This window comes from Molothrus ater, chromosome 3, assembly GCF_012460135.2.
Source record: "Molothrus ater isolate BHLD 08-10-18 breed brown headed cowbird chromosome 3, BPBGC_Mater_1.1, whole genome shotgun sequence".
NCBI classification, from domain to species: Eukaryota; Metazoa; Chordata; class Aves; order Passeriformes; family Icteridae; genus Molothrus; species Molothrus ater.
This window is the reverse complement of record NC_050480.2, coordinates 64209859-64498216: the sequence shown is the minus strand read 5'-3', so window position 1 is coordinate 64498216 and position 288358 is coordinate 64209859. Positions and strand designations below refer to the sequence as shown.

The 288358-nt window shown below is 39.3% G+C and overlaps 5 protein-coding genes across 15 annotated transcripts in view; 2 read left to right on the top strand and 3 right to left on the bottom strand.

Moving 5' to 3' along the window:
- The window catches only part of CEP85L (centrosomal protein 85 like), a 135352-nt gene extending 28422 nt beyond the window's left edge, over positions 1 to 106930 (bottom strand). The window contains exons 1-3 of one of the 2 annotated variants that reach the window (XM_036379810.1): positions 106864 to 106930; positions 60672 to 60833; positions 35643 to 36409 (exon numbers count right to left, since the gene is read on the bottom strand). In XM_036379810.1, the coding sequence (XP_036235703.1) occupies positions 35643 to 36409; positions 60672 to 60833; positions 106864 to 106876 (942 nt within the window). In that variant the 5' untranslated portion in view covers positions 106877 to 106930. Of the gene's footprint in view, positions 1 to 35642; positions 36410 to 60671; positions 60834 to 76572; positions 76669 to 106863 lie in introns of those variants that run through there. The other variant, XM_036379809.2, reaches the window with a different exon arrangement.
- PLN (phospholamban) lies at positions 15344 to 25221 on the top strand. 3 transcript variants are annotated; one of them, XM_054514254.1, is made up of 4 exons: positions 15344 to 15370; positions 15455 to 15547; positions 19703 to 19737; positions 22306 to 25221. In XM_054514254.1, exon 4 carries the CDS (start codon positions 22427 to 22429, stop codon positions 22583 to 22585), a length of 159 nt encoding a protein of 52 aa, XP_054370229.1. In that variant the 5' UTR covers positions 15344 to 15370; positions 15455 to 15547; positions 19703 to 19737; positions 22306 to 22426; the 3' UTR covers positions 22586 to 25221. The 3 variants fall into 3 exon arrangements, with proteins under 3 accessions (XP_054370229.1, XP_054370228.1, XP_054370230.1); XM_054514253.1 differs by lacking the exon at positions 15344 to 15370 and having other exon boundaries at positions 15397 to 15547; XM_054514255.1 differs by lacking the exons at positions 15344 to 15370; positions 15455 to 15547 and adding an exon at positions 18950 to 18971.
- Positions 106931 to 143673: 36743 nt separating the features above from the next.
- MCM9 (minichromosome maintenance 9 homologous recombination repair factor) lies at positions 143674 to 191807 on the bottom strand. The gene is given in 13 exon segments (XM_036379946.1): positions 143674 to 145501; positions 145504 to 145793; positions 147892 to 148037; positions 152784 to 152866; positions 154362 to 154565; positions 155603 to 155805; positions 158037 to 158211; positions 180850 to 180969; positions 182196 to 182321; positions 184447 to 184647; positions 185606 to 185687; positions 187319 to 187635; positions 191414 to 191807. Coding segments are annotated over 13 exon segments (3474 nt in total). The 5' UTR covers positions 191724 to 191807; the 3' UTR covers positions 143674 to 144284.
- On the top strand, positions 161266 to 172280 carry ASF1A (anti-silencing function 1A histone chaperone). The gene is made up of 4 exons (XM_036379947.2): positions 161266 to 161674; positions 165142 to 165257; positions 169724 to 169900; positions 171776 to 172280. Exons 1-4 carry the CDS (start codon positions 161566 to 161568, stop codon positions 171986 to 171988), a joined length of 615 nt encoding a protein of 204 aa, XP_036235840.1. The 5' UTR covers positions 161266 to 161565; the 3' UTR covers positions 171989 to 172280.
- A 4113-nt stretch (positions 191808 to 195920) lies between the features above and the next one.
- FAM184A (family with sequence similarity 184 member A) lies at positions 195921 to 270472 on the bottom strand. 8 transcript variants are annotated; one of them, XM_054514217.1, is made up of 19 exons: positions 270011 to 270468; positions 243458 to 244312; positions 240250 to 240385; positions 237058 to 237239; positions 236192 to 236389; positions 232853 to 232975; positions 229046 to 229207; positions 227093 to 227218; positions 226753 to 226899; positions 215957 to 215998; positions 211707 to 211919; positions 210544 to 210697; positions 210003 to 210130; positions 207695 to 207879; positions 207059 to 207205; positions 204030 to 204147; positions 203231 to 203335; positions 199403 to 199605; positions 195921 to 197684 (listed from the first exon to the last, which is right to left on the bottom strand). In XM_054514217.1, the coding sequence occupies exons 1-19, from the start codon at positions 270176 to 270178 to the stop codon at positions 197603 to 197605; spliced, it is 3474 nt and encodes a 1157-aa protein (XP_054370192.1). In that variant the 5' UTR covers positions 270179 to 270468; the 3' UTR covers positions 195921 to 197602. The 8 variants fall into 8 exon arrangements, with proteins under 8 accessions (XP_054370192.1, XP_054370198.1, XP_054370194.1 ...); XM_054514223.1 differs by lacking the exon at positions 199403 to 199605 and having other exon boundaries at positions 270011 to 270471; XM_054514219.1 differs by lacking the exon at positions 203231 to 203335 and having other exon boundaries at positions 270011 to 270469.
- Positions 270473 to 288358: the final 17886 nt, after the last annotated feature.

The following is a 288358-nucleotide window of genomic DNA, read 5'->3' as shown; positions in this document are numbered from 1 at the left end:
AGAGGTTTCAGGCTTTCTATTAATTTTCACAAAAGCCAGGCTTCATGTCTCACAACAAACTGAGGGCAATAACTGAACTAAATATGAACCAAGAACATCATGGTTTGGAACAAAAGTAAAAAAACTGGGGCATTCAAGAAAGCATTTGTTACAAATTTTTGCATCAGGAATTCACGTAAGGGATGGTTTAAGCTAGAGCTTCTGAGATCAAGCTGAAGAGTCCCAGCATCAGCTGCCATGAAGTACCATTTAATCTTTCACCAGTTTTTTGAATCACTGAAAAAAGATAACTGTCTTTATTTTCTGAGAGGAATCCTGGACAATGCTGTCTTTCTATGTTTTTGAAAAAGAGCAGAAGGAAAAAAAGTGAAAACATGGCTATTAAAAAAGATATTTTAAGCTCTTTTTTCTTTTATAGTGCCACAATGTTTTAAATTTCACCTGAAATTACAACAAACTGTATTAAGACCAAGACATATGATCAACAGTTAAAATAAGTTAAACAACTGCCAAGCACTCCATGCTTCTGGTCAAAGTTTTACTGTGAATTATAACACTGAATGGAAAGAATTCATTGCTTAAACCCCAATATCATGAGGTACTAAAGTCAGGAGCCAATTCCGCACAACTATAATCTCTTCTGTAACTTTAAAAATTATTTCTTCCCGTTCAGTTTACTTCAGTTCAATCCCTAGCTTGGTCACTGATGTGTTTCTGCACATTTATTATCTTTGAATTCATAACCTAAACCAGGTAAGATGACAAGATTTAAAATTTCTAAAAATCTTTCAAGACTGTTACACCCTCACCTCACCCCTCATCCCCCCAGGTCCAATTCATCTGCTTCAGGGAATATTTCTTTTGCTTAACAAACTGGAGAGCCTCAATAGTAAGATCAGTTATGAATCATTAAAAAAAACAAACAAACAAAAACTGACCACAAAAAACAACAACAGTTCTACACATTAAATACTGCACACACCAATTAAAAACAAAATCTGAACTGGTGATATAATATTTTTATTTTTGGTTTGGGCAGTGATCTAATAAACTCAGGAAAGACACCTAGTCATGATTCTTCCTGTAAGTAGCACATATGTAGAGTCTTTACAGCTTAGAAGTTTATTTTGCCTGGGTTGCTCCATCCAGACCACATCACTTCAAAGTCATCTTTGGTGCTTACAGAATACCTTGGGATTCTCACATACTGTTCTGTATTATACATACGACTGGCTGAATTGAGAGGCACCAGCACAAACCTATTCCAGTCAAAGTCTCTCAGTCAGCCATGCCATGTCGTGCAGTACAAAGTGACAACATCAGGAACTATCACTGAACTTCATGTTATGAATTTTTTTCCTTTGCTTTTCCCACTATAGTGCTGATGAATGCTGGAACAGACATCCACCTCAACACCACTACACTACCGTCAAAAGAGAAAAAAGAAACAGTCCTTATTGCAGCTGGGATTCGATCTTTACTTCTCAGAGCCAGAACTTTCTCTACTCAAGAGAAAACTCACAAGCATTTGACATGATGAACAGGAAATATATGGCTTTATAAAGCCAAATCAATTTATTGAACATGATTACTTTTGTCTTTAAAACTGAACTATAAAAATGAAGAAATTAAAGACAGCAATTTAAATACAAACCCATCTTAAGAATGAAGACATTCTGGAAGTCACGGGTGGTTTCTTTAAGAGAATTTTTCAATGCAAAACCTTTATTTCAATCTAGCACCTCTGCAAACATTAATTTGCACTGAAGTCAGAAAAAAACCCTTCAAATATGGTACAATAAACAGAAGTTGGGAAAAAACCCTTCAAATTTGGTGCAATAAGTAAGTATACAAGTCAAATACTGTAGCTGCTGAAAAGCAACGCAATGTGTTTTGCAAAGTTAAGAACAGAGCAATATTTTGTGAATGACATGCCAACAATAGTGTGTTAGTTTGGGGTTTTTATTAAATTTAAACCATAAAGCCTCCATAGATTACTCACTGACATACTTTAACTCTGGAATATACCCAATCCTATGGAGTATATACAGGCTGTATACACGTATGTAACACCAAATAAAATATTACTTTGTATTAAAATTGTATGCTTCTATTTTTCACTCTGAACAAATGAAAACAAACAAAAATGTTTGATTCTGATATCATGTTTAATCCAATTAAAAAAAAAAGAAAAAGAATATACTAAAAATACTTAGCACTTCCCAAAATAACAAGACACTTCACTCATTTAGGAGCACATGGTGTTGATTACTACAAACAGCTTTCTAGCTGCTTTGAATTGTGTGGTAACACACAGGCAGCCCGCTTACGTTTGAGTATCTTGTCTCCTAAGGATATCAAACCAAATAGTGAGACCAGATACACTTCCAGGAGTCATATTTAGAAAGCCATCCACAACTCCAAGCCCTTAACTTGAATCGTCCACAACTACAAAACAAAATACCATCTGGAAAGACACAACATTCTTTTCTATCTGTCCTACAAAATACAACTATTTTTGTCACCTGGCACCTCTTCTGAGAGTATCAGCCTTGTCCTGAGAACATGTGTTCAGTTAGAACAGTATCCTTTGCACAGTGACATCCAAAGGTCCTCACTAGCTTGTTTTGTGACAGAGGCTTGGCAAACCTTCAAGTCACTGTTGAGGCAAAGTCAGCTGCTGGGGAAAAAGAAATAAAATAAGAAATCTTTGCTGTACTAACCTAGATGCAAATACTGCTGGAACAGACATTGCTGACTATAGCTTCATGCTTATTATCAGTGGAAAAACAATTTTGCTGTGGACAGAGTGTAACAACATTTAGATAACTTAGATCAAATATGGCTGGGTTTTAAATTGTGCTAATTAAAATTATCTTCTCAAACATGCCCATAGTTTCTGCCTGAAGCAGATCAGGGTCTCAGCACACAGAGGAGCCCAGCATTCCACATGTAACGTGCTGTATCATGTCAAATGATGTCATTTACTACATCACAAAGTAAAGTCTGAAAATGTCAACACAATACTTAATCTCAAAAAACCCCAAAAACCAAAGAAACCCCCCCAAAACCCCAATCTATTTGAAAGGGTTTTTTCATTAAAGTCACAGCTTAAATAATCCAGTGCTGTCCATACTCCAACTGTAGATGTTCACAGTCCATTACTAACAACTAGCAGAGCACCAAGAATTATGCCAGGTGAGTGATTCCTTCCAGACAACTGCTTACACTGCCCTACTGTACCATAAACTCCTGTCCATAGGAATCATTCCTCTCTTGCTGCATTTAACAGGCATTACTCAACAGAAAGAAAATTCCTTGCATCCACAGCTAATCCAAGGCAAAGAACCAACACAAGCAATGTTAGTAGGAGCTAAGGATTCCTTTTCTGACTGACAGTTGAGGAAACAAATATGGGTGACCGCTCAGGCTGTGCCTCAGGGACATCACTGGATGGATAATGTGGGAGAAAGAAGAGGTGGATGTGGCAGCAGCAAGCCCAAATGTCCTCTTGTCATGGAGATGCCTCCTGCCTATGGGTCATCTGTGATAGGAAAAGGTTTAAATCTGCACAGGCAGAGCAGCAGCCACTGAGGAGCTCTGTAACTGCTCCACACCCTGGGTGAGGAAAACCAATTCACCCATCCCTTCCTCCCCACACAGATTTCTTCCTAAGATCACTTTCAGGTCAGAACAGCTCCCATAATTGAGACAATCTCAAAAGATCATTCATCCTTTTGCAGGTGAAACATGACAGGGTTGGTGGCTGTCAGGCAGGAAAAGCTACAGAAGGCTGCAACCATAGAATAAGGCCCTAATTTTAAGGAATGTTTTATACAGAAAGGCTGTGCATTGCAGAAACGCACTAGAAACACAGCTACAAAGCTGAACCCTCCACACTGTAAAAGATTCTGAGCTGGGCAGAAAAAAGACTACAGACAAGAATTTATAATTTGTGGTATCTGTACCTCACCACCTACTGCTCTACTCTGCTCCATCTTTGCCTTTTAGGGAAGATAGTGTTTCTGCTCAGCAGGATATAATCACTACAATTCTTGGCAGCAACACCTAGGCTGTATCACATTTTGCCTATGCTTTCACAAATTTCCAGCAGTCACAGGGGAAAGAACATCTAATCATGCCCTTGCACTTTTATTCCAGCCATGGTACATGGTGTTCTTTGGGGAATTTCTTTAATGTGGAAAACATCATTAAAAACAACATTGAAACACCATCAAATGGTGAGATACTCAAAAACACAGGTGTATTGTAGAGAGGTTAGCACTGCCAACAGCAAAATAAAAATCAATAAGGTTTGGAAAAAAATTCCAAACACATACTTTATATAGACATGCAGGCTGCAAAGCAGTTAATACAAGAGAGACCACAACTAACAGGGAAAATGCACTTGACAGGAGATGACAATTTAACCTGCCTGAAAATCAGCTTAATGCAAGTTCGGATTGCCCGTATATGGGATGTCAGGTTACAGAAAAAGGGGGTGAGGGAAAGGATAAAGCAGTGACTCTAAACAGCTCTGGCATAAGCCCAGTTGCAAGACTATGTCTGGTAATACAATGCAAGGAACCAGAAAGTCACTGGAACAGTAAAACATGTCCAAAGAAGAGAAACTTTCATGGCTAAAAAGCTTAGAATTATTTATGATAAAGAACTAAATATCACAAAGCCTGAAGAGACATGAAATCAGACAGCAAATACCTTGTTTTCTGAAAGTCCATGTAAACTAAGGATGATGGAATGAAAATTGAGATATGGCAATCTGGGATAAGAGTATCAGGAGAAAACAAACAAACAAAAACCAGCAAACAGCAAAAAAGTCCATCAAACCAACTAAAGAGATGGAGAAAAGTAGCAAAAACATATCACAAATGACTGAGAGAAGATCCAAATTTTAAGATTTTAGAATCTGCACTGGATGAAGCTTAGGAATTAAAGAGCAAGCCAGTCCTTACTTGATGACACATCAGGACTTCCTTTGAGTTAGGATTAAATAATGCATTCTTGTGCCTAACAACACATGGACTACACAAAGCCAAGAGCAGAATAATCACAGTTAGGCACCAACCTCTTCAACAAAATTCAAGAATTAATTTTAGAAGGGATCACCTCAAAGATATATAGCCAGAGCTGAGCTGCATGGATGCTACATCTCTTGTATGACTTCTTAAAGCTTTTCCAATAAAAAATTAAAATGCTAGTGCTATTTACAGACACCACCACTATCATCATAAACTTTAAGAAAGTGGAAAGCTTTCAAAATGGAGAAGAATAAACACTAATAGCATTCACATGCCTCCTAAAAGCAGCACTCCCTCTAGTCATTACACTTCTACTAACACATTTGTTCTAACTTGCTTCACAAATGAAATCCCCATTGCACACAGGGCAAGACACTTAATTCAGACCTCACAGATTTTACTCTCATAAGCCTGGGAGGAATCTGACAGTCCTGCAATTTACTGTTATTTGTATATTTACTTCTTCCCCAACATTGTTTATACTGCAGCTGAGGTTCCTGAACTTCATCAAGGTCAGGTCTGATAATCACAAGGGAGGAAGACATGATCCCTTCACACAACAGCTTACAAATGAATTAAGAGCAAAGCATAGCAAGTACATGGTTGCTGGGATACAACAAGAGATGGGAGAAAACAAAAGCTAAGGTCAGGTAGCTATTCACCATGGAGGAAAAAAATCTTAAATAAATAAAAAACAAGCAGAGATTTTTTTACTGATGGCATAGCTACAGGGTTTTGATAGCAACCGCGTGGTCACTTAAATGTGGCATAAATGTACACGGCTATGAAAGGGAGGGGGCCTGTTCTCCTGCCTCTTCTCACCACTTCAAACAGTCATACCTTTCAGCTCCCTCCTGACAGCCCCAGTCCCACACTCTTCCCCCCATCCCACACACATGAAGGTTATTTGCATCTCGGTCAGACTCTTATCAGATTCACTGCACTGAAGGCCATGTGAGATCTAGCACTGGCACACACTCCTAAGTGGGAAAGCAGTGTACAAGACAACACATTTTGCAGTGGCACAGCTTTGTGCTGGATTAGTATGAACATGACCACAAGCTGAATTATCTCAACTACAGGCACTGCCAAACTCTTCCAAAGTATCAGTGTATAGACTGAGTATTTTCCAAGCTTCTAAAAAAACCTTATTATCCAGTTGCAATGACATTGTTAAGTTACTGGCCAAGACCTGGTGTTTAGGTAAGCAATCAGTTCAAGAAAAGGAACTTGCACAGCAAGATGGCATAACAGAATAAAACCAAAAGCCTCCTGCACTTTATTTTCAAAATAATCCTCCCTGTGTTGCCTCTATGAATTATGACAGCACACACAGGAGCAGCAGCACAGTCCTAGCCTACAGTCAGAAGACTGCATGTGTAAGACACCTATGTGCTCAGAGTTTGCATTCAGCAGGGGATCCTGAATAAAGCAGAAATATAGCAGAGGATTTGCAAGGGAAGGGAACTGGAATTCTGGTCACCAATTAACTGGCAAGGTTTTGTTCCTTCTAGCATCCCTGATGGTACTGTACAAAAGCCTCCAAGGACGAAGAAGCAATGGATTAACTCTGGAAAGAGTTTGCACAGTCCCTAGGGATGCATGCTGTTAGGGCAGAGACAAGGGCAGTCTCCTAGAAGAGGCTGCAGCCTCTTAGCAGTCCTCCCTGCCTTTCCTGACTCCTCATCTCTGTCCCCTAAGCCCCTACGTTCCTGAAGGGTGAAACCAGCTCTCCTGGAGTTGCACAGGGGATGATGACGATACACCCTCCTCTGCTTATCTTCCCCTGAACAACCACACTTTGCTTGCTTTTATGTGTTCTTATAACATTCCTTCATACTTCATGCAACACCAATATTATTTTTGTCATAAATCCTTTCCATTTATATTCTGGCAAATGTTATGAACACAAAACACTTCTAGGTGCCACTTAATATGACGTTAAAAGCAACAGTGCCTGGAATTTTCCACTGATAACAACTGGGTCTTTCCTAAGTATAGAAGCACTTGTTTTATTAAGTGTTCATTTTATCTTCCTACTGCATTGAAATTCAAATGTTCTTTACTATAAAAAAAAATTTAAACATCTGGAGATGAAAGGGAGCTTCCACAACAACAATTTTTTTTTTTTTTTAACTTTTAGTTGAAGTTTCACTGGTAAATTCATGATTTCTTTTTGCTTCTTATTCTGTCCTGGAAAGCAAAGTGACTACAGTTATTCAAAAAGACCATTGTTTTATGTGCTCAAAAAATACAGGGCATGTATTCACTACAAAAACTCATGAACTGTACAAGTAAGACAGAAGAGAGTAAGTCTAGTTTCTTTGTCAGAAACTTGGAGAACTACAAGTGACAAGCACTAATTGACAGAAGTAGCATAGAAAATAGGAACAGTTGGCAAAAATCAATCATGAAGGACATGTAAAATTGACATCCTCAACCAAGTTCTGATGGTTTATAAAAACCTTTAAGTTAAATGTACACTGCTAATTCCTACAAATACCAGTTTACTGAATGCCAATCTTGATTGCTCATGATTACTTACTATGCCTGCTCATGGCTAATGTGGATGCAAAAAGTGGATGCAAAAGACCTAGAAAGCAATCAAAAAAGCAGCTATTTTTTGCCAGTCTGCACAAACTTTGCAAGGATGAGCAGAGCTGGCCATCAATCTTGCACAGAAACTAACAGGAGTCCTCCTGTAACATGAAGGGACAAAAAGAGAGTGCAACTTGGGTGAATATTAGAGGAAAAAAAACAACAACCCATACTTCTGCAGTAATTGGAGAAAAAAACTTAGAAAAAAACTTTTAAGCACAGAGCACCAAATTCTCTTAATGAAACATGCACAGATATTGAAAGAGAGGGAAGCCACTATGGATTTAATGTGAAGCAGGAATATACATTTGGGGAAAAGTGATGCTCTGCAAATTCTTTATCCAGGGTCTTGATTTTTCAAATGGAAGTTGTTGAGATTCTGTGAAGGGTTTTGGCCCCTAAACCAGAAAACTGAGCCTTTCCTTTCCTGTGTTCCATTTGCTTTAGCTTTTCAGGACTTCACAAGAAACATGAGCCATACTCAGCACAATTAACTGAAGTTTAAAATAAACAAAAAAAAAAATCCCACAAAAATGAAGCAGAAGCATTCAGAATATTTATATTAGAACAAATCCAACAATTCCCACAAACTCAAGAAGTACATTTTATTTAAAAACAGAAATCCAGAGCTGGTCTCTATGAGCACTTGCAGAAAAAAGGGAGTGAAATTACTGGAACACGTGCACTTCAAGTTTTGCCCATGCAACTTCTTCACATGTTATAGCTGATGGGGAAGGAATGATTAGATAATACACTCTTTTCCACTTCCTTTTAGGCTGATAAACCAAAATTGTTAGCAGTAACAAAGACATCCTCTCACGCACACCTTTGTTGTTCTTCAGCTCTTATTACCACGAACATGGATTTAAAAAACAAGGAAAAAAAGACAAGATACTCTATAAATAGTGGCAAGGGAGGGATTTAGTAAAGCTGCCTTAGTGGGGATTGGAAGACCAAATCGAGTTCTCTGCTGAAAGAGTCTCATGCAGAGTGTTAATAAGATCTGTGGCCATCAGAGTGCTGGACAATGTGAGTACAATATTAATCTACATTTATTGGTGACTACTTTGAAAAACTTCCATGAATGGGAAAATTAGAGGCATACTCATATTTTCTGTCTCAACTCCAGAAATTCTTCCCGGACAGAACTAGCTGTTTCAGCCAGCAAACCAAGCAAAACAGCACATGGACCTACTGTGAAGATTGACTTGCTTCAAGCAGGGATTCTACCATCATCCCTGTACAGCATCACATATATGATGTATCATCACGTAGACATTTCAGTCACTTGCCCCAGAATTTTGAAAAATTAAAAAAAAAGGAATTTTATACATATATTTTTTTAACTCACAAGGAGACACCATGTACTTGCATGACTCTGTGAATTTTAGATTTATAGAGGCTCTGCACCTCTGGCAAATCCTGGAATCTCAAAAGTCAGACATTTGAAAATCCAAGCCTGAAACACCTGCATCACTGATAAACAGAAGAAATGTTGTTAATTTAACACTGCACTGCGTGTGAAAGCAGCAACCACACAACCATGGAAGGTAGTCACATAATTTGTGTGTGGAGTAAGTGACGGATATTTGAACTGCTTGGCTTCAATCCAGATTGAACCTTTTCCACTTGAGTTTATGAGGGGTACTTGAAACACACTTGTCTCTAGCAAAAGCAGCAGTATGATGTAAGGGTGCATCCAAACATCCGTGTCAGTGTGTGAAGGTGTTTTCCTTCCTTACAAGATAAACTTGGGGGAGCCCTAGCACCTTCTTTATATAGGCAGAAAAGGCAGAAGTTCACACTAAAAAAATAAATATAATTTTCATCACCAGCAATTAGTACTTGTCACTTGTAGGTCTCCAAGTTTCTTACAAAGAAACTAGACTTATTCTACAGAGAGGAAACTGAGACAAGAACAAAGACAATTGGTCTCTTCAAAGAGCACCAAAACACAGAGGATTCTCTAGTGTAGAAACCATTTTGTAAGCGAAATCCTGGTTTTAGCAAACACAAATGAGACTATCTCTACCTAAAGAAAAATAAATATGTGTTGATTGAAGTAGGTTCATTTAGAAGGTGGAAAAATTAATGTTTCAGAATGAACTACTTTTGTTTTCATTTTTTAATTCACAGAGATGTCAATAATAATGATATACCAAGTACTCACGCAACCAATTGATACAAGAGGACTGTATTTCAAAACCATAGAACCAATTAATTTTCAATGAAGGCCACAGAAAGAGGAAAAAAGCAAATAGCTTCTTCTATAAGAATGGAGTCATAAAAGCAGGAAAAAAGCTCTCCACATCACCTCAGTGGTCAGGAAGCTACAGACAAAACAGTCTGGACACTACACTTGACAAAGCTTCCATGTTCCAGTGACTGACAACGGAACTTCCATGAGAAAGCAGCTGCCTGAAACAGAATACATAGTCAGAAAATATCTGCAAGACCAGGAAATCTCTTGCTATTCAGAGCTGGTCTGAACCAAGGAGTAGAGCCATGTTTTTATCTGGCACATTCTGCAACAGAATAAAGAAAAATATAAAGTTTTGTACCTCAAATTCTCAGGTAATAAAATTCAGGATCCTAATTTTCTGGGGTGCTTTTTTGCTGAATGCTTTTTCCCCTGTTTTAGGTATGAATTGCATGAAACAAAGATACTGAGCAATAGATAGCTGATGCTCACCATGGGAATTAGTCTTTTTTATAGTCACTCAATCAAGGGAAGAGGAAAAAAAAAAACCAACTTCAGAGCAATGGAAAGAAGAAGTGAAGAAAAGACACATACCATTCTGTAACACTAAGCAAGAGAAAGAAAGGTGGTGCTGGCTCCCACTTCTCAAAGTAAGGCCACGTGAAAATTAGCCTGAAAACTCTTTAAAAGCCTGATTTATGCCATCTCCATGTTGATCTGAATGAAGATCCCTGTTGAGGCCACTGGTCTACCTGCTGCCCCTCCATGCTACCTGAGGGTGATCACTGCAATAATCTGCACAAGAGAGTCTTTCAACTTCTAAATGATGCCAAAACATTCATCATTTGGGCAATATTTATGCAATTCTGCTAGGTCAACTTTTAGCTGAAGATAGGTAGCAGCAAAAGCTAAAGCCCAATCGTTTCTCCTCAATTCTGCAGTTACGCTTTCAAGTGGAGATAATCCAGCACCACCACTTGGCAACTGAAACGTGGTCCTCCAACTTTATCTCTCCTTCATGTGCCTTTGTCCCGCTGTTCATCTATCACTCACAACATGTCAAATAACACAACTAATCTCTGTGCTTCCCAGAACAGTTTATCTGAAAGACACTCAACACAGTTTCTTAGGTATAAGGATCTCGGCACACCACCTAAAGCACATTGTTCAGCTTAACCAATTGAGGACACCAGTAAGCACTAAAACACAGTGTTCCCAGGCGTTTCATAGAAATAAAGAACCTTCCCTGTAATGAAGATCATTGAATTTCCTCTCCTGTCTCATGTTCCTATTTTGAAGACACTTTGCATCACTGAAGATAACTGCTATAGTAAATTATTTGACCTTCATTAACCTAGTAAAAAGGTAAACTTCATCACTGTGAAAGCCACCAGCTATTTACAAGAACACAGCTTTTTGTGCTGTCAATATTTTGTTGCAAAATAAACTGCCTACATGGGTCAAATCTGTGCTAATTGTATTGTATCCACATGAAATAAATGTTTCCTAACGGGGCTGGGGAAGAGACAGGACAGAGCCAATTTTCAGAGCGAGAGCCAGGCAAAACTTCTTGCTTCCCTTCTCTTTTAACACTGGGTCAAAGCAGCAAAGACAATAAACAGGCGTGACACACTTCTGCACCCTGTGCTCTACTTTAATAGTTTAAGGTTTGTGCCAGTAACAGCAACTGAAACAAAAACATTCAAGAAGACCTTTCAAAAAATGCCTTTGGTCAGTAACAAATCTGATGACTACTACTACCAGAGCATTCACCATTCCCAAAAAGAGAAATATTTCAGACCAAGTTTTCTATTAATTTATTTTGTACTTTTTCCTAATCACTTTGCAATGGTATGCTTTATAAACTGCTGCCTCAAAAAGTAATTTCCTCTTGCTTGTAAAAAAGAAAAAAACGTGAAAACCAAACTAATTTAACGTCTGTCCCATGGTTAGGAAAATAAATACGTCTTGTCCCAGAGGAAAGTAACACGATGCAAAGCCTAGATTTCTCAGCAGAGCTGTTTCCTATAATGCTAACAAGGACCATAAGTCTCACTATACAAAAGCAGGAACATCTGCAGCCTCAGAAAGGCAACTTCCTCCACATAAATCCAGAAGATAGATTTGAGACTACAGATGTGAGTGAGATTCACTGAAGTCAGATAATCATTAAAGGAGGCATCAGGTAAAACATATAAGCAAATGGGTCGTAAATCTATGAAATTCAAGAAAAAACCTTAAATGCATTAAAAAAGTTACTGCTCAATCGATTAGGTTGTTACCCTATCTGGTGTGATTCTGGAATGCTATTCACATCAGCACTGAAAATACTGATTTTTCTGTACTTTTAAAGGAGGGAAAACCTCACATTTTCCTTTAGGATGTATTAGGCTCACAGCACAAATGTAACTGAAGGATACATTAGCTCCTTTCTCTTTAGAGAACCTTAAAAAGGGTCCTGTAAGCCACATCTGCTAATACCTGGATGACTACAAGAAATTACCCACCATAGAATCAGGCCAGAAAACTACTGGTTACAAAAAAGAAAGATCTAATTTTAGAGTTCAGCTTCAATACCAAAGTCTGCTACTCTGTTCCACACACACACGAATCAAATGCACATTTGTGGGAGCATTCAGATCTCCCTTCTGTGTGTTTTTCATTACTGTTAAACCAAACATGCCAACACAAGAACTTCTGCCGTGTGAGATCACAGAGGCACTTTTGCAGTGTGAGAGAAAACTGCAGCAGCATCATGAAAAAACTCACTGACTCCAGTACTCCACTGGAGTACTCTGAGTACTCCACTGCTGAATTTCTTTACTTGTATATTATAAACAATTGGACTTGGGTCGCAGTCCATTTCTATACAGAATCATGATTATCAGCGGACCAGACAGTGACACCTCAAACTCTTTACAGATTATACACGTGGCCAGTGTCTACAGCTGGAATTTTGAAAACTAGCACAAGAAAGGCAAAAATAATCCAGGAAATTATTACCTATGTGAATAGAAGTCTCAAAATTATTATTTAAATAAAGGAGCTCATATGCTGAAGTACAACACGTCTCTTTTTAGACATTATTCCAAACATCAACCGGATCTCTAAATAATTTCTGAGAAGAAACATGTTCAAGTGGTAGATTCCTAATCCCCCTGGAGAAAGCCCAGATCATCTCCATTTAAGGTCAAGCAGGCAACAGCTGCACATTTTTGCTCCCCAGAACAAAATGCAGCAGACCAAAACCTTCAACACAGATTCCCTTTTTAAAGCTTTTCCTTTCTCATATCCACGGGTGTCTGGACCTGTTCACCAAGGAGTGAATGAAAACAGTACAATGATGTGCTCATATATTGTGTCTGTACTTGTCAGACTTGACATGTCCCATAAAGCAGTACTTTGGCATCTGCCTCAGAACCCCATCAAAACCTCCATGAGTTACACGAGAGAATGTAACCAACCAGAACTAGAAAAATGTTCTCAAGAGAGTGTTCCTAAACAAGCTTGTTTTTAGAGAAACAACATTAATACAACATCTACAACACTCATGTGGGTCTGAACTTGTACATGTTATTGTTATTTATGTTATGTTATTGCTATTTGGGAAATACATTTTCCATCTTAAAATTCTTATTAGAGTTGACATTTAGAGAAGATGTGTATTATGTTTCTGATGAAATCCTAGTATTTTTTCAGTGCCTTAATTTGTACATTTGGGTATCACTTTAAAATGGAGACCAAGCTATGACTGTGTCAGCAGCTCACAAACAAAACCAAATTCTCTTAAGGTATCTCATTTCTAAAAAGCTCCAATTTATTAACAAAAAGAGCCAAAAATTTGGGGTAGTGTAACTAAATAACATGACAATTTTACATCAAATTTGTAAAAGGGAGGAATGGCACTGCAGCTGTTGCAGTGCTGCAGTACTGCTGGACTTCATAACAAGATATAGAGGGTGAATTTCAATAGTACAAGTTTCATAAAAAAGCCAACAATCCAATGCTAGCACTTTTCTTGGATGACAGCATACAATAAAAACATGAAACTTCCCTCATAAAAAGCCAAATACAGTTTGCTTGACTGTGAGAGATTTATAACATTAATAATGCCATTATCAGTAAATTATGAAACACTTTGCACCAGTAAAGAACCATTACTCCTCACTGTAAAGATATTCAATTAACTTTCAACTGAAATATGTGACCCCAGACTTCCTGGGTTTGATACTAAAGGACAACTGAAAGCAGGCAGATTTATGATACTAAAACCAAGCTGCTAACTTCAACTGTGATATAACCAATTTGCAGAAGAGCTAAATCATATTTACAAAGACAAAAACAGAGCTCAACTTGAAACAGGGTTGTACATCACCCCCAAAGCCCTTCTGTGTCTGGTTTGAACAATGTACCGCAGCAGGGCTTCCAGGGAACAAAAAACCCAAACTAAACCAAAAAAACTCACCCTGTCTGGGTTCCTGCTTAAAGCCAAGCACTCATCTATGCTAAACAATTATTGTCAAAACTGAATCTGTAAGCGTTCAGAGTTTGGCTGAGCTTCTGTATTTTTGCCTGCAATTTCCCAATGAGGAAATGGCCCATGCTGTCAGTTGTATCCACACAGAAAGCCTGATGCTGGATGCTCTCACTTGACAAGCTTAATCCTTTTGCATCCAGTAAATCCTTCACTTCCCCAATGCACAAAACCTACTCCATATACGCACTGTGTTGTCACTTCTCAACACAGGAAAGTATATGTAAGATAACCTGTAAAGTAGCATCAAGCTGCTACTACTATCCAAACAAAGAGAAAGGGTTCTCAAAAAATTAACTTAAATAGTTTCCAGCCACAGTGGGAGAGGAAGAAAAAATGTGGAAGTGTGTTTTAAAGGAAAGATAAATACTTCAAAATATATAGTAATGATAAATTTCAGAGATGAACTTACATATGTCAGAGTTGGAAAAAAAAAATCCTCTAACCCACCTATTAGTGTTTGGAAGAGGCTTGAAATGCAGAAAAGTTATTTCAGTTTGAGCATCCTGAGAAGAAAGATTATCTTGGGAAGCATTCATCAGGCACTATAAACTGAATACCAGCTATGTAACAGAATTACCAAGACCATATATATTGAAAGTATAGTTTAAAAAATACCTTGGACACAAGAAAACCATTCCAAGTCAAACACCCACAAGAAATTTATCAGGCCCCACTATTTAGGTTTTCCTATAAAGAAGAAACATTGCTGTAGCAAAAGCAACACATCCAAAGCAGCTCCCTGAGTAAGCTCCCATTTAAGTTCCTGTTTAAAAAAAGGCAGGGTGTCAGGGAAGAGCTCCCTTTGCTACCCTACTGAGGCATGCAGCCTCCCAGATTCCCTCATCCTGTGATTGAGCAGGTGGTCTCCCTGGCACACAGGTCCCTTCACAAAAGGAAAGGTGCTGCCCATGCTGCCCATGTTTAATACATTACTGCTGGGAACAAGTTTAGAGCAGCCACTGCCTGTGTCAGAAGGCAAATGGGACCAATCAACTTGTGAGCTGCTGAGTGACACTGTGAGTCCTGCCTCTGAAACTTTTGTTATTTTTTCCCCCCAGCCTACTTCAATTGTTTCCACAGCTTGGTCACAGACTCGGAAAAGTTGCCAGAGATCGGCAGGCACGTCCCACAGCACGGAGCAAGCTCCTTGTGCTTCACCAAGTCACACCAGGGGTAAGGAACCTCTCTTCTGTGTTATCTTTTAAATCTTGCAGGAAGGCATGCTGTAACCATACTTTTCTACAAAAACCTCCTCTACTTAAACTAACAGCTGTTTTTAACTGTTTATCAAAAACATGGAAATACAGGCATTATAGCTCTGAGTCAAAGACATACTGCTAGGCAGGGAGTCTTTCAGCAACAGTAAAGGCAACATAATTTCCTATATGTTCATAGGACACCAGCTGTCCTTGGGTAGATGATTTATACAGGTGGTATTGCACAAGAAGGTGAGAAGGTTTCATCATGTTTCCCATACCTTTCTCTTTCCTTTTAAATTTAATACCTTTTGCTTGTTTATTCTTTTGTCTGTTTGCTCTTGGCTTTTAATCCAAAATCTACAAGGAGAATAATTCCCTTAAAGTTTTGTAGAAGCATTCTTTTTCCCAAAGCTGCCTATTCACAGACCAGCAAGGGCAAAGAAGCTCTTTCACCATTAATTCTGTAAAACATTTTTCTGATCTAACACATTGAGAGAGCAAATCTTTTTTGCTGTATGATGAAAAATTACCCTTAATTAAAAAAATTAAGTGATTTATAGCACTACTAGAAATGAAATTATACCACGTTACTCGAAGTGCAGCTCAAGCTACAGAATCAATGTAGTGTTTTTGCTTTGACATCCATTGAAATTTTATTTTCTCCTGTTATTCATTGTAACTAACACAACACTTGTCCTAGATTGCTTCTAATAACTGAGAAATAATTCAGCTAGGATTTGTAACATCATGAACTGAATTTCAAATGCAGAAAAGAACCCTTTTATTTCTAAGGGAAGCGCAGACATGTTGTACAATGAAATGCAATCCCAGCTTTAAAATCACTGAAATAAGGTGCATCTCAGAGAAATACATCACATAGAGAACATTCAATATTTATGTATACAAATATTTTAAAAATAAATATGATTCTTGAATATGCATGTCTCTAGGGTACTTATGCTCCTTAAAATCTTGTTCCTCCGTTTCATCAATTGACACCTTACTACTTATGTCTACATATGGTTACAGAAGAGACAAACCTAATACAGACTTGTAATTTTGTGAGGTGTGTGTTTCCCTGTTAGTGAACAGATACACTTAATTCCTTTTCCTAGTGACTGGCAGCCATCAGGCAAAGATAGATCCAGGTGCTTGCTTTTGTGCTCAGCAGCCTTGTGCCATTTTTGAATATTCAAGTGAGAGAAATGGCTGGACATGCTGTTACTCCTGAGGCAAACAGTCTGGTACAGAGTTCCCTAGAAGCTGTTTTCAGTAGGCAGAGGCAGCACTTCAGACCTCCCAGTGCCTACAAAGAGCAAGAAGATTCTGAGACAGATTTTTTTCAAGGCTGAAGTTATACATAAAATGTATTTTTAAGTGAAGATAGGAGTTAAGGTATATTCTACCACCAAGAAAATCTTTCTCTTCTACCACAAATATCGTATATGCAGACTTTAAAAATACCCACATAGACTGAACAACCCACCGACGCTTAACTGCTATAGGCAGCTCTTCCCTGGAAGCTGGAATGCATCCCATAGCTACAGCAGGTCAGCTGCTCCATTATCTCTCATTTTATCTGGTTAGAGTTCAGTAATTTAATGTAGATGAGAGAGTGGCTCAGCTGTTAAATTAATTTTTAAAATTTCACACTTATAACATCCCATGTCACAGATATCCAAGCCCTGAGAAACAACCTACAGTCATGACAGAGGCATGTGCTACAGGACAGGTGATAAGTGTTACAAATCAATGTGAAATTAGGCATTTAATTTACAGCAGGCAATTTTCTGCCTTTTTTATTTTTTTGCTACTCATTTGTCAAGATGACAATGCAATTGTTATTTAAGAGAGATTCAGATTTATGTATTATTACCACATTTTTATTTTTAAAAGCGGCATTTACTTCTCATCCTTTGAGGAAGTTAGTAATATAGTGCCTCCATAGTGCTTTCCAGCAGGAAACTCACTGAAATCATCAGTTTGTAACTAGTAGTGTAAAGGTGATTTTCACTGCTTTTTCAGACCATCAGCAAACAAAAAGGTACGGGATACATGTACATAACTACCCCAGCAACTTTTTGTTTGCTTTAAGAATAATTTGATTTAGTAATAAAAAAGTAGCCCAGCTGGAGAAATAAAAAATCCCACAGGGAAGTAAAGTTCTGTTCCCTAAAACTACAAGACACTTTAGAACTGAACATTGCTATTACTTTCTGGAGATTGAGAAAAGGCTAAACAGGACCTTCCTGGCATCAAGTAACTTCACAGAAGTTTAATTTATCTACTATATCCTTCTGAATCAATGCCATATCATTGTTCCCTGACATGCTAGAAGGTCAAAAACAAAACTTGGAACATACCCTTCCACTTCTACCTTTTATACATGCTAGATGTATTTCAATTTTTACTTTAATTCAAATTGCAGTTAGACTATTTCCTCTTAAAGTGACATTATGAACCACCATAGCTAAAACTCAACATGAAACAACTTGTTAGGTAATCAGTGAATGCAGCAGAGCATGGAGTTAATTTCCTAAAAGAAATTTACTAAGTAAAAGGCAGATCACATCAACAGACTGGAATTGGTATACAGTTATTTTATGTCTTGCTTTGATGAATATGGAAACTGAAGAACCTGCCCAAGATCCTACTGCATGGTCCTGCAGCAGTTGCAGGGAGTTTAACCAACTTAAAAACTAGCCCAAAGCACTGGCTCCCAGGCTACTCTAATGGACCAGCACACATGTAAGTCCCAGTTATCCACAAGATATGTAGATAAATTTCAAAACCCAAAACGACTGGTGTGTTCAACTATTCATCAGTGTAATTTCTTGTCACCTACACTGCTCATATTCTCATGGACTTGAAATACAAGTAGAGGCTCTCATTGTTGGTCTTGTGTCTTAGAACACCAAAAACATCAAAGCTACTCAGAAGGAAGACTGCAGAAACAATGAATTTGTCAGAGAGGGAAAAAAAAATAATCTGAAATGTGAGTCTTCCCCTGTGCTCTCTGAAACACACATGACACCTCAGTACAAAACAAACAAAAGGTAAAGAGAATGATAAAATGAGTGTGTTTTTCCTGTTACCAGCACTTTTCATACTAGAAGCTGAATTGTTGCTTCTTTCCTCATCCCAAGGAAATACTGTCTCCATATGACTGAAAAATTATATGCCACAAGTCAGTGCCTAAATCTTTAATCAACATAACTTTATGTACCTTTTCCATCACTATGTTCATGGTTGTAAGACTTTTTTTTTTCAATGGATAGAAGTGAATTACTGGGGTTTTGGGACATCTCATTCTAAAAATCTATGCAATAGACTTATGCAACATAACTTTTACAGCCCCTCAGGGCTTCACTTGGTCATGTGGAACTGCAAGAATTCAAGTAAGTCAAACTTCTTCTATTCCACTGATATCACTGCTGCATTTAGTGAACGTATGACAGGAAACAGGCTGTGGCATTTCCAAGGGAGCCAAATTTATCCCGTGTGACTTCAAAGGAGTCAATGCAGTTGCACCAGGAATGGCCCACAGTTTTCACTTCGGTCACATACCCTCTCTCATTGTGAAGGGCACCCAGGAACAAAGATAAAAATAACCTAATACAAATCAGGGAAACAGTCACATGTCAGTGAAGTGGGAAGCAATAACTGTGATCAGTGACTCATTCTGAAGTATGGAGTATAGGGGATTCCCTACATAGTAACATAGGGGTCAGCCACCAGACATCTTCTGCAGATTCACTCTGTGCCTAAGACAAGCCTTGCACATCCATTAACAGCACTCATAAAACAGAACTGCACAGCAATGCAGCCAACTGCTCCCCTTGTGTGATGCTCAGTCTTGTCACACGAGTCACACTTTGTGACTCCTAAAAAATATCAAATATAATTTGCCCTTTTGCTGCACATTTGTTTCAAGAAGTGGTGTCTGCATGACCAATTCTTCTTTATATTGGCCTAAAACACCAGGCACTGAACAGCAGAGAGCAGTTACTATTTGTGACAATGACCAGTCTTTGTTTCTGTGTAATTATTTTCCAAGCTGTCCATTTTGACCTTGATAGCCTGTGTGCAGCTGTGTTACTGAATCTGTTTCTCTTTCTGCACACTTTAGGTGAGTGACAGCGCCATGGAGGATTAACAAGCAAGGTATGTGTTTATTAGTTGAACCCGAGCACTTGTAAAGACAAACTTGTTGAAATACAGACACAGAATTGGCTTCCTTTGCTTACAAGAAAACTTACCCCACAGACAGGAGGTTAAACAACACACAGATGTTTCAAAAACTTCCAAAACGACATAAACTATTAAATCAAGAAACAATCTATTTTGTCCTCTCCTCATCCCTTCTCTACAATGTCTTCTAGCTGTACGATGTAGAAAGGTCTTAACTTATGCTACCTTCCACTTTTTAAGATCCTTTTGTATCCCCTTCTGGTCACATGTGTCTAAAAATCTATTTTGGCCTTGCATCTGTGATGCCCAACCAGATAACACTGCTTTTTATGGAAGCACTTCAGAGCCCCAGGGCCTTGCCCCTTGAGTCATGCAAGTGAAACGTATGCAGCAACACTGCAGTGCAGGTGCCAGCATGAGTGCAGTTACACCTAATGCAGTAGGGTTGCATTAGTTTCTAATGAAATGGAATTTACATTTATTCTGCATGTGCACAAGTACACATTGATGCTGTTCCAATCCTTCTGTGGGCTCCAAGAAAAAAAAAATTAGGAAAGATAAATGTTGCTGCAGCAAGTCACACACAGCCCAAAGACCAAGAGTTGCACACACCTGACACTGAAAAAATGGCATAAAATGCCGTGATGAAGTCACCCACAGGAAATGCTGTTCTCTGAGCAGTGTCTGTCACAGAAGCTGGTTACACAAACTCCTCTCTATCCATGTAGTCCATTTGTGGTTCATCTACTGGGACTTCTCTGCAAGAGGATAACCAGTCTAATGCACTCCAGCCTGTACTGGGCTGGGAGAATGAATGTGAATTCAGCCAAGAGACTTTAGAATTCCTGTGCATGTCTTACTTTTACTGCACTTGGGAAAGACCATGACTAGTAAAGAACTAAGCAGAATATACTTGGCAAGCATTTAACTGCTTAAATAGATGAAAACAGGTACAGCAAAAAGTCAAACAAAGATGAAAAATTGTAGTCACTACAAGAGTATGTTCTGGTGGTATGCTTTTTTTCGCAATAAAGTTAAGATCAACTACAGCTCAAAAAATCATAACAAAATCTGAAGTTCAGTTTGAGGAGATGTCATCCCATGGAGTCCTCTAAGGGTATTAGAGGACCATGTGCAATCTGATTGCTTTTGAAAGTCTCTCTTAAATACCAACACTGCCACTGAAAACACATGCATTCTGTTCATACAGTAACATTTCACTCTACAGCCCAACATGAAAGGATTAAAAAAGGAAGAGTCTGAAAGACACTTTCGTTTCCTTTTAAGGTTGTTCCATTTTAGCCACATATAAAGACAAATTCATGGGCAAAGTATCTCTGATTCAGTCAGGATCATCATGTAATTTGGGCAGCAGACATTAAGCAATTGTCTTCCTCTAGGCATATATAACTTCACCTATTTCTAGGAAAAACAAAATGAAGTGATGACAAGGAGAGGCCTTCTATGAAATATATGAACACAATATTAATTTATAAAATGTTTAGGGGTAAGTGCAGCTTTAGGAATAAAGTTTGACAGATCATCATCATTATTTTAAAAACCAAGTTTTCACATTATGACAGCACCTACATTCAGAATCCAACTCACCATGAGCTAAACAAGCATATATCAAAGCCAGCTTCTTGCCACAGAAGGTTTTTACAGGAAGGTTTTATGTTGCAACTACTTATTTAAAGTTTTGAAACAACTGATACCCTGTCTTCCATCTGCCACTAAAAAATATAGGAAAAATACACTTTAAATAGGAAAAATGCACTTTAAATAGGAAAAATACACTTTAAATGTAACACTCACTTAAAAGACAAAGTTGTGTAATTGCTTTGTTTTGTTCCTTGCAGCAGTCCTCTGCCTTTGCACCCACATTTGTAACACACTGTCCAACATGCATAAAAAAAGATTTAGTCCTTACTCAATCTTGCCTGTTGAGAAGCACGTTACTAAAATTCCCTACAGCAGTGATGCATTAGGTTTTAATAGCCCACCATCAAGAACTTCTTCTTGGAATGGAAATATTTCAACAAGAATTCTTTTCCTCCCTTCCAGCAAAAGGTACTGGTAAATCAGGTTATCTGCCTTGTCAGTACCAGCCAGGAGGACTATCCAGATCCGGCTGAAAGGTCTGTGACCCTACGCTTATCATCAAGCCTTCACAAGTCCTTGAACAAATAAAGCAGAGAGGTGTGTGTGGAAAGGCAATTAGCCACAGCCTTTTCAGAGGCCGTGTGAGATAGAGAGCTTAGGATCTAAGGCAATAATCTGGGCAAAACTCAGATATCCACAGTGTCCATAGTACAGTTACTTAACACTGCTAAGAAGCAGGTGCTCAGTAGTCTTCAGAAGGAGAAGCATAATACAACACAAATCTAAAATTAAAACTCTAAAATTTTAAAATTCAGTTTTAACCTAAAAACATTGCTTTAAAGCTCTAAAAAGTCTGAAATAAACAGATTGCTTTTACAATCTCTATTTACACTCAAAAACACTTCTGCACTTCTAATTCTCTGCTTTCCTGCTTTCCAGCTCTGCAAAGGCTGTCTAAAACAAAGAGAAGATATTAGGCACTTTGCACTGTTCCTGACCACTGCTCTTCTTTCCTGCACTCCTAAAACCTCTGATTTGTGCCCTCTGCTTTCCTGTTGCCATGGAGAAGGTCCAACACATGACCCGCTCCGCTCTGAGGAGAGCCTCAACTATTGAGGTCAACCCACAAGCACGCCAAAGGCTCCAAGAGCTCTTTGTGAATTTCTGCCTGATTCTAATTTGCCTCTTGCTGATCTGTATCATAGTGATGCTTCTCTGAAGTTCCACCACTTCTCTGCCCTGTCCTCTAGGAAAGTCACCCCAGGGGGAAGAGAGACCTTCACGTGCAAACTCCCAGTGCAAGGATCCTCATGTGACAGGGGCTAGCACTTGGACTAGAGAGTGTGCCAACCAGTGCTCTGTTATCTTACTGCCTGCTCATGTATTAAAAACACATTTTCTGTGCAGAACAGTGTTTAGAGCCTGTAGTTACGAAGTTGTGCATGACTCAATTTGTCCGCCCTCAACTAAGAGATGTCTTTACTACATGGGTTAAAGTATCAGTAAATCAGATTATCAGTAACAGCCAGCAGCTGGTAAATTCAAAGTTTTAGTCAGCTAAACAACATCATCACTTTCTGGGGGCCTAAGTCTTTTTAGGTTTCTCTGAAAATCTTTAAGCCCTTGGAAGGATTCCAAATTTGGACCATGCCTACCCAAAGAAGAGCTTTACAGGTACACAGCCCTCAACACATCCTGGGAAAATTTCTGCTCTGCTTAGTTCAAAGTGCTGCATCTCTGCATTATCAGCTGAAGGCATTCAAATAGCTTTAGTGTTTTTCAAAGGAATATGAGAACGAACCAAAAATCTCTTCTAACTCAGAAAGGAAAAACTATGTTTTTCTCTCTATTTAAAGGATCTTATATATGTGACATCTGGCAAGATTTTTCATTATGTTTTGCAGAAAAAAATTGACACTACCATAACTGAAATAAAAAATATTATTTTCCATAGTAATTTGCCTGACATGACAACTGGCACAACTTGGATTCTCAGAGTTCTTAACATTTGCCTTCAGACAACTTAATTAAGGCCTGTTCTTATTTATGTAGTAATTCCCTTAGTTTAAAACTACAAAAAACTTGGAACTTGCCAATGTCACATGAGGTGGCTCACACCTGATGTGGCAAAGAGAAAAGTCTAGTCCATCACTACTGTTGTGACTGAAGTGTATCTATACAAATAAAAGTAACATCCCCATCTTCAACTGCAAATTCCTGCTAGAGAATATGAAAGTACTTTCCTAAAATAAATGACAGATTAAAAAGTTCATTGTAAACAATTATGCATAGGAGGGAAAAGCACTGCAGAAATATCTTTTCAACCATAGACTATACACATAAAAGATGACACTTCTGCTCCAGAAATTGTGAGTAACAAGACTGAATAGAAGACTTCCAACCCTACTTACCCTATTACCTGTTGCTGGTATTAAGCAAAATCCCCAGAAATTTGATACACTTCTCAAATTTAAAGAAAGCTTAAGAATCAACAAAGGTCAGACAGACATCCATTTTTTAAAGAGATATTCTTCCATTCCATTCTATGTAAACATTCTTATTAATGAATACAGAAAAATCAAAACAAGTTTGTCTTGTATTCTGCCTTTAAAACTTAATATTTCATTCGTAGAAGTTGATAATAAACAGCTGAGCAGGAAGGGAAGAAATCTCTGGAAAAACTCTGTATTCAATGGAATGCAAGCAAATCCAGTGGTGAATTTCCTATCTGGTGAGTAGGTATGTTGAGACCAGACTCTGAAGCAAGGTTACCCACAAGAGGAAATTAAGATAGCTACTTGTATGAGGAGTAGGGCGAGCACTGTGAGACTGGCAACACACCCCCAAACCTGCAAGTTAGTATTATGAGCATTACTGGTTTGAACTGTCAGTGTAAATCTCAATTTCCATTTCATGCATTCTGACCACTCTCACAAATGTGAGAGATTTTAGCAAGCGTACTTCCCCTTTTAATCCTTCTTGCTTTTCTTCTCTTTTCGAATCTGTATTTTTGTGATGGATAGAGTTTCTAGCTTTAATTTGCTTTGGATGTGTTTCAAGAGACTTCAACTGGAAATAGACAGTTTTACAGTACTGAAAACCTGCTGAAGAAAGAAGTGTTAAGAGTAAAGCATCAGCACTGCATTCTGAGGACATGTTTGGGTTAGAGGTTTTACAAGCCAATAATTTAAAGGAGTCAGAGTAAAGCATTGCTAAAAAACGTAGCCCAATAAAAACAAACCCTCCAATTTCCTTTTATGTACGTGAAAATCCATAACTTATTTTAAAACAATAACCAAACAAGAACAAAACCAAGTTATCAATAAACCTGAAGCCTCACTGCTATTTTACAGCAATGCAGATATATTGCCTATATTGTATGGTACATTGGTGTCTTAGGCTTCTGTTGATCAAAAAATCAGTTACTATCCTCTATATCACCAATTGTCAACCGAACCCAGAAATTTAAAAAAAACCATTTGTACATAATACAATCTTCTTTGTAGACTTATCAAGCTTTAAAAATAATAGCTACGGTATTTTTATTTAATGAAAGGACTGCTTGAAAAATAGTAATGCATAAAATATATCCAATTGTTTAGAAAGAAGCATCCATTCTATTACTTACTTATTAGAGTTATGTGAAAAGAAGCTAGTCATCACATAGCTTTCTAATTCTCTAAATCTCAATTTATTCTGCTTTGGTTTTCAGGAGTAGTCTTGACTATTTTGCAATGTCCAGGTCACTTACATGTAGCTAGTGCTTGTAACTATTCCTAATTAATTTTCTGCAAATGTAATCAAAAAGTTTAGCACTTTTATGAGTCATAATAAAAATAGCAAACATGTACAGCACATAGCTTGGATTACGTTTTTAGTTCTCTGCTCCACTCCACCCAAGCCTAAATCTTTTTCCTAAGGTCATTTTACACACCAGTAGTGAATAAAGACAGCTAAACAGGCAACAATCTGGTATTACTCTTCCTCCAAAAAAAAAAATTACCAACTTCCATGACAATTTTATACCGGGAAGGAGCTGAATCAGGAACCATAATAAGCTGGTTTTAAAGATGTGTTTCCTCAGCCAGCTCCTCAGCAAAAAATGATACAACAATTGATTTAATAATTGAATAGTTGATATTATTCTCCATGTGAAAACATGACCCATTTAAAAATTGAAACTTTGCTCAGACCAAGACCAGTCAGAAGGTGTTTTAGAAGGCAGCAGATGCTTGCATTTCTTTAATAACTGTTCTACATCAATTTAGCAACAACTTCCCTTCCTATAAGAACTGAACCACTCATTGGACAGACAAGAGTAAAACAGCCTTAAACAAAATTATTCACACGACACGCACAAAATGTTTGTCACCCCCCTGGACAAAAAATTTGTATGTAAGTTTTGCTACAATTACACCAATGGCCAATGGTACAACTAGGCCAGGGGTATCCTGGCATGCATTCAGAAGAGCATTCCCAGCAGGGCAAGGGAGATGACCCTGCCCCTCTACTCCACCCTGGTGAGGCTGGAGTGCCATGTCCAGTTCTGGGCTCCTCAGTACAAGAGAGACATGGAGCTCCTGCAGCAGGTCCAGCAGAGGATTACAAAGATCATTAAGGCACTGGAGGAGTACTTCTGTTAAGAGTGAAGTCTGAGGGAGCTGGGCCTGTTCAGCCTCCAGAAGAAGTCACTGAAGGGACCTTATCAATGTCTGTCTGAAAGGGGTGCCAAGAGGATGGAGCCAGGCTCTGCTGGGTGGTGCCAAGCAACAGGACAAGAGGCAATGGGCAGAAACTGATGCACAGGAAGTTCCATGTGAATGTGAGGAAGAACTTCTTTAGTGCAGGTGACTGTGCACTGGAACAGGTTGCCCAGAGAGGCTGTGGAGTCTCCCTCTTGGGAGATGTTCAGACACCACCTGGACACAATCCTGTGCCATGTGCTCTAGGATGACCCTGCTTGAGCAGGAAGATGGTAGTCCCCTCCAACCTTATCCATTCTGGGATACAGACAGAACAATAATCATAAAAAATGGTTACACTTTTTAATGTATGCTGAAACATACTTTACTTATATCCTCTCTACCAAAATTAGAGCAGAGTAATTGAACACATTCATTTAAAGAGTGTTCCCATTTATATTTGGAAGGATATAAACACACTATAGATTACAGACTAGATACCTGTATTTGTATGACTATTAATGAATAGTGCCTAGGAGAATACAATTGGAAATTTTTTGTGTGAAATCCTGCAAGATCCAGAGATGTGTTATTTAACCACAAATGTAATCCTTTTAGCTTTGACCTCCCTGATAAAAAGTGGGGGAAAAAAAGAAGAAACGAACAAACCAAAACCCAGAACATATTTATAAGGATTCTTTTAAGAACTGATGCTACCCTCAGTAAGAACCCTGGTAATTTAAGTTAATTAACACAGGCCCTATATTTACTGTAGTAATATCTAATTGATTGCTTTATAAGCTTTTTCTTCTTTAAAGGCAAAATTATGCCAGAAGTTACACCTTTGTATAAGATGAAAAACTATAAAATACTGCCCTCTTGTGATCTTCCCTAAAAATGTAGCTGATTATTAAAAGCAAGTTTTGGCAACTGTTGGCAGTATTAGGGTTAAGTGGGTTTATATATTCCTTTCACTCATGTATATATATATTTCTATAAATAAACCCCAATTGTTAAGTTATTAATTCTATCTTAAAATAAGTAATTGCATATGTGCTATTAAAAGCACTAAGGACACATCCTCTGCCAGCTCAATCCAGATTCTTGGTAAGGCATTTGCAAGACTGCAGTGGGCCTTAGAAAGCACATTGCCAGCTAAACGTGGCTGCAGTGCACGATGCCAAACCCTAGAAGGGTAGGAAATATTTCTCTTAACAGACAGACACTTTGCCCAGATAAGAAAGCAGGGGGCAGAGCAGTGTTTCACCCACAGAGGTATTTTAGAAGTAAATTTTCAACAGTCTGTTGCTGAAAGAGACCAAGTCTTGAGAATATTCATTCTTCTGAAAATTTGATGGGCCTGGGAAGTACCATACACATTGATAAAGTCACTGAAGTGCCAAACTGTGTAAGAAAATTCAAGTCCTTCCTCCAATTATTAGTTTTTCAGAAATTCTTCAGTACTGGAATGAAAGTTATCATTAACCTTAATTTTATTTAATTTTATTTTTAAGGTATTTGAGAAAAAAGGCTTGTAGGAGCATCCAGAATACTTTTCCAGAAAAAAACCAAACAACTAGCTATTTTAAGCATACCATTTTTTTCTTAAGTGACAGAAACTAAAAATCAGGGGAAGAGCTATGGACACAATGAAATTCATGTGAACCTACACAGCTTACTAATGAAGGAGCAGCCCTAAGCTACAATTAAGAGTCTGCTGCAGGCACAAGAGGGCAGACTGATGCACATTATGGATCTTGCCAACAACAGGGGTCTCAACCTGCTACTTAACTTTCTGCTCATTGTCTTGGTCCTAGTGCTTGCATTTATCCTTGTGAAGCTGATGTGAACCTCTGCAAGGCTCTGCTTCCTTCTCAGATTTCGCCCTGTGGATTTTGCAATGATAATGTAGACACTTTAGACTACCTGAGTGTAAGTATGTGAAGTCTGCAGAGGCTGAAGTATCTGACAGTTACAGAGAATGTGTTCACACCCCAAATTTATCAGAAAGCAATCCTAAGAGCTGTGCACAAGCTGTGCACCTGCCACTGAGTGAAGAAAGCACTTACAGCCTCACTGAGTACCCGAAGAAACCCAGGAATGCATCGGCAGCTATTGTAGGTTCTCATTGCTACAGCTGATTGTTATTTAAAGATCTACAAATTATTTGCAACACTCAAGGAACAGAACTTCTGCAAAAAGGGGACAGCAGAAATCAAATTTTTAAAATGGGATTTCTGTAGAACATATACTTAATGGGAAATGACAGCAAGAAGGCAAACCAAAATGCCAGCTTTGAGTTGACAGCACACATCAAACTACCTGTGGAGAGAAAAGCACAGATGCTGTAAATGGAAACAAAGATATCCCTGAAATGCAGCTTGCAGTAGCAGAGGTGGGGATAAGTGAAGGTCAAATATGAAAACATTATTATTATTATTATTATTATTTTGGCTTTTTTTGACCACCTGTGGTTCACTGCAACACCTCAAAAGCCAGAAGCCTTCTGTTAACCAGCATATCAAAAGAAGCACCTGTCAAAACAACTGAAAAACAAAGGGCCATTACCCAGGGTTATCATAACTCTGGCCAGGAGACCCTTAGCACCAGCACATACACCAGCAGTAGGCACAGCTGCACAAACCCAGGATGCACTCCAGCCTCAGAAAGAGGATTTACCACTTATGCACAGGTCAAGTGAGCAGTGTGGGAGCCCTGCAGCCGTATTTGACAGACCACTTGTTACTTGCCAGTGCCATCATCAGTCCATAGCCTGTCCTCACCTCTAGGAATGCAGCAAAAACTCCTTACAGGACCTTCTTTTGTGGCTCTTTACAGAGTGATGTACTTTTCCCACAGGCTCCTGGGAAGGAGAGTGACCAACAAGAGCACACTTCTGTTGGAATGATTTTCCAGAAGGTAGAGCTAAAAACATGAGAAGTGCTGGGAAAGGAGGGGACCAGAAGCAGATTTTCATATATCACACTGGAGCCAAACAACTTTCTCTTAGCATCTCACTTTCCCAAGTGAAACACAGGAACCAAGCACAAGAACCACCAAGCATAAACCAAAATATATATATTGTACAGTAAATTTATTGCCATAGATATGCATATTAACACACATGCATAAGAGGCAGATGTTGTTTTATGGATGGGGGAGGCTCCAGCTCCAGCTTCCTACTGCCAACAGCACATCCCTGATTCAACACATATACTGCTGAGTGCTGAGTGTATTACAGAGCTGATCTATTCATGTTCACACCCAGAACTTCCATATGATCACTGCTGTTATTCAGTTATCTGCAGGAGACTCAACTAAACTGGATCTATGAACAGACTTTTCACAGGAAAAGGCAGCATGCCCAGCAAACCCGAAAGCTTAAGGAAGTCCTGCCATTAGTAAGTATCCACATTCCACTCTATGCTACCTGCTCCAAAGCTTACAGAGCATTAGCGTGCTGGTTTTATCTGGAATAAAGTTAATTTTCTTCATGGTATAGTAGTTAGCATGGGACTATGGATTGGTCTAAGTACAAAGTGTAGCTATGATGAAGGAAATTGCCTCTGCCCCAGCCAAAGCAGCACAATGGCCTAGAGCAGCACAGATAGTTAAAACAAAAGCTTTTTTCTCACCTGCTCTGAAATATGTGCAATAACCATTTGGTTCTTGCATAATGGCTTCTGCAAACTACATACCTACAGTTTTTTGAAGCTGATAGTTATAGAAGTATGAATTCCAATCTGTTTGCATTTAAAGCAGAAAACATTGCACAGCTACATCACAATAAGCAATCATTTATTTTTATAATCTTGAAATATTCTGCTTTAAAAAAATCCGTAAATTTATATACCAGAGATATATGTGGTAATGGTTACATAGTTTTGTTTTAGGAAAATTCCTGTTGATGCTTGACGTAGATGGTTCAAAGCACACCAAAACCACTGTAACAAACAGGAAACCCACTCTAGCCCAAAGCAGAATAAGAACAGTTTTCCCAACAAAATGGTTATTCACTGCTTGGGACTACTCAAAGCTTATTGTCTATATGACCTTCTCTATACTCAGAAGTTTCCCTATCCTAGGGAAACCACTGTGACATCAGTTGGCCCTGACAAAACAATGAAATCACATATTCCTTTTTAATAAATTGAGGAAGATGAGCCTACTGCCACCAACGAGCACGTATTTCCAGATCGAAAATTAAATACCAAGGAAGTCTGTGAGAAACTTTGCTGTCAGAGCATGGAGAAACAATGCCCAGACACAATCCCAGTATTTTTCTCTCAACCAGCAATGAACATGACAGAATCCTCAACAAATGCTGAAATACACTGCTGAAACTGAAGCATTTTCCAGAGATGACATATAAAGCTGGCAAAGTTATCAGCTAACCAATGCCAAGACTCTTTCTGCAATCAAGCACAGTCCAAGTTTGCTTTCCAATCATTTGCTGCGCTCCAGACTGAACCTACAAGCACCTTGTAATGAATGGAATCCCATTTGCTGGGCTACCAACTTCACACCAAAAGGAACAGACCGTCAAAAGCTTAGTTATGGCTTACATTAAAGGAGTTCACTCTGCTAGCTAAAAGTGATAATCCCTCATGTTGAAAACTTTCCTATTCCTGAAAAGTATCATTTCATCAAAATGTGATATAGGAAAAATATTGTTATTAATAATTTTAATTTTCTGATCTGAGAGAATTGTAAAAAAAACCCTATCTTTGAGTTGACATTTAAGAATAAAATTCTATGTGGCAACAATGCTATCTGACAAATGTTATGACTTTTCTTTCAATTAAACTTTTACAGCTTTGTTTACCAATTTTTAGATATGCATGCAGTTTACTTTCTTCCTTTTCTGCTTTGCAGCAAAAATTGTTCTAATAACTCTAAACTTCTCAGTACATTAAAACTTAATTTCCAGCAATTTTTATATACATGGTGTGATCAATCCACTGTTTTCCTCATTAAAAACCCCACTAAACCTGGTACATTAAAGGGAAAAGATGCACTTAAGTAATTTCTATCTATTATCTCTGCAATATTCTGACACTATTTAGCACACCATGCAGAAATCATACAGATGCTCTGTACACTGGAATAAAGAGATTCATACTGTGATGCTTGCAACACCAGACAAAGTTAATATGTAGATATGCAATCTTATGAAGCTCTCCTTCTTATTATATGATCTCCAACAATTTTAAAGGCATGCTTTCATTTTAAATCTAAATTTTGGAACTAGGACATAGCATGTACCTACATGCATTCAGATAATAGGATATATAATAGGATCAGACTTTAATTGCTTTTGCTTGAAAATTTTGAAATGCCATTGCTTGAAAACATAGAGCTTTTTAATTTAGATTTTATGGCCTCCAAGTTCAGTACATGGGAAATGTGGTGTATAATAAGCAGTTTTTTTCTCTTAATACAGTCCTTATCACACATTTCATTATTCAAAGATCAGCTGTATATTGAAAACAATTAAACAAGTATATGGTGAAATATAAATTCTGCATGGAAACTGTTTTCATTAAAGCAATATTTCTTTGTTTCAGTGCATAAACTGAACTCCATACGCTGAAGAACTTTTAAAATCTGTTCCTAGGAAATGCATAGGAGAATGTTTATTTTCAAAAAGCATACATTAAATAGCTCACATTAGCTAAGGAAATGAATTTCCAGATGCAACTCCACAATGTTACACAATAACCAAAGAGCAGGTTCTCCTTGGAGATTTATTTCTGAAATGTACAAACATCACACCCACAGCTGAAGGATGCACCTTCTCTAAGAGGCATTCTGCTGTTCCACAGCACATTTTCTGCAGTTGCAAACCTGACCACATCCTGAAGGACAATCACAATGCAGCTGTAGGTCTTCTACCCAACACTCTGAGCTTCCCTTACAACGCACAGGAAATTTTACTTTACAATCCATGGTTTACAATTGGAATGGAAAAGCCACATGACAGGCTTTATAATTTGGAAAGCAAAGTATAAGAAATACCACTGAGTTCAGTCAACTTCAGACTACTAAGGAAGCAGAGAATCTTAAGCTTGAAAGTAATTAACCTTGGAACAGCTTTTGAGGGGTGTTACATTATACTTTCCACTAGTCTTTAGAGTAAACAAATAGAAAGCTTCTCTGATTTTACAAAAATTAATTGTGAATTAGCATTTTCTATAGTCAACTGTCTATACTAGTCTGTGAGGACATAAAAACTTATTTTTACTGAGTATTATTAAACTGTTCCTGAACCATCAGTCCCCAAAATCAACTCAGAAAATTGCTGCTGTCTATTCTTACTTCATTAGTGACAGCCTGGAAGAAGAGTTCAGCTATCTTAAAGATACACAAAGCTGCCCTAGATTAACAGTTAAAAGTAAAGTTTCTTGTATTTTCTGTTCTTGGCAATAGTAGTTTTAAAGAAAAATAATGATAAATTGATTTTTTTTAGTCGTAGAAAACCCACTACATTTCCATCAGGATATATACATATTAAAAGCAAAAAAGCAGAAGTAATCCTCAAAGGAAAAGAATAATTAAAAAATACACAGAGCTGTGGGTTTTGCCCTTTTTATAAATCATCAGCTTCCTCTTATGCCTTCTACTCTATCTCTTAGATATATATTTCACTTGGGATTGCAGTTTTCTTGGTTTCTCAGAAATGATAAAATACCAGTTCCCAGGTACATGTGATCTCTAAAAAAAGGCCACAGCAGAATGATGCTGAGGCTTCTTTAAAAAACAGGTGTCAAGACAGGAAGAATCATTCTCGTTTTTTCATTGCTTCTGGCATCTCTCCTCCTTACAGGCGTAACCTCTGTCAGAAAGACAGGAGGGCAAGGGATGTTTCTAAGAGCCCAAAGGCTCACTGCTCTTGCACACACTTTAACCTTCACTGGGTCCTACTTCACAACCACATCTCACTTGAGGACATAGAACAGATCCCATTTCAAGGCTCAGCAATATGACTCCAGGTCATGCCAATGGAAGCACTTGCTAAGGGCATAAGGAATTTCCTCCACAGAGATGTAGAAGTTACAGGTAAAAAAAAAAAGCAAAACAAAAAAATCCCAAGAAAACCCAAAAAACCAACCAACCAACCAAAACCAACCACCCACAAAAAAACACCCCACAAAACAAAACAATCCAGTTTTAGGCAAAATATCAAATCTCAAAAACCTGGAAAGGTGCAGCACTGTTTGTGAACTGAAGCCAAAGATAAATAATGCTTGTGTTCCCCCTGCTGGCTCTGTCCTCCAAACACAGCTCAGTAGCAATGCCTGCATGGATGAAAGCTTTTGAGTAATTGTAATAACACATACAGGGCTTCATCTGTTTCAAACATTTAACTTTGCCTTCATATGTACGTAAACATGATCAGAGGGAGAAAGCACTTCTGAGACCTGAAGGACAAAAGCTGGGAGTCCTTTTGATCTAAACAAAAAAAATTTCTAAAATACCAATCCTAAACAAAGCGCCTTTAAAGGCACATATAAGATGATGAAGAGATCTATGCCTAAATAAAGTAAATAAGTAAATAACACTTGTGAAAAACCATCTGGAGTACTCCATACAGGTCTGGTATCCCCAGCATAAAGAAGAATGTGGAACTGTTGGAGCAAGTCCAAAGGAGGCCACAAAATTGGTAAGAGGACTGGAGCACTGTTCCTGTGAAAACAGGCTGAGGAAGGTGGGGCTGTTCAGCCTGGAGAAGAGAAGGTTGAGTGGAAATCTCATAGCAACCATGCAGTATCTGAAGGGGGCCTGCTGGAGCTCCTTCACAGGAACTGCAGTGATAGGATAAGGAGTAACGGGTACAAATTGAAAAAGGGGAAATTCAAGGCTGGATATTAGGAAGAAATTTTTTACTGTGAGGGTGGGAAGACACAGAAACAGGTTGCTCAGGGAAGTTGCAGATGCTCCAACCTTGGCAGTATCCAAGACTAGGCTGGATAAGGCTTCGAGCCACCTGGTATAGTGGGTGGTGTCCCTGCCCATGGCAGAGGGGGGTGGAATTAAATGAGCTTTAAGGTCCCTTCCAACCCTTAACATTATGTCATTCAGTATATTTAAATCCAGGCACAGTAACCTGATCACAAATCTCACAGACAGCAGCACTGGCGGCTGCAGCCAGCTACCCATCTCAGGTGTTTGGGAAGACTTGAATGAATGGATAGACCAAGCTCCCTGATGGTACCCTGCTGTTGCTTCCCAAACCCTTTGTGTGCTCCTCAATGCCACCAGCAGGTGCCAGCTGCCTGGAGTCCAGCTGGCAGTGCCCTGGACCCAGCCTCAGCACTGAGCCCATCTCTGTCACTTCGGTTCTGAGAGGACCCCATCGGCCTCTGCTCCCTACCTGGGGAATTTATCAGCATCAGAATCTTTGAAGTGCTTAGAGAAAGATGAGGGCTTCTGCAGCAATAACGGGTGGCTACCTGTAACAATGTCAGGTTTTTAGACAAACCCCTAGAGATTACTATTTGTTTGGCCATATTAATTGGCTTCACTTTTCTTCTGTTAAAAAAGAAAAAAAAAAAACAACAAAAAACAACCCCATAAAAACATAACAATAACTCAAAACACCACCAAAAACCAAAATCAGACCACCATTAAGAGCAAAACTGGCTGTTAACAATCTCTAAACTTGTTATTCTTTCCTTCAATATACAACAAAAGGAGCAACAACACTTGAGCACAACTCTTTCTAAATTACATTTGTGTACTTCAGGCTGAAGAAAAGAGGAAATCTGAACATACTGCTAGATTATCTCTGCTGAGCTAATATCCTAGTCTAACCCTAAAATGCCTTTCAGAGAAATTTATTGTAAATTGGGATTTTTTTTTTGTCAAGTCAAGCCAAACTTACTACACACGTAAACATGAACATGTAGATTTTAAATACTGCCTTCCTTCACAAACTGTACTTCCCCATTAGGGGAAGAGCTGGAAACAAAGACTGTGAATTGCAATGTTAGAAAGGGTTGCATATATCTTAAAACTATGTGCTTGATAATCTCGATATAAAAATATTTCAGGTATGATACATCAACCACACATACTTATTAAAATAACCAGATTTGTTGGCTACTGTTAGTTGATTTTTATTAGTTAAAAAATAAGCAGTAATATCAAACCGAACTCCGTTTTTAAGTGCTAGGCATAAGGAGATTGAATATTCATTCACCCTTGCACGACACAAAAGTCTTTCTTATTTTGCTGAATGCATAAATGCAGCCTCTGTAATCCCTTTCAGATAAAGTACCTTCACATTTCCCCCACTATACAGTTACTCTAAAACTACTAAAAAGGCTACTTGGTGAACTCTTCCCGAGCCCAGCCTCACATGAAGACGTTAGTCCCATGCAGTCAGGCACAATGAATCACAGTAAACTGTAAGCAGACAGCAGAAATAAAAGAAAACCCAACAAACAACGAATATTGAGAAACAAACAGCAACAGTAAAATACTGGTCAGGAGGACCTGTTCCCTTCCTGTTTCAATAAAAACTGCCTGTTACTCCTCAGGTATAACCCAGGATGCCACATGATGGCAGCAAACACCAAGCTCTGGCCTTACCTGCATGGGCTGGTCACCTGCCGCTCTGAAGTCTTCAAGCTGCTGCATGTGCCATGCAGGCACACCGTAGGGCTCCTCGGCAGGCCTGCAGTCCAGGGGATTTGCCCGCAGCTGCTCCTTGAGCCACATCTGAGTCCTCACAGCCGGCTGTATGGGAGCGCCGCTCACAGCCTGCTGTCCCAGGGTCGCGTATCTCTGCCCGAAAGCCTCGCAGCCGCCTGCCGCAGGTTTGCTTTCAGGTAAGGCACTGTAGGTCAAGTCTAAGGCGTGTCTCCTACTTGGGGAATCCGAAACAAAGTCGTCTTTGCTGCACGTTTCAAATTTGTATTTGCAGTCCAGTAGAGAAGATCGTTTTTTCCCCACTTCTTTGTCCTCAATCTTCAGCAACTCCATGCTGTCATGCAAACAACTTGGCCCATTTGTCCTTAATTGAGGTGGCACAGCTTTGTCCGTACCAGCCCTGTATTCCACCGAATGACTATTTCCATCTTGGCTGAAATTATTTGGTGAGCTGAGTTTAGACAAGGAGGACCATTTTCTTACAGGTCTTGCATCTTTCATGTCAAGAGAATTGTCCAGAGCTCCCTGATTTCTGCCCCCTCCTGACCGTACAAAGCTTGTACTCCATTTTGAGCCATCAGACTTGAAAGCTTCCCTGTGTTTGGAAAGTGAAGAGCTGGCACCAGACAGCATCACATGGGCAGTGGGAATAGAAACCAGTGATCGGCTGGGCTTAAATGATGATGTACCACTTGAAGTTGAATGATCTGTGAAGAGAAATTTGTCACGTAAATAAGTGCAACACAGAGCTCATTAACACTAGTTCAGATAGGACAAAATATCAAATTCAAGGTGAAATGCAAAAATAGAAGGAAAGAGGTTTCTTGACAAAATAGGGCCTTCTAGCTCATTCTAAACCATGAGAATAGAAACTAATTAAAGTGTGAGATTTTCAAGTTTATTTTGCTCAGGTGTCATGATAACAAAAATAAAAGCTCACTAAGCATTGGCAACAGAAGCTTCAGATAGAATTCTCAGCCTGTGAGCCAAAGAAACCATTGCCAGCTTTAAGGTGGCAGGATGGATTTCTCCCCCACCCCACGTGTGCTAAGGAGCTTCTATATCACTAATAGTACAGGTGCTCAGGAGCCCCAAGACTCGTTCTCCTTCCATCACCCCTCTCTTCTCATTTTTTGAAGGCAGAACAATTCAATAAATGCATTTGGTAAAATGGCAGTGCTGTAGACAAGCCAGTTTAATAATGGTCACTTGGACAGAGTTATCCATTCTGGATCTCACCGATTTCCAAATATGCTTCCTGTGCTGTGTTTGGCTGGAAAGAGTTCATTTCCTCCACAGGACCTGGTATGGGGCTATGTTTTGGATTTGTTCTGGAGACCGTGTTGGTGATTTAGGGATATTTTGGTGCCTGCTAAGCACTCCTTACACATAATCAAGGCCTTTCCTGCTTCTCACCCCACCAATGAAGAGGCTGGTGGTACACAGGGAGCTGGGAGGGGACGCAGCTGGAAGAGCTGACCCCAGCTGAACAAATGGATATTCTATATCCTACAGCACCCTGCTCAGCAATAAAACTGGGGGAAGGCTGGTTTGGGGGGCTGCTGCTCAGGGAACAGACAGCTGGTGGTGACCAATTGTTTTCATTTGCAGCATTTCTTGGCTCTTCTTTCTCGTTACTTTTCTTACAGTATTTTTCTTCAGGAAAAGACCCTCGGGGAAAGCAGGGATGGAAATACACAGAAGAAAGAAATGCCTCTCCTCTTGTACAGGTAACTCCTCAGCTTGAGGCTGCTGGCATTGTAACATCCAAGAAAACTAACCTTTGTACTGAACCTTACCCAGAAGCTGAATCTGACACAGCACAAAGTCAGTCCAGCAAAGGCAACTGTCCCAGGCCTTTTCATATCCAAAGAAAATAAGAGTGTATTAGGATTCGAAAAGAACTGACCTATGTTTTAGGCTATACAGATTTCTAGGAGTAGAAATATTACATCTGCAAGAGAAAGGTGAAAGAAATCCTGTATATATGTATCTGTAAAACTTTAAATAGTAAAAAATACATTATAGTATTTAATATAGCATTTTCCATCTAAAATACTGACTTAAAATTAGACATACATGGTTTTAAAACTGAAATTAAAACCAATAATAATTACAAATACCTTATCTCCTTCATTTATTAGATTACAAGCTTATTCATATGTGGTAGATTTTTATTTTTCCTTCTTCTAAATTTAATTTTAAAATAATTAATTTTGAGTTAAGATTTAAACGTCTTGACTTCCAATTCTAAACTCTTCAAGCAGATTTGAACTTAGAATGCCACTTATATCCAAGTACAGCTAATGGATGTCTCCAATAATTTGTCTCAAAGAGAAACACGGTAATTTTGGCTTCAAGTTGTCCTAATTAGTCTTCCCATTAACGCTCACTGAAACATATGAGAAAATTCACACTTTTTCTTAGAGCATATTGCTCAAGTCTGCCTTGCCTGCAGGCTCGGCTGGAAAGAGAACCAGTCTGCCTTTGGACACACCTCACAACACAAAAAGCAGGAAATTAATAGATTTCATTTAAAATAGGAGAAAATACAGAAAGAATCATGAAACTTAAGAGATATTATTTCTTCTTTAGTCACAGGAATAAGCTCCATCTGGCCAAATCCTGTCAAAGACAACTTTATCCAAGCAGCAGGTTTTTCCCTTCCATACAGGTGGGGGTATGCAAATGCCAGTTCAGACCTGAAAGCACTCTCTCCTTGGGATTACTTGGGGTTTATTTCACTGATCTGGCATTTATTTGAAGATTACAAACACTCTCAAACATAGCCTGTGTGTCTCCAGAGTCTTTCAAAGCTTAAAACTGCTCTCTTTAATGAAAGCCGAAAGAGACATGGGGATAAAAAAGTAGCTAGATGCTACTGTTTTTCCTTTCAGCAGAAATAAGATTGTATGACAACTTTTTCTTTTCAATTATCCTAATAACTTTTTTCTGGTGCCCACCACAAAACTCCCTGGAATACTTTTCTAACAGGCATGACATTTTCATACCTGATTCAGTACTTCCAAAACCACATAAATAAGAGAATTGAAAGCACGCTATTTTAAAACCACATTACAAGATTTCTACCATGTAATAACAGCAGATGGAATAAAAAATTAAGAACATTTCATATGGCTTTCTTACCATCTTGTGTTACACTTCTGAAATATTTAATTACTGCTTATCTGGCATAGAAAATTATGTAACAGAACCAATTTTAGTCCTAATAAAAAACTAATCACAAAGAGAGAGCACAGCAGGCACTTTCTTCTGAAAAAGGGGTAGAAGAAAGAAACTCCTCAATATAAAGTTAATGAACACTTTCTACTCATTTGCATTTTCCTGTGCTATGCTTTTTAAATTACTGGAAGAAAAACCTCTGAAGTAATTTCTCAGGCCGGACACACCACCCTCATGCAGCTACTTAAAATCCTTATCTGTCGCCCAAAAGTCAGTCAAAACAGACAAGTCAGAAAAGGTTCACCATAACCCTCAACAACAACTTAAGTTGCAAAATTATACCAGCCATTATAAATTATACCAAAATTATACCAATTATACCAAAATTATACCAAAATTATACCAGCTCCAAAATTATACCAGCTGGTATAATTTAATAAATTTAATAAATAATTATTTATGAGAACTCCCATATAAGATACACCTCTGACAAATTCTTCAGTATTCCAGATAAGATATTATCAAACAATAGCAGAGTAATCAGCTAACATAGTTACCCAATATTAATAAAAATCAAAATGTATTTGATATATGTGTTTATAGGATGCATGTGTAGCTAATGCTGCTGGAAAGTGGTGAACCTTCCTTGTGTGAAGGACTTTGAAATTTGATATTTTATCCAGGGTATAATTAGAATGCCCTGATCATGGACAAAAACACCAGTATTAAAAGCAGCTGACCTTCTCTTCCTGTCCTTCCTTCCCACCCACCTCCCCAAAACAACTGACATAGTTTACCCCAATCCAGGAAAATAAACTGAACTATTCTTACTAACTGAGCAGAAGATAAACAGGGGAAGTCAAGCCTCCATTATACAAATTGAAGGTCTTGAATCTGGCTGTGGTTTAGTGAACAAAAGCTCTGAATTCATTATAGGACCTCAGTTCCTCTGAACTGTTCTCCACCTCTTAACTGCATGGACCCCAGCAAGAGGCCACAAACAATTCCAGCATCCAGCATAGCACTGAAGGAGCCATGGGTCCTCCATCTACCATGCAAGCATGTGGGTGCTTCCCATAAATCTCCAAAACAGCTGTTTTCAACAAGAGAAGTGTCTAACTCTCCTGGGAGTTGGTTGAAAGACAAAGACATTGGGATGATGTGCCACTACAGTAGTATTGATGCTACATGTGTGTTCCTCCCTGCGTACCTACTCACAAACTGCACAGGCCTTAATGCAACAGAGATAATCATATGAGCCAAATGAGACATTTCAAAGTGGCCAGGCAGGAGGCCAGTTCTTGTAAAAAGTCCTAAGCAGACTGACTCATCATCCTCTGGGAGCAAAAGCATGCCTTTCCAAGGTGCAGCAGCACTCACAGGAACAGTCTGGGCTTGGTTGGTTTCTTGGGGGTTTTTTGTTATTTTTGGTTTTTTTGTAATGTCTAGAATTCTTCATCATTCTTTTTAAAGGCCTTTTTCATACTACTTCACGTTTACTATGTCAAAATATGAGGTGAATGAAGGAAGGAATCTCTGCAAATAACTCTCTTCCAAAGAATAAATAAGAACATGCATCACAGAAAGCTGTGGGAGAAAAGCAGGGAACTGTTCAGACAAGTTTTCATAACAAGTTTTGTATGAGAAAGAATTCCTAAACATTATTTGTTTATAGAGTTCTGTGTTTGAACAGCAAGGAACAAATATAAAAGAGTAACTAACAAAAAACTTACTGGAGAAAAAACGTAATACTAACTAAAGTTAATTTTAAATAGTATTAAATGCTAAAATACCTACTGCCAGTAAAACATCTATGCCTTCAAAGCAGAAACAGTCATGTGGTGTTTAGAAGCAAGTCCAATTAATGTCAATTGGAAAAAAGAAGGAAGTTCACTGCCTTCCACCATCACCATCACTGTACTGCCAGTATCAATCAGAATTCTTTTACATAAGATGTGGGTTGCAAACTCCAAGTCAGTTCTACTTTGTTTCACATTAATTGTACAGAATTTTCTGTAATCTACTGTGTTGCATACCAAAGGAATGCAAGTTGTACCTAAAAACTCGCTAGTTTTAAAAGGTGAAGGAATTTAAAAGCTGTATAATTCACAAATAATTTGAACAGTACAATGCTGAATAATATGAATGTGAACTTATAAGGTTGAAGTTGAGATGGGATTTTCAAAAACTGAAGCAATTTCGTTGCTTTTAGGACTTTGTTTCAGATGAAATACTGATAACGCTGCTATCCCTGAGGAATGTTATAATAGAGAGATGGAAGAAGGAATAAATGGTAGGACAGCCTCACACGCCTCCTACAATGTACAGATATCAAAAAATTCTACAAGGCAATTTTCAAGGATTTTTAGTAAGTAGAGTAAAAAGCCATGCTGGAAAGAGTAAAAGCTGCAGTCATAAGTACCAGGATGGCATCCACACTTATGCAAGGAAAGAACTGCAGAGGTAACACTGAGTTCCAGCAAATGGCAAACAGCTTCTTAGACACCCTTACAAACTAAGGGAATGCTATGTACACATGAACGTACTTGAACAGAAACTTGCTTGACATATCCCATTAATTTATTAAGACCTGGCCATTTGGTGTCCATCTTCCTTATCCTCCTCCTCTACAGCTAATGAATTTGCTTTTCCCCAGCTATGACTTCTCATTCTCTTCCACACCCTTGAGGCAAACACACCTTCTCCCTTGTTTGACAGAGAGGTGATAGGCAACAATCATTCTCAAAGTAAGTAATGAGGACAACACTCTCAATTTGCAAACAATACGAAAAAAGGGCGAGTGAAAAACAAGTATGTTCTAAAATTTATTAAAGCTTAACAAAGAAATTGTCACTGAATAAGAGAAAATTATACCTCCTCACTGAGCAAATGAAAAATACTCACTCAAAGAAAATAACTGGTACTTCACTGTTTTCACATTATTCACATCCTGTTTTCATCTTACCACGTAAAAGGTTGCCTTGCTTGCTTCACTTAGATTTACCTGAAAACACAGTATTTCCCCTAGCACACAGTACTGACAAGGAACGTGCCATAGAGGAGCTACTACTTTGTATTAAGCTGTAGTATTTCTGGTACTGAAATAGTCTTCACAAATACGCTCTTTGATCAAGCCTCATTAGGGCACAGCCAACACTCACCAGCTTTGATTTATTTAAAGAGTGTTGTCCCATGCTTGAGAGGTCATCCCTGTACCTTAACATCAGGTTGCCACCACACCTTCCTAGATAGCAGACCAGGCAAAAACCTCATTAGCAAAGTTCTAAAGATTCTAGCAGCAAGAACACACAACTAAGTAACACAGTGGGCCACACCTTCATATGATCTCACCTTAGCACTACAAATCAATCTCTGCATTCCACATCCCATTTCAAGAGCCAAGATTCTTAATTCCATCATTTAATTTAGATAACATGAGGCAATCTGAGCATCTTCCCAGAGAATTGCACAGGGGTGATCAAAACAAAATCAGTACCCAAATGAAGCACACAGAGATATAAGATTTGCTTTTCTGATCCTACACAATCAGTTAAAAAGACACTACACAGGAGATAAGCTCTGTAGAAAGTGTTAGTTTACTCCTATGTGCCACTGCAGTCAGATTTGAGGTCAAAGTTCTCAGTACTAACTGACATTAAAATACATCTGGTAGAATGACCTGTCATCCAAAACATTCCTCATTAAAAGTTAATACACATTTCCCTGGCTTATACAGCTGGTTTGGGTTTCGATTTTTTTTTTTTGTGCAAGAAAATATTGAGTAAAATGATCCACATTCTGCTTTAAAATAAACTTCTTTAAACTAGCTGTTTGGCAGTACCAATTATAAGACTCAAATAATAAAATTTACATGTGTTTCAACAAATGAAGCTTAACAAAAACTTCTAACAACAGTTTGTTTTGTGAAGGTTGAATTTAGGGAGACTGTACCAAGGCAGTGCAACAGTTTTTGATAGGGGAAAACAAATACAAACTCCACAAACAAACACAAAAAGGCAAGTGAATGTGAGTGGAACAGTAAACCCGAAGTCTTAATACTCATCAGCTATATATATGAAGAGAGTAAAAAGAAAACCCCTAAGCCCCCAACATACCAGATACACACCAAGTAGATCTGTCTTGCCCAAGGGATCTAGCAGAACTGGTATTTCAGGACACAAAAAAAAAAGATAGAGTACTGCCTATTAATATTTCTGTGAACTGCCAATTTACCCAGTAATATCTAGGCTAATAATACTCAGCTGGGGAATCCACAACTCCAAAAGAGAAGCGTCTTCGAAAACATTTAGTAACTTCTACTCTTGAGCCAGATCTGGGTCAACTTAGCTCACTTAAATGAAACCCAGATTCAGAAGATGATATAACAAGGGACTGTAAAGGAAAGTAGCAGTGTATAGAGGTGAGATGCTGCCACTCCAAAATGAAGTGAGGCATTGGCCCTGTGCAACAAGGGCAGCTTTGACAAACAGGCACACATTTCAAAAAGCAGCAGGAAAAATTTGTTTTACAGGAAAAGATTATTCAGCAGAGAAGAATAAATTACAGCAAAGTCAACTATTGCAAGATTCTATTCTTGTTTTCCCTACCCTAATCAATTACTCCAGATGCCAATGTTAGAGAATTAAAATGAATGTTAGATTCATTAAAAGAAAAGTGACAAATACAATACCATGGGATATTTAACTGAAGCAGAAAATATTTTACAGATTTTATCTGAGCAAATAGTCTAAAGCAAACAGCAGGTAAGCCCAAGAGTAAATTTTCACTCCACATCAGTCACTGAAAACAAGTTATTTGTGACTGCTACTGGTCCAAGCCTGCAATGGCCATCTGCTAAATTAATCTGTAAAGAGAAAGGCTAACCTAACTTATATAAAAATCTCTTTAGGTGAGAAAACTGAGCATGTTAAGATAGAAGTATGTCTTAAAAGAATGAACTTGTTTTACCAAGGTACAATAAAACTTTTGATTTATGCACTTTGCCTCTTCAACCAAGGATATCACAAATCCACTGTCAAATACAATAGCAATTTCTAGAAAAACAACAGAATAAAGGATGCTCTGAGCAATCAGTTTCAAAAAGCTAAACTTTCCCAGCAGTAAGTGACACACACACAAAGAAACATCTCATTCTCAGTGTGTTCTCTTGATGTGCCTCTCTGCACTCAGCTTCAGCTTTGGTGCTATTTTGCTGCCATACACTTATAGCACCTGAGAGAGAGCTGTGCTACAGGATGTTCACTGGCTGCTGTGTGAGCACGTGAGTTGCATGCAGCTGGCCACCAAAAAACAGTAAAAAAATATTATGCATGCAATGTGGATGCTCCATGCAAAAGAGCACAAACCAAGCGAAATTTGAATCCCCCAGCATCTATCTTCTCCAGCCATCTAAGAGCTATTTTTAAGAAACAGTTATATAACTAAGTAGAACAATTTTTAGATTAACGGGTTCTATTTTCACCCCCCCAGATAAGAGGATAAAGCAATATTCCAGAAGAGCAGTCACGTAAACAGGCAACTTGATTTCACTGAAAGAGAAGCATGAGTGAAAACCTATACTGCCACGGGGAGTTTCTTTTGTAGTTAGCTGTCTCATTTTTAGAAGTCTAGATCTTAACTTGCATTTGCCCTTTTATGAAGGCCATCTACAGCTTCCAATTCCATTTTCCGACAACAAGCACTTAACAGTGAAGACGTAAAGAAATCAAATATCCCCCTAGGACCTGCTTTAAAAGTAAAGGCTAAAGGGGAAAAAATACTGTGGATGCCACACTATATCTGTTCTCCTTCCTTTCTGTATCTGCAAGATACCCATGCCACAAATACCATCTACTTCAACAGCCCCCTCTTGCTGGCATTATTTTTTCATCCCTCGCTAGGGATGACTCAAAAAAACTAGAGTACCTTAGCCCATCAGAACAGAAATCCACCCCTGCTCTCCAGAGGGGGATAATCCTAGGTATTTTTGTTCTCTGCAAGAGAACACCCAGTACCAGGTACATACCTAACCTTTCCTATACCAAGACAGATGCAAGCTGTGTGTTCTCAGTCTCCACAGGCCACTTACTTGTATCATCCCAACTCTCAAACTTGGCTCTGATACCATCTCCCACAACATTCTCAGATTAGCTTGATACCTTTCAGCAGCAAAACTACCTCACCTAAGACATGAAGGGCAAAGGATGTGCAAGTGAAGACAAACTCACGTGAGGAGAGTTAAGAGACACCCTCTAACACAAGGGACCAGAGCAAAACCTGAGGGCTCCCAGAGAGCACTATCACTGCAGAGAGTTAAAACTCTGTGGCTGACCCATATTTTCTTCATAACTACAGGTAGAAACAGAGCCCTCAATTCAATGTCGAGTTAGAAGGTTAAATCCCACTTTCAAGGAGACTGGAGTTTCTGGCTATGTTTTTGAGAAAATTATCCACTAATGACAGTTTAACCCCTCTTTCTACTAAGTCTTTGTATTGAAATAATTAAAAAATTATTAAATATTAAAATATTTAGAGTCAACTGGTACCTGTTATCCTCACCACAGAGCAGTGGAACTCTTGGTTCCAGCCCACCAGGAATAGCTCTAAACAGGACCAGCACCCTTCAGTTTTATGCCAGGCCACACAAGTGGGGAAGAGAGAAGACACCTTCATTTTTTCTCCCAATCTCACACTTCAGCTTCATTTCCTCCACTGATCTCTCTCAGCTGAGCTTTGCACAGTAGTCATCCTCCTAGTTTACCTCTGTAGTCTCACTTTGGGAGCCCCAGCCCGAACCCCTAATCATAGAACAGAATCATTTAGGTTGGAAAAGACCTTCAAGAGCATTACGTCCAACTATTAACCCAGAGCTACCAAGTCCCACAGTAAAACCATGGCCTCAAGCACTGTATCTACATGTTATCTTTTGAAAACCTCCAGGGATGGTGACTCAACCACTTCCCTGGGCAGCCTGTTTCAATATCTGACAGCCCTTTAATTGGTAACTCTTCCAAGTATCACAGAGACTTCTGTACAATCAACACGTACATTACTCGGATGGAAAAATAAATCCTTTAACAGGCAGAAGCAGGTGCTGTGAGCAGCCCCAGCAGTGAGGCTGCCACGGGTGCAGTGAGGCAGGAGGAGAGGCTTGCTGCCTCTCCCTTCTTCACAGCAGTACTGTCCCTGCCTGACTCCTTCCTCCTGCTGCAGACCAAGGTCAGCCCAGGTCGCCAAGCACAGCCAGCCTGCCTTGCTCCAGCACTGCTACTGCTCTGCACCTCTTGGAAGCACTTCATGGGCCACAAGCCGTTTACTTAATACACTTTGGGAATGCCTATATCAAGCAGGAGTCCCTTCTAAGGGCCAGAAGCCATCCCCAGCAATCCCAAAAGTTCAACAGGTGCTTCCAGAGTAACTTAACTCACTGGGGAAGTCTCTCTCCTTGATGCTGATCCCCAAATGGTAAAAGAGATGGTAATATGTTAAGAGTAGCTAATATTCAACTGGAGTAGGTCTCTTGCAGACCCAGCAGTCTACTTAATTACTTACTAAGATTTGGGGAAAATCACAATAAGAAATTTGGAAAATTTTAATAAGAAACTGGAGGGAAAAAAAAAAGAAAAAATGTTACTAAAACCCTGTAAAGTAAAAACAGAAAGAAGTAAAATACACTGTTACAGAAGTAGCTTTAGCATTCTATTTTCTAACCTTTATATTCCTAGCTTTCCTACTCTACCCATCATTTACCGTACACTAATCCCACCTTCCCTTAAAGTTTCTTAGACACATCAGGGCTTTGATAACAAATTAACAGCCTACTCCACATGTAGGTCACCATCTGGAACTCAGCTCAGGTCACAGAGGATTAACTTTAAATTGGATTGTAGCACAGCTCTATATCCTACAGAAGAAGCCACATCTCATACTTCAAAAATTAAGTATCATTATCTGTATTTTCCAAATGAAGAACAGGAGACAAACTCTTAGAACAATTAGACTCATGTCACTTATAAACTTTACCTGCTTCCTTCCACTGCCCTTTACACTGAGTGGTAGTGGCTACCCTGGTTACCTTTTTAAATTTCACAAATTCAAGCAAAACAAAGTAATAATAAACTTAGGGGAAAGGAGTGTAAGATCTACCTGGAACTCCCAGCTTTTTCTTAAAGCAAGATTTCCCTTACTAACAGAACCATTTCTTAAAGCAATAGTGGCAACAAGAAGATATGGAAGAGTTTCTGCATTCCATTCACAAAACTGATTACAATATAATAAACAGATGTGGAAAACCCTTTGCTTTCGTGCACCATTTGGCTTTCACTGTTTTGACTCCAGCTTTTAACAGTCTATTTTTCAGGCACACCTGTGGAGCCATGGTACTAAGACTACTAGTAACAGAGAGTTGTTCCAATTCTAATACAGAATTTACCTACAGCAGAAAACAAAGGAGAGGGATTCACAGTTCTGTACTGCCCATAAACAACTTTTCCTCCAGGATCTCCAACCTTCATATACCCTGAGAACTTAATTTTGGGTGTTTTTTGGAGGTCAGTATGAGCAAAAGTAAATGCTACAAAGGTGAAATTAGGAGCATTAATTCTGAGGATTAACGCTCAAATCTCACACTCTTAGGAGGATTTCTGTACTTTAAAAAACAAGCCTCCACCCCAGAAGGGAACTATTACTTCCTTATATGTCCATCCACAAAGAAGCCATGAAGTATCATTTTAAAGACTGGAGGAAAAACAAACCCAAACTTCATGCATGCACTAATTCTTAAGAGTGTGTTTTCACTGCAAGTAGTCTGTCTGTAACATAAAGACAGTTCTATACTACTGAAATGAATCTGTATGTCACATTTTTTAGAAGTATCCTGAAAACTAAAGGTCATTTGTACTGGTTGACAAGATTGACTGAAAGATCTGATTTTAATTACAACCAATGCTTAAATAAACTGATAGTGAATCACGAGAAAAACATGTAATGACCAGTAGAGTCTTTCATCACAGCTTTTCCTACTGAAGAGATTTAGCCTTGTAAATAATTTCTAAAATAATTTTTTAAAAAATTACCAGCAGTTTGGAGCTGCCATATTCTTTTACTGGCAAATCAATTTCTAACGTTGTTTTTCCCCCTATTTCCTATGCCAAAAGAGCTTAGTGCCCTGACATTACAATGACTTGGAAAATTTTATGATTAGCACACTAATTAAATGAAAGCAATAAATTCAACTAAATCATAAAAGCAAGAAAATATAAGTAATTAATTATGAAAAATGCTTTAACAGAATGTTTCTCATCCTGAAAGAACAGAAGTTCCTTTGCCAAATCGTATATATGTCAGGCACCATTTGGTCCATTGAATTCATCCTCCCTGGAATGAAACACACTTGCTACAAATTATATCAGCAGCCCCAGATTAAAAGACTTGATCTACAGTAGAAAACAAAACTCTAACCCAACTACAATTTGCATATTTGAGATGATTTCTGTAATCATTTAAAATAAAACATGCTAAAGCATTCAAAACAAAAAGACGTTATACACACACACACAAAAAAAGAAGTCCTTCCTTGGTGCAGTTTGGGATTTGATCACCCTAATTTTAGAAATCAATCTGGCATCTCAATTCCCAACAGCAAGGTTTACCTAGCACCTGAATGGGGATGCTGGTTCACTGCCAACACGCCTCCTTGAGTACCCATGGAATCTCCAGCACTACTGAACACAGCCCATCATGCTTACACACAGCATTTCACATGACATAAAAACTGCAGCTATTTTAAGAGCTACTACCTGTACTACTACCCAGTTTTAGACTTTATTTAAATAGAAGAGTGGTTCATGGTTTACAGACAACTAACAAGCTTGCACACAAACAATCTGAATTACGTTTTCCTTCAGTGGGTTTAGTGATCACTTCTCTCTGCTCCCCAGGAATACTTGAAGACAGAGTTTTTATGCCCTTTTTGTCTTCTGTGATGTGCACAATTAAAAGTACAGAACAAGAGGTGGGAGAGCAGAAAATGTTTCAATTGCTGCCTTTGATAATGGAAAGAATTTAGTGTTTACAGATTTATTTCCAGTTGTTGGCTCATACATTTGGATATTTATAGTACTTATCACTATGGCATCCAAGCACATTAGCAGTGCTCTGATCCCCACAAAGAAAACAAAACAAAACTGTTTCTTCTCTGCTCTCCAACCTGTTAAGAAATGCCTCAGTTAAGGTGGGGAAGCACGGCATGTTCCAGAAATTAGAGAATTCTTTTCAAAAGGTAGACTCCATTTCAGATCTAATTTTTTTATCAGAACAAGCAGGGATCAAAGTCTATCATAAAAGTTGTCGTGATAGACCTGAGACCTGATCTCTGGCTCTCAAATAAAGTCAGTTCCATAACCACTAGCTAAGTAAGTCTGAATTGCACACTTACAGAAAGCATTTAAATTATAAAAAAAATTCAAAAATTAAATCTGTCTAATTATGTTAATAACTGAAGTCATCTTCCACCCCAGAGAAAAGCAAGACAGTAATTTTGCGCAATGCGGTATCCACAGCACTCATCAGTTACCCAACAGCACCAGTAAATCCCTAACATAGCAAACTGTAATGGCATTCAGCCCACATCCCAGCGACCAGGATGAAATCTGAAACTCTGCAAAGGGTAGCAATTTTAGAAGCTACACACAGATCTTCACATCCCTGCTCAAGTGGTGTAAGGTTATTGATGCACTTCAGCTTCAGAAGAGAGGTCAACACAAATGATTTTTGATAATCAAAACTGGCAGGCTTCACCTTGCACAGAGTATTTTTATAATCACACACTGCTTAATTCCCTTTTGCATCTTGGGCTAACACTTATAGGCAAATTAGAGACGATTACAATATTGAAATAATGAAGCAGCAGAAATAACTGTATCAATAACTATTATAAACACTGAATGGGAAAACGGCTTCTTAACAGAACCTCCAAATATCTTTATTTACCCTTTTTGTAATGCACTTTATTTTAACATTTCCATTTAAATCTTTAGTAATCATAAGCCAAAAACATTAATGATGTTGGAAAAGCAAGCATGGTTACTGTTATCTATATATATATGCAAACAGAAACTCTCATATAAAGCATATTAATAAATCTGTTTATATAAGCACATGTAATGAAATAAACTGATTTAACCAGCCTTTCAAACCAGTAAGCTTCAGAAGATACCAGAAAAAAAAAAAAAAAAGAATAGAATTCATGCTTCAAGTCTGGTATCAGACTTCTGAAACACAGAACTCCACCAAGCATATCCAGCTCCAAGTCCCACACTTCTCAACAGCTGGAATAACAGCCACTCATGTAAGCATCAGTCTAATTAATGTTCTTTAACTTTTACAGTAAATTAGAGGTATACCACTCTTATGGGAGTACTCCATACTCCCAGAACCACATAAACATGAACTTTTGGCCATAAGTCACATGTTTTATTAATTCTACTAGACTATGCTACCTGCCAGAACTAACTAAAGTAAATACTCTATATATAGTCACAATATTCCCACCTACTTTTGAATTCCCATTTAATTCCAAAACTTCAGAAGTATATAATTAAGAGATTCTGAATTTTTCACATTCTTCACCTCCTTCAAAATAATGCATTACCATTTCCATTAAGGATTAAATAAATGTTAATTTTCATTAAAAAAATCAAATTCTACTCATGGGTAAACACAAAACCTTCAATTTTTGTTGTTCACTCATCATGTCTACATATAGACTGCTTGTTTGTATTCCACAAGAGTCTGGTTACATCACTTATTGATGTCATTCTTAACATGTAGAAAAACAACACAACTATCCCAGATCTTATTTCACAAAGGAAAATAAAAAAATCAGCAGGAACAGAAGGAAGAAAGTACTACTGCACCATCTCATAAAGATATTCCAAAAGCTGAAACACTACCAGTATAAATCATGCACTGTTCCTTCTTTTATTTACATAACATACTGTTCTTTTTAAGTGAAGACCCAAGTGTTACAAGAATGGAGCCATTTGGAACAGCAAAAAATCACAGATTTTAAAGCAGGAATTTGGCCAGAACAACCTTTTGGTACTTTTTTTTTTTTTGGGACTGACATTGAAAAAATAGAAAACCAACAAACTGGAGCAGTTGTGTACATAAAACTAACCCATATGGGCCTCCTGTACTGAAGTCCTCTGTCATAGTCTCCTCAGCATCAACTAGTAAGATCACCTGAATTCCTGATCAAGGTGACAAAGATTACATGTAAAGACCAATGTGGAAAGCATTTCTATCCTGTGGGCTGCTTGAAGACAGATTCGTTTTCCCCTTTGTCTTCCTGAACTCCACTAGGGGAGAGGAGATGGGGAATAACGAGATCTGAAAAGGAATACCAAACTGGGGGACATTGACATGAACTGAGGACAGATAAAGCAACCTAGGATCCCCTTCAGACATGTCCCAGGGAGAGCACGCTTCAGTTTTACAGAAGCCATGACTCACTTCACTCAGAACCTTTGTGAAGCTCTATTAGACAACAGATATCCAAGCAACCACCACAAGAAATTACACTTGTTTCATAGAATCAGAGAATGTCTTCAGCTGAAAGGGCAAAGATGATCTTGTTCCAACCTCTCTGAAGTGTGTTTTCTTCACATGAGATTTTTTTTTACCATGAGCATTTTTTATCCTAGTCTAAATAGGGCATAATAGTAAAAAACAAGAATTCTGCACATCTCATTTGAATTCTCATTAGTCTATAATTTTTTCAACTAAACTTCTTTTGTCTACGAAGATTTCTCTAACACATGAAGAGAACACAACCCCATTATGGATGCCCCAGTGAATCCAATTCCCTTTCTATCACTCTGAACATATTTTTAGTTCAGTTTTCTAGCTGAGCTAATTAGAATTTAAACCTTGCCATCACTCTCAACAGCAAAGTATGACTGCATGCAGATGGCTGATGCAATGAGAAAGAAAGAAGTACTTTTAACCATACCACCTCTCTAAAGAAAAGCTTACAGCAGAAACACCTCTCACCCAGTTAAAAAGTGTCTCCTTCTTTAGAATTTTTATGTAAAATAGAACAATAAACTATAATCCTGTCCTGAATCTCTAGGTACTCCTACAGAATAAAACTTACAAACAGGAAAACTGAAAACCTCCTGCCACTTCATACAATCAATGCCATTGTTTAAGTCAACCAAGAAAGACAGTTCTATTTTTGAAAATACAAAGTATTTTTAGCCTTTGACAGGGACAGACTAATCCCTGATGGAAAAGGATGTGCCACTAAGAGCTTATGATAGTTATACAACTTAAGAAAAATGCCCATAATACAGTCTTCTGATTCATAGACCAACATTAAGACTAGAATCATCCTGTATGCTTAAAAATAGCAGCCCAAACACAGGGACACATTCAACGCAAGATGTATCAAAAATATATACATGTATTTAAACTCTAGTTTATAGTCTTTAGACTTGCTAAAATCAAACAGGAGATAACACGAACTGGTACACAGTTTTGACCATAAAAAAAAAAAAAAAGAAAACAATAACAACCCACTCTCACACCTTCCCCCACTCCTCAAAAAATACATTAATGTCAGGTAGTTAAATTAGTTAACTTTATTTGACACACTATTCCTGGTAGCAGCAGACAAAAATAATGGTCAACAACAGATAAACTATGGCTTGGTAGGTTCTGGCTGTACATCAGGGAAAAATTCTTCACAAGGACATCTTATAGCACTGGTCCAAGGTTATTCAAAGATTTTGAGGTACCTGGGAAGGTTTGCAAGAATCAGAAAGACAAAGTCAGGGCTGACCTGGTCTATTTTGGTGATGATCCTGCTCTGAGTATAGGGCTTGAAACAGAGGTCTCCTACAGTCTTCTCCAAACCATATTTCTACAATTCAATAGCATGAAAATATGCTAATTGTTTCTCAAGGAGGCTAAAATCCTTATTAATTTTGCATTAAAATAGCTGAACAACTATTTCCTTCCTATTTTCATATGAGGTAGGCAGTGGCATTTAAATTATCAAAACCAGTTGAGTTGCAAGGAGCCAACCTACAACCAGGTAGAATATGACACTGGCATTCAGGACCAGGTGCGTCATTTATTTAAGAGATGACTGCCATGTCCTACTTGTATTATTATCTGGCAAGATGAGAGCAAATTTTTTTACAATTCCATCCTTTTTTCAGTGCCATACTATCAAAGGCATTATGTTGTGATCTCAAAATTGGGATGCCATTTCTTCTGGGACACTAAGCTCATAGGAAAAAAAAAACTAAACAGGAATCTCTGCAACCCATTCAATTTGTTAGCAACATCCTTATAAACTTTCTACTCAATGCAGTAAGAGTTTAAAAAAAATCCACTCACATTGAGGAACAAGACATAAATTGTAATATAATAACAGTTAACATGGAGGGAGATGCTAATTTATGTTTATGTCATTCGTAAATGTAACTAATTCCTTCCAAGTATTTCATTATTACCACTTTTTCTATTTCAAGGATTGAGCCCTGGGAAGAACAGTAGCACAGAGAACAGGGAACAGAAGAGGGTGCAATTCCTGAACATCACAGGAATTCTGGAAACTGACCAAGAAGAAACTGACATAAAATTAGAAAGGTTACTCCAGTATATTTTCTGGTTTTCATTGTTATTACAAAAAACTTAGAGAAAGCTGTAAAGAGGACTGGTGTCAGAGCCATTAGAGGGAACTGAACACTGCCTTTTTTCCTGCCAATCGTCTTTCTGCCTCTAAGGAGAGACTTCATTTTATTCCTACACAAACACCTAAGTTGCCTTCTTGCTACTTAACAGACATTTTAAAAACAATATGCCCATACACAAAAAATACTGTTTAGATATATACAACCAACATTTCCTGCTTGGGATGCTTCAGAAGTGCTTTTCTGCAGACAAAGCTTAAGTATTCACTACAAAGCTGTTTGTTGCATAAGTTGTATTTACTTATATAAGCCGAATAAGGCATAATCTTTTTAACATAATGTACAGGACAACTATACTAGAACATGCTCCAGGAGCAAAGAAGTGACCTCTGGGAAGCACACAACACTTCTACAATGCTGACTTTCATGCCTGCTGCTGACACAAACACAGTCATTGTCATAGCAAAACCTTATCTGTCAGCCCTCTAAGGGGAAGAAAAAAACCTCAAGAGATTTCTTTCACCATGTTTTGCATTGGGAAAAACCCACACCAGCTTTCTTTCTAAATTTGATGGGGTAAGAAGCATTTAAGATGGTAAAAAGGAAAAGAAAAAAAAGCACTGTTTTAGTTTATAGTAATAGTAATTGCTTTTAAAAGAAGCTGATCACAGTTCTCAAAGGAATTTAACACATCAAAAGCAACAAACTTGCTCATATTCTGCCTGAAAAAAACTGGGCAGCTGTTAACAACTACTACTCAAGTGAGGTTACTGCAAACAAATGCCCCATGAGCAGACAGGCAAGCATTCTTGAGGCTTTACCCCCTGCCCCCTCCATTACCAGTCCCCACTGTTCAGATTTTCATTCTACCCCAAACCTGGGCTAACTGATGAAACTTGTGATTTGCTGAGTATTTCTCACTTCCTCTTACAGACCTCTAACTCCTTCAACGTGAAGAAAGTCAGAGATTCAGGAAGTGAGATGGAGTAACCATGCTTCATGCACAAGTGGTCTCTGCACATTGTTCTTCCTCACTGCTGCTTTTATGCTGCCAAAACTGATGTCAAAACTCCATCTGACTTATCACAGAAAGACAAGCAAGGCCCTGAAAAAGGTTTTCTGTAACAGTGAGCTTTTATGTTGAACTTCAAAGGGAACTTTTACAGAAATTACTTATTATCAGCACACTGAAATCACAGCCAAAACAAAGGATGACATTAAATACATTAACTGGACTTTGCACTAAGAAATAAGCTTAAATCTGTGCATACATTATAGTAGAAAGAGGTTTGCTGAAAAAAAAAACTAAGAAAGAGCAAAGTATAAGCCCTCCAGAAATGGATAGTCTTGTCAAACTGTTAAAAGCCAGAGATTTACAAACTTTTCTATGGGGGATACAAATAATCTGCTCTGTGAAGCCCTAGGCTAGAACTCCAGGCAGCGGCAATGGGTTTTTTCTGGCTACAAGGAACTTGTGGCCTATATCCCAAATGCCTCCAGTCCATCACTAAGTGCACTATTCTGTCTGTAGTGGAAAGGACTAAAAATGAGTCCTGTGATTTCTTCAGAAAAGGCTGCAAAGGCTACTTGAATATGTACATTAAATAGTGACTAGCTACAGAATGTTTCCAGTATTCACAGATAAATAGTCTAAGGCCACAACTGTTCCTCTCTGTGGCTTTTCTGAAACTGATCTGACTCCTGTTCCCCTTCATGAGATCCTGATCTACAGAACTGCTGAATACAGGCCAGAGAGTCTTCTTTGACATTATAGTAGCAAGGATGAGTGAAAAGTCCTCCCTGAAATCCCCCAGCAGAGATGCATAATGATGGGCATGTCCAGGTCTCATGATATTAACCTAAGTACAGGTGAGAGAATTGTATGATGCTCCTTGTTTTTCCTCATCAGAATACTAGATACCCACCACACTCCAAAAATACAGATTACAGGACATAAAAACATCTACCTGATATTTCACCTGAGTATGATGCAAATGACCTGGATAAGAAGCAGAAATTGTAGATTTTAGCTGGGAGAGAGGTAATTTCCTTCACAGCAGCCCCTATGGTGCTTGTTTTGGGAGCACAGCACTGTCTCTGCTTTTTCTGAGAAGCACCACGGCCTCTGCCACCCCAGTGAGGGGTGCACAAGAGGCTGGGAGAGGACACAGCTGGGACAGCTGACCTGAAATACCAAAGAGATTCCATACTATATAATGTCATGCTCAGCAATGAAACTGAGGGCCAGGTTTCTTCCAAAGTATTTGTTGCTCAGAGACTGGCTGGGCATCAGTCTCCTGGTGGTGCATTTACATCACAATGTTCACTCACTTTTTCTTTCATTATTAAACTGTCTTTTTCTCAAACCTGAAGTTTAGGAGGTTTTTTCTTACTTTTTTGCCCTTCTGATCCTCCCCCATCTCACCATTTAAACATTCTGGTACAACTCAGTGACATAGCTCCAAAATACATCATATGACAGAAATAACTTTTTGCATGGTAACCAAGAGAATGCCACTGAATTCTAAGTAAGCAGAACTTATCCTCACTGAGTTATTTCCAATTAGAACAGCAGAAATCATTTTTCTGAGAAACAACTACTAATGTTAGCTGAAGGCAAAATGCACCAAGTTCACTGTGCAGAACACTCCCACTAGCCAGAAAGAAGTCCTGCTGGTATTTTTTATGCGAGGAAAACTGAGCATACTGTGAGAGCTTGTTCCTATGGAGAAACTGTCACAAAAGAAGGCAAAGTATGAGGTTAAAGCAGCAGCTATTTCTCTCTGCAGAACATGAATGTATGAAACTAGTAAGTGCCTTTAGTTTAGTTCAAGCCAGTTTTAAATTCAGAGTATACAAGTTCACATAGAGTATGTCACTGTTACTTGAAGCAATTTCTCCATCTTATTTTAGTGGAAAATTATTACCATAATTTTTTCCTATTCGTTAAATCCTGGAAATAGGCTACCAGAATCTGAAATAACCTTTTTTTTTTTAATCCTAAAACCCCCCCAGAAATAAACAGACAAACTCTGAGCATGAATCTTCATACTCCCATCAGTTATACTGACACTTTATTCTAGCAAGCCATGGCAATACCACTTAGAAGGACTAGAGAGTAATACAGGCTTAAGTGCAGTGCACATTTCTGATTGTCAGGGTAGATAATATCCAAGTAACACAATAACTCTGACTCACAGAGGGCTGGACACCACTTTATAATGTGAGACTTGGCAAGCAGAAAGGAAGGAAACAAGGAGAAATGCCTCAAACATGATTATTTTCTACCCTCCAAATAATCAAGCTACTTCACCAAACATATGCCAATACTTGCCAGGATCCAAGGGCATAGAGATTAACCTCAATGCAATTAAAACCAGGAACTTCTCTGAAAATCCATCATCTTCCAAAATCACAGAACACAGTAGACAGTGAGCATTGCCAGCAATCAAGCTCTAGGATCCTTGTGTTATTGCACTTTTGTGATACCAAACTGATAGCACAATCTACATGCTTCACCTACGCATTGTCAAGCCCATTATCTTTAGCAGCAGAAGAAAACCCCCCTCAAGATACTTCATAATTAAATTTTGTTTCCTGAAATTCACTTCTGCCTTTCACTACATTGAATAGTTATATCTATTAACTTTTCTTTTTCTCCTTAATAAAAAAAAAAAAGAAAGCACTAGAATACCATGCTTGGGACCTGCTGGAAGAAAAAAGTGCTTGAAAGAGCAAAACCAAGTAACTGATTCTGGTTTTCCATGTTCCTTGGCATATAAAGAAAAACTACAATTCAATTGAAGTAATCAGGATTTTTTTTAATCCTTAAAAAGATAATATATTCCCTTAAAAATGATAGACAGTATAGACCTCAGGGTCTCATAACATCAAAAGTTCCTATTCTATCAGCTAAGCATTCCAGAGAAGTTGTTGGAAGGTTATTAGAAAAAGGGGTTTATTGAAGTTAAACTGGAAGAACTCCTAAAAAAGTAGTAACTCTGATTCTCTGCATCCAATCTCTTTCTTCCAGGAAAGCAACATTCTATGAATTTTCACACTATTAGCTTGCAACCAGAAATATTAAATTAAATTAAATGAATTGCATATGACAATAAGGGAGAAAGATCTGGGGACTTTCCACAGCACAACAAGCTTATCTGATGAAGGAAAATGTTCTGGTCTGCAAGAATCATGGGCCCTGTATCTCACCACATTAATATCTAGTTCTTATCCCTTCTGTTCTAAAAGGCAAAACTCAGAATGTGCACAAAAGAAAAAGCTCTGCTGAGGTTTAGAGACCATTTAATTTCTGCCAAGTCCCTGATTCTCTAATTAGGTAACCGAAATAAAAACAGTCTCAAAAACACTTAAAATATAAACTTTGTATTTCTTCTGTAAGTGCTACTGAAAGAATGGTTATACACAGGTATCCCAACAGTTGTTAAAAATGAAGTGCAAAAGCTCATGTGAGTCCAGAAAAGGCCACAAACTGACAGGAAACAAATAGAAAACCCCAAACACAATAACTGTAGTTTGAACAGATATAACTGTAGTTTAAACAGATATAAAATGCCTTTTAATCTTTAAATTTAGAGCACTCTCAGAAGTGTCAGATCTACCCAAACCTCAACATCCCCACATTTAAGGTTTGTAAATTTCTGTCCTCAGCTCCCACAGTGCACATCAACATCATGCAATTTCAACTCCATTGCCTATTTCATTTCCTAATTTTCCTACCTTTGCACAACATAATATACAATCAACTGGATACAGTTTAACATTAAAGGTTTCTTTCTCCCATCTTTGTCAAAACCCATCTCTCCTCCAAATCACACAGGTTTGAGCCAAACACAAGAGGTACTTGTCTTTTTTTTAAACCCTGCATTTTCAAAGAGAATGAATGTTCCTGAAATAAGTATGAGTAGAAGATGAATTTGAAAGAACATTTAAGAAGTTATAAAAAAATCCCATTACAAATATATTTTAAATGCACCTGCAGTCCATTCCCTGCATGAGTGAATTTATTAGCAACTATATATATCTGTACAAACAAACTCAGGTGCAACCTTCAGAATTAAAGGGGATGTTAATGCTAATTCTCAAATTAAGTTTCTTATTTTTAGTGGGCGTAACAGAAAGGAAATAGCAAGGCAACAATTCATTATCTGAGCATTGTTAAAACCTGTAATAATCTGCCAACTTGTGAAAAAAATTTCCCTCTGAAAAAGCCCCAGGAGCTTCTTCCCCAGCACCACATTGACAGCAGATGGCCAGCATCAAGTCTGCAATTACCAGCCTGGCCTGACAGTCCCACAGATGACAATGATACTCTTTTCTTTTTGTGGTGTGTGCAGGGGGCAGCTTGAGAGATGCAGACTGCTAGGTATCATAGGCATCAACCCCTTCCACTAAAAATATACATATACAATCAATTTCAAGGCCTGTCATATGATTCCCCCATTAATCTTCATTTCACCATTACATTTCCCTCCTTTTTTCTCTAACACTTTCTTTTCTGCTACTTAAAAGTTTTTCAAACAAGGTGGTGGGAAATGTGAAACATAAAGGATGCAGGAGAACTGACCATTGTAAAGCATTGCCAAAGACAAACCTCATGAACTATCTGTTGTTGCAACCTTGCAACCTTTCCCCCCTTTATTTTATTCTCCCCCCACCCAGCCCTGAACAGATTATTCTTTTGCCTACAGAGGAGAACAGAACATCTGATGAGGAGCTGCTGTTTCATTTCCTCTCCTTCATCCCACCCCTCAAATGGGGAAGCCCTCAAGAGGGGGGAGGGGAGGGTATGGTTTTAATTCAAATGCTGCATCTTAAAATACTATTGTGCAGCATTTGGCTGGGAGTGATTAAAGCTATATATAAATACACAGCATGAGAGTACTTCATCCCCCCTACATCTCTGGGGGAAAAAAAAATACCAAAAAACTTTTGCTTTAATAATCATTTATTATTTCAGTTTTACACCCAAGAACTTGAATATTCGAGCAAAAGATTTATTTTGCCAAAGCCAACAACTGTTTACAAATGAAAGGAAGCAGAAATCAAGTTATGAGCTGACAGATGCAACAGAAAGAGGGTGGAAAGGATTTTCTCATGTGCAAAAGGGGCCTGACAGACTTAACTGAGGCATTTGGACCTCTCCTCAGGAATGCTCAGCCCTCCACAGAGCCTTCTGTCTTACACCGATTCAGCATTCCTTACTTCATTTCTACTAAATCTTCCTGTTCTTCCTCATTCCAGCTACCCCTTTTGCAAAATTTATCAGGCATAGAAAGCTGCTGGAGAAAAGTATATCACAATCCTGCTGTCATTCATTATCTGTCTCAAAAATCTTACTGGGAAATAAGTCAATGCACGAAGAAAACCTCAAGTCTCACTACATCTCTCTCATTCCAGCTTAATTCCAGTTGACAGGTTGTATAGGGAGGGTGACAATGTTATGGAAACACTACCACTGTAGAGGCTGTACCCCTCCCTGATAAAATCACCTTTGACTAATCATGATTTAATCCAAATTATGTTTTGACAATCTTTAGATACTGTTAATTCTTCTCAGAGATCGTTAACTATGTGTCAAATGCCATGCAATAAAAAGTGAATTCCTTCCCACCAGTGGAGAAGAGCCAACACGCTTTCCTCATGGCAAGATGAGCAAACTTTCTTTGCTGACACACGCTACGTGACACACACAATGAATACCAGAAAGCATTGTCCTTTTATCAACTCCCTCGAAAGTTTCTGCTTTTTCCCCACTTGTTTATCAAGTGCTGTAGTACAGACATTACTCCTCTGTATAAATCTGGCACTTCTTGCAACTGCAATTATCAAAACATGTAACACAAGCACCCCCTTTGTGGCAGAGATGCAAGTTAATGCACGCAACTCATGCAGAACTAAATTAATCAACCCTTACCAAAACAATTACTTGGCTCCAGCAAGGAAAAAACTGCGTGTGCTCAACAGCTTTACAAAAGTACAGTTAGCTTGTGAAAAACATCTTTAGAACGTTTTGGATTGTTTCTCTCTTGGAAACATACAGAACTTAGCAGTGTTAACTCACCTTCCACACTGTCAGAACAGGAGGTACCAATCCCAGTGTCTCCGCTGTCAGAAGCTATGCTGTGTCTTCTCACAGGATTGTTTTGACTGCTTGATGAAATTGTTGAGGACTGCCACAGGGATTCAGTACCAGGTAACCATCCCACTGAGGAATAATCCGAGCCTATGAAAGAGAAAGCCAGAAGTCTGTCATTGGAGATACAATACAAAAATCAGGAACAAAATACCTGCCAAGATGAAAACTGAATCCTATGTTTCATAGATAAAACTTGAGCCAGAGGGTGTATGCGTCTTAGAGGTTTGGTTTTTTTTGTTAAGTAAAATCCTTTTGCTAGATGAAAGCTTCCCCAAAATTCTAACATATATATTTTTACTATTTTAAACTTTTCTTGTACTCTTTAACAAGACATTTATTATACGATTCCTATCCTAGAACTGATCCTCAAATCACAGCAGAATTTTGCATTGCAAGCTTTCAAATACAAAGCAATTAATTAATTTTAGGACAGAAACCAGTTGAAGATTTGGCCACTGAGATACAGTCCTTTTCTGCTGTGCATAAACCACATGACCTAGGTGATAAAGCCAGCAATAAAATCGTCAACACTGATACCTAAAGTAATTCCTTATGTAGCTGCACATAAACAGCCTTTGTGAGACACATATTCATCTAGTAGTTTGTTTCATTTTGGTTACTTTTTTTCATTGAAATAATTGTTAAAATATTACATTTTAAAGTACAATTCAGAGCAGCAACTAGCTCCGCTGTTCAAGGAGTTTTTAAAGTAGGCCACATATTCTCACAGCCAACCTCAAGGGAAAATTTATCTCAGAGTACAATCCCAGAAGACCATTACAATTTCCAATAGCCAGTACCTAAATCTGAGCATTGTTTAAAGGCAGAATACTGATCACCACATTCATACTGTGAACCAGCACAGGCACATAATGAACCACGGAAAAAAGCATGGCTGCTCTTCATTTATATATAATCACATACATACACCCCCTCTAGCACTTAGCTTTGTATAGCACTTTCAGCAGGAAATGATTCATGAAGGAGTATCAGCTCACGTATAATGTCTCTTGGGCTACATGACGTTATTTTTAGATCATTTAAACACTTTCAGCAATGTCCATCTGAAGTCGTAACAGCAATTTGCCTCTGCAAGGACATTTGCTACTTCCAGCTGTACTTGTTTTCCAGTAAATTAAATAGTTCAGAAAACAATGCAAAAATTAAATATGTGGGTATATATACAACCCAAATCCCCATACATGAATACATACATGGTTCCCATACAGCAGCCAAATCAATAGACCTAGTAGCTGGAGTGGTGACAGCTGCCTGCCAAGCCAGTTGAAAACTGAGGAACACAATAAATACTTATACACTAAATTCCTTGTGGCATGTGCTATTGACCTGGTACATGACATCTAAAACAGTCTTTTTTGTAGGTAGGTTCTTGAAGGCCTTAAATATGCCTGTCCATCTCGTTTGCCTCAACTTCATTCTCTGTTGAGATTATGCCTCTTCTTCCCTTTAGCACATTTGCCTACCTTTTTCTCCCCATAATTCAAAATCACCCAGTTCTCCTTCCCCTTCATTCTACTTCAGCCATACCTTGTTGATGTATTTCCTTCTCTTCCTTAAGCTTAGTTTTGCCTCTACAGAAGTCTCTTTAACTATTCCAGTGAGTATCTTTCAGGTCCAAGGGTGAGGGGGAAGACCAGAGGAGCCAGACATGAACACAAGTGCCCATGGCTCACCAGTCACACCCTGTAAAGGGATCCCAGCCAAGATTCCAGTGGAATACCACTCCAGGTGTCATCCTTCATATCACCCTCTCTTGTGTCATCATGTAATGTACTCAAGTGTGACAGTTTTGCATACAGCTAGTGGGAAACTGGGACATTTCTTCTTCTCTTACCATCCAGCATATTTTTCACTAATACTCTGGCTGCTTTGGGAACAGTAATTTTACCACACCTCCTTCTGAACAGGGCTACTTTCCAGAAGAATTCCACTTCATCTCTCTCAAGCTGCATCTAGCTATTCAAGCAAGAGTCAAACTGACTTATGGAACGCCAAGCTAATTAAATCAGAGACAATTCTGATTTAGGAGACATTTAAAATACATTTATAGAACAGAAATATAGATAGTTTCACCCTTCATTATGCTGTTTTTCACCATACAACTCTTTGGTGACATTTCAGCTTTTATGGTGTTACACAAGTGTTAAAAGAAATGCACCAGATAATTTAGTATAGAGTAGTGGTAGCATTAAGATAGTATTAAGTGCCAAACCCTTCAGATCTCTTGGTTAGAGAAATGCCCAGCACGTGAAACTACAACCATCCATACACAAACGCCCAAAAGGGAGAGCTGCATTTCACTCTGGTACAACTTTGAGGAATAAAAGCTAAAAATACCACAGAATGAGAGTAACTTAAAAAAGGACTTTCAGAAGACACGTACTCTAACCTTCAGCTGAAAGATAAGATAATTAGATCAGACTACTCAGGGCCTCATCCAGCTGAGTCTTGAACACCTCCAAGGACACAGATTTCCCAACCTCTCTGGTTCTTCCAGATTTTACCACCCTTCATTCCAAGAAAGTTTTCCAAACACCTCAAGAGGCTCTCATGTTCCAAACAAATTGTTGCAATATACCCCAAAAGATGCAACAACCCAGTGCAACTAGACTAGGTTAACAAACAGGGTTTACATACTAGAGGGGGCAGACACTGATTCCCATCGGGATCTCTGCAGGTACTGTGAGTAGAGAAAGTAACAGGCACCACAAATCACCCTGCTGTAATCTATTCTCAGTTTTACACCTACACACAGACAGCCTGGGGACACATCAAGCCCCAGTTGCATCCTTCAAAAAATGCTTTTTCTTTGCCCCTTGACATTAAGCATACTCCTTTTTTTTCCTAAAAAGGATAGCTAATAATGCAGGAGTCTGCAGTTTTTGATGTTTCATGGCACACCCACAATTGTGTTACCTTGCAGACGTAATGGAGATTCTATTTCAGAGAAGGCCATTACAAATAGCAAGTGTCTGCATGAGAAAGTGAGTTCAATCATCTTGGAAAAGCTGTATCATAAACAGCCAAATACAAGCACCAAGATAGTAGAAACAAACCCAAATATTAAGCCTGAACAGTAAGTAACTCATAAAATAGGACCCTATAGATCTCATTACTCCGAGACATTATTTCTTTATTTGAAACTGACCTTCTGAGCCAAATCGTGAGGAATCCCCAGTTGCTATGCACCCCATTCTCTGCTCCCCATCTCCTTTCTGAACAGCTCTCTGCAAATGTACGATCTTTCATACAGCAAAGAGCCCACACTAAAAGAACCAAGTGTAAAAGCAGAAGATACACAGGAGTCCCCACGCTGCTCAGCCAGCACACCTGCCTCACCCTGCTGCTCTGATCTCTAACCTGCCAATCAACAGCCACCATCCATCTGCCCAAAATACAGAGTGGAGTAAGAAAAGCAAGCAAAAATTTCTAATCAATATTTGTCCTGCTGAATTGCATATTAGCATCTGTCTGTGATCATTCTTTACGGGGTTAGAAAAATCTACCTTTCATAGGATTCACTAGGAGAGAAAAAAGTAGTGTCATCCTACCAGGCTGCAATTTCCATCAACAAACATGACAACATACACATAAGATCACAAAAAAATCTCAAAAGAAGCCTTGTTTATACAAAAAGTTGAATGTCTCCTTAAATTTGGTCAGTGAAACATACCAACATAGTCCTCTGTTTCCAGCCTAGGCATTTAAAACAGATCCCTTTACAACTAAGTATATAAAGGGCAGGAAGTAGATTATTTATTAAAAGGGAACAGTTGTTGAAATTTCACTCCACAAAAACATGTATCTTTTTCTGTGTTACAGAACACTGTCATCTATTGCTGTGAGAAAGACTCACAGTTAATTCTGGATCATTACCATGCCTAATTTCAGTGGCATGCACAGATCCCCTGTGAAGTACATACACAAAATAACAACATTACCGTCTTTACATTTGGTTCCTAAAATACCTCTAACATGCCTGAATGTAAAGATTGTTATTTTAAGTGACAGCTGTGATACTGTTACTTTACCTAGACACTGCAACAGCAAAAGACTTAACTGGGTTTCACAGCAGATACATCCTGAACTAAGAATACTGATTTTTCTATTCCACACTATGACTGACATGGATTGTGACCAGAAGTGAAACACCCATGACAGCCAGTGCAAATTTATACAGTCAAAGGATTCTGAAGAAGATCTCTCTACAGTACTATCAAAACTAACTACACAAAGCTCATTCTGGTCATCATGGATGTGACCAGGCTGTACAATCATATTTCACGCCAGGATGGCACTGAAGTCTGCCTGAAGCCCTTGCAAGGAAAGAGAGTCAGCATTCAGCCCAAAGACACTGCCACAGTTAATTAGTTTACCCTCACCATCTGTACCTTTACCCTAAACACTGCTAATTATGCACAAAGATCACATGACATTTTGAAAGAAATCACCCCACCTTCAACCCAGCTCTCCCACATCCACTCATATAATCCCCTGACATTGCTGAACTTATTCTGGTTGCATCTTCTACACATTCCCTTCTCAATAAGTTCTTTAAGGTGTAATAGCCTCACTTTCACTTTCTCTCCTGTACCACAGGGCTGCATAATCACACATCTAGGAAAAGTCTACAAATAAACCCACAAATGGTTTCTCAATGATATGGTTGCTGTATTGTAAGAAAAAACTTACTTTGGTTGGAAAATGTTTGTTTACTCATCATACCTGCAAGATCATTACTGCCACAAGGTTAAAGAAAATCTCACTCTGGGGTGTGCTTCATGCACAACAAGCCCTCATGGATAATATTCTTTTTTTTAACTGCTGGAAAGACAACACCATGAGAAAAGGCGATGGAGGCAGGGGAACCCAAAATGCTAAAAAGCCTTTCCAAAAGTAGACACAAGAGCAGATGTCACACCTCACACATTTATACAGGACTTTTAAAAAAGCTGAGAGCTAGCAATAGAATGGTGCAACAGCAGCCTCCTTCAGTCTAAGGTGAAGCAAATAATAAGGTGCAGTCACTCAATCTGATATTCTGACACAATAAAAAGATCCTGGCATGACAGTGTTCCTTCCAGACACAGGCAAAAAAAAAACTGATAAGTAACTACTTCATAAATTCTTTCAAAAATAGTGTTTAAAAAATGGCATCCCAACCCTAACCTCCTAGAAACATACTTCCTAGGTGCACTTCACCTTCATGGTCCTTTTGTAAAACAAACTGCAAGTTTTAATACAAATATCCAAAACAAGTTCCAGGTCTACAATACAGGCTGTTTGCTTCCAGGGTGAGCAGAACATTGGGAATAGAGGTTTCTAATGCTTCCAGGGAAGGTGGCCAGATTTCAGTTTCAAGATCCTTTTTTTACAAATGCTCTGGAGGTGGTGGAAACTCATAGCTCTACCAGCTGGCCATGAACTAAGATACCAGAAGGTCCCAGTCCCTCCTCTCACACGAATGCAGCTGAGAGTAGGTGGATGATGCAGTTTAATCAAAGTGCAATAAGAAGCAGGGTAAGGTGGGATGAAATGACAGCCTGAACTATTTCATTTTTACGTTTCAGTTTCTCAAAAGTACTTTATAGTGTCAGATAACTGAAGTATGATTCATCCTAAGGACTCATATCCTTTATTAGTGTGCTTTCTTGACAGAGCCTGCAAGCTATTTAACTAAGTTCTCATAGCTTTTCAGTTACAAACAGATTAGAACAACATTAAGCATGAAAAAAGATAAAAATGTACAGATATAGAGGGAAACAGGGAAGAAAAATAAGAATGTGAGAGTTTAAACAGAAGAATATTGAGAGAGACCTTTTTATCAACTTACAAAGGCTGATAACACTGCCTGGTATACAAAGGCTTATGCTTGTCCTCTGTATTACTAATGTGCAAAAGAATTCACCTTCTAGAGAGAGAGAGAAACATAAAATGGTAGAGGAAAAAAATTAAAGTAGAAGAAAGAAACCTTAAGAAGAAAATACTCAAAATACAATCCTCAGAGTACACAACCACCTGGACTGGCAGTATCAAAACTGCCTTTACAAAAAAGGGCTATGGTCATATTTTAAGGAACATAAACTTGTGCTTCAGTATCCTGTGAGCTAAATTTAAAGTAGATTGTCACCAAACCTACAGCTTCTTTCACCTCTCAAATTCCTTAATAAAGGTTAAATAGTTTTGATTTTTTTTCCCCTCACAGAAGTGGCTAAATGTACAATCTCTCATCATAGATAATTACAACTATAAAACATTTGTTTTCTACACAAAACAGCATTTCAAAGTGAACCTTTACAAGGTCTGATTTTTATGACAAATGTGCACAGGACTGTACAACAAGCTACAAGGTATCCCATGCAGGAAAGTATGCAATTTAAAGGAACAATGGTAACTAAAAATAATAAGTCAATTGGATGGATGAGCATCAGGTAGCTCGCTCTCTGTACCCTCACCAGAGGCTAAGAAAGTAAGAGGAGAACAGCTCTGTCTTTCCATCAGAGTCCAGCTGGCCAGCTTATGCTGCTGGCTAAAATGGGTCTGAGCTGGGAAGGCTGTTTGACATCAGAGCTAATTGGACCTACTGCTCAGCTGCTAGGCAGAGGCTGCTCACTCTGCTCACACTCACACTCATCCTGCTTCCCCAGCATGGGCCCTGCCACTCCAGAGCCTAGAGCAAGCGGGTCAGGAACAAACTGTCCTCACTCACGGAAAAGGTTATCTGCTCATTTGACTTTATAAGCCTTGCTCAGCCAGGGGCCAGACAAGAAGGAGTGCCAGGGAGGGAGTGGAAGCATACAGGTCTGATGCCCAGCAGCAACCAGGCTTATCCTACTGCCAAACTGCACATTGAGGCAGATTCTAAACTGGAGCTAGATATGCATAAATCTCTGGCTGCCTTCACTGAGGAGGACAAAATCCCTTCAGCTAGCAGAGAGTTGTGCTCAACTCTTAACTAAAAAGATGGCAAAATCCTTAAACTGACACAGGTATGAAATATGGAGCTTTGCCTTCCCTGACTTCTACTCTAGAAAGTATGTAACCCAAACACAAATTCATAACACACTTCATATTTCATACACAGACAGCATTTAGCTGTAGTTATTTAGCATCAAACCAATGATTAAATTCCAGCCTTGAGAGGAAAGAAAGCGGTTTGCTCTCATTTCATCACTGACAGGAGCAAGACCAAAAGCTCAATCCAATTGTTGATGGCACTCCTGTGAGTTTTCTGCCTCCAGATAGAACATTTGCATAAAACAGAACTTCAAAATACAAACTGCAGATGTTTCTTATTTCATGTTTGGCACACAGACTACAACTATTACCTCATGGCTGCTATGCTGGCTTGCCTCTTTGTTTTTGGACTCAATGCACTATTCACCCCATGGAAACACAAAATGATATTCCTAGTTTCCATCCACTTCCATAACAACTACAGAGGAGAAGACTACCTTTTAAACTTGGAAAGTTTATCAACTGCAGCATGAAGAGGGGAACACCTAGGAAAATAAACACATTAAATTATACTTGAAGTTAATATAAACTTTCAACAGCAAGCCCTCAGGACATGCAGCCAGCTCCTAGGGTCTGTCAAAAAAGCTGGGCACTTTTAGTTGATCAGCTGAATCCTCCTATCAAAAAAAAAATGTAATGATCATAGCCTATCATCTGCTTCACCCTTTCTTACAGCTTAGCTTTATTAGTATTCAAAACCAGGTAAGTTGCTCTGCAAGCTGTTTGTCATGCTAACATTTTTCTTACAGAATTACCTTTGTCCTCTCTCTCTCTCTCTCTGTTTAAAGGCTTAATTCAATCTCCTCTGTGCGTGGGGAAAAGTGAAGTAATCCTAAAATGAGTCAAAAAATACTAAATGGTTTTAAGTAGCTCCCACACTTTGCAAAGTGGCACAAATAGGAGTCCAGCAGTCTTACTTTAGAAAGAAAGTGCATCATTTCTCTCCTCTTTGTAGTGAAATATCAGTTCTAAAGATATCCTTGACGCTAAAATAAATGGAGAAGACAGACTCCCCCAAAATAAAATTTCGCTGAAATATTTTGCTCAAGTATGAAAAATGAAGGACAAAATCTTAGCACTGTTAAAGAGGTCTAATGTGCATTATAAACACAACAGGACCTAATTTAATGTGCAAGTATCAGAAAACTGAGCCTCCAGGCTATAGGTTTAGTGCATACTAACAGAGGTATGCACAGAATAACAGAACTATGTAAGGGAGTTCCCACATTGTTACATTTCAGTGGAAAGGATGAAATTCTCTCTTAATGTAAGACATGAGGAGATTTTCCTTACAAATTTCCAGTGCCCATGTCACAGAGCACAACTTTTCCTCACAATTAGCTTTACAGCTTCCTATCACTCCTATTCAATGTAAAGAAGGACAATACCCTGGAAACTGAGAAAAGTAGTTAGAAAAAAAAAAATAATCCTTGAATACAATACACCATCATCTCTATTCAGGATACTTTCAGTCAAAACCAGCACTTCTTATTTTTCTGTCTTCACAACTACAATCACTTTCAATGTAAAGCTTTACATTACAATAATTCTACCAACCACACAAAAGCCTTTGCTCAATCAGTTTTGTAATTTCAGATGATGAAGAGAACAGAAAGTATTTAAGACTGCAACTACTAGCTTTAGTTTTGCTAAGTAGCAAAAATGATAAAGTTTTGAGCAATGGTATTTCCAATGTCTTTTTGCGCTTTTAGTTAGGTCAGTACACTTCATACCTTGTTTTCTTATTACCCACAAAACCACCAGGTCTTTGATCAGTGTTAGCCACTGAACTTTACACAAAGCACTAATTCTCAACTATAAGAATGCCTCCAGAGGCACTGAAAATTGCCAAAAGGTCTAAATGCTGAAGGTAGGCATTCGGGAGGGAAGACATCATCTTACAAGAAGACAGTCCTGAAAAAAAAAAGGGTAATTTGTTTTGAAATATTTAAAAAAGTTGCAGCTCTCCACACCATCTGGAAACTATGCTATGAAAGGAGTAAAACAAACATTAAAAACATAAGGATACCTTATAAGGAATCTCAGTTCTGACTCCAGGATCATTCAAGAATGTTTCTCATCCGAATACCACACCACTGGTCTCTAGTGTATCAGAAGGTTGAAAGCATCTTTTTCTTTTTTAATTGCATTTGCTAGGTATACTTCAGGTATTTTAAGAAATGAAGAGGCAGTTAAGACCTTTACTTGACACAACTTGCACTGCCCTTCCTCAGCAAGACTGAGACAGTCTCCTACCACCTCTTCCGTCATTATCCATTATTCTGGACTTGCTTAAACCTGTGAGTCCACTAATTGGTGGAAGTTACACTGTCCAATGGAATTAATGTCACTTTTTCCTGATCCTCACTTAACCTTCCTTGACCTTCCTGGTAAGTCTGGGGATTAACTATATACTTCCTGATGTCATCTGCAGCAGCAAACCAAGACTGTGCTTGCTGGGAGATTTTTCCACTGTCCACCAGCTGATTGAAGAGCTAGTCTACTTGACTCTAAATATCCCACACCTGCCAGACAACAGCATAGATGTTTCCTGCAGTGAAACAGACAGATTTCTGTCAGGTGCCTGACACCAGGCAACTGTAAATCCCTCATTCAGTATTTAACTTCAGTATTTTCCTGGTCCAGCTTCCCCAATTAGTTTGCTGGAAGGTTGAGAAAGTGCTAGAGTGGGTACACAGGAGGCATACGAGTGGAGGTACACAGGAAGCTGGGAGCAACTGCTCACTAGATTATTTCAGCTGCAAAATGAAATCATGCCCTGCAATCTGCTTGCATACACCCTTTCAGGCAAAAAGAGCAGGTTACCTGCCATATTTTCCCATATTTCAGAGACTATTACACCTTTAAGGAAAAAGAATAAAAAATTCTCAAAACTCAGCCTCTTTTCTTTGTGTTACTGACTCCTTTTACAGATGGGCAGTTCAAATCTCAAAAAACAGCAGAGATCCCTGGGGAATGAGGAACAGAAAGATGCAGTGTCATTTACAGCACGGCTGGCTGCAGAGAAATAGGTCACTTGAGCGTGGCTGTGCAATCAATAGGATGTTCGCACTCAGACAACCGAGCCAGATGCTGGGGAGCACAGTGCCCAGGGAAAGCCAGCATCCTCAGGGGCAATTCCACAGGGCTCAGCAGTTTCTGGGAATATGAGGCATGATGTGTCAGGACTAACACACTTGTGAGCATATTTACATGAGTTATTCCCTGCTGCAATTTTTCCTCCTCTTCTCTAGGCCTCTGCAGCCGATCTGCAGTGTCCCACAGGCCACACTTAGTGCCTCCTCAACTTGTCCAAGACAGCAAAAACTTCATGTAGGAACCTAAGGCAGGAGCCAGAACTTCTTATACTTCAGTACACCTTCCCTCAGTGCTGGCAGCAATAAACTTCAGGACACTATATTTAGATTATTCCAGAAAAGAAATATCAAAATATAATGGCTTCCTCCTGAAGAAGTTTTATGGAGTGCAGCTGCCCAGCTGCTGGTGGGGGCTGCAGGGAGGGCTGTGTGAGGAGTGTCTGGGGTTGCCAGGCCATGGACACAGCCGGTTCCAGACAGCTCCAAGGCAGCCACAGCAGGGTTCAGCTGAGCCCTGCTGCCATGATGGCAATGCCTCAGGGAAAGCATTTGTTCAGAAAGAGCAAAACACTCCCCATGAGCAGTGAGTGAGGGAGAACAAGAGTGTGAGAAACAGCCCTGCGAACCCGGAGGCAGGAACAGGAGCAGAGGGGGAGGAGCAGCAGCTCTGATCAGATGCCCCCTGTAAGGTCCTACAGAGATCAGGATGGAGCAGGGCAACAGCACAAGGAAGGAGTGTGAAGAGAAGTCGACATGGACTGACACCACGGCCAAATCTGTTCTGCCTGTGACAGCAGCTGGCAAGCAATCTCTCTGTCTTCATCTCAACACGAGCTCTTCCATCCTATTTTCTCTCCTGCCTCACTGAGGACTGAGAGCAGCAAGCCGTTGAGCAGTGAGCCAAGGCTAACCTATGGCAAAAGCCAGTACAAAAGTGACTTTTTGAATCACAGTGAATACGCCTGAATGTGTTTTTGGGCTAATCACAACCACAATGAGACTGTTTCATTGTCAGTGTACAATTCTAAGACATATTTGGCCACCCAAGAGATTACTGACAACTACAGGCAAGTCAGCACTTTTTCAGCCAAAGAACCACCAGCACAGGAAATGACAATTAGTTTAACTCTTTAACTATTAAACAACAAGCAAGTTGTATGTTAAAAACAAGTATCCAAAGAGTACAGAACACAGAGCAGTTGATATTGAACAAGAATAATACTATCTCTCTTCTCCTTAACTAACTTGCCTACAATGAACAAGCTTTGCTTTTAACAATGGTAGATGATCACCTCTGGCTACAACCTCAAGTCATGCAATTTAGGAGGCTTTCAGCTATTCTTACCACCGTGCATCACATTTTGAAATACATGGGTTCTTTAGCAGGTATTAAGTGCCTGGCTAAAATCTTAGCATAAATAATTTTGCACTGTAAGAATCAATATTTGATTGACATAAATTCTAGACATTATTTGGAGAATCTACAGGTGCTGTTTTCCTACCAGCACTTCCTTCACCACCTCCCACTAGGGCAGACAGAATGGTTCAGGCTGCTTTTTACTACATATTTATTCAGGCTGCTTTTTACTACATATTTATTCTGTAAAACTCCTTAAAACAAATGCATTCTTTTCAAAATGACTAAAGTAATAACTACTTCCTTTAATTAAAATTTTAAAAGCAAAGAATTATTGCAACCACAAGTCTATATTCAGTCAAAGTGTAACATACAGAATCAGAATAACTGCTAACTTGCAAACCCAACACTATAATACACTCTTACATCCATCATTCTTCTCTTGCCAAGCAGTTAAGACATAAGTGTTCTGCACATATTAAAGGAGTGGATGCTATATCCATAAAAGTGAATTGCCTGGAGGGATGAAAAAATAAAGGCGTTGTTTTTGAAGGGAAGTAAGTAGCTCCTGTTCACTATCACTCAAACACAGAATGTCATTTGACCCCATAGTGATCTGTGAAAGACAGCAGAGGCCATTCTAGCAGCCAGTCTTGCAGCTGGAAAATTCCTTTTTTAAGTTTGGGTGAACAATCTTTATAATGCACCGCATACAAACACATTTATACACCTATAACTGGTAACCAGTTTGAAATCTATGCTTGGACTAACTCACCATTTATTGCCTGTAAAGATAAACCTGCCTTTTCAAGATACTTCCAAAGCTGTACCATCCCTGGCTGCACATCTCCAATAGCAGAGCAAGAAAACTTATCACAAAACAAAGCCACTGGACTTCTGTCTCTTCCTCCACCTCAAAGGATGAAAACAATTGTCATCAGCCCCATCCTCCCCACCCTGGCTGAGTTAGGAAGCTGCCTTGGAAACCCACGTGTACCCCAAGAAGGCAGTGCCACACAGGCTTTACAATGTGTTGGGACCTTATTGCTGCTGCCACTTCACTTGTGACATCATTAAATAATCTTTCAGACCCACATGTGCCATGCTGCCAGTGAGGCTCAAGTACAAGGAACACAGGGCAAATCACACTGCCAGGGCTCCAGGAGCAGAGGGTACAGGCTACTATTTTTAGGGAGTGTCAATAAAATCCTTTTGATGTCCAACATTATCAATAGGCAATAATGGACAGTAGAAAGAAGCTTGACTAGAGGTGGCACAGTTTACTACAAGTAATAAATATGTGTTACTTCATTTCAAAGAGGGCTTCTTTCACTTTCCACAGGCATCTGTTGGACACGCATGGCCCAACAACATCTAGACCAGCACTTTCATAGTCTTAAAAGAGCTGTTAACCAAATGTGCATTTCAAAGGCTGGTCTAGATAAGTAAGCAAAGGGATTAAAATGCTCTATGCCCTTCACTGCAGTTATATTCCTGTAAAGACAGCAGTTACTCACGTGCTGTAGAGGTACAAACTATGCTGCAACAAGTTCAAGAAGACTGAAAGACTTAAGTCAATCATATACATTTCAAATTTAATTTTTCAGCAATTTAATTTTTCAGGACAGGCACTGAGACTGTAAGGAGCTGAAATTATTTTGCATGAGCAGCAAACTGTGTCATTAAATTCACTGATTATACAAGAAGCACCCATCTAAAAAAAAAATCTCAGTGGGATAAAAACAAGACAGCAATTTTTTTTTTTTCAGAGAAGGCACTCCTATTGAACCAAAAAGCAACTACCATGTCGAAATGAGAAGAAAGAGTAAAACTGAAGGTCACAAATTAAATATGCTCCAAAAGTGTCCTTGCCTGTTACATTTTAAGATAACCAGAATTAATTTGCATCTATTACTAAAAAACTGGTCATTCCCCTGTGTAAACAGAATAACTCAGTAAGCACCTAGCTTTGTAAGGGAATTATATGATTTTCAACTGTATGATTTTCAGTGATTTTCAAAAGTAAGACTTTTAAATACCTATATCCATAGGTAACGAAAGTACAACTAGCAAAATAGAAGACTTTTCAGTACAAAACTATGTTTACCAAGAATTATCAAGTTATTACTGTTATACTCCCACACCAATTGGAATCCCCATCAAGTAGCTGCCATTAAAGTATTAAACATATCTTAGCAGAAGAAAGGTTCCTTCAGCTTAAGAAATAAGTGCCTAAACTCCTGCTTCCTCGTAGGACACTACTGTTCTGCTATTAAATACTTTTCCCATGAACAGCCTCTTTAGAAAAAAAATAAAAACACCTAGCATGGTAGTAACAACAGCATAGAGTCTTAGTAGCTGTCATTCCTTCAATAAAAATACCTGCACGGAGCTAATTAACTTCCACATCTTCAGACAGATTACAAACCACACAAAACAGCTTCTCAACTATTTCCCAGTAGGAGAGATGAAGGAGGGCACTCCTCAGTTGGAAATTATAATGCAGACATCATCTCTCAAGGTTAAATCTCTATCTACTTGCCTTCTAATTAACCACCGCTTTCTGTTAGTTTATCCTATCTCAAATTAGATCTTTTTTCTACCTGTTTTGCTACCTTACACCTCTACTGCTTACAGAGACACATGCATTTAAATACTCAGGGTTAATACAAGTTCAAAAGAAAAGAAGGGATGGGGGAGGAACTAGAGGCAATACACAAAATTTGTTCTCCAGTCTTACAGTCAATTCTGACAAACAAGCAAAGGAAAACATTAATTCAGTAATTCACTGGAATTGCTGATAAATACAACGCAATACTAAAACACTTTATGTGCCCCAAACAAAAGGGAAAACAATGTATCAAATATCACAATCTAAAGTTTTCTGAAACAAGTGAAAAATGAACACTAACAACCTTTGTAATGGTCAGAAGTTAGTGTCAGGGTACATGGTGATGATATAACCTTTTAATATTCCTGTCCCAAAGACAAATAATCAAGAATTGAAACATCCTAAAATCCTGCAGTTTCCATCAAATTAACTGAAATCTCCACACCTATTGTTCAGAATACCCACTATCTTTGCAAGCTGTAGTACAAAGATAATGCAACTCCATTCTTCTGCAGGAAGCACTAAATAGTTTTTTAAAATGCTTCAACAAGGCAAACGTATTATACGTAGAAATTAATAATCAGAGTACAGAAAAAAAAAGAACAATGTCTTCTTTCACCTTATAGGGATGAACATTAGCCTACTTGTAGAGATTCAGGCAGCTGCTGGGAATGTCTTAGCAGCTCTTGTATTTGCAAGAAAAACCCTGTCAGTTGCAAGCAAAACAATCTCACCATTTAAATATGTCAGCTAACTGTATACACATTATACAGTCATCTTTTGTGAACCCAAAGTTAAAACATAAATCCAAATTTCTATAGGAAATTACTCCAACAGCACCACTTTGCACTTGCAATGGCAGAGCCAAACCACAGACCTCCACTTGTGATCAATTGCTCCAATAAATCAAAACATGACAAAATATTTGCAGAAGCCCTGCCAAAGTAAGACAGGTGATACAGTCAGTAGTACTTTCAAATCCTAAAAAAGGCATCCTAAAGAGCCGGTGCCTTGCCTTACCTTACCTTTGCCCAAAAGCAACGTTCACACGGCTCTGCAGCCAATTCACCGGTTTTGCTCTGCCAGTTTGACAGCCGTGACACGGGAAGTCAGCCCATCGCTTGCACAGAGGTGTTTCCCCTAGAACAGCCTAACTCTAAGCATTAACATTTCAACGCATCCCTGCCAGCCTGCAGGAGCTAGGCTCTAATTAATCCAGAGACAGAAAAGTGGTGGAGAAAAAAAGGGAAAGAAAAAAAAAAAACAAAAAAAACCAGGACTCGACCCATTTGTTCCGGTCTAAATTTACAACGAAATTTACAAGAGAAGCACGCTTCCAGACTCTGCTTAAGGGTATACCAACATAAATCGGGGATGGAAGAGAAAGCTCAAAACATGGAAACGGATTATGTAGGTTAAGCTCAGCTTTTGTCATCCGCTTCGAGGTCCAGCTAAGGAAACGCCGAGCCCCCGGCTGAGGCCGATTCGGCGCCAGCGGCCCCGGGCCGGCCCCCGCGCCCCCTCGGGGCGCCACGTCCCGCTCCGGGCGCGGGGCAGGGGCCGCGCCGCCTCCCGCGCACGGCGGGGACGGAGCCTCTTCCTCCGGCGCTCCTGCGGGGACCCGGCAAGGAGCCGGGCCGGGCCGGGGGAGGGGACGGGAAGCGGCGCGGGCCCCTGTGCCTCCCCCCCGCCCTAGCCCCTTCCCTCCGTAGCGCTCCTTACCCGCCTTGTAGCCGCGCAAGCCGGGCTGGGGGTGCAGCCCGCCCCACATGGTGCCGCGCCGGGCCGGGCCGGGGGACCGCCGCTCTCCGGCGGGCGGGCGGGCTGGCGGCCCGGATGGGCGGTGGAGGCGGCCGCTCCCGCTGCCGCTGCCCGGGGAGCTCAGCGGGGCGCTGCCGCCGCGGCGGGGGCTGCTGCCCGCCCCAGGGGCGCCGCGGCCATGCTGCCGGCGCTGCCGAGCGCGGTGGGACCTGGCCGCCCCCTCGCCGAGACAAAACTTGCTCTATTGCGCTGCCGCCGCCGCCGCCTGCTGCCTCTCCGGCGCTGGCAGCGGGGCGGGGACAGGGGCGGGAGCGCCGCAGATGCGGCGGCTGCTGCTCGGGGACGAAGCGCTTACATAACCCGGCCCACGGGGCGAGCTGCGGCGAGGGGCTGCGGCGGGGGGCGAGTCCACCCCGGCCCGGCCCAGCACAGCACAGCACATCCCGGCCCGGGCTGGTCCATCCCGCCCCGCTCAGGCCCCCCCGGGCCGCGGAGCTGGTTTTGGGCTCGCTTTTGGGCGTGTATGCGCCGCCCGCTCACCCCGGGCTCGGGAAAGGGGCAGCGGCGTGTGCCCGTCGCCGGGGAAAGCACTGAACTGACAGCACTTAGCGTGGTGTAAAGGCAATCGGAAAAGGAAAGTGAAATGCCTGAGTTGCGGCATTGGAAATACCCAAGGTCAGTGTGCACAGACCTTAATAAGCAGAGTTCATAACAAAATCACTCTTTTCCCCTACTTATATACGTTTTAATAAGAAAAAGATGTGGAAATAAAGAATCGTGACATCCATTTGGACGATCAGTTCCACCAAAAGATCCACAGTAACATCAAAAAGTTTAAGCCACAGGACTGGGAACAAAATGCTCGTGTCAGCAATAACTAAAACCCAATAAGAGGCGCATCCCCTCTCCACGCTGCTTTGAGTCTGCTCCAAATACTTCAAAAGACAATTCTGCAATAGCAGCCTTTCTGTTACTGCTGCTTGCAACTGCAGCCCAGTGGGCCCCGTGTAAACTACTTTCTGAACAAGACCCTGACCCAATCAGCAATCCACATTATCAGACAAAGGGAAGGAGAAAGCATTTGGACAGCTTCTAACATCAGCATAGCCATACCAAGATTACAAAATGCACACCCACCAAAAGAAGAAAAGCGATGCTTCAGACAGCATTGTAGATTATGATGGACCTGATAGTTTAGGGAGGTGAGGTGAAACAAGATACGTTCTGTATCTTGTGTGGAGACATTCACAATCAATAAAAAAACCTGTATTCAAACATTTCCTGCTGACCCAATGCATTTTTAATTAGTAGCTGGTGATCACAGAACAGCTTTCATCTCTTTGGAAAGTTATATGTTTTGTTTCAGCACAAGACATGTTTTATTTATGCCTAGCTTGGTATTCATAACGTACTCAATAAAACAGGCCTCAGAAGTACTGGCATGAGCATGTAGAAATGCTGCATGTTGTTATTTCATCCTCTTTCTTATCTGTATAATGCCCTTGCACACTCACTGAAGACCTGACATAATGTGCATTCCTCACCAGCTTGTTTTAACTTCAGAGTGTCAGTGGGTGTTCTGTAGGTAGAGTTGTAGAAACACAGACTTTAAATGTTACCAAACACTGAATAAAAACCCAAATAGTAAAACTGCAGGAGATCCTGTCTCAGACTGTTGCTGGAAGTCCTTGGATGGTAAAAGGTCAGAAGCATTTTCAAGAAGCCACAAATACTGGTTTACAGCAGAACACCAAAGCAAGAACTAAATTTTCATTATCACCACCTCAGTGAAAGTGTCCAGCCTTCAACCCTGAAGCCAATGTCAATATTGAAGAATATTTGCGAGAGAGATGCATGGTAGGTAAACATGAATATTAGAAGAAATAATAAAAGCTAAAGTATATTGCAAAACTTTGAAGACAAACACATAAACAGCTTAGCTCAAGGCCTCTTTAAAGGACTTGACTGTGTGTAACATTTGTAGCATAATATTTTGTTGGATTAGCTTGAGTACTTAGCATATTTACAGGAGGATATGGTGAGCTGTAAGGAAGCTGAATTTTAAGATGGGGAAGGTGTCTAGCTGCAGGCTAGAAGAAAAATTGCCTCATGACTGCTAAGCTCTGGAGTTTGTGGTGCTGTCCTGAAATACAGCTGCAAGAACCAGAGGCATAGCATGACTGCAAGAAAGCTATATGCATAGAAAAGGTGTGCAAACTGTTCTTCTATCTTCTAATAAATGTCACTGCAGTGGTTTTATGTAATTTGTATTGTCGTTCATGGAAGCTTTACAGTTTCTTATGTATCTCCTGCCTAGCCATGAGCAATACCACAGATGAAAAAAAAAGATCAAAAGGCTGAGATGAGGGTGGCAGAACACATTCAGATAGCCTGGCTGAATCCCCTCCAACCATAGGGCTGTGTCTTCCAAGGTGTCCCCACTGGGACATGTGTGCTTAGACAGTGCTACTGCTCAGAGCAGAGATAAAAAACCAACTGTGCTTAAGTACAAGCGGTCAGATAGCAAAACCTGAGACACTTTCATTGTTATGATTGGATTTTAAGTTATTTTTATAGAAACTGAATGTAATTAGTAAAGCTTTTTCACTACTAATAACCACAGTGTATCTGTCTGGAAACCAGGCCCAACTGAAGCCAGTGGTTTTACTCTTTAAATAAATTTTTAGGTTGTTAATGCTTTATTCTTTATCCAGCAATGTTTTACAGCTGCAGTCTGCTTCTGTATCCAGTTCTAGACCTGGAGCAGTATTTGGTTTAGATTTTCAAAAATCTCTTGAAAAATTATGATGACTGGTCTGGACCTCCTGGGGGAAAAAAAAAAAAGAAGAAAAAAAGAAAAAAGAGCTTATGCCATTTAATGCTGCTGAAGCAATCCTCTATTTTCATGTGGATCTCAGCTTGGGGGACTTGCATGAGAGTAGAAACCTGGAGGCATTAAGGTTGGAAAAGACCTCTAAGATCATCCAGTTCAACTGCTAAGCTTGTCACCTCTTACAGCTCTTGGGCTGATAAGAATTAGGAGTGTGAAAATCTGTGTTTCAGTGCTGCCTCAGTCAAGGGGGGTATCAAGGTCCTGATACTCGTGGAAAGCAGCAGCACAGTGTGAGGGGAAACTCATGTAACCTTACACGTAAATAAAACCATAAGTGGAAACAGTCTGCATCCCCAGGTAATTATAGTGAAATTTGATGCTCCAGACAGTGAATGGACTCAATTTCTTAGTGTCTGAAAAGCCTTCTCCCCACCTCCTTTTTTTTCTGACACAAACTCCACCTTCTTGGCAGAATGAACAGAGGAAAAAGACAATAGAAAGTAACAGTTTAAGCACTGGTGCTAGGCAATGCAGTCTCATTAAGGTCAGCTGGAGTACATCTTATCCAATGGTCTGTGGATCCAGATTCAGAAATCACATCCCTTTTTTTCCCCCCAGTAAAAACATAATGCTTGAAGTGGAGTTAAGCTGAAGCATAATCTGTGAAAGCAGCGTTTTCTTTTGATTAAAGCCAAAAATAAGTTCAATGTTTCTTCTACACACTTGCTTTCACATGTAATAAAATTAAAATTTTATAAAAAAACCCAAATGCCAATACCTAAACATTGTTCTAAGAGAATGCAGACCATTTCCCTATCTAATTAAGACTTTAGGCATGTGTGCATTCTATCAAAAAACAACAGTGGTATTTCTGCAAGCATATCTACATTGTAAATTACCTTGAAATTAAAATCACAAATTTTCAGTTATTGAGTTGCTTCACTAAGTACAGCAATTCTTTCCCTCCACCCACAACTTTTACAGTTGAACACTGTGTCCTAGCAAAGTCTTAGCAGCCTTTAAGAAGCCTTAGAACAATTCCTCTTGTTTTCCAAAAAAAAAAACTATGTATGTTACAAAGATATTAAACTGGATTGGGAGTCAGTATAATTAAGAACAGATTAGTTTACCTAAGGAACTGCACACCTGCTGGTAGGGGCATGTTTGCCTATAAAAGACTGAAATGTTTTGTTCAAAGTGCACAGAGTGCACTGCACAGCATTAACAATAAATTGTGTCATCTAATATCTGCAAAGTAGGCATCGTGAGGTAACACTATGTATACAATGTTTTCATTTTTGCCTTTTCTACAAGCAAATGAGAGTGCACATGTCTCACAGAGGAGCACAAGTGGATAGCAGTTTGAATCTGCTTTGCACTGTGCTTTTACTAACAGCTTACACCATGGGAAAGAGTCAAAACAGGCAGCACACTGTTACTATACCTATAAACATAGCTATGGTTTATTTCCAACATCCTGAAATTGCAGATTCTTCTTAATGTTCCAGCTGCCAGAGTCAGATTTTCACCTGAGAAATTATTTACATCATTGCTCAAAGACCTTTTAGTGTCAGGAATTTTTCAACTTTTTTTTTGTTTGTGTATGTGTATCATATTAATTTAAAATAAATCACAGAGAATTAAATCAACTTTCTGTTATCAATTCAGATAGTGCAGGAAGAACAAATGCAGGAGTGGCATCCAGTGGCATCTAACCAGTAACTTATGAAGATAAACAGGATTTTCCCAGGTGTATTTTTCTCAGGGGGAAATTTTTTGAGTTCTGCTATTCTATCTTCCCTTTCCTCCATCCTTCCTTCTTCCCAAAGGCAGTAGAAAAGAAGAGGAAATACAAACAGTTTGGGAGCAGATGGAGAGAATATGTATAAACCAACAGGCTGGAGGTACGTCTTCTCCCAGGCTTCCAATTTGGTTCCTATAAAGTTTAAGTGCCTCTACCAGAGCAGCCAGGGAACCTCTTCCCCTGGACTCACTGACATATCCAGCTTTCTTGCAAGACATTATGCTTTCACAAAAAATATTTTTTTAAATTGTTTCTTTTACTCTACTGCATGACTTTTTCACAGAATCTCCAGTTCTCTTGTTCTTGAGCCCCCTTGAGTCACCCTTACTTTCTGTGAACACACTCTCTGATTTTAGGAGCACCAATACTTTTTGCATTTGTTTCTCTGCGCTAAAACTTGTGCTAAAGCCCAGGAAGTGCTGCAGTTCAGGGTTTTGATCCCACTGCCCCTGAAAATGCTCAAATTTTCATAGCTGGCGTTTTTCTTCAAGGCAGACTTGTTTGACTCCATGTTACACACAGACAAGTGAGTGCAGAAGGATGATGCATCCAAAACTGGATGATACCACTACACAATAACTTGCAGAGTTTCTTAAGCTTCTTTATATATGTTAAACTCCACCTCAAATATGAAGTAGCTGCTGTATTAGAAGCACAAAAACAGCATTTTGCCTGACCTGTTTAAACCTACCTGCTTTAAAGGTTAATCAAAAAGCAATCTCTTGTATGCAGTCACTGAAACAAAGGATCAGACCATGTAGTTCAGGTTCCTGGCCTTTTTCCACCTCAGTGTTCAAAGGAGTTAGTCCTGTTTTCCTTCTGCAACAAACATCCCTGGTGAATTATATAATTTTGCAGTAAATCAGAATTTTAAATTATAAGTAACTGTTACAGGAAGGCCAAACACTCTACAGCACAACCAGCCAGAGATGCAATGTTGTATGAATACTTGAAAAGGGAAATTTCTTCCAAGTGGCCGTCATTATCTGCTTATAGCCTAAAATATGTTGTTTGTTTATTCCAAGTCAGAAATACAAGCTATGAGCATTACCAGTCAGAAAATTATCTGGTCTCTTGTGTTTGAGCCAAACCCAATATTGCTGCAAAGGGATGAAATTTCAGTAAAGTCAACGGAGTTATGCCAGTGCTTAGTTTAGGCAGCTCAGTACTGTCATATGCCCATACGTAAAAGTCGGATGGAAAAATTTATTTCATGCTGTAACTATAAATACTCCAACTTAATGAGGCTCCCTACCCCATTTTTTTTCCATTGACTTTTATTCTACAAAAATCACTGACAGTGATTCTAGAATAGTTAATTGCATACTATATGCTAGAATAATGTATCACTATTATAATACTTTTTTTTTCTCTCAGCAGTGAGAATTCCACAACTAAAATGACAAGGTATTCTATGCTGGTGGAATAAAATCCAGTTTAATTGGGCAGTTCTATACCCACCCATCACCCAACCAGATGTCTCAGATGTCTCCCAAGATGTCACAGATGTCTCAGAACTGGCCTGTTTCCTGTACAGCGCTCAAGGACCAGCAGCCATCAGCCATGGCACTGCTGGGAACTGCCTGGTGTGCAGGACAGGCAGCCTTAGAAAAAACTCTGGTTTTGATATGCCTGTCTCTGTAAAGCATAATTTGCTTATGTCTTGTGCCTTGTATCTTTCTCACAGTAAACTAGTAAACATATAGAAAGCACATTTTTAGATGAACCCTTTTTTCCCAAGAAGACTGAAAATGACTGAAACACACAAATTGGGCTGTACTGGTTTGTACTGACCCACAGTGCCTATCAGATTTGTTTTATGGGACCTCAGGGTTATGTATATGACATGTGTATGAATCTACTACCGTATCCTCAGACTGTTTTGCTTTTGACTTAAAATTAACACAGACAAGAGTGCTTATTAAAAGTAACTTTGAGGCTCTGGCTTGGCTGTGAGATCATTCTACTTTTAACACATTACTTGAGTGACCAAATTGATCTGGGAGGAGTAAATATGTAACCTGATCTTTGGTCACTCAGAAAGCAACAAGAAATCAAGCTGTTAAGTGAGCATGTAACTTTCAATATATATGAGTAAAAGAAGCATAGAAGTTTAAGTTTTGCGGCTTGACTTGTTGGGGACAGTCCCACTCATTTAGGAATCCTGTGGTTTAAGAATTGCACATCATGTAGTGCATTGCTGTACCATTCTAATATTGTGAGTAAGAATATCTGGTTAAATCAATTAAAATAAAACAGAAGCATCACAGTTGCAATTTTCTGGGTAGTGCAGGACCGTAGGATACAAATATCTATACTTTGACCATTTAGTTCTTGGTCTTGCTGTCTTCTGAGCCAAGCATCAGGAGGTCAACCCAGAACATGAGAATGTCTCCAGGGCTTCTGTAGGAAAAGTAATTGCCATCTGTTCACAAGGTAAGAAGCTTGAAAGACCCAAACAAAATGCATTAATAGGAGAAGATAAATAGCTTAACTAAAAATCTGGATCTGGCTGCATCCTTTCAAAACAATGTTATGCACAAGCTTCTAATGTGAAAATTACAAAAAAAAAATAAACAGGAAATGACAAGCAGTCAGGAAGACAAAATGGAGAGCAACAAAAATGCATTAAGGAAGTGCAAGAGGCAGTCACACACACGACTCCCATCTGCACCCTACCCCAGCAAATGCTCCATGAAGTCGGTTCATTCATGGAAGTCCCTGCTCAATGACACCACTGACAATATGTTAACTGAGCCTTTCATGGTGTTGGCCCTGCTGGAACACAGCCCCAGCACTCACCATGACAAGACCTTTACTTAGCACAGCCACTGCAGTTAACAGATAGAACAGGAAAATTAAGAAAGAAATAAGACAGCTATAATGAAGTATCTTGAAATACATGAAAATACTCTTTGTCTTTCACCAAGATGATTGCAGCAAGGATAAACTCTCAAAATTTGAATTAAAAACACAAAAAACCCCATGCACGATGCATCATATTAAAGTAGAAATCAGGAGCTAATTTTGAAATTGATGAATTGAATCAGTATTTCCAAAACACATTTGCTGAATTTTTATGTTACTGCTTTCAGATGCTACTGGTAGGCAGGAACACAACCTCTGAAAGCTGACTCTAACAGACCTCTAGAGTAAACTGAAATATCTAAAGCCCTAGAAGTACGTTACAAACTCCAAAGGGTCCACAACATAACTATATGTACTCAGTGCTGTGTATCTTTGAGCTTATACATTCCAATTTAAGTAAACCAGTCTCCCTTGCACAGAGATAAGGAAACTGAGCTGTGTAAAACAAAAACTACCAACCATTCCACTCGAATCTATATTTAGTATTTGCTGTGTCGTGCTTTAATTGCTGAAACTGCCTCCACAAAAGCATTAAAAAATCACCAGAAAAAATGCCATTATGAGGCACATTGAATGTTCAGAAGAAAGTTCACCTTGAAAAATATTTGCATCAGTTCTGAAGCACAAAGTTCTAAAATACAGATGAATTATCAACATTTTGTTTCCATCAGGTATATGCTCCCAATATAAAAAATACAAAGAACAAAAACATACTGAAACCCTCTTGGAGCTCACCATCAGGAAGGAAACAGAATCTGCTGGGAGTTCAAATTTGTATGAGCAGAGAGGAAAAGAAAATGTTGCAAGATTAGTTCCCTCTTTAAAAAGAGCAGATAAGTTAGTAAATACAGTAACTTCCATGGAGCTGGCAAGTAAGCCAAGTTGGCTAAGCAGATCCAGATATCTAATTTGAGAGGCTGTGAATTGTGTTTCCTTATCTAATGAGTCCCTTATTTTCCCTGGGTTTTTTTAGCATAATTTTTCATATGACTTTCAAGTATAATTTTACATGAAGTATATATAGGTACTCAAACTGGAGCATATGGTGAAAGACTCTTTGCTAAAGACTCATTTATTTAAAGTACAAGTGAACAGTCACTGAAATGGATGGTTTTTATAGAGTCCTGATCAACTGTATCTCCAGCTGCAAGGATTTCTCACAGAAATTCTTTTTGCTGTCCTAAGTAGTGACTGCAATATAGGGTTCTACAGCCCCTGAAACTCAGCCACATCAAACATTTCCACAGCACAGGCCTCAGGCTGCATACTGCAGGTCCTCCCTGCCCAGCAGTGATTCCATACAGAGCAGCACAATATGGACCTACAAGTTCTGTGGTTGGATTTACCAGAGTAAAAGGGTAAAAGCAGATAGAAGAGTCACTAGTTCCATGTTGAAGAGGACAAGGGCTCAAGGTCCTTGTGGCACTGAATTCACAGAATGACTAGGTTGGAAGAGACCTTCAAGAACATTGAGTCCAACCCATTCCCTAACACCTCAACTAAACCATGGCACCGAGTGCCACGTCCAGTCTCTTTTTAAACATATTTAGGAAGGGTGATTCCACCACCTCCCCAGGCAGACCATACCAGAACTTTATCACCCTTTCTGTAAAAAACTTTTTCCTAATATCCAACCTATATTTCCCCACTGGTCTGTGGAGAAGCTCTGCTTGATGCATATGCAGGGTTTGCATACCTACTTGTAAAGGCTTGAAAAGTAATTTCATAGAACCATAGAATCACAGAATGGTTTGGATTGGAAGGGACCTTAAAGATCATCTAGTTCCAACCCTCCTGACACCTTGTACTAGACTGGGTTGGTCAAAGCCCTGTCCAACCTGGCCTCAAACACTGCCAGGGTTGGGGGCATCCACCACTTTCTAATATCTAATCTAAACCTGCCCTCTGTCTGTTTAAAGCCATCACCCTTTGTCTGTCCTATCAGTTTGACTGACCGGACCTTGGTAATGACTCCAATGATTGTATGAAGGATGAATAAGCACATTAGGACCACAGAACAAATTATCTACTTAGTTGTGCAACTTAAATCATACAGTTTATCACCCCAGCAGAGGACAGTATTGAAGGAATTTAGGGTAAGGTTTTCCCAAGCCCTCATCCCCCATATGGTGAGCTCTTTGCAAAATCTGTCAGAGAGAGAGAGAGAGAGAGAGAGAGAGAGAGAGAGATTGAGTTCTCACAAAGAACAAAAAGCCAGATTTCTGTATGTGCTCTTCCCTCACCCACACTCTTATCAGCTCTATTTTTAAATACAATGCTAGCTCCATAGAATCTCCTGAGATTTGACAGTTGGTCACACTGTTACAGATTAAACAGAAGAGTGGCAGACTTGGCTGGACTCACTGCTCGGCACAGCAAAAAGGGAGACCTGCCCCTGCGAGCATGTCACAGTGTCAGGAAATAGAATTTGCTGGACAGCAAATGAGCATGATGCAGGCCTGCCCCTGTTCAGGACACATGACACAAATCCTTTCATCATATTTCAGCTTTGATGCAGGCACTGCAAACCACTGCAAATGAGTAGGCAACTCATTTACTGGCTTGCTTGTATCTGCAGAGTAGCTGGCAAGTGCATCATCAGAGTTATTCATAACAATCCGTGTGTGGGTGTGTGTTGAGGCTTTCAAAGAGATGGTGTAAAATATCTGTTCCTTCAGGCCTTCGTGGTACAGAGCCTCTCCTCAAAATCTTTCACTCTTATTCTGCCTTGCAGTTTCAGACATCACTTCCAAACTCGTGGGAGTGAGTCCTGCTGTGGCCATTTCAAAGATGATGAAAACTGAGCACACAGTAGCCCACTATGGAGTTAGGGAGGGAGTCCAGGGCTCTCCAGTTTTAATGTTTTCCTGTTAGACTGTGCTAAATGTGCTTACTACCCATAGATCTGTTTATTCATAGCTCAGTGAACTGACATTTTGATTAAAATTGATTTTGTTGTAACAGTGCTGTCACTATTATTAACCAGTTTCAATTCCTTTCAAAATAAACAGGGAGGATCCAAGCAGTTCAGACACCTCTATGCTGTGCATGGCTTTTAGAAAAAGTATCAATGAACAGATAAAATTTAAAAATAATGCACTTTTTAGAAAATTGCTGTTTTCTTAATACCATTAAATACTATTGTCTGAACCCTTTAATACTACCCAGATGGCTAATAGAGAACAAATGGTTATATTAGACAGAAGATTTTTATTAAAGACAGCTTTAGTTTTTCAAACAGCACAGGTTTTTCTGGCTGGCAGAGTATCAGCTTGCCTAGTGAAAACTGTTTTCCCTTGGAAAGAAGAGACGGGTATAGGATGTACCCAAGAAAAGACAATTCCTCTTGGCTGACCTAAGCAGAAGTATTGGCTTGGGTCTCTGAATGGAATTCTTTCTTACTGCTGGTAAGTTGTTCAGCAGCTATACAGATGGACTGGTTTTTTGTTTGGGTTGTTTTTTGGGGTTGTTTCTTTGGGTTTGGGGAGTGGGGGGAGCAGGGGGAAGAATTTTGTGTTTGGTTTTGATTTAGTTTTTCTTCCCAAAAGGAAAAAAAAAGGAGGTTGAAATTAGCAGCAAGCTCATAACAGATTTTGGAACCTTAGCAGATGGTAATGAAGAGAATAGTGGGAGATATAGTAAAAAAGGTGATTTTCCACATCTGCAGAAGAGGAATGATGGCAATTAAGAAGACAATTCTGAAATAACATTAACTCCCAGACTAAAATTAAGGCATAGTTAGTTTTTCAGAAATAAGGAACAGGCTCCTGGTAGGAGGTCTGAATTTTCATTTGCCTCTTGAACAGCATGAAGTGCACTGTCAGTTCTCACTAAATAGCAACAGTCAAATGTAATGTTCTGGATGCTACACAGAAACATATGTATGTACCATGACGTAGTAGGAATGTGTCAGTATCAGGTTTTGGAGCTTTCATGTTCTCTTCAAAAACTCTTCAGTTCAGAAACTACTCCAATTTTCTTTGATGTAAAAGTATTAGGCAGAAAAATAAGTAGCTTGATAAGTCTTTTCTTGCTTGCTTTCATGAAGTCTGGGAAGTCAGTAGAAAGAAAGAAAGGAGAAAAGGAGAAACAGAAAAAGAGTGAGGAGAAAGCTCTGAAAACCTGCGGATTTGCTTCATCTTGGAGAGGGTAGGAGGGAAGCTTGGAGAGTAACATTATACTAATTCCTCTTTGGAATAATTTATAAAATTGGATATGCAGATAATTCACATACTGTAAGCAAAATTGGCCTGGAGAACACACAACCCAGCAGAGTTTGCAGAAGGCCCAGCTGTTCCTGTCCTTCAGGACACATCCTTGCTCAGGGCTTTGCTTACAAGCTGTCTTTTTTGTCACAGTAAACAAAGAGAAATTCAAACCAAGCAGCCAACCCTGCTCGCTGTCTATACACAGGGATTTCTGAGAAAGATGAAGAATAATCCCAGCTAGTCCAAAAGCAAAAGGACCTTGCTTAAGGACAGTTATTTCCTTCCTTCAGTTTGCATTGTCCTCACTCTTACTTGAATATGGATCATTGTTAAATGAGAGAAAGATAAAATAGAAAGCCATGGAAAAAACCTTACTAGGCATATTTCCTTCTGGGCATTAATATCAACAATCAAGCAGTTACTTTGGTTACCTTGTTTGTGATCTGTCCTTGTTCCCATCAGGAAGGCTTGCAATTCCATTGACAGAGTCCCCCTCCATAGTGAAACAGTGTTCAAGCACAACTGTTCATTTCCAAGTGGCAAGATAGCAACCACATGTTAACAATTTCCTTCTCAAGACCTAGATGCTGCAAGTGAAAAATCATGCCTTGGCTTTCTGCCTGCTTCTGTCTGGCTTAATTAGCTGATCACACCAACAATCTCAGCTAAAATGATTCTCACTAAAAGAGTAGGGGGGAGCTACTTGAGCAGAACTGGGTGAAGCTTTACACTGAGCTACTACCCTAGCAAGATCTGAGAAGAAAGGATCAAGGGCTTTGTCTCAGCACCTTCCTTTCCAGACAGAATTTGAATTTTTGGAGACTGAAAGCAGGATCGTGAATAAAGCCTGATGCCTTCTAAAACTGCACTAACTGCAGCTACACAAGTTCAGACATTGGTCTTGGGGGATCGTTCAGATCACTACAGAGAAAGAGAACCACTCTAAAAAATCTTTATCACAATCTCCCAAAGTGCTTTGTGTTTAGAATCACTTTGTAGCAGTGAAAATTACATTGAATCGTAAACATTTGCTCCATTGTCTTAGTTTATTTTTTTCCAGTGACTGAGTGTTGTCAGCTCAGTTATAAAAGATTATATTTTCCCTACCTCTTTACTGCTTGGTGGTGGCACTACACAGCATGGTAGCCCCACTTCTGTAGTATATTCACCAGCACAGAACTCATGTTTCAGTGCTCTGCCTGGAGGACTGTACAAAATAAAGTTTTCCATGGTAATCAAGTCAAAATGACATGTCCCCATTTCCTAATGCAACCCTGAAAGTGCTGAACAGCAGTAAAACAAACACTTAATAGCATTTATGGTTTAAACACACTTAAAACAAAGATCCTAAAGCCTTTAAAAAACAAACTGCACTTCTCAACCATCTTGCTGGAATTCTACAGTGTCCATCACAAAGATTTTCCAGCTACAGATTATTTTTAGTTCAAGTTTCAACTTGGTAAGTTAAGGCACACAGACTGAAAGTGCATCCAAATAGCATAGTCAGTTTAAATTGTTTGATTTTTTTCACAATTTAAGATATGATGCATAGATGTCCAGTGAAGACATGATGGTTTATTCACATCATCCCACAGATGAAGAGAGTCCCATGTGTTTATTCGTTGCAGGGCTGGTTTGCTTCAGCAGACGAGTGCATATTAGCAAACTGAAAAGGAATGCAGCAGCCCATCTCCTATAAACACCATTTGGCTATTTAAGCCTACACTGCTCTAGAAATAGAATTATATCTCACAAACACCACCAAATGCCGGAGCATATAATTTATTCACTGCACGCTATATTATTTTCAAATCAGATTTTATCTGTCTCTGACTATATAAAGCTGGGGAAATAGTCTCATACACATGCAACACTTCTGCTCTGAGGAATTATACCACTTTGGAATCAATTTACAGGCTGTGCATTGAAGATCAATCTACAAGGCGAATTCAGATTTTGATTTGGGTCTTGCTTCTGGTTCAGTGACTGACTTCAGATGTGTTCCCCAGCATTTGTTTTTCACTGAGGCTTTGCTGGCTCTGCTTTCCTTTGTCCTATATCATCTTCTGTTGCCATCCCTGCTATCTCCTCTTTGCTTAAACACAGCTTCTGGGATGCTGTCTTCTCCTAAGCTAAGAACAAGCTCCCACAAACACTGTTCATCCTGGTGAAGACCATGCAGTCAGGTCAGCAGTCTGCAAACCTTCCTAAAAATGCTCCTTTCTTTTGGCCAAATAAGGATCATAATCAATTTTAGTGCCTCAACATGTAAAGATGATTCAAATTAAAAAAATAAAAAGGTTACATTTGATGCAGGCAGATAATGAAGCCTTAGGACACAACCCTGTCTAATCCATCTATTTAAAACTGGGAGTTTGAAACCTTCTTTGGACGGTACAGTTTTGCACACAGAGGATATGCTCTGATCTTTTATGCCTCCTCCTTTAGTTAAGCTAGGTTTTCACACCGACAGCAGAGCCATTGTGTGCATGACATTTACTGCTGGAAATGGATGCTGTGTCTTGGCAATGAATGGAAAATCTGAGCATTAGCAATGAAAAGATATCTTCAGAGTGTTCCTTGGTCTCTTGTTAGTCATTCAACGTAGAGGAATTCAGCACAGAGGAAACACGCTGGGTGAATGTCAGTGTTCCCAGCTCTGCCTGAAGAAAGAAAAATCCTGCTATAAAACAGAGTATGGGCACTGAGCATGACAGCATCCAGATTTTCAGTGCACACCAATGAAAACCTTCCTGACAGCAGAGTTCCAGCAACCCAGCTGGGGTTTATTTGGGAAACGTGCAGTTTTCCACATAAGAAAGTAAACTGGGATGCTTGTTTTCAGATTGTATGGAAAAATCTAATTGCTCTGACTAATTTGTATTTAGATGCAGTTTTATAGCCTGCAGCAAAAAGACACAGTCCACAGGCTGGAAAGTATAGTGTCATCTGAACCAGAAGTTCCCCATTTTGTTTTAACCTCCCTTGAGAATGGTGTCCATGGTCTGTGTCTGACTGGATTCCCAGGAGACAACACAAGCTCTTTGTACAGGTATGGTTCTAAGGCTTTGCATTCACTTACCCTTTCACCAGGTTTATATCCCTTAGCAACTTCACCTGAGTATGCTTTTCTGTCTATCTGGATCAGTGTCCTCTGCTGAGACAGAAAACCCTTTCCTAGCTGAAGACAATTGCCACCGTGCAACCTTTTAAAAAGGAATTCACAGCCTGGGTGACATCCCAAATGCTGTGTGAGTGCCTGGCCACTGTGTGCACAGACTGGCACCATGAGGGGACTGGAGCCAGCTCCAGGCTCTGCCTGCCACACACTCCCTCTGGATCTAATGGGTGTGCAGGGGTCAGTTCACAGCTTTCTTCCTTGCAGTGGCTTTGTAGGTGATGATCTGAGGATGGACAGAACAGGCCATTTCTATGCAATTTAAAACTAACCTGAGTTACTCACAAAAGCATGTAATACACTGGATTTCTAATCTAGAATTTGTATGTCTTTCAAGCCAGAGCCAAATAAAAATAAAGAGCTTAGACAAGGCACAAGATGGTTGTTGTAATCTCCCTGCCCTTAGCAATGCCATGAGGATGACGCTCTTCTGACTGATGTGTTGTGTAATGATCTTTTGCATATAATTAGTCATGCAATTAGACTGAAAGTTGCTGTCTAAAAGTTCTGTTGAGCATTTATGCCCTGCATTTTCTCATTTGATTAATTTTGAAAAATAGAGAATATATCCAGTCAGTTGAGGTGACACTCAAAGTTGCTCTTTTTGCAGTACCATCCATTATAAATGTTACTTACAGCTGTATTTAATTTCATGCTGGCAACATAGATTAAAAAAGAACCCAATTTCATGTGTTTACAGATTCTAAACAAAAGATAATTATTTGGCTACGGAAAATTATCTAACAGCTTATCTAAAACCTTCTTCCTTCAAAGTTTCAAGAAGTCATGGAAGGAGAGGGAGGAATTTAGTGAAAATTTTTTGCTGTTCTTAAAGAAGACTAAACTTAAGCAGAAGCAATCAAGGATTTGACTTTCAGAAATTATTTTAATTTATGTTAAGAAAGAATAAAAGTTTCTGTCTTTCCTTTATGTCATTATTACAGTATACTATTACATATGGGCTTTTTGTTAGACAAAATTTTTCTGGTGAATCAGGATGACGTATAGCTTTGGCTCTTAAATGACATATAATTGTTTCATATTTACATTTTTTCACACTTGTTTTTTTGCTAAATAAATTCTAGAACTCACTGAAAAGTGAGTTTACTGCATGATGCAGTTTTAAAGCATGCACAAAACCAATACTGCACACAAATGTTTCTGTGGGAGAGTTAAAGCCGAAGTAATTTGGCACCAGAGCAACAGCGTGTGAGGCAAGTTTTTATATTAGACAGGCAAGAAAATGTGGCTGTTTGGAAGAAGTAATTTAGGATAAAATACATACACAAGCCAAAATCTAATCAAGGTGCTTGCTTCACTAAGTGTATTTACATGGGTGTTAGTATGCTAGAAAAGCCCTCAAAGGACACACAGGAACATAAAACGAGACAAATGCATTTACAAATCATATTACAGGTCAGTGAACAAAAGATGCTGCCCTTGACACATAGTCACTGGTCTATAAAGAGAGATGTGTGTTTAATCTTAGCCTCATTTCCAGGGGACAGATGGCATTATTTTGCAAAGCCTGTAGTATCACAAGGCCTTACATCAACATTGCCACATCTGTAAAGTAACAATTTCCAGGCTTGGTAGGTAACAAGTTCCAGACTTAGTGATTTTTACTCCTAGAGCTCCCCAAAAGGATACATGGGAATATTAATGGGAAGGCAGCCCTGCTGCCTTTTTGGATGGTGCGCTCCTGTTCTCTTTGCTATCCATCAAGTGCAGCATGAATGGGCAATGCCGTGCAGCTCCCCAGGACACTGCAGAGAGGGGAGAGAACCATCAGAGAAAATTACATCAGCTGAGCTGCAGAGCATGAATGATAGAGCCAGCAGGGCACAGTGCACCTTCCTTTATGCCATCATGATGCCATTTGACAGAAACCAGCTGCTCTGGTCATGTTCTTCACACTATAGCCAGCCCTGCCACCAGAACATGCAGACCGGACCCAAGTGTCTGATGCTCTTATGCCTTGTTTTGTTTTCAGTAATTTCATACACTTATGTAGATTGATGTTGTAATTAAAACAAAGAATCACCATCAACAAATCTCTCAGACCTTTAAAGAACTGATTTCCATGTCAGCATTGAAAATACAGTATTAAGCCTAGTAAAAAAAGACTTTTAAAAATATTTCTGCCCATTTCACAAGGAAATAATCTGAATACACGTCTAGTGGCACTCCATCTCTAGTTATTCAGAAACTTCCTGTCAGAAATGAATTCTCTTGGCTTGCTTTACCAGAGGAATCGCTGCATACATGCCAAATCAACAAATCACTGGGTAATTCATAATGATGGCTTATCAAGTAACTGATAGAAAGTGTTGCATGCGTAGGAGGACTAGACTAATCTTAGAAAAGAGAGGGATAAATGTTCAACCCCCCATTACTAGATTTGCATTATTAGTGCCCTTACTGAGGCCTAGCATCAGTGGGATAACACTTTTTTATGTTGTTTTTTCCTTTGCTGAAGACAAGAAATCAGGATCAGTTGGGATGTGGCCTTGTCCTCAGTTGAGATAGGTGGATCCCTGGGTGTCCTAACAGATAACCTGTTCCCTGGGGTGCACAGGGTCCTGGGGAGTCTGGCTCCTGGCAAAGTCCCTGGCCCCAAAGCTTCCCCACAGCTGCCTCCCAGACTCGTCTTCCAGGGGAAGAGTTGCCCCCAGTGCTGCCTGGATGCCCACTGGAGCATGGGGTGGCCTGGCAGCAGGCTGAGCCAGCAGGCAGAGAGCCACATCACAAGTAAAGTCACTTCTGAGCCAGGCTGCCTCCTCACTTGCTTCTTTGCTGAACTTGAAAGCAAAATGGACATCTTGCTGTGGAAAACCTCGAGGCCAGCGCAGCAAGCGTTCTCCTGCTGGAGAGGCCTGCCAGGAAGCACCCCAGCACTGCTCCTCTGCCTGGCAGAGCCACTGTGGCACAGAAAGGTGTCCAGCCAAAAGAGGGACAAGCTTTTCCCTTGGAGCAGCGGGCTATTTGATGGGAGTCATAGTGCTCCTGGGCCAGGAAATGCCTGGGAACAGTGTTCTTTCCTCCTTAGAGTGCACGGCTGCACCTTGTCTTCCAAATTGGTTTGTCTCAAAAAGTCATTGTCACACTAAATTCTCCCAGGAGGAAGAGAATTTTTTTTAATTGCAGTGAGATAGCAAAACACACAAACAAAAGAGATTTCACAAAAATACTTCTATGATTATTTTTCTGGAGCACTCCAAAAGCTGTTGTGTTTGGCAATGAATTTAGCAGTCACTTGTGTTGTTCAACTCTTTACCTTTAAATAACACTCCTAAATACTCCTGTACTGTTTTATCTGCCTGTTCCATGATGCTTCTGCAGGAAAAATTACCTCATATATTTGCACCTCCCATATTTGCACACTGTAAAGTTCATCATTAGAAAATAAACAGGAAAAACCACCCCTTTGAAATTTGCACAGCCTAAATCATCTCTCAAAACAAAAGCACTGGACAAAACTTTCCTGTAATTTTATTTTATATTTCCAGGGCCAGGTTTGGAGCATTTTTTGTATATAGATCAGTGCACAGTACAGGAAGTGCAGACATGCAGGAGCTGCAGTTTGCTCAGTAGTGGTAAGACTCTATAGATCCAATCTAGAGAAAGGCATGCAGGAATCCCAAGAAAGAAATGCTGTTTTACATGGACTACATGTCTATTGCACCAGTAGCTTTCTGGCTGCTTTCCCCTCTTCTATATTTTACATCATTCCTCTTAGTACTGAAAAAACCCAGGCTTGGGATCTAAATTCCAAGACTCCTGTGAAAGTTTTGACACAGACCTGCATATAAGTCTTGTGAAGCCAAATGTGATTTCTATGATTCTATGGTTTTTATTCTTTGTTCAGTTCTCACCCTTTACTGTGTTCTTCATAAGCAGTTTTACAGAAGTGCAGGGTTTGTTTTACACCTCAAATGAAATTTAATTTTCAGCTGCTCCAGAAAAGGAACAGACCACTTGTGCTGAGAGTTGTCTCCTCCTGCTGCCTGTGCTTGCCCAGCATGATTGATGGCACATTTATCTCCTGAAGCCAAGAGCCCTGCCATTTCTTCTGTGGGATCTGAGGTGGTGAAAGTGCTTTGTTATCTGATTACCAAAAAACCCCAAGCCAGCCAACCCAGGGGTCTAAACTAGTGCAAAAAGAAGTTAAACCAGGCTGCTGAGGAGAGCTGCTCCTCCTCCGAAGGATTTACGTCTTTCTGTATAGATCACAAAAATACATAACGGATCAAGCAGATAACCACAACTATAAAGGGAACAGGTATCTACTCTTATATCCTATTCTAAAGTGTCCTACATACAAAACTATTTACTGTAATCCCTACATGGAACATTCACTAGTTTTATACACTGCTGTAGGAACACTAGAAAACATTTTTGTATTATCAAACAATGTTAAAGTTTTCACTTTTTTGTCCTATATCTAGTATTTTATGGTTTTGCAAGCTGAGTCTCTTCTTTAAAATTATTCTGTGCAAGTTGCTGACAAGCGTATAATATCTGTGCAGTGGGAATAAAGCATTTAAAATCATGGAGCCATATTCTGCACACACTTACTCTGCTGTAAATCCCTAGTAACTCTGCAGACCTCACTGCATTTAAAGTAGATTTATAATGAAATTCTGAAATTGTCCTGTACTTCCACTGATTACGCTTCAAAGACATTTACTTATGACGTTTTCTGAGTACAAAGACATTTAGACAGTGTTACATAAGCATCTTGCTAGATACACTAAGACTTCAGTTAAAAAACAATGATGGCAACAATTACAGTTTCTCCTTCAATCTTCCTTAGTACTGCAGGAACTAGAAAAAAAATACTACCTTTTTTGAAAGCTGTTCAACATTATTTTCATCATCCTTATGATCCTGTTCTCTGGCTCAAAGAAACAGAAAAGGTACATTTAGAAGCAACTTACTTGGTGCCATACTTAATCCCCTGCAAAATATAATAATTTTTTAAAGTTTGACATTATTTTTTTTCAGTATCCTCTCAAATGTCCTGAAGAGTACAGCTTCTAGCACTTTCCAAGGAACTCCAGAATCTCAATATGCTGACCTGGAGACTGTGAAATAACAGCCCAGTCCAGGGCAGTATCTTTCTCCTAGTAGTAAAAAAAGTAGGAATTAAGTAAGACAAACCCCAAACCCTAAAACAAGATCAAGCCCCTGAGACCTGCCTGAGACAATACTATCAATACTACCTCTGAAATTTTATTGCTTTGCACTACCCCAAATGTTTTCCCTCTGGAAAGCACTCTGCATTGCCTCTGTCATGGAGCATGGACCCATCTCATAGCTTCACTAGGTGATGTTAGACCCACCAAACATTCCTAATAGGATAGACAGGCCCTGAAACCTGGCTTGTTTTTGACACCACACCTGCACACCTCATTCACAGCTGGGAGCAGTTCTGATGTGGAGTTTTGCAGTATCAGTGTAATTGTGCTGCGGTGGTGCATTCAAGCAGAGGTTGCCCAGCTCAAGGTTTGCAACACAAATATAGGGAGTGGAGACCAGAAAGATCATTAATTCATACAGGTAAATACATACTGCATTCTCTGACTCTCTTCTTTTTCTTCTGGCCAGTTATTGGTAGCAATTTTTCAATCTGCATGGAACATATTTTGAACTTGGGAAGTCCTTTTGGCTACGTGGAAAAGGAATTACTCCCTGTCTTACACTTCCATTCATGCTACTGATCAAGTTGGAGTCATCAGAATCACAGAATAAGCTGTGTTGGAAGGGATCCTCAAAGATCATTGAGTTCTACTTCAGGCCTGCACGGCATCATCCCAAGCCTTTTCAGTCATCTTCCATGGCAAAATAAATTCCTGCTAGCACAAGTCCATGTGCATTATATACTGTGTGTTTTTACCCCTTCACCTCAGCTTTTACTTTCACCATGCTATTTAATTTGGTCTCAGCATTTATGCACTGCAGGAAACTATTAACACATGAAACCTCCCTTTTCACAGATATGATCTCCTAATTAAACACAGAGTTAATTATCTCAGCCTTTATAACTGTGATTAATTCCAACAAGTAAACCTTTCTTTTCATTCTGTGTTCAATACAGGGAACTGCTTTGGGTGTGTGCTTATCCCACTAAACCCCCCTCCCCCTGAACACTGCCTCCAAGCAATGGCTCTCCAAAAGTTTGAGGAAAGGGGGACTGGTTGTCTCCACAGAAGCTCTCTTGCTCTCTAGCTCTGCAAGTCTGGCAAATCCAGGAGCTTGGGCCAAACAGAGAATAGGCTGAAGAAAGATGCCTCCTATCTCAGCTTCACAGTTACTTCTTCAAGTCAACGCGAGCTAAAAGTTCCCTGACACACAAGAAGCAAGAAGGACTTAGGAAATATAAATGGCAGATAGCTCCAGCCAAAACACAAAATACTGCTTGAACATTGGTGGAAGAATTGTATCTCAGGTGTGACAGGTGTCCTGGATGTGAGTTAAGAAAGACTTGGAACTTGGCCTCTGTGTGTCTCCACTTATGAGCTGCCAAAGCTCGTCTGACAGGACACCTACAATGACACAACCAATTAAAAACCACAGAATCATTTAGGTCACAAAAGACCTTTAAGATCATCAGCTAGAACCATAAACCTTACATTGCCAAGACCATCAATGGAAATGGATTCAGTTTCAACTAGTTATTGTTACTTTTCTGTTTCTGTTTTGAAACCACTTAGGGCTACCCACCGCACCTGATGCCTGATCATAGCAGAACTACAAGCTCAAGCAAATTAACTTATCTATGCAAAGGAGTGCTGCTGTTTTAAGTTGGGGTCTGTCTGCAGTGAGAAACTTAGTGTGCAGTAGCCAGAGTGTGAATTTGCTGCCCACAAACTCATCTGCACAAGGCTTTTGCATAGTCATTGGGAAAGCAAAGTAAAACAGAGTAAACAGTAACTTTACTGTAATATATATTGTATACTGAGAACACCCATAAAAAATATAGCTCAAAGTAGCTAATGGACAATACATTCACCTCCTGGCTAAGTATCCACTTATTTGTTCCATGTATTAATGTACAACCTAAATTAGAAACCATTTGAGTTGGTGAACCCCATGTTCCCTTTTGTGCCACAGCAAAATAAAACCAGAAGCACTAACAGAGTAGGGTGGGAACAGGAGAGGAGGGACTTGTACTCCAGTAATCCACACGAGCACCAGCACTCAGTTATCCTCCCACCCAGCTTCTCCCTCTGCTCTCCCCTGCGCCAAAGCTCAGTGTCCTGCCCCGTGGCTCAGCTTGTCCCTGTTCCCTGGTTTGGCCACTCACTTCCCTCCTTCCTCAGGGCTTGCTGCAGCCCAGTGATGGCCCAGCAGAGCAGTCTGTTTCCTGCATGCCTCCTGCCTTTCCACTGAACTGCCCTATCATCATCACAGCTAAACAAATAAAAGAATTTCCAGTTAAGAGGGTTTCGTTATCTTTGATTTGACGCTTGTCAAAAGTTTTTCCTCCTGATATAATGGATGTAAAATTCCAGGAAATGATCAGTTAAACCCAAGGAGAGTCTGAGTGGACACTTGTGCTGGCTGGACACACAGATAGAGCATCCAGCCAGGACAGTCCCAGAATACATTGCCATGCTGGAGCACGCTGCTTGAAGTTTTCAGAATTCTATTTTCTGCCATATTCTAACTAATAACATGCATTTTTTCCCTGTCTTCCCAAGCCATAGCAATGGGATCTCACTGGTTCTTGGCCCTTGTGGGAGAAGGGTGGGGTGGGTGCCCCACAGTGAGTCACAGAACCCCGTGGAGGTGTAACACATGCCTTGGCCTCCAGCCTGGGATGTGTGCCTCTCCAGCTGCCAGTGCCAGGCCATGAGTCCTGATGCAGGAAGTGTGGCTCTTATGGCATCTGCTCTGCTTCCCAGGCTTAAAAGCTGGGAATGAAAGGAGAAGAAAAGCCCCTCTCCAAAGCAGACTGTTTCTGACACCCCGTGTCTGTGTAATCTCAGTCTCTTGGCTGGGGCCTGTGGAGTAGTGCCAGCAGGAATACCAACACAGGGATTCTCTTCCTCACCATCTCCAGCAATACTGCTCACCAGAGATGTGTTTCTCTCACATGTGTAAGATAATTTCCAAAACAAAGGATTTAAATACACATGACTAATCTTATTTGGATTTTGTCCAGAAGAACTAAATGAAAGACTTTTAAATAATAAGATAATAATAGCAAAACCATACTATTGTATTTTAGAAATATTTATTCAAAACTGTAAGAAATAATTGCTCAAAATATTCAGGCACATACCACAAGTTCTATCATTTGGGCTCATATTTTATGGGTTTTTTTTGAGAATAAACCTTTCATTATATTTTTTTCTGCTCCTTTTCTCATAAACTTGGCTGGTTTTTCCCCATTCCTTGCCCCTCTGTGGGTAATCACATTCTCTATGCAGCTTCCTCCTCACTCTGCTTGGATGTTCTCCTCTGGGGTCATGCCTTCACCTTCTCACCATCTGCCTTACTTGGGTGTTTGCTCAGACAAGCTTTTCTTGCTATGGGACCTCTGAACTGATGTCCTCTCTGCTCCCCTCCAGCTCTGCCCCAGGAGCTTTGCAAAACTGAATTAATTAGTGTGGACAGCATCATTTTAAAAGGTGCCAGGCAGTTTACATAAGGTGGAAAGACACACTTTTACAGCATCAAAGCCTCTGTAGGAGTAAAGACACACCTTGGCCTGAAAACAGAGCTTTTTACAAGAGTTTTTGTGCATAACCTTTTAAACTGCTCTGTTATTTAAATTACAAAAAAACCTGAATTCTGTTATTTGAAACACTGAGTGAGGAGGCTGCTATGTAAAAGGGGGTCAGAAAAGGTCAACCTGTTTTCCTGAATGTCCAGCAGAAGGACAGGGTTGTGTCCCACAAAAATCAGGCCAGTCCTGTGTCCAGGAGGCTTTTGTTTCCTGCCTTTATTCTTGCCCATGACGTGCATTTTACATGCAGGGTGGCTGCCCAAACACCATTTTTACTGATTTGTGCTCCTATTCCATAGGAAATGGTGACTGTTGTGCAGAGTGTTTCCAGCAGATAAATGGCTGGATGGGAGCAAATAGTGGTCCATAAGTAAGGTGAAGGATATTAACTCCAAACAGTCACTAAATCTTTAGGAAATGCCCTGACCTCTGTTGGTTATTGCTATAAAAACTGGAAAAAAAAATCCCAGGCATTTTTTCTCTATGACATAAGCACCACTGGTATGCATAGAATATATGTTAGTAAATCCTTTGGCTCTCTCTCTGTTCTCTAGTCACCATAATTTGCTATTTTGGGGGAAATACATGCTAATGTGCTGGGCAGAGTGAGGGAAGGAAATCATTATTGCTTTGAAAACCACAGTCAGAAATGAAGGCTCAGTTTCTCATTTTCTAAAGTGTCTTTACTTCCCTTAGCATCACTTTTTAAATTCTTATTGTTGTTTGGAACTTTAGGCTCCAATCCTTGAAGCCATTTTACTTCACTCCTTCCCCAGGGTAGCTCCTGTTTTTTTTATCTTGGAGGATTCACCAGGATACAACCATAGGGTGTCTGTGTGTGACAGATGTGTGTGCAGAGGAGGAAATGAGAGCAGAAATGCATCATCAGCATTTGAAAGGGATGCTATATGGCACAGACCACCAGCAAGCAGCTCTGGATGTAGATGGTGATGGACAAAGTGGGCAAAACTGCACCTCTGCTCGAAGGAGGAGTTATAAAACTGAGAAGCTTCAAAGGAAGGTAGCTACTTCCACTTAATTCTTAGCACTTCACTGAGGTTTTTGTTGTGCAATCTCTTCTCCCCTGTGCATTTCATTCAGTGTGCTCCTCCTACCAATCTGCTTTATGGACATTTTATTGCTTTTAGGAAGCTCTCAGAAGATATTTCAGCTTATGTGAGGACTAACAAGATTTCAATGCTCTGTGTCCTTGTTCCTCACAAGACATCACTGCACAAACTATTCCAAGGAATCCTTTCAGAAGGGACACCACACTGTTGCCCATAAATCTAAGGGCAGCAGATGGCAAAATTAAAACTAAGATGACACTAAGTGATACAAGTTAATTAAATAAGGCAGAGGAGTATTTTAACAAATGCTATCCTGCCACACAAGTCAGCAGTATTTTAAAGATATTGCTATTGTATTTCCATCAGAGTCAGCAGTAGATGCAACAGTCTTTGGACAAGACCTTTTGCCTCCCAGCAGGCTGTTGAGAAGGATATGGAGGCAAGACCAGTGCCTGAAATGACTTGGAGGATGATGAAAGCATTGTTTAGTCCAGCCCCAATTTAGGTACTGATGATGCACATTGGAAAATTTAAAAAACCTCTTTAAAAGCTTTGGCAGCAACATTTTTGATTGAAGGCAGACACTAGGTGTGTATGATTAGAGCAACTTTTGTTACAGGGTCCAGGGAGAGTTGCAAGATCTAACAGATCTGCTCCAGTCATTTATAGGTGGAACTAAATTGCAACACCTGCTACTCTTTCTATCCTTTTTTTGTTAATCCCCTTCTCTGCTTTCTCAAGACCATTCACAAATGCTAAATTCACTGACAGTAAAACTTACTTTTTTACAGGGGCTGCATGGACTTAGAATCACAGAACCATAGAATAAGCTGAGCTGGAAATGACCCATCAGGATCACCAAATCCACCTCCTGGCCCTGCACAAGACACTCCAAGAGTCACACCACGTCCCTGAGAGTGTTGTCCAAATGTTTCTTTAATTCTGTCAGACTGGTGCTGTGACCACTTCCCTGTTCCAGTGCCCATTATTCCATACATTCTTAGAGACTTGTAAACCACAGGTTGAATGTTGGTAATCTCTCCCTCTGTGGAGACCTTCCATAAGTCAAGAACACCTCCCTTGTGCAATCCCTTATGGTTTCCTTAAACAATTTCTATCCTCTGTGATCAAGCTGCCTTTGCACAAAAGGTGATCCACCTCAGCCACAGCACTGCCTTGTTATTTATTATCCATATAATCTCATATTTCTCCATTGCCAGGTTTCTACAAACTGATCAGTACTTCAACTTACCAGACTGCAGAAGCTGCTGCCGTTACTCTTCAACCTCCATTCTCTGAGTTCACCAAACATTGTGACCCTTTCTGCTGTTTCAGCTCCATTAATGAGTTCCTCCAAGAAGGCTAGGAAGGCACTGAGAAATAACAGATGTCCTATCTAGTGCTAGTTATCACCTTGAACCAATTGCTTGGCCTGTGTTGTTTGTTACTGATCTTACCACACCTGAGAAGTTTTTGGGAGCCACGCTTACCTGCCTCAACTGATTCCACAGCAGCGCTTTGTGAAACACCAAGTGCTTTACTAAGGCAGACCTAACATCCCACAGCTGTTTGAAAAGGACATAATTTCCCTGATCAGCCATCTCTGGTGACTTGTGCAGCTTAGCATTTCACTTTTCTTAGGCACTAACAACAGAATTGACTTCTTTCTTTCTTTCTTTCTTTCTTTCTTTCTTTCTTTCTTTCTTTCTTTCTTTCTTTCTTTCTTTCTTTCTTTCTTTCTTTCTCTCTTTCTCTCTTTCTCTCTTTCTCTCTTTCTCTCTTTCTCTCTTTCTCTCTTTCTCTCTTTCTCTCTTTCTCTCTTTCTTTCTTATTATATAGCCCATGTACCTCCCTGAACAGACCAGCTCCTCTTTCCCTGGATCATTTCACTCAGAGCCATCCACTCTTTGGACCTTTTGTTTTCACTGATTTCTGGATGGCACTCTTAACTTTCTCTGCTTCTTAACAATGCAGTCCTACTCATCATCATTCTGCTTGCAGACTTCTATATTTTGAATATTATTTTGTCTTTAGAGTGTCATTTCCTGAGATCATCAGTTGTTCAGCATTGGTGTTCTGGGGTCTGCCATGTAATACTTCCTTATTAGTCCCTACTACTTTGAATACCTCTCTCACCTCGAAAAATCTGAAGACAATTCTGCAACTTCAAAGTTCCTCAAAAATCAGTTTATTTCCACTTTATCTGTTTGCTTGAATTTTCTGCAAAGTTTGGAGGGTTTTCCCACTCATAGTGTGCATACCCCTTCACCACATTCCCTGCCTCTGCCTTTTCACAGGCCAGGATATCTTCTACTATCGAGGGTACCTTATTCACTTTCATGGCATATTCATGACAGAACTTTTTGAGGACCTCTAGATATTCCTCTGCATTTTGTTCTGGCCTTCTGCCAAAAGCTTGTGGCTCACCATCTTCTCACAGTCCAGTTTTGTCACAGATATCTCTAGCATGTTCTACTAATGCCTGGATTTCCCCTCACTGCTTGTGCTGCCATGAAGCCCCAAGAGATCAGCCAGAACCTTTGTCACTGGGATAAACAAAAGTTGAGTGAGTTTCAAGGAAGAATCACTCATGATACTGTCAATGCCAGATGGATTTTTTTTAGGTCAATTTTCTATTTAGTTTGAGCATAATAATGCACATGTAGATGAGGTAGTAGAAGCTTTTGAAGAGAAACAATCATTCACATACTGGGTTTTGGTTTTGGTTGCAGTTACCCTTGCAAGCTCTCAGCACCTGGATACTTCAAACAGCAAACAAACATTTCTTTCAAACTGCTATCTAGACCCCTTGTATCACAGCCTCCTGAAGCACACAGATAATATGGATGGAGTTCATATAGATGAGGCACACAACAGACACAGAACAGCTAAACTCTGAGCTCCTCTAGCACCTTCACAAGGTCTTTCAAAACACAATCTGTATGTGACAGAGTCAGGGGGCTTACCAGCTCCAAACTTCATTATCTCATGAGAAAAGAAGAAAAACCCCAAAAAACAACCACATCACATAACTAAAACTTCAGAGAGACTCTGTAAAATAAATAAAGATTTTTTTTGCTCTGTATGATGCTGCTCTGTATAAACTCTTAGCAGAAGCATCTAGTTCAGAGCAGGCATGAGTTTTAAGAAAGGTACAGCAAAGAATCTAAACTTACATGCACTATGATACAAAACCCATTTTTGTGAATTGGAGGGCAAAGAGACAAGCACAGAATCATGTGGCAGACCAAATGCATTATTTATTATTTAGTAGGGCTTTTGTAATACAACTCCATACATTGACTTATTTATGAAGTGAAGTAAGAAAGAAATTGAATTCTTGTGTGAAGAAAATAAGGTTTTATATTCAGCTACTATGCCAGCAAAAATTGAGACTAACAAACATGAGCTGAAAAATGGCATAATGATCTTAGCTACTTCTTAGAAAATATTGACTGCAGCACATCAAAGCAAATGAAGGAAGTTGCATATAGTAATGGTGAAAGATGACACCCAGCTTCTGGTTTCTCAGGCTGCCAAAGACCTTGTGCATAAAAGGCAGCAGAAATGAGAGCTCCATTTTGCATGAAACTCATCCTCCTCCTGAGCATTCATGGCAAACCATTCACACCACTGCCAGGCTTGGCACTGACTGAGATTTGGGCTGGCAGCACCAATGCTAAGCTACAATAATCCTTTAAAATAAAATTTGCCACCAGGCAGCAGGAAGGTGACTCAGAGTGCAAGATCCTGTTCTCCACACTTGTCTGACCGTGAGACCCTGCTGGCACTGTCAGGGGTAATGCCATGAGCACCAAACCTAAGGGTAGTTTCTCTTACACAAAGCCTTTTAGAGACTCACAGGAGACAGGGGAGACAAGATGAGTAGTGGCATTGAAAAACATCCTCTCTCTTGTTCACATCAGAGTGTCCATATCGTGTCTGTGACTCTCCTGGAGAACAGCTTTCTGGCTTCCCACTGTCTGGCATTGTGTTCCTAATTCTGCAGCTGAAGTACCTAACTCTCACAGCTCACTGAAATGGACTGTGATGCCCAAGGACTGTGCATTTCTCTCTGCTTGGTCTCAGAAATGGAAATTAGTGCCGATTACTAAGGCTAGTAAGTCTCACCATTTTCAGTCTCTGCATTTTTTAATTCTTCACATAAACTACAGGGATTGTCTTGGGCCTTCACATGTCACTTCATGATTCAAATTAGTGTGTTTAGGGGAATATTTTACTTTACTTAACCTTAAGCAGAATGAATCCTTAAAGTGAAGCTGCAACAAGACTTGAAGTATCACTGATGAGCATACAGCCAAAGAATTTAAGAATTTATTTTCTCTATTATTCATTTCACACACTAGATCATAATAGTTTTTACTCTTTTTTTTTTTTTGCATTTGCCACTTTTCAAGTTAATGGCTTTCTTTCCTTCCGTTTCTAAATCTCACATTTTCTAGAAGCAACAACAGAAGATTTACTTGAGCAAAATGAAACTTAAAAACCGATCAGACGCATGTTAAAGAAATTAAAACTTTCTGGGTGCGTGGACAGAAGAGTGCCACAATGGATTTATCAGTTTTAAAAGTGGTGATACATGGCATCCAGGGTTTCCAGGCACAGAGGAGAACTGGGAGTGCAAAGAACCCACTGAGGCTCTGCTCCTCTGTGGCCTGAGAAGAACGGCCCCTCTGTGGCTCGCTCTGTGCTGGCTTCCTTCCCACATTACCAGCAAAACAACTGCCTAGCAACTCAGCTTTTCCCACAACATTTCCTGTGTGCCCAGAAAAAAAAGGATAGCACCTAATATTCTCTCTGGATAATCCCCTTGCTCGAGAGCTGAGTCCAGCCCTCTGTACACTTGGGAGCTGTGACCAGCAAGGCAGCTGCTGTCGTGACAGAGGGCAGGCAAAGCCAAAGCAGTCCCCTGATCCCCGCCGCAAGTTGAGCAGGTTATCTGCTCCTCAGGCAGACAGCAAACTTGCTGCTTCCCTCCACTGCATCATCTCCCCAAACAAAGGCAGGAAGCCATGGCTGTCAGCAAAAAGGTACAGACATCCTTCCTAGTGAGAACCTTGTTTTGTGAATTGCCAGGGAGCTCTCTAGCACACACTTCTCAGCTGCTGGGAGAGTCCATCTGAAGGCATAAATAATTAAGCACTTTAAAAAAACAGTGCTGGCTTAAACATGTGAAATTGCTTTTTCCAGTTACTGCCTTTAAGAAACATTTACAGTCATACAGCAGATTTACCAATAGTTACATTTTCTTATCTGACATCACGGCTGCAGCAGCGTCTTGCGACTCAATATTTAAGTCACTTCCCTCACAGTTTCAGCACCAGTGAGAAAAGAGCTGCCTTGAATCTTCTGCAGCTGTTTCTGAGCAACATGCTGAGGGCACTGCAGAATGCACAGTTTTGCCCATATGTTCTCTGGAAGCACAGGCTTCTCATCCCTCCAAATGTTTGAGAAGCACCGTCACTAAGCTCTAACCAGCATAAATAAGAAAGCATTCTTAACCAAACACAAAGAAATTAGGGCAGCAACTTACTTGCCGTCTTCATAACTTCCTCAGGAACATTGTCTTTTCAAATGAGTGCAACAGGAAATCGTGGTGGTGAGGGGAGAGCTGCAGGGCTGCAGCTCAAACCACGCACTGCAAAGTGCAGAGGCACTCAGCCCTGGGTTGGTAACAGCAACAGGCAGCCACCTCCCTCCTTCTTGCACTTTGCATGTAAATCTTAAACTGACGCCATGTGGAGAGAAGTGACTTTAACAAAGATCTACTAGAAATATGTCTGTGAAAAGGCTTTATTGCTCTGAATTGCAGTGCTTACCTCTGTGAAGTGCTCCCAGACCTACAGATGAAAAGCATCCCAGGACTGCTGCCATTTAATGCTGATTTCATCTGGACAGGTGTTCACGGTCTTTATTAAAGGCAAAACTGACCTTTAGTTCCTCTTTGTCACATAGGGATGAACTTGGACCTCTCTTGCCCTGCCCTTTGCTGCAGTGTGGTAGAGATGTGCATGCTCAAGGGTTGAACAGGTCCACAGACATCTCCACATGCCCCTGCATTCTCTGCTGAGGCAGAACATTGCCCATAAGTTAATCAGGACCCCGCTTCTACCTTCTTAAACAGGGTTTCATAGCAGGGCAGACAGCTCCCTGAATCCTTGCCAGTGTCCCACAGTCGTTTAGACAGGAGCTACAATCTCTTTTCTGTTTCTGAATTAGCATCTGACAGATGCAGAAAGCTGCCACTAATATCCAGCTCACAGAAATATGCAAAAGTAAGACTGGGAACTCATGGAAAAGCTCTGATAGCATCACATACTGCAGGCATGTGGTGTGTCTTTGATAACTGGATTGCCTCACCAGGGTTTAGACTTTCAGCTCTGCATTTTTGTCGCTCAGTTTAGTACCCACTGAATAGTTAGATAAGGTAGAGATTAGCAGCAGAGCAACAAACTATTCATGCAAGTGGATGAAATGTTGACAACTAATTTATAACTGCAAGAACAGTTGAAAAATCTTGCAGAGATGTTGTGGTTGCAAGAGAATTACAGAAAAGAGCAGTTGTACAGTACAGCTGAAGGGCAAATCTTGCCTACAGAACCTGTGTTTCTGGGCACAAGGCAAGAAACTTGCAGAATTCCTCCAGGAACACCATCTGACTCTGCAGGGCTGGTGAATAGGGAGAAGTGTTTGCTTGCAAGCTGAGTCAGCTCCGTGACACAGACTCCAGGAGGTCCTGCTTACACAGCTCCATGTCAGACTGAAAACCACTGGAGACACACATGTAAAAGGAAACATCTGTGCCAGCAAGTTAGCCATGCTGTCTTGCACAACACAAGTCAAAAGGCATGGGAGGAGAAGTTTTACCTAGCTTCAGTGAAATCCATCTGGTTTCTTTGCATTTTTCCCATTAAATATAGACAGTCTTTCCTTGCTGCATCTGCAGATAGTCTGAACAGCAGTGGCTGGGAAACATGGTTTGAGCTTCCACAGATCCCCTGCCTGTGCCAAGCACACCTGCCCTGGGGGTTATTTGACACCCTTGGTAATTTTGCCACTTTTTGAAGAACCTGCAAAGGCGAACAAAAAGCAGCAATTTCCCCCCACCCCTACTACAATCTTATCAGCAGATAACGGTAGCAGATGATTTGACAAGAATGGAGGATATTACTCACAGACTGAAGAGGCTGACACCTCTGTAATTGATCCAGAATTAAAGGGCCTTTTGTCCTTGAGTTTCATTTCCTGTCTGGGTTCTTCTTACTGCCTTAAACCTCTCTTTCCTTTTCAAGTGACTCTTCACTTTCCAGATTCCTCCCTTCTGTCTTATTCCTAGAATCACACAATAGTTTCAGTTGGAATGCACCTTGAAATGTCATATAGTCCAAACCCCCTGAAGTGAGCAGGGACATCTTCCACTGGACCAGGCTGCTCAGAGCTCTGTCCAACCTGACCTTGAATATTTCCAGGGATGGTGCATCCACCACCTGCTGAGCAATCTGTGCCAGTGTTTCACCATAAAAAAATTTTTCCTTGTATGTAATCTAAATCTATGCTCTTTCAGTTTAAAACCATTGCCCCTTGTCCTGTTGCTACAGGCCTACTAAAAAGTTTGACTGCATGACCTTGTCTTACTAAGAAGACTTCTAGTAAGTAAATATACAATTTTGTAAATTGTGTATTTAAAGGCCTTTTAATATTTTGATTATTTCCCTTTCTTCCCATGTTTTTCCCTTCAGAATGGACTGTATAATGCAGTCTTTGTGATTGCTCTCTCCCCTCTCTCCTTGTCCCCAGCTTTTGCAGGTATAACCATAATTTCTCTTTCTTCAGTTTAACACTGCTGACCCTCTGTGGAAGTTCACCCAGCTGTCCTGTCCTCTCTCTCAGCCCATCACTCTGGCCAAGCATTGCCAGTTATTTTGGGCTGTGCTGCAGGAATGTAGCTGACCTGCAGTGTGAGAGGGGAAAGAGGATCCATTATAGGGACCAGCTTCCCTAAAATCCCCTAGATTTTAAATGACTGGCTTTCTATTTATCTTCAGAGACCTAATCCTTGAATGAAACCCCCAACAGCTAAAGGAAAAGGCATCTGAACTGTTACAAGCAGTTCAGTTCACAGGGAAGAGATGCCAACACAGCTGCAGAAGAGGGACCAGCTTTGGCCTCTAGCATGGGATGGGGTTCTCTTAAATGCTTGCGTTGGAAGTGTTGCTCTTTGCATTGAATATTTACACATTTACACTGTGTCTCTTCTTGCTCTTGATGTTTAAGCATTCATCTGGGTTTGGGTAAACCCATGTGTTGTTTGGATATTTAAGGATTCACAAGAGTAGGTGGAAGAACCTAAGTCTTTTTTTCCTCCCCCGATCTAGACAAGTGGTCTAGTCCTAAAGTTATTGCCTTTCTCTAATTACTACATAAAGCCATCCCATTTTGCAATGAAAAGGTTAAAACTACATCCTATAGCATTATGTAGCTAATTTAAGCATTCATAATAGATGTGAGTTCAAAAACTCATGACCAGAAAATGAACTTGAACACAGGTGTTTGAACTATTGTTTAAAGGGCAAATTATCTTGTACATTGAACCAGATTCATTGAATACAAAATGTACCTGGTCTTACCACTGAGTTCAGTAGATATTTGCTTAAAACAGAGATCTCAGTGTAGCTTAGCTACATGCACTAGGTAGCAACAGACTGTACACAAAACATACACTTAACTCCTGAGGGAACTTCACTGCTGGAAAATTGGCATGGAGGAACTCCCTTTTGTGCTGTAGAGAAGTACTGCAGGGGTTTTGAAGATATAAATTTTTAACTCTGATATCCAAGTCTTTGTTTTTCTGATGCAATACTCTTGAGGCTAAATGAAACTCTGGAACACATTTCCTTGCTAGGAGATACATCTCCTCATGGGATTAACGGGGTTTACACACTGCCACTTTCTCTTGGGATCCAGGCAATTGTTCAGATAATTATTGTTATGATAAATAGTGATCTAGCTACCACTGATTGCATTTGGGTAACATTTGGGTAAGACATTACCTGCCTGTGGATCCCTCCATTTATACATTTATACAACTCCTTTCACTTGGTAAAACACCTTGTTGTCCTCAGCCAAGTAAAGATTACTGCAAATACAACTGGAACAAATGGAACAAATTCTTTGGAACAAATTTTTCTTTGGAACAAATTCTAACAGTTTTCTGAATGATCAGATCAGCTAAACCAGCTCTGGAGCTCAGGTCTATAATTTACCTCTGGAAGTGGAGACTCTAGAAGTTCACTGTATGCAGAGACAAAGATCTGTGGACTAAATAATTACTCTAAACAGTCTGTCTTGATAAACACTGTCTGAAACAAAAGCAAACCACAGGAATTCATATAAAATCTTGGTTCTCCAGAGCTGATAGTACTATCTATAGTAAAAAGGTGTTTATACAAGTTTACTTTTTGAATGGATAAGGAATTGTTTTGGAGTTCAGCCTTTTTTTTATGTGAAGCTTTTTCTTTACACTAGCTATTCATATTAATGGACGCATTCCTGAGCAACATTTTAAAAATACAGTTATTGCTTTGTACTTTGTTTCTTTAATTCAAACCATGTGGCTTCACTGTGGGGGAAGAGACAAGGGTAAGTTTAAAACCAAACATGGCATAAAGTCCTACACTTTTTTAAAAAGGGAAGGATTTTCATTTGAAGTGCCCTTCTTAAGGAAAGACTCCTGAAAAAGATATGAATCACAGAAATGTTCAGGGCTGCTCCTTCTCCATTCCTCATAAAGATTTGTTTCCCACAGTATAATTGCTACTTCTTTGCAACCAATAATAGACATCTCCTTTAAAAATTTAAAATTGATTTTTGGACAGTTAAAACACAACATCTAAACAATTCCTTGTGGTCTTTTCAGAAAATTTATTAACACAGCTGGAAATAATCACTAATTCAGTAGGAATCCCCAAAGTTCATCTTACAGAGGAAAAAAAAGAAAAAGAAAAGCAGAAAGGCTTGTCTCACTAGAATAATTCAGAGCATTGTAAAGGAATGGTTAAAAAATTACAGTGACTTTTAGTAATGTGGCCACGCTGACATTGTGATGCAAAAATATGTACAATACAAAGAAAATAAATCTTACTTTTGTTGACCTCAGCAAGAACACAAAATGTGGAATGTCAGATTGTTATATTTCTGTTATTTCACATTGCTGGTTATGTATCTGTTTATTTTGATCTTTTTCAGTCTGAGCACAAGTTCAAATTCCATTGATTTAAAACATGTCTTTATACAGAAATTTTTCAGGAAGGGGCACACTTCTGTGGTTTTGCTCTTCTCAGATTGCTGTTAATCACATTGTTTTCACTGACAAGTTTCTGTGCTTTTCTAAATTTCTTGAGACCTGTGGAGACTACATGAAAAAGAAGGGTCCATTGATCCTACCCCATTTTGTCTGTGATGAAAAATTTGCTAATTTGGTCCTATTCATTTGCAATTTACAGAAACCAGTGCAACTCACAGTATTCCCCAGGTTTCTTCTGAGTATGACTTCATTGAAAGACATATTTGATCATTATGGGCAATTTGTAAAAACTAATTGGAAATTCAGGTACCAAACAGGCAGCTCACACTTGTGTTCCTTCCTATAATGTTTGATCCACTAGAATAAATTCCCTTTTAGTGGGGGGGCAAACACAGAACCTAAAATTGTAGAGTAATGATTCAGAAGATATGTATAGTAAATAACACTTTTTATTCATATACATGAGGGGTTTTAATATATGGATCTCCTTAAGAACTTAAGAAATGGTAACATCAGACATGGAGATCAAATTTGTTTAAACATGCATATCCACTTCATCTGATGACAAAATTTTACCTAAAGGACATATTTAGGTGCTGGAATTCTTTTATGGTGTAGCAGAAATATAGGTAGGATCTATTACCATATATACAAAAGCTTCTTTCTAGGAAATGCAGAACTTAATGTGAAATGTGAATTTAATGTGAAAAGCTTGTGCTCCAATTAAACCCACTCTTTCTCTCAATGCACTACTTTTGTCAGAACTTAGGTCTCCAAAGAGACATAGGAAATATTTTTACAGGCATAGAGAATCTCAACATTACATCTTATTTCAAACATTAAAAAATACATTTTGTATTTCTAAATCCAGGCATATTCTATATTTCTCTTCATTGTTGAAGGACTAAATGGCTTTTGCAGGATCAGGGCTTCAGATACCTTATTATCAGTTAAAAATATCTCCCCAAAGTCATATGCTCATAAAATATTCTGATGTTTCTCTTGTTATCTTTCATCCAATTTTTTAGTCACATTCTCTTTATCATTGTTCCCTGAGATTGTTAGCATTGGACAATATTGCTTCAAAGTGAGATACTCTAAAGATTACCAAGTGATGATACCAAGGATTTAAAGCATAGATTGTTGGAGTTTTGGCATCAATAGCTTGTCTCCCTCATCCACTAACTCTCAGTGCAATAATTTCTGTTTTTTAGATACACTTTGCATTTCAAACTCATAGTGTATGCTTCAAATTAAGTGAAAGTTATTCAAGTGACAAAAGGTTTTAGTACTAATAACCAACACAAAATGATAGCATAAATTGCTGAGCATGATCCTGCAGTGGCAAAGATGAAGCAATTAACTTAAAAAGCAGTCTTGCTGCAGCCTGAAGCAGCTTCTCTCTGCCAACACCCAGTCCATGGTATGCCAGCATTGTCTGCTGAGGTATTTTTGCCTAAGTAAGCGGCTGACTTCTGAGATCATGATTTCTCTGGTATCAATACAAATGAATACAGGAACACCTATCCAAGCCAATTCACTCTGGGCCTGCCAGTTGATATTTCAAGGCAGAAGTAATTCAGAAAGAAAGAGAGACAGGGTGCTGTGACAATCACTGGTAACTCCCACTGCTCACTCTTGGCTGTAGGGTCTTTTTGCAACTGCTGAGAAGCAATTCAGGTTGGGAGTGCAGGAACCTCCTGTCAATGAATTTTTTTACCACCTGTAAGTTATTGATTGAGTGAATAAATAGAGAATCACAAGAACTGCCCGTTTATGTTAAAGTGTTATTGCCCGCCTTTTATTCATGGAGAATTCACAGTGTGAAGTAAAATCAATTGCTAAGCAATGGGCCATGAAAAGAAACTAGGAAGTGCAGGATGTGGGAACAGTAGAAATGTGCATGTTGGAGTCAGTCAGACTCAGTTAATGGTTGGACTTGATGCTTTTAAAGGTCCTTTCCCACCTAAATGGTTCTGTGATTCTTTGTGCAACTGCTTGAGACAGGCACTCTGCCTGAGGGCAATAGAGTCCTCAGAGCCCAATTATAGATACAAAGAAAGACAGGAAAATTAACTACTAGTAACTACTGGAGATTTACTTTTGTGGTTTACTGGTCAGTGTTCACTGCAATGTTAAGCCCTGTAATGTGGTCCAGGGGGACCAGGAGTAGAGCTTGTAATGGACAAAAGTTTAAATTGTTGGTATAGGAATTACTGTACCAAATCCACCTGAACGACAGAGGAGAAGCCTTACAAGAAGCAGTGCAAGTGCTGCAGGGACCCCAACCCAAGCTGAGTTTGGTGCCCAGTGACTCCACACAACAAATCCACAGCACTTCCCCACCCTGAGTGAGCACCATAACCAAGGGAGCCCAGAGCCATGGAATAAATTAACTCAGTGGACATTTGTGACATTTTATGGACATTTTCAGGGGTCACCCATACTAAAGGAATGATTCCTGTGTATTACACCAAAGGAGGGGAAGTGTATTAGGAAATGTGGGATCTGACCACAATATAGATGGCATGGAACAAGGGGTAGAGAATGTAATGGTTTTGGCTGAGGTAGAGTGAGTTTTCTTCATAGTATGTAGTGTGAGGCTGTGTTTTGGATTTGTGCTGGAATCCCTTCTGATGATAGGAGGAATGGTTTTGCTATTTGCTGAGCTGGGCTTACACAGAATAAAGACCTTTCTGCCTTTCTCTCCCCCAGTGAGTAGGCTGGGGGTGGACAAGCAGAGGGGAGGGGGAACAGGTGGGACAGCTGACCCCAAATGATGGAAGGGTTGTTCCATCCAACATGGAATCATGGCCAGCATATAAATAAAAAGAAAAGAAGAAAAAAGGGGCAGGGGACACATTCAGAGTGATGGCATTTGTCTTCCCAGGTAACCATTACACATGACAGGGCTTTGCTTTCCTGGGGGTGTCTGAACACCTTCCTGCCTATGGGAAGTGGTGAATGAATTCCTTGTTTTGCTTTCCTTGTGTGTGCCCAGCTTTTGTTTTATCTATTAAACTTTATCTCAACACACAAGTTGTTCTCGTTTTTACTCCTCTGATTCTCTTTCCTGTCCCCCTGGAGATTTGTGGGGCTTAGTTGGTGGTGGGGGGATTAAACCACACCAAATATATTCACTTGACTTCTCTGAACATACCCATTTGTGTGTAATGAATGGCCATTATTTCTGTGTATGGCCAAGGAAGACCATCAAACTGAAATGCAAGTTGCTTCTAAAGAGAGTCCCACATTGGTGAACTCCTTTCAGCATCTGATTTAATGGGCAGATGACAAAAAGCCTGTACCCAACAGATGTAAAAGGCACATTTATTGCTTAATGAATCCCCTGAGTCTGAGGACCTTCTCTGTAAACAATTTTACTAGCAGTATTACAAGTAAAATTGTGCCATTTGGGAATTCTTATTCTAGACTGACAAAAATCTGATCAGAAAAGGGCTGTGAGACAACTTACCAGAGATGATTTAGCAGGGCAGTGATAAAAACAACCATGACAGGAATCAGGTCTGCTGGTCCTTTTCCTTCTCTGTTTCCTAGAGCACATGGATGGAAAGATTTTTTTACCGAAGTGATTTGCTTCCAGAGCAATTATTAGTGCTGACTCCTTTAGGAAATGTATCAGCTGCTTAAAATGTATTTTAACATTTAACAACTCTGTGCTACTGAAAAGAGTTACATCTGTATGGCACAAAGTGGAAAAGATAATTCTCTCTAGAGGCTCTGGTAGCAATGGCCCAGTTCTGCTCTCAAGGTGTGTGTTGTTACTCTGTGGTGTGAAAGGGCTCTGTGGACACTGTCTGCTGTCCCAGGGATTCCAGAGTGGGAGGCTGCTGGGATAGCCACGGGTCTCTCCTCTCATACAGATGAGAATCACATTAAACTTGCTGGAACCAAAGACATGCTTCAAACTGGAATTTAGCTTTGGTAGTAAATTGGGCTGATGTGTGAGGCAGCGGCGTGGTTTAACCTAATCACTGTAAGCAAAAGTGCATGCAACTGCACAAAGCCTGAACAGAAAAACCGAAAAGAAGAGAGAGAGAGAGAGGAAGAAGAGAAAAGAAGGAAGGAGATATACATCAAAGAAAAGTGGTCATCGTAACACACATATCTGTAAGTAGGAAACAATGGAGCCAGACAAGAAAGGAACCAAAAAGATAAACCAGAAGCCAAATCCTCTGCTTGTAAAAAAAGGGTAAAAATAGCAGTATTGAACTTGTGTGTCCATGTCTTCCAGCTGCTGGGCTCTGCCCAGGAGGAGCTCACAACCCCACTGCAGAGCATGGGAAGGCAGCGGTGCTTGAATAGGAAGTGAGGGATTTTAATGAAACTACTGCAACTAATTACAAACATGAAGATAGTGGGATTTTCCGTGAACAGCCTGGAAAGACCAAAGCAACATTTGTTTTATTTAATTTAAAAAGCTGTTATTTTTCTCAGTTCCAAGAAAACTAAAGTGATGGCAAGAAATGTGATGTGCAGATTGCCTGAACTGGTGTTAATTATTTTTTAATCACTGAAAATTAAATTAGGTTTTAAATAGACATTATTAATTCTTGTCTGAGTTGTCCAAAGACAGTGTAACAAGCTAACAGATATTGAATTATAATTACAAGAATATATAATTATATCCATTTTAGAGACTATAAGAAGGATATACTAGCTGTTCAATACAGAATTTGTTCAATTTACAGCACAGATTATTTAACCAAAACAATTAAAAAATTAGGTAAAATGTTATCTTTCATCCTAAATTATTTTGTTTATTGCTTTTCACTTTTTACTACCTTGGAGGGCCTGTTTCCATGCACTGCTGTCATGGTTTTACCCCAGCCATCAACTAAAGATTTATTTTTCTACCAGTTTTACAAATCTGATGGCCTTTGGTCATGACCATCAGGAAAATGGCATTGTTAGGTCTCTGGATACTGATAACTGCAGTCTAGAAGGTTTAGGCAGCACAGCTTGTGTGGATCCATTCTGCTCCATAGCACTTCCATGGTCATAGAACTTTGTGGAGTACATGGATGCCTGGTCTAGAAAATTGATCCCATTTTAATTAAAATAATAGCTCTCTTTTTAACGGCATTATGTTGTTGTATTTTGAGGGAGATCAACAGAAGTCTGAATCTGGTTCTACCAAAGTCAGTGTTGTTGTTAATATCAGGTATAGGAGACAGACTGGTCAGACTCAAGTAATTCTTAAATCTCTGATTATAGTACAGTTGAACAAAGATCAGAACAAATGAGATATTCAGGGGATTCAGTCTGCAGTGTTTTATCTTCTTCAGACACTGAGAAAATGCAAAGGGAATAAGGCACTCTGACTGCTCCCAAGACCAGCACCCTCTGACAGTGCCTTTCATCAGTCGTATGTGAAAAAGATCAATCAGAGAATTTGAAAGCTCTTCTCCTTGGTGAGACTAGTATCAGCTGGCAGCCAACAAGGACCATGCTAGAGACCCTCTTTCATACCTGAATCTGAGGTTAAAGTAACAGAAAACACTTGGTGGTCTTCCATGGCATGTTTGGGATGTTTTTTTGCCTATGGAGTACTGTTGTGACATGCCTACTAATTCCCTTCTCAGCTCTTGGAGAATTCCTCCACAAATTTTGTTCTCTGTAGAGGACTGGCTGGGGTTAAACCATCTAGATTTCTCTAGATTCCTACCTATACCCCACTTTATCAGTAATGTCACGCATTCAAAGCCATGATTCAAAGTGCTCTGGCAACTGCTGACAAATCCAGGTCGATACTCTGCGAAGACTTCTATAGTATCTGGGCAATATAAGCAAGAGGAAAAAGAAAAAAGAGGGAAGGAGAAAGCAACCTTCTTCCCTCCCACCACCAATCATATCTCACTGTCACCCTTAAGACCTGGAGAAAAATCTGCAATAAACTGGGCATTTTGTGAAATGATACTCGATGTACAATGGGGAAGAAATGCCCATTGTCTTCTGGAGTTCCAAGATGCCAGAGGCACTCTGTGTGACAGACTAAAGCACTAATTTTCTCTGACAAATCCCTCTGCAACTACTGCAAAGCCCAGCAGAGGCCAGATTAATATCTAGGAATTCTGCAAGTTTTCTGGTCATTATTGGTCTAGCACGTATTTTACAAAATACAAAACCTTCTGAATTCCTCATTAAAGGGTACAAGGGAATTCTCAGAAGATGACTAGGAAATACTGCTATGTAATAGATACAATATTGAAAGCAGTCCAGCATTAAATCCCATCTGAAAAAAAAATTCTACGAGTAGAAAGAAAGTGGAAAAGAAACACTTTTTTTTTCTTTTTAAAAAATCCTCTAACTGCTGACCTTGAGCTTCATTGAAGATGTGTGAAAGACAAGAGAAGAACCTTCATTTAAACAAATATAAAGCTGATTTGCAGTCCATTTGTTGACAGCCCTGTAACACTGTCTGGCAAACAGATAGCAATCTGGATAAGAAATCTGTTCGATTAGCATGGAAAGATGGCTACAGATGGAAGTGGCTGTGTGGAGCAGCCCAGCCAGCCAGTGACAGGGTTGCTCTCCTTAGGAGGTCCAAAGGTGGAAACAAAAAGATGGGGCCAAAATTTTATTTTGCATCAAAGCAGGTCATGATTTTCAGCCATCTGCACCCCACTGTTCTCATGAGAGACAGCAACCTTTGACATGCCAGCTTTTGCTAAAAGAAGAGGAGTGGCTAATTGGATTCCTAATCCATTAATACTAATCTTTTCACTGCCAGCAAGTGTGATTTGTCATCTTTGCTTCCCCTGCTGCTTTATGTGGCTCTGTGAAACTGGAGCACAGAGCTGGCTGCTGCTGCTCACACTCCACTGGTGTGGTGTCCAAAGGCTCTGCATAACCTCGACTAATGACCTAAGAGATGCTGCAGAAGTCTCTGGCCAAATTCAGCCATACAGGGATAGGGTTTACTTGTAGGCAAATCCATGTTCTGGCACTTTGGAAGAAGCAATGCACATTGACATAGGAGCTGAATTTGGTGTACAGTTTTAAAATTCCTTTCTGAGTATTGTTTATTGTAATCCACAGAAATGAAAAATGGTTTGGGGTATTTTTTTTCCTATCCTGCTAGGGATGAGCAGGTTTTATAAATGAGATTGCATAATTAGATTTTGTTCCTCAGATGAAAAGATGCAAATGATGCAAAGTATATTGCAGATTTAATCCTTTAATGACTCAACCACATATTGGTAACTACATTATGAAGCTGCATTTTGTTCAGTTTAGTGGGGCAGAACAAGAAGGGGTACATTGGAAGCATCCACAAGCCCAGATTATTCAAGGAAGGTGCTCAAAGATAATCTGAACCCTCAAAATTACTCCCATTCTGCTCTTTCATTCTCTCCGAACAACTCACTAGCCAAGCACAGTTTGCCCTCAGTTCTCATTCTAAGCATAGGAAAAAAGTGTTGGAGGAGGGAAAAGATGCTATAATAGTTCCAGATCTACAGGTAAAATGCATAAAAGTGAGCTAAGTGTTTTAAAACACCATAAATTAGAGAAGTCCTAGATGGTCTCACTGAAACATCCATGTTGAAGCAAAACTTTCTCGCATTCAGTTGAATGTCTGAGGGTTTATGGATTTAAGAATGGATTTTTAGGAGGATGTTTCACTAACAGCTGCCACATTTGGGGTGCTCACAGTCTGAGAATTCTTTTATGTAGAGCATTACTGCACTGGCTTACCTGACACAAGTAAAAAAGCGTGAACAATGAATTTGAACAAATGAGAAGAAAAGGAGATGAGGGTACTCAAACAAACGCAAGAAGCTGGATGCCAGGGATGCAAAATGCTGCTGTTCACATCTGTTGGGGGAAGCTGAGGCAGAAGCACTGGCAAACAGTCTTGGAACATGTTCCTGTATGTCGCAGACCAGCAGCTGTCTGCAGTGTCTCCACTGTGGTTTCCCCTGTGGCTCTGACCTGAGCTGTAACTGGTGACAGAACTACAAGGAATTCTCCAACCAGGACAAGAATTGAGGTCATTCAGACAAGCCTGCCATAAGATGAGGACAGCAGCAAGGTCAGCTGGATGGAATCAGACTACAAGAAAAGCTTGGTTTCCTCTCTTAGAGCAAAAATAGTAACTTCTACACCACCAGCCCCCACTCTCCTTTTGTGAAAGCAAACTGAAGTCCTCAAACTACAGTCTCTGCAGCAGTTTAGGGGATTTCCTGGGAGAAAGTTGGAAAGTAGGAAACTAGAAATGTGCTGCCTGCACATCCACAAACAAGTTTTCATGACTTTTAGAAATGACACGTGGCCCAACAGCAGACTCACTGAGCTGGAAGAGCAGAAACAGTGGCACTGGAGAGACTCAGAAATGCTGCAGCCTGGGCCACCCTCAGACTGGATTCTCTGAGCATCCTCACAAAGGAAGCTGGGTCTCACTGTCATGACACAGGACCAGCTCTCTGAAGCAGGTCTGGGGTCATGATTGAAATAAAGAACGGGGCATACCAGCACTGTGTCCTGCCAGTCTGCAGGTGGCTGTGAAGTTCTGTGACTTTGGCAAGGTACATCCTGGGGACTTTCCTTCTTCAAAACACGCAGCAATGCTAAGAAGGGAAGACTTAGCCAATCTGGTATGGCTCTCCCACTTTCAGTGGGAGCAGGAGGAGTGCCCACAAATGTGTGTACAGACTAGGATCTCTTTCTGCCCTGACATCCAAGCTAATTTTGAAGGTTTAAAGGGTCATTTTAGTTGTCTGGGGAAACCAGCACTGCTTGTACTCCAAGTGTGAGTCCCATGGTCGTGACAGACCTGGTTTTAAACTAGATGCTTGCATGATGTTAGCAGGACAGCTGTGGAAGTGCAGAAACCAATGTGTGCTGCAATATCTACCTGAGAAGCTCAGAAGGTTGTCAAGCTGTTAGTTTTAAGATGGCTTTGGCATGCCTGCAATAACAACATATTTTGTCACAGTCCTGCTTATTCCTGCTTATTCACCTTTAGACAGTATCCTGCTTGTTTACACAGATCACAGTAAGTCCTGCTGCCCTTTACCTCAGGAACTGGTGCAATATTGGACATTTTCATCAGCCAGCACCAGATAGCCCAGCACGTAGCTTAAACTTTGCTGCAAGCCTGGGGTATTCAGTTACTGAAAAGAGCTTGATTGCTTTTCATGCTTGTCTCTCATGTCCACCAGTCTCAGTTACAATTTAGCTATTTCCCCAGCTGAACAATGCTAATGACTTTGAAAGGCAGTTAAGTGAAACAGAAATTTCAATTAGCAGGTAAAAACCTTAAGGTAAGCTGTGGTAGGGCATATCTTTTTTTTGCTTGAACTGCTCATACAAATTACTATTTATAACTGTGCAGTGTGCAGTGAAGATGAAAGATCACCCTCCTCCCCCAGTTTCTAGCCACCTTCTACCAAAATTCAATTATCTCCCTCACCTTCCCAGGGCATTAGAATAGAGCTGAGGGAAAAAATATGAATCACAGAATCGTTAAGGTTGGAAAAGACTTCCAAGATCATCTAGTCCAAGCTTTGACAGAACACCATCATAACAACTAAATCATAGCACTAAGTGTCACATCCAGTAGTTTCTTGAACAGGAAGGATGAAAATACATTCTTCCATAGTGCCACCATTTCTAACTGGGCTGCCAAGTTCTAGTTGGGCTTCCAACTCCAAATGCTAGCAGAATGAGTGCTAGTTATTATATGTAATGGGTACACTTTCATGTAATCATCACTGTTCATCATTGTTCAAAATCCAGGATGAGGTTTTAGCCACAGAAATTCCATTGGACAGGCACAAGACATTGCTACTCTCCAACAGGAGCCAGCTGCTGACATTCACTGTGCAGTTCTAGGTGGACCCTAATTCACAGCAGTATCAGAATAACTTGAGGATTATACCTCTGCCTCCTCATGCTTCAGAACACAGCCCAGACTCTAATTCTGGGGATGGAGGGAACTTCTGGAGATGCTTTCATTATAGATCAGAGTGAGTTTTGCCTTGGATGTTGGCAAATGTCCTTTCTGTTTCCCAATCTTGTTTTCCTCATGCCGGCCACAGAGCTGAGCAGTGAACACATGCATGACGCTGACTCCTGTTTGCTGGTTTAAAAAAAGAGACAGAAATTAGAGTATAGTTTAATAGGATGTGAGGCAGACAAGTCATTTGCAAAGAGAGGCCCAAAATGGATGAAAGGGCATATACAAAATTCCACTGTACTGCAGGAAGTAACTCCAGGAAGGACTCCATGGAGAAAAACCTTCGGTGTGCTGAAGAGGGTGAATTCATAGAGTTGTTACTCTCCCTTTTCCTCCTGTCAGATAAAAGAGCAGCAGGGAATGTAGGAAACTGTATTTGCATGAAGGATTCTATGTCCTGGCCCATGGATCAGATAAGTAACAGGAGCTCTAGAAAAAGCATATTCTTAGAAACTGCGTCATCTGAACAGATGCAGTGCTGGTAAAGTTCACTGGATAAACTGGGTTTTATTTTCTACAGCATCTTTTTAAATACAGTAACAAGAAGTCAGCAGGTTCATGGGTGCATGCCCACTGGAATGTTTTACTGCACATTAATAACTCCACAGCACACGGTTCCAGCTATGTCAGCCAAAACAAACATAAAACAGTTTTTTGTTTCAATCCCACACATCACCTCTGGGAATTACGTTGAAACTTCCTGTTTTCCCCACTACCTGCCATGCATTTCACAGCCTACAAATGGGAGCTAGTGAAGAGCTTTCAGAGATCATACTTGGAAGGAAACCAAAGAGCAAGAAAACAGCTTCAGACTGACACAAATGGCTGCAAAACCTGCCTGTGAAATATGGGCAGGAAAAGGGGCTCATGGGAAGGACACCATTCACCCAGGGTTCCTTTTCAGAGGGACTGTACCAAAGCAGCAAGGTCCTTGCACTGAACTCAAGCACAGAACTGCAGCCCAGCAGCCTCCTGGCTCTTCACAGACATCTCCACCATACCCTGTGCCTGCAGGCACTGAGAGGAGCAGCAGTGATGTCCCTGCTCTGTGATTTTAAAGGAAGGCGGAAACAAACATTTGTTTTACTGAGCAGTGATGCTTCTCCATATACAAATACCTTGATTGGGCTCCAGGTACTGCATGTTGTCTGCTCTTTCCCTGCCCTGCATCAGCACAGGACAAGGAGAGTCGGAAATTCTGGTGTGGCCACTTATCATTGAATCATAGAATCACAGAATCATAGAATCATAGAATCAGAGAAACATAGAATGGCCTGGGATGGAAGGGACATTGAAGATCACCTAGTTCCAACCCCCCTTTTGTGAGCAGGAACACCTTCCTCTAGATCACCTTGCTCAGAGCTCCATTCAACCCGGCCTTGAGCACTTCCACAGATGGGGCATCCACAAGTTCTCTGAGCCACTCGTTTCAGAGCCTCACTGCCTTCACAGTAAAGATTTTCATCCTAGTATCTAATCTAAATCTGCCCTCCTGCAGTCTGAAACTATTCTCCCTTGTCTTGTTACTACATGCTCTTGTAAATACTCTCTTTCCCCTTGACAATTACCATTATTGATTTTCTAAAGAGTAGATTTACACTTTATTAAACAAATACAATAATGTTCAACAAACCTTTGGTGAGAGTGGGCTGCTGTTCCACATCAATTCAGTCAGTAGTGAGGGGCAGGAAAGTCTCAAACAATTTAGTGTTTCCTCATGTACTAAACTTCAATTTGACTGGGCTTCAGAGGCTGCTACTTTCCTATGTGACATTTAGGTCCTGGTGTCTTAAACAAGCAAAACCTTGTGCACAGCCTGGTGACTACCACCATACAATCAGCCTAAAAGTTGGACCACTTTTTGAATCACAGAATCACAGAACATGGTGACTTGGAAAGGACCCACAAAGATCATTGAAGTCCAACTCCTGGCCCTGCACAGGACACCCCAAGAATCATACCATGTGCCTTTCAAACACTTCTTGAACTCCTGTCAGGCTTGGTGCTGTTACCTTTCCCCTGGGGAGCCTGTTCCAGTGCTCAACCACCCTCTGGGTGAAGAGCCTTTTTCCAATATCAATAATCTAAACCTCTTTATTTCCTTACTTTAAACAAGGCAAAACAGATTTTTAACCCTTTACTAGTAGCACTGAAAAATTTCACATTCCCACAAACATTTTAAGGCAGCTTTGGCCCAAAAAAAAAATCATCACCATCTTTCCCTGTAGGATATAAACCTCATGAGTATTTTTAAATCTGCTCCACTTTTTTGGTACCCAATTCAGAAAAAAATTAGGACATTCATTTATGACCTATTTTCTATTGTTAGGAACCAATCAGTTTGTAGTAGTAACAGATAATAGAGCCCAATGCCATGAAAACAGGAAACACAACATTCATTGCAATAAAAACGCGTCCAGAAAGAAAACTTTTTTACACCTTCAGGGAAGCAGATGGTCATTATACCATAACAAACAAATACCAAAAAGTATCAGGTAGAATTCTTTTCTCCCTGCACATCAGGTTTTTTATTTGTGAAGCAAAGTTTATTTTAATCACAAGAGCAATTATATTTCTGCGGTAGGTTATCTTGTGTGGGTGTCAGGTGTGCACCAAAGCTGCTCTGTTTTGCCTCTGATGGTAACTGGTGAGTGATCTGCCCCTGTCCTTATCCCACCCTTCCTTTATGTTGGTCTTGGGCACGTTCAGCATCTGATGGAGCCTATGTCTGGTCCATTGTTTGTGAACTTCTGAGCCTCTCATCTGCTTCTCTCCAGAGGAGTACTTCCAGTTCATTTGCTTCCTGCCACAGCAGGATTCTCTCCTAGCCTAAGCAGATCCATTTTTTGGGGTCCTCCCACAACATGTCAGCCTGTGTCTCTGCCTGTCGGAGAAAGCACTTGCACTGAGACCTCTCGCTACCACCTCAGGACATCTTGTTGACATCTTGCAACTATTTCCTTCTCAGAGTTTTCCATTTTCCTGCAGCATCTACTCTTTCTGTAATGGCCTTGTTCAGCTCAGTGACACACAAAACCTGGGCTTGATAGGCCTTTGGTCACTGCTTTAATACATGTCTGTCACTGACCCTTCCAGGTCCCTTCCTTCTGTCCCTGCATACCTGCAAGCAGTTACAACAAGAAAAGAAGGAGTACAGAAATTTTGGCCTTTCTTTTCTTCAGTCTCTCCCAGCATGTCTGGGAAAAACTGTCCTTCTCTTTGGCACTCCTGTAAACCACTTTGGAAGTGGTGCCTTTGTTGGGGATCCAGTTGGCTGCCCTTCCCCAGGAGGAAGGGATGTGTGCCAAGGAGCAAGGCTGAAAGTCTGCCTCTGAATCCTCTTTTATCATTGCTGAAGGCTCCAACAAGGGACATTCCCATGTGACTGGCAGCCCTGAATGCAGGGCCATTGCAGGAGGTGGAGAGTGCTCTGCCAGGGTGCTACACACACATTTCTCTCCCAGGGAAGGAACCACCAGGCACTGGGGGTTAACTGATTCATGCCCTGCTGGTAAATTTCGAAAATCCATCATCTTTGCCTCTCTTGAGGCATAAAATAAAATGTTAGTCACAATAACATTTTATTTGATATAATGGTTTCTAAAAGCCTTCCCTTTAAGGTCCTGAAGGGAAAATAACCCTGAGTGTTAACACAGACATGTTTCATGAACCTGAAATCTCCATTTTGTAACCCAGGGAGCCTCTGATGTGAGGACCCTTCTCTCTGCAGCACCTTGGTTAGTGGAGGTATTTTTTCTTCATTACTAGGTAAGTGAGTAGTTAACAATGTTTTACCACTCTTTTACTAATATAAACTCTTTAACAGATTGCCCTGATTTCTGGTAAAGCTACCAAACAAGGACAAACCGACCGATTCCTGGCAGGTCAGTCTGGAACAAATGGTGGAGGCGGCTCTGTTCTCTGCAGACTTGCTGTGCTCCTACATGGGGAGTCTCTTTACCAGCCTGACTGAATTACAGCAGAGTGCTACCAAGGAATTTGCAGTTACAAGGAGGTTTATAATGCAGAGAAAAAAAAAAAGTAAAGTGACTTTTTGAAGATTACCAGCTTGCTAGTAATCCAGAGCACAGGCATTGCTGTGATTGTATATTTTGCAGATGCATCTAACCTAGCATTAAAAGTTTCCAGCAGCCTAGTAACAGCATGACAGGTGTTCAGAGCCCCACACTGATGCTATGCTGTAAAATGAGTGGCAGCACTAAGAGTAAAACTCTCAGGCTACATCTCCAGTAGTGAATGAAACAGGCTAGACACTTTTCCATGACCTGAAGCAATGCAGCATGGCCTGGCACACGTACACAAATCTACACCGTTCCCTTTTGCCTCCAGACATGATGGTCATATCTGAGCACGCATTAGGAGAGGTCTGAGGCATCCAATCCTTTTTGTTTCCAGCAATATTGCTAGCTGGCATGGACCAAATCTGTGCCACGGAGCATTGTAACAATTAAACAAGACACATGATTGCAGACCACTGCCCTGGTCCTGTTCTACTTTCTAGCATAGAGACATAGCCTATGGGTATTCCATGGCCTTCTAAAGCCTTTTAAAAGGCTCTCTGGGGCTCTCCCATACTTTATCAGTTTTAGTTGCTGACACCAATGGGTCCTCAGACCTTGCCTGAGAAAACAGCAATGCTTTACACTCACTAATAAATAGATAAAGGGCTTCTTTCACTTGAAAACAGTGACCCATGAACACTTCTTAGAGTATCACGCACCAACCATGTCAAATGACCAAAGAGGAAGCTATGTTAGAAAATAGAACTAATAACCATGGCTGCCTAGTCTGTGAGAGGTTTGGAAATGGAAAGGAACTGGAAGAAGTAAATGGGATACGTTTGGTGAATGGTCCCCACTGGATCCTGGGGTTAGGATGTTAACATACTTGCAACAGCACAGACCTGCCATAATGATGAGCTCCAGCTGAGACATCCTCCCATTCACCCATTCCTTCCAGGGATATTACAGGTGCACCCCCAGCTGGTTTTGCTAAACCTAGACGTGTTGTTGGAAAAACACATCAAAGTTGGTGTGCATGTGGTTGGTTTGGTTGTTTTTTTTTTTTTTAATCACCATTTTGCATATTCCTACAAGCTCTAAAAAGTTATATAGAAACCAAGTAGAAAACCTGAAATATTTCTGAACTTTCGGTTTTCCGTATTTCTCTAGACCAGAAATAAGTATGGATAAAACACAATTCTCTCATTCACCTGGTGTTATTGCTAACACACAAACTGCTGACTGGATTCAAAGCTTGCTGAATTTAAGAAGAGCTTTACCACCAAGAAAATGGCCTCAGCTTCCTGACTACTGATGTGCTCATTTTGAAAACCTCAACATCTATGAATCCATGGGCTTCTTAGATTTAGTGCTTAAAACTAGTGAGAACAATAACAGAAAAACTATGTGCCTAATTGCATTTATTAAGGGTCAGTTCAGTTTTGAATCTACCTTCTGAATTCTGTTGGAAAAAGAAAGGTACAATTCCATTAGGATTCCATGATACCAGTGCAGATTCCACAGGCACAGCCCATATCCCCTCAGGAATGGCAGGAGCTTCTCCACTGAAAGGCCTGATGTGCATTAGTGCAATGGTTTGTGGGCTGCTGAAAGCTTTTAAATTGCACATTTCCAGAGTAAGAGGGTATGCATGGGGAAAGAAAAATGGAAATTAAATAAAAATAATAAATCAGAAAATACTCCACCTGGGGGTGCTGGGGGCTGGAAAGCAGGCCAGGGCTGCCTGCAGAGGCATGGTGGCATTTTGAGGCACCTATAGGGATCCTATTCCAGCTGTGCCATGTGTGGGGTGAGTGCTAAGCCCACGTTTGTCACAGGCTGGGGTCAGGTTGTGGGAATGTAAGAGAAGAGGAGCCAGACCCAAAGGAGGGTCTCTTCTATGTTTCTCCATCACATCCCATGCTCAAAGGGCAGGCTTGTTGAAGTGTGTATTTCAAATACAGTGAGCTGGAAAGTTGCAGTACTGGAGATTACACAGCTGCAAAGTAGGTAAGAACCAGGCACAAACCTCTAAACTGATAAAAAAGAGGAGCAAGAAGAGAAAACAGATACCTAATGAAGTGAACATTTACCTTTTTAACACTGATCTTGGACTGATGGGATGGTGGAAGCAGGAGAGAGGGAGGAGTTCTAGAGAAAAATGATCTTGAGAACACATTGATTTTTAAGAAAGAATATTCCTTTGCACAGGCATGATGTAAGACAGAGTGAACTTGAGCAACCAATTCCTGAAATTAGCCCTGTTGAAAAGCACTTGGAGAGGGAATTCAGCTGTGGTTTGAGACCACAAGGACTTCCAGGAATTAATCTGATCTCCCAGCTCTGTCTGGCACCATGTCAGAGGGAGAGGAGCTGAGATGTGAGCAGGCATTGAGCTGAAGATATCAGATGGAAGTTTTGCTTCTCCATTCTCTGTTAAGAAATGCTGCCTTTGGAAAGCACCATATTTAAAAGAAATAGTTTGTGACACAACTTTAACACATTTAAAATGCACTAAAAATCAGATCCTAACTGTTTAGTAATTATTCTTTGCAGTGTGACAAATAATGTTTCAATATTTGCATGCCCAGGCATCAGTAAACATGTTGAAAAATAAGCCTAAAGCACTAAATTTACACCTACATTAGTGGCTTGCTTTTGAGATAGCCAAGGTGCCCAGCCATCATCCTGACTCCAGAGGAAGCTCTTGGAAGCAAATCAAAAAGGGTAGGGGAAGAGGGGAGCAAAACAGATTGTTGGAGGCAGATCCTGCTTTCTGATTATTTGGCCCCAACACAGTCACCACGCAATCAGGAGTTGGTGAGGGGAAGTTCCAAATTGCACAAATGGCTTCCAGCTCTCTTTTTTTTTTTTTTTTTTTTTTTTGTAGAGCAGAGTGTGCAGAAATGGAGCAGACAGCAGCAAATCAAACCTTTACTGCCTCCTTGCCTGCAAAAGGAGAGCTGGCACACCTGGAGCTGCCTCAGCACCAGCAGAGTGCTGAAGGAGCACATCACGACATTGATGCTTTGGCAGGACAAGGAGGCACACCAAGGGCACTGCCCCACTGCTTCAGCAGGAGGCTCATCACCCCCACAGCCGTCTGGAGCCCTTGTGCACAGAGAGCAGCTGATGGAGGACTGCACAGCCAGTCCTAGGGAGCTTCTCCCACTATGTCTCACCCAAGAAAAAGAAGAATCCCCATCAGACTGGACACTTTAGTGGCGTGATGTGACCAGGAGCAAAATGCCATATGCCTTCTGTCTTCATTGTGATAAAAGTTGAGCGCAGCAGACACAGCTTTCTACAAGTTCCTGATGCTCAAAAAGCCTTGGGAAATTTAAGAAAATGAAAATTAAGCCAAAAGGGAGAGCTAAGCGGGGTTTTCTGTCCACACTTCACTTACTCAGCATTTCTGTCACTGGGCCAGGGAGGGCTGAGATCTGCTTCTCCCCAGAGATAAAGGTTTAAACACACTGAAGAAGGTAATGATTTTTTTTTTCCACCTTAACTGAAACAAAACATATTTACTCAAGGACATTTATGAGGACTATAGCCCACGAATGGCACCTTCCACACCTCAGATTGGATGAAGATCTGTTAGATTAGTGGCTAAGCAGTGTCAGAAGCAAGAAAGTGGCATCAAGATCTGCAGCCATCGTTCAATGAATTTGAACAATGAAGAAGAGAGTTTAAACTTATATAATCTGCTTCATCTGGGACTACCTGACTTGACTAACCAGAATATGAAACACATGAAAAGGAATTCATATAATGGAATAAGCTTTGCTCATTTGCTGAGCTGGAAGAAGATTCACATGGAAATTTAGGAAAATGCACAAAAAAAATTATTGTGATTTCATTTTTTTTTCCTAGAAAAGCTGAACAGAAATACTTTAAATAAATGGTATGCAAAAAAACCATGCCAATTTCTGCCTTAAAATTTAAGTTGAAATTAAACATATAAAAATTGCTTTAGGATTTTAGGACAGTCTAAAAAATATCCTTATGCAGTGACAAATTCTGGTATCATTTTAGTGTTCAGGATTGTTAAGAGAGAAAGAGAGGAATTCCTAACAGAAGGGAATGAAAATCGTCAAAGGATTTATATGTTAACAAATAGGATTCTACCAAAGATCATGTATTTCAGCGAAAAGCACCATCTGTCGCCCTTATACACAGAAAGGGAAAAAAAAAAAAAAAAAAAAAGGAAAAATAAATAAAAACAGATTTTGGAGCTCCCTCTGCTGGAAGCAGTTTCTTTTCTTTGGCTTTCCCTCGGTGCACCTACCACGAACACTTGAAAAAAACCACGACCTTTTCAGCAATAAACTGCACGTTTCACTTTATGTGTGATATCAAAGAAGAAGACATTTCTTTCCTCTTTACACAAGAGACCAAATACACATAAACTAATACTGCTCACTCCCCAACTGGAAAAAAAACAAAAACCACAAACAGGATTTAAAGATTGACTGTACTACCAGTGGGATTTCTTGAGCTGTTTTTTTCACTTTTTTGAGCATACTCACAAAGCTTCTCCCACCGCAACCCTGGTCCTCTATTTTCTCTCTACCAAATCAACAGGGAATCAGTAAATTACTGTTTAAAATACCAAAGGGCATTCTCAATAACATCACTGCAGGAACAAGCCCTACAAATATCATGCCAAACACTGTAATTATTACACATGAGTAATAACTCGTGAGTAACAATTATTATTATTACACATAAGCAATAACTCATGGCAGTCATGCAGCAGAGCTGACACACTTGTGAAAGTTCACACCTAAAATTGTATCTGTAAATGTAATTGGGCAGTGCCCCAAATGCCTGGTTTAGCTGTGGGTGCCCTGCAAGGCTAACATTGTGGGATGAGAGCTTGGAGCACGCTGGAAGTGCATCAGCTCAGGCAGGGTGCTGTTTTAAACAACAGTCTTAGAAGGGGATGAAGCACACAGGGGAAGGAGATTTCTTCTTTACCAACCACAAAATGGATTTAAATGCCTTCCTCAACGGGGTCATTTGTCAGTTTTTATCACCTTTGGCCTTTTTTCTTCCAGCCTTTTGTCTGCAGACAGGCTTGGCCCTGGCTTCAGCTACCCAGTGTATCAGCTGCTGTGCTCAAAGCAGAGCACTCATCCTTTAGCTCAGTGGCTGCCTAGCCAGGCTGGTGTGTGACACACTTGGCACAGCTCACTGGCAAGCCTGGGGATGCTCAGCTTCACAGGGATTTCTAAAAAAACCCAGCACGTTCATTGTCTGAGATCCAGCATATACACATATATGTGTGTGCATTCTGTATAGAATATGTACAAACCTAGGGTGGAAGAGATGAGAAGTGAAAGAGGATTCTTGGGGATGCACACAGGTACATCAGGTACATGCTTTTCAGGAGACAGATCCAGGGTGAAAAGAGCTATGTTAAAATAAGAGCCATAAAAACACATAATCATAGATTGAGGTTACAAGGGCAGCACTAAAGAGTGAAAAATTATGTGAGAAGTGAAAAACGGGGTCACTGAGAAGGAATTAAAGGTGGGACAGCAAAGGCAGGAAGGAAGGACAAAGGAAGAATGCCATCACATCTCACAGTCCCTTTTCTGAGAACTCTCCCTCTCCCCCAGCATCAACCTACACAGAAAGGAACATGAGAAGTCACTTTTTTCCTTTTCTAGACAAGAAAAAGAGGTACCTTATGCTTTCTAGCTTCTTGTTACTTTTCATCTTTTATTCCCACAAGTACAAGCCCTCCCTTTTAATGTTGGGTTTAAATACTTTGCAGCAAGTCTGAAAACTCTGTGTGACAAATTTTGGTCATTAACATTATTCACTGCTATATTGTAGATGATGTTCAAGATGTAATGATATCAACAGGTCCAACCCACTGCCAGCCAAAGCACTGCTGCTGCAGATTAGGAGAGAGTGGCTAAAATCAATATGCTACTAAACAGACCATATCCCACTGTAATAATTACCTTAGACTGCCTGAATTTATAATATTATTTTAGTGACACCGGTTCTTTGACTATAAGATTATATCTGATAACTTCATTTAACTTTATTTAGCTTACTCTGTTCAAGATGAGTAGTAATAGGGATATAATCTCCAGGACAGCTGTTAAAGACTAATATTTATTTCTTGGGTACAGTTACTTACAGAGGATAGAATTACAGAGGGTTATATCACTGCTTAAGGTTAGGGGTCAATGTGCATTAATTCTAGGAGTTTCATTCTTTTATCCTCTCCTTAAGTATCAAATGCAAAAACTATTGAAAGTATCACCTTGATACTTAATCATAGGAGAAGAATGAACTCCAATATGTATCCTGTGAGAACAGGAAACATAAAGTGAGTCAGAAGAGAAAAGTGCATTTTTCCCTTCAGTCAGTGCTGATTCTCCCTAGCATGCAGACCAACAATTGCTTCATGTCTTCAGGGTACTATTTTCATGGCTGCTGAGCTGGGTCCATTCCTGGGATCCCCTTGGATACAGCTGGTGGCTGCAGCTGCCAGCAGCTGCTCAGGCAGACTGCAGCTTGGAGCACCACAGCACAGCCACCAGAAAGCCCCAGGGAACAAAAGGCTGCTGTTCCCAAACAGGTGTTTTTCCCTGACCTCCCGCCCCCATGTTCTATTCCCAACATACAAGCATGGCTCACAGTTATATTTTGTTGCATGGCCTTTCCATTACATCTGCCTTTGGGAGTTGTTTTGCCCTTCTCAATCAAATCCGTGGGTGGGATAGCACAGGAAACTGATCTGCCTGAGAGAGCCTGAATGCTAATTGATGGACTGATCTTTAAATCCATGGAATCATAGGATTTTTTGTGTTGAAAGGGACTTTAAAGGTCATCTAGTTCCAAGCACCCTGCCATGGGCAGGGACACCTTCCACTAGAGCAGGTTGCTGAAGCCCCATCCAACCTGATCTTGAATCCAGGCTCCTGTATGTGGGACTGTATTCTACTTTGCTGCCCCCAAAATACTGTGGGTATTCTTCAGAGAGGCTATGGCATAGGAAGGATGCCTTATTTTCAGGTTCTGCTGGGGATGACAGCTGTGCAAACTCCTAACAGATCAACTGAGGCCTATACTGGTTATTTTTGAAAAGCCAGAAGAGGCAAACAGATATTGCCAGTTCAGTGGTAGATGTTGTTGGTGGTGTTGTTGTTGTTGCTGTTGTTTTCATGTCCAGAGGGTAAATTCCTGGTAGTCATATTACACAGCAACAGCTAAATTTGATTTATTTCTTATCAATAATTCCCTTTCTGTTTCATAGACACCAAAATAAAAAGATACCTACTTGCATACTAGATATTGACTAACAAAAATAAGAATTATACAGAAAGTGTGACAATAAGTGAAAAGAATCCTTTAAGGAAGTTGGTATCAGATGCTGATATATCAGCAGCTTCTGTCTGATTACATATCTTGGAAGACTACACTGTGTAGAGCATACTTTGGAAGAAGAGAATGGAGAGTCCACATTGGGCAAGTTATCAGCTCACATAAAAGAGAGATGCTGACTGCTGGTCTTTTCATTCTGGCAGGTTTATTTTCACACCAGTTCCTTAAGAAGCATCCAATTCCAAGAAGTTGAAAGAATATAGAGGAAAACCATCTATTTTTACTCCAATCATTTTTGTCATCATGCCCCAGAACTTATTGTCTGAGCATAAACTGCGTAATGCTGTCTAAAAATAAGCCCATGCACAATATTTAGTACCAGAAAATAAATCTCTTTAGTGCAGGAAGGACATGTTAACTGCTATTCTTACTGATTCCATCAAGCTTTTAAAACTAAACTTAGCTGAGTTTAAGTTACTCTTCCTTTCCAGTCTATTTCTCACAAGTGCTCCTCTATCCTCTCCCCAGAAGATCACCAGCCTCATCATCAGGATATTCTACAACTTGAGGCAACAGAGAAAGCATAAAGTTTTCACATCCCAAGATGTTATGAGCTGCAGTGAAGGAAACAGACTTCCTGTGACCTCTCCTTGCAAAATCATGAACAAGAAGGTTCCTGGTGGACTCACTTTCCCCTCAATTCTCTCATCAGAGAGCCCCATATTGGGGCAGAAAGGCTGTTTGACAGTGTTAATTGGCAAATTTACCTCCCCCAAAAGCAAAAAGTGGTGGTGAGCTGTCATGGACTGTATAAGAATAAACTTAAGAAGGAGTATTATTAATCAAGATCTCACTTTATGAGGGAGTTCTCTAACACTTATGTTTCAAGGATTTCATAGCTGAATTCCTGACAGAAGCTTGTAGTGCTGCCTTCCAGGGGTGCATCCAGATTTTTCCCAGGGAATCAAGCATATGGACTAATGAAAAGGGATGGTGCATGTTAACATCTAAACAGGACTAAGATGGGATGCCTTTGGGGCACACTCCTGGACCCAGGACATAGAAAGTGCTCCCATGTAATTTAAACATAGCTGAAAGTACCTAAGGAACACCTGCAAATTCATGTTGAATGCACCCCAAAAATGTTCTTTGACAGGACCTTTTTAATGATTTATCTAGTCAGTCTTTCCAAATTGCAGCCAGAACAAGCCATCTATATGCTTGCAGAATATCAGTTTGGAAAACCACCCCTTTATTCAGCTTCTGCTTGGTCTTGTAATTGAGATAATACAATAAATAGTGTAATTCTGACTGCCACTTCATTTTCTGCATGAATTTCAGCATACTGGTTTTGATTAATTTAAAACCCAGTGTCTGTGCTTCTGCTCTCTCCTAGCAAACAGACATTCCAGATCCAGAAACAGACAGTTAAATTTAATAAACATGTAATGCTCATCTCCTATACAATTTAAACTGACACCATGACCCAATTAAGCTTTTTGGCGTCACAAACACTCTCAGTTTAGGGTGGGTGGTGGGTCTGTGGCAGTAATAGGAACCAGATATTGCTTGTATTGTTTGTCTGGTTTAGACATCTCAAATAGAACTCTTAGGAAGCTCCAACAGTGGCAGTTTGGATGAAGAAGTAAAATTAAATTAGACCAAGAGTCTATCAGCAATATCAACCTGGGGACACTGTGAGTTCATGGAGCAATTGTTTTTATGTAGTTTAGATTCCCTGATATGAGTTCAGCATGTTAAGACTAAAAATAAAGATTATATGTGGATTTTTTTAAAACATGTGTGTGATGTTTAGATTAAATCCTTGAAATTTCCTAATAAATTAGATAAGGTGCTCCCTATAATTAATCTTTTAAAATTAGTTAGTGATCTGAAGTTAACATATCCATCACTCATGAACTTCTAATAAAGCCTGCTGGGAACATAATTTTAATTTGGATATACAAGAAATATCTTCAAAATATAGCACACTAACTCACACTCTCAAAAGAAACCATGCTATCTTGAGTCCTGAATAGTGACTATAAACAGAGTTCATTTACTCAGAATGGGAATTGTTCAGTGAATGAATAACAAACTGTTTAAAATCTCAACCTGTGTGTCCTTGTACAAGGCTCACAGATGACAAACACATGGCACAATGGGATACAGCACCTAAAGGTTTATCTGTACTGGAATAGCTCTATATCTGCAGGCACCTGTGGTGAGTGTGTTTTCTCCCTCATCAGAGGAAGGGAATCTCTGGAGTACCCCAGTGGTGCACTGTCCCCTCCCAAGACAGGCTAATGCTTGTTTAATTTCAGACCTTCAGGGCTGACACTGCCACAGTCTCTCTATTGTCACTAACTCTGTGCTGGAAGCACCTGCACAAGCTTTCCTCAGGGATCTGCTGGTGGGCAGATCTGCAGTGTCCTCAGGCTTGCACCTGGATGTGACACAGAATCACAGAGCCACTAGGGCTGGAAAGGACCTCCAAGATTATCAAGTCCAACCTTTGACTGAATTCCACCACATCAACTAGACCACCGCACGGTCATGTAGACATTTCTTGAACACTTGCAGTGGTAGTGACTGCCACTTCCCTGGGCAGCCCATTCCAGTGCTTAACCACCCTTTCAGTGAAGAAATTCTTCCTGATGTCTGACCTGAACCTCCCCTGAATGTCTGGAACCTGTGCTGAAGTGTCAGATACAGGCAAGCTCCCCAGCCCTGCTCCTTGGAGCTTGCACCATGAAGTGCCCAAAGCAGCAGGCACAGCTGGTTCCCAGCACAGATGAGAGCCAGGTCAGCCAGCAGGGTAGAGGTGCCTGCTGGGAGGAACTGCCAGCAAAGCAGTGAAGGCCCACTGATTAAGGAACTGTTGAAAACTTTTAAACTGAAGTTAAAGGAACTGAAGTTACAGATACAACCCAGATGCTGGAGTTTCAATTTACACCTCACATTAGTGCAAGGCAAAAGCCTTGATAATTCTGTCCCCAGATCCCAGAGGTCCCAGGCCAGCCTTGCTGATGAGCTGACTGTCATCACTTCTGGGGGCGTTAGATAAGTGTGGCAGGGAGCAAACTGGCTGAATTCTGTGGAGTTTTAATCACCCACCAAACAAGCATTTGGAAGGCAGGGAAGCATTAGGGGTCAGTAACAGACTCCTTAGCCAAAACATTCATGGGCCACTAGGAAAAAGCTTGGGAGTGGTAGCTACTTCACCAGAAACCAGGAGTAAAGAAATATAAATATTACCAGGTACAGAAAGTATGTTATTATTGTCTTAACTTTAAGAAGGAAGTTGGCAAAGACATGGTACAGAGAAGTTGGCAATACCCCTCTAAAGATCTTGGATTATGGTACTGGTCAAAGCTGTTTGAGCATAACTCAGAAACTTTTGTGGGCTGCTATCAGAAAAAGAGATATAACTTTTTTTTCCCACAGAGAGAGGAAAAGTCTCCCACCATATTATTCAAGGAAAGTTTTCAAGAGCATTCAGCTCAAACCTGGATTGCTACCAATTAAGCTCATGTTAATCAGCTTAATGCCCATGCTAATGCATAAGCACGTTATTGAGGAAAGGATGAGAGGTACCAAAGCCATCCTTGCCTTGGACACTGCTGACAAGGAGCTTTAAATTGTGCAGCTGCCAGTGATAATACATTGTGCTGAGTGGGTATTTATTGTCTCTCCAGTTCCTTTTCCTGAAAGAAATACTTAAGGATAGAAGCATTTGCTAACTGCATTAGCAAAGAGATCTGGAGAACACCTGACCAGCTCATTCTGCAATCATCTGGGTTTTCAGTCTGAGATTTTGACAGTGAAATGATTTCCAGTTATGTTCCTCCTTGGTCAGGACAGTTTCTTGCCCGGAGCTGAGGAAGGTGTAATGCCCAAATGTCCAAGTCTGTGTGAGTCCATGCCAGGGAGAACTGCTGAGGTATATTAGGTTTTTTGGCCAGATTATAGAACCATAGACTGGCTTGGATGGGGAGATACCTTAAATGTCATCTAGTTCCAACCTCCCTGCCATGGGCAGGGATTATCTTCCACTAGTTCACATTCCTTAAAGCTCCATCCAGTCTCAAGGCTGAGACTTGGCATTTTCATGGAAGGGGCACCCACTTCTGGTGGACAACTTCTCTGGACAATCTGTGCTCACCACCCTCACAGTGATGAAGTTCTTCCTAATATCTGATTTAAATCTATCCCCTTTCAGTTTGTCCTTTGTCCTGTCACTACTGTCCTTGTATCAAGTCCCTCTCCAGCTCTCTTGCAGCCCCTCTTTAGCTACTGGAAGGTGCTCTAAGGTCTCTCCACAGCCCTCTCTTCTCTAGGCTGAGCAACCCAAATTTTCTCAGCCTGCCTTCATAGGACAGGTGCTTCAGTCCTCTGATCATCTTTGTGCCTCCTCTGGACCTGCTCCAAACAGAACCTTCATAAGCTGGGGGCCCCAGAGCTGGATGCAGCACTGCAGGTGGGGTCTCTCCAGAGTGGAAGAGAGGAGGGAGAATCACCTCCCTGCACCTGCTGGCCACTCTTCTTTTGATGCAGCACATGAAGAAAGCACTCCATAGCTGACTCCATGCTCCATGTTCCTTCAGTGCACTCATAATATTGGAACTAATTCTAAAAATAAGAAATCATGGTGTGACCTGGGCCAGGGCACTCTGTTTAAATACCATATGGCTTAGTTTGGAAAAGAGTATTTAAGGTCAAAGTTTGTGTCTTCATCATGGCTTAATTTTAAGTGCAATGGTTTCAGGTAACAAGGGCAGTGCTGACATGTAATATATTAAGAAAGAGTTTAGCATATCCTTTGATAATTTGAGATTCTTAAAATTATACTATGATCATTTCTTCCAAGAAACAGTGGTACTCAGAGATCTTTTAAATTACATTTTTAGCACGTCAGGAGAGTATTCCTACCCAAGGAAATGTGATATAATTTTGCTCTTGTGATTCCTGGGACCAGGGAAGAAGCAGCGCAGACAGCCATCCTGTTCAGTGACTGATGAATATTTTTCTCAACAGTCGGCTCCAAGGATGTTTCCCTCAACAAAAAAATAATTGAAATTTTGGAGCTCCCTCTGCTGGTTCTGTGGCAACTTTCAGGCAATCACTTTTCCTTCTCTCTGATTGTTCGTTATCACTTAAATAATTAACTTCAGGTATTTGTATTAAAAAAAAAATAAAGTTACTACACAGCTTATTGGAGCATGTGTCTGTGGTAGCTGATGTTATAGTGGAGAAAAAATGACATTCCTCTAACAAAGAGAGAAAAGGTTTCTTTTTTATGTCTAGTTTCAGAACTTGCAAATGCATAGTCATGCAAGTATTTAGTGGGAGCATATATCCCTATCACTCAATTTTTCTACAGATTCCTAATATGTGTGCATTCATTTTCTGTGACTGCTTTTATACATGTTAGAGTCTGCCTTACTAAGTACAAACAAGGTAAACCAGGAAGCCAGAACTCATGAAAACACTGCACAAACCAGCACAAACTCATCCTTAATGCACTTCATTTAACTGTTACACGGTCAAGAACTTATTTTTATGCAAAAAAAATTTCCTGCTGTCATGTATGTAAATGGCACTAAAGGGTTTCAGCTGAGAGTTTGCTGTTCTAAGACAGCTCACTGTGCCACACAACACAATCCCACGGGATTTCATGTGCACCCATTTAAAAACCAGCCAAACAACAAAGAGAACTCAGACATCAGGAACAGGCCTTGTCCAAGGTATTGCTCAGCTTTCACTGTCTTCATTACCTTTAAAGAGAGCTCAGGGTCCTTCATTTTAAAAGGTAAAATTTCATTATATCCATTTTTTTTTCTGAATGGTGTCTGAAAATAGATTGTACAAATTTTCTTCCCGTTTTCCTGTAGCTAAACCACACTGGTTTCACAGTTAAGCTGCCATAAATTCCAACCAGCCTGAGGTCTGCATATCAACTGTATCCTACAAAAAAAAATGTTAACATGGAGGTATATAGCTCTCAATAAGGCTGACAAAATACTAATGGGAGAGCAATAATGTAATTACAAGAACGGCTGATTAAATCAAGGTAACACTTAACAGAATAAGGTAATTTCAAATCTAATGATTTTATTAGATTATATCATCATTTCAGTGACACTGAGAGGTGATTAGAGATGGAACTTAAACTTTCTACTTTTTAACAGCTCAATTTACATTTCTTTAATTGCTAATATAGGAAAAAAAAACCTTTCTATTTTCTCTATGTTCATTGAGAGAACGTGGAATATTTTCAATGCCAGTTTTCTTGAAGAAAAGGATTCTTTCAAAAGATTAGAAAGGTACTTAGTTCTGAATTTTGACAGCTGGGTAATGGACCCAAAAGTACATGGTGCTGAGCTGAATCTTGTGAAGGTTATAAGAAAATTATCCCACTGAGGTCACAGGAAATATTCTTTCTTATTCAAGCAAAAACTGGAATAACACACTAGTGACTTTAAAGTTTTCAACCTTTCCAACATTTTATGGTGTATTTAAAATAATTTTGGCTTGGGTCTTTGTTATTTATTTAAACTAGGAAAAGATCTTTCAGTGACGCTGCTAATCACTAGCTATAGAGTATAGCAGAGACGTCAGACATAAATATTCAGAAACTATAAGCCAGATGCTGTAAAAAGTATTTTTTACCAAAAATTCTGTAGGGAAATTCAGGGGAAAGTTTAACTCTGACTCTGACTACAAACTCAGACTCATTCTAACTCTGACTACAAATGTTTCTGAGGTCAATCTGTGATCCAAAAGAACCTCTTAAAAATCATAGCTGTAAAGCACACAGACCTTTGCATTCAAGGACATTTTTACACCTCCTCATCCCATGAAAGTGGGAATGGAGTAAAGCTGCTGTCCTGGTAGTGTTGAGTGGGAGTGAAGCTGGTGAAGCTGCATGATTCCTTCAAGTGGAGCTGTGCTTCCAGACCACTGAGATGGACTAGAAGCAGAGCTGCAGGTGCAGCTGCTCAAGTTGCTGACTGCCTCTCTCATGTTCAAGCTACAGAAGTGTTTCTTTTCTTCCTTGTGATGTTTTGTTCTGACAGATGAACAGTGGGTTGTGGTGAGTAGGTGCCTTGAATGGAAAAAGAAAACCTTTCCAGAGAAAGACAACATTTCTGGAAAAATGTGGTGCACTCACCTAGGATCTGGCAATGAAGATAAGCAACATAAGGATGCTGCTGAACACAGAAGATGACTACATCAGGGAACTTGCAGCTCCCACTGTTCTTCACCCCTGCTTTCAGTTGCCAGGGAGAATGGAGTTGGAATAATGTTGACAGCAGTAACAGGATGATTTGGAACTTGGTACCTGCTATTCAGAAGGTGCCAACACCTTGTGAGTGATCATGGTCATGCAGGCTTGCATGAGCTTTTCTGTTAGGGACTGTGATGACACATACTTCTTTCCTTGCCTTTTACACATGCTAACTCTCTCATGACTACTGAGTTCAAATTAAGAAATGTTACTGATTGAAAAGTCACTGCTCCAAAGTACCTCTCTTCCTAAATGGCATTGCACAATACATCTTATTTGTACAATAACACCTAATTTTTAAACAATATGCCCTTGTTATGCATATATTGTGTATGTAGTTATGCAATGATACATATAGAAATATTATGTGCATAATTGTAATTGTACATATTGGCTCAGAATAGTCAAACTTGACAAAAACCACATTTTTACTCTTTTCTAAAATAGCTGTGCTCCTTATTAAGTAAAGGACAGTGTTATTCCTTGGAACTATTAATATTCTTCTGTCTAACAGGAAGAAAAGTATTGATAAGAAAAGGCACACCAGATACCTAAGGGAGATGACATAATTATTATTCATTATTAATGAAGCTATTGCCTCATTCACATGAAATACAGAGCACTTAATACTCGATCTCCCTCATCTTCCCATCAATAAATACATTCTCTCTAGAATGGGATATTATATATCCTCACTTGGGACATCTCTTCACATGGAATCCACTAATCAGAAGTTTCAGTTCAGTTTGACTTTGCTTTGTCTTTAGCTCACTTGGTTTTGTAATCTGGTGCACATCACGTTATGATATTTAGCTCATTAACTCGTGTAGCCAACAAGAATCACAACATTCAGACCACTTAAGAAAAACATGAACAACAAGAAAACTCAGCCATGTAGGGTTTTCTTCTGCTTGCCAGCTGTTTAGAATAAAAAGCATCATACGAAGGGGAATAAGACTGGCTGGAGGTCAGCACAAGAACATGTTAGCAGAGGAGCTCAGCCACATGGCACACACTCCCTTTTCAGTTCAACTTCTGCCATATTTTTTGTGGCATGTTTAAAATTTTCATACTGCTAGAAAGAACTGAAGGCTGTTTTTGTAAGATGTTTACATGGCAAGTGATTCTATTCTGGGCTGTTTTACAAGCCTAAGAACTAGGTATCTGCTCCAGAAGTCCCTTAAATAGGATGGGCAGTACCTCCCAGGGGAGCTTTGGAGGGAGCTGCACTGACATTGCATGACCAGGCATGTATACTCTCCTTCCATGAACACAGCTTAATAAAATACTAGAGTATTTTATTAAGTATAGTAATTGATTTGATAGACCATAGACTCAGAGAGGCAAGTGATAAAACAGATAATGGCTCAGTGTGTGCCCAGGAAGACAGGCTGACAGGAAGTGACTCATCTGCCCCTTGACTGCACAAAGCATTCAAAAAGAAAATTCATCTCTAGGTTAGCCCAGCAGACTGCTACTGCCATAGTGCTTTAAATTCTCCCTTCATTGGGCTATTGTAGCACTCCAAAACATTAAAACTTGTGATTATTTGTGGGGGAAGTTGGTTTATAACGGGAAAGGAAAGAAGTTAGCAACGTTCCCTGTGAAAGCACTGATGGATTCTGTAGCAATGGCAACAGTGAGGGAGTAAATCAACAGCAGGTATAATTTTCTTATTATTGTGAGCTCCTCATTTATCTTGGATGCTCTGAATTCATGCTATGAATCAGAAGCAATACCACAACAGCAGTATTTCAACTGGTCTGGTAAAGAACAATCTCAGCAGTATCTGCTTTTCCAAATTTATTCTTTGGTAGCTTATCCCTCACACGTGGGTGAATATGACCTGTTTGCAGACAGTTTGGAAAGGCAGCAGTACTTTTCCTCCAACAGTAGAGAAGATGGGCCTTTCTGCAAGCTCAGTGGAATGTTCCTGTGCCTCCTTTTCTTTGCTTCTAAATGGGAAATCTCAAAAACCTCTGCCCAGCAAAGAATCACAGTTCCATTTCCTAAAGTAGTATGCTAATTACTTCTAATCAGGGGAGCCTGAAAAGTTTCTTTTTTACTGATACACTATCTAGCATATTATCCCACAAAAACTAATCACCATTGAGTCACTATCAAAAATGAGAAATTCACTCTACCTAAATTCTACAGTCTATGTTTGGATTTAGCTGCCTAAAAAACATATCTAAGTGGCAGATAGTGACCCAACCATGCTCTTTCCAGAAAGTCTAGAAAGTCTCCAGGGCATTATCAAACTTGTCCTAATGTGCTCAAACATATAATTTTTAGGGTTGGAAGCTTGGCTAGTAAAGATAGTAGCTATTCTGCACTGGCCAGCCAGTAACATCCATCAAACCTAAAAACTAGGAAAGAGGATTTCTGACTGCAAAAGAGATCACCGTGCAAGCGGCTGATGCAAAATGTTCAAGTAGGAAGACCATCACAAATGTTCATGGGTCCTGAATCCTTGACCCCTCTTTCAGGGCAGACACAGCAGCCCATAGGATAAGTCTGATTTTCATGGGCTATAGGTCATGGGTGCACATCAACCTCACCCTGGCATAGGTATGAGGAGGAACATGATAGGGTGGCTCTGTGCTTTGGGAGGGTGATGGATGAATTCATTTGTTTTGGTCGATGGCACATTTTCAGTGGAAGAACTACCACACAATCAGTCTGGACAGCAATGTTTCTGTCATTCTGCTGAACTCTGAACAGTAAGCCAACACTACCCTTAGTGTTCTCATAATTTTACTGTACCACTCTCATGTACTTGGGCCTCACACTCCCTCAATTCTCTGAAATTCTGCAGTATTTTAACTCACTTGGTTTCAAATGAGCTACTTCTAAGCAAATCAAGAGAGAATCAGGTCTTTCTGCTAGCAAGTCTCCCAAGGGATTTACTGTGCAGTAAGCAACCCCTCCATTCTCTGTTTACCTTGCAGGTTATAACAAGAATATTCTGCAGAGAATTCAAACACAGAAGAAACACACCAAGCAAGTCACTAGAAGAAAATTAAGGCTTACCTTTCTCTGTAAAGATGGAATGCATTAGTAGATTAACTTCCCATCAGACAAATGTATGGCACAAGGTGCAGCATGCTACAGAAGACAAACTACAGATCAGACGCAGTAAAACTCTAATAATAATTAAAATATCCAAGTAAACATTATCTGACTCAGAACCCAGCTACACTAGGGAAGCTCTTCACTGTGCTGCTAGGTTTGAAGTGTAGTTTATCCGCCAGGGCTTAATGCCTGCATTAAAGTTACCCTGGTTACTGACAACTCCCATTCAATCACCTGAAATTCATTGTCTCTGCAGTGGGGAACTGTGTGTTTATTACAGAGATGAGTTTTGATAAAATGACCTAGAATAGAGACACAGATATCTAAACCAGTGTATTTAAAACAGAAAGTAAAAATCAGAAACCAAAAGCTCTCAATCTGTGTTTTCAACATCAACTGTGTGACAAATCAAAGATGAAGCAAAGTTGTCATGATATTCATAATACAGAAACATTTACCATAGCATGATGATAGATCACAATATTGGTAATGCTGAGGCATTATGACACAAATATGCTGAGACAAATTGCACATACAGATGAACAAAATATAACGACATAGCTTGAGTGCCATAATTTTTCTAAAGTGGCACAGTCACTTGGAAGGACAATTAAGACTGCTCTTCTGCAAGATCACTCACTCTGGACACACAAACATAGCTATACAAGTCTTTAGGGTTCATCAGTTCAATCAAAACAGTGAACTGAGATAAACAGTCTTGGGAAGAGTTGAGAAAACTAAAAGTCAAATCAGGCCTGCAGCACACACAGTTCTTGCTTACGTAAAATATATGGCCCTTAAAGAAAGATGTTCACAGGTCCAGGATGGTTCTATTAAATGTTTTGAAAACCATGGATAGAAGAGTGAACAAGTGATAGAAGAGTGAAGATTCAGAAGAACTGCATGTTAAATAATTGGGAGGATAGAAATTTTATGTGCTTGGATTTTTCCTAACCTCTTTATCCCAATCAAAATCTAATGTAGCATCATCCAGCTCTGCTATGGAGAAGAGAGATGTCTTTGTGACCACGCTGGCTGTACTAGAATTTCCAAATGCAAAACTCTTCCTTTTGCTAGGATTGCTCACATGCACCTGCAGTGATGGGCTGTGGTTTTCCTTGCTGGTGTCATTCTTAACAGCAGGTGAGGTTTCTGATTTTGCCTCAGGACGTGATACAAAGGAGAAGGTGGAGAGCTTAGCTAATGTGCTGGAGCGCACCTTCCCTGTGCTTGGACCACCCAGCTTCTCCTCTGCCTCCCTTTTCTTCTCAGTGGGTGGAGGTGGCACAGCATCAAAACTGACATCAGAGCATATTGCTGCACTTTCTCTGGTCTCTGTCCCTAAGGCCCGACTCTGCTGCTCTTCTGCCCCTTTATTATCAATTGATCCTTTTTCCAAACTACATTTTCTTAAGCGAGTCAGTGTCATCTTGCTTTTCTCAGGTGGGCAGCATTCTTCTGGAAGCTGCTCTCCCTGGACCTGCTGTCCTGGCTTAAAAATAGTCTCACTTGGTAAATGAGAAAATTCTTCATTTGTCTTCTCTGAAGAATGACCAAGCTTTGTCCTTGGTCTGAAAGAAAATTTAGCTAATTTAGCAGCTGGGGGACTTCCACTTTCTTGCTCATGGGAACTCACGACCTTTGTTTCCTTCACTACTTGATCTTTACTTCTTTTTCTTATGGAAACTGCTGTACTTTTTGCTGCTACTGATGTGCTGTTCTCTTCTCCTAGCACAGAATCTGCATCACTTGAGAGATCTGCCAGGCCAGAGGCAGGTAATACAGAAGGAAGGGCCTTTGCCTCAGGGTCCTGTGTACTTGTAAAGAATCCATATGACTTCTCCCTGTGCAGCCTCTTCCAGCTTCTAGACGCATGTTGTCTAATAACTGAATCCTGCACACTAGCACTTGGTGCTGGCTCTGCAATATTATCTTCTGAGGAAGAACAGTTGTGTTCTTCAGTCTTTTTCCTCCTTAACTTGGAAACTTTGTCCTTTTGGTTCAGAGGAGCATGCAGATCCACAGCTGCTGGTGACTCTCTTATTCCATTCTGCTTCCTTGGTATTGAAGCAGAGCTTTCTTCAGAACGTGAAGTTTTTGAAGACAAATTATTTGGAGATATCTTGGGCACATGAGACTTCCTCTGAAATTTTCTTCAGCATCGATGCTGTTCTCTTCCATGCAGTCAAACCATGCCAGGCTGCTTGTATTTTTGTTACTAGCATGTGCTGGGTTGCACAAGGGTTCTAGATGAATATTCCCTTCACAGCTGCCTTCAAGTAAAGGTGTGTGTGGCCCAGAGTTATCCCCTTCTTGACTTGAAGGTTCTGACTGAGACCTTTGCTTCGACTGCCCAAATGCACCCTCATTTGAGCACCTTGTGGTAGTACTGAAATTTGTTTCTTCAGGCTGCTGCTGGAATGAATTTTCCTTTTGCAATCTATACAATAAAAAAAAAACCCAAACCAATAGCAAATTAATTTTCTTCCTTTTTCTTTCTTCATTGCATTAGTGATACATAACATGCATGACTGGTGGAAAGCTACAAATAATGTAGGTCACAAAATGTATTATTAAGTTTCACATACAGCTCTGAAAGCTGGTGTTGCAAGCTGTGATCTTTCAGCACCTTTGAGAGAAAGTGGCAGAATTTAGTGTCCCCAATAGAAGGCAGGCAGATGGACAGAGAAAGCAACCTAAACCTAAACTACATTTCCTTGGGAAACCAAACAGAAAAAAATAAAAATGACACAAACAGCTTTGCACTACTTACAATCATTGCTAGAGTCCCTTACAGGTTTTACACATTCTGTAAGTCTATCTTCTAGAACAGGAGCCTAATTCAATCTTATCCTGAGCCAGGTAAAGTCTCACATGAGTTACTAGAATGGAAAACCTGGGTATTACTTGAAACAGTGGTTGTTTTTGGGTTTCTCTCATAATCACTATATACTCAACTTGTCAAAAACGTGAAAGAATAAAAGCATCTCAAATCACTTATAAAACTTATTTATCACTGTCTGTGGCTATCAGTATTATCAGGGCCCTCCAAAACAACAGAGGTGCTTGAGTGAGGGTTCTCTCCAATCTCAGAATAGCTGATGTTCTGTCTATTGTACCTAAACATGTATTTTCCAAGGCAGACAGCAATCTGGTTTTTGCTAAACAGTTTCTCTGCTCTGGGAGAGATATAACACTATGTAGACATGTATAGACATATTTAGAATAATTACTATAATTGTTTACTAACCTGTATATTCTTAAATTTTAAAATGGAAAGTGGCAGAAATTATATGACTCATCAGGAAGGAATGAGATATATGACACATGCTTGTTTTCTTGAAATATAGTTTAGGGGGAACGCATGGAATAAATCTTGCAATACAGAATGGGTTGTTTTAAAGAGGACATTAATTTAGCATTCCCTAGGCTGCTTGAGAGAAGAAGAAATCAGCTTAATTTGCAGCAGAGGCCATTTGGTGGGATATTGGGAAAATCTTTATGGGCATTGGATGGAGCAATCATGGAAGAGACTATAGAATGGCAACAGAAAATCCTCATCATTAGAAAGCTTCAGAGCAGATAATGAGAGCTCCTGCCAGGAAGGTCAAACACAGCCTTGATTCTCTCTTTGTATTTGATCTCCCATCCCATCCTGCATTTCTATGACCCCTATAAATTATCTCTGTTTTAAAGCTAGCTTTTGTCTGTCTGTTGAAGATATCTCACTTTCATCTGTTTCTGTTGACTCTGTGGTTATTTAATACATCATTACTATAATTTACAAAATAAGTCTCAAAAATATTCAAAGTGAATTCTGCCAGCTGTTTCCATTAATTTTAACAAAATTAATCTTTTATCTTCCTTTAACAGTAAGGAAAAACAAGTTTCTTTAAAGCTTAATCTCATTTGAGGAAGAAAATGTGGGGTTTTTGTTTGATTTTTTTTAGTTTTATTTCCTTCCACTGCTAGGGTTTTTCTCTGAGGTTAAAATTTAAAAGATTTCAATAAAATTTTTCTATTAATACCAACAAATAGGTTTCCCAAAGGTTATTGCAGTGAGCTGAAAAATAGAGATGCAACAGTGAAAAGTACAGCACGTAAAAAACAAAAATCACCCAAAAGAACAGAAGTTTGATTCAGGCTTACATTTTCCATTAACAGAAAGGGAAGGATCCTGACAAGCCCAATACAAAAGGTGGATTAAAAAATCACGAAGCAGATCTGCTGTATTTTACCAAACAAGTAGAAAAAGTTATATAAAATTATTTGCTCAGCTACATAATCTAGTATTTTGACTCTAAGAAGCACTTTTGAAACTTATCTGAGCATAACATTGAGATATGAGTTGGGAAATCATTAAAATATTTGTAAATTCTATAACTCAGAGGCAAAAGTGATTTTGTGATGATCAGTGAATGGACTTTAAAACAATCTCCCTGATTATCCATGTCCTCTAAAGGAGTCCCTTGCAGATATTATTGTGAAACAAATTCTGTTTCCGTTCTGAATTAGTTTGTTACTTTGTGTATTACAACCTGTCAAGTCTCTGTAGCTCTTTGTGCAGAAGATCTCTCAGCTCCAGCCGCTCCAGTATGATTTCACACTGTGTTCGGTATTGCTCCATTGGATTTTCTGGAAATGAAGTGTGTAAGGCATTGATGCCTCCAAGAAGTGCACCCCCCTATGGCACCAAGGAGATTAAAAAAAAAATAGGAAATTACCTTTATTATTAAACACCAAATTTAAACAACAGAGACATGTTATCTGAAATTCTCCCTTAGATTTTTTAAAGCTTAAGGAAGAAAATATTTGCTAACTGTATCCACACAAATAATCCTATTAGATCTGATCACATGGTCAAAATTGTCATAAACATAAAGCAATTACATGATCAAGCCTGCAGTTTACTCATACTTGTTTATTTCTATTGACACATGGAATGGGAAGTCCACCTAAAGCTTGAGAACATCATGACTGAAAATGAAAATTAAGATTGAAGATATTTTCCAAATATCTTGTAAAAATTGTGCCTATGTGAGGAATTTTTTTAACTGAAGAAGTTCTGACTGCTAGAAGTTTTAATTAGGTTTTCCTAATTTCTTAAAGTAAAAATTGTGTAAAATATCCTGTAAAAATTGTGCCTATGTGAGGAATTTTTTTAACTGAAGAAGTTCTGACTGCTAGAAGTTTTAATTAGGTTTTCCTAATTTCTTAAAGGAAAAGACCTGGATATTAAGACTTGTCAACACAGTGTAAACTATTAGGCAGAAATATTTCGGGATAGCATTTTAAGAGTAACTTACTATTTGTGAATAATTCCAGTGAATTGTAATTGATTCTAATCTGGGACAGTTTTTACTGTACCTTATAAAAATGAAGTTCATTTTTACTGGGAAAAGAGCATCTGCTCAGTGATTTGTTCCACAAAAAATAATCTAGAATAGCTCTGTAGTTAATTGCTCTTGGAAAATAACACCTCACACCACAAACCCTCTATTTTGCCACAGATTAGTTAGCATTTACCACTCCCGTCTAATCTATAAAGCTCAGTACAACTGATGAACAAGATGTGTATCAAGTGCCATGGGCACAATAGCAAAAGTCAATGAAGTCTCTAGATCCAGAAATTGCTACCTATGGCATCACATGGATTACATGTCTTCAATTGTGGTCATTTCTGGTTCTGCCATTTTGCAATGTTAAAATATTATATTAAAAAAATACACTGAAAACCATCACTCTGTGGCTAATTAAAGCTCTCTAAGACTACAACATGCTAAAATTAAGGCTGTCCATGCAACCTTTAATGCATCCCACTGAGGTTACCACTTGGGGTTTTTTTCAGCCATCACTTCAGAAACATGATAGATTTGTTCCACATAGAAGCACCAGTCTCTGGCATGGAAAAGGCTCCAGCAGAACCCCTCTGTTGTATTTGCTTCAGGAAGGTTCATAGGGAATGAGGCAGAGACTCGGTCTCTTGGTTAGAACAATAAAAAGCAGACAAGGAGGACCAGATTCCACCTCTGATGCTATGTTCCAGTTCTTGTGATTCAGAAAGAGCCAGTCAAGAAAGGAAAGAAAATAAATCTTTAAGTGGGATCCTGACATGGCATGTGCACAGAAGGAAATTGCGGACAACAGGAAACGTGCTCAAACACTCCAAGTGCTGCTGCTCTGAAACTGGGACCCCAACCATCTCTCAGGGGTATGATCTAGTGGACAATTTTTTCTGGACTGTACATAACTCAGCTCCAGATCAGAGGAGTAGCACCATCCCATCACTTTGCAAGGACTGTGTTAAGATAGGTGAATTGGTATTTCTGAAATATTCAAGGCCACTGGAGATGAATTCCAAAGAAAATTACTTTAAGAAATTGAGAATATTACCTTTACAACAGAAGGTAATAAATAAATTATTGAGCAAAACACTGACAAAAGATAGTTGCTTTTAGACTGGGTACTGTCAACATCTGACCTAGGGACCCAGTGGAAAAAAAGAGGACTATGTGGTTGTATATCCTGAGATATACAGCCATGGGCTACAATAATGTCTTGCCCTCACTGACATTTCAGTCCTTTGCTTGGCCATCACAAGGAGCTTCTTTTAAATACTGTGTGTGCATGTGAAATTCTAAGTGAATTTAAGACAGCTGTGAAGCTTAATTCCTGTGCTGCAGCTCATGTCTCTGAGATACTTGCCCCTCTGAGATTTTGAGATGATATTTTGAGTAGAGTAGGGAAACCATATGACAAAACCACTGCAAATTGAGGGCAGAGGATCTTAAACAGAGAAAGCATTACAAGGAAAGTTAGTGGAAAGGAAAGGTGTAAAATGCCTAGGAATGGAAAGACAAATTATAAAAAGGAATAAAAGAAGAGGGATTGGAAAGAGAATAAACCAAAGATGGAAACATGGCCAAGAGAAGAAGGGAGATGATGCTAGCAAAAGAAAATGAGGGAAAGAAATAATCAAGCCAGGGGGGTTTGGAACATGGTCACAAAAACAAAGTAGGAAAGAGAAATATAAAGGTGAATTAGAGGGCAAAACAAAACAAAAAACTCCAATGAAGTTGGTTGATGATGAAAATGTGACAGTCTTCCTTCTCAAGAGAGCTCACAAGAAATACTCAGTCACAGAAGAACTGTGAACTTCCATTTTATACTGGCAAGAACATGACTTATTTTAGAAGTTGCAAAGACAGTGTCAAAGAGGGAGTTTGCTGAGCTAAAAGGTGGCAGCCAGTCCTTCCAGAATGATACTGGCACTTCCTCATTTACAACTTCATTCTAGAGACTGACAATTAATCAGCAAACAAAGGATGTATCTGTACAAAATGTTGTGGTTTTTTATTTTTTCTAGAGAAGGAATCTGTTTCTGAAAATAGGATTTGCATGCTACTTCTATCTTTTTAAAATAAAACAAATAAACCACTTCCTTCAAAAATAAACTACTTGAGTGATTATTCATACTTATCAGGAGGAAAGTAAAATCTGACCTTAAATAGCAAATCTCAAATTTGCACTTTCCTAGCAAAAATGAACACGTTTGCCTACTTGCTCATAAGAAGCTAAGAGTGGAGCAAAGATGGTAAGCATACCAAGTACTCCCAGGTAGTCTTCTGCAGTCATAATTCAGGGAAATTTCTCACTGACTCTTATTAGACAAAACCTTTTACACAATGTAGTGGGTTGACCCTGGCCAGGTCAACCTGCAGCCCTTGAGGGCAGGCCTGTATAAAAATGAAATGGTGACCCACAGTTAAAACAATTCTTTTACATTTACTTGTGCTGATCATGTAGAGAGACACACAGGGGATACATTCATCATCATCATCATCATTATTATTATTATTATTATTATTATTATTATTATTATTATTATATACATAGGTTTCACTTTTTGATCCGTTACAAAAAAAAAAAAGTCAGTATTGCAGAGTTCTAATATTCAAAACCATATTAATTTAAAACCACCATCCCATCAATTTACCATCTAGTTAATTACAGGTTTAATTACAGCTAATGAAGACTAATGTGGTATCTTCTGCAGTTTCAACAGCTTCATATTTAACTTTGATGCAGTGCTGTCATTGAAAAGCTGAGTTCTTCAAAACAGTGCAAGATGAAGTGCAGCAGACAGTGAAATAATTTTCCTACTTAGTAAGGTCAGGCCCTGTAGTATTTTTGAGATAAATTCCATTTGCAATGTTGTGCAATAGATTATCTGTGGCACAAACTGCAATTAGTCTCTCAACCCTCACTGAAAGGACAAGGGAGATCACAAGTGCCTACCCGCCATATGTGACTTGTGCATCTATCCTGAAGAGCTTTGTCTCAAAAAAAAGGAGCATATCTACTTCCACAAAGGTCTTTCAGGCCTATTGAACTAACAGGTGCTCTGTAAAACTGTTTCAATTTTAAAATATTCAAATCAACCTATACAGAACATAGGAAATGCCATTTTGGGTCACACCAGTCAGCTGAGTAGTGGTAGTAGCAGAACACCATCTCTGACAGAGTCAAACACAAACATTTCAGATGTGCTAAAAACCCCCATACATAAAACTTTGGATAATCTGCTTATGGTAATTTTTTTCCTACTTCAAAGCCTGAAGATTTATTTATCTTAAAAATATTCTGTCTGAAGTAATAGTGTCTATATTATTTACCATATTTCTACTACAAAAAAACCCTTTTTCAGATTCACATTTCTTTTACTAATTCTAAGTGTGCTGCTTTTTCAACATCCTAATAACAATATTACAGTAAACTAAAATCTAACCCTTCACATTTTTTCAATGCCTTTTTGCACAGAAACTTTACATAAATCCATGTGATAACTGGAATGCAGGAGTTACAGACCAACCAAAGTTTTGGAATTTTAAGGCTTCTAAGAATAAAATTTGTCTTCTACGTGTTCTGAGTTTTACTAATACTACCAAAATAGTTTAAAATTATTTAATGGCAAAATAAATTGTAAGTCTAGGAAACTGTTTGAACTAGCTCCAAAGAATGATTTGGTTCTCTCATACCTAATTAATGAGTGACAATATAACATTGTGGAAGAAAAACCTGTCAGAGGCTATTAAACACGGTGATATACACACACTTTCTGTCTCAAAATGTCTTTAAAATGTAGATACCAAAAGCCAACAGTATGCCAAAACTTCACTTAGACTGCATAGTCTATAAAAAGGGTAGCAGGCCTTTATCCTAATCCAGGTTTTTCAGTATAATCTCTGTTAAGGATTTTAATAATCAAGATGGACTAAAAAAGACTTGCCAAGGTCTCTGATTGCCTACTTTGCATGAATCCATAAAATCCTTTCCAAAGAGAAGAAAGGAGCTGGCACATGTCTACATGTAAAACTGAATCCCTTAAATGTGGTATTGCAGCAATGGCAATGTCTTCAGGAAACCTTACCTGCATAGAAGATTCCATCACTGACACTACAGTTACAGCATCTTCCAAAGTCACAGTATCCCTAAACATCAACCGGGCATGAGCTATCAAAAATAAATGGGAGCAAGTGTTACCAAAGTCAAAAAACAATTCTTTGGTTTTTTTTACTAGAAGGAACAAGATATTCAAATTTCTTCAGCCCTCAAACAATCATGCATGGGCATAACTTAAAAATAAATACAATGATTTTGATTTCAATGTCAATTTCAACAAAAACTGGAAGGATTAGTTTTTCAATGGGGTGTAATTTTCAAATTGCAGTTACAGTGACAGAATAAAGACGCTTAAAATTCTGCAGTTAAAAAATGTAAAGTGCTGGATATCACAACAGGCGTGATATGAAACATCCTTCTCTACACAGACACATGTGATCACCACAGAATAAAAAATAAGGTCTAATTTTCATCACAGGTCATAAAAAATTTATTCCTCTTCCTGGTCTGTGTCAGAGATTTGGTATTATCTAAAATACTTTTCTCTACAATAGCTTTATTTTTTTCTTCCTTCTCTTTCTTCATTCAGCAAAATAAAAATGATTTTTGTAAATAGATATAATGCAAATAATTTACCACATGAAGCCTTTTTCCTAATTGGTCATGGAAGCACACTCAGTTCTTATTCAGCAATAGAAAGACAGGTTAGTTAATACCATGTAATTAATACTTTGAAAGAACAAAATCCTACTAAAAGCCCCAATCTCATGAACTGATAAGAAGGGAAGAAACACTGAATGGGCAAATTATATGTGAATCTTGAAAAGTTAGGGATGTCTTTCATTTAAATGGAGAATGTCTTTCCCTCAAAATAGAGAACAAAATGCAGACATCTAAAGTAGGAGGTGCTACACTGCATTTATGCTTGCTATACAAAATACAGTACATTTTTTAAATTCATCCTGAAAATATTGAGATGCTATTTTATAAAATAAAACCATTTTATAAAATAAAATAAGCAGAGACTTACTGCTTCCTTTGAGTTCTTTCTTGTAAATGAAATAATTTCCAACTCTGAACTCAGAGTTGGAAATTTTTGAATTGTATGACAAAATATGGGCTTGACTACTAATACTTCAGGAAACAAAAAATATGTTATATTTTTTGTGATATTAATTTTAGAATTATTAATACTTTAAAAATAAGCTTATCTTGTTATAATAATTTCAGAGTAGGAGCAAATATTTGACTCAAATGGAGCCAAGTAAATCCTGAGATTGCCTCTCATAAAGACACAAAATTTCTGAGATTTTTCTCTTAAATGTGACTTTTTCTAGAGGTTTTAATATTTATTATATACATGAGAATGTCAGAATTAAAACTGGCTTTGGTAGTCTAAATGTACCACCCTTTCTCACACAAAATCTCCAACCCCGAGGCTCTTTAGATGAGAAGGATAAAACAAAATCATACAAGAATCACCTAAACCACCTATCCCTACCTCCATGGAAAAGCTGCTACTCTGCTTACTGGCTATAATTATACTGTTCTATTCCTTTCATAAAGGTTAATTGTTAGCTTAAAAATAGAAATGCCAAGGCCTTACCTTCTGCAAGGCGTATCAGGCTCTCCAGCAGGCGGATGGTGGTGCGGGCAGCGTTCCTGCAGTCACTCTGACGCTGCATCTGATAGTAGCGAACAAGGATCAGGTTGCTCTCATCAGACAATTTTGGCTGTATGCATTTTATAAGGCAGAAGTAGGTCTTCATCCTTTCCATGCTCCACAGCTTCTCTGATTTGCTTGGGCAGTCTGCATTACAACACCCTTGTCAGTAATTCTATAACAACAGACATCAAGCTTCTTCCTGAGAACTCCTGCTAAACAGACAGCTGACTAAGAAAGACACATTACTGTACTTTTGGGGCACACTGGCTGTCTGTACACCAGTCCTCAAGGACTTGGTCAAATTCCAGTGCAGAATTTTACACACCATCCAATCCCTCCCATATCATAATCCACAGTAAAGCCTCCAGTAATTTCTAGAGAACTGCTGTCAGCCTCACTGGCCACCACATGGTACAGGCAGTGCCAAGTGCTCAGGAACTCCTTAAAATGAAAGATGCTACATGAGTGTATGCACATCCTCTGGCTGTTTTACCTACTCTTTTGGAGCCAAGAGCTACCTGGCATATTCTGAACATTTTTCCAAATATTTTGGAAGGGAAAGGAAATTAGCTGAAGAAGCTCCCTCTAACCACTTCTTCTGTAAAGGGGATTGAAGCCATGTTCCATGATGTGGATGGGGAAGGGGCTGGTCAGAATCAAATCACACTGCATTCCCTCATTCCAGAGCACAAACTCCACAAGGGGAATGCTATTGCTCATTCTTTGAGCCCTGCAGCACATGCATCTCTGAGCTATTCTGCCTGAATCAAGTTTCTGATTAATAGAAAGTACAATTGCAAGGCATGTAGGATCTGCAGATCAAACACCGTAAAGGTCTGAGATGGAAACAATCCACTTACTGAGCAGCCTGGGCTGAAATCTCTTATAAATGATCCCAGAGTAAAAGTAGAGGGTTCTCAGCTCACCCCTCTTAATTAATTAGTGATCTACTTGAAGAACAACCATACAGCAGAAAACCACCATGACAAAAATATAAACACTGATTAATTTGAAAGATTCAAGAACAGCAAACTAAAAAATGGAGAAAAATAATAATAATAATAAAAAACAAACCAAAAAAACTCCAAACAAGCAACAAAACCAGAAACCAACCAACCAAAAAAAAAACCACCCCACAAAAACCCCAACCCAACCTTCTGATTTAAAAAGACTACTCTTACCTTTATTTTGCAAGATGAAGGATGAAATTATGTGGTCCCATTCCTCATTCTTTGTATCTAACAATACTAAAACCAGGTCAAATCTGCTCAGCAGGGGACTGCCAAGAGCTATGTTGACAGAGACAGACTCATTGGGGTCATAATGGCCTTTAGGGTTTGTTGCTGCCAGGATAGTTGTCCTCGTGCTAAGCTTGCACACCAAGCTGGAGAAAGGTATGGTGAACATTATGGTTGAATTAAATTGGATAGGGAAAAGGATTCCAAAGCTTTTAAAAACTTTTGTGGTTTTATCCTATAAAGAGCCCATCTTATCTTGAAAGACCATAAGAGCTAAACAATGTACACAATTATTGTATTAATATTTATTATATGTACAGCATTTTTCAGTCAGAGAACAGCAACTAGACAGACAGTGATCTGGATACCAAAAGGCACCAACCAACATTGCCACAAATAAATCTCTGTGTACAGCTAGATCCTTAAATAGTGAAAACTAACACTACTTTTCAGAAATAAATATTGCATTGCAGGATTGTACAATATACTAACACTTTTGAATGCTGGAAAGCAACACTTGTGCTTAATTCATATTTTAAGAGAGCAAAATAACATGTGACATGAATGTATGTTTTGTTCCTGTGTATAAACAAGAATATGAATCCAAGTTAGCAGTGATGGCAGCCATACCAACTGAAACAGCCATTTTCCACTCTTAACCATTATGTCCTAGCATGTGCTTGTAGATGTGGGGAGAGATTATTTTTACTCTAGTAGTCGAAATGCACTCCTTTTGGGTAAGGCAGCAGCAGAAGCATTCTAACTTTGGTTTGTCACTGAGCTATTTCTAGTCAGCTCCTGAGTAACTGCTGCTTCACGTCCTAAGTTCTTCTGTAACTGGGAGGAAGGACCACAGATCTTCCACTAGCTTATACCCAGCAGGAAAAAACCTTAAAAAACCTTATTCTCCCATGCACCAAAATAAGTTCTAAATTAACAAGGTGCTTAACCTATGTGTGCTAAGTTACTATTAAAAAAATCCTAATCATATGTAGTCCTTAAAAGCGAGCAACTGGGCATCTATGTGCAAGACAGCAAACTGTGTTTGGGTCTATCAAATCCAAACAACTGCAACAAGGAACTCAGCTGAAATATGTCCCTGTCTCACTAAGGATACAGGACCATATTGATCCCAAGTATTTGTGCCCAGCTAGCAAAGGCTGGTAATTACCCAGGTGAGAGCAACATGACCCTGAGATTAGCTCAGTTGGTAAGAGCATGGTGCTAAAAACACCAAAGTTGTGGGTTTAATCCCCACACAGGCCATTCACTTAAGAATTGGATTTGATTAACCTTGTGGGTTCCTTTCAATTCAGAATATTCTCTGATTATTTGTCTGCTGTCTGATGAAGAGGATGGAGATGCTCACAATAAGGGAAGGATATGATCACTTAGAGGAGCCAAGATGTGACTAGAGCAAGAGCTGAGTGGAAGGTGACAAGAAGGAATGTGGAAAAGGTGATGCCTTTTAAGTAGCAGAGATTTCAGAAATACCAGCCAGGAAATAATTTGGGCCTGAATAAGAGCTGCATATGACTGACAAATTGAAATATGAGCTTAAAGATCCAAGTGGTGGGCAGGGGTAGTGGGGGAGATAAAAAATTTGAACACACACCACTTTGAAAAAAGAAAGGGAGGAACTTAAAGTAACCAGGAGTTTATAGTTATGCCACACCCAACATACAAAATTCAGCAGCCTGGAAATCTCCTGATGTGCTTTGGTTACCAAGCAATATTACCGGATTTTACAGGACAGGAGGACATAGCCTCAAGCTGTGCCAGGAGAGGTTCAGGTTGGACATGAAGAAGAATTTCTTCACTGAAAAAGTGGCTGCCCAGTGAAGTGGTGGAGTCATCATCCCTGAAGGTGTTCACGAATTGACTGGACATGGCACTTAGTGCCATGGTCTAGTTGACAAGGTGGTGATCAGTCATAGGCTGGAGTTGATGATCTTTGAGGTCTTTTCCAAACTTAATGACTCTGTGATTTTGTGATTTTGGAAAAACAAAGCCCCACTTTCTGAGTTGCAACAAAAAAAGTCACAAAGCTTCTCATTTCACATAGGATTATTCAACCACTTGCAGGAAAGGGCAAGAAAAAGGATGCAAAGTCTTTGTAGAAAACTGCCCTGGCCTATAGCAGTAGATTGGAAACCCAGCAGTGAAGAGGGTATGTATTTATTCTGATTGCTTGCAGCCTCTGGTCTAGAGCACTGTCCTATGAAATACTGACTTGTCTAGTTCAGGAATATTGTTGACAACAAAACTATTCCATACAATGAAGAAAACAGATATGTTTAATCAGCATCCCTCCAACATGTAAGTACAAGAGAAAAATCTCATGTTGTTTTCTCACATGTGCTAACATGCCACTTACCCTGCCTTTGCAACACTGATGGTTTGTTGCTCCATTGCCTCGTGGATACTGGTTCTGTCATGTTCCTTGATACTATTGAACTCGTCAATGCAACAGAGGCCTCCATCTGCAAGCACCAGTGCTCCAGCTTCCAAATTCCACTCCCCAAATTCCTTCACAGCAGTCACTGTCAAACCTGAAGAATCAAATACTTCAGTCAGTCTCTTCCTTAAAATACAGGAGTAAACTTGAGTGAAAGAAAGGGACCCAGCACAGTAGCTTGAGCCATGGACAGAGGGCAAACCAGCAGGAAGCTCCATCATGTACTTCTACCGTGTAATTTAACTCACTTTACAGCTACCAGAAAGCAATCCCACTAGTGCTGAGGTGGGTTAGCCTGGAGCTGTGGAGCAGATTCTGCTAAGCTTCCCATGCTTGGATTGTGACTTGTTTTAGAACTTTGTTAAATGAACAAAAGGGATTAGCATACAAAGACTAGATCTGGCAGATCATACTGAAAACTGGGGCAAAGATTGCAAAATTATGGAACGGACCCATTCAGGTCCTCCTCCACATCAGCTACTAAAATGGACAGAAATTTTGGAGCTGCGAAACAAGCTTGGAAAAAAAAAAAAAGTCAATTGTCATTTAGCTCATGGCCCCAGAAAGTGGAGTCAAATTCTTTCTTTAAACTAAGGAAATTAAATTTCTTTATGAGTTTTTGGTTTCCTCTAAGCATTAAGAAAAAATGATAATCCAAAGATGACCAAGGATGAAATGGGGGAAGAAATAAAAAAAAAAATTAAGAAATAAAAAAACACTGGGTGGATAGCCAGTCAAAACCCCTGCACAACTGTGGAAACAGCCACTCATTAGCAAGTATGTGCAGCTCCCTCCAATCCTTCTATTCCCTATTTCCTCGCTTCTTCTCTATCTTTAGCCCTTCTTTTCCATTCCAGTGTTCAGCTCAAAATATCCTAATAGTTGACAAGCTGCAACCAGCCTAAAATCTCCTGGAATTCTATGGCAAAACCTGCACAAGAATCACAGAATCACCATTTGGTTCAGGGCAAAAAAGATCTTGTCATCACTGTGCAGCCCACCACACTACCTATTTGTTTGCAAATGGCCAGCAAAAAGTTACTGGAATTAAATGCTTCCTGACAACACAATATGTACTTCAAATTCTAATAAGGAATCTGCTCCACCATGTCCAATCTTTCTTGGTTTTCCTGGACTGTGTGCCGAACACCGTAGGCAATCAATCACCCTGCAGAGTTACAGAAACACAGAGTACCAGGCAGTACGAGAGCCTGGCTGCGCATTTCCTTCGGAATATTCTGTGGTGGAGGTACACAACTTGCCCCCCTGAGCCATGAGCACTTTCTGCTCTCCCCCCGAGCCGTGAGGGACATCAGTGGCTCTGCAGTGTCTGTGTCTCTGTCACTGTCTCTGCAGTGTCACTCTGCTCCGCGCTGTCCCCTGTGCATGGCAGCCATGAGATGGCCTCTGCTGCAGGCTCCTGCCGCCACACAAGATGGCCTCCCCTGCTGCACTGCACACAGGGCCCTCGCACTGGCAATGCTGCTGTGCAGGCTGATGTCCTGTCTTGTAGCGCTTCAGGGCACACTTCTACAAATAGAGGAAGGGGATGGCTTCCTGACAGGCATGCTTGCTTCCCTGCACAGCCCCTCTGGGGTGGCCTCTCCAGCAGCAGCCCCCAGGGCCCTGCAGACAGCCCGTCCTCCCCGGGGCACCCAGCAGTAAAGGCCGCTGTGCTCAGGGGCTCTATCCCAGCCAGCCAGGTGCTCTATCCCAGCACGGATATCCCTTGCCAGCGGCCGAGAGGTCACTGCCGTGGGCTGCAGGCTTGGGCTCACAAGCCTGGCACCACTGCCCAGCCCCACTGCCCTGAGCTGGGGGGGCTCCTGGCACCTGGGACGCCACCAGCACCCAGCACAATCAGCACAGAAACAGGAAGATAAAAACTCACCAAACAAAGCATGACAAAAACCAAAAAGGGCTGAAATGGGCCCAAAACTGAAAGTGCCCCTCTGCACATGGTGGAGCCCCGCAGGCAAGATGGTTTAGCCTGTAAGTGAATCACTGCTTTCTTTCACATTCTTCTTAGGGGATGCTGAAAGCTTAATACACCTTCCTACTTGATTAGACTCGTTTTGTGCATTCTGACAGCAAAAGTGCTTGTTCTGGAAGATGTTGGGAACAATTTCATCATGAATGCTGGCCTAAGTAGTTTTTCACTCCTCCCAAGCAGCCAGCGTTGCAGTTGCTGTTTATACAATACTGCAAAATCCTAGCATATAAGAAAACCACTTAGGATTCTTTTAAACACTTCTGAATCTTCCCTTTTATAAATAAGGTTAAATAAAACTTTAAAATGAGCTCTAGTTGCAAGCAGTTTTTTGTCCTGTTGAGATACAGTGCTTCTTTACCATTTTGCCTAAAGTGAATGGACAAAAGATTATGTTTTGTCCCTGTTCTACCCATGGTTCCAATTTAGTTATGATATTTTGCCCTACTATTCTTCCAGCCTCAACTTTCAGCTTAGGGCACTTTCCAAGCTGGATGTGGTCTTACATTGTTTACAACTTGCAGAGGATGAACACTTTGAAAGGAAATGACTTTCTTCTTCAGCTCACAGGGCTCACAACTTTAAATACAATACACTGACAAAAGATGCGTCTTCTATATATTAATCAAAACCTTATAAATTTCAATAAAAGTTATTGTGGTAGGCAGGATAAACACAGTCCCATAAGCTATATGCCAGGAATTGAAATGAAGTCGCATCTTAGTACTTAATTTTTTCTTTAAATAAAATCATTGCAAGGCAACAGCTTTTGAATTAAGGTAGAGTCCCTCTTGGTCACGAATGGAGAGCTGACTAGTTGCGTAATAAGATCTTTCCTCCTGATTTTCCCCTTGCTTGGACTTTAATGCACACAGAAGAAAGAAAAAAAAAAAAAAAAAGAAAAAACGAAGAGGAAAAGAGATAAGCTCTCAGTCCTTTTCCTGGAAATCAGAGAAGCAGATGTTCCGCGCCTCCCTCAAGCCCGCCCGGACCCTCTCCCGCCCTGGCCCCGCCCCCTGCTCGGCCCCGCCCCCCGGCCCGTTGGCGGTTGCTGGCGGCCGTTGCCGGCGCGCGCCGGGCGGGGGCGCTGCGGCGGGGGCGGCGCGGGGCGGGCGCGCGCGGAGGCCGCTCTGGCCGGCGCTCGGTGCCCGCCGTGCCCGCGGAGGGAGGGCCCTCGCCCGGCGAGCGGCCAATCCGGGCGGGCGCTGGCGGCGAGCAGGGGCAGAATGGGCTGTAGTTGAGCGAAATAGGGAAAGCGGCGAACAGTGTGGAGCGTTCCCGGTGTAAATAAAAGGGGGGGCGAAAAAAAAAAAAAAAAAAAAGTTTGTGGAAGTCGCCGCCCTGCAGCCTCGCTCGGGCAGCGGAGCGGGGGCTTGTGCGGCGCGGGAGCCCGGCACGGAGGACTTTAGTGCGCGGCGTTAACACGCTCTGCCTATTGTTTGTGTTTTTTTCCAAAATATGGCAAAGGTTCAGGTGAACAATGTAGTGGTGTTGGATAATCCTTCTCCTTTCTACAATCCTTTCCAGTTCGAAATCACATTCGAGTGCATAGAGGACCTGTCTGAAGGTGAGTAGAATTTTTCTCCCCGATACGGATTTTGCAACCCGGGGCTCTGAGCTCGGAGCATTTAAGGCTTAAACTTTGCACAGGCCTGCGCCTACAATTTCACAGTCTCTCCACCTCGGCCGCATCGCCGTGCCGAGCCGAGGGGATGTGCCGGCCGGGCGAGGGGATGTGCCGCTCCCGCCGAGCCCGGCGCCGGGGAAAGTTGGCGGTGTCCGCCCGCTCTGGGCGCCGAGCCGGGCCCGCCGCCTCTCCCCGCCATCGGCAAGGCGGCGAGCTGCCTCAAGTTGCGAGGAACTTGTTAGAGTGGAGGTAGCCATGTTGCCAGCTTTGTGTGTGCGTGGGGGGAGCGAGCGGGAGACAGGAGGGTTGAACCGGGCTCGGCGGCCGCGCATCCCCGCGGGCACGCGGGATGCTGCGTGTTTAGCCCCGGCGGTACTCGGAGCGCGGAAAACGCTCCGCGGGGATGCGTTTCGATGGCCTCGTGCTCCATTTTAATACTAAAAAAAAAAAAAAAAAAAAAAAAAAAAAAACCACCTAAAATCACGGTGGGAGGCAGGGGCGGGCTGACTGGCTGGCCCCGCATGCCGGCAGCAGGCAGCCGCGGTAGGTGCGCGGGGGTCGGGGGCACGGCTCGGAGGGGAGTGCGGGCTGCGGGAGCCCCCGCTGCGGGGGAGGGGGCCGCCCGCCTGCCACTATTTTTGGAAGTCACTCGAAAGTTACTGGCAGCCGCCAGCGGGTGGGGGATGGCCCCGGCCTTGCCGCCCCACGGGGACCCCGGTCCTGAGCCGGGGCCGCCGCCGCGCTCCCGCCTTCCCCCCGAGTCGGGCGGGCCGCGAGCCGCCCTCGCCCCGGCCGCGCTCCGCAGCGCCGCCCCCCGGGCGGCCGCGGGACGCGCCCCGAGAGGCCGCGCGTCGCCCCGCGGGCGGGAGTTTCGAACGGCTCCGGGCGAGGGAGGGAGTGCGGGGCGCTCGTGCCCGCCGGCGGGCCGGGGAGCGGCCGCTGCCCCGAGAGCAGGAGGAGGCCGCCCGCCCGGGCTGCCTGTGAGCGGGAGAGGACACTGCCCGGGCGACACTCGGCGGAGCCCAGCGCCGCCTGCTCGCCAGAGAGCCCCGCGGGCGGAGGGTCGAGGGCAGGGCTGAGGAGAAGAGCGCTGTCCTGGCTGAGGTGCCATGGCAGGCTCGCTGTCGCTGCGGCTTAAGTCGCCTCACCCCGCCTGCCTCTGCAGCAGCGCGTACTCGTGCGTGCCGGCGGGATGGTGACAGCGCGGGAGGGAGGGACGGCCGCCGTGGCGGGAACTTCAGAGGAAGTCTCGCCTGAGCCAGGGTTTCTCTAGGCCTCCTCAGCCTGTCTCCTGCCTTCTTGCAACTGACCGACGCAGCGGCTGGAGCTGTGCTCCATGCCCCGCCACGTTGCTGGCTGGATCCCTCCGGTCAGCCTGCCCATCCGAGGGGCAGCACCGGACCCCCTCCGTGGCAACTGCTATGGCAGGTGGCAGCCCCCTGACAAGGACTCTGTGCAATGTTAGGCTTTTCCTTCCAGTTGTGCACAGCTGTATGTGATGTGCTCCTCACACTCGGGACTTACTTAAAAGTTAATCCTGGACAGTTGTGATGAGAAGAATTATAAATGGTCCAATACAGAATTCTCAGCTCCTTTCCCCCACCAACATGCAAGTTAAGACTATAGGATAAATTAGGGATGAGTGCTGCTGTCTTTCACATTTAAAAATAAGATTAAACACAGCCATTGTATACTTGATAAAAAGTCACTGCCTCAGCTTTCCTATGCTAATACATCTATTTACTTTGCTGTTTTCGGCCTGTGCTCTGCAATAATGATCCTAAAATGAAATCCATGAACTCCAGCCCTCCTAAAATGGTTGTTCTGTATCAACATACTTAAATAACATTTAAAATTTACTTTTAAAAAGTCTACACTTAGTATTAAATACTATGAGTTGTTTAGAACAAATTACATTTTGTTCTCCTAGAATAATGGCACAGGATGGTGTGGTAGTCTTAAGCAGTTCAGCCTAAAAGTCCTCACTTCTTGTAAGTAGTAATTTGTCCTCAGATGCAGACAAGAAAGTTCCTTAATTATCCTGGATGAGTCCTGTGCAATACTGACAACAGCTAGTACTTCATGCTTAAAAGGTAAATAAAACCTCTGATACAGTACCTAGGAAACTGCTGTGTGGTACAGATGAGTAAAATCCCTTCCCAAGCCCTGTTTATTATGATAGTTAAACCTGCAAAACCTGCACTAATGGTAAACAAAATAAGTGAGAAGAATTCACTAATGAGCAAAGAGAGTTGCAGTCTTTAAGCAGTCACGTTCTATTCCAAGTGCTATTTTTTTTTTCTATGCTTAAATTCCATTCCTGCATCCAGAAACCATGAGGCAGACCTTTGGATTTGCCAAGTGTACTAATCAAGTTAATGTCATAGCTTACAGGTTTGTGTTTTGCAAAGGCAATCAGGGAAAAAAAGAAATACAACCTGTAAGTTTTTAAGGTACAGTTCTGAAACAACAGCTTAATTAAGAGTGTTAGTTATGGTTTTTTGTAATGGTGGTCTCTTTTTTTCCCCTCTTGTTTTAATAACCCCAAAATCCTGTCTTGCAAGATTAGTTTCATATGTGTGAATAATACTGTTTCTTGAATCAAAAAGGGAAGGTGAAAAGCTGACCCAGGAAGAGCTAATTTGGGTTAATTTGCAGTTTCAACTTTAAAACATCTGTGGGGAAGAGGCTGAGTTAGAAAACACTGATTTGTAATAAATGTTAGTTTAGTGCATGCCTTTAAGAAGCAACATGCTACACTGATTTTTTTTTTTTTTGGTCTATAATTCAATTTCAGGATGTAGATAAGATCCAGTCATCACTGTCTTTAAGAATATGGTCTAGTCATGCTGTCACAATTTTATGTACTTCCCAGGTAACACAAGTGACATATGAAGAAAGGGGGGCATACAATTAGTGTGCCTGGAGCTTGCCCAGGGGGTTTCTTACTCAATTAACTACTTTCCATGATCTGTGTAATTTAAGCTGTGAGGTGTGTATGTGCAAGGTGGGAATTTTGGTTTTGGGAGGTTAGTCAGTATTCAAGGATGTGATGATTTATAGGTATCATCCCTCTGCTGCAAATTCTGACAGACTTTGAGAAGATGCTCAACACAGCTCCCAGTTAGTAAAAGGGTCCTACTCTCTGTATGAACTTTGAAAATTAACCTCACTGTAAAAATAGAGGGATTCCTGTGGTACATCTGACTAGAGAGAGAAAGTGGGATGATCTGTTTCATGAGGGTCAGGCATCAGTAAATTTTTCTGATGAAGACAGGTCCTTGTTATTTTAGGCTTGTTGACAAAGAAGTAATTTTAGGCTATGCAAAATTGTAGATGGGCAAGAGTGGAAGACCCCCTAACTGTAATGACAAATAATGTTTGTTTTTTTCTTCTTTTTTATGTAGATTTGGAATGGAAAATAATTTATGTGGGTTCAGCTGAAAGTGAAGAGTATGATCAGGTGTTAGACTCTGTTTTAGTTGGACCTGTTCCTGCAGGCAGACACATGTTTGTATTTCAGGTAAGTTTGATTTAACCCTTTCTAAAAGTTGTGCTAATTTGATATGGGATAACTGTATCAAACTAAGAGGCACTTGAAAAATAATGGTGAAAAAATATTGCAGTGAGCCCCTCAGGTATGATATACCTTCCTTTAAAGTCTGTTCTTGAGCTTGTACTTCTTGCCTCTGATATTGCTTGGTTATATTTTTTATTTGTGGTATCAATAATAACTGATAAAAGCACAGTTCCCATAGCTACTGATAATTTTAACCAGTCTGGTTCATAATCAGCAGTGCCAGGTGCCTGGTTTACACCAGCACCATCAGGCTCACCTCTTCTGCTGCTGGTAGCAGTTTCAGACAATCAGGAGCACTAGGTTAATGTACACAACACCTACAGAGGATCAGACCAACAAACTAATTGAAAAACTCAGCTGGAATAATCAAGACGTTTGTTTCTGTTTGGCAGAACACATGGTCAGCTGTGATGTTTGGCTAAGCATGCTAAATCATAACAAAATACAGTGATTTCTAAAATAAAGATAGAAATTCACTGGTAAATCGGAGGTACACAAGTGTGTAGGTCAAGACTGCAAGAAAACGTCTAGAACATGTGACAGTCTATCAAATACTGCTGTTAATGCCAAAAGTTAATAAGGAATAACGAAGGAAAAGAAAACAGGGAAAGAGCAACACTAAGATGACTTACTGGCCTATACTTGTTTCTATTTTAACTCAGTGAGAAGCAGGGGGGAAAACCTGAAGTAGACTTGCCTGAATTCTTACAGAAGCTTTCTTTTGTTTGGGATAACTTCTTCTGTGGTGGTGGGGTGTTTTTGTTAGTCTATTTATTCAAAACTAATTTTTATTAAAACTCATTTTCTCTATGAAGTACTAGATTTTTATTTTTTTTTGTAAACTGAGAGCAAAATCCATTGGATAAAAAAATCAGACAGAAACTGAGTAAATCTTATTCTATAAGAACGCCGCTTTTTTCCCCAAATACTATAAATTCACTTAACTAATGGCAAATGCATGCTGAAGTATGAGCATTAAAGAACACTGAAGTGCTGACTCCCTTATTTCTCATGGTTGCTGTAACTGGTTTAAAATAATACCAACATTTGTGAGGCAATCCTGATTAATTCTGTAAGTTGCAGGAAGGGTAGTTTATTTGGCGTTTTGTGGGTGCTTGTTTGTTGTTGATTCTGGGCCTTTTTGTTTTGGTTTTTTTCCTTAAAAGAACAGGCTTAAGGATAGGATTAGACTGGTTGTTGCAGCATTTATTAACCACATACACCCAAATCAGTGTTGAAACATTTCTGTTTGGTTTTGGAGCCAGGCCTAATTTTTTCACACTACAGATAAAGCAGATGTGTAACAAATGCATCATTTATTAACAGTTTTTCCATTATCAAGCCATTATAGCTTATGGCATTAATTGGTCAGAAATAGGTGATCCTCTATTGCTCTCAGAGGGGCTACCTTGTGTTTGTATGGTGGAAAATCAGCTGGCATTTACATTTCTAATTTGAAGATGCACTGTTCTCAATCAAAGGTCCAAAGATTCCTTGTTGATGGTGATGGGAAAGGAGCAAGAAGCAGGTGCCTAAAAAAGGCACGTTTTGGCTGTATGATTAGGCAGGTCTCAAATTAAATTTACTGGTCTTGCAGTTTCTGTAGAATGGACTCAGTAATTGTATTGTGGTTAGAAATGACACTACAGCTAAATTAGGAGGAGATGTGTAGAGATTTTGCTTAGATTAGAGTAGGTCCTGTAAGAGATTCCATCTGTTAAAATATACTTTTTATTTCTTACGGAAGCATGGTTGGGTCTGAGTATATTACACTTCAAAGGCTCTGGATTTCAGGTGAGGGTAGGACTCAGCACATGTGTACACAGGAAACCACCAAAACCCAAAGTGCTGCAAGAAGCCTTTGCTGATGACTGAAGCAATTTTATTCACCAAGCTGAAGCAGCCTGGGATACGGAGAAAACAAGCAAGGGAAGGCAAGAATAGGGCAAAGCACAGAACTGCAGGAGGCATGTGACACAAAGAAAAGAGATTGTGTTCATGGGGAATAGCATAAGGAAAGGACCTTTGCAGAGGAGTATAAAATTTTCAGATAATCTGTTGTAGATTTTTCTAGATAGGAAAATGGCTGAAATAGCAACTAAAATGGAGTACCACACAGATAGATTACCAAGCGTGACAAAAATACCTTGGATGAAAAAATATGTGAAACAGGTTGGGAATTCATCTTTACAGAAAGATGGACAATTAATGTGCTTTTCAGACTTAGAAAAACACCTTTTTGTTTAAACCCCCAAAACATTACCTTTAAAAAGGTTTCAATAGTAAAGGCCCACAGCTTGGCCTATTTGTTTTTAAATCTCAAGATATACATAGTGGAACCTGATTCCTTCTCGATTCTCTTGGGAATTTGTAATAAAATCACAGAAACTTCTTTTTGAGCATATAAGCACATAAATAATTTACTATCCTTAAGTGCACATATAACCTTTGCTACCTACTCTGCAGCAATAGCTATGAGAATAAATATCATGTGGAAAATCAAGATAATTCAAGGCAACATGTGGGCTGATTTCATCGAATTCTTGAGTAATTTATAGCATAATTATGGCATATTAAGACAGTGATTTTTATGCAAAAATTAATCTACTGCCTCTGCCCAACAAAAGATCTGTTTGCAGGTAATCTGCTTATTTATCATTTGGTCATACCAAGCTCTTGTTTTTTTTCTGCCATCTGTGTATGATATTTGGCTCCTGAGTAATTAAGGAGTTAGACAAAACCAGGGAGCTAAAAATCTGAAAAAACTGTTTTAATCAGGCTTCAGTGTCTTTTTCATGCAGCAAAACAATGCTTGAGAGATAAGTAGAATTAGAACAGAGTATTTCCTTGGGTTCAGAACTGTGTCACAGGATATTACAAGACAGAAAATGACAGTGGGAACCTGGAAGACTAAGATCTTATATTAGAATGGGAGTTGAGTTTAATGGGAAGTTAAACAGAATGTGGTTCTTCTGTTGCCCATTACTGTGAAATTTAAAGCGATCAGATAGTTCTGGGCACTGTTAGAACAAGACTGAGTTAAAGTAATGATGTAAACGGTATTGGCAGTTCTTGTGATTTCCTCAAGCTTCTGCATTTTTTCTGTTTCTTGGCCATCTTTTCCATTCCCCTATGCTAGTTGTAAAGCCATTCAGTCATTTTCTATTTCCTTCAGGGCTGGAGGAAGAGGAGTTCTACCTGATTCCCTGGTTTCTTCTCCTCCCTTGGGTGTATTTCTACCCGAGAGGTCTGACTCATCTAATTCTTGTGTGAAGTGCCTACAGCTTCTCACAAAAAGCTAGACTGGTTTGAAGGCTTAAAATTCAAGTGGCAAAGAGTAGATGCCAATGCTGCATGAGCAGCAGCTCCCAAATTTCACCATGCTGAAGCATATAAATACTATAGAAAAGTAGGAATGAGAGGGACAACAGGCATTAATTCCATTCATCCTCTGTCATTAGGCAAGGTTTGTTACACCCAAACCATCTGAACACACATTACTAATACCAGCTTGTTCTCACAACATGGGTGTTCACTGTTGACTTCAGATCTTCATGTGGAATTGTAAATATGAAGCTGTTTTACTATGCCTGTATTGCTGTTACTTTAAATCCTGCAGCAGAATTGGGCATCACATTTTATCAATAGATGTGGTAGTTAGGAGGCATTTTAAGGGACTGATGTGAGCCACATTTTATGAGGCAAATTTTATTGATAAGTAACTGCAGAGCCATGGTAAGTAAGGACACTGAGGAAGATTGTATCAGTTGCCTATTAATTAGGTTTGCCTACTGGTAGAAAATGTTCAGGTGTCTTGGAGAGATGATGCAGTTAACGGCATAAATTTTAATGAATATGGGTATTAGGAATGAAGCCAGAGAAAGTTCTTAATTCCTTTCCTAGAAATCTGTGGAACAGCTCAAACCTTACCATAGCCCATCCCTTTTCTTGCTGAACTATAATTTGCAGTCTGTAGTTTTAAGGATATAGTCTTCTTAAGAGCACACATACAGACCAATTCAACCTTGAGGGTGTATGAGAAAATAATCTTGCTCTACTAAATTATCAAGATGGGCTGGAGAACTGTGACACTGTAGAACTGGAGTGATGTTGATAGCCCTGTGTGAACAATGGTTCAGCTGATCATATATTTAAAAGGAGTTTTGGATCAAACCTGGCCATTTGCCCATGAGAAATGTCAGCAAACAATTTTACTGTATTCCAATTCTGTCGTTGGAGGATGGTGTTCTAAATCTAGAGTTGATGTTGTGAAAGCAGTATATTTTCTGGTTAACTTGAACAATTTTAAATATAGTCACTACTTAGCTGCTGAAACACACTACTTGAGAGTCCCCTGCTAGGTAGGCATGTGCTATCAATTTTAATTTATCTTTCCCTTTCACATTTAGGCTGATGCACCTAACCCAGGGCTTATTCCAGATGCAGATGCAGTAGGTGTAACAGTTGTGCTAATTACATGCACTTACCGAGGTCAAGAATTTATTAGAGTCGGCTACTATGTAAACAATGAATACACTGAAACAGAACTGAGAGAGAATCCACCAGTAAAGCCAGATTTTTCTAAGGTAAGGCATATTTTGTTTTAGTCATGTGTCAGAGGTATGCTTATAGAAAAAGGTGTTTAAGAAACAAACCCAAGCCCCAAGTGGTTTCATTAAGTGCATGGAATGAGGCATCAAATTATGGAAAATACTTGGGGGGACAGACTGTAAGTGCCATGTAGTTGTCATAAATTTAGTGAATACTGAGAGACCATCAAAAATTTCCAGCATCCTGAAGACTTGGCTGTACTTTCACACTGACTGTGAAATAAACTATTGGATTTATTCCGACCTGCACCACTGTTTATAAAATGGCCATGTTCTTCAGAAAAAACATGTTTCTCTAAGGCCATCAACCATCAGAATGTTTTTTCTAAGCCCATCAACCTGGAACTAAGTTGTAGATATTTATTTACTACAGTTGTTACTCAGCTGTTCTAGGGTCAGAGCTACAGTTTCTGCAAAACTTTAACAAACAAACTGAGGAACAAATTAGGTACAAAATGAGAGAACATGGGAACCTGGTTAGATCATTATCTGATAAATGTCTAATTTGACAAAGGAAATATACAGATAAAGTTATAAAAACATATATTCTTCATGGTAATAATTAAACCAGGACTAGAATTAAAAGATGAAATGAAATAGTATGTTTTTCTATGCTTACTTTATTTTCAGTGATCAGGTACTAAAAAAAATTACTGAAAATTATAGTAAAGTTTGAGGATTCTTAAACTTTGCATATGTTCCTTTCTTCTTTATTTCTTTCACTTAAAACATAACTTATTTGTTATGTTGGTTACCAGAGCCAAAATGGTGACTCCCTTTAAACACTTGAATTTAGAATGCCTAGAACTACTTCTCTTCATTCTCTGTTTATATGAAATCTAGCTTTGCTGCTATGGAAGAGAACAGCAAAAGCTATCATGTGTTTGTACAGAGTCCTTAATGTGACTTGGGGAAAAAACGGAAGTGCACAAGTAGAAGGTTATTAAAGTGATTGATTAACTATTGGGCAATAAGCTCTACCAGCTTCTAAAAAATAAATAGTCTTTTTAGTTAGTGTAAAGGGTCAGGAAATACTTAATGAGAGTATACTTTCTTGGAGAATAAAATGGACAAAGCAGACCTTTCCTGTGATCACTCTGAAATACCATAGTGAGTGTCCACTGGCTCTAAGTTGCCATCCTCCAGGTAAGAATATAAACTCTTTCACCCCTTTTCAAAATAAGGAGAAAATCAGCTTTTTTTTTTTCTGGATACATAAACAAATGCCACATGTTTTCAAAAGAAAATGAAGGCCAGCCATGAGAATAAGATAGATGACTAATCATGTCCACTGCCACAGTATTCGTATTTTCCAAATATAAATGTTTTTATTTTAAAACTTTAGTCAGTAAATCCTCTTAGTGAAATCAGTCTGAAGTGTGCTAGTTTAAAGGTAAGGTTGTACTTTTAAATGAAGATGAGAAGTTGATGGAATTGATAGGTATTGCAAATACCATAAAGTTGATGCAAAATTTGATGAAGTACTGTGGTTTGCAAAATCCTTGTGGGGGTAGAAGTTATTTGCTTTACTAAAAGCTGGATAAAATAATAAACACTTGCACTTTACTTGTGGATCTCTTTCACAGCCTTGACCTTGCAGAACAGTTAAAACACTCTTGAGAAAGTGGTTATTTTGCTGAGGAGAATATTAGGGAAAATAATAAGTGATGTACTGTAAGCACATTTCTGATCCATAGGTAGTAGCTATAGATTCACATTGATGTGAATTCCCTTTTTAAACAAACTGTTAAGCAAACAAGGCTATAGAGACTAAAAGGAAAAAATCTATATGCATATGAACTCCAGTTTTAGATGTACGCATTACAATCCATATATTTTCTTCTTTCCCAGCTTCAAAGGAATATTTTGGCATCTAATCCCAGAGTCACAAGATTCCACATTAATTGGGAGGACAACACTGAAAAACTGGAAGATGCAGAGAGCAGTAACCCAAATCTACAGTCCTTGCTTTCCACAGATGCATTACCTTCAGCATCAAAGGGGTGGTCAACATCAGAAAATTCACTAAATGTTATGTTAGAATCTCATATGGACTGCATGTGACTAACCACCATCCTTTTGGTACTGTATATGTGTTAAACTGTAAAAACAACCAGAACTATTTCCCTCAAATTCCATAAGTACATAGTTGAAGCAATGTGAAGAACTTGTTTTAAAACATCCTGTAGAAAGTTTATAAAAAAAAAACCCAGAAAAAACCCAACAAACAAACAGTATTTGAGCAGATTGTGAAATATAAATACAACTATTTTTAAGTAATTGCCTTTTTTTTCTAATGTGTTATTCTATGTGGTCTAAACCAAACCTGATTAAAGTATATGTATTCTCTCCCCTCCCCCCTTACTTTGTAAGCACTATTAAAAGCTAAAAAAAGTTTAAAAGTTAAAACATTCAGGCAAAATGAAGGAATAGTGCCATGTCCTCATCTCTGCTATCCAGATTGCCAAATATAAAGTGCCCTTTAATAGCATCTTAAGAACAAAATTGTCATTAGATGAAGTGCAGAGAAAGAAAGTATCTCTTAATAACAAAGTCCAAAAATGTCCTTTTGCTCTGAAAGCAGACAGCACAGTATAATTTTAGGTGCAAGCTTCTTTTCCTTTCAAGGCACATACTTGTTACTTAAAGCCTGCAATTTGAGATTTACCATCTGCTGTCTTGGATTTTAGGATTTTTTTTTTAAATCTCTTGCTGCTGCTGTTTAGTCAAACTGTGGTTTTGTTCAGGACAGTGTTTCATGTGAATTGGGGTGGGTACCTAGGACAGAGCCTTTTTTCAGGAAGGTATGCTACCCTAATAGCATATGCAAGTGGTTGGAAGGATGCAAGCAATTACTGGAAGATTCTAAGCCTCAAAAGCAATAGTGTGAATATCCCAAATATGCTCTTCTGTAAGATTATTATGGATCACTACTGGTTAGTATGTTTGTTTTCAGGCATGCTTTATTGTAGCTTTTTTCAGTAGTAGTAAGGAGTTTTGGTGTTTTCTTTCATTTTTTTGAAAACACCTGGAATTTTAAACTTCTCTGTTTTCTCTCTAGCCTTTAAGGCAATCCTATTTACTGGTATAAACTCTCAGGCATGAGACACTCAAGAATACATTACTTGCCTTGAAGCTTTTGCAGTGAGACATCCCTATTACCGGAAGCATCCTTGAAGATAAAGGAACTAAGCAGTAACCTGTCAAGACTTAAACCATTATTATGACACTTAAGAATTTAGTTATTCCTTCCAATCCTCATTAGCCTTATTTATATTTACTGTGCCTGTATGTGCATTTAAATTGTAATCTGTCATGCCAGATTACAGGAATACAGTTCTATTTACTAGTCACTGCCCAAATTATGAACCTTTGTAGGTTCTGGGCCCTTCAAAAAAAGGCAGATTTCATGATGATTAACAGTGTGGCTCTGAATAAATACAGAATGCTTGCTGTTCTCTTTCTGCATTCTCTAATGGGATGAAGACAGTGCTTCTGTCTTCCCACATTATTAATGAAGTTGTCTGCATTTCAAATGTGTGGTTTTGAAACTGGAAAGGAATGGCCTGATCTGAATGTTTTTTGTGTATGGAAACTCAGCAGTACACATCTAGGGTGGATGAATGAATTAATGAAATCCATTCATCTTTGGAGGCCTAGCTCTAATATGTGCTCTTAACAATCTCTCTCTAAGTGTTTAAAGTGATAACCAGAAATCTAAAAATATTAACACTCAGTGGCAGGACTTAACACAAAAAACTGGTTCCCTGAACTAGCAGTTACTTCACTTGAGGGCTGAAATTCTGTGAACCTTATCTTTGATTTTCAATTATATTGCAACTTTTAGGCCTGCAGTGACATTTTGAGATTTTTCATGCACTTTATGTTCTATTTATAAGTCTATTTAGGACAGCTCATAAATGTAAGCATGTAAATAACTTGGTTATCTGCTGAAGGATTGACAGGCTTGTGAAGTCTGCCTCAAATTAAGGCTACTGTAGTAGTATCTCAAACCCTTGCCTTTATTGAGTATTCAAATGAAAACATGATCCAAGCACAGGCTGTAACCAGAACCCATCCCACTGGTAGCATGAAGGCTTTTGAGAAGCATATGCCACAAAGCAATGGAAGCAAACCATTATTGCTGCTACTGCAAAACCAACTACAAAATTTAGGCAGCAAAATTATGTCACCCAGCAAACCAATTAATTTAGAGGAATGGAAAAGTGAAGCTCTGTTGTCAGTCTAAAAAGTTTAAGAAGTCATCTGTGCACGAGAACTTGGATGCTATAAACTTCAGGCTTGACTGGTAGGATGCTGCAGTGAAGTTTGGCACCACCTTACCTCATACACTCATGTGGCTTGGATAGCACTGACCCACCAACAGCAGGAAAAATAATGCTGTGCTTGGTGAAAATTGGTGACAAACAACCCTACCTCATGAACTTTGCAAGATAAATGGCATTTCTGTGGTTTTTGAGAGGCTGGGTCCCTCAGGTCTTTGCAACTTTGGCAGATCTTAGCAATCCATACACCCTGCCTTCTGAGTGTCGTATTTCCTGACAAAACCACATTCCAGAGACAAAGAATTTGAGGAACCAACTTCCAGTCCCCCAGAGACTTCAGCCGATATCACAGCACAAACTTACTGGTATTAAAAGATAGAATGCATGTAGGGCATCTGTAAAGACTTGTCCCTGATCTCTGAACTTTTTAAAACTGCAGGTCTGTGCACAGCCAACCAGTGCTGACATCACAGCATTACAATTTCAGGGTTGAAGATGTTTCACTTTGCCACAAACTTTTACTTGAAGAGGCCACCAAGATGCAAAGCAATGCTACAGATTCTGCTGACAGGACTGGTGATGTATCTCACTGTGTTTTCATCTCAGGCAGGCAGACCATTACAAGACTGTCATTTGTTATTAATGTACAGAGAAGTAAGCGGATCAGACAAGGTAACATGGATGAAAAATGTGTGTGGTTTTCATGTCTAGCTTGGAAAAAAGTTCTCCCTCAGCTTATAGTCACTGATTTATTCAGGCATCACCTTCAATCTGAATTACTATGACACTTCAATTTGAAGGAGGCAAAATGGTTCCAACTCCATCAAAATGGAGACTAGTGAAATCTCATCTTTCCAGTAGCTTTACAAAGCTCCACTGAAAAAGCCAACCCTACCTACCAATCTTCAACAATGAAGCAACTTGGAGCTTTACTACAATAACCACAGTTTATGGCTTACCAGACACTCTGTATTCTTGAGATGGGAGTGACAAAGTCACAAATCTGGTGATCTGACAGTCCATTATTTTCTTTGCAGTGCCTCAGCTGGTGCTTTTCTGGAAGTCAGCTCAGATTGAAAAGTAGCCAGTTGTAGCTAGATTGATTGTCCACTGACATCTGAAAATGTTGGTAGGAAGGAAAAGGGAAAAGCCCTGAACGTGCTATGCACGTATACTCCTGGCAAATCCTCATTTATCAGGGACAGAAAAGGGCAAAGTTAAATCTTCTGGCTTCTGTCTGGACAGGTGCAGATCCTTCATGTACCTAACTACCCTACTCCTTATCCATCTGCAAGAGTACAGATGATCTAATTTTCTTTGAGAGCCACACAAGTTTGGTCAGGAGATGATGGGTTAATTGTTACTGTGGTTGCTGGCTGGGGGGCTCTGCTAAGTGCCAGCTAGGAAGATGCAGCAAAACTGACTACTACGTGTAAGGCCTGGCAGTGGGTGTGGAACTCTTCTTCCTAGGCACTCCCATTTCTGTTTCCAGTTATGGTTCTGCTTAAAAGTTGGTCTTGTAGTGTGTGATACGAGACCAGCACTGGAGAAGATGGATGGAGAGCTTTTTCCTTAATTTTTGGTCTGGGCAAAAATGATATAAGGAAGAGCCAGCTGGAGGCACTAGGAGGCCTTTCTTAAAGGCAAACCCAAGGCTTCTACATGGAACTTAGGGGGTCATTGCAGGCGGGGATGGAGGGAGGATACATTTAAACATTTCCAGCTTTAGGTAATGCAGTTTTGGAGGCATGGCTGGGTACTCACTGTCCATGGCCTAAGGGGTATGACTGCAGACAAGAGAAAGTCAGAGGAAAGAGGTGTGTGTGCTACACCAGATGAAAGCAACAACAGCTGCATGTTACCAGCAGTGTTAAGGTGTTAAAAACTGGATGAACTGAACTGGCAGAAACCTTGTTTACAGAGCTCTGTGGTCTCCCTCCAAAATTCCCTTGGCCCCATGAGATAAGGAGGCCATCCTTTCAAAATAAAGGTATCCTTCCAGTTTGTCCTTTCTCACTAGGAGGGTGGGGCAGAAACAAACTGGAAAGAAGGATGGGCTTCACAGTATGGTAAAGGAAATGCTGAAGATATCTGTTATTCATCCAAAAATCAACTGCTTGAAATGCCTGCCATTTCAACAGCAGGATGAAAAAGTCTGATGAAGGCTGGCCTGGAGGTGTTAGAAGTGTGTAAGACCTGAAACCCTCAACCAACATGACAAGATATTGTTCCTGCAGTATTTCCCATCCAAACTAACTATGGGCCTTCAGATAATAGCTGTTTGAAAAAAGCAAAATTTTTGAAGATTGGTATCTCTTGGGCTAAAAAATCTGTCATGCAGGTAGACAAGGTAAACTCTCCCAGGACAAAGCCATTTTGGAACAGCATTACTGAGAAGAAATTAAGGGAACTAAAGAAGTGGGACATTGTTACAGATGGGGCATGTATGACAATATTTGATCACAGCTTCAAATTTAATTTCTTCAACAAGTTTAGTAGACTTCCTATAGAGCTAAAGGCTTTCCAACTTGAGGCCCAGATGTTGAAGGAACAGCCAGTGAAGCCACCCTCAAGAAAATATTTTCAGGTTACATACTGATCAAGTTCATGTACAATTATAAGTATTCAGGAAAACAATCCCGTGGTGGAAGTGATGATCAGAAAAAGTGACAACCTAATTAATACTGCATCTGTAATAATAACTTTATCAGGGACAGGGTATGAATCCATGGTGGAAAATGGTTTCCTGGCACTACTTTGGCTTATGTCAGCTAGGGAAGGCACAGGAACAGTTGGAGATCTACACAGAGGGAAAAGTATCTCCAGTTTCAGAGTCCTGCATACCTCAGGATACTGACACCATGTACTCTATTTATAACCACAGCTGGATGGCTCATGTCAGTGGCTTTGGATTGGTTTCTAATGGATCAGAAGAGAGACAGCTGTTAGCACCTGAAGCCTGCCTAGCAGGGGAAAGCTTACCATGAAAGAAGAAAAGGGGTGGTTTCCCTCCAGTCAGTTCCCTTCAATGAAAAGAAAGGAAATCAGTAGCAAACTGCTGTTGGCATAAATGGACTGTTACACGACAAAATACCAACAAAAGGAAGTACTTGCAAGGCTCTGCAGAGGTTCTAGAGGAGAGGCCATAAGGGTGCATGTCACACATCTCAGAAAGGCATGTTATACAGAACTGGAGAGCTGGAGAAACAGCTGATAGTCTCCCAGATTTTTAGGCAAGCTGTTTTAAAAACAGTTCACAAAATTTTTTAAGCAATCAATCTGCGGAGGGATGCAACACCAAACAAAATTTTCAGAAGTGTGAACAGTCAAATATGCACTAGCAAGCAGCAGAATGACTCTGAGTCCTGCATGTCCATGAGCTCCAGAGCTGCCAGCTGCTGCATGTGTTGGTTCCTGTTGCACAGCATTCGATCACTGCAAATCTCAAGCTCCAGAGGCAAATGAAATGTTTTCTTACTAGTGATTATCTCATCCAAATAAACATAAGCGGCACTGTGCCTCTGGGGCCTGCAAAACAGTTTATTTAACTCAGTAGTAAGGTGAGAACTCCCAGAGAGATCTTGCTAAGCCTCTCTAAGTCTCTATCTTTATGGAAAACTGTGTATCAATTTCTAAAAATAAAAGGTAGCTGAGTGACTCCCTGTGATTCTCCGACGAGACACAAGTCAGGGAGAATGAACCGGGCCTGTAAAAAAAGCCAGTGTAGACAGAACGAAACATGGGACAGATGGTTCCCCCATCTTTCATTTACAGATCACAAAGTCCTACAGTGGTCACATAAATTCTTACCATGGAGTTGTTGTGTGTGGGCTGGTCTGCCTGCCAACTATCATTAAAGAGATGTGGGAGAAACAAACCCCGGTTCCTCATATAAGTCCTAAACTTGTAGAGAATTTGCAACAGAAAACTTCTGCTAAGTGTTTGAAAGAAAGGCAACTTAATAAATAAGTAAGCTCAGAAACTTACTTACTGAGTGGAGGTAAAGTTCTGTTTTTTTCAAAACAGAGAACAAATTATCTGTCATTTCTAAGGCTGTTTGCAGCAAGCGGGCAACTTGAGCTTGTGGGTGAGATAGAAAGATGAAGGTCTTCCAAACCTTCAGCAAGAAAGCAGGGTTTTCTCCTGGGTTGTACTTTCTGAATCAGGTAAAACAGCACAGACTTTGTTTAGAAAGTGGAGGGGAAGGCAGGAACCTGATTGAAAAAGCAGAGGCCCAACAGCAAATTAAGCTGCAGGAGTTAGGTCACTATTCTGAAATTCTACAAGCCAATTCCAGTCACGTCGGTAGGGGTTAATGGACTGCAGCAGGCACACGATACTGCAGGGACACAAAGTATCATAGTGGATCTCAGAGCAGGTGATGCCCAAGGTATACCAGGGAAGAAAGAGAATTTTGGCACAAGGAGAATGTTAATGACCTAATATGCTGTCCTGGTACAAATAAATACTTGTACAGAAAACCAAGTAAAACTAGTATGACACAGTTTGGGATACAGAATTCTAATTCAATGCTTAAATAGCTTGTGTCCTAAACCAGTACCAGATGGGTAAAGGGCACAAGGTGTCAGTGTACACAGAATCTTACTAAAGGCTGGTGAGATACCAGCTGTTTTCTCCAAAAGAAGGACCCAGCTTTTAGGATTTAGGGTTTACCCAATCTCAGGTGTGTCTTTTGGCCGTGTGGACTGCAATCCCAGAACCAGCAATTAAATGCAATTCAGACTGCTTTTTATATACAGCAAGGAACTAGCTGAAAGTGAAACTTAGATATTTATTAATATTAATACACTGGAGGGAAGAATGTGCATTAGGGCTGTCCTCTCTGGGAAAACAGAAACTGGTAATTCAAAGTGTTCAATTATGACAAGAAAGTAAAGCAGTTTAATAGTTCTCCAAACTAATTTGAAGCTTCTGCACAGAGAGCAAGTTTACAAAAGTCAATGTTAGGTGCAGCTAGCTACAAGCATATTCATAAGACAGTCCTTGCACGGGAAAGGCAAAGAAAATAGTAATTCAAACAACATCCAAACTCCTGGTCTAGAAATTAATACCTTAGTCCAGCAGTTCTAGCCATGGAAAGGTTCCCTGAAATTAAACTAGATTAATAAGATTCCTTGCTGGGCACTCAATTTTCACTTGTGATAATGGTCCTGAAGAATTCTAAAGTACAAATCTGGTGCTGCTGTCAGATTTGGAAAAAGGGACTGAGAGAGAAGTTTTTTAAAAATAAGGAATATTTAAGTGAAATATGGATGATTTAAAGGCCCAAGACAATCCTCTAATGAGATGAAACTTTATCTCCACACATCATTAGTGCACATATACCACAGTAAGCAATATTTGTCTTCAGGGACATGTGTTTGAACCTAGCCATCATGGCTGAGCTGGAAATCAGATCATATTCAGATCAGGAAGGTGAAGCATGGGAGGGAGACATGGTGAAGTAGGCAACAGCAACATCAGAGACTGAGAGCAACAGACACAGGAAATCACTTCTTACAAAAATGGGCAAAGTCACACTGAAATACATGGCAAAATTGCACTCCAGGTCACTGCGAGTCCCCTAGCAAATCTGAAATCATACAGACTGTTCTCAATTCTTAACACAGAACAAAAAGTGGAGAAAAGATTTTGCTAAGCCAAAATTTTCTCTCTGGCTTCTCTCCAGACCTATTTGTTAACAGTTTGATTGGAAAGTCAGAGGCGTATGTGTTTCATAACAAGTTCCCTGCACACAGGAGTGTACATGTTCAACATCATGCTCAACCTCCACAGCTATGGAAGAGTCAGTATATACATAGCTAGGGAAGATTTATCCTCTGGTTCTCCCATGTACAAATAATGCTATTTCCTAGACATACAATGACAAGCAGCACTCTCTAAGGAATATTCAAGTTACACATGCTAGCTGAGACACAGGGATTTGACCCTAATTATTTTGTGATTTTGAACATACAAGTAGTATATTCATTTGTTCAAATAAAGTCATTGGCAGAGGTAATCTGACCCTGTACATTGTCCCAGAAGAGTTTGCAAAGATGGCTAGCATTGAGAGCCAGCTGGGACATGCCTAAATTTAACAAAAGGAAGAAAGAGGAAAAAAAGAAGAAAAAAACCCACTTGCTCTCTGAAACCATTTAAAAACCATCTTCATGAGCAAGAAATAGTTCCTCAACAGAGGGGTGAATTTCCAGAAAGCAAACAGAAATCAAACTGGCACCAGACAGAACACATAAAAGAACAGAAGAGAGGAGATTATCTGTTCAGGAGAAACCAAATGACGCTAGCTCATCACACAGCGTGAGCTCTGGAAAGATGTCATATTTGTCATAGCTGGGAAATGCTAAAAATACAGGTTCAGATCACTCTCTGCTAGCAAAGCATTGAGAGGTGTCTCTGGATGAGGCTTGTCAGGCTCCCTGCTAGAAGCTCATCAGTCCTTCAGGGATACAGACAAAGAGGCAGGACTGCAGAGAGTCAGACCAGGCCTCACATGCAGCAGTTCTCTGCTTCAACTGTGCTCACAACAACCTGAGCACATATGTTCACATACATGAAGGCTTCTATACAAACATACTTGAGTGAGAGATAACCTGCTACAGCTGAAGAAGCACATACCTGCACTTGTGGATCCAATTCCTGCTGTAAGCACAGAGCGTGGCATAATCTTTACTGCATACTTGAGGAACTGAGATTTCCCTGTACCTGGGTCTCCAACCAACAGAAGGTGTGATTCACCTTGGGGGAAAACAGTGATGTGGGAGTAGACAGTTCATACACAGACAAACATTGACACAAAATGCTCAGATTAAATAATACTTGTCATAGTCATCTAAAATTTAGCATTATATAGACATTAAAATATGTAATTCTGCACTATTTATTTGGTGTGATAAATACATTTTTTAATAAAGTCATCTAGACACAAATATTTACAACTGAGTATTTGTGAAGTGTTTGCAGGTATTTGACACTTCCTGTAATATGAGTTCTTAGATTTTAGAATGCTCATTTCTCAGACTCAGTTCATTCTTGAATATGAAACAGAAGGATATCAGGTTTTAGTTACCATTCCACTATTCAGTTATTTAAATTATTGCAAAATGGACTAATAAAATCAGCAGGCTGTTTTGCTTAAGTAATTCTTTGCTAACAGTTACACAACTTTGTCTTTTCACAACAATGAAATTACAGAAGTAAATAATTCATCTGCTAAAATCTCAGTAGTGCTCTAAATTTTTTTCACTGTTTTCTACAAAATCCAACTTCAATTCAAATATAAAGTCTATAAGTTTTTTAGCTGTTAGAGCATTAAGAAAATCCTGCATTTGTATATAGAGACATACTTTTAAAAATTATTATGACCTACATAGATTATGACCTGTGTACCACCTGGCACATGGCATATTTGCCATCTAACAACAACAGAAGGCAAATCAGCAGGCAGGTAACTTGGAGTTACAACACTAAGTGAGATGTGGTGACAATCACAGATGGAAAAGTCTGGCATTAGGAAGTGAAATTAATCCTTTAATTTTTCCTTTTAACATACTATAGTGATCCATATTAAGGAAACATTAAGATTCCATCCTTTGATGCCAAATACTGCTGGGAATGTTCTACTAGAAACAAATTCAAAATGTCACTTTTACAATAAAAAGTGAGATGTTTCAGATAAAATAGCTGCCTTTAATATTCTACCTAATGGAAACCTAAAAGTCTGCTTCTATTGGGTTTTATTTGGGAAAAATTAAGTAAAAAGAGGAAGTCTAGACACCCACTTGTCTGAGATTTTCAAAGAATAGTCAAAATTGATTAAAACTTGTTCTCACTCAAGAAAATGGGATGACTGCGCTTCCAAGTTCTTCCTGGTTTGATTTTGGAAGGGTGGGGGGGATGTGGGTGAGGACAGGGATGGGAATGACTGTTACAAAGGACGCGATACTTTTAGAAACAATACAAACCTCTGGTTCGAGTTCCAGCAGCATCAGTCCTCTGCACACCACCAGCAAGCACCATGGCTACAGCCAGCTTCACCAGGTACAATCCAAAAACTTGAGGACATAAGCTAGCCAAAATTTCATTCCTCCCTAAAACAGGAGCAAAAATGGCACTCAGCAGAGTTAAAACTTGGTTTTCCAGGGACTCCCATGTAGACTGACAAATAATTTGGGCAAGAAGAGTAGGGTAGGAAGGAGATTTTAAATTTTTTTTTTTAAATGGCACCTAGAGCGGTTGTTTGATCCAAACTTCCTTCATGATACAGAAGTTAAGTAAGTCACAGTCATAAGCAGCAAAGCCAATCCTATTGCAATTTAAGGAATGAAACGCCATCATGCAAATTCTTTTGTTCCACATTTACAAGTGTAGAAGCTACAAAACCTGAAAGTTTACAGATTTCAAAATATCCCCTTGAAAACTTGTGTGTTGTACATTTAAGAAAAAGTCTAACACTTATTTTGCCTTAAACCTGTGCACACATAGTGTGTTTATTTTCTCATTGTTAGCTTCCTTCTCCTTTGATCCTCCAGTGTCACAGATCCCTCCGTGTCTCTTCCTCCCTACTATAGTCTCTTTCTAGCAGCAGAATATTTCAATCTGCTCTGAAAATGCTGATGGTGTGGAAGATATGTAACAGGATTAATTCTGTTTTTTGAGATTCTGACACCTCCAGCAGATAAGGGGTCTCAGGTTATATGCCATGTGTTACTTCCATTGCTAGGGAATAAAAGAGAGTGACTCATTTTGCGAGCTTAACTTCATGTTTTAAATTTAGATGTAAGTATATGGTACTGGACCTAATGGAAGACTTAAGGTATATGTGTTTCATTTGGAGTTCTTCTGAAGGAATTAACACATCTTTGTTCATCCAAAAGTGAAATTTTAACAACGAAATTTTCCGCCACACGCCGGTCAAGATTTGACTTCACAGTTAGGAGTTAGCATCATTAAGTGACACACACATTCTGTGGCCTCAGACTCCTTAGTCAGGTTTAATCTTTGCCCTCAGTTTCAACTAAAATTCAGACAAACTGACTGAAACAGACACCTTGGGCAGTCAGGGTCCTTCTAATTTCCACCTCAACTTTCTTGTAGCCACTTGAAATTTATTTATTCTGAATGGGTAATATTAGATAGAATGACGTTGCTCTCTGCAGGCTTCCAAAATTTGTCCTGAGAATGAAAGATTAAAAGGGACCTTCAAGATCCTGAGTTACTTTCTGAACAGTTCTAACGAGAATGATAAGAAATATTCTCATTCCAAATAGCAGAAGGAAGAAATGTTATCATTCCAAACAGCATGAAGCTAGCAATTAAATTGCTTTCCAGGAAATGCAGTTTTGAAGAATCTTTAACATAGACAGGATCTACGCTTTCTTATTGTGAGCAGGCTCATTTGAGGGAGGTTCCCACCTGCTTTTCCTCCTGTTTTCTTTAAAAAAGAAAGACTAAGCCTTTTGCAGGGTTTTACAAAACAGACTGTCAGCCTAATAAAGTTCAGGGGTGGAGACCCCAAAGAGTCCATTGAGCTTCTGCAGAGTTGAGGAGAAGGCACTCAGATTACAGAGAGGGACAGAGTTCCACACAGAACTACTGGGAATTCCAAGTTGGCTGACTGTGGACCATGCTAAGTTTAGGAGCCAGCATACTGAACACTGACTGTTCTGGAAGCCACTGCGAATTGAAGGCTCCCCTGCTCCTAACTCAAGGATCTAGGCATCCCAGAGTTATGTTAAAGATGGGATGTGCTAATCCCTATGGTAAAGAAGCAGAGCTTAATTTGGGATGCAGAGACAGTGTGTCAGCTCTCTCACCCCAGAGGCAACAGCTGTGCTGACTAAAGGCAGATCTGATCCACACTATTTCTTCTGAGAAATATGCTACTTCTTTCTTGATTATAAAACATTTTTCTTTTTTTTTTTCCTCTTATACTTACATTCCTTTTCATTTCTTGTTAATAAATGTTCCAAAAAAGACTTGAATAGAAAGCTCAGAGGATGAAGATCAATGCAGTAGGTTTGGTACTTCCTTCCACCCCACCCCAGTAATATTAAAGTAAGAATTTTGTATTCTTGTAGTGAAAAAAATATATTCTTGATGAATGAGTGGTGAGATAGGATAATGAGGGGAAAATGTGTTCAGTCATTGTATTTTCGCTCCTGATTTCATCTCTTTCCAATCAAGTGTCCTACTTAAAAGTGTTCAACCACTAACCTGCTAAGGGATCATTCCTATGCCTTTCCCAGAAGTCTTCAAATTCCTTGCGAACTTCTTCATCAATTACAACCCCTGCTAGCTGCTCATTGTTCACTTTAACATAGTTGGCTTTTAAAACAAGCTCCAAGTCACAGCGTGCACCCTCGTGGAAAGGTTTCCACCTCTGCATTACCACTCCATACACTGTGATGTCATCTCCTAGAGGTAACAACAAAAATTAGTAAAATAACAAAAAAAAAAATCTGACTTGAGGCATGTAGACACTTCAGCTAGCTGTAATGCACAACAACATGATCTAGGTCATGTGTTACAGTTAACAAGGTTAAAAAAAATCTAACAACAAAAAGCAAAACCTCCTGCACTTACTGGAAGTCTAAAACAAAGATAAGGTAGGTTGCTCAAGTCTGTGGTAGGAAGTGTTATGTCTTTCCACCTCTGTTTAAGGGAGGTGAATTCTTAAAGATATACCTCTGCTCGTTTCCTTTTTTAGAAGAGAGGGATTCCTGGCAAACTGTAGAAGCTCTTTCAATTAGATTGATTATACAAAAAAAAAAAATTAGTCAAAACTTATTTGGCTTCTGGTAACCTTTGTGGAGAATGAACCCCAGAATCACTTGTTAACATTCTGAGTAGAGCTTTCTTCTGAGAAAGTACAACCACAAATTAATTTCTTGTGGAAATGTGCCTATCTGAGAATGTTTAGTGCATTCTCCATTCATTGTCCTGCCAATGAGCTTCTTCTCTGAATGCCAAGTAACTTTTTCTACCTGCAGTACTCCTTAGAGAGAGGTCAGCTTTCCTGGCCCTATGAACCTATGGAGGGGCACCTCACACTGTGTGACCCGATGTCCTAGGGAGGTTTGGTGTTCTACACTAACAAGGTTTAATGTACTTCCTGTCTGTCACAACACATTACTTATTGATGCTGATCTGTCAAACAGTCAAGATGTAAGCTGACATGGGGGGTGCATGACATTTTCTGGAATGGTCACCAGCTGCCACGCTAACGTTCAGCCCGAAACAGCACCGTGACAGACGAACACACCTCATTTGGGGAGCCCCCACCACTGACAGCCACCCGACAGAGATTCATCTCAAGTGCAAAACTAAAAATGCTTGTGGGTACAGACATAGGTAATTTATGCTATATCCTCACCAGACTTGCAACTGTCCACCAAGTCATCTTCCAGAACAACCACCATGCAACGAGGGATGCTTCCAACAGACAGCCTCTGAACCTAGGGGATGGGAAGGAAAAGCACTTCTTAAGAACTGCACCTTTCAAAAGCCTTTAATTTACAGCTGCTATGGCATGTGGTCCTTTCCTGGAACTGAGGTCAGTTCTTGCTTTTTACCATAAAACTTACAGTAAGGATGCCCATGCTGCCCTGAACTTAACAATGAAAGTTTAATGCTGATATTAAAGGAAATGGGATTGAGTGTTAAATTAGCAGAAGGTGCTCAGTGCTGGGAGATCTTGTGTGATTTCAATATCTTGCTGAAGAAAGCAAAGCTCACTAAAAGAGGTCATTTGAAAGACTAATTTTTTTATTTTTATTATAGTTTGAGTTATTACTAGGTACTTCTTCGATATGTAAAGTTGACTTTGGGTACTGAAGCATGTGCATGGGTTAGATAACGCTTCACTGAAGTAGATACTGAGTGAATATTCTCTGTATTTTTCTGGTATTTAACCATGACTTGACAGTCTGAGATTAAGTTTAGGTGCCAAGGATTAAATCAAAAACAGGAAACCCCAAATATATATTGACAAATGTGCCAGTAACTCCTGTAATTCTTTTTCTTTTCTTCAGGGCAAAGTCTCTGCAATCTTGTCACAGTCCATTTCCAACAAGCAATCTTTCCATTTACACTTAGAGCTTGCAATAGTTTTGAGAGTATCCACTGCACAAGAACAACAGTCAGAAGGACCTTTTCGTTCTGCAGCCCAGGTCATACATGCCAGAATTCTAAATGTATTCACTCTCTGGTGCCTAGGAAGGTTAATTCACCCTTGTGTATTATCTAAATGGCCACAGGCAGTTCACATCACTGTCAGTACTGATGGCACATGCACAGTTATTTGCAGACCTCAGTAGCAAACACAAGGGAAATTCACTCCTAGTTTAACTTTACTGTTTTTAACAAGCTCATGTTGCTGAAAATCCTTCCTACCAGTGAGATATGTGTGTCACAGGGCATAACAAAATCTAAGTTAAAGAGATTTCCCATATGTCAGAAACAATCATTATATGTTCATGCAATATAGGGCTTATTTCCTAAAAGTTTATTCCCTTACTATTAAGACCTTAATTTCTAACTTCACACATTTCTCTTCACCTTGTCTGTACTTCCACCCAGGGCTACCATCAGAAACCAAACACAAATTCTGGCTGCAGGTTCTGTAAGGATCACATATGCAATAATTGTGAGTTCAATATTGGCTGAAGGGAAGAACATTTGCAGACACCATGTACTGACCACACTGCACAGCTACAGCTGGCCCTGGCCAACACTGGGCTAGCTTTAGTCCTCAGAACCAGTGTTGAACATCAGCATCATGCACAGGAAGTGCTTAGAGGAAAAATAACACACTTGGTGTTACAGGGATTCAACGTGGAAGGGAATTTCATCTATGGAAATTTAATCTATTCACTGACTGCTGGTGTTTTGTACAATATTGAATAGAATTACCCAGTTACAGAAGTATGGTCTACATGTTGGCTTAATTTTTAATTCTTTGACAGGAAATCTCTGACCAATGGGTTACCTGGCTCCTTTCAGTCATCTAAGGCTTGTTTTAAACAACAGTAGACATCCATACTTTAATACCTTCCCCTTTTGTCTATGTTTTTTTTTTTTCCCTTACCTGTTCCTGAATTTTGATTTCTTGATAGTCCCTGCAGCAGGTAGGAGAAGAGGTTGTTCCAGAGAGACACATGAACTTGGTTGAGTTGCAGCCTTCTTCATTGAGGCAGGCTGCTGGACGACAGAAGGCGTAGTACTGCTCGAAGTCAGCCTTGACAGCAAACACATGCTTGCACTTGTTACAGATGTAACTCCGCTCAAACTCCAAAACCTTCACCGAACTGGTGCGTATGACAGTCCCAGTAACAGACAAAAAGTGTCCCACGTCCTTGGATTTAGGAATGTGCTCTCGAGTCAGCTCTGGGCAAACAGGCAAACCTGTTAGACAGAAACATGTGCAGCATAAGGCTGTGCTTATCAAACAAGGACTTACAATGCAGTTAAACAGAAAACACACCAGACATATACAGTAGCCATTGTTATTAGCATTTTATAAACATGATTCAGCTATTCATCTGTTGTACCATAAATCTGATTCACTGTCCTCAGATGGTGAAAATTATCAGACACTGAGCACTAGCTGAAAATGCTGCCAGGTTACTCTCCCACTCTTGCCAAGGGGTGAACAGTCATGAACAGCTTCCATTCATGGAAACGGATCCTGATGTTCTCATATCTGTATTAATTCAGATGTTCCTTTTGCAAATGACATTTATTCTACATCTGGTTTATCTGAATGACAAATTTTTGGTTATGCTACTTAATTGTGGTCCAGGGTTATCCCACAGTTAAACAGGTGTAGCTCCTAATATTGTGTGAATTCTCAAGTCTAGGCAAACTCACAGTTGGAGAGCATTTGATCTTAAATCCACATTGGATACCAGTAAACCTCGAGCTCAAAGAAGATAGCATAAAAAGAATGTAAAGGGGTTATGAACACAGGCAAAGCAAAATCACTTGTAAATTCAAATGCATAGTGACAGGACACTTTCCACTTGCTCTCCCTTAATTCCACCCCAGCAGCCAGTTCAGTCATGTGCTGATCAGGCTCCAGAGCTCACCCATCACTTGGCACCAGAGTGGCTGAAATCCTCAGGAAGATTAATCTCAACAACCTACAAAGTCCTTACAAAAGTAAACGGTCTTGAAATGCTCACCTGAGCAAAATATTGCCTACTCAGAAATTAGTAATGAGCTACAAGATAGCGAATAATTATAAACTTAATTTCTTATCTTTACTTCCAAAATATTTTGGAATTATTTTCTACAGAGATGTAACTACAAATCTGCTAAGAAATAACGTTTCTAAGGGGACCAAAACTATTTGTGCATTTAGGGCAAATATTCTCAGTGACTTTGGCTGGGGAAAAAAAAATTCATATTTATTTCAGTGTTTTCAACCCTAAATTCCTTATTTCAGACATGTAGAAACATTCTGGTTTGATGCTTTTAAACAACACTTGACTTTCTGCTTTTGTTCAAAGAATTTTTTCAAACAATTGAACTAATTTTAAAAGGTAAGAGAATAAAGTAGAAAAAGTGGAATTAAATAATCAGGAGGAAGTATTTTGTAAAACTGCAAACATTTTTTTCTGTTTGACTCTAATAAAGCTATTTAACTGTTCTACCCAGCCTGCTGAAAATTTCATTCTACCACAGATTTGCATTTCTAGTCAGTTCAGGAAAAAATAAAAATCCGTTATTTCTCCACCTGTTTTGGCTTTTTTTTTTCCTTAGTTCAGTATTGCTGCCCCTGAAAAAGCTTTGCAAAGTGCACCACATCTTACACTAGAGAGAGCTGCAGCACTGTTGTCAGGATATATGATGATCATCTCTGTGAATTTTGAAGAGACAAATGTGACAAAAAGAGCCTTCATTCTGATCATACTAGACTGCTTGACAAATTCTTTAATTGAGTATGTGCCTCTTTGTATTAGTTACAAAAAAGCTATTTAAAATATCAGAAGCAGCTTGGCCTTCACTAACAAACACAGTGGTGCTCAGGCTAATGATAAACAAGGAAAAATCATTTAATGGATTTGTAGCAAAAAATAGAAGTTATACAATCAAATTCCTACAATGCTGAAATTCAGATAAAGAACTTTTACTTTCTTCAGTGAACTCCAGGTAATCATCCATTATTAATAACTGCATATCCACACTCCTTCCATCCTTTTTTGAACCCCTAGATGCCCTGTCCATATTGGTAGAAAATGTTGAGATTGTTTCTTATATCTGGTGTATGCAAAATCACTTTTCCTCACTTAATTCCAAGCCTGACGCAAAGATACCATCACCAAACTCGTGGTAGGTGCCTGCTGCTCCCACCAAGAATAGTGCACCACATTCTCATTCCCTCCTTCTCTGACATGGGAATGGGAAGTGGCACTCCAAGATGAGAATTCTGAAGGTAATCAGAACTCAGCACCTACTTAAAGGTAACAGTATCATGGGAAAATTTGGGTGGAAAAAGGGCTATAGAAAATTTAGGTTATTTCTTTTTTTTCTGCAGTGAGCCTTTCAGTGGTACAGAGCATTAACCAAATTATGTGGACAAATGCTATTTTGATCCAGCTGGACCTCTCAAGGATAACTGTCCCTGTTCTTCACCAACATCTCTCCAGCTTATGGATGGAATTATCTGTGAGTCTGCTGACTGAATTCTATCAATGATCAGTCAGGCTTGCTTTTATCAGTTACTAAAACTATTTGATCAAGGGGGCTAATTTTGCCAGAGGTTGATAAGGGACTATTTAGACAAAACATCACTGTGGGAGGAATGATCAGCTCCAGCAAGAGGCTGATAGGAGGAAAAGGAACGTCTTAGAGATACCACTACTCTTGCAGAGATCGTCTCTCCTTGCTGTATTCCTTCTAATACTTCCTTGGAGTCTTTTTCCATGCTGAAGCCCTGAATGATGTAAATGCATCTCAGAACACTAGGAGGAAAGCTTTACCTCATTCCTGCTTTCATAGGTACAGGAGGGTGCTTGTCGTCAAGTTTCAGTCCAACACAAGAGGCCATCCTTTTACCTCACACACTCAGCAGCTGAGTACAAGCTCCTCAGCACCTGAACACCACAGGCTAAATGTATTTCTGATGTATGCGTTGTCATTACAACATTTTTATGGAAACTCACTGGAATGAAACACAGGCCTATTTAACAATGTGATTTATCCAAATTCAAGCTGCCAAAAGACTGAATGATCATAAGCCACTCCACAACAGGACAGAGGAGGGAAACACAGGCTGCCAGCTCTCGGCTTTGCAGACTATTGCTCCAAATTGTTATGATCAGAAATGACCAGAAGGGATGGTGCCACTGCTGACCCTGTTTCCCACAACAGGCAAAAAAGACATTTCAATCCCAGAACCTGCACTCCACATTTACCAAAACTCAAAGCTACTAAAAATTTCCCAATAATAAGGAATAATGATATATCATCTGGCAGTAAAAACATTACTGAATCCTCCATTATTAATCACGCCTTCCAACAGTTCCTTCCAATTTTATGACAAGCAATTTTATAACAGTTAAGCATAAAATTCAACACTTTCAGACAAAATTGTTACAAGACAACTCAAAATTTAGACTTTGGAAGATGGCTGGAGCCAATAAGGACTGAGTGCCAACGGGCATGGTAGGGAAGGCAACCTGCAGTAAAACTTTGGAACCATTTATCTTCCCCTAAAACTTTTTTCCCAGGACTTTTTTTTCCCTTTTTTCTTCTCTCAACATCTTCTGTCCAGAAGAAATAATGAAAGACCAGCTGCTGCTTTGGAGAAGTCTTTGCCCTGGAAAGGCTTTAGTGTAAGCCCTTACCCAGCGAGGGACACGCAGCCCAGTGGGCATGGCCACAGCTTTTCTTTTGGGAGGTGATCTACACCCATCCACCTGTTTGCACGTGTTCCTTGCTGCTCAATAAACACTAAGGATTCCCTCGGCTTCAAACACAGGAACGGCAAGAATTAAACTCGCTCATTCCATGGCACCCCAATAACTGGTTACGGAAATGTTGGCAGTTTCCCTGAAGAGCCAAGGAAGAATAGTTTGTTACAGAGTACGGAACTTTTGGCAGTTTCCCTGAAGAGCCAAGAAATGCCGGCAGTCCCGGCTGGGAGGTGCAGCTCTCTGCAGTCCCGGCCCGCACTCACCCGAGACCCTGGCGTGCAGGTTCTGCTTGAGGCTGAGCTGTGCGGGCTCCGCGCTGTCCTGCAGCGCTGCCAGCGCGGCCCGGCGCAGCGCGCTGTCGAAAATCGGGAGCACCTCGCTGGGGAAGGCGTTGAAGAACTCCCCGATCTCCATGTTGGTCTCAAAGAGCGTCAAGGCGTCGACGACGACCGGGTAGTGCGCCTGCTCGTCCGCCTCCCTCAGGATGGCCAGGATTTCGTCCTTGTGGTGCTCCAGCACGTACGACTCGAACACCTGCCCGATGAGGCTCACCTGCTCCGCGCTCAGCACCATGCTGTCCCTGGCTGCCCGGGGCGGGCAAGGCGCGGGGAGGCGCTCACTCACACAGCGCCGCTTCCCGCTACGGCCGCGCGCCGGGCGGGAAACTTTGTCTTTCCCTGGGAAAAGCCCAGCGAGGAGCCAGGCGAGGCGGGGCGGGCGCAGCTCCTGAGCTCGGGCAGGCAAACCTCCTCAGGGCGGCACCTCCGCCGCCCGCCACCGGGACCGCGGCAGGCACCGAGGCCGGGCCGGGCCGAGCCGAGCCGCCCTCAGTGACGGCTCCCGCCAACCCAGCCCGCCCCGCCCCGCCCCGCCCCGCCTGCCGGTGAGAGGCGGGGCGCTCCTCCCGGTAGTGCGAGAAGCAGACTGGGGCGGCTCTCCTTCCCTCGCTCTGCAGGCGATGAGGGCAGGCGGCTCCCGCAGCCACTTGCCAGCCCTCCCGCTCCGGCCGCCTCCAGCACGGCAAGTTTTGAGGGCGGCCAGCCGGCTGCTGCCCCAAGCGCGTCCCGTCCCGCTCAGCACCGGGCAGCGAGGGATGCGCGGCGCTCCCTGCAGCCCGCCCGGCAGGCAAACGGGCAGCGCCCGCGGCCCCCCGCTCCCCCTCGGTACCTGCAGCGGGGCCGCCCCGCTCCCGCCGCTTCCCGCCGCGCCGAGGCAGCGGCCGCAGCTCCCTCACCCGGCGGGAGGAGCGGCTCCGTCCCCGCCCCTCCGCGTCGCTCCACGCCCGGGCCCGGCGGGCCCTGAGCGGGGCGGGGCGGCGGAGAGCGGCCGGGGCCGGGCGGGATGCCGGGGCGCTTGCCGCAGGAGAACCGGCCCGCCCGGGAGCAGGAGTAGGAGCGGGGCGGCGAGGCCGGCACGGGGCAGTCCGGGGGCACGGGGGACGCTCCAGCTGCTCGGCCTCTCGGGAACAAAAGATCCGTCTGCGGGCTCTCCGTGCCGCTCTCTGCAGCCCGTGGAGAGAGACGCTGCCCCGGCACAGCGTGGAGGATTGCGAGGGCTGTGGACAGCGGTAGCCTCGAGGCAGCTGAAGCTGCTTCCTACAAGCTCCCTCTCCACCCCCGTGGGTTACACCTCGAAGTCTAAATTTGGTTTCTTTGGAGAGAGCTGCACGACAAGCCAGCCTCTTCCCCCTTCTTCATGAGGGCGTAACAGAGTCTGAGGAGTTTGGGGATTTTATTAATGAAACCAAAAAGCAGGGTTTGCTGCAGGCTCTAAAGCTGTTGCTTATGCAATTTACAGTATGGTATTTTGAATAGTTTCTTATCTATTTTTCCCCGCATTTAACAACCCAGTGACATGCTCTACAATTATTTGAAATAGTTTGGGTTTTAGCTAATGCTGTATCAAAGTCCTGTTCCAGGCTGTTACCATCCGGTTTAAAACCAGAAGAGCAAAGAAGACTAAGTCTCTATTACCAAACGGAAAGAACTTTGAAGGTTCAAAATATATTCAAAACACATGATTAAAACCAAACGAGGTTAAATGTTGGTGTGGAAAAATTGATATATTTTATTTAATAGTAAAAGAGGCAAAGAGAAAAAAAGAGAAAAGAAACAGAGAAGTGGGGGGGGGGGGTGGGGAGGACAGGGAGAGTGACAGAGGTTAGGTAGAAACATATTGCCCTTCTTAGGGTCCCAACGATTGCCTTCTGTTTTACTTTCAAATTTTCTTGATACCTCTGAGAAGGTATTTGAATCTCTTTCACACATCCATTCAAGTCTTGCAGTATCACAGAGCACAGGTTAATGTCCCCATAACTTCAAAGTGTTGAGCGATCTTAAAGCTATTCTCCATTGAGCTGCTGACTCCCAGGCCCTCTCATTGTTAGCCTGTATTAATGATGACTTCTTGATAGGCAATCAAAACAAAAATCACTGTCCATGTAAGATCTTAACCAAAAAGTGTACTACACTAACACCAATAGTTCTATAATAAAAACATATCAAAAGAAATGTACACAGTTTGTATTTTAATACAAAATTTTACAGTTGGTGTAGGGGTAAATCAACACTTCTCAAACAAGAAATAATATCCTTTAGATGCCTTATCAGGTTATGATATATGGCTTTAATAGGTAAAGTAACTACTTTAATGCCTTAATAAAACTAAGATAATTAATTTTAACGTCTAGCATGCTGGGTTGTTTTTCCCTCCCAGTCCTATTTAAATTTTAATGAATAAGAAAGCTGCAGTGTATACTTCACCTCCTGACTATATTATCTTACTACCCGTGAGTTCATCTGAAGAATGTTTGGCCAGCAAAGAAGGGAATGGTCTTGGAATGTTTGGAGAAAAATTTTGTGTGGAAGTTCACAGGTGCTTTAAATTACAAATCAGATTTCTCTGAATTGCTACTCCACATGCTATGGGAAGAGGATTTCTGCACAGGACTCCTGTCTGGTGAATCAGTGGATGGACGTTCAGTTACCTCTCCTGCATTGTTTGAAAACACAAACTTCAGTGTGATTGTAGATGTTGCCTAAATCCTCACCTGAAGAAAACAGTGTTTCCAGCAAAAGACTGCTTCATGGGGATTATAAAGAGGAAATGTTTTAACCCCTAGATATGCATCTAGAAGAAAAATACATTTTGTTTTATAATATGGTCCTGTTGTAACCAGTGTAATAAATTCAGCTGCAAAGGCATTCCTGAGATCTGCACTTAAAATATAAATTGATCACTATGAAAATTCAAAACAAGTTCTTTCTCTGACATACGCTTTCAGTGTCAATTTTAATCAGTTTATAGTGCTGGTTTTGCAAGCTACAAACCCAGGCTGCTATTTTCCAATAATGAGAGAGTTATTGCTGCACATTTGTTAGCAGTTACCTGCCTCCTGGTATGGTGGAGCTGTCATCTCTGTGAATTCCTGGAGGTGCCCACGTGTGCTTCCTCAGACTGTGTTGGTAGCCTGAACAACCAGTGCAGCAGTATGAAAAACAGTGCAGCTTCCTGCAACTGGGGCAGCTGATTTTTCAACTACAGAGCAAGTAGCAGATGTTGGTATGTAAAGGCTGTGATCAGGTAGTGGTTCCTACAAGAAAAAGCTGAAGTTATTTATCAATTTACTATTATCTAATAGTAACTAGTAACTGTTATGTGCTTAGCTGAGTAATGAAGAAACGTTTGCTCAATAAGAAGTTATCAAAAAATGTGTGAGGCCCTTTCAAAAACCCATGAGATAGCCTCTTTTGAAATCATGATGCAAAATGGACAGGGAAAAGTAATTGTTTCAAACTAGTGGATGGAGACAGTGCTGGCAGTTACCAGCCTGAAAAGCTCTCTTGTCCTAGGCTTGGAACACTTGCCTGGTTTGGCTCTGCTTTCCACTTGGAATAATAATTTCTTACATAAACCATATTACTATTTTTGCTTTGAGGTCCCTCCTAATAGTCCTGTGTGGTAATGAAGACAAAGACTTAAACCTGCTCTGTTTTTCAGTTTTACAGAACACAGTGTGTGCCCTCAATGTGGGTTTGTTCCAGGAGAGGAGTACAGAAGTGCCCATTAATGCTGTGGTCAGGGTGGTGGCACAGTGTGCAGTTTGGACACTGCCAGCAGGGCTGCACACGAACTGAGAAGGGCTCATGGATCCCACAGGTTAGGGAAAGGTTCAGACCAGGCAGCATAAACATGGCTGGATGTTCACGTGGCTGTTAAACGTGGGCTCCAGACTATGCCCTAAGGTGTGTCTCTTGGCAGCTGAGGCTGGGGCTGCCTATGAACTCATGAATCCTTGCACTTTTAGCTTTTTCCAGAATACCAGGTACTGCAAAGATCAGGAACACAGTGGCATTGTCATCATGCAAGTTCCTTAATCTCAAAAGCCAGATACTGACTTATTTGACAAATACATTTTACAGGTTCTCAAGGCCATTTGGTAGAAAATAGAATTTTTTCTAGTTTCCTCTCATTGGTTTTTTGGGCATTTTATTTTTGGTTGGTTTTGGGACTTTTTTTTTTGCTATTTTTTTGGTTTGAGGAGACTGATAAGGCTCTGAGTGTGGCAGACCTAGTAACTGAGAGCTTCTAAACATTCAGATGCCTACTAGTAAAAACAGGCACACCTTTCACTGAATAGGTAAATGTAGGGATCATTATCTTCGTATTCCTGTCCAGTTATGCGAAAATGCACAAATGAAATTGAAGATGGGAGAAGGCAGCTGATCCCTTGCAAAGCATGCAAGAAAAAATACACAACACTCACTTCAGAACATTGTAACAAAATGATCTAGTGAATTTTATTTTGGGTAACAGCCAAGAAATCTGACATTTTGCCCCATATGGCTTTCTTCTAAAATTAAAAAGTTGCATATACCTACAGTTGAGTCCACCAGCTACAGAAAATCTGATGTATACATTTTTAATCCATGGCAGCATCACCAGAATACAGCTTTCAGTGGTGTTTTCAAGGTGAATTATATGATAGAAGTTTTTAAATGTGCATTTAGAAGATTTTTATATCGTTTATATGAAAACATACAAATTTTTCATTTATACATATAGTACATACAAAACTCATTGTAATTAGCAAGTATCTTCATCTGGGTATTTACCTTTGTGCATATAGCAAAAAAGGATGCAGTTAGGGCCTTAGATGAAATATTAAAGTTCAAGACCTTTGTATATGCTAACTAGAACCTTATTCAAATAACTCAAACATATTTTTTTCCTGCTTTTAAAAGATAAGAGATTTAGCTTAAAAATACATTCATAAAACAAAGACAATATTCTCCCTGAGACTACCAGTGTGAGTTAATTTGTGGTAATCTTTGAATGAAAAAATATAAAAAAGACAATAAGCTCTGGTTTTCTCTAAGCTGCAACAAATTTCTTGAGCAACACTGACATCATAAAGGGTATAGATTGGGGAATCATGCTCACTAGCTGAAAAACAGTTTCATATATTAGTTTAAGAAGAAGAAAAAAATTTAATACAGACAAGAGAAGGTAACTAAGTTTTAATGAAAGACCTGTATCTGTAGTATGTATTAATGGGACAAAGTAGTGTAGTTGGTATTTGTTTGTTTGTGGCTTCTGTTTTTTAGTTTCAGACATGAATTTTATCCAAAGCAAGACTATATGCTCAAAATGTAGATTCTTGATTTACACAGAGATACCTAAAATACTTCTCTAAATATTTCAAGCATTTGTTTTTGTTAATATTCATAAAAGAAATATAGAACCTGTGAGAACAGTTTTTGTTGAATTCAATGATAAAATCTTTGATTATAACTAGGTGGTGAAGTCTCATAAGCAACAGGTGAGGAGTCAACCCCCCCTCCCCAATGAACAGCTCCTGGTTTGTGGCATTTCTCATCTTCTGTCAGAATCCATCTGCTCTGAAGGCCAGCAGCTACACTAGGTTTGTTTAGCGTTTCTTCCTTTTAAATGTTAGCCAGAGAAGGTTTTTAAACTGCTACAAAGTAACAGAACTGGGATGCATTAGACATATCCCACCCAAATTGGAGAGAGTGAGAGATATATATTTTTCCTTTTACAGTTCAAATTGCATTTATAGTAACCATGCAATTATGTTATCTGGGGGGAAAAGCCTTACCTGAAATCAAAGAAAACACATTTATAGGAAAAAGGGGGAAAAAGCATTATGTTTGTTCTACCAAAATTTATTATGTAGTAATTACAAAGTTTAAAGATTCTTCCATGTTAAATAAAAATAATAGTTATAATTACACATATTGTATAGTACCATGTCAGGTGATTCCAACAAATATAACATGAAATACAGTGCAGTTTCAAATCAGAAAGACAAATACTTTCTCATTCACAGTGTTTGACAAATTACAGGAAAGCTTGTTCACATGAGGGTTTACTTAAGGTCATGCTCTTATAAACAGTCCACATCACGCTGTGCCACAAAGACAAATCATCTCTCAGAACGTAAAGTATCGGGCAAACCACTCCTGGCGCTGTGGGTCTGGGGAAGCCACTGGTGAGGCATCAGTCTGAGGAGGGCTAAATTCACAAAAAGAGAACAAAAAAACAATTATCCTACAACTACGTGAAAAGTACAACTGTTAGGAGATGAAAAAGAAAATCAAAGAATATTCGGTAAGGAACACAGTCTGTTTTTCCATGGATTAATTTATCAGTGTGCCTTAGGATGTGATTTAATGTCTCCCTATAGAATCTGTGATCATCCACTCCATTGGAGAGCATCAGCAGCACAAGTCAGTTCAGTAGCCACATTAGAGGGTGGGCAAGTAGTATTTTGGAAAACATAATTTTAAATCTCATAAAGAGCTGTAGTTTGCAGAAGAATAAAAAGAGTTTTCTTGGAAAAGCATGACTGTAGAAGGGTCCTCTTTTAGCATCCTTTTCCTGTGGTAAAGTTAATTTTGAAAAATATGATGTGAACATCATATTTGTAGACATGTGCTCACAAAGACTGGCTGGCAACTGAACAGAAATACACACTTTTGTAATAATACCCATCACAAATATCACTTGCAATTGTTCATGCACACACTTAAAATATGCCAAGATACTAGAAAAAACAAACTGCTGTGCTGCAAACAGCATTTGGCTCCTCTTTGAAAGCTTAGCATTCTCACAAAATGAACAGGAAAGAATAATTTAAATTTAATTACACAAATTCCTTTATCAATAAAAATTGGTAATAGAATAATTCCTACTATAGGATAATACAGAGCACAAAACATTTTGGAGTGGAAACTCCAGCATCACAGTCCATGGGGTCATGCACATGCATGTTTATAGATACCTGAGCATATTCATGCATATAACATGCACAGGAAAAAAATAGCAACAGTACTTTTTTTTTTTAAAGAAAAAGTTTTTCTTGAAAAATATTGTTTTCTGCTATCTATTTTAGATTCTATCATTTGTTTCCCTTTATAATTAGCAGTTGCCAGGTATGTGATCTTTTGCATTAAACCAAAGGAGAGAGCAAACAACCAGCTGTGGAACCACACTTGTGGTTCTACATTTCACTTTAAGTTGGTATCATAGAGGTAAGAGATCAGCACCTGCTAGATACAAAGTACAGCACTTCAGTGCATTTAATATGTGGGCATATCAAGACAAAAGATTAAAATTCTGCCTCTAAAATGTCATTTTTAAATTATTCAATTCAGTAGATTATTTTGTGAGAGAACTACTTGAGACTTTAATGCTGGTTTTGATTACTGGAAGCTCAGCATTAAGCACCCAAGCCTGTAAATTTCCTGTTGCTGTAGTAAGGTTACTCCTATGAAACAATTTCACATAGGTGAGGAAAGAGGAAACACAAAACATTCACCTAGCACGGAAAATAATTTTCTTATATAAAAATCATTATCTTATATTACTAAATAAAACAACCTTCGTGCTAGTATCAATTCCTAAATGAAAACCAGTAAATAACACAAACATCTAAAACAATTGTTCATATATGTAAACAATTGGAAGCACATGAATTCTGTTAAGGTATTTATAAAGGTTTTCAAAGTTCAAGGCTTAGGGAAAAGTGAGAGACTACTCCACATTTCAACAAGGTCTACAATAAAAAGGAATACTATAAAGAGGTTATAATTATAACCTAAAAATTAAAAACACTGTAAGAGTACTTGTACCTCTGAAAGGCTGATAGAGCAAGTGGGATTCAGCTCAATAAGAATGCAAAATTTTCCAAAGTTAAGCAAAAAAAAAAAGATTGGTGAGGCAGTGCTCACCTCAAAAACGTCTTGGGCTCTTTGGGTGGCATTGGCTGTGGTAGTGGTTTGCTGCTGCTGAACTCAATATCGTGGATGGGTGAGTTAGGAATGGGGTCCAGGCGGTTTGGATGTCCATTGCCCACCACTCCGCTAGAATCCAGAGCACTTAGATTGGGGACACTCACAAACCTGTTTGTTGATTTATCGTTCTTCTTCTTTTGCTGCATTAAAAATAACAAATGTAAGGAAGGCTTCTTGCACCGGGACAGATGAGGACATTGGCTAATTTAGAAGTTTTGTGATGGCTGGCTTGGAGGTTTTTTTGAAGGAGAGAAACTGGGACAGATTTGGCTCTTTTTCCAATTGTAGTCTTCTGTTTCCTTTGACCTGAACACCACAAATTTTCACAGAAAAATCGAATTTCTAATCAAAATGATTAGGTTATTATGATTTAGTGCAATAATCAATGACTTTATTACATGAGTATATGATCTTTCAATATAACATTTGGGTTATATTGAAACATTGGTTCTATTTAAACATGTATTGGTTCTATTTAAACATTGGAGATTGACAATCTTGTGGAAAATTTCCTTTCAGTCTGTTAAACCTTTCATGTTTACTTAAATCTTTTCTTGATATCCGTGAAACAGCTCTACTATCAAATGCAATTACAGCAAATTTAAATGATTAAAAAAATGGGTCTTTCCAACACATTTCACTCCATCACTGAGGCACATTTTGGTAACTGGACCATAAAATCTGGAAAAGCACCTACACTTCTTTCAGAGCAATTACACCCTCTCAGTCAGCAAAGCATTATAGCAGAACAGCTAAAGATAAAAATATTACTGTACAGAAGTCCAGTTTCTTGCTCAAAGAAAGGGCCTGGCTTTGATGCTAATACAGCTGCCACTTCTAGACACCAGATGGCACAACTGAACATATTTTTTTTCAATACTCTCCATACTTCTCTTGACAGTATTTCAAGGGATTCAAAATCTTTAGGAAATCTATTTTTATTTCACTATTTTACATTCCAGAACACATCACACAAGGGAGTCAGTGATCCTCTCTGTTTTTATAGATATTTTAATGCAGAAGGATGTTTCAAATAATTTTATCACTTTTCTTTTAAATGCTGTCTGACAGGACATAGTGTGTTATTTTCTGACTTCTATCACTTTTATCATGTCCACAATAAAATACTAAAATTCAAAGTGCCTTATTTCCAAAAGTAGGAGTTTTTGACATACCCAGAGAAATAAAAAACTTCCTTGCTCAAAAATACAATGAATTAGGTATTATTTAAATATATAATAAATAATTTCTTCCAATTACTTATATGTAATTCTAACAAAGAAGCTAGGAGAAAAACCCCTTAAGGGCTTATTAACTACATATATGTGAACTAAATAAAGTGAAAGACAAGTGGAATATCATGTTGTTTCTATATAACATTTTCCATCAGAATTCCACCTGAAACAGAAGAGCTGTTCTATTCAAGGGTGGGCACAAGTTCAGCTGGAGACAGAGTCCTATTGTTTGTTTGCACTTTCTTCTTTTAGGCTCTCTGCTAGCTTTGATTTCAGTGCCTGACCTCTCCAGTGCTGGCAGATGCAAATGATACTAATTGCAGACATGTACTTGTGGGTGTGTTTGTCAATACACAGTTAAAATACCCTGACAATCTAACAGAAGGCAATAATAGAAAAAAGTGGGTTTTAAGCATCACAGTGAATGATCATCAGCTATAAAGGATTAAACTAAGATTGTCCCATTCATGTCTGCTGTAGTAGCTGAAGAAACAAGAAATAAGAAGAAATAGTTTGGTGAAAGTAACCAACTATGTAAAATACACTTGCAGGACAGTATCTGCTGTAATTAAAACAGTGTGCTAAACAAACTGTTGTTAAAATCTGTGTGCTCCACAGGTGGCTTGTTTCTGGAAAGTGTACGTTATCCACATAAGTGCTTAGAAAAATACTATGATTTATATAATATTCTCTATGAAACAATCTATGCTTCTGAAGCAGTCAAATCTGGAGAGAAAATTGTGTGTATTGTTTCCATGAAATTCATGCAAAGTATTAAGAAACTTTAGATATAAGAATGTAATACTATACTAAACATTGCAGAAATTACAGAAGCTCTAACACATACTGCAATGGCTGTAATTTTGTATTAAAATGCAAAGCCTGTGGTAACTCATAACTTCTGTATTTTTTTTTTACAAAAAAAGAAAAGAGAATGAGATTTTCAGTTTCTTTGTAATTCATTCTCCAATAATACAGTATGTGCTTTGACAAAATAACATAACATTGTCCACAACTCATGAAATGAAAGATCAGAATGTACTGGCATACAAGACACTTCTAAAGTCTAAACATTTTAAGTGATAGGAGCATATTACAAAAATATGTGAATTATCACTATGGAAATCCGATGCTGAAGTACTTTTCCCAAACACTTCAGATTTCACACAAAACAATGTTATATACTAAATGGTTACATTTTACATCTTTAAAAATGGACAGGCTTCCAACATTTTCAAACAACCATTGAAATTGTACCTGGAAGTCCTGGTATTGTCTCAAATGGGCCCAAACTAATTTCTTTTATGCAGTTAGCATAAAAATTAGGCATCCAGATAAGCTTGGGAGAGCTGCTGGGCTTGTGAAAATGATAGGAGAATGTTGACATTTTGCAGCAGAGTTTGTGCAGAAGTGTGAAATATGCTGATCTGATGTGAAAATGCAGTAAGGGTGGCTAAAAACCACAGCCTGATCTCAAATAATGGAGCCAGACTTCCTTTTAAATAACCTGAGCCTGAACCTTGATCACTGAAGCTCCTGAGCATCTGATCCACTCAGGTTGTGCCCTTGGGTTTTAGCCTCTGCTTCAGAACCTTCCCAACTTCTGTCTCCAGCTTTCACTTCCCCTTCCATGCAAGTGAAATAACCTATGGGTTATCACAAGGAGGAAGGAAATGTCAGAGGACTCACTCCTGAAGTGGTGCAAAGGAATAGTATTTAGGTGCTCTACCAGGAAGTCTACTCACTTCCCTCAAGAAGCAATGCTGCTGGCTTTTGAACTCACAGGAAGGCTACTTTGTCAGTGTGTACAGTAGCCTTCCCTGGCTGCTATTCAGCGGGATGGAGAGAACTCGCAAAGGTTGCTACTGAAGGGCTTTCATTTGCATGGGTGGTGACAGTAACTGAGAAGGCTAGAGACTGACTTCAGTCTCTTGCAGCCTCCACTGTCCACACTGGTTTGTCATTCCACTTCTCCAATCTTACTCTATGTCTTTCCCCTTTCAGACTCATCCCATGCCCTTCTCATGCATCTCCCCTTCCCCTTTTTACCCTTATTCCCTTCCTTTTACTGTTCCTTCTCCCTGTCTTTCTAACGCTCTTCCACCCTGAGTGCTTCCCAAAAAGTGCTAAGTGCCTTTGCACTTCCCATAATAACCAAGAAAAATTACAAAACTAAAACCAGTTAGGGGTGTCACTGCTCTCTGTGGCATGATATAGTTCTACCCTCTATTGCCTGTCACTTTTCCATTTTAAATTTGTAGTTTTGTGATAAGAACCTGTGTTTTATGTCACACATGTCAAGCAAACCAGGGCAACAGCATCAGTGGATCTCTCAACAACACAAAAGAAACAAACATCCACAAAAATAAATAGACAAATGGAAAACTATGTTCCTTGTTTTGAACATGTCTGTTAAGAGTGATTTATGTATAGATGCAGGCACACACACATAGACATAAATCTTTTCTTTTTACTATATCTTTAGATTTCTTCTTTTTTTTACTTTAGCAATGAAGTCCATGGAACATACCTTCACCAATGGATTAATAACACCAACATTAGGGCTTGCATTAAACATTTTGTTGTAGTTAGTCTCCCTGTTTACTAGCTCCAGCTGATAGAACTTTTTGTCCTCCTAAAAAGAACAACAGATAGAAACTCCTTTTTATGCATTTTAAATCAGTTAGTGGCCAAATCTGCCTGTAAAATGGTCTCAAATGAATTTATGCTTACATTTTAAAATAAACTGATAATTCTAAAAATTGCATCTCATGTTTATATATTATTATATAGAATGATCTAAATAATTTCTATTTATTCAGTTCCGTGGTCCTGAGAGTGAGCACAGCTTAATGGATTACGTACTGCAAAAGACTCAATATAGTCAAATTCTGATAATTACTCAATTTTGATTTCCTCATTCCTTCATGCTTCTTAATTGGGATCTAATCAGATTAACCCAAGCCAGGGTGTTGTGCCTGAATTTGGGAAGCTCAGTGGGTCAGGATCTTGGTCTTAGAAGCCTCACAGAAGAAACTACTTCTTATATGGCTTACATGGCTGCCTTGTCCCAGGATTGGAGGCAGGAGACATCTGATAAAGGATGTACCAAAATACTTCTTGTAATAATGTATTATGCTTGATTTTGGGAAACACTCTGTGTCTAATTAGTTTTACTATTATGAGTCATTGAAACCAGAGGAATAATGTGTCAAAGAATATGAATATTCTAGCAGGATTGGTTCTTTAAATACATTTCAAACACTTTGAAACAGATTAACTTTTGTATTTGTCAAGATATTAACACCAAGAGAGCATAGAAGTCTTACAATCAATTTCTTTATGAGTTGGTCCCGCTCTGCAATTAGGTCTTTCAGTTCTGAGATAAGCTGCAAGTCTTCTGGTCTTGATTCTCTGTTTTTATATTTTTCTTCCATTTCTTCTAAACTTTATAGAAAAGAAGAATATCCCCTTTAGCCTGATCCAGTGTTAAATGATGAGTGAATAGTCACATTTTTGATAAGTACAAAAGAGAGTTCAAGGAGTAAAAACAAAGGATGACTTTCTTACCACTTTGAAGGAAATCAATTTTTATGTTCTCCTTCCACTTTAGATAGTTAAGAAACAAAAGAAACAAAAAAGCCCCAATAACCCTAACTTCTGCTCCAGCAGATAAGAATTTAGGGAACATTCTAAAAACTTAACATCCTTCCTGTGCATGCACTACTGCATTTTTGAAAAGGGCCACTTGTAAGTCAGGCTAAAAATAAGGCATTCAAAACCACGGCATCTTCCTCAGTTCTTGTGGAACATACTGGAACAGAAGATACCCAAGAACACTGAAGACTAATTGGTAACTAACTCCTCTTCACAAAAGCTACTTAGTACTATTAGAGATGAAATAAAGAAATGAGCTGCAAAACAAAAGGAATAACACTTGGATATTAGGATATCTAATGTAACAACTAATAAACATTTGAAAAAAAAATAAAGAGGAAATTTGAAATGTCTGGTGGGAAAGCATTAAAGGAGAGAAGTGAAATAAGCCAACTGAGAGACGAATTGTACAAATAACCACATAAATATCCCTTTTACTTAAAGAACAAGTTTTGAAGACATGACAACTTCAAGTTGTTGTGTCTCCTTTAAACTAATAACATGCTCACGATGCTAAATATAGTTTCAAAGGAAAGTACTAAAATATGTCTCTCACATATTCAGCCCTCATGCAGATTAGTGAACCAAGTATCAGAACAGATTCAGGAAATTTAACAAACTTAGTGAAAACAAGAAAGGAAATCCCAACCAAACTCTGAGAAAAATGTATTAATTAAATTGAATCTAAATCAGGTCAAGCCTAATTCCTCAAGAATTAAACAAAGTGTAGACACCTGGAAGCAGACCTAATTTTTCACTTCAGATAAATGTTTTCTCTTCAAAAGCAACTTTGAGATTTTACCTTGATTTGCAGCTGAAAAATCAGTTAATATTAAATGATATAGATAGTTTAATAACCTTCAAATAACCTGTACATATTCTGAGGAGATTATATAATGCAATTACATAAAACAATATGAATGAGAACAACATGATTCTTTTTACTTGCAGAGAAGGCATCTGACTCAGCAGAACAGAAATAGCCTCAGCTGGCTTAATTTTTGTGCATACTTTTTATGCTGGGTTAAGCTATTGTACATAGATCCCAACAGTACAGTAGATAGTTACACACAGCTGTCATTTTATTTTCAGGTATTTCAGAGAACTGGAGGGTTTTTTTCTGTTTCAAATAGATAATTTGTAATTTTAAGACTTTAGTTGTAGAGCCTAACAGATGACACCCACTCTCAAGTACTCCAAGACACATTCTCCATTCCACAAACATTCATGAGGCCGTGCTTTAGGTGACGCTGAACCTGGGAACAGTTACTTGAGAAACAGCTGCATAAAACTTCTCTGTGTTGGTGTGGGTACGTGTGTGTGGTTTTGGGTTTTGTTCTGGTTTTTGGTTTTGGGGCTTTTTTTTGTTTGGTTTTTTTTCTTTGTTTGTTTGCTTTTGGTTTTTTTAAATTTGTTTGCTTTTCTACATAGTCTCCTCTTTGGACAGCTTCTTGCTTCAGTGTGAACAGAGAAATAACACACTGAAAGGCAGGTCAGGGCACCCTGGATGGTGCTTGCTAATTTTGGGCCAGTGGCTGCTTCCTCAAAGCTCTAAATTTGAACTAAAGCAAGGAGTAGAAAACCAGCTAAATTCAGAAAACTCCCTGCCATTGAGAAGCAAACAACTTAATGCAGAAAACATTTAGGGTAAACAGTTCCAAAACAGCTCTGGTGGCTGCTCATAGGCCTGCTTCTCATACAAGATAAATGCAGCAAACAGGAGGTAGCTTACACCTAATTTACTGAATGGCAAGGTACCACATTTATCAGGGCATAAGAGCATGCATGTGGACAATTACAAGGGGGTGAAAACTAGAATTTTATAACCATTTTATTTGAAGGCAATTTCTGAGGGCTCATTATCCAGAAAAAGCTAAATGCATTTTGGCTTTACTGTCCATTTGTAATTGATACTTATTTAGAAAAGCTTCCCATCAAAAACACAGAACCTATTTCTTCTCTCTGCCATAAATCTTCCATGCTGCAAACACAAATCCCTTAGTGACAACTTTGTGGCAGGAAGCCCTCAATGTGCTAAGAAACCTGAGCCAGAAACTGTGACCAAATGGGTAACACCACAGAGACAGAGAATGAAGGATGTGGAAGACAGGAAAACACTAGCTGGTGACACACTATTACATCACTTCTGCCACCATTAGGTGGTCTAATCCCTGGTGGCATTTTGATTCAGACAAACCCTTAAGCCTTCTGTTATTCTTATGCTCATACAATCTATTTCAGACACTAATTTTCCTTATGCTACCAAACCTGAAAACGTCTGCATCACTCATGCTACAATCTCACTTCTGAGTAGTCGTAAACAGCCGTAAAACTGTTTAGAGAATACTGTACTGCTTATAAACTTGTAGAAAAAATTCTTGTGTTCTCAAAGCAAATGTATTAAAGTTTGAGAAAGAAACCACTTGAAATATTGTTTTCTCAGGTTTTGTAGGAACTGCACAGATTTAATCTTTCCTACCAGAAATTTTTTGGTCTCAAACCCTTAACAACTTAGCCCACTACATTCCCCTAAAGATTATAAAATTGTGTTGCCTAAAGAATGCAAGATTAGCCCCCATACTTTATTGAGGTATTTGTACATCTGCATCTCTGTAGTACCTTCAGGACTTTACGGACACCAGAATAAACTATTCACTCAAACGCAGCTACATACAATTCTTTTTAATGCAACAAAACTTACGAAATTTGTAAAGCTGAATTAATTTCCTTGAGCAGCTCTTGGGTCTTATTAAAATCTGCCAGCATGCTTTGTTTCTCTCTGATGTGATCTGCTGTCAAGACATCCAGCTCTTTCTCATGTTTCTTGCTTAAATCTTGCTCATGCATCCTGTTTAATTTAGTTTTTGTTAAAAAAAGAGTTATTCTAAAATCAGACTTTTTTGTTCATCATGATTTTCTGCCATGCTTCTAATGGCTCTTACATAATATCAGTGAACACAGAAAGAATTACTGATTCATCAAAGTCTACTACTTACTGTTCTCCAATCTTCTAGCTTATTTCATGGTAAATGCATCTCCTTTAATGCTTTTTAAAATAAACAAACATAATGAATTTGAAAAAAAAACCCACCAAAAACCAACACCTGAGGGAACTGCTACTAAAATATGGCAAAATGTGTCACTGAAATGTCACTTAACTGCTCAGCATAGTCACTAACTCTACCAGTAAAGGGCAGAGCTTTACTAAAGAAGACTAAATGATATGAAACATGACTTGATTAAGAGGATATATTTAAAACTGCAAGCAGTAATTTTTTTAAAGTAAAACGGTAAGTGAAACAATACAGGTTTGAATTTAGAGTGGAAAAATTCATACCTGATCTGTTGGTTGGATTCACTGTGTATTCTAAGAATTTCTTTCCCTTTAAACTCTAATTCCTTCGTCAATGCACTTATATTTTCATGAAGATGCAGAATCTCTTTGTCGAGTTCAGCTATATGATGGTCTCGGTGTCTCAGTTCATCTTGTAGATCTGATATTCGGCACAAAAATTCTTTTTCCTATGATATAAGTAAAAGCAGCAAAAAATACTTTAGATAGACTAATTTCTTAGAGATGATGCCTGCAATACTTGCTTTTGGAAGAAAACATTTGAGAAGAACTTACCATCCAATAGACATTTTTTTCAGTTTTTGATGCTGACACAAATTATTATCAAAGCAAAGGGCTTTTTTATTGTGTACAAGTACAAAGAAAGAAGAAATCAAAGTTATGTAATAAGTAATTTCTACTTGCAAGAACACTAAAAACCCATGATTATCACTGCCTGTTAAAATTGTTGTAGCTCATCACATTTTCCTTTTGCCCACACACACAAGAAAAAAAAACAAGTATCACTAAGATCCAGGGTCTGAGCATTTCACTTTCTCTGCCTCATCAGCATACAATCCAGAGAAACATTTTTCTCCCTTACAGCCTCATTCAGTGGGAGAAAATTGCTCAAGATGTATGCCCTGCACAAACAAACTGATTCTGATGTCTCCTATCTTACAACCATATACACAGGTCATAAATATGTTACAGCAGAATATGTGTTAAAAAGTTTATGTTATATTTATATTGTGTCCAATAAATCAAGAAAAGTCTTTCTTTTTTTGCCTAAGAAATTCCAATGAAGTTAATATCTGGGAAACCCAGCTGGAGCCCATTCCAATGGCCTCTATAATGCACATCCTTGTTTCAGAAAAGTCTGTAATGAAAATAACTTTTTCAGAGTTTTCTATTTCCATCTATTTCACTTGTTACAGTTTCACAGTATTTAATAACCATGTAGTTCGCACAGAGAAAATCAGCAGATATTCCAAAGTATTTTTATGTATAATTGTGTTTTGTGCCTTCATGTCTCAAGGAAATACAAATATGTCCTAGTGCACCAACTTCTTAGGGCACCTTTTAGAGCAAACAATTAAATATAAATACTTATCTCCCTATATAAAGACTAGGTTAAAGTTATAAGAAAAAGCAGAGGAAAAATTTACATCTACATATATAAATATTTCAAAAAGTAGCAAATATAATCATCCTGATCAGACCACTCTCCATCTCATTCAACCCTGATCCTGTGAACTGATGAGCATTTTAACACAGGAAACGTCAGTAACTGTTTTACCCTCAGTGCAACCAAAGGTCGTGTTTAGCAGATCACAGAGGCAAAAAGTACCCCCCCTGTTTGGTTGGATCAAACACCAGTTCTTGTAATTTCAACTTTTTATTTCTGACATCTCATTTAGGTGTCAGACTCTGGGCTTAAACAACACATGACTGAAACTATATCCCCCTAAATCCTGCATGACAGCACCTTGGTTTTGCCTCTGCTGCCCACACTGTTAAACCAGCAAGGAATAGGTAGAAACAGGCTCATCTTAAACTGTGTCTGTTTTTGTGTAAAGGCTATATCTAACAAACCCCGTTTCCTCTCATCATATTTCTAAACTGGCTCCTCCTCCTTGGTGCTGGAGTATCAGTAAATCGATCTTGAAAAGCCTATTATACAGGCAAATAGGTAGTTTTCCAGTCCTCTTATTTCCAGGAGTCTGGCCTTCAATAGAGCTTATACTTGGAATTTTTAACTACTAACAGAAAAACTGACTGTATAAAATGAAAAATGAAAGATAAACGGTGAATGAATCAGTTTGCTACTGAAAGCAAAGGTAGTTCATACTGGCTTTGGGAGCTTGGTTTTGGTGGGGCTTTTTTGTGTACTTTTTTCTTCAGTTTGAAGCAATCCTTTGATTATAAGCAACCACTTCTTTTGCCATATCTCTTAGGCTTCAAAGGGAAACAAACAGCTTTTTCCTTTCTGCTGGCAGCTGAGGCTGAATACAATTTTGCAAGAATGGGCACTTGCCTCCCACAGCAAGCCAAGGTTCTCCCAGATGGCTGTGCCATTCTGAGAGGAAACTACCTGGATATAGGAGCCTTTCTAGGCTTTGAATGAGGTTTGTGGAAGGCAGAAAAAGCTAAGCAAAGAAGTTTAGGAAACTGGAACGCATTAGCTGCTGGTGCTGGATGATTTTGAAGGATTACATGTTTGTTGCTTGTTCTCATTCTTCCCTTTCCTGCAAAGGGAAAAATGACTACTGACCATGCCATTTTGCAGCCAGATCCCAGACATGCTTCCTACCTGTCGCCGGCCGAGTTCTATGCTTCTTTCAAGCTCCATTTTGGCAGCTACCAGTTCTTGTTGATGGTTGTGCCTCAGCTGGTCAATTGCTGCTGCATGTTGGTGGTTGAGCTCTGAGCGCAAGGAAGCTGGTTACCAGAGAGAAGTAACAAAGAGAGAAGTTTAATTTGGACATGTTTACATTAATTAACAGCAACAGTCCAGCTCTATCTAGTATTGCTACTGATCTAAAACACACTTTACATCAGCTAAGTAACTGTCCTGTATTTTATTCCTGTTGCTTTCTGAAAACACGAGTTCTCCATCAGGAGCTTTGGTTGCTTACTCCTTCCAAAAGGCCTTAAGGGTGAGAAATTTCCAAAGTGAAGAGTCTAGGCTTACCTATTAAAGCTTATAGTGATTTTAAGAGGAACACTTAGGTCAACACTGAATGACTCAGAGAGACACTACAGTGTTATAACACACACACACAAGTGCATGTATATTTGCATGAGTAGAAATAATGGTTTTGGACCCATTTTCAAATTTGAAAATAGTATACCTAACATAGCTTTTCCTTCATCCTCCAGCTCAAATCGCAGAGTCTGAAGTTCCTGTTCCATCTCCAATTTAAAGCCTTCCATGGCCTGTTTGTGTGTTTCTTTCAGTGCATGAAGCTCTTCTGAGTGCTTCTGTTGTAAACGTTCTTCTAACTCCTATGAAATCAAAATTGACAAAATTTGTTCTACACCAACTTAAAGAATGTATAAAACATTACACAATAAACAACTGGAAACAAAAAAAGCAGGCATTAACATACTCTAGAGAAAAACCACTCTAGTATTACTCATATTTTCTTATCCTCCTAACATATTTTTTCTTTTCAGTGGTTGATGGTTACCAAGATTATCTGTGCACAAAACCCATTTGGCTCACAGCTGGAAAAGCAAAAAAAAATCAATGCATGGATATATCTACAAAAGCAAGCAATATAATAAGGTGCAGTTTCATAGATGGGTTTAGTGTGCAGACATTTGGGGACTTCTGCTCCCTAAGGACACCCATGTTTACTCCCTGTGGAATTGTATGAATCATAATGTTCCTGGTACACATCTTCTGCTGAGGGCACATAGTGTGGAAACTGATTGCAAAGGCACACTCTGGAGCTGAACTTAAACCTTAAGATACCCCCCTCCCATCACATACCATGCACTACCAAAATTCCATTTTTAAAGCTGGTTTTGTCAAGGTTTTAAAAAAGTATCTTGAGTGGGATATGAAAATTATCTTTCAAGTCACAGAACATAGCTAACACAATTTTTAACATAAGAAAAATATAAAATACATTTCAAAGGAGTCTATTGACAGAAAATACATGCAAAATTAATTATAATGGAAAATTCCTACTCAGAATCAAAACAAGAATATAATATTAAGGGTAACAATGTCAATCTACCATAAAGAAATGCATGTGTTGACAATACTTTTACATATATACACACACAGCTATATATGTGTATATAAAGTAAGACATGAAACAATGCCAGTGTTAAAAAATATTTTCAGTATGTTTTGTTCATATTTAACTGGGTAGATAACAGTATTACTACAGTACATCAGCTGAAAAGGAAATGTTGAAGTTATGCAGATTCTTTGCTAATTCCAACTGTGTAGGCAAAATGCTAAAATGGCAATACAGAGTTTGGAATAACCATATAAACATGCCTTTTGTTCTTGCTCTTTTGTTTCTTCCATGCTTTGAAAGGCAAGGATATGGGCTTCCTGAAGTGACTTATGCCTTTGCTGATGCTCTTCTTCTAATTCCTGGATCTCCTGAGTCAGTCTCTGTCGCTCCTGACTGAACTGGGCTTGTAGCTGTTGCAAAGAGCTCTGTGACTGGGAAAGCTGCATCTCCAGATTCTGCTTCAGTAAGGAGATCTAACCCACAACAGAACAGCAAATATTCATTAGTCATTAATACTAACATCAGCTGTAAAGACGACATTCAGAAGCAGAAAACATTTGAAATTTTAGAGCAAGAGCATTAGCTAAAAGACAGACAAGCAATGTCATCCATCTAGTGAATCTTCTGTTAATGTTATATGTATATAACCAGAGATATAATAATGACATTTTAGTGGTTTGTAAGGATTATCATATTCGTTAGTTCATACTGCAGCACTACCTGTAAAGCAAATTTTAATGGCCAAATGATCAAAGATTATTTAGGTTTTATATAAAAGATTGATAAAAATGACACTATCAAGGTCTGAAACCAAACACTTGATTGTTAAACTATTCTTGAGGGGAACACCCATTCTGCAAGGATGATCTTGCACTTGGAATAGGGGAGGACAGCCTGTGACATCTACACTGGTTTTTATATCTTTTTGTATTCTATGGTCCTACCTTACTAGTGGTTTTCTCATTTAGAAAGAAACAGTACCACTCAACATCAAAAAAAAAGTAACACTTGAGGACTTCCCATCACACATTTTTCTGTTAGTTCAGTAAGACTATGAGAGTGATTTTTATGCTTGTTTCCAAGATCGAAATAATTTTAGTCACAAGCAACTAATTTTCCTAGAAACACCTGATTTTACAATGCTTTTTCATCCAACAAGTATTATAGTACACTATATTCCTTTTTTAGTCCCATTACCTTTTTATAATAATAATATACTTTGTTCTCCACATCAGAGAGCATCTTTTCAGACCTAAAGTACTAAACCTGTATTCCTTTTCTAGCCATGAGATACCTTCCAGTTCTAGAAACAAGATTTACCCAAAAGAGAATTTTGCTACAGTGATTCAAAGGAAGGATAATAAAATTGCCAAGTGACAAAGAATTTGAATCAGTAAGGATACTTTTCAAGCCTCAGAGCATTGCATAATATGGAATTATAAATGGAAGTCTGATAGTGTCATTTGATTTAGCATACCTTAAAATTAATTATGTCAAATTCGTAACGACATTGCACATCAAGTTATTGAGTTAGAGAACATTAAATCCACCACTTAGCAAAATATAAATTGCAGCATACCAAGTACAACTTCTAGCATGAACATTGCTGCCGAACATGTGGGTTAAGGTATTTTTTCAGGAGGACACAGCTTAAGCAGACTTGAAAGAAAAAAGCTACAGAAACAAAAATTTGAAATAAAGCAAAAGAAAACAAAAATCAGACTAATTTAAATGAAATAAGCATAGCTGCTTGTATTTCAGGTTCACAAGGTCTTTGCGTCTGGGAATATACACTCTAACATACATTGTATAAATAGTATTGTACTTCAGATACCTTTGAAAAAGATTAGCTACTACTAAAGGAGTGTAGGGAAGGCCTACACAATGTTTTGCAAAACCTTCTACTAACTACATTAAATACAAATTTCATATAATAATTGTAAAGTGTCAGACCAAATTTTTATCTGATCTCTAGTTTTGCCTGCAGAAAGGACCAACTAGGATTACTCTAGAAAAAAAAGGCCAAGCATAGATGTAGGGAGCTTGACTCTGTAGTCTACCTGGAACTAGCAATGTTTCTTAAATCAGAAGAGGTATTTTGGAGCAGATTTATAGAAGAAATAATAATAACTATTATCTGAGCCCATAAAAGTTTTTAGTATCCATAGTATCCTGTATCAAGTTCCACGCAGACATGCCAATTTAACATGATGATATTCAGTACTTGTAATGGAAAGAAGTGAAAAGAAGTTCCCTTTCCATTTGCTGTATTCTACTCATGAGAGTTTCTATAGCTCTCAATCATTTCCCTCCCTACAAACTCTGCCATACTAAACTGCTTTGGCTTAATGAGTTTCTCCTTGTATGAAAGTTATTTCATATCTATGATCACATTTTTCCTACTTTTACCCCTTTTCTACTACTTCTTTTTAAGATTAGGAGTCCAAAGCAGCACAAGTTATTGGACATGAGAGTAAACTCTGTTTTTATGTACTGATTTATATGGTTTTACATGTTATGTTCTCTGTTTCTCTCCTATATTCCTAAAGTTTTATTTGCTTTTGAGACTCCTACGGAGAACTGAGGTGATGTTTTCATAGAATTATATATCATAGTCCCCAGTTTATTTTCTAGTTGTAACAGGTCAAGGTAAGGCTCATCATTTTACAGAAAAAGTTACAATTTTTCTTTCCTTGTGTATCATTTTGCATTTACCTACACTAGCTTTAATCTGATATTTTATTGCCAAGTCCCTTTGCCTTTTACAGCTATTCTAGTCTGAATAAGCTTTTATAAGCTGCAAAGTTTCCTACCTTACTTATTTATCAACAACCTGTAAAAGAAAATATTTTTAGCTCCAGTGTAACTCTACTGATAATCTACCTTCACTGTGGATTATTACATTTATTTAATATCTATATATAATATATAGTGTATTTTTTGTCTTCACCCCTAGAAACTCCCACCACTGAAGAGGTGAGTTTGCACCATGCACCAGCCAGCATGGCCAGCTCTGAATTAAAAAATCTGCATAATTTTCTCATACTGCAACGTGGTTGTTATCCTTCTCCAGCAAAAAAAAATAAGCTATTTTACCTAAACTTTCCCTTGGTCTACTCACATCCCCATCTACTCTAATTCATCCCATGTTCACTGCTGAGCCCTTCTCCCCTTCCCACCTTTCTGTAACCTCATACCTACCTGGTCCTTCTCTTCACCTGTAAGCCCATTCTCACTGGTCCCTTTGACCATGTTTCTGTCCCTCAGCTTTCTCACCACTGTCCTGTCCTGTTCACCCTGGCCACCAGGAGGTACAGTTCTAGGGGAAGTCCTGCCCAGTCCTGCAGAACCTCTGGTAATTTAATGATCACACTCTAAGAAGCCTTTCATTATAACAGTCAAATAGAGTCAACCACGGTAACTTAGGCAAATTTTAATTAAAATAACATGAAAAAATGTATCTTTGGCTTGAAGTTAAATCTATCTCTCACTTATGTTCCTGCTCCAAATTCTGACAATTATCAGTATATAATTTATAAATATGTTGAGCATGGACCAAGGGCAAAATGATTTTGTTTTCATTTCTGTCTTGGAAATGTGGAAAACATTTTAACTGAGATGACCAAGAGATGTCTGACATCTGGGCAGGAAGACATCTTCGAAGAGAACAGGACTAAGCAAGAGCAGCTCATCCTTCTACCAGATTAAAGTGACTGCAAAACCATGGCCTGAAATGAGTCAATGTCTGGAGATGTCTGTTTGCATCAATAGACTATACAGAAAATAAAGGACAATGAGGATTAAATGATTCTAGCAAGCAAGTCAGATTAGTCTACCCTTCTAATAATTTGTTTTGATGTTGAAAAGTACAAAAAAAGTTAAAATACCAGTCTTTTTAGAGGAGCATGTGATTTTAAATAATATTTTGATTATTCAGTGCAGAGACTGATATCCTTAAGAGCATGTTTTGAGAATATCAGTGCCTCTTTTTGTATGTCCTTGGACTACCCTTTCTGTACACCTCTGTACTGAGGATTCAAAAGAAAACAGCTCTAAACATCACTCTCTGAACTTCCAATACTTTTATCCAAGGTTTTCAGCACATTAAAAACATCAGTGAGAATTAAAAAAAAATTGAAAAAACCAGTTTGGCTACAATTATGAGTTACACTGCAAAACCACAAATTATAGTAGAGCATCAATCCCATGCTTTGTAGAAAGCTCTGCAATACACATCTGCACTGCCCACAAGCTTGCTTGCATTAACAATGACATAAGGACGCTGCTCATGTTATGACCACATACACAGTGTTTGATGACACACAGTCATACAGAGAGATGAGGGGATGCACTCCACAACCACAAGCTTTGATAGCAGCACATGTTCTCGTCTCAAATATTATCATGTCTCCCATTTCATGGGCTTAAGCTGGAAAGCAGCACTGCAGGATATGCAGGTTGATTAGTGCAAGCATGCCTGGTTCACAAGCTGTAAGTGCAGATCACTTACATTGCTGATAGATTTATGCAAAGCTTCACCGAGACAGTGCCGCTATGAAGGAAAGATCACAGGAATAAAGGGAAACATTCAGAAATCAACTAAGTAAAAGAAAAAGGGATAAGGAAGGAAGGGTAAACATAGAACATTAATTATAATTTGATCAGAGAAAAATAAATTGAAAGCCATCTGGAAAAATATGAATATGTTGCTTTGACTTAGTCTATAAGCTACTGAACACAGAACAGAATGATGTGGTTTACCATGTTATGTTTCTGACATACAGTACAGCATTATTTCTTTAACATAATATTACTATATAGACATATATTACACAACTAAGCACTTTTGAAGTTATCCACTTGTTTTCTCTTCTCCTTTACAGTAAAAAAATTTTGGGAAGAAATCATTAAGTCCATGAACAGATGTTATATAAGGGCACAATCGACAATCAGCTATGTTTCAAATATCACAATCATATTAAGTACATAATATTAATGATAAATTTTCACTGTTAAAGGGCAGAAAATGTGTTTAGTAATTAATGAAGACATTTCTATTAAAATACTACTTTTATCTTTCTTAAAATTCAGAACCAAAGGCATACATAAAAGACTATTTCCTGAAAGTCTCCAGCAATAAAATGATTTAATGTACCACTTATGTTAGTGGTGATTACTAATGAAAAGCAAAAAATCCCAACATATTGCCACAAAAATGCTCAGTGAAATATTATTGATCATACAAATCTATGTAATTCATATATGAAAATGCCTGTGTGTTTATATATATTAATTATGTAGATAAGCACAAACACATGCACAGAACAGAGTCATCAGAAATTAAGTGAGAGTAATTTCAAATCCAGCATGACCACTTTCCCCTTTTGTGACAGGTTGCTGAAGAAGATGGCTTTCTCCAGGAGACAGCAGGTATTTTGACACCAGCCTGAAAGCCTGTAGGTGGGAACTATTAGATAACACTTTGCCAAAATAAAAAAAAAGAAATTGTTATTCAGTCTCAAGAATCTAAAAAAAAAGGCACAAAACAAAAATACATTATTGTGAAATATCCAAAATAAGCTTATTAAAATTGTAAGGGAGTTATAAAATGAATCTATGCAAGAGTGGAACACTAGGAGGCATCATACTCCAGCAAACAAGGCAAGAGACCAGCATCCAACAGCTCTGATTCCAACACTGGACTTTGACACTGCTGTTCTGAACAAATCCACCCAATTTTTCTATGCTTCCTTTCCCATTTGGGAAAAAGTTTGTTTAGGGGGGAAGCTGTTATGAACAGGAATGAACTCCTGCTAAATAAATATTCACTTTCTAGAACATTTGGGACTTTATTGGTGGATGCATCTATTCAGCACTGTGGTACAACTAAGAAATACTTAGATTTTACACCTGAAGCAGATAAGTTGTCATTGTACTACACTGAAGAGAAGTTCCAAGTAAAAATAAAATAACATAGACTAGTCAATTGGAATGGGGGCTCATTCCAGCAAAATGTGCAGCAATTAAATCAGATGGAACTCCATATTCAAAAGTATGCAGAACACATTCAAAATGTAGTACTCCAAAATAGCACTGGTTTAAGTGTTATTAAGAAATTTCATAAAAAATCCAGACATCGTTATGAGTACTTCCATAGCAAGGTCCATCCATGTTCTGGATAAAGAAAGTATTAAGAACCAAAAAGAATGCACGCATAGTTATTACTGTCTGTGTATCTATGATGGGGAAAAGTGATGATTAAAAAACAAGTAAGCACGTGGGCTGAACTATCACTCTATTTCTATAGGTTGGCATTCAAGATTTCATTTGTGATGTTACTATGGTATAAGAAATCTTTGCTCAGTTCTCTTTGAAACCTATGGGATGTACAAGCGAATTAAATTACTTCTTGTAAGTTCAGACACTTCTGAAAAAACATCTCTACTTGGTATAGATGTATTAGCTAACGTGATTTCACTTGCTTTTGCTGTCTCATTTTTCAGTAGAAGTATTATCTTCTCCACCCTCAGCATATGCAAAGCTATGCCTCAGATGCAACCAAGAAAGCTTTATCATGACTCAGAGGAAGAGCAGAGGAAGAGTAGAGATGCGGCAGAGAATAGAATCTGAATCTTTATATGCAGTATCTTTAGAACCCACTGATCATTGCAGGCTGCTCAGCAGGACTGAAAGACTTTGCAAACAATACATGGAACAAGATTGGAATTCTCAGCTCTCTTTCAACATCTCTCCTAGAAGAGCTGAGTTTTCAGTTTAGTTGGGCAACTGTGTGTTGCAGTAAAGAACAGATTTAGTGATTTGAAGCTATTCAAGCTTTGTGTTTGCTTGTTGTAATGAACAGTTGCTTGTGTTCCAATCACAGCTGTCACAGGGGCCATTCTTGGTGATGAAATGGTGTCATTTTCCTCAAGAAGGACATTTACTGCACCAGTGACATTTTCACATTTTCATTCAGTTACCTTGTTTCCTACAGGACATTAACCAATTGAATGCATGGAAGTTCTCCTGTTTCACGGTTTCTCTGAAGTAAAAATTACTTTCAAAGAGATTAGAGAGGCTTGACACTTAATTTCAGCATCAGTCTTCATATCACCCAAAGATCAGTTATGTAACACTTTTCCCTCATTGACATTTCAATATCATATTTTATCACAATCTGACTTGGCTATATGGTTTACTGAAGTTTCAAAACACTGCTGGCAAACAGGAATTCTTGTGTAAAACCTGAGACCCTAACTGGGAAAGCTCCTACTTTATCTGTTTTATCAAAGCAGATATAGATTGCTACACAGTCTTTGTTCATTTTAAGAATGACCCCCCCAGAGATGCTGCTTACTTTTCTGAAGAACAAATCCTACCTGCACCCATCAGACATTAGTAAAGGAAATGAGTTTCTAAAGTGCCTAGCACAGAAGCCAAGGGGACCTTTGGCATAAGCCCACTTTATCCATCTAATAATGGCAACAACAACGCTAAAACTCTCCCTCGAGACAGGTCTTTGAAGAGAAGGACTGATTTGTCAGCAGATGTACAGTCTCTGGCTGCGCAGTGCTTACGTGGCAGATGACTCCGCAGAGATTTGGAAAGCAGCTGTTTGCTACTACAACGTTTTGTACTTGGCTCGAGGCTTCTGACACGCTAGGAAGTGGAGAGCTACATCAAAGTTTGCCCTCTCAGACTGGTAAGAAAAAGCAGCATTTAGAGTCCTTTCCCTGTCTCAAAACTCAACAGTTTTCTGATGAGGAAAAAGAAGTATATACAAGGCATTCTGAAATCTTTAATAATCTCTGGGATCTAATTGGTCCTGATTTCCTCCTGGTTTTGCAGCAACCCCAAAGGGAAGGTGCTATCTTCAGGATGCCAGAGGGTGGGAAACTTACCCTCTTGCGTTAAAAAGATGGAGCTTTTATCTTTTCCAGTTCTAGGAATCTATCACGCTTCTAGGCAAAATCACACAATGGCATGGGTTGGCCTAGGTATTTTGCAGATTTGAAGCTGTTTGGATATTAGAATACACTCTTTTAATCCAACAAAGTGCAAGTCCAATGGTCAGGGGAAAAACAAGTGCATTTGAATGTCCTGATAATTTTTAAAGGTTCTGGAAAGTTACTAGGGCTTCATTCATTTATTTGTCATAATGCTGTCAGGATTTTAAAGATTACAGACACACCTTAACTAATTTCTCCTGGAGCACAGAAGTATCACTGCCCTTAATCTAGAATTTCAATCATCTGCTGAATCTCAAACAAATTTTGCCCCACTTCATCAGTTCTCTCTCATTCCTTCCAGAGTCCACTGTTTTCATTGGTTTTGAACCAAAAGCAAAAGCTACTTTAGCATGTACAGAGCAAAGAGGCTAAGGGAAGCATTTAAAGGGAAGCATTTGGCAAGCATTAAAAACTAAATGCTTGCCAAAGTCTTTATCTTACATTTAAGGGGAAAACATATATAAATACAGGATTAAAATTTTGTTTTGGTGATGGTGTTACTGTTGGATTTGGCTTAGATTTCTATTTACTAGTTTTGGAAGTGTGAACTTCCAAATGTCAAATTAAACTTTTTACTCATGCACAATACTAAGAATTTCATGTTCTTTTCACCCACTGACAAATAGAATTAAAAGCCTTTCCATCTCCTCCAGTTTTACTGCCAAACAAAAACTCATGATATTAAATTTCAACTAGAAGTTTAGGATCAGGTAGACAGGTTTCTTTGTGTAAGAAAATATCAACTTCAAGCATTAGCCAAGATATATATTTTTAACTGAATTAAACACAACACCATGGAAGAAAAAAAAATTAAGGAACCAAAAGAGAGATGAAGAAGTCCAGCAAGACATTTATTACAAAACAGAGAACCAACTCACACTTCAAAAACACTGATTTGTTCTGTTGCTTTTAATTGCCTGTTTTGCTGAGTAGCTCTTAATTGTAAATGGTCTTTAATGAATTTCCTCCATTATATTCAGAATCTTTTAAACAAAGAGTAAAATAATGATGAAGGCATGGTCCAGGCTGAACGGGATCACCAAAACCAAAAGCTTGTAATGAACAGCTGAATTTTAGGCATTTGTTTTCATGTCCAAGCTTCAGACAACACTACAATGGCCAATGTGGCAGAACAAATGTACCAACTCACCATCACACCTCTGCAGAGAATAGGGAACCCAGAACATGAGGGATTCCTTATTGAGAAGTACAAAGTCATGAAACCGGGGGAAACACCCTCAGTAGTTGGCCCTCTGAGAGCTGCAGTGAGTTTGAACTATGAGAATGTCCACATGCTCATGTGAAGCAGTTTCTGACCTGTTTAAAGGATAGGTTTCCCACCTGGAATACAGGAGCACTAATTCTTCTAAACCAGTGGTGAGTGGCAGGATGCACACAGACAATGGATCTAGGCAGAAACTCCCAAATCTCCTCTAATTCTCTGTGAGGCCTGCCTGAGTTACAGCACAGTCCCATTAAGACCACAGTTTTGAGAGTTGTATTAACTTGTCAAAATTTTCAACAGTCAAAGCAAGCATGCTCCTTCAGAAAAACAGGTATCTGCAGAGTGAAGAAGAGCCATAAAACATTAACCTGAACTACATTCCAGGGTGCCCTCTGCTCTTTTCTCCATTCTTGGTATGACTTTTCTTTTTATTCTTTTGGATTTCCACCTTTTAGATTTTTAAGTGTTTTTAAAACTTGCCCAACATCTCTTACCATCCACTAGATGTCATGGTAGCCTTACTAGTATTATTGAATACAAGAATCACCAGAGCAAATTCGGAGGGAGTTATTTGAAGTTTACCTCTGTTTCTGACAGACAAGCCTTTAGACAGGGTGTTCAGGACAGTATCAAGTGACAGGGAGCTGAGTAAAATGATTCTGTGCTGAAAGTTTATCTCCCTTCTTTCTGGAAACTGATACAAGGTATGTGCAGGTTATTTCTTGTAAAAATTTCCAGCATCCATTTGACAGCAAATCTTGTAATGCAAGGATTACCCAGGCTGTGGAACAGGCCAGTAATCCTTGTGCTGGGGAAAGAAAGCAGCGTTTCCTGATTTTGTTAATGTTGGATGCACATCAGCTCTGCAATAAGCACCTCTACACAGGCAACTAAAGATGGAGAAGTAACTGGTTCTGGATGAAGCCTGATCAAAAGCCATCTATAGATGTGCACAGGAGCTCAGGGATTTTTCTCAGCATTCCATCAACAGCAGAATAATCAGGATTTTTTGACCAGTATGTTAAGACTGAGCTTGTCATTTCCTGAAAACTACCATTTAAATAATAACTACATCAGAAGGAAATATTTACATTTTGATACACGTCAAAGTTTCTCTTATTTACTTTGACAGTTTAAAAAGGAGCATGTCATCACAGAAACAAACTCTGAAGAGGAAATCTCAACATATTTATCAAAAAAGGAGTCTTTGCAGTAGGAAAAACAAACAACAGCTACCAAAACATATACAGTATACTTTAGTCCAGTTTTGCTGTACTACTTCTGGTATTTCCATTGATAGAAGACACATTTTTGGTGTGAAGAGTTGACAAAGTTAAGAAAGAAGAATGTCACATGTGCTTGACCATGTAGCTATTTAAGAATGGGAAAGCTACATATGGGAAAAAATAATGACAAAAACATTTACTTTACTGGGGCATTTTACTGAAAACTAAGGAAGACAGGAGAACAAATATTTGCTCAAATATAGGAAAGTATATCCACAATGAGAACCCTTGATTCTGTTTACTGAAAAAAACATATCACAAGAAGAAACAGACAAGAAAAATACAAATCTTAACCTGCATGTTTCAGTGCCCAGAAATGAAGGTTGCACAAAACAAACAAAGAAAGAACATGCTTATGCTTTCAAAAAAAAAAAAAAAAAAAAAAAAAAAAAAAAAAAAAGAAAATTCCAGCTATTTTGGCCCTGGCTGAAGCTTTCTCAGCAGTAAAATGTTTTTAAGAAAAGAGAAAAGCGTTAAAACCCCATTATAGAGCTAAGAGGAATGGAAAGGAGCAAGCATATCTGAATTCATTGCATATTTCATTATGAAACCCTTGAATGATTTGACCCTTGAATAGAAGTACTAAGTGCAATTTACAAGGGAAAAAAGGAAAAAGTACTTTCTTTTTTGTCTTCTAGAATAATTTTGTGTATCAGAGATAAAAATTACACATTTGGTCTCTATACAACAATATAATGGTTAAACTACCAACCACATCTATGTGTTGATGGTGCTTAAGAAAGTGTTTAAGCATTTAATCAGCTGAGTAGATTTTCATCTCAAGATTCTTTCATTCATAACAAAGCTATACTGTTAGAATAACAATAACCCTACATGCACTCTGTGAGGGACCACTTAGCATTACTGGTACAAAAGCAAAATCATTACCTAGCTTTATGCAAGAGCTAGATACCACCTCTCAAATGTGCAACAAATAGAAGTGGCAGAAATTTGTACATCAGAATAACATAATTTTTAAAACTCAAATCAGCTTAGTACACTTTATGGGCATAATTTTCTTGATTGAAACTGTTTGGATTTTTTTTAATTAACATTTTTATCTGTGTCTGCTCATTCAGCTTTCCAGCACCAGCCAGCAGCATTCCCAGGTGGGCATACTCTATGTTGTATTTTTCTACAGTTTAGGTAGCTATATTTAAACCTGTTTGTTCAGCCCTTTATGATTACACAACCATTTCCACACTTCAAGATAGGCGATACACTTCCTTGTAGCTTGTTTTTAAATCAAATCAGAGATGCATCAATACATATTAGAAAATGGTACCTGTATTGATGAACATTTAATTTCTGAATTCAACCTTTATGAACAGAAATTATACAACTAAGTGGTGAACCTCTAGACACTTTCTCAACATAAAGAACACATATCGGCCACATTTGTTGTCAAGCCAGGATTTACAAATTTTTAGCAGAGACCCTGGTCTTGTATTATTTTGATAAATCATTGTATAATATTACTGGTATAGAGCAGACCACTATTTCAGGTGTAAAAATTTGAATCGCAGAAAGAGAAGTTGGATTCCCTCTCTTCCTAATTTTATACAGGCTTCACACCTTTCAAATGGGTTTTAAATACATCTTCCCACAAATTAAAACCAGGGTGTAACAAATCCACAATTTCACAGCCCTACTGCAGTATCTCAGGCAGTACTAGTTCAGGGCAGAATTTCTAAGGCATTCCAGGACCTGCTTATTTCAGTACTTTATCATTTCTGGAGGAGGAGACAGAGAAGCATCTTTATGGGGTTTGTGGGTGACACCAAGCTGCGAAGAATGCCCTGGTGGAGGGCAACACAGTGGAAAGGATACATTGAAAAAAATGGGCTACCATCCAAAGGGACCCATCTAGGTTATAAGTACAGGCTGACAGGAGCCACACAAAATTCAGCAAAGAAAAATGCAAGGTCCTTGACACAGGAAGGACCAAACCCATACACTAGTCCATGCTGGGTCACAGATCTGCTTTGCACAGCCTTGTTGATGGTAGGCTAAACATGAATCAGCAGCGTGGTGTGGCAGCACTGAGTGCCAGCAGCACACTGGGCTGCAGCAGCAACCAGCAGTTTGAGGGAAGGGACCAGTGCTATGGACTGGCCCTTACTGCACATCACCTGGAGGGCATATTGTTGCAGTGTGATGTCATAGCTTGCCTCAGTTTTCCCAGGTGTCAATCGCCTCTTCTTTCCCCCACCCTGACCGCTGCTGAGCGCTGTCTGTCAATCCTGGCATTCCAGAAGGGCGTTGAGTGATTGGCAGAGTTCAAAAGATGCCTTTCAGCCCTGGGGGACATTGGGCCATCCAGGTGTCATTTGTCCCCTGAGACTTCCCCACCTTACCTGGTTGGTGGGATCCCTACCCCTTCCCTCCCCCTCTCCCCAGGGTTAAAAGGAACAACAGCCACACGGTTCGAGGTTCTCTTAGAGCTGTTATGAGATTCAGAGGCCTGTGTGCCAGGAATAAAGCTCTGGATCGAAACCCTCCAGCAGAACTGGCTCCTTTTCCCTCACCTCGCCTTGAAGCTTCTCCACCAGAGGTAAACCTGAGCTCCTGCATGCCTGGACTTGTCCCAAGCGCCAGCTGCAGCATCCAGCTTAGCCAAAGGTGTCTCTGAGGTGAAACCACCACAGCTGCCACCTTTGGTCAAGCAGCAAGAGCCAGACAAGACAGGCACGTCCCATCCGGCTGTTCCAATAGCATATTCTGTCTCCTCCTCCAGCTCATTCAGCTTTGGTACAAGACACATGTTGATAGACTTGCTCATATTCAGCAGAGAACTACCACCAAGAAGGCTGGGACTGGAACAGATGTCCTTCTGAGGTAACTCTGTTTGCTCAGGCTAAAGAAGAAATGGCTTTGTGGGACTTAATACTTTTCCAGTACCTAGGAGGTGGTTACAGAGAAAGTGGACCCAGTCTTGTTACAAAGGCGTACAGCAGAACAATGAGAGACTACAATCAAACTGAAATAGAGATGGTTCTGTCTGAATAGAAAGAAAAAGCTCACTATGAGGATAATAAGCAATAAATGAGATTATTCAGAGATGCTGTGGAATCTTCATCCTTAGAGGTTATTCAAGAACTGACTGTACAGAGCCCTAAGCAACCTTCTAATTCAGTGCTGAATTCAGCCTCCTGAGACCTTTTCCAGCCTAAGCAAGTCTGTGATTCTGTCATCCAGGTCACTACAACTCTCAGAGACTCTTTTGTGTATGGCAGTCAGGAGGAACTTACTAAAAATCCATTTGTCCAAGAGTTAAGTTATTAATCTCTTACACTGTGGTCTGGAATTCTCTCTCTTTCAGCTGTAATGGATAAAATATAGATTTTTACAGAGGGAAAGCTTAATTCCCTACTACCATTTCAATCTCTGTTAAATACCTGCCCAATTCAAACACTGGTATGGAAAAGTCACAGCTGTTTTGAAAAAAAATAGTGCTCACATGCTATTAATCTATTTGCATACAGTTCTGATACAGTAAAAGATAGGAACAAAAAAGAAAAACAACCATTTTGCATATGGAGACCTTTTCCTATATCCAAAAATTCTCTAGTAAATTCTCCTTACTACAGTGAGCTTTCTCATTCCAAAATTTCTTGCACAGGTAAAAAAAATTAATTTGTAACATGGTAATTTTCCATTCCGGAACTGGAGGTTAGATTTAACATGGTATTTTTGAAAGGCAGAGATAAAAGTATGTTAAAACTATGGAAAGTTAAATATATCCCTTTCAAGGGATATTCTACCTTTACAGGTAGAAGTCAAGAAAGTAAATTGAACTTGGGTAATGTGAAACTTAGAATCAAATTAGTCCAATTCTCTTTATGCTCCTGTTGTAAAATGTAACAGACGAAGAACTTTGAAAACCTCCAGCTTTTATAAGCCTAAACCACAAGACTTGACAAACTTAAATTCCCCCAATCAGCAAAATATATTGTGACGTGCTCCTGCGAGAGGCTGTATAATCAAATGCATGTTCATTTATTAGACTTCCCAAATTAGACAGCAAATTAAAAGCCATCCCACAATAACACCCTGAAATCACTTTAAGTCATTTCAGTCATTTTATGAGTTCCAAAATCTGTTACTCTTACTTCAAAGTATATTTGTTCATTTTCAGCTATTTCTTCAAACTGGAGTCAATAAAACCAGTTCTACAGCATTTATGGCTTGGAAAAAGTACAAAGTAAGTATTTTCTTTGAATTATCTAACATAGCTGAGATGATAAATAAGAGTTACCATTAAAAAAACCTCAGTATTCACACAAGATTATCCCAAAAATAATGGCCAAAATCACTTGAGACATAGCTGTAATAAATGTGTCATAAAAACTGAGACACATTTTGACTTCTCAGAGACCTGTACAGTGTTATTCTTGTACACATAGGGGATTATTACTTTTGTAAAGATAGGGGATACCTTTAAGTCCAAACAATTAGCATTGGTAGATATTTAACAGCACAACAGGTGAGCAGACAAAATCAAAACAATCTTGTAGTGAAGAAGTCAGTCTGTCAACATCCTCTCCCTCCTCCCCTCAAAACTGTAAAAAGTTTTATTCACATTTAGTGTAAAGAACAACATTCATATAATTAAAATTATATCCACATATTATTAAAATCATAATTAGGTTAAAAAGCCCTATGCTAACAAATTTCATTTAAAAGCCAGATATCACAATCGATTTCACTTACTTAGTTGGTAATAAGCCACCAACAATTAAATTGTAATGGCTTTCCAATTCTCAAAGACACCATAGTTAGTTACCTGGTCTAAAAGATCTTCGACCTTTTTTTGCCATCCATCCCTTGCTGCATTTTTTTCACGTTCTTTCAGCTGCAACAACTGAGTCATGGCTGCCTTCTTGTCCTCCTCATGCTGCAGCCTCAGCTCTTCACGAAGCTTATTACATTCCTGTCTAAAAACAAAGGACAAATAACTAAAATGCAGTGGGAACTTGTGCAAGAGGTACAAAAGAATTACAATCTCAGTAATAATTGGAAAATCTTAAATAACAGAAACATTTGCTTTACATTTCATTTGATAGTACAGTTGCATATAATATATAGTTCATTTATTATTAAAGAATAAAACAAAAAAAAAATACTTGCCGAAGATTTTCTGTCCATTTGATTTCCAAGTCACGTGCCATTCTGTCAACTTTGAACTTTTCCTCCTCTCTCATGGCAGCAATCATTGCCTCGTGCTGTTGTCTCTCCTGATCTAGTTCTCCCTGCAAGTACAAACTTTACAATAGAGACTGATCAGCAGCAAAAGTGTATTTCAAACATTAAGTGAGTGTATTTATAATAAAAATATCAATTACAATTGACTCAGAAATTTGAACTACAACTTCTTCAGTGTGAAATTCCTAGTTATGCACAATTAATGTTTATACATCTCCTGATATTTCTTATTTGTGAAACAGAAGTCTGTATTCCTATGAAAAGCAATTTTCCAGTAAGTCATTCTGCAATCTTTTCAAATACCATTAATGTTGAATCACAAAATAATTCATGTTGCAAAAAACCTCAAAAGGTCAACAAGTCCCATTCACTGAAGGACTTACTTTTCACATTAGAGCAGGTGGCTAACGCACTTCGTAAAGAATGCTTTGATTTTTTAAAAAAAATTTTAAAGCATCATCTATCCAGTATTTGAATTTCAAAGTGTGAGCTATCTGTTTGAGATACAAAGTTCAAAGTTCATTTCTGTTTCTCAATGGGACAAGGATTCTATTTCTGATAGAAACAAGGTTTTACAGTCTGAACACAGGGAACAACTTTTAAATTCCCATCAATTTCTGGTGAAACTTTACCATAATAGAATAGGTACCACCTAGAAATACTACTTACATGAATGCTGTTCAGCAGTGCTTGCTTCGTTCATGAAGCAAACATAGCCCCCTAAATTGAATGAATAATTTTTAAAATGAGACCTTTTCTGCAGAATTATTATAAATTTTAAAATCTGTTAAGATAAATTTTATTGCCAGTAACCTACTGTATATGAATATTTAAACGTCTTAATAGGTGAAGAGAGCAATACTGCTTAATAATAACATTTAGAGACATTATAAAAAAATACAGAGAAAGTTATAAACTATAATATTGTGCACCTCTAATGACTGTAGCTGAAAAAAATAAAAAAAATATACCAATAAGCTGTTTCAGGCTGGTTTTGTTAAGAAAATATGAAAAGATATTCAGTGAAAAAAAGTATAATATTTGCTGCTCTATGTCAAATACTTCTGTGATCTTGTAAATGTACATTCTTTACTGAGGAAACAAAAAGGAAATGTTTGCCCAGTATTGCAGTCAATAAGGTATTGACAGACTAACTGACAGTTCTACTTCCATCTAAGCCAATTAAAATGACAATATATTTGTGCCTAGGCAGATTAATTGCTTAATGGTATAAAGTGGTCACATTTTCTTGGTGACAGTCTGCTATCCTTACAGATATCCTAGCATATATCTAAAAATTATTCTTAAAGATTCTAATCTTTACTGAATTTCCAAATTCAAGCTGGAAATGAAGACTGTGCCCATTTTCCAAGGAAAACATGGCATATATGTATTCAAATAACTCATCAAAAAGATTTCTGTGAATTTCAGAGTTAGTAAGCTCTGGATCTTGTTTTGCATCATGACATGAACTGTCTGGAATTGCGTGTTAACTCATATCCTTTTATGAAATTCTATTAAAGTCCTGAACATATTTTGTATGGACATGTTTTGGCAGCTACAACTTACATTAACCATACAAAGATACACCTGCAGCACTACCTGTTAAATACTAAAAATGTTCTGAAAACAAAAAATACCCAGCCCAAAATAACCAACCACTAAAATAAAAATAAGAAACCCCCAAGCCCCAAAAGAACCTATCCTAGTTTCCATTTTTTAAAATTTCTCAAAATAGAAATCTCTCCTTTAATGAAGCCATATGAGGCTCCTTCTGTCATGGCTACTCCATAACATTTCTAGCTATTTTAAAAACAAGACCAAAATCACCCTAACTGCACTTTGCACAATTTATTCCCCAACAGCATGGTTACCTCAACACTATACAGTGAATCTGTGGTCTCTCGCAGTCTTGCTCTAGTTAATTCTAGTTCTTTCTGGAGTATTTCCTGAGCTTCTTGAAGACTGGAGATATGTCCTTCTGCAGTCCCAAGGCCTTGCTCACTTTTTCGTACTAGGTCTTGCAGACGACACACCTGTGACATTGCAAAAAAAATCTGTAATTTCCATAATTATTACTAATGGCAGCCAAGCCATCCTGGTGTTTTTCAGTGTTTCCTAATTCTGACCTAGACAATGTTTTACTTGCACTACCTGTTCTCCTTTGATATCACTCAATGGTTCTGTATTTAAAAACAAATTCCTGTAATATTATAGAAGCAAAGAGTGTATTAAAGGATTTTTACAAGTAAAAAAAATATATATCCAATGTGTTTGATCCACGTTGCAAGGAAAGGGGCTACATAAAAGATCTGAAAATGCCTCTTAGTTTACTGTGAGAAAGCATGTTTTAAGCAAATTAATGAGAAATATTTCAATATACATAAAATCTAATCTAATATATAAACTAACCTTGCATTACGGTTTAAGTTTCTGTTTTCAGATTGCTACCTGTCCAGCCTGTTTAAAACTCAACCTAGCAACTGTACATATAATGAAATAATCTCCTTAACTGCTATATAACAATACTCTTTTTTTCTGCCTGTTTGTGCTTCAGCTTCCCATCTGTAAAATGATGACACTACACTTCTTTGCTTCAAATAAAATTATGAGAGATTGAACACTGTGCACCAGTTACAGGAAAGAAAAAGATTTTAAGTCTGTAGGTTGGAAAAACAGAAAAATGGGAGGCAGGGAGGAACAAAGCACAGCAGTTAATTGGAAGTGCGTCTTCTGCTGAAGCAATAGTCTATGCTGTTGCCTTTGTAGGTTGAGATAAATTCATTCACAACAGGAGTAGTGTCACAAGAAAATACTAGCTTTTGGATTACAAGCATGCACAGGTAAGAATTGTAACCACTCTTCCTGTTTGTTAGAATAATTACATACAAATACTGTTTATAATACACACAGAGACACCACCTCTCTCTCCTAGAACTCTCCCTCTGTCAACAACCTGTCAAGTGTTTAAAAAGTGGTACTCCTCCTTTTCTTCTCAGAATGGAATCCAAAATTTCTTTGGCATGAGAGATCTCAGTGAAAAACTCCTGTAAAGTTGAGCACGTGTCTCTGTGCTCCTTTGAGTTATATTCAAACAGCCAGTAATTTCCTACAGAGCACTGCTACCTTCAGGTAGAATTGCTACCTACATGACAAACTGTCCCCAAACTGTATTGATATCCTGGGGGTGCACTGTTGTCTATGTATCTGATAGTAGCATCATATGAATAGCAGTCCTGTAAATCTAAAGGATGTGGGAGCAGGCAGGAATGTCGCTCATAGGGCTTAAGATATAGTCTACTGTTGACAAAGCAGTGACGGAGGCTGTTTAAAATTATCTTTAATAGCATCATCAAAAGTCCTTTTCATGGAGACAGCAAGTCCTTAGATGACTGTGCCAAGTGATACAAACATATCAACATTCTAAAAAGCCTTGGCTGGTCTACAGTGAAAGGAAACACATAATAGAGTGAACAGCCAATCTCATCCTGAGACATGCATGAGAAAGCCACTATTCTGACTTAACCCAAACTCCCAAAAAAATCTTTGGCAAGTATTCAAGATTACACTGCTCTTAAATAGCTTAGTACTAGGAGCAAGTCTAATGAGGCTTGAATCTTTCCCTCATCCTTTAGCTAAGATAATTGCCACCAGAAAGTCTGTCAAAAAGAAAAGAAGATGGCATGGGCTCAAAAGCAGCTTTCTCAGCAGGGAAGCTAGAACTGAGAGAGCATCCACAGAAAGTAAAGAATACAAGCGTACTGTGTTAGCAATGTAAGGGCTAAGCTAATGATGTGTCAGACACATCACAGGGGAAGCTTCTTCAAGGTCAGTGATGGCATTGAGAAACTGCTGTTAGTTGTCAATAGAGATCTAAGGCCAAGCTGTGGCAACTGAAGCACTTCTTTCAGGTGCTCAAGATAGACATAGTAATGAAATAAAACATTTCTCTTCTGCACTACCTGGAGAGGATTTACAGACCAACCCCAATTTATTGTCTGTATGTTTTCTCTCATTCTATCACTATGCACAATATATGGTATTACACTTACCCTGGTAAAGGATTGTATGTAAACTTGAATTGGACCGCAGCTGGACCTAGCTCCCTATTTTAGTCTTCTGCTTCTTAGCTTTGCCTCTGTTTGGCTAACTTTCATGTTGATGGAATTTTCCAAGCCTGAATTTGATAGCAGTTGGATAACAGAAACTCATTCTTAAAACATTTCAAGTTATTTCCTTCAAGGAAGGAGAAAGTTCATTGCTCATGAAGCCAAGAGACATTGATAAAGAACAGCTAAATTTAAGCCTACAGTGCTAGATGATGATAGAATGACAATAGTGCTCTACTCAGATCTAATCCAGAAACAATGAAAGTTAGCATAAACAGAGAAGTTAAATCTAAAAATAAATAACTAAACTTACTGTAATTTTGAACTGAAAAATAAAGCTGTGTAAGATTTTGTTAAGATGCATAACAAATACACCATATTTTCATCAATTTGAATGCAGGTAAGCACACTGTTAAAAGAGAAAGAGCAGTTCCAGCTTAAACTTGCACCTTCTCTAAGCTCTGAAACAAAGATACTGGCAACCCTAAGGAGGAAGAATCCTCCTGTTTAAAGAACTACTCAATACTGACTGATCAGCAGAGCTGCTGAACTCTAAAGGCAGGAGGTCCAGCTACCCTGGCAGTGTATAATCTCTGGCATATCCATCTATCTGGTAGGTAACATTATGAAGTTATTAATATAGCAATGTATCAATAGATTATTAAGACAGTAATATATAATACATTAAGAAGTAAAATTTATACTTTTGGAAGGGCAAACTTCCCTATTTAGTATATTAAAAACATGCAGGTTTTTTTCTTAAGCTAGTTTAGTATTTGTGCAATTTGCAAGTTACCAGAATGAAACACCTGCTCTCTCCAAATATTGTACAGTACAGAAAGCAGCAATGAAAAATTTTGCTGCAAAAAAATTACTTAAATTCATGTTTAAGTCTCTCAAAGCACACACTAAAATCACGCATAGGGCTTGCTGAACAATAAAGCTGATGAAATACGCTCTTGAAACAAGGCAAAAGTTGCAGAGAAAAATGGTTTGGTGGTTTTGATATCAGCAGAATGTACTTCTAGTTTCAAAATACTGTATTGTGAAAAGGTTGTGATTTCCAACTAAAAAAAACTTAAACTGTCTTGACATATAATACATTTGACATCAATTGCATATACCATGACATAGCAAATAATTTGGGTCTTACTAGAAGTACTTCATATCATCTTTTGATGAAAATACAAGAAGATGATTTGCAAGTCAGGAAACTGACCAGAATTTATGATATGTTAACCACAAGCAAATATGAGTTTACATCCAGTTAAATTTCCCTCTCTCCTGATGTATTTTGTGTAGAAGTCTGTGTACCTAATGAGAAGATAAAAATAGTTAAAAATAAAAAGCTGTTTACATCAGCTGTTTACATCTCTCTTGCTTTATTAATTTTGTAAAGGACAATAAAATCATTCCTCAGAAGCAGTCAACTAACTTTCCATGTTTTAAGAATACTCCACTTTAAACAGAAGCAAGGCATTAAACACTCAACAGCATAGACCTGGACCTGTCCTGGAGTCTAAGATTGCTATTCATGAGATGTGGTAGTGAAACAAGCAACTTAGTCCTTGCCTCCTGATTGGCAGAAGTCAGCTTTGTTGTCAGCTCTTCCTTCATGTTTTCCAGCTGCTGTCGGAGTTGATTCTTATCATCCTCCAAATGCAGTTTCTCCTTCTCAAACTGCTGCTCCAACTCCTTCAGAAACAGGAAGGATGGAAGAAATATTAAATACTTGCCATAGTCATTGCAAAGTACAGCTCTACCCACGGAAATGATTCTAACCAGCATAAATACTTGTGATCTCATCCCATTCCTTAAACTGTTAGAGCATGAATATTTATTTCCTTTTACAACAGATGTAATTTTCCAGTTTATTTTATAATTTAACATCCTTAAATCACAAAATAAAGACTAACAGGACTTTTCTCTCAATAACTTCTCAGTTATCAAAAGCTTTAAAAATATATCTACTTTCACAATTTTTCAGTCTGAGTTGAAAGAAGAATTTTTCATTTTCTATAAAATTACACTGATATATCTGCATGTCTTTCAGCCTTTACCCATCTATTTCCTACAAATAATCCCCACAGGAAAGAATAAATCTTAAAATCCAGATTGAGCTCTGTGAAGTTTTTTAGAATGTTACAATTAATGAAAAAAAAAAAGCCCCAGACCATATATCTACTACATTTGTGTAGAATCAAATTACTTTTCAAGTTTAACTATATGGAAAGAAACAAGTAACACCCCTGTTTTCATCAACCTTTATGGTGTAATAGCCAAATTCTCAAAATAACTGCTGGATTAATTATATTTCTCTTACAAGAGCCTATGTTGTGTGTGTGTGTATATATGCACACAGAAATGTTAGAAACTTTCACAGTTTTAAGGAAAATTATAAATTTATACTTCAGCCTTAATATTCAGAATACATTTTCAGAAGAACCATTTCTTTCACAAAATATTTTAAAGGAAACATATCAAAATTGAGAATTTTATTACATATTTCAGTGAAATATACTATACAGCTCATAATACTGCGAAGTTTAAGTGAAGAAAATTAAGGTTTCCAAGCAAGTTGCTCCAGAGTCACGCCATAAAAGGCTTCAAGGTTTTCTACGGAGCTAGAGCCTTTTTAACTAACTCCTTCCTAGGGGCTCAGCTGAAACGCAAGGCTTAGTATCAATTAAGTGCCTCGGTGCAGACCTGGGCTCAGGTTTCCTAAAAATCAGTATTATCTCAGAAATTGCCATGAAAATACATACACCAGAGCCAGCCTGAAACAAAAGGTACAGTATTGGTAAAATTAGGGGAAACAGGGAGAAAGAACTAAAGTATTAAAGAGGAAAAACAGTCACTAAAAGATATAGAAGTCTAAGGAAACCCAAGGTTTCCTGCTGCAAGACAGCAATGCAGTTTCAATCCAGCCAACTCCAAGAAGCAAGAGAGGCCAAGCCTTCATCATCCAAACCCAAAGACGACTCAAGTGCTTTGCAGGGGGTGGAAAGCTTATTAAGCAGCTTGTTAGTTCTAGCACTGCTTTAGGGTATGTGGCAGGCAATAAACAATTCCTGTATACATTGCTTGCATGATCTCTTCATTCATGGTAGAAGTTGGTCAGAGTGACAGAACAGAGGGGTACACTGTCACAAACTCATTACTAAACAAGGTAAAACTCATCAAGTGCCTGCCTTCTTCACTGGGTCCACATGAGTCAACACGTGGGATAAATGCTCCTTGCTCAGTGAAACTTGATCAATTTGTCCTGTTCATGCTGAAATCTGCTGTCTGCAAAATCCCACTGGTGCTATTTAGACCCTATTCTGATAACAGAGCAATTATTTCTCTGATGATACTTGTCAGTACAGCTGTGCGGTACTGCAAAATTATTAGCAGCTCTATTTTCATAATCCTCCTGATGCCATTTTTACAGCTCATTTTATAGATGGAAATACTGAAGCAAAAAGAAATATTTGAGCTATTTTTTGAGTCCTATTCTAATTCTGCTGAATTCTCTTCTGTTCCCCAGATGCATTTCCCAGGCTTCCAATCCCAATGAATCCTCATGTCCTCTATCCCAAGGCTGCTGGTACCATGCTTCTTTCTCATACAAAATTCAACTCTGCTCCACATTTAAGCTTGACTGTTTTCTTCCTTGGATTACTTGATCAACACAGCATGTGCTTAGTGAGACAGGGTTTGACAGAGGAGACAGTGAAATCTGATTAGATTTAGCATCAGTGAAATCGTATTGACTGAGATCTTGATCCCAACATCTCTCCATAGCTAGTTTTTTCTTGTTAAAATAATTTCATATTTTTCACACTTAGAGAGGTGTTCCCTATTTAAAATAGTTTAGTGATTTAAGAAAAAAAGTTTGTGATCTCCTTTTGTTTTATTCTCCACATTATTTTAGTAACAAACAAAACAAAAGAAAAAGAACCCCACATCTGAAATAAAAGAAAAAGATACACAGAAACCCTAAGAGACATTGTCTTAATAACTGGCATGTTTAAAGTTTTTAAGAAAGTAAACCTGTAAGAACCAATGCATAAATGTCTGAGAACTACTTCAATTACTGGGTGACAAAAAAAAATTGTATTTATTAAAAATTGACCTAAGAAACAACATACTGGTAGAAAAATTTACAACAACAAACCAAATCTGTCTGAGATGCACATCACTAACTACAACCATGGTTCTTGGTATTTTTCCTGTGAATACATCAAAAGAAATATTACAAAGCCTCAAATTAAACACTTAATCCTGTATTTCCTGTGCAAGGCAAAATTTGTGTATAACACACACCCAATCAGATTAGGAAATAATAATTTAAAAATGGGCCTCATCCTGAGAAAGTAAAGGCCAGATTTGTGAAACAAAGCCTTTCAGCTTCAGGATTCCAGTCAAAGGTAAATGTATAGTTGCTGGAGAGTGAGCTACTGTACAGTACATAATTTTATGTTGCACACTTAGAACAGCTGTTATCATCTGAGTACATATAGAGCTTAATAAAATATCAGTCCTAATAAAATATCTTTCTGTACTTCTGAACTGTCAATGAGAATTTTAAATAAATGTTATAATAATACAATCTTTCATCTCCTTCAGAAGAACAGATCTTGATATACCAACCCTTCTGAATATGGGTCACAAATTCCAGGAAAACAAAATTATTATACTTGAAAATACATTTGTATAAATGGAGAATTTATCTTCTGTATGCAGACAAATGACAGTACAAGTGGTTTTTTTCCCAAGGTACTTGTTATTTTTCTAAACACTAAGCAGTTTCTTCAGAGGCCTGCAGGTAATTCCAAATTAAGTTTGCCATAAAACAAAACCATGCAGTACAAGATGCAAACTGTAACAGTTGCTTTTTGTTTGATTACTAAGAAAATAAGAACATACCATCTGCAGTTTCTTCTTATCCTTATTAGCATTACTGTGTGCAGCCTCAATTGCAGTATGGTGTTTCCATGCCAATTCTTCTAAGGTCTTGGAATGAGCCTCCTTTAACTGTGCAGCCTCTCCTTCCAATCTTGCTTGTAATTTTACCAGCTCCTTCTCATAATATTCACGTTGTGTTTCCCTTGCTTCATTTACTTTCTATAAAGTACAAGAAAAGAAATCTATTCAATGGTTAAAAAATCTGAACAGTAGGAATAAAAAAAATACAAAAACATTACTGATGACATAAATCTGTAAAAAATTAACTTCCATATAAAACGAACTGAGCAAACACTAAGCACTGACTATGTGATTCAGTAACCAAAAAGGAAATTTTAAAAAATCCATGCAAAACAATACATACTTATTAAAAACCTAATTTTTCCTCTGTTTAATCTGGGAAAACAACAATCGGGTATCAAGCCTATAGAGAATTTCTGTTTAGTATTTTCAAACATATTCAATGCATTTTCAGCAAATGGCTTTTTAGACTGTTCCTTAATCATTTCATATTTGTCCTTCCTCAGACAATTTAGATACTAGGCATATACACACAAGGTTATAACTCAAATGAAATTGTTAGAAGATTGTCCAAAGCAGTCTGACTGCACTGGACAATCTTCTAACAAAGAAGCATTTCATCTGCCTTCCCTTTAATCTCACTTCACACTCTACATTAGTCAATTCTTTGTTGCTACATGAGATATACTTGAAATATACTGGTCCTAGTCTGGTCATATCAAACAAAAATAAAGCATAATATTTTCTTGTCTAAGAATCCTAGTGTTTTCTTGTTTTATTCAACTAAAGCCCATAAGCTGTTTAACCTTCTCCAATGCCAGAATTTGCTGCCTTTGTCGCTCATCCAGACTCTGTGTTTTGCTTTGTAATAAATTTCTTTCCTCTTCCAGCTGGGACAATTTTTCCTTTAATCTAGACTTTTCTGATTCCAAGTCTCTGATTGTAACTTCTTGAGTCATTTGAGTAGCTTGAAGCATTCCAATGTGACCTAAAAACAAAACAGCTCTTTAAAACCTCATAGCATTGGTTTCATGCAATTGAAGTGCACATTTATATTCCAGTGATAGCACCACTTTAGTGGAAGCTTGCATATGGATCTCCCTTGTCTTCACTGCAATACTTATCTTCCTCTCCACTTCTCACTTGTTTAGTTTTATTGTAAAATGCCCAACAACAGCAGAGCAATTGCTGCTAGGGCGCCTTTCGTTTCAATTTTCCTCGCTCAAAGTTGCACGTTGACTCCCAAAGGAAAGCAGAATTAGGCAATTGTAAGAACGCTGAAGAACTGATCCCATCTAAACCTGCATATTTCTATCCTAGAATAAGATTGGCAACAGAAAGCAGAACACTGATGTCTAAAGATAAACGTGTCATTGTTTTATCAAACTCATAATTTAGCTGGCAGACTAGATACATAGCTTTATCTGCTGTAAAACTTAGGAAATGACACTTTATTCTGCTAAAGGTATATGACTAAAAGACATAACAAAACTCTATCTATAGTAAATAGTAAAGTACGATCTAAATCTAAATCCTTGCAGGTTGGAGGCTTCCTTTTAATTTCTTTATGTATATTTTTGGAAAAAAAACCAAACGAAGTACAATTTCAAACCACACAATACGATCATCTGTCCTTCACATAACCAGCTGACAAAGGTTTATGACTTCAGAAATTTCTGTATGTTCTTCTTGATATATTTATTATTGTAGGTAACTGACTAGAGCAGTGAAATTTCTGTTATTTTGGGAGAGGCTTTGGAGTGAATAGAAGACTGTTTAGAAAAAGAGGATACTTCTAGTTAGGTCCAACTGAAAGATGAGAGGTATTATTTACTCAGAATAATTTTCTACTGCTTTTTTGTAGTCTCAGTTTCTAGGAAAGACTGTTGTTTCCATTCTCACTTTATTATAAATTTCAAAAATGACAGGTTGAATGACAGGTCAGTTTTATAACAAAGCATTGTTTTTAAATTTAAGTCACTAAGGAATAGCTATGAAAGTGGAGTATATGCTATTTCTCACATGACAAAATCACTGAGCCTCATGATTAATTTCCATTTGTTATAAAAAGTAAGATGTGCCAAGGAGGAAACTGTTTGTTGCCTGTGGACACAGATGTGAAGGGAAGAGCTATGAGATATATAATGAAATTCAAAAATTAAAAATACCTCAGAACTAATAGCAATTTCATTAAAAATGCACACTTCTAATTGTACTAAGCCCTGGAAAATTCTAGAACTTTTTTTGACATTTTTGTTTGTAAAACTGAAAACTGAAGACTTAGGACAATGGGTATGCTTAGGTTCTGAAACATTTTTAAAAAATCCTTATTTCAAAAGTTCAGCCATTTAAGAAAGGTATTTTCAAACCCAAAATTTTATAATCTAGCAATAATAATAATAATAATATGAGAATTTTCATTTTTTCATACAAGTATGTCATACATATTTCATTGTAAGTACACATAGACACTGATCTAGAGCTTTTGTCCTTGCATTACCAACACAGAAGACAGCTTCCCGATTCCTCATGCTCTACAAAAAGGGTATGAAATGCAGCAATTTCCTTAAAAGTTGGGAATCTCAGGATAAATGGAAGAAGAGTATTTTAAATGCACCAAAGAGACTCAACAGAGTGTTCTAAAATAGCAATACGACGAGTAAACATTCTTTATGGTAATTAAGTATGAGAATTCAGTTTCTTTGAGGATGGATTTTTGACCGTGTGAGCTGAAAATCAAGGAGATGGAAGTGGGCCAGCATCAGAAACCATTTCCAAACAGGCTGGCACCCAACTACCCCCCATGGCCATGGCTTGGTGGCACCACTACAAACAGGGATCCTGGTTCTTGTTGCACAGTGATGCTCTAAAACAAAGAGGTACTGCTGACAGCACCACTGAGCTTGGTAAAGCTGAAAACCGCAGTGCCAGAGGACACCAGGGCTGGCCTCAATCACAGGCTAGCTGACTCCATGTCATCAGTAATACAGAAAAACAGCCTGGGTATTTATTTCCACTACATTTGGGGTGGCCTGGTGAAACCCTCTCATGCTTCTGCCTAAGGAATGAAGCAGCAACAGTTTTAGAGTGCATGAGAACAGGACTCATAGAGTCATGAATTTTTCTATGGCTGCCTCACAAATCACCTTTTGGAGGGTAGATGCCCATTTTACATTCTCTCAGCAGCAAGCCTATTCCTTTTAGCTGTTTGATCTAATAGGATCTTGCAGTCTTGGGCTCCTGCTATACTCTTCCAACATATGGCCTAGACTACTCCTGGGCTTGTGCTAATTTGTGTGGAAAACAATCAAAAATTGTTATAATTGGTCTAATTCAACAAAGCCAAAGATAAGCCAGGGGCCCCATTTTAAGCCCTAGAGCCCTACCTATTGTATAGTTGTCTAAGTTCAAGTACTGGGGCCCATGCCTACTACTGAGCACACTAGGGAGACAATGCCAAAGATGGAAAAGAAACCTGCATGTTTCTTTTCCAGGTCTTAAGCTATTTTTTTGTGCCTTTCCACATGACAGCAACTACAAAGGAGCAACAAAAGCAGCTATAGAGAAAACTTTAAAGAATTTATCATTCAATAAGCTGCAAATCTTCTGACAGTAGGTATAAAGGAAAGTACCACAGCATCAGCAAAAAGAAAAGACAACTGAAAAAAGGTGGAAGAACAGGAAGCATGTCTCAGTTATTATGTGGAGAACAGATGGAGAGCAGAATTGTTCTGTATAAGCACAGTTCCAAGGCCTGGAAGATACGTACATGCCATACAAAGTACAGCACTTGGACAAATGAGTACATAAAAAAGGAAATTTAAGTACAATGCATGTGATAGCAAAAAAGTTTAAAAACCCCAAAACTCATTGGAAAATTCTATGTAAAGCATTAAACAGTCTTTAGGCACTCTAAACCTGCATGAGGCTGACAGAAAAAGAAAAGGCTAGAATAAAAGGATGAAGTTTGTTTCAGATTAAGTTACTGACATACATACTGGCTTTGAGAACAAGATCAGTGGCCTGCTGCTGTAAGCGCTCTCTAGCAGCTGCAAGCTCGCTTTCCACTTCTTTGTGTTTGCTTAACAATGACATCTCCTCCTCCTTCACATCATCTAGCTGTTTTTGAAGAACCTAGAGGAAACACATAATACTTGTTACCATCATATACAATCATGTCAATTTAAATGAACATTAGGTTAAAAGGTACAGAAGAGACCTTTCAGCAAACAAGTTTTATTTACATAAAAGCTGAAATAGTGCAATATTATTCCCATATTCATTGTCTATTATATGTAATGCTTCAAACATACTTTTTGAAGATCAAGATAATGGGTACATGGCATGACAAGTAATGCATAAGAGAAATGAGACAATATTCAAAAGGTACAGGAAAAAAAAAATCCTATAAAATGGTCCACAGAGTCTGGGGGTCAACTTTACAAACCTGGTATCTGAGAGTTTTGCACATTAAAGAATACATTTCACATTAAAGAATACATTTCTGGTATCTGAGAGCTTTTCACATTAAAGAATACATTATGTGTTCAGAGCAGCTAAGTGTTTACTACTGACTCTAATTAAGCTATGTGTGGAGGGAGATACATAAAATGAGAGCTGGGCAGTTACTTCTATCAAACATTCCCAGGGTCACTGTTGGGACCAGCACTCTTTAGCACATTTCTCAGCAGCATGGGCAGTGGTATTGGGTGCACCCTCAGTGGGCCCACTGACAACACCGAGCTGTGGGGTGCAGTCAACTCGCTGGAGAGAAGGGAAGGGGTGTCATCCTGAGGGACCTTGACAGGCTTGAGAGGTGGGACTGGGCAAACCTCATGGAGTTCAACACCACCAAGAGCAGGTCCTGCACCTGGGTCAGGACAAGCACAAGTACAGGCTGGCTAGCCCTGGGGAGAAGGACTCTGGAAGGAAAAGCTCAGTATGACTTAGCAATGTGCACTCACAGCCCAGAAAGCCAATCATGTCTTGGGATACATCAAAAGCAGCATGGCCAGCAGGTCACAGGAGGTGATACTGTCCCTCTACTCTGCTCTTTTTAGACCCCACCTGTACTCCTGTGTGTCCAGGTGTGGCAGCCCCAATACAAGAAAGACAAGGATCTTTTGGAAAAAGTCCAGAGGAGGCCACTAAATTAATCACAGGGCTGGATCACTGGATCTCCTATAGAGACAGGTTGAAAGAATGTTCAGCCTGGAGAAGAGAAGGTTCTTGGGGAGACCTTTGAGCAGCCTTCCAGTATCTAAAGAAGGCCTAAAAGAGCTGGAAAAGGACTTTTGACAAAGACATGTAGTGATAAGACAGCCTTAAATTGAAGAAGCATAGGTTTAGATTAGAAATTATGAAGAATTTTTTTTTTTAGGGTAGTAAGAAATTATTTTTTTTGATTGCCCACAGAGGTTGTGAACTTGCCATCTCTGGAGGTGTTCAAGGCTGGATGGGACTCTAAGCAAGTTGGTCTAGTGCAAGGCAGCCCATGGCAGAAGGTTTGGAACTAGATGATCTTTACTGTCCCTTCCAAGACAAACTATTCTATAGTTCTATGATTCTGAACTTTTCTTATGCCTTAAATCAGATGTACTGATTCACAATAGCACATCTTGGAGAGGGTAATGTGTTTCAGCCATGCAGGAGGGAAAAGAAAATATTGTTCTGGTTCAAAAGAAAATATAGATTTCTTATAATTCAAGTAACTGAAACAGTAACATTTCAGAAAGTAAAGTGGAAGAGAGAATTGGGGAAAACACTGTACAGGATGTGTAATGAAACAGACACCAGATGTGGTGAGATTATGCATTTCAGCAACTCATCCACAGTGATCAGAGGAGGACCTGATCTTAAAATCTGTAGCAGATACTGCACTAGACTCTTCTTCTTCTTTGGGAACAAATTTCCTTTACTGTAGGAATGACCAACATACAACTGGTTTCACCTTCACCGCAGCTTTCCATAAACTCACCTCCTGAAGCCCCTCAGAAGAGGCAGAGATGTGTGATGAACTGACTGCAGGCTCCCTTCACCATCCCCCTGCATCAGTGTAGGGGAAGTGGTTAGAGAATTGGGAATAAAGTTAAGTCCAGGAAAGATGAAGGGGTGGGGAGAAAGTGCTCTTTTAAGATTTGTTTCACTTCTAATTATCCTACTTTGGTAATAAATTTGGTAATTAATTTGGTAACAAATCCTTTTCCTGAGTCAAGTCTGTTTAGATCATGATGGTAACTGATGAGTGATCTCTCCCTCTTATTCCAACTCAGAAGTCTTTCATTACAGCCTCTCTCCTCTGTTCAGCTGAGAAGAGTGGTAGAGCAGCTTTGGTGAGCACCTGGCATACAGCCAGGATCAACCCAACACACTAAACAAAACTGTGTTGGAGTTTAACTTGGTAAGCAGCTAAGTATGGCACAGCCACCTGCTCACTACTGCCAAAGTGGGACAAGGAAGGGAAATGGAAGGGTAAAAGCGGGAAAATTCGTGGGTTGAGATGAAGAAGATAGAGAAAACAAAAGCCACACACATAAAAGCAATAAAAACAGGGAATTCATTCACCACTTCCCATGGGCAGGCCAGCATTCAGCCATCCTCAGGAAAGCAGGGCTCCATCTGGCCTAACACTGACTTGGGGAGGCAAAGACCATCACTCCTTCCTTCTTCCCCCAGATTTATAGGCTGAGCATTACATAATATAATATGGAATATCCCTGTGTTCAGTTGGGGTCAGCTGTCCTGGTTGTGCTCCATTCCAGCTCCTTGTACATCCCCAGCCTCCTCATTGGAAAAGCCAAAAAGACCTTGACTTCTCTGTGTAAGCACAGCTCAGCAATAACTAAACCACTCCTGAATTACCAACACTGTTTCCAACGTTTGGATTTGTTTTCAACAAATCCAAAACATGGCACCCCACAAGCTCCTATAGAGAAAATTAACCCTACCTGAGCCAAACCCACTAACATACTGAAAGAATGCGCAGTATTTCAGTTGCCACTTGTGAAAATATTGTTAATTAAACAATTAAGCCTAAAGTAGAAATAAATGGAAAAAAAATTGAAGACGACAAGCATATATGAGTGATGGAAAATTAAGTTTTCCTAATAACACTCTAATAACCTCAACCTAACAGCCACGTGGAAACATTGCTTTTACAGGAAAAGAAAATTCACAGTCTTGGGAACAACATATCATCAGTCTCACCTGAACATTGTTTTCTGCAGTGCCAAGAGCCACCTGAAGTTTTTGGCATTTTTCCCGTAGACTAGCAGCTTCATCCTGGACCATTTGCAATTCAGTTTTAAGCTTCCCCAGATTCTTCCGTAACATACTTTCTTGGTTCTGAAATTCTTTTCTTAGCTCCACTTCCTTCTCTTTGCAGGCATGTAGACTTTCTGCTGTAAAAAGCTGAGATCTTTTCAAAGAGTCAAGTTCATGTTCATAGAAGGACTGTGCTTTGCTCAGTTTGCCTTCATAGTCCTCAATGAGCTTTTTTTTTTCCAGCCTTAACTCTTCAACCTTATTGTTCAAGTCTTCCAGCTCCAGTCTATGCAATTCCTCCATTTTCTCTTGCCCCTTACTTAAAGTAGCATTCTGACTCTGGTGAGTCTTCAGAAGTTCTTGAATTTCAAGCCTGTGGGCAGCTTTTAACTCTTCCAGAGCTGTACGCTTGTCCTTCTCATACTGTACTTGCAACTGTATGAAACTTCGTAGCCTTTCCTCGAATTTCTTTCTGATCTCTTCTACTTCCCTTGACATGGTCACTACACGTTGGACATGCTGAGCTTCTGCACAAAGCTGCATATCTTCAACTCTATCCTTATATGCTTCAAATTCTGTCAAGGCCTGATGTTTCATCTTTTTGTGATCTTCCAGTGACTCTTCCAAAACCTGAATCTTTCTCTTGAGATCCATTTCTTCTGCCACTTTACTTTTATACTGCAAGATCTTCTCTCTGGTCTCTGCAAGAATTTGTTGGATTTCTTCTTCATGAGCATCCTTAAGGGCTTGGATAGCTGCTTCATGTTCATCATTTTTAGTGTTCAAAGCATATATTACCTGCAAACATGAAATAATATTATATTAAGAGAAAAGGCATTCTGGTTATCTGTTAAATCCCAATAAAAACATACCTAGGTACTCTGAAAGCTACTTCACCAATCTGGCTTGTTTCCATCACACAAATGAGACACCACATGTTATTAAGGACGTAACTGCATAAATGCAGTATTAGTCATGATATTCTTATACATCTTAGAGAGTAGGGTAGTTTTTCTGTTCTCCTTAAACACCTAATTTTTCTAATGAAAGCTTTGTCTTTATAGCCATGTTGTTGCTGTAAATACACTGGGGGAGAAAAGCACACTTAAAAACACATTTTAAAAAACTCTCAAATTTATTTGGAATAGTTCAAAGCACAGACTTTAAAAAAAAACTGAAGAGATCTTTCTGTTGGAAAATAACACACAGAGTATATATATCACAACAAGAAATTCAACTGGAACAAAAAATATATCTCAGATCCCTCCTTCCCAAACACTGCATGTTCTTAAATATTTCATTTCAGAAACATCAAAAATGCAAACACTAGTTATTCTGGATTGTAATCTTGATGGTTGCCAAGATAGAATTTCACTTTTGACAGTTTATCTAGTAAACATTTTGTGTCTCCTAAGGTCTAAGGTACCTTACTACATAAATTCACTGACTTCCCAGCTAGTAAGTCAGCTGAACAGAAAAGTTCAGGGCAGGGCAGCCAGCAATCTGGGGAGCCCAGGGAGCTAAATAGTTCAAGAAGGCTGTGAAAGCAGCAAAACCACGAGCATTCAATGAAAGTTTTAAGATAACCAGATATATCCTAAGGGATGTTTCAACTGCACCACAACATAGTAGATTTTGGTTTTTAACTAGGAAGTACAGATAAGTATGTGTGTCTGTATATGTGTATGTCAGTGAATAAACTATCCATGCAATAGGTGGGGTTAATGCAATCTTTGCATTGCTTCAAGAACTCCAGCAATTCTCCCCATACTTCCTAGATATACAGGCAGCAGAGCTATAAAACACATCTGAAGAAAAAAAAAAAAGGTCTTCTGATTGGTGTAACTTGTGTATCTTAAAAATTAAGAAGCAAGAAAAATGAACAATGAAGAAGCAGCAGGGGATTTTCTTTTTTAACTGAGGACAGAACCTAGACCAGACCTCCATCAGCATAGAACCATGCAACAGAGGAAGTTGTGCTGACTAGCCCTCAAGGCTGGGAAATATGACAAAGGCACGGAATTGCTCTCCTGACACCAAGCAAAAGCCTCTATGCTCCAGACTAAAGAAAAGTGTCTACAGTCAAGTGTTCAGATGAGCTATGAAGCTCAAAAAAGTTATTGAAAGAGTAGATTTAAGACTTAGGCCATGGTGTTCCTTTGTTTATTTGAACAAAAGTCCAGACGTTTATTCTAGATTTTATGCCTTTTATGCATTTTAGTCTAAATTTATTCTAAATTTTATGCCTGAAGTAACATACCCCCTTCTGTTACCTGAACCACAAAATCCCAAAAGGACAGGCTTTAAATTACAATTGAAAAGAAAAAGGAAAAACATAAAAGTTCTGAAGCAACATTAGATGTAAAAAACCCACCCCCCCAGCCTCACTTATCTTTATATAGAAAGAAATTAACTTAAAAATATCACAAAAAACACTTTTAACTTATTCTAATTCAATTTTTTAACAAATGTACACGCTACTTAACGAAAGAGGAAAAAAACAGGTTTTCCATAGGTTTGGCAACTTGTTTTTAGTACTACTTACATATCTGCAGGTATCAAGGACACTTTTGGCTTTCTTCCTCCCCAGATAAAAAAAAATAAAATAAAATTTCCTATTCTGAAGGAGCTTCATGGTACAGAGACTCACAAAACTCTAACAAAACATTGCAAAAAATGACAACTAAACCACATGCAATCTCAATAGCAAAATCACAACTATCACTGAAATGCCCTTCCCCCAAGGTTTTAACCTTCTATACTCTTATTGTCTTTGGTGATGCCAACAGTAACTTCTGATCATGAAGCTTTCACCTCCCTCCTGGTACCAGCAAACAGTCTCAGCTATTGGATCCCAAAGGCTTATTTCCCTGCTGGTTTAATGGTGTCTAGTGTTCAACTTTGTTCAAATTAAAAATTACTTGAAAACAGAGGTTTTGGGGTTTATCTAAATGTTATACGCACTATCTTGCATGAATAGGCTTCAGTTTTGGTTAGAAAAGTGGAAAATATAGTTTAAAAAGTACTATAAAAAATAAATCTCACACTTAGGATCAGGTCATTATAATAAGCAATTGCAGAACACTAGGTCAAATCCCACACTCCAAACAGCCCTTGACTCTCGTCCTTGTGCACAGAAGTGCCATAATGTTTTTCACTTCAGGCAGTGTTCCAGTCTCAAGTTATGCAGCACTACGATCTGCAGAACCTATAAATCATAAAGGATTTTCAAGGGTATTATGATTTAGCAGTGGAAAGCTTACTGAAAAGTCCAAGTGAAAAATAAATCCATGTGCAATGCCACATTCGGAAGATATCTTTAAATTATCATTATTGACTTGCTCCTTACTAAAAGCACCTAACAGCAACAAATTCAATTCAAATTCAAGCACAACTCGTACTCTAAAAGAAGGGCATTCATATCTTATGGGAAATGCAAAAATAAAATGCATGCAACTGAATATTTCATCATAACATATGCCTTACAGCAGCCTGAATTCCAGCTCCATCAGATTACTATAAACCTCACTATTTTTAAAGAAATAGAATAGCTGTATCAGATTTTATCTTTGAGAATTTGACCCACTGTATTAACATAGGAACACAGGGAAAAAAGTCTGTACTAACAAGCAAAAGCAACTTAAAAGCACTTCAATGAAACGCAAGCAGAAATTGAAGTACCTTGGAGCGAATGAATACATTTAAAGTTCTAACTAAAATCAAGAGCTCCTTCTCAAGTAAGTTTCTGAAAATTGAAAAGCAATAAGGTTATAAACATTGGAGGTAAGTAGATAACAGTTTTGCACTCTCTGTTTTTAAATGAGAGCATGAATCCCTACTAAGCATGCTTGTAAATGCTTTTTAAAATTATTTAAAAATCCCTGCAGCTTTTTTAGTACAACTGCTTAATACTAAGACCCATAAACTGCTTATTTGAGTAATTCAGATTTTTTCAGCTCTACTCTAACTGCACATAGCAATTCTTATCACATGACAGGAAAAAAAAATCATGCTTTATTCTATTTTCATTCAGCATACCATTTCAGAGGGACAGACTGTATCTAAGGATACTGAGATTGCCAGCTAATACTTTTTATACAGAACAGTAACTTAATTATTAATGAAAACCTACTGAAATACTATGTGCATTGATCTGAAGAACTACAACAGAGTAAGTTAGTATCAACAACAGCAATAACCTTGGTTATGTCAATAATTATTGTTTAGTTATGTTCTACATGGTAAGGTGAAGCAAGTCAGATCCTACGCTAGCTTTGGTGTTTTAAGCTACACGGAATACAAACAACAATTCCTGCTCCACTTTGTTTGTGGCTGAAAGTTTGGCTGAGAAATACTTTTTACTCCAAACCAGATGTTAGGGATTGGAAAGCTGACCAATTCTCACATGGTCAGCTGTACTTCGGTCATCTGCTCCTGACAGCAATTTAGTTGGGATAGAATGCTATTCTAATTACAAATGTGTAATTCACCTTAACACTAGAATTGAGTGCAAATTCTTTTGCAGAACAGAAAACCACAGTCTATGATTCTATGAAAATACCCCAAGAAATATGCATGGGTCATTTTCTCTAATTTTACATCAAAACAAGAGCTGATACCTATGAGAAAAAAACATCACTTCCCATCTTACACAATCAATCTTATGACTGGTAAACCTCCACTTCAGACTTGATGTGTGGGTCCCTGGGTAAGAGTACCATGTTCAGCCTTGTTCAGGGGAACTGCTGTGTCCCCAGTGCTCCCAGGGTGCTGCTGCCTGAACACCTGCCTGAAACACCAGAGCCTCCAGAGGCATCCCCAGATTTTGCCAGTGCTGCCTGTCTCTGGAATGAACCACACAAGGACAGTGCCAACAAGAAATGCTTGTGCATAACCTGCTAATGATTTATAAGATGTGGACCAATAAGCCTGACCCATCCCTGCTCTCTGTAGGTAAGGTAAGTAAGAATTACTTCACATAGGAAGTAGTAACATATACTGAGAAACAGTAAAAAGTGCAGCAAACAGAAAAGTTCAGCCTACAAAATCAGTCAGAAACCTTAAAAAAATTGCAAGCATTACTATTAATTAATTTTATGTAGAAATATTTCCTCTATGATAGTCCAAAACAATCATATGTTTTTTGGTACAATAGGTATTGCATCAATTTTTCCCCTTTTCCTTCAGTTGACCAAATAATGTCCAAAAAATGAGATAGATTTATATATCAGCATTTAAAATTTGCATAATATGATCAATTTAAGACAAAATAAAATGCCCAACTTAATAGCCAGGAAAAGTTTGCTTTACAGGACAAATTTCTTCTCCTTGGCACATTATAAGAATACAATGATATAGGAAAGTACTTCAAAGATACTTCAAACTGCCTTTCATAAAAGCTGACCACAATTGCAGAGTACAGTATTACAAATGTGTTACTACATACAAAAGTAGACAGACAGTTATAACATGTATACAAAAAAACCCACAAACCTCAAAACCTATGTATGCCCATCTTTCTTTTTTTTTAATTTAAATTTTAAAAAACACCCATTTATCTAGAAAGATCTTTTCCTTATGGAAAATCTCACAAATAGATGATGCTCTGTCAATCAAGATCTTTGTATTACTGACAACAAACACAGAAACAAGCCTAGACCTTTAGGTCAGGATTTCTTAGAAATTACAGAAAAGGTGGAGGGAAGACAGGCGTTCTTCAGCTACATGGCTCACTGCAAGTCTTTCTAAATACCTGGGCCAGTGCATTAGGGGCACAACACAATGAGCAGGGAAGGGACAAATATGGTCTGCAGCTGTAAAAGGAATGCTCCTTGCCAAAAGCATCCACCCCCCAAAAAGCTGATCTAACTACACCAGTCTTCCTTTGAGATAAAATGCACAGAGGGCAAGAACTTTATTTTTTTTCCTAAAAAACACACTTTCACATAAAATTTATTATTAAAATATCCTTTATGCTATTCAACAGTCTTCATGTGTTAGCTCAATACCTAAGTGTTCTTGTGTTAGCTCAATACCTAAGTAAAATTCAGTATTTTAGTCCTTTAGAAAGTCTGGAAACAAATACTGGATTATTTTTATTACAGCAACTAGCTTTCCAAAGCAATATCTAATGACTTTTGTTTACAATTAATTATTTAGAGAATGACACTGTGAAGCTCAACATGATTTCTAAGTATTGAGCATTAACAGATATCCACTACTACCTAGGGCTCTACCTTTGGATAAGAACTTTTTCATTTTCACACTTATTGATAGACACCTAATTTTCTGTAAAAGAGGGTAAATCCAAGCCATGCACCACTCACAAACATCTACACTGAGAATAAAACACAGGGAAAAAAACCATTTTTTTATTTTCAGGTTTCCTGGTGTTTAATACTATATACAGTAGGTATAACACCTCACAGGGGCCCATACACTTAGAGGAGCTTTCTTCATGCTCCTAAATACCTGCTCCTCAAGTACCTGTGATCTGATGTGCTGATAATCCATTTCTACTTTCAGAACTGCCAAATACAGATCAGTATCACATTTAACTTGACTTACAGTCCTTCCTGTGTTTTGTTTATTTGTGTATGGCCCACAATGAAATATTAACTCTTTTGAATTGTCTGAAAATCCTACTCGTTTAAAATATCTGCTTGCATTTACAGCTCAGCATGTTTATAAATTATTACAGTGCCTGTACCTTAAAATTCAATTATCAGAAAAAGGCATGTCACAGTCCAATTAATTGTGGGGGAGGAGATGTCCCACTCAAAGAAGAAGTGCAGAGCACACCTCGACACAGGGACAGAGTGGTCAGCATGGCTGAATAGGTCATTTATTCACTGTGGCCTTTCTCCTAGAGCTGTACCAGACAGCAAATAAGAGGCTTTTTGGGAGCTCATCAGGAGCTTTATGCTATCTTGGAAATATGCTTTTGGTCCAAATCCAGGAACAGGGATAGCCTTTATCAATCAGGTAACACAAATCAAAATCAAGGCAGCAGGTAAAGCTACAGCTGCAGAGCACTCTGCAATCAGATTCAACAAGGGGAGCACATTACCTGCACCTCTTTTGACAGCCCAACACGCTGAGCAGCAACATGAGAATGAATTCACAAGTTCAGAAGCCAGGCAGTCAGGAGTGGTTTAAACCTGAGGCCTCGGGGCCAGGACACAACAATATGCGATCCTACAAGTGATTTTAGCAATCAGCAGAGAACCAAGAAGGATCTCACCCATGACAAGAGGTCAAGTGGGCAATCAGGCCCTGCTGCTCCTTCTGCTCTAAGCAGCAGAGTGCTTCCAAGACTGGGTCCACCAGTGAAATACGACCAGAAGGGGATTTGACAGAGGCACCAGCACATATGTGAGAGTGACAGAAAGATATCTGGGGCAAACCCATTCCATTAAGCAGAGTAAATATAATACTGGATATAAGGACAGACGGCATCCTGATATAGTTAGCAGAAAATTCCTTTTTTACCTTACATGGTTATTTTGGATGTGCTGCAGAAAAGGGAAAAGTGGGGTATTTTCCTCACCACAACGAATTATAATGGAACAAAGGAATTTAATAACTGTACTCCAGTTTCTGAGAAAGAAAAAGAGCCGATATCTCTTATAAACATGTATCAAAATAAAAAAGAGGGAAAAGGAGGAAAAACACAGTTCAGTTTAAAAAGGCTTTTAAAAGAATCATGATCTGGCTAAAGTGTGACAGCAGACATGCTGCACCACCCAAATCAGGGGGAATTTCTCCCTGAGAGGGTTGTCAAGAATGGGAATGGGCGGCTCAGGGAGGTGGTGGAGTCACCATCCCCAGAGGTGTTCAAGAAACAACTGGACATGGCTCTTAGCGCTATGGTCTAGTTGATATAATGGTGTTTGGTCAAAGGCTGGACTCAATCTTGGACACCTTTCCCCACATTAATGATTTTATGCTTCTATGAAACATGATACAACCTTCAGAATAGCTTCAGCTGAGGCAAAAATTCAGGTACAAAACAAGCAGTTGTGATGTCAAGCAAACAAGAAATACCAATTAAATGGGAAGAGCTATATCAAGATAATATCACAGGACTATGAGAGATGGGTTTGGTATGCACTAGACATCTCTAGTCAGTGGCCAAGATGGCCATTAAAGAATGCTGCAGATGGACAGGCAAGTGGCCAGATTGAATTCAACCAATTTTCAGGAGTAGAACACCTCAGAATCATATGTACAAGCCAGAACCAAAATAATTTTTCCAGGCAGAAAAAAGTAGACTTGAAGATCTTGACAGAAAGACAAGAAACAGCTGGATAGAAGTGAAGTGCAACTCTTTACTACAAACCAAATTAGGGAAGACATCACCATCAGTGCTTTGTATGACCTGGCACTTAATCCCCCACTTGGCTACTACGTGACATCTATTTCTGAGAGAAATGCTCAGCTGTTCTACACTGGCATTGCTGTCTCTAATGGAGTTACATAAGTTTACAGGGTTCAGCAATCCAGTTCTGCACATTTATGTTGCACTGCTCTCAAACAGAGCGATTTTTAAGCAATATATTTATTACCTCTGTGACTGAGACATTTACTTTTGTTAGCTGCACATAAGTTTGCTTTCTGTGCCAAAGTGTAAAAACAGCTTGCAGAATAAGTCAAAATAGGGTTTAATCTAAGTTTCAATCTCATTATGACATCAAAAATATTTTCACAACAGGTTTTAATACAACACAAGAATAAGTTGAAGAAAAACTGTTACGGAAGAGGGTAAAATTGTTTAGAAAAAGCTTCAAAAGTTAGAATGGGAACAAATTCTAGCAGAAAACAGTTTAAATGTTTTGTAATGGCTCCTTGAAAATCAACCCTTATTTTTAAACTCAACCACTTTAAACACAACCAACTTGTAAATCAAATTGAGTGGTACTAAACCTCAAACCTCAAACTTAACTGATAAGGAGAGCTCTACTATACAAATGTTATCAAAAAGACAAGTAGTCTTATTCCTCTAAGACTACTTCAGCACTGTGACTTAAAAATTATTTGTTCATCCCAAATCATCAGCATTGTTTCAGAACTGTATTACAGAGAACATAGAGATGCCATATTTTCATCTGCTTTAATCACCTGCTAGCTATAGTAAGCTCATCCTTTCTTTTTTCAATTTCTGTATTTAGTATCATCAAATTACATCCTAATGGTCAGTCAAGACATAGTTTATGAAGTTGGAATTTTTTCCCCCGATGTCATTAAGAAATTTTTCTCATTCTAGGTATTTTTCGAAGGAAAATATAGTTTCTAATTCAACAATTATTCATTTTCTTAACAAAAAGCAAAGTCATATTACTCCTTGAAAAACCATCCACAATAGAAAAACAGCCTTTTGGTGCAAAAGATGAGAGATGGCACTAAGGAAGTGGGTTCTCTTCAGTAGGGTCAAATGCCTTAAAGGATGACATTCACTGACACTGAAGCAATGAGAGCCTAAAAGGATGAACAGAATTGAAATTTTCTGCAAAGTGTATTTCTATGATAAATCCATCACACTTAGAGAATCTCAATTTGGAGTAAAAAAAACCAATCATATAAAAGGGATAAGATTAGTCAGCTGATTCCATTTATTGTCAGAAAGCAAAGCTTAAGTTTTTCTATTTTGTTCTAAAATAAGTATTTTTTTAAGGGCCACTATAAGTAATATCTAACCCAGTCATAAGCAATTATATTGATATCAATTATAATTTAAGTCTCCCTTTTTTGCTAAACTGGGCTAAATTATCCTTCATACAATCACATCATGTGCACTTTCACCTACTGTATTTTCATCAGAAAGAAACATTTAAGTTGTGTAGTTATCTGTACTACGTAGATTAAGTCATAACACTCAAAATAATCCAAATTCTAAAAAATTACTGTCCCATTTCCTTCTAAATCTATTTCCTTGCTTTACCATTCAAGCTAACTTTCATTATAGTTCAATACTATAAACTTCCTTTTAGTCCATTTCACCTCCAAATCCAACCCCCTATTAACTTTCACCATCTGAAGTGTCATGTTTTTAAATATTTATTTTTCACTAGATGTTTATAATGAAAACCTGTCTGGTCATTGCCTGGTTTTAGATTTTTCAATACATGGCTTAGAAACACATAGCTTTTTAATCACTAAGTATATGCAAGCTGAGTTGTCCTGCTTTTTAGGAAAACATAATTTTTGTAGAAGTACCCACTAATATTGGGAACTGGCTTTAAATATTTAGAATGAAAGGGATTTGTTTTTTCTTTTATTTGGCAAGGGGGGGGAAGAAAGGAAAGCAGGGATGGTAGAGGCAGAACAACAATTGCAGAAATGTAAAGTAAAATGAAGCATCTCCATTTCGAAATCTCCTCTAGAGAATATCCAAAGCAATATTTCTGAGTGCCATCACCTGAAAATGTCACAAGTACTTCTGGATAATTGTAAATGAAGTTGACACTAAAGAAAGATGATCTCTTTTCCTCTTAGTTTGTTTGTAAACCTGAAAGAAAGGCATAGTCAGCATTGTTATCACTCATACACACTATTCATTCTTACTCAAGAGTCCTCAAGTGTTGAGCTGATGAAAGCATTAGCAAAAGGTTTTTTTTGTATTCTGTTTTCCCAAAAAAATAGCAGTACTGTATGACAAGCCAGAGAAAAGGTTTTCCCAGTTTCCTCTTCCCCACCGAAACAAAGTTCATTTTTGCACTCTCTCTGCCTGCAAGTCTTGTCCTCTCAATGCCTGATCTATTTTGGGTTTAATTTCCTCAAGAATTTCTATAGACTCTATACAATTTGTGTATCTAGTGGTTCCTCACAGCAGATGAGACCATGCAGATAAGAATATACCACTAGTGGATCAAAGAAGAACTCTTCTTCAGTGTTTTGAAAAGCAGACTGGAAAATAAATCCTTTGCTTGCTCATAATTGATTTTCTACTTTCCAGACTTGTTAAAGGAAGGAAAGGCATGGAGCCTTCCAAGCAAATATACAGTTCCACAGGAAAGAAATATTAGTGAAAAACACATACAGCAAGACTCCCAACACAGTATTTTTATCTACAGCATCTTTCCCTTTTCAAGAAGGCATTAACTACAAACCACCTCTGGAAGATTTAATGCTAAGTTTCCAGAATAAATAAAGGAAATTCCAACCAGAATCATGGAATTTTTAATAACTGCAGAAGAAGTTGAGCTACTTTTCCAGAAAGAAACTACCTTGAAGCAGTTTCTCTTCTTTCCTCTGGAAAAAAAAGTCAAGATTTTAACCAACAAAATAAAATCCATGTTCATGCTAAGTCTTATCACTAATTAGACTGTTTTTTTTTTTTTTTAATGTTATGGAAGCAAAATCAAAGTAAGCAGAAGGTAGCACAGTCACACAGCTGAGAGTCCAAGTTTATTTTCAAAGCCAAGCCCAAGATGAATCTAGGACAAATCTGTAGTGGCCTACTGGGATACTTTCCAGTAACCTACAGGTACCAATCATGCAATGGAAAAAAATTGTAATTCCTAGCTGCATCTCAACAGTTACACAATAACGACTGTTAGTTTTGGCATGTGACACTCACAACTTACAGGTTGAACACAGTAGCTATTATAGAAACACCGTGTATACAGAATCACAAGACCCATCTGGTGGTTAGCTAGTATAACCTAGACCCTGAGCAAAGCAGGGTCAGCTAGAACAGACTACGCTGGGCCTTGCTCAAGTGGGTTTTGAATGTCTCCAAGGAAGACAACAATGCAACATATGCGGGCAGCCTGTGCCAGAATTTGACCATCCTCACAGTAAAAAAAAAAAAAAAAAGTGTTTTCTTGTGTTTTTGTTTGTGCCTATTGCCTTATGTTTTCATGAGACACCACTAAGAATATGCCTGCTCAGTCCTCTTTACTCCTCACCATCTGGTGTACGCACACATTCATAAGATCCCCCTGAGCCTTCCCTTCTCCAGGCTAAACAGTTGCATCTCTCAGCCTCTCCCAGTATGACAGATGGTCCAGTCTCCTCAAAACAGCAGCCTTTTGCTGGACTTGCTCCAGTACATCCATGACTCCCTCATATGGGGGAGCCTTCAAACCAGACCCAGCAGTCCAGGTGTGGAGCAGAGGGGAGGGATCACCTCCCTTGACCTGCTGTGACACTCATTCCCACAGAGTCCAGTGTGCCATTGACCTTCTCTGCCAGAGACACACTGCTGGCCCACGTTCAGCCCGTGTCTGTCAGAACCCCGGGGCCTTTACGGCCCGGCTCTTTCCAGCCAGTCGATTCCAACCACGTCCCCGCTGCGCTGCCCCAGATAGGCCTTTGCATCAGGTCCCTGTCAGTGCACTCCTCCAGCCTGTCCAGCTCTGAATAGCAGCACACCCATCTGTTTTATAACCCCTTGTCCCACTTTTGCACTGGGCACAAACTTGCTGAGTGTGCCTTCTGTCTCATCATGCAGCTCATAACAAAGATGTTAAACACGCTGGCCTCTAGGGCACACTGTTAGTGACCAGCCCTCAGCTGGGCTTCACACAACTGACCACAAAGTCCAGAGGTTCAGCTAGCTTTTAGTCTACTTTAATGTCTACTTGTCTAGCACACACTTGGACAAGACTCACAGCCACACAACAAAGAACAGTGGAGATGTAACTGATTTTAAATTTCCTTTAAAAAGTTGTACCAAAAAAAAAAATAAAGAAGACTAAATATATTTCTTCCTCATAGTATCTAATCAAAGTTTGTGCAGTCCCCTCCACCACAAGTTTTCTAAATCATTCAATAAAGACGTGGAAAAAAATGCATATACATAACTAGGAAAATGGTAGTATCTCCATCAGAGACCTACAAGAAAATTGATGCTCTTATAAAAGCATATAATTATACTGCTTTTTCCTAAAGCATCTCTTTTTTCTATTCATCCCATTAAATACAGTAAAAGTAGAATCCTGAACACTCAGCCCAACAGCTATACTTTCTTATTATGGCTATCCAGCTGAACCAAAACTTCATAAGTGAGACAACCTTCTGGAGAGCTACCCTAGTGAATGTTCTTAAAAACTTGTCTCATGCAATTGTAATAAAGGCTTCTACTATTGTTTCTGCTTGGCAGCTGGAATACAATACTCTTATTTTAAGAGTACTTATACTGTAAATGATTTGCCAGATTTGCCTCTTTCACAATACTTTATTCCACATAAAATGAGAGACATTAACTGCTACTCTTCAAGCAATTCATCAGACAGAATTCCGTAGGTTAAGACTGTTCAGAATTTTTCACTTCCAACAAAAATTCCCCACACCTGATGGGTCAGTCAAATAAGAATCTTCAGGGAGACCTCAAGTTTTCACTGTGATTAGTTAGCTTAAGAAGAAAATCTTTGATAGCTAATATGATAAAGATGATTAAAGGAACACTAAGTCTTCTTTCTTCAGCATCTATTACTTCCTTTATTAAATTCAACAAATGAGAAATCAGTGGCAGTCTTAAATCAAGGAATACATATGAATCAAACAAGTAGATCTGTGAGAAATGAAAAAAAAAAGCAACCACTGAGCACTTGTGTGCAAGTTCACATTAAATAATTAGCTCAAGGCCTATGATGGGTACAGGTCTGTATCATGCACCTGCCAGCACATATATATTCAGTCTCTCACACAAACATGCTTAGTTCTGACTACTACTGCAGAAATCTTCCACTTTTTACACAATAAGGGAAACAAAAAATAAGCTAAGTTGGTGGCATATCACAAAATACACAATTAGTTAAGACAAAAATTTAAGAATTATCTATGCAACTCATATACAAAGAACACACTGATATATCATTCCAAGGCCCATTTTAAGACTATTCTATGTACAATGCAACTATCAATACACCAGCTGTAATTCAATACAAAAAATTATAACTCACATCTTAACTTGTTAAGAAACAGCATGGAACAATTTGTTTTTCAGACTTATGGCATTTAACAGTTAACAGCAAATTTGCTTAAGTTTTCTAATACTTTTTTCAAAGTTGAATTCCAAATTAGCTAGCAAATACCATTTAAGCTTTGGTTTGTTGGTTGGTTTTTAACATCACTTTTACACACTAAGCACAAGTATCTTCAGCTACTAATTCACCACTGCTTCCATTACAGAGTCAGGAAAGATTCTAATAAAGATGAACGTTTTTGATATTTAGCTCTGTTCTGTTTCCAGCAGATCCTCCCCCTAATTTTAATCTATACTTTTTGAGGATTTCCATTGCTTTCTACATATAGTTTAAAGGTTAAAGAGACTGCATACAATACAGCTTCCGAAACAAAATCTCTTCCATGAATGTGTAAGGTTTTTTTTATGGTAAGTTCATTAAAAATGAACAAGCTTTATGCATAAAACCAGAGCTATGTATATTTCAGAAATGTCTCATTTTACAGATAAAAAGTTAGACATGTGCTTGTATCTCTTAGTTTTCCAGCGTTTTCATTAAGTTTTCAGTATATTTCCTATATTTTGGGCAGTCTTCAGTCACAGAACCAGACGTAAAGTACTCTAGAACTCAAAGCAAAGTATCCAACTAATTCATTGTGTATCCCAATTCATTATTCATTCAACTGGAAACAACTATTTCCTCCTGTTACATGCTGCCTTGGGATGTACTTGCAACCACAAATCAATACCCTTGTGCTGGGATAGGTGTGGCAGTGCCAACACCAAGTCAAAACCCCTTTTCAGTTCTGGCAACCTCTATCAATCCGGTTATGCCAGAAAAAAACATTTCAAATCCATAGCATAGTAGCTTCAGACAATTTCCCAAGACAGTTAAATCTTGAGAAACATACTGAAGAAATAAAAATATTTAGTGACAGATGTATAAATTTCCCAATCTGCCTCACTATGTGAAAGAATCCCATTTACCCTCTAATCACCTATCTAGACTATAGCTGACACATCTGCTATATGACTGGACCTTCAATTGCTGCAAGGAAAACAGGACAGGCCAAGGGGCTGTTCTCAAGTTGTGTTTGTCTCAGAGCTGCATTTCCTTTCACATTTATTTCTTAAATACTTGCATATCTGATTTTAGCCTTTCAGATATATAGATCCCTAGAGATCCTCATTCTACAAAATTATTCCACATATAAACAAAGGAATTTTCTCTCAGCAGAGTAATATTAAGTTCAGAATTTCCCAAAACAGGAAGTAGTAACACCTAAGTGGAGGAAAAGGGTGAAAATGGTACTCATCTTACAAACCTGGATCACTGTTTTTGATTAATCATCAAAGTAAGGGGTTTTAGTAGTATGTGGTTTCAATAGGAAATTTACTCTTATTTTGAGTACTTGTGAACCTAAAATACATTGGGCAACATCCAGAAATAAAAGACATATCTTTAGCGAATTTTATGACAATTGCATTTCCAGCTTAAGACCCTTATAAGCTAAAAATGCAGTTATTTCAGAACAGAATAAAACCAAATATTTAATCCTTTTTTTGTTGTATATTCTGTAAGTCAGCTTTTGAAAATCAAACATAAACCCCTCTTTCAGAGTCCTGACAAAATTAAGAAAATGCTGCTGTTCATTCAAATATCCTCAAACATTACTTAATTTACTAACAGACAGAACTCTGAAAAATACCAGTGCCTGTTTTAATTTTCACTTATTTGTCCTTTTTTTTTTTTTATTCTGCTAGGTTTCTGGGAAGACACTACAAAACAGCATGGCACATACTTTCAGAGAAATAATTCACTGCACTTACCTCCATCGTGCTCAGCAGAATCAATGTTATAGCTCTCCACACCAACTACATAAAACATTTGGGAAATTGTAGTTATATAAGCTGGGCCTCTAATGAGACTTTGCCAGCAGGGAAATGTACTGGTTTGCATAAACCAAGGCAGACTTGGCTGCTGGTGAGGACAAGGTGTGGAGGCAGCCCCACACTCGGTACCATGGAGAGCTGTGGCTGCCACCCACCCCCATTGCCAAGGGGCAACACGGCTAAGGAGAAAAATTCAACACAGCCCCCGCACAGCCCACAGGCAAAGTGTCTGCCAAGGCTCCTCTTCCCAAGAGGAGAGCCTCACAATTCTCCCAAGAAACACACATCCAGCCTCACACTTCACTAAGTATATATAGATTGTGTTCCTTGATAAAATTAGTTCTTGTAGGTAAACTTAAGACTATTCTCAGTTCTTTGACAAAGTGACTGGGTTTTATGCTTTCAAGACCAGAGAATTGTCTTCATTTCTTTCTAAAGCTTTAATAAAGTCTCATTTTTCTTTTAAGAATTCCTCTTCTATATGCGGGAAGAGATGAGGGTCAAGATTAGTAATTAATGTAGAGTTGAACGTAACTTGTGAGTTAGGACTTGAATGAAGGGACCAACTTTATCAAAATTTCATATAGGCCCATAGAGAAGCTGGAGTTTATGATCAGTATGTAATTTTTTAATATTCTAGAGTGAGAAGGTGTGTTACTTCTGTCTACGACTTTACCAAGCTACGCTTTTTGAAAGCAGGAAATTTAATTTCCCTCAGGACCAGGGAGCATAGATGCATAAGGGAAAAAAAACCCCAGAAAACAAAAAATCCCAGAAACAAAAAACAAACCACAACAAAACCTCATTCCAAAACATTTTAAAATTTCCATTAGAGGAAAATACTCTATTACACAAACAGCTTTGTAAAAAAAAAAAAAAACAAACCCAAAATGAAACAAAAAACTCCAGCAACAAACAACACTCCTCACCCTCCCAACAATCTGGTATTTGAAATCTAGTTTATTCTAGAGTACAAACTCAGAGCTACGGAAAAGAATGCAAACCAACAGAGGCTAAACTTGCTTCAGGCTCTTCACTTGTTCAGAACACATCTCCTAAAGCAGTGTCTGCCCAACGTGATAAGAATTACGATCTCATGCATCAGATATTTGGAGGCAAGACAGAATATACCTAATACACCAAACTGCCATATATACCTTTTCAATCCACAGTGTGGACCATTCACAGGATGTGAAACACAGCATGGAAATAAAGGAAGACAAGAATCATAGGAATAGAAAGAATGGCCACAGAACACTTCCAGGTCTGCTCAAGGAATATGTAAACTGAGCTTTGTGCCCAAGTACAGCCTCAGCATAAAGCAAATGGACATATGTTTTTAAAAGAAAAAAAGAGAAGGGGTTTTGGGGAAAGGACTGACATATAAGACATATAACTCAAAGTTAACACAATAACGCTACACAATAGATTGAAAGCTAGTGAACAACACAGACAAAATAATGGAATCCAAAATTTCAAATAAATTTCTACCATTTGTGTCACAACAAAGTATTTTCTTCAATAAATGAGTTATGTTGATAAGACAGGTTAATCTTGAGAAGAAAGGCATGCAAAGATTTTCAAGGTGTTTTGCCTTTTTTATGTATAAACATACAATTGATTACTTATTACAACCAGCTACAATAAACTATATAGTAAGTGTGAAACCTACACTTACAATTACACAAAGCAGTTAAATTAAAAAAAAAATCGAGTCCTTTTCCTTAATCCTTATTAAAGAAATAATTTCCCATTATCTTCATTTGTCAAATTTTAAAAGGACAAAGGCAGTCACAGAAGATTACTGCAATACATTTTAGTACAACCTATCCAAACACATCAGCATCCATAATGCAAAATACTAGATCTGAGAAGGCAGCGTCAGATACCCTTTACTAGAAGTTATTACTTTCAGTCACATTGTGAGCAAAAACACTGTTCAAATACAAATCTTTGGATTATGGCACACCTGTTTTCTGAACACATTACAATTCAGGTTTCTAGAAATTAAATTTTAGGACACTGGATGAAAAGATTACTTTAATCTCATAAAAATTAAAATAGAAAATGAGTACTTCGCATATTCACCTCATACTACTTCTTGCAGCTAAAAGGTCGTCTTTCATTTAATGGCAGCATCTTGAAGAAGGACTTCATGAACTTTTTAACATTAGCTATTTTTAAAAGCTGTCATTTTGATCTGAGTCAAGTGACAACCTCAGCAAAAGGTTCTTCTTCCTCCTCCTAGCCTTCTAGATTCAGTTAGAAGAGCCTGGCTGAGGAAACAGAACCAGGTAATATGCATTAAGTAGGACAAGATGGTGAATAGCTTCAGACTGTTTTGTTTCTCTGGTTATTTTTGGAATGCAATGCCTTTGGTTACTGGTATGACATCAGTCATTAGAAGAATACACAGATGCCTGGCTTACTACTGCCAAACTTGTATCAGCCAAGAGACATATACATCTGATTTCATAATATTATGTTGAGATTTGCTGGGTTTATTTAGCAACAAGCCTGCAAACAGCTAGAAAAAGTTAGTGACTATTTTAAGGTAATGCCCTCCTCCATTTTACAGGTCACAGGACAATGAAGCTTCAATGGAGAATTGGAAGGGTGAAAAACAGTAGTGCCACTGACAAAATTACTGGTTTTATTAAAGCCAAAGCCTGAGTTCAAAGGATGAGATACTGAAATAATTTAAGTGCTTAGGAACTACTCAGGGCTAGAAGTCACAGCACCAAAACAATGACTTATGAAAAATAACACTTCTATGCACGTATTAGATGCAGTACATCTAACTGTACACCTAGACATACACCTTTAATTGTACTTCTAGACATTAAAAACTAAACTATGTGTAACCAAGAGGTTGCATGACAATACAGTACTACATAAACAGTATGCAAAGCAATGCTATTGCCAAATACACTTTTCCTGTGCTTGAAGAATGCACAAAACCACAAGTTTAATATTAAATTGCAATCTGTCTTCTAAAGAAGTGTTAAGTCTGTCAATTTGAAACAAATTCTTTCCACATTCATGATATTTCCAATACCAACAACAAACACCAAAAAACCCACCAGACTGTGTTCTGCTGATACATTTTCGTAAGACTTGTCAAATTGAAAACTCCTTACAGGACTGAGTACTTCAGAGTGCTGTGCCCATACTAATTTGCAAGTGTATGAAATAATTTAACTATAAATACCTTGTACAGTTACAGAGTTCAACTACTGATTTCCTTTGTCAAATATACATAAAAGACTCTCTCTCAAATATACATAAAAGTTTACAACTTCTACATCTGAAGGAAAGCATTTCAGCATTGCATTCTTAACTCTGAACTGGCACTTCCATCTAAAAAGAAAACTGCAAAAGCCTTCTTCCATAAAGCAGTACTCAGCTGAAAACAGTAACAACAACAAAACCTAAATCTATATATATTCAAAATATGTCTTAATTTTTTTTTATAAGGTTTATATTTCCCTATATAAAAGCAGCTAAAGGTTGGTAGATTTTAAACTTCCCGGGTGTTGCAATATCAGGTTTAGTTTATGTCCTCAATGTTCTTCCTTCTCTAATTTTTAAATGTTGAGATGTTCTTAACATTGACATTAGTAGTAAAATCCACGTCTTTCCAGCTTTTCTTTAAATATCCTTAAAGTGTTGATGTATGGGATTTAACAGCTGACGTACAGATCAGAGCAATAATATCTCACAGTCTTCCAGCTCTTTGTAACTTTATATTATTTAATTTTGGCAGTGAATAATGAACAAGAGGATACATATAGAATCTTCAGGATCTTTTCCAACCTCATGATTCTTAAGATCATCAAGTCCAACTGTAAACCTAACACTTGCAAGTTTACCACTAAACTATATCCCCAGCTGCCATTTATCCTCTCCCTCAGTTTATTTACTTATCACTTAATTTTTATTATTCTTTTGGATGTTCAAAAATGAGGAGAAAAAAAAAACAAAATAATCTCCAAGAAGCTGATATATCCACAAGTGTATTAAAGAGGCATTTTAGACTAGTAACATATGTGAATGTGTGATCAGACAGTTTTGCAACACCAGACTTTCAACTACACACACATACAGGAAATATCTTTAGAACATCAAGTTATCAGCAGCCTCAGAAGAACTCTGAGTTACCAGTCAACCATTAAAACTATGTGGGTGGAGAGCAAAGGAATTAATTTGAGTATATTTCTTTTTTATATTCAAAATATTTCATTCTTGTCCTCCTTCTTTCTCCTTGATGACTTGCGATAAAAGACTGTAAAGTCATTGACCCAATTCACACATCACAACACTGAGCTCTGAAATATATCCACATCAGGTCAACATAGAAGCCCTGCAGAATCACCTTACAGGTCTGCAATGATAATGAAGGGAAGAACCATTTGAGAGCTATATGATCCTTATTAATCACCAAATTCCATAATTTTTGTCCTACAAAACGTGGATGGTAAGAAAGACCTCTTCAGGTCTAAATTATAAGCCGCAGCTGCTTTAAAGTAATTTATAGTACATCAACTAGAAAGTATTCAGACAAGGACAATAACTGATGATTTTATTGAAGTTCTGAAGAAGATACTGAGAGTCTGAAAACTCTACTTACTTCTTCTGAACGATATCAGATGTTATGAAAAACATGATATTTTTACCCAGTTCCACCTTTCTCTTTATACTGTCATGGGTACAGAAAACTTCTCTGTGAACATCCCTTGCTAAGATCATAATTACTGCGGAATAAGGACAGAGTTGGAATATGACATGGAAAGAGTCTGACAGGGAAGATGGATAAACTACCCTAGCATGATTTAAAAAAGAAAAATCTTAAGATAGACAATATTTCTGGAGCAAGTTTCTCATCTCCTACCTGAGAAGTCTCTCCCTTCTGAGAGGACTTATTTCAGCTATCTTTGGAATAATTAACACAAAACAAAGTTAAATATCTCCAGAGAAATGTAAATTAATTGAATATCTAATATTAAACTTTCAGATCTTTTAGCCCTTGCTACTATTTTTAATGCAGTAACATAATATTTGTTCACACATTACCAGTTAGAATAATATGGAAAATACTGACATCAAAATGCATACTTAAATCACACCCGCCTCAAAATTTCAGTTCTTTTCATGCAGTCCTGGAACTGTTACAAATACTGGCCTACTGCCAGTGTTAACACACATTGGAGAGATGACATAAGGCTGCTTAAAAAGCTAAATCCCAAGTTTTTACAAAACTGTTAATGGCATCAACTACAACATGATGACAGCTAACATCAAAACAGTTCTACAGGATTTTTAAATTCTCATGTCTTCACTGGTTTTAAAGGCTCTTTTTTAAAAGTTTTCCTATAATTTTATGCACAATGAACCTTCTGCAAGAGGTTTAGCTGTTTTGTTTCCTGAGGCAGAATACTTCCAAATAAAAACTGACAAAGTTTCACTGGAAACATTTTGTTAAGAATCATTTATATAAGTTAAACCTTACAGCTCTTACTTGCATAAAACTGCATTCTGTGATTGCTGAGGGAGACCTTTAACCATCCCAGAAAATGAGTACATACAACAAAAACCATAAGCATCTGAATTAAAAATCATCAAATTTGCACTTCAGTCTTTGAAATAAATTTACTATCTACATCCCCTAGAAACTGACTGGATTGACAACATTAATGCGTATTGTCTAAGTACTTCTCTCTAACATAGGAAGAAATCAAAGATTTTCTTTCCCAAATATAGGCAAGAAGCTGTTGGAAGAATTGAGAACAGAAGTCAGGTCTCAGGAGTCTTAGATTCTAGTTTCTTGTTTACTCAAGGATGATGTGCCTTGGTTAACTTTGTTACCATCCTCCTTGAACTGATTTTTCTGGAACCTTTCCAAAACGGAACCATCAAGTTCTAAGTATGTACCAAGGAAAAATATTAATGTTTTACACAGTTTCTATTTATTAAATAGACAAAAATGCTAACTGTAGGGTAGAGATCGTCTTCATGGCACGTACAGACTCTCTTCCAGAATCACACAATAGTTTAAGGTTGGAAAGGACCACAAAGGTCAGCCAATTCCGACCCCCCTTCCACAACTCCACTGTGTTCAAAATCCCATCCAGCCCGGCCTTGAACGTTTCCAGGGATGGGGCATCCACAGCTTCTCTAGGCAACCTGTTCTAGTGCCTCATCACCCTCTCAGTAAAGAACTTCTTCCTCATATCTAATCCAAATCTATCCTCTTTCAGTTTAAAGCCAATCCCCCTTGTCTTATCGCTACAGGACCTTATCAAAAGTCCCTCTCCAGCTCTCTTGCAGGCTCCCTTTAGGTACTGGGAGGCTGCTCTGAGGCCTCCGCCACGCCTTCTCCAGGCTAAACAAGCCCAGCCCTCCCAGCCTGTCTTCATAGGAGAGGTGCTCCAGCCCTCTGATCATCTTTGTGGCCTCCTCTGGACTCTCTCCATGGCCTTCTGATCCTCTTCTGAGCCCTCCTCTGGACTTGCTCCAGCAGGTCCACATCTTTTGTGAGCTGGGGACCCCAGAGCTGGACACAGCACCCAGGTGGGGTCTCAGGAGAATAAAGTAGAGGGGGAGAATCAGTTTCCTTGACGTGTTGGTCACATTCCCTTGGTGCAGCCCTGCATACTGGGGTGGTTTTGTGCAAGCGCACATTGCCAGGTTGTATTTTCTCATCCATCAACACTACCAGGTGTTTCTTTCCCATCAGATCTGCTGCAGTTAATATAAAATTTCTGCAACAAATATCATACAACCAAACCAATAATGAAGAGTCTCTTTTTATAGTCCCAGCACAAATCATGCAGCTATTCTGTAGGAGTCAAAGATTTATGTTGATGTCACAAAACTTTCACAACAGACTTTACCAACACACTTGGGATATGGATTTCTCAATCAGAAACACCCAAGCTACAAACTACATCACAAAGAAAGAAAGAGGAAAAAAAAAAACACATCAACACCCCAACAAATCCAAAATGAGAAACAAGCCTCCTGAACTCTTGTGGAAATTGTGAAAACTAACGCCATTCTCTCCTATTGATATAAACATGGCAGCACCTTGATTTTTTTTTCTAAATACAGTTGTCTTATGCAAACTAATTAAATATAGATGTATATTTTCATCTGCAGCAGGCATAATTCAACACTGCATTAGCACTCCTGCATGCAGTAGTACAAACACATATATGCAATCTCATAATCGCAGTTTATTTCTTGTTGGCTTTAATCTTTGTGTCAGATGCTACTTTATCCCAAACTGGTACACAGATCTCGCAGAATGCCTGAAAATAAGGAGCTTATACTGAAGAGGAAGACCTAAAATTGCTTCAGTTACAGTCTACTGCAGTGTTTGAACATGACATGAAGTATCATCTTGGTGTTTTTAGACCTGCATTTCTAACCACTTGTTTTACCTTCCCCTGCAAATTAAGCATATTAAAGTTAAATCAAGTAAGTCTTTCTCTCCTACCAAAAGTAAAAATATAGTTAAACACTAAAGAAGTGTTTTGCTCAGTGAAATGGATTCATACCTTATTTTGCCTCATTCTGAATTACTGATTAAAAATCTGGTTATTAAACAAATTTCACCTTTTATTTTGTGTTCCTGTATTGTTTTGACTAAAACATCAAATTCCCTTAAGTAATGCGAAAACATAACTGAGGAATCCTAGTTTTGGAATTTTACATTTAATTCATAAGTGACCCTCAGCCTCTGTGGGGAAAGCATTTTCTTCTGCTCCTACTCCCGGCTCATAATACAAACGGTACAAAAGTAATGGAGTCACATATTACAGTAATATGCATGGAGTCACACTTCTTTTGTCAGAAGACAGAAGCTGTCTGGATAACTTCACTGTGTGTACTCCTTGGATAATGAGTATTTGGATTTTCTTTTACCACACTATATTGGTGGGTTTGTTTTGACCTGGTAAAGTGTCTTCTGCTCTAAATCCACACGGGGAATTATTATATCTTCAAGGCACTCTTAGAGAAGAGTTAGAACAAACAGTTCTAAAAACAGTTGAAAGACATGCAAGAAGTACCTATATATGACACTAAACAACTTGAGAAGCACAATTAACAAGTGGTACTCGTAACAATAAATTTCTGGATTACTGAAGAGGAATTTTATGCACATACGCTGGTAAGCATTTGACAAAGCTAGAACAGCAGAATTTGGTCAAAAGACCTAAACAGATATATCCTCAAATCTTTTTTGCAACACTTTACTTCAAGGATTCTTCTGCAAAGTGAAGTTAATTTTTCTCTGAGAGATAAGTCTCACTTAGGGAAATTAAGTTTATTACATTCATATTTTTCCCCTGTAGCTTGAGTCGTTTCCCAAGGTCTGATTTCTGCAGCCAGCTATCAAACCAGGCTTCAGATTCTAGAGCAGATTAGAAAGTTTAGATCATACTTTACCCAGAAGTTTCTATAATTCTTTTAAGCCTCCCTTCCTGAAAGGTCAACTAGATCAACAGAAATGTAGGACCTGAGCCCTCTAGCTACAAAACTGTCAAAATGTGCACCTCTACTTTAACGAAATACATCTTATACAATACCTTTAATCTTAGTCCTCACCTTACAAGTCTTAATTTTATTGTTGTTATAGGTGCAAGAGAAGTATTTTTATATATACCTTGGTTTACATTTAAAAGCACTATTATTCACTCCAGAACTTCACCCAGTGAAGATCAGCTGATTTCCCAAGCTTTCTCCCTAAAACTTGAAAAGAGAACACAACATGCAAACTACAACACTGCCAGAATCTGCAAGTCATTGGGACTTGCATATACAAGACTCCAGCCCTGCAAAAGCCTAATTCACTTGTAAACTCCTTGTATGAGCACATAGTTTGCAATTATTTGAAATACACAGCAGAAAACAACTCGCAGATTTTTTTTACACTAATCTGAAGTCTTTGTCAGGACAGACTTGCATACAATATATAGAATCTTAGATGAACTTTATTGTGGATAATTAAAAAAAAAAAGAAAAAGAAAAAAAAAGAATTTACTTTTAGTGTCTTTGCATTTTCCAGCACAGGAGTACAAGATATTTCAGCACCATGCATTTAAATCCATAATTAACTCACATCCACCTCTAGTAAGTGAGAGTGCACAGGGCACATGCCCAGTGATGTGGAACTCATGGGTCACACACAAATGACTTCACATCAGAAGTGGAATGCTGTTTCTGAAATAAACTGTAAACTGCTGGGCAATTTCCTAGAGAAAGTAAGGGAAATATACCAAAGGCATACACACAGATATAAATTCTTCTTTGAAAGTATTACTTTACATATGCACCTAGGCCTTAAGGTAAGCCTTAAGCCCATTTAGGGTCTTCAGGTGCTTTTTACACCTTTTAGGGAGCACAAAGCTGTAGTAATATCTTTAATGCTTTACTTCATTATTTATATGCACATGGAGCAAAACCAAGGAGATCCTTCAGCTTTTTTTTTCTCTTTATGGAATTAAGAGTTCCACTGGTGTTAGCATCAAAAGAAATTGGACTTTGAATTCAAGGACAAGATACCCCTCAGTTATCAGCTTTCCAACACATTAAGGTGCACAGTGTGCCACAATAAATACTATTTTTAACTGGTTAATGGTGCATCAACTGTACATAAATGTGAACTGTCTCCACTGTGAGCCTGCCAGCAGTCTTCATTCTCTTCACTCTTAGTTCCAACGAAATGTCACCTTCATCCATTTTAGCATACATGTAAAGAATACTGGTAGTTCCCACAGTGCTTTAAAATTACCTTTAAACGTTTTAGCTATTTGATTCCAGACAAAAATTACTCCTTCTGCTTTAATAAAGAGAGTCTGCCTCTCATTTCCTAACTAATGCCATTTGCCTACAGCTTGAGCATCACACAAGAGAGATTACAGCATCTAAGCATTGTTTCAAGTTATTCTAACTAAATCACATCTGAAACATTGGGCCTACCTGCCTTAGCAATAGGCTTTAAAAACACCTCCTAGTTTGACTCCAGCCTCTCAAAAAGATACAATGTATTCTCTCTAGGCTGGCGATGACATAATGAAAACAGTTCAATCAGCAATAGCAGACCAGAAATTTTCTCACACTTCACCGTCACCCTCTAAGGCACTTAAGCTATTACCAGACACCTTAAATAACAGCACTTCAGCAAAGGAAAGGCAAGCATCACTTGAATTTCCCCATTTAAAGAGACTTCCGAGTCTTAAGGGCTCATAACAGCGCTAGAAGAGAAGCCACAATTTCCGCAGAATAAATAACCAGTACCAGCCCCGCAGTCAGGTATCCGCTCCCGCACACCGGGATACCTGGCTGTGCCAGGAGGGGATCGGACACCACGAAGCGGGGCCGGTACTGCGGCAGCTCCGGTGCGCGGCTCCTCTCCAGCCCCGCGGCCCCCGGACCGCCGGGGCTCTCCCCGCGGGACCAGGGCGCGCTCCTGCCCGCGGCGGCCGGGGGATGCTCCGGGCACCCAGGGCGCTCCAGGCTCGGCCTCCGGGGTACAAAGCCGGCCGCATCCCACCCGGATTTGCCATAAGCCCCGACAGCCTGCCCCTCTCCAGGCCCATCGCCGCCCGCAAGAGGGCAAGGAGCGAAAGGAGACAGAGCGGAGGAGGAAGACACCCGAGGCGGCGAAGGAGCCGGCGCGCCTCCCTCACCTTCGTCAGCTGGGCGATCTTCTTGCTCATTTTGAAGTGCAGGTCCGCGGTCTGCTCGGCGCCCAGCCCCGCCTGTGCCGAGCCCGAGCCGAGTTTCCCCGCGCCGGGCGCGGAGCCGCCGCCGTAGCTGTGCTGCGGCTGCTGCCAGCCCATGCCCGGGGTCGCCATCTTCACCGCCCGGCTCCCGCCGCCGCCGCTCGGGCTCCTGCCTGCCTTACTGAGGACCGAGCCCGGCGCCCCGGCCGCGATTCGCTGCCCGAGGCGGCTGCTCCCGCCCCAGGCGCTTCCCCCGGCCGCCGCCCCCGCCGGGCTGCGGCGTCAAAGCTCTCGGGGACGCTGCTCGAAGGGACACCCGCCTTTCCTTTCCTTTCTTTTCCTCTCCGCTCCTGCTCGCGTCCCCGGGCGGGGGAGGCCGCTCGTGAGGGCCGCGGGCGCGGCGCGGCTGCCGGGGCCGCCCCCGCGCTGTTTACGCCGCGCGCCCCCGCGTCACTCGCCGGCTCCGCCCGCGCGCGCTCCCCGCCCGCCCGCCCGCGGCCGCGCGCGCCGCCCAGCGAGGGGGACGCGCGCTCGGCTCCCCCTTCCCGCCCTCCCCCGTCCCGGGAAATGGGAATCGGCAGCAGGGAACCGGGAGCAGGGAACCCGCCCTCCTGCGGGAGGGGGCGGAGACAGCCCCTTGGCCTCCGGGGCCCGGGCACGGCGCGGGGGAGTCCGGGTTCAGTCAGCGCTGCTCCTTCGCGGCACCGCGCGGGCCGCCTACGCCAAGCGCCCAGGGCTTCTCCTGGTGGGAAGCCTCGAGCGTGTGGCGGGGGATGCCCCGGGCAGGGCACCACGGTGCGGGATGCGCGAGTGGATGGAGCTGGTGGTCCCCGGAGTCGGACCGCTGTGAGCGTGGGACGTGCCGTGCTCTCGCTGCAGGAGGGGCACGGGCAAGGAGCCACTGGAAATAGGAGCAGGTAGCACGGGACTGGCACGGTTAGCTCAGGGTTTGAAGGAAGTTAGCGGCTGGCCTCTTCTCCCAGCCAATTAGCGACAGGACGAGAGGATAGAGTCTTAAACTGCCCCAGGGGAGGTTTCGGATGGACATTAGGAGGAATTCCTTCACGAAAAGGGGTGATAAATGTTGGAATGGACTGTGCAGAGAGGTGGAGGAGTCACCGTCCCTGGAGGTGTTAAAGACAAGACTGGATGTGGCACTCAGTGCCGTGGTCAGGTTGACAAGGTGGTGTTTGCTCATAGGATGGACCCGAAGATCTCAAAGGCCTGCTCCAACTAAACTGGTTCTGTGATGAAACGCCCACAAGTGCTGCGGTGACCCAGCCAGCGAGTGGGGAGGTGTCCGGCTGAGCCAGCCGGTCTCTCCTGGCTCACAGGCACTGCTCCTGCAGCACGCAGCCACGGGCCAGCAGACCGATGGGCATGGAACAAAGGTTCCCGCCAGAGGGGGTCACAGCTGGATTTAGCACGACCTTTAGGTTGGGTTTGACTGCTCCCTTTTTCAGCTCCCATCCCGTGCAACTCCTGAGAACTGCCACCCTCTTTAAGAATTCAACATCTCCTTGCTAGGCTCTGGCCTTGTGAGAATATATGTATATTAATGTGGTTGGACACATCTGATTCCCAGATTAACAGCCTCTGCACTCTTCCTTTACAGTGTTCTTGGTACTCTCTGTTGAGTAGTTTTATCTTTTTACTGCTTTTTTTCCTGCTCTAAAAATCTCTTCTCTGCCTGCATTCTTTGTAGGCAGGTAGAGGTATCAAAGAGGCAAACCACAAAAATATACAGCTAAGTCTGTGCTTCTCAGCAATGTTATGAGGAAAGCATCACTTAGAATTTGCAAATCATAGAAGTAGGTGGAATAGTAAAGTAGGAGAAGAGATCCGTATTACAGAGCAATGTGCCTCACTTGCTAATAGAGATTCGTGCTTGTATTGTATGATAAATAACCAACTAAACCCAAACTGCCAGTGCAAACCTGAGGTCATGGGGTAAATGAGGTTCTTTGATGCATAAACTGGTCACTGTCTGGAAGGCACAATTAGATATTGCTACTATTGATTGTGAGAGCATGAGAGAAATACTTGCATTGGGTTCTGCAATTTCCATGCATCAACACACTAGAAAGGTCTTCAAAAGGTCAAAAGTTCTGGGAAAAATCTCTTATAATGAACCCCAAACTATTTTGGATAACAAGGAAACTAAGAAATAATTTAATCCTAATCTGAAGTAGCTGTATTGCCTTAACTCAGAATTTGCATTGTCCAGGAAATTCTGACACCGATTTTTTTTTTTCCTTCTGAAGTGGCCCATTCTGGCAACAGAGAACAAAGGACAGATGGTGCCTACCCAGGCAGTGATTCATACAGATGAAATACAAGGGGAAGAAAGAATATTAGGAGCATCTGTTTCAAATCTGTGTCCATAGATTACATCCATGAATAACACATACTTTTAATTCAGTTTTATCCAATTAAAAAATAATTCAGTGATTTTTCATGTCTAGGAAGGTCAAACTACTAATTAAGGCAGTAGACTGATTGTGGAGCCTTGGTTACAGGTAATGGTTGTGTCTGGCTGCATGTATGTCATTATGCAAACTTCTTAATTCTCATGTAAAAAGACACATTCTTTAATGTACCTAATAATGCCCCAATATGAAGGAATGGCTGGCTCAATTTATTAGTGCTCCTAGAAATTTCAAGAGTTACAGAATATTTTTATTTTTATTTTAATCTACACATTTTAAATATTTTTGATAGATTTATTTTTTAAATAAATTAGAGCAGTTTGGATTTATTAACATTTTCTCTGAGACAAAAAGCCTTACTGTTTTATTTTTCAGTTTCTTTTTAGAAACCCCTTTTGCTGTGGTTCATATTGGCCCCAAACCATTGTTTTGAAACATTTTGAAGTGATTTTTATATGGCCATGCTTATATATATTCAACAAAACAGTCAAATATGTTCAAATTTTGTCTCCTACTGAGATGCTAAGTAATGAGTTTTGTCTAGGTGATTTTAATTTTTTTTAAAAAGCGATTAAATATTCTTTGTCAATATTTCATGTGCCATTTAGTAGCTAACTTATTCCGATTTTTTTCAAGCTTCTCTTTACACTTTTTATGCCTTTAGAGCCCAGATGGTGACTGCTAAGCTCTTTTCCTTTCAGGTCTGCACGTATAGGAAAGAGCCTGTTTTCTTTAAGGTCGCTGATGAGAAGGAGCAGCAGCGCAGTCAGGATCCTAGTGGGTTTTTTTCCTTGGTGGGATTTAACGTGCAGTAGGATCTGTCAGTCTGAAGGTTTTCCAGGGCTTGGGCTGAGGCCATCCAGAGGCAAATGAGGAGACAGCACTCAGGGTTTGCTGAAGGGTGCACAAAGCTGTGGAACAAGGCAGGGCTCCTGCCACGGATCACTGCTCCAGAGCTGCACAGTGAAACCTTTGGTGTCTCTGTCACCACGGGGTTACATAAGTGAGATACACTTTGGATCTATCCAGTGTCTCCATGGGGTTATGCACACTATGTAGGAGTGCTCTTGCTGTATGTATATGGAACATTTTTATGAATTTGAAAATAGAGTCAGTGAATATGTGCTTTAAGATTGCATTTTTTTAATACATTTGCTATGGATATATAGCAGCATGTGGGAAGGACTTTGTACTTTTGCTTTCTCTGATGTGAAATCAGCAACACTGCTTCTGTGGAAATCTACCTGTGCCTTTATTTGTATCCTACTGCCTATCTATTTATCTGCATATTTGCAGTTCAAGTGTTCTGGTACGTATGTAATGTTTTCTAAAATTATGAAATAACATCACTGAGGTTTGCAAAACCAGGAAATAAATGTCATTTACACTCAATCTGCTGGGAATATTATGGATTACAGATTTCTATGTGCACTAACTCCCCTTTATTTACCTCATCACAGCTCTGACTAAGATAAATTTGTGCAATCACTGTATGCCTTACTTTCAAGCCATAGGCACAAAACTCAGTCTCTGATTCTTTATAGACAGAAAGTGTTACAAGGGTCAAGCTTGCTTTGTGATAATGTCTTTTGACAACTCTGAAGATGTCAGGAAGTTGGCGGCTTTTCCTGAAAGGACAGTTAACAAGAAATTTGACCTACTGGAATTTGCAGGTTTGTGCTATTTAATTTGTAACCCTGCAGCTACAACTCTGAACAGAATTTTCAAATTTTTTTGCACATGTATATGAACAAAGTAACTAAATATTTAAAAATACGAAATATAGGAACTAGTTACTTAAAATACTGAGATTTTTTAAGAAAAACATTTTATTTCTACAAGAATTTTAACTAATAATTTATTATATACATATTTTCAGTTTATGTGCAAGTTTAATTATTTTCATAAAGTAATAATTCTTTATTCATTAAAAGAATAGTATAAAATATTCAAAATAACAACAGAGCTTAAACATATCTATCATCCCTGCTTTAATTTTCTGGTCTGAACAAACCTGGTGGAATATAATAACTGAATAAGCCCATGGTGTCCTACTTTAACATAAAGAGCTCATTGCTAAGGCTGAGGTTAATCTCGGATGCTGAGGTTTCTGTGTAAGAAATCATGCAAAACCATTTTGTTTTGAAAGTGTACAAGTAACAAAGGCTTCTTCTGTTAGCTATAGATAATTGTATACAGAGCCATATTTCCACATCTATAAAGGATCAGAGTACCCAAAATTGTCTTGCTCTGGTTGCACATACTATCATGAAGAATATGTGGAGAAAGGAGGAGAACCAAACAAAAATAAAAATTAAATATCCTAATAGTGTTGAAATAACCTCATGACCTTTTAATTTGTGGGTTAGCAAGACACTGATTTATGGAAGGTGAACAATCTGATCAACATTTCAGGATACTCCAACTGAGTAGTTCAGTGCCTTGCTGCCTCTGTGTATGCAAGTAAGATTTCAGTTAATATGACCCAGTGGCACAGGGTGACAGACACAGGTTTATGACTACCTGGTAGATCTTTGGTTTTTACATCTTTTTTGGTTTTATAATTTTATGGCTCCACACTGACTTGGCCTTCAAAGCTTAGAAAACTCAACCCCTGCACATCTTGAACTAAAACCTGGCATAAATTGAATTTTTCTGAATAAGAAAGCAGAGAATGGTGAACACCTATCTGATATAGATAAAGTTGTCTTTATTATGGCTTTTTGCCCATCTAGGAAACTGTTAGTGTGAGGAAAATAATTTAGGTCATCAAATCCTATAAGGAATGATGCCATGAACTACTGCCTTCATGCATGTGTCCAAACTGAAACTACTGTCAAGATATGATGAAGGAAAGAATATTTTTGCCTGCAACTTGTGAACAAGCATGTTTGAAAGATTGGGGTTTTTTGCTGATTCTTTGGAAAAAAAAAATTCCAGATACTGTAAAGATGTGCAGTGGCACACAGAAAGATTCCCATGAGCAACTATCTCCAGATATTTCTCTCTTTCTTTAAATCCACTTATAACTTGTCTTGCACAATATTTTTATCCTCACATGGAGGATATATCCTCACATGCAGTTGGAGGCATATGGGTTTTTATTAGAAAAATTAACAATAATCCACTCTTTTACATTAATTGCTTTTAATCAGTAAAGACATTTCTATTATTTTAATTTCAAACACAAAAGAGTAGTTAAGCATGGAAAAGTTGAAGAAGATCAATAAGAAATGTGTAAAGCTTTTTCTTCTGATATAGCTCTCACTTGGAATACTTCACTCGCTTTATAAGTTGTCTGTTTTTTAAGCTTGTACCCACATTTTTTTCAGCAAAGAAGTTTTATTTTAAAGAAAATAAAAATTACAGAGAAAGCTTTTTTACAGACAAAGAAAAAAAAAAAAAACAAAACAAACCAAAAAAACCAAACACCAAAACCCCAAAGCAGCAGAAGAAGCAGGAACAAAAGTAATGCATTGGGAAAAATTTCTATCCTCTTCAGCTGCACAGATGAGGAAGACTGGATGAATCCTCAGTTAAGTATGAATCCTACTGTTTCTGTTAGTTATCATAACTTTTTCTTTGTCAAGTACTATTTCAGCCCCTTTCTAGTTTATCGGGGCAGGAAAGCTTTTGCCAACATCAAGAAAGCAGCTGCACGCATAAAAAAATCAACTCTCTTGCTTTTCCCATCAAAACACAGAACTAAACCTAACAGTGCTCACCACTGGACAGAAAACTAATAAAACAAGTGGTCATTGCAAAGCCAGAAAATTCATGTAAGTGGCAATAGTGCCTGTACAGAATACTTTGTGCCATCCATCTGCGCCAAGATGCAGCATGTAACCCTATGGAGCCTCTCAGTAACAGCTTTTAGTAATGAGTCGCTTCATTCCTGGCTTAGAGATAGTATTTTGGATGACAAAATATACTTTTTGAAGTAAGCCTTCTGACTAAATGTTTTATTTTGCCTTTTCTCAAGGCTTTTGAGTTTGCTTTTTAAATACATGGTGCACATTTGGTTTAAGTTGTCAATAAACTCCTTCAATAGGATAAGACAGTCCTTGTAGTCTTCCATGTCACCTGCAAAGATTTAACATATAAGCTACTGCTTTGAGCTTCTTCTTAACAAGGTTTCTCATTTCATGTTCTCCTTATTTAACTTTTGGATGTTATTCAGGTATTAAAAATTAGACCCAAAACTGGGAAGCTGGAAGCTCAGCCAAGGGCAAGTACATCAGAGGAATGGTAGATGGACAGGAGGAAAGGAACAGAGGGGTCTTGTTGTTTAAGTTTGGGTGCCTCTGGGGCGGGGTGGGCCTTTATGCCAAGGAATAAGAGGCCAAAGAACATGATTTCAAATAAGGCCTTCCCAGCAGAACTCTCACAGTGAATTTAGCGGACATTAAAAGAACTACTACCCTTTCCTGCACAACTTGTGTAAATCAACCTGGTTGATTTCACTCCCTGAAATATGTCAAACCAAATCCTGACTTTAATGTTTCAAAGAAATCTTTCTAGATTAATGCTACAAATAAATTTAGGGATGCAGAGAAAGCTGCATTTAATTTCTCTGATAAACTCAAGTTGCAGGCACGTTTCTGCACATGAAAATGCAAATTTATCAACATATGTTAAATCTAGCATACTTTCTCTTATGTGGAATTATCTACTGCAGAGGAGATGTCCAGTCTTGCATTCCACATTGGAATATAACTCTAATCATCTGCCTAAGACATTTTTATTCAAGTAGGTTTGAAGGCATTTTTTGTTTAGCTCATGGACAAAAGAGCAGAGAGAACAAAATTTGATGTATTAAGTGAAGTTGAATTTGAAAGTCTTATTCATAGACTTTTAGTCTTTTACATTCTTATGCTCCTCTGATAATAACTCATTAAGGAGACTGTTCAGATTAGAAAATGAATACATTTCACTTAATTCAATTAATACAGTCATATTAATCTTTGTTACAGTGAAAGCACTCCTATTGAAAGGAGCAGTGACCTTTAGTAGACTATTGGAGTTTCTCCCAGGGATGCATTAAGTAATCTTACTAACTTCTGTAATGTTCCTCTAAGGACTTAATTAAATGGAAGGGAGTGCCATAAGTGAGGCTGTCTTGATGCAAGTGCTACAGTGAGCTCAGAAAGGAGACAAATAGAAGGAAATCTGCATGGCCTTTTAGTAGAAACTGGTAAAGATTACTTTGATATATTAATGTGACTTGCTCAGCTCAATCCTGACATTCCTTTAATATGCTGGATTTGTTTCACAGAAAGGTAATGCACTTATTCTCTTCTTGGAGGAAAAGCAGTTTTATAGGTTAAAATATAAAAAACATTTTGACCAATAAATATATTATTCAGATTAAAAATATGTGATAAAAAAATCCTAAACAACTGTGATTGAGAATAAGACACTGACCTTCCTGGGAAAATCTGGCTGGCTGATGATGTTTGTTTGATTTTGGCATCATTATTGCCAGTTGATGTTTATTACACCTATTGTGCATTTTGAGGGAAAAATTCTTGGTAAGAAAAAGCAGCTAGATAGACTGTCCCCAGCTGCTGAATTGTGCTGCTCTCAGCACCTTGATCTAACATCTCATATCTGTCCATGGTGCTGGACATGCCAGAAATGTGTATTCCCAAGCCAGAGATCCAATTGTATCCCAGCTGCATCCAAAGGAGTGTGGCCAGCAAGGATGATCAGAGGGATGGAGCACCTCTCCTGTGAGGAAAGGCTGAGAGAATTGGAATTTTTTAGCCTGGAGAAGAGATGGCATAGGAGCAGCCAGTGGCCGAATTGTGGCCTTCCAGTACCTGAAGGGAGCCTAAAAGAAAATGGGAGGCACTTTATACAAGAGCATGTAGTGACAGACAAGAGGGAGTGGTTTCAAACTGAGAGCAGATTTACATTAGACGTTAGGAAGAAATTCTTTACTGTGTGGGTGGTGAGGCACTTGAAACTGGATGTCCTGAGAAGCTGTGGATGCCCCACTCCTGACAGTGTTCAAGACCAGCTTGGATGGGGCTCTGAGCATCCTGGTTTAGTGCAAAGTGTCCCTGCCCATGGCAGGAGGGTTGGAACTAGGTGATCTTTAAGGTCTTTTTCAACCCAAGACATTCTATGATTCTGTGTTTATAGGAGCACAGGTACAGAGTTAGGCAGGGCAAGGATTTAGTTCACTATGTTTTATGCTGGCATTTATATTGTTCCTTACATGTACTCATTCAGATTTCAGGATGCCTATAAATTAACGTGGTCTTGCAACAGGCATATTGGATGAAATGTAATTTTTTTTTCATGAGGTCATCAGTGGAAGGTTGGATGGGACAGCTGAAAGCCACACTGAGTGGCATAGTTTAACTACAGTGCATGCAAAGGCACCAAAAGCACCAGGACCGCTCAGGTTTTCCTTCTCCCTCAGTACCAATGGGATCACTTGGAAGCAGCCACAGAAATGCTCCAGTAGGAAAGTTCAAACAGATGGCTGGTGTAGCTCTGATCCTCCCCTCAGGGTCATTCTGCAGAGCAACACAGACAACATTTGTCATCTGTATTTCTCACTGTGTTATTGGAAATGGAGATTGGTTGCTTGAAGGGTTTTACTTTGAATGTGGCTAATTAATCTCCAACATTGGTTCGGGATTTTCTGTTCCACATACTTATCTCTGGTCTCTTCCTTGACACATATGAATTCAAATTGCTGTCTCTTGCCAATGTATTTTGGGAGATTTGAGCATTCAGATTTGGAGACTAGAGAGGATTTTGGTTATGCTTCAGGAAGGAAGAAAGATAGGGACTGGTATATTTCCAGAAAATTGACAGATGTGCTAAATTGTGTTGAAGCCCCAAAAGCTGTGCACAAGTGTCAATATTCAAGTAAAAAGGCTTTTGTACAGGTTTTGTTACCCTCAAATAGGCAAAGGCTTCTTTTGAAATTAAATCTATTGAAAACTGCAATATTTTAAGATTTATTTGCATATGCAGGTTGCTCACTGAAGTCCCATTTTATAGAGGTGTTGCATAGAAATTGTGGTTAAGGGAGGATAAAGAAGAGTACTTATAGATTATTACTGGTCTTCAATTATGCTGTCAAAATCAAGACTCATAGCTCTTGATGTAATCTAATGAAACTGATACAGTAACTAAAACCATCAGGGGTAGGGGAAACAGAGCAAAGTTATCTGCCCCAAATCAGATAAGATGCAATTACTCTAAGTTCCAGTGCCCATGCTTATTATCTGGTGACTGTTCCATTATTATCCACAGTGGTGGTGATTTGGGACCTGCTTGCCAGACATCTGGATTTGAACTGAAGGGTAAGGAATTGTCTGTCATGTGTCTGGATTAAAGTGCAGCAGGCCTGAAAATGTCCCATTATGCTCTAATTCAAATCAGCAGCAGCACAGTTTGCATACAGCAGAAGGGAGGGTTCCCTGTTCTTGACAGGGAACCTAATTCACTCAATAATAGTTAAAACTTTGGAAGGGGTCAGGATTAGTGTTGCATATGCTTGGTTCTGTAAGAGATTTACTTTGGGAAAGGGCTTCCCTTGAAAGCTAAAATACATTCTACCCCAAATCAGCATAAACTTGTGTTTTAGTATATCATGGATTTAAATTTCAAAAAGCGCGTCATATATTGGTGCATCATATTTGGTGCATAATCAAGCTAGTTTATAAACACCAAAATGTCAGTATTTTTTATTATTATTGGAAAAGGTTGTAAATCTATTGAAAAATGTTCTTAGGAATAAAATGTACAGATAATTTCCATGACAGAATAGTACTTAAATTTACAAACTATTGCCTATGAAGTTTAAGAACAGAAAAAACAAATACCTATATTTTTCCGCATAAAGCATGTAAAATGCTCATGAGTATCTTTTGAAATTTATAAGCACTAGGGCAAAATTGTAAAAATTATATATCACTGCTAGTGGTTTTTTACATAATTATTCATTTTTACTTTACATCTTAGTTACAAATGCCCCTAATTATGATAATAAAATCTAGTTTACTTGCTTGTAGACATATCCTGTTAGATATTAAGAAAATAATTCTGAAATAATTATTACAACTCTTTGTAAACTGAGCCAGTTACAACAGTTTATTGGCTTTCATATAAATCCATGTTTTGAACATTAAAAATTTCAAGATTTGTAGGACTAGAACTACATAAAGCTAAATAAATATTTACAACACTTAAAAAGGAAAGTCATAAAACAAAGCATTTGACTATCAAGCGTTATATATACTCAAAGAATTTTTTAGTCAAAGAGTGTTATGGAGCAATGTAGTGTCTCTGAGGTAGAAAACCTGAAGGGCAAGGAAAGGAATTCACTTCAAGTCTTCATCCACTTAGACTGAGCTTGGTGATTAGTGCCTCAATCCAGCAGGTACATTCTTGGCTTTGAATATTCAAGCCAGCTCTTTGAGATCAGCTTTCTCTTGATCAGTCTTGCCACACACTACCAGCCAAATACAGAAACACATCTCTACAAGGATTTTTTGCTATCTAGTATTTTGAGCCTACCATAACTTTCAGAGAATTTTGGACAGGAAGTCAGTCAGAGCAATAAAAAAGAATGAAATCTTTCAGGAGCCATTTCCCAGCTGATCTTTAGTCAAACATTTTGTCAACACTTCACAGGAGGATAAAAGTTTTTTTTATTTTGTTTTAATCAGGAGTATAATTTCTCCACAGTTGAGTTGCCCGTGGCATTCTCAAAGATCATTCAGGTATGACATTTATAGGGCTTAGTATTAATCCAAAGTTATTTGTTGTTTGTTTGTTTATTTTTTTCTTGCCAAGCTTATCAGAACCAGTGAATTATTTGAGACTGAAAATCCAAAAAGCACAATAAACTTTCTAGGAATAATAATGCCTTAATCTTTTGTAATCTAAAAATCTGTAAGCCTTTGAAACATAGTATTCAAAAAAAACTTTGAAGCAAATATGGTAATTCTAATATTTATGAAAAGTCCAGTTTATCTTTAAAACACCCTCATTTCTTCTAAAGTACTTTAGAAAGCATACCTGTGTAATTTCTAGTGCCAGGTTTCTGCATAGTTACATAGATGTCCTGTAATTAGTAAACCCCATGTCATTGGAGAGCTCTGTCTTCCTATGGGTTGTGCAGCTGGTTTCTGCACTGTTTGCCACAGAAGCTTTTTGATGCTGGACTGCACTTAACTACTTAATGAATACCTACTATCTTGGGAAATTTCCTGAGGAAAGAGGTCATATGCTAGTTCCACACTTATATATTCTAAATCATATCAGCCCTCATAAAGATATCTTAAATCTCTAACACTTGGTTTATTTCAGGATAAAATAATTTGCCTTTCTGAACCCTTTTTTCTAAGCCAAAGCTTCTGCTGCAGCACAAATGGGCCCATCATAGTTGCAAGCAGCTCTCAGTTTGGCATGCACCCAAACCAGAGTGCAAGGCCAACCAGATATTGAGAAGTAAGTGACTGATTCTACCCCATGTAGCTGTCATACAGTGTGTTCTCTGGAGAGATGTCAAATTTGCCAGAGCAGGAATTGTAATAAAAATAGGCTCAGATCATGTCCTGCAGATATAGTGGAAAAAGCCTTGATGCTAAAAGATAAATCTCTATAATATACTAATGTTAAAGAACACCTTCAGGGTCACATGTAACCCATATATGTTAGGGGGAAGAATACTAACTTGTTCTTGCTTAGGTGGAAAGCCCCTCTAATGAAACAGTGATTTCTATTATTGCTCATAACTACCCTATTTAAATTCACAGATAAATGCAGACTTACAGTTTAAATTATAACCTTCTTGACATGCACAAGAATATGATACTTGTGCTCTAAAATAAAATTCTTGGAGTAAAAAGACTGTGGCACAATTCTTGCTCTATTTCTGAGAAACTGGAATATCTAAGTCTAGTAAAAGATGTAAGTGATATTTAGAGAAAGAATATAGAGACTGTTGTCATCTGGTAGATATGCAAAGGATGAAAACTACTGGAAAATCTATACACAACTGTTTTTTCATTAAAAGAGTATTTTAATTCTTCATGCAAGAAATTAATATTTATTTTATAATAATACATAATTCAGCTGCTCAGCTCTCTTCTAACATCACTCAGGGATAAGTGTCTGATCCAGAAATACTGCCCACCGCTCAAACTCGTTTTTCATCACAAACCAGTTCTTTCAGAATTATCAGTCAGCCTTACATAATTATCATGCTCTTCACTTTGTGTTTGGTTTGTAAATTGCCTTCCATTTATTTTTCTTTTCAGTCATGAGAATTAAGGAAACTATACTCCTGCCTATTTTTAATTCTGGTCCTCAATTACTTTAGCTAGCCCATAAATATTTAGTTAAATTGATTGGATATTTCTTGTTGGTTTTTTTGTGAATACTTTGGTGTCCACAGCTGAGAGAGTCCATATTAGTATGCAAGTTCATGCCCTCTGTGTTGGTAAAGGAAAACTTTGTTGGAATGGGAATACATCATGGTATTTACTTCCATGCTAGACTTCCCCTTGGAGAAAGAAAAATATAATTCTGAACTGCACCTTAGAGAACTTGCTTAGCATTGTCAGATAGTAGTATTTAGGAAAAAAAATCAATAAAATACACTAAAAAGAATATTAAGATGCTTAATTGCTTTTCTTATGAAAATATGAGGAACTTCCTAAATACTATGCCGTCAGTAGGCTACCAATACCTTCAATTGTCAGCTGAATTAAATGCATTTCTTTTTTATTAATAACCTTTGTATTGTATGTATTATATATATGTATTAATATACCTTTGTACCTGTGTATAAATAAAAATTCACTTATATGCATATATCTTAGAATTTCTATCCTGTGCTATAGCCCACTTCTGTCTTCATCATTATCATTAGGTACTCATGCTAAGGAAACAAATGCCATGCCAAACACCAAGTAATTTTACAATCAATTTATAATAAATTACTTGAAATATTTTGTAGAATGTGCCATTGAAAACATGGTCTTCTCTCACACCATTTTTACAAAAATTAAAAGAGAGGAGAAAGCCATATGCAAATAAAAAAAGATGCATTTTTACTCAGGAGAGATTAGTTCTGCAGCTCCAAGTATTTCCATATTTGAGAAAGCAAGCATGAAAATGGAATGAGTTTAACATGGCTGAAGAGAAAAATACTAACCTCTGTTTGAATTCCTGCATCTTCTGCATTTTATTCTTCCTCAGTGAGCACAGTTCTGAAGTTGCCTTCACCAGATACTAGTCCTGGACAAGAGGAATAAGCCAAACATAATTTCATCCTAGGAAAGGACCAAAATAAACTACCAGCATTGTGTTTGATAGAGGGGTGATACAGAATACTGCTGAGAAACTTCCTTAACTGACATCCAGCCCTTCAAAGACTCAGTCATTCTAATAGTATAGATCTAATTTAGAATATAGATGACACAGTTATTTTTTGGTTTGGCATGATATCAGAGCATCTAGTGAGACTGAACATCCTTCTTTTTCAAAGGCAGTTTCAGGTCTCCAGTTCAATCAGTATCACCTAGAGAAAACTGTTTTTACAATGCTCTTACAAGTTCTTACTGATACCAGTTTCATGTTATGATCCCAAGACAGGTGTACAGAAGAATATAATACTAATTATGAGTAATTGCATAATACTAATGTAATCAAGATTTGACATCCTAACAAGTGAAAAATCCATCTTAATAATTTTACATTGCTTATCCACCAAGTATTGCTACCTCACTATTATATAATAAAGCAAAGATTTCTCTCTTTTCTTTGATCCTTTCCAATTAGTTGTGATATTTTTTGTACTTCCCAAACCCTTCAAGTAGGAAGAGTGTCTCTCTACAGTAATGCCTTTGGACTTACTTTTCAGTCTTGCACACAAAAAAACAAATCCAAAACCAAACCACAGTGGTAACAAACCAGCCATCCATGATTTCTTTCTAATATATTTCTTCATTATTATTTCCTTTCATTTTTCTCCTCTGCAGCATTTCTACTTTGGTGCCTCTGTCCCCACTTGAAAACTAACATATTTTCACACAAAACCTATAAATTTAAACTTAAAATTCATGGATCAGCTTTAAAGATATGCACAGAAAGTTATATTTAAAATCATTTGAGAAATCATACTTGTGTTTTCTGGTAAAATAACTGCTAAGAAGCAGGATTACATATCATAGAAATAATTGATATACGTCTCTGTTAATCCATTTTAGCATGACTTACTCCTCATAGTTCTAAGGCAATAGATATGTCTAAGAAGGAAAGGAATTTCATGCATTATATGCAAAACTAATTTCATGCATTTTGCTTCTCCATGCTACTTGGAAGGAAAAGACAGGGTTACACATGGAAGGCCAGGTGTTAGAGCAAACCATTTTTTACTGATGACAATTCCATTCCCTGTTAGCTCTTACAATGTCTTGTGGCATCTTAATATTAGACATTAAGCCAATAGACCACATCAGCTAAAAATCTCTTTATTAAACCAAAAGACAATTTACTTCAAATATTTTTCAGCTAAGTAATTGCAACACAAAATATTCCCACCCAGACAGGTTAGTAATTGCTAGAATAATTCAGGTTAGGAGGCACCTTAGGGGGCCCCTGGACCAGCCTTCTGACTTAACCAGACTCAGCTGTGAGTCCAGGCTGTGTCTGGTTAGGGCTGGAAAACCTCCGGTGATGGAGGCAGCACAGCTTCTCCTGCAGCCTGCTGCTTCTCTCCCTGACTGTCCTCATGGAGAAAGGTTTTCCTCACATGCAGTTTGAACCCCTCTTGTTTCCATCTATGCCACTGGCACAAATCCTTCTGCCATGCACCACTACAAGGCCCTGGTAGGTATTAGCATGTTGCTGTTGGATCCCCCTAAGCCCTCTCTTCTCCAGGCTGAACACGTTCCAGCAATGCATTTGCAAATCCATTCTGACTAGCTTCAAAAGAAAGCATCAGGAACAGGCACTAGCTTGCATTATTTATGGTTTTGGTTTTGGTTTTATTTAAGTGTTGTCTGACATGTCCCTCCTTCTGGTTCCTTGTTTTTGCTAGGACTGGTTGAACTCAACTTTTGGCTATTGGGTTAACCAGCATTATATCCTGCTGCAGCATTTATCCTGCAACCTTGAGCACATCTTATACTAGCTGAGTCATACATCTCATCATCCTCAGTGATAAACATTCCCTCTTCCTTGCAAAGGACAATACCCAAAACAACAGATTACAGTCTTAAAATAATAAAATTAATAAAAGAATAATTTAACAAAACACAGCTATTTACTGTGACTTTACTTCTCCTAATTTAAGATCCAAGGTAATTCCATCACCAGGGTTTGAGGAACAAGAGAAGGAGAGCAAAAATCATAAGATGGATTGCTTTTATTTGTATCAAGTCTTATGGAAAGCTTTTTTCCTTTAATTCTGCCTGTGTGGGAGGTGGAAAGATGATGGGAAGAGTTCTTTCTCCGACAGATATCCTGTATGTATAACAGAAAAATTTTAAACAAACAAAATAATTGCATCCTTCCCAGATGTGCAAGATGATACCAAAATGAAGCCTGACCAGGATAGCAGAAAAGCTTTCATATAAAGTCATCATGTAAGGTGCAAGATGTCACTTTCTGTAGAGCTGTTGCTTCATAGCCCTGTATAATATTTGCTAGACAGCCCAGAATCCACAGGATTAAATTAGAGCTCTAAAATAAGGTTACCAAAATAAAAGCTTTCTCATCAAGAAATACTGTCATAAACAATCCTTCACAACAGAGGTACTGGGAGAGTCACCTGCTCTCTCTCTTGGCAACAGAAAAGTGCAGGACAAAACTAATAGTATTTTTCTAACATATGAAATACTGTATTGGTGCACTACAAAACCAGTTACAACTTGATGTAAACGTTCTCCCTTATTTTTGTAAGGTTTTGACAGAGGAATATGATAATAGAAATATCAACATAAGGTGGTTGGGATCTCTCTGGTAACTTTGGCTGAGACATCCTGTCAGCCTCATGTTCCTAATTCCCATACAAGCAGGAATTAATCCATTCAGGGATGTGAAGAACTGTTGTTGACTAACAAATTGTCCACTGCAAACACTTGCAGCGATAAAAACGCATCAAGTTTTTTTTCAAGGTGGTATTACAATATTTTTAAAAAGTAATTGTGTCATTTGGCTGTCTCTTCCTGTTATAAAACTTCTTATTTACCACTTTCAAATTTCAGTCTTTCTTTTGACTTGTCAGAGAATTTTCACTGCTGCTCTGTGGTGAATATATAGGATGAAACTAGGTCACTTCAGTAACCTGGGGCTGTCTTTGCTCTGTCTCAGTGAACACTGTTGGTCCATGGTGAATGAATTATTTCTTTTCTTGACTGACAAGAGGAGAAATTATTTTAGGAAATTTTATGCCCATTTTAGACTGGTTATGTATTAATATGTAGACCGCTAAGGCTTTGAAGACCGGATCAGAATACAGTGGGCACTGCTCACTAAAGACTACCTGGGAGAGCCCCAGAAAGGTCAGTCTTTGCTCTACATTTGCATAATTTTTATGTGAGCAAAAGCAGACAGATCTTGAACCCAGGCACCACAGAGGTGGAGACAACACTTGGGTTCATCTCTCCTGACAACGTGCAGCGGCATGACAGCCATGAGGAAGGCAAAATGAAGTAAATTGAATAAATTTTTAGCCACAATGAGCTCTTTACCCATGACACCCATGAATAATATTTTATATTCTGCATAGAAGAAATTATGGCACTCTGGGTTACAGAATTGACTTCATCTAGAAAACAATTATATTGTGTTCCCACAGGACTTCAGCACTAGACTGTAGCCCAAGCCAGCAGTTTAGGAAAAAGGCTAATCTTAGACACACATTGATGACAGTGACTGCTATGAGCAAAAGTAGCTTTTTGCTGTTCCTGACACTGGTTTCTTTCATGAAGCCCCACATTAGGGTTTCTGTCCTTATTTTCAAAGTGCTTACATTCAGGAGATGCTTGTGGATATGAAAGTTCTCAGCCAGACTTAAAATCAAACTTTAATAGAGACTTTTTAGCACCATGGCAAAAACCCTAGTGATCCCTTCAGCCTCCCATGGGAGGCCCATGCTGGAGTAGGCTCTTGGCAGGGACTTGCAGACCTGTGAAAAGGGGAGACCACACTGGAGCAGGTTTCCTGATTAGGACTTCTGACCCCATGGGGACCCACAGTGGAACAGAACAGCCTGTCCTTGAAGGACTGCACCCTGTGGAAGAGTGACCCATGTCACTGCAGTTTGAGGAGACTGTGCCTGTGGGATGGCTCACACTGGAGCAGTTCAAGGAGAACTCTCTCCTGGGGCAGGAGACCCATGGGGAGGGGCAGGGGAAAGACTCCTCACCGTGAGCAGTGGAAATAGCAATGTGTGATGAGCTCACCATAACCCCCATTCCCTGTCTCCCTGTGCCACTGAGGGGAAAGGGAGGAGGGGCATGGTAGAGCTGGGAAGGAGGGAGGGGTGGGGGGCAGGTGGTGTTTTTGAGATCCTATTTTACTTCTCATTGTCCTGCTCTTATTTTTTTAGTAAAGCAATCAGTTCATATCTCTAATTCAAGTCTGTTCGGCCCATGATAGTATTCAGTTAGTGATCCCTCTCTGTCCTTAACTCATCAGCCCTTTGTTGTATTTTCTCTCCCCTATTCAGCTGTGGAGGGGAGTGATAGGGTGGCTTTGGTGAGTGCCTGGCATCCAGCCAGCACCAACCCACTACAATGGGCATCCTGTAAATGCCTGTTTGCTATGGATAACAATTCCCAAATGTGATGGCTGTAAAGGCTGAAACAAAGCCCCTGTCTGGTCATGACTTGTTTACTCCAGC

Coding starts and splice junctions, on each gene's coding strand:
- PLN (XM_054514254.1), top strand. CDS start 22,427: ATGGAGAAGGTCCAACACATGACCCGCTCCGCTCTGAGGAGAGCCTCA.
- ASF1A (XM_036379947.2), top strand. CDS start 161,566: ATGGCAAAGGTTCAGGTGAACAATGTAGTGGTGTTGGATAATCCTTCT. Junction 161,675..165,141: donor CATAGAGGACCTGTCTGAAG/GTGAGTAGAATT, acceptor TTTTTTATGTAG/ATTTGGAATGGAAAATAATT. Junction 169,901..171,775: donor TAAAGCCAGATTTTTCTAAG/GTAAGGCATATT, acceptor CTTCTTTCCCAG/CTTCAAAGGAATATTTTGGC.
- FAM184A (XM_054514217.1), bottom strand. CDS start 270,178: ATGGCGACCCCGGGCATGGGCTGGCAGCAGCCGCAGCACAGCTACGGC. Junction 236,390..237,057: donor AAATTCTGGCATTGGAGAAG/GTTAAACAGCTT, acceptor TGTACTTTATAG/AAAGTAAATGAAGCAAGGGA. Junction 229,208..232,852: donor TGACTTCTGCCAATCAGGAG/GCAAGGACTAAG, acceptor GCAATGTCACAG/GTGTGTCGTCTGCAAGACCT.